Source organism: Stegodyphus dumicola, chromosome 6, assembly GCF_044657685.1.
Source record: "Stegodyphus dumicola isolate Sdum_Otavi_A_Nest chromosome 6, ASM4465768v1".
NCBI classification, from domain to species: Eukaryota; Metazoa; Arthropoda; class Arachnida; order Araneae; family Eresidae; genus Stegodyphus; species Stegodyphus dumicola.
Window position 1 is genome coordinate 226974809 of NC_140773.1, and position 245762 is coordinate 227220570.

Sequence of the window (245762 nt, forward strand, 5' to 3'; positions counted from 1 at the left end):
GTAGGAAACAAATGTAGGAGTTAATATTTTCCAGAAAAGTTATGAGAACTTAAATTTGTTTTTGTCAGCTATTCCAGTTTCATTAACACATTCGCTATGAAGGAAACTTAAATGAAGCATTATTGCTTTCTTATTATAAAAACTAGAAAGCTCGGCTGTCATACGAAATGACCACTGTTCTAGATATTATAAATTGTAATTAAAATGATTCAAAATCAATTAATTTGAATTAGTTTATTTACTGCACAAAATGAATTTTTGTTTAAAATGCAATATGTAAATACTTGATCCCACTCTGACAAAAATACTAAATAGCACATATCCTCGTGAACAGATTCCGTGGAATAAACATATAATTACAGTTTTAAACCATTTCAGAAACAGATGATTGCCAAGGCAAACAAATATCCACGTTCCCCCTGACACGCTCAATTTGCGTTCAGCTGAAAAATTCAGTTTAAAATACAAAAACAGATTTAATCATTTTAAAAGAAAATGCATTTATTGGCAACATTGTATTTCATATCTAGTTTTGGAAACAATAAAAGAAAATTCTGAACTTGGATTTGAAAACCAAATGTATGAGAAACCATTGGCTAGCACAGTTACGGAAGCAACCAATTAACTATCGGCGACAAACACTTAAGTCGCATATATATAAGATAATGAAATGCTCCCAAAGTCTTTTTTTTTTTTTAATCAAAATTATTTTCTTGCCAATTAATTTAACAATCAATTGAAACCTGTTTTTAATACTTACTAGATGAGAAAAGAACTGTTTCAAAGCAATTTCAAGCTAATTATTAAAATAGTCGCAAAATTTTTCACTGCATTATCTACCGTTAAGAGCCGCCAAGGCAACTAAATTTAAAAGGGGGCGTATGTAAGGTATTTTCTTCCTCCTTTTCGCATGCCTTCGTGGTATAATTGGAAACACACTTGGCGCATATTAGAGAGGTCCAGGGTCTCGGCCAAAGAACCAGAAATTTACCAGATGCAACCATTATGCAACATTACCATAACCAGAAATTTACCATTATGCAACATTAGGGTGGAAGCCTTTAATACAGTTCCTTTACCAGAAATTTACATTGATTACCGAGAAAAATAAGAGAATAAGTGGAGGGAAACTAAACCTGTCTTCGTTTAGATAGTGAAAGCTCAGTTCAGTTCTAATAAAGACGACATGTTTTAGATATTAAAATACTTCTTCATTAAATTTAGCTTTACGAAAAGTCAATGGTTGGCTTTTGCAGAAAATTTTAACCGAAGTGATAATCGTGTTGTAGAGTCGTTAGGTTATTTTGAAGCAGGAGACGTCAAAAATGTGCATTTCTTTGGCCGAGACCCTGGACCTCTCTAATATGCGCCAAGTGTGTTTCCAATTATACCACGAAGGCATGCGAAAAGGAGGAAGAAAATACCTTACATACGCCCCCTTTTAAAGAGCGACTGGGGGTTAAGGAAACCAATCTCGAAATCCTGGTACAGTACAACTCCAATTATCCGAATCGCCTTCAGAATTTAAGAAAAAACTTAAGAACGGAAGCATTTCGCCGTTCATCGCGGCTTTTAAAAGAAAACGTACTGTGTTATCGTTAGCGGATAAACTAAAAATTATAGGATTGCTGTTGTTATCATTAAATTATTATTTATTATTATTATAAAGGAGTTACTTGTAAACAGTTAAGATGTACGGTGCTGGGGAATCAACGATCTCAGACACTAAAAGGAGCAAATGTTGTGTGATTCTTCAGACCCTGGGTTTCAGATTCTAAATGATGATAAACTTGTTGAAAGTGTGAGAGTTAAAAATGGCGAAGAAGAGCATGACCTTAATGAAGCGCATGAGCGACATGACTGCCCGGAAACGGATGAGGATAGTATTAATTTATTAATTATTATATTATATATATAATTTACTAATTAATTATTATAATTAAAATTGTTGTAGTCCCCCCCTGCAATGTAGCGCGAGAAAAATTTTAAGAGAATGCTATGCTAGAAAAGTAAGAATACAGGGGCATACATTCAACATTAAGTAAATTGGTATCTCGGTAATTTTTATGGAAACCGAATAAATCTAATTGACTCCTCTGTTGGCCGTAACCGTAATTCCATCCTCATATTGCTTTCCAGTAATTTCGAGAAACAGAAAGTAATAGAAATAGCTCGCAACTGGTTGAAAGCTATAAAAGGCCAGAAAGAGAGCGTCTCAGTTCAGTTACTTAGTTACCGTTTTTGCGAATTGAGGAGTTCCGCGTGAACTGAGATTTCTGAACTAGCTTTCTCTTTAGGTAAACAACCCAAAGAAACTGTCAATAAGGGTTGTCAAAGAGAACATTTGAAACTAAAAAAAAAATTTACTTAAATGTTTGAGTAAATACAAGGAAAATCTTAAAAATGTATACAGCCTCTGTTTACTAATCAGAAAGAGCTGTCATAATCATTTCTATTTTATTTTCCGGGATGTGTACCATTTTATAATTTACAGGAGTTTTATTTCTAAAACCAAAATTAAAATAAGAAAATAATTTATATATGCGTTTTGCAAATAAATGAAATTTTCTCTGGAACTTCAGCTTCTAACGACCATTTCATTTAATGTCAGAGCTTTAAACTATTAAGTTGAATCAGAGTACAGTACGCTTCTTCGGTGCTATAAAGATTATTTACGAATTTTAAAAAGTATTGAAATATTCATCTAACTTAATTACTATAAATGATTATGATTTATATAATTTTTGTCTCTAATCTTAGATGACATCTCTAATCTTAAATTAAATATGATATTGTTTCATGGAAATGCACTTTAAAATTTGATGTCGTGGAGCCGTTTACAGTGTATTTTCTTAGAGCCGGAGATTTAAACTTTAAATATCAAAAACTAAGTCTTCAAGCAAGCGTGTCAATAGCAGAGATCGGCGAAACCGCTCCTTTAATCGGATGCGATCAGAACGGTTCATTCGTTGAAATGAATAAGTTCTTTTTTACGGCTCACAGCTCACTAACAATAACCTTAATAATAAAAGTTTCAAAACGAAGAATGAATGAAGCGTAGTTAGTGAGTCTAGAGGGAAGAAAATTGAACGAGCACGGGGATCGTGAAAGGTTAAGGAGGTTGTAGCGGTGTGCGAAAGGAATCAAATGAGTTTTGGAATCCGAAGAATACACGCAATCAAAAGCTAACTCATTGAATTAATTTCTTTCAACTGTAGATTTGAGTTCCTGTAGATCTGAGTTTCTTCAGATCCTTTCTGTACTAAAGTAACAATAAAATTCTTGAACGAAAATTTTTCAAATGGCTGGAAAACGATAAGAATCAAACTCACTTACAACATATGGAGATAAATATTTTTTTCTCCCCTAAAATGGAAATCGAAGTTTCTTGGCGCGTTTCCAAAATGATCTCCGCTCTTTCTGCGCCAATCAGAACTCACTCACTAAATTTAATCAGTGCGTGAAAGATTAGCAGATCTCTATTCCTGGCACGCTTCCAATAACAGCTCTCTGTGAACTGTAAAAGACCTACAACTCCGTTTTCTGGAATCGGAATAAATTCACTGAGAAAGAATAAATTCACTTCCGGAGCGGATCATCCAATTGTGGCTAATAGCACTGAAACAAAGGTTAGTAAGTGCACAAAATTATATTAAAAATATCTTCAAAAAACAATTACTTCTGATTTGATGTCTTTACGTACTATAAGTACAAACTCACGGTATGCTATGTATTAAAAGAATTGGATTATTTGGTTTAAAACACTCTATTCCTAATTTTATTTGTAATGTTTTTGTGAAGGATATGTAATATTTAATCACGGCAAAGTATACTAAGACTATTTGCCGAAGGGGAAGAATACATTTGGAGAAAATGCCATGAGAGAATATGCTTGTAATCGTATTATGCATGAGAAAAAAAACATGAATTTTGTCATGCAGGCATCTTTTTGTTGGCACTTGAACTTGGATTGAACTACCGATGTTCAGAATTCATATTCATGGCCAACGGGAGGCCCGTTTTCATAGTGGAAAACGAACAGATCTAGATTTGAGACGCGACGCTAGAGTTTCCTTTTAGAAGATCTTCACAAAAAACATTTGTAGCCGCTTTTCGTCCACCGAGAAGATAACCAAAAGGGAATTACCAATATTTGACAGCTTTAAAATATTCGACACCTCTCAGCCTAGTACTAAGCAGGGCAAAATTAAATTGTCCTGTTTATACAGAAACATCATAATTTTGGTTTAAATTATAATGCTGAATAATTTTCACCTTCTATATTTTGGTTCTTTGTGTAGTGCAATGAATATCCAAAATACGTAGTTTCGGTTTTTCTCAAATTATTGTTTCCTGCATACTAAACTGTTATAGAGAAGCACGGATTCGTGCTTTCTAATGAGGTATTTTTATTCCACGCTATTTTACCTCAGAAATAATCTTTTGTACTTGTTATTTTCCTGAATGGTATTAATTAATTTAATTTGTATAGTACAGGACAGTAATCATAACTTCACAATTAATTATTCGTATAAAGCATAGACACTGAATGATTTCTTTATGTCCAATTAACGGCTTCAGAATCTTATGTTAAGCTAAATTCTCTTATGGTAATATTTTCAAGAAAGCCGTCCAGACGGTATAGTGGTTTGACGGTACAGTATTGGTTAGACGGTATCCAGACGGCATAGTGGCCTGACTACGATATCGAAGATTCCGGGTTCGGAACTCGGAGAAGTCATGGATGTAAAATTTTCTATCCGTTCATAGGAAAGTAACGGTGGCCGCCTATTAAATGCCTTCACAATAAAATCGCCACCATTTCTGGCCTCAGGAGTGGCCAATGCCGTTATAGCAAGTGCCCGCCATTAAAAAAATTAGTTTCAAGCAACTTTAACTACGCAGTTTTCTCGAAAATTTCCTAATTTAGATCTCTTATTTTTTCCCTTCTGAACACGTGTTGATTTTCTATGGATGGGTACAAGAAAATTCCCTAGAACTACAGAATATCCCTAGAGCTATCTGTTTTGTGCTGTGACTTATCTCACTTGTCTGACAGTAGCATCAAAAACAAGCCCACAAAATTCGTCGTAAGGAGTGCAAGACTTCATCTGTCTCTGGAAAAGCCTTGAGCAGCATACAGGTTGGCAGTACCACTATGCTCAGTTCCATCCCCAATTTTGATGGAGTGCTCCCAGAAGGGATGGGTCCGAGGGTTACTCACCCTTGTTTCCCTACCAGCAACCCTTCGAGAGGATTTTCGGCTCGCCACATTTTAGAATGCCCCCATGTTATATAGACACTACACCAGTATCCATGCCTTCTCCTGGAAAGCCCACCAGCAGCCGAGCGGTAAAATCGCCGAACACTGGTAGTTCGGTCGGAGGTTCAAATCCCGCGAACGGGCTGGCTGCGTGGCCGTTTTCGTAATTTTCCCCATGTGTAACGTGTATAGGAGTTAGTTTCCCTTAGAAAGTCCTCCACGAAGGCATCCTCCCCTCAGGCAGATAGATCTTGAGGCTTTGCCGTAATCACGCATAAAACTAAACCAAAACCTTCTCCGAGATTCGAACCGTGGCCTTGCAGTAACGTCGCACCACAATCCCGGCTAGGCAGCTGCCTAGAGCTATGGAATATCTAGAAGCCAAATATGTACATGGAATTCAGGAAATTGCATTCGGGAATATCTACAGTGTTCAATTAGATGCCCTCTAAAACTAACTACAAAATTATCTTTTTAATTTCTTTATATTCGTTGCTGTACTTTCTATAATAGGTAAATTAGGAAGGTTACCTATTCCAGCAGTGTTTTGTGGAATTTCCTGTCAACACCACGATATTGCAATAAGTTCTGGACATCTGTATTGGATGCAAAGAAATCTGCGACAAGGCATGTTGAAAGTCATCCACTGCGATGCGCGACACAGAATTTTGTAAACTGCGAGTGTTTTATTATCTTCTAAGTCTTCCGCGTTTCTTTAACCATCTCGGTACCCTCTTTTATTTAAGCAGCCCTGAAACTGCAGAGGCATCTGAAATCAAGGTACAGAGAAAAAAAGCCAGACATCTGAAAAATTCTGGGAAATAATATGGCAGCCGCTTTCATCCGATTTATCAGCTAAACATTGTAAACTATCTATTTAACGTAAAGCGTTCGATTTTTGCATATTTTACAAAATAAATTATTTTTTAAATATTAATAAAAATAATTAAATCCTTTGCTTTCTTGACTACATACGTAAATCACACACTTTCATTGAACGAACAAGGACGTGCAAATTTGCTTGTTTAAACGATTATCGCAAAGCATGCGAGAGCTATCTCCGCAAGGAAAACGATGCCTTTGGTAGAGAACTTTCTCAGAATAACTAATTTATAGTCACTGTATATACGATATGTTTGTTTAATTAATATTATGATGAAGCATACAATATTTTGTGTAAGGAGAAGGATGCCTTTGGACTATCTAAAGGAAGCAATATCTTATTTAAGTTGCACACGATATAAAAATGGAAATTTACATGTGACTAGCCCTTTCGTCGGGTTCAGCATGCCTCGAATAGTTCAATGTTCAGACGCTTTAACCCCTTTGTTTTTGGTGTATATACCTCGATTGTTTGTGTATATACCTGGATTGTTTTCGGTGTATATAAAAAGAAACTGTATAACTGCGCATGCATAACGGTGCATGTATAACTGTATTATACCCTGCGCATGCATAACTGTGAGCACAATGTATGAATACTGTAATACAATTTAACTTCCAGTACGAATAAGCATCAACACCAATGTAAATATCTACTGCCCATGTATGACTAACCTATTGCGTTTTGTTCCACATGTTAAACGTAATGAGTATATGTGCGTTCATGTTAAACATAGTGCGTTTCGATTCTCCCGTGCTCTCATCTATTTTTCGTTTTCTTATATAAGTTTTATGTTTTTAATGTAATGCGTGTGTTTAACGTAATGTTTATATATGTTCTATGCTGTTTAATGTCGTATTGTCTGTACTTTGTATCGTGTACTGTTATGTTATGTATATGGTGTGTTGAACTGTGTTTACTCTATGTATATTTATTTGTCATGTATTTCAAATGTGTATGCTTAAGCTGCATGTATGACTTACCATTAAGATGCCAAATCGTACGTCTGCCAAGTATCCACTGCACACTTGAGACGCTCCTGTTTGGCCACGGGAACAAACTCATTTTAATATCTCAATAAACTCCCGGGGTGGGCCTCTTGAAGCTCCAGAGAGTTGTTGCCTCTAGGTAGGTGAGGGCATGGGACACATCACCTCTGTTAAACATCAGGCGTCCCCGTCCTCCGTCACCTGTATATAAAAAGAGGACATTAAATAATATTTATTCCCTGTCTTTCTGCAGCTGCTCCAGACATGGTCATTAGCTCAGTGCCATTTAGCTCAGTTCTGTCACCAATTTTGATTGAGAGCACCCCGGAAGGACGGGTCCGAGAGTCTCCTACTACTCTCTACTACTCCTACCTCTCTAGACGACTTTCGGTTCGCCGCATATTTAGAATGCCCCATGCCGCACAGGCACTATACATTTACAAATATTCATACCTCCTCCGGGATTCGAACCCGGGCTCTTCGGCATGGCAGTCAGCGACGCTAACCACTATACCGGTATGGCGGCAGAAGAAATATTTCGCATTTGCAAGTTAAGCATCCTTCCATATGGATTCATTTAATCTGCGTGCAATGCTTCGAGAGGTAGAACTGAAGATGCCTCGACCTGGGAAATGAAAATTAGTGTGCTTCAGAATAAATAAGACACAAGTAAATTAATACAGAATAACAAAAATTGTAAGATCATGAATTTCATCATTCTAAAATTATACTTAAGACGAAATATAATTTCCTTTAAAAATGGAATTTATAAATAAAATGCTAGCAAAATCTTTCATTATAAATAATCACTGCTATCAATCTTCGTTAAATAATATTTATGACATTACTATAATAATAATTTATTTGTGAATTATTATTTTTTTAATAAAACATAATTCACACGTTAATGTGACTCATAAATTAATATTATCTGATTTTTTTTCAACGTAAAATGTGAATCCCTGTTAGGCTTCTTGATAGAATACTACCTACTCATCCAAATAACAGAAGGCATTCGGATTCATCCATCATTTCTCACAAAAGAAATATTAAATTCATTTCAAACTATTTTCGGAGAACTATATCTAAACGATGAAGATAACCAGATTGCTGAACAGTGATGATGGATGGGAACTCCTGTTGACACAGTTTTTACCAAGAGTCAATTAGGTAATGCATTTATCAAATGCTTAGTTTTGAATGTCACAAATTCGAATTTATTTCCCTCTGAGGAAACGTTTTGTGAGGCAAAAGTGACACAAAATGTAGAGGACACTTAGGCTGATATTTTGGCGGCCATTCGTGGTTACTAAATCTTTGCATTTTGGAAAACATTTGACTGATAGTGGTGGTGGTAGCGAATTTTTTGGAGTCATAACCTTGTAATGTATCGTTATGGATTATTAGCTGCGACCGTAATTCTACTCTTTTGCTTTCCAGATATCTCGAGAAAAGGGAAATTACCAGAACATTCTCGTGCGCAATTAAATAGCTTTAAAAAGTCGGAGAGAAACATCTCAGTTTAGTTGTTTACTTAGTTGTTGTTGATCGTAGCGAATTCGCGGTGAGATCGGATTAGCTTTCTCTGCGCTTTGGATTGCGTTCTTTTTAATGTTTTAGTAGTTTAAAATATAGCTACTAATTATAGATCGTGATATTAAGATATTGTACGAATATCTTTGAGAAAAAAGTTAAGGTTACATTTCTTGTGATAAGAATAAATTTTATCACAAGAAATGTAACCTTAACTTACATTTCTTGTGATAAGAATTACACAAGAAATGTAAGTTAAGATTACATTTCTTGTGTAATTCTTATCACAAGAATTAGGGTTTTGTTACATTTCTTGTGATAAGAATAAATTTTATTGACTTTTTATCGGACTTGTGCATTCATTCTATTAGGAAACCGTACGCACCCAACAGTATATTTTAATTTTATAATAATTGTTTAATTTTATAACAGTTATTTTAATTTTTTTATAATTTTATAACAGTTATTTTAATTTTTTTATAATTTTATAACAGTTATTTTAATTAAGTCACTTTCCTGTCAATTCTTGTTTCCACTTACAACTCCCTACCAAAATGAGTTTTCAGAATCGCTTTGAATGCAAATGAGCCAGAAATAGTATTTAAAGAAGGTTTAACTTACTTCGTGAGATATAAGGGTTATAAACCTGTGTTTGCCTTCGGATTAAATCTCTCTTGAAGCTTTTACGTTTGGCTGTATATTACGTGACTTTTGATATTCACCGGCTAATTTAGATTAAGGGCCATCTACGTTAGATCTTGTATTTAGCTTTGGGAAGTCTCTCTTAGTTAATGAATAGTGTAGTTCTTATTTCGAGGCCCGGTGGCGCAGTGACTAGCATATCGCGCAGCAGCACCACAGGTCCGGGGTTCGATTCCCGGGCTGGGAAAAGTTGACTCAGCCTTTCATCCCTTGATTTCCATCACTTGGGTTGATCAAATGAGTACCAAGTTCGCTTGGAAACTAAATACTGGGGGTCCTCCGACAAGCTGACCACTTGTTCAGGGCATATGCTTACGCACCTCGGGGCCCACGGTCAAGAAAGCAGATTTCGGGCATTGCAGGCCTTGATCCATTAGGGCTGTTACGCCACTGAGTTTTTTTTAGTTCTTATTTCGTATTTTGAGTTTAAACTCGAGTGGAGGCTTTGTTGTAAGCCCGAGAAAGGGGCCAAATGTTCATCTTATTTTGAGTGAAATAAAGGGTAGTTAACCCTTCTCGAGTCTGCATTTTAGTTGTTTGAACTCAACGATAAGTCGCTCAACAGTTCACTAGGTTCCTCGACATTTGCTTTAGCCAAAAAAAGGAGGACTACAACCTGAAAGGTTATGATGCGCCCAACACAAGTCTTAAATAAAAACACAGAAGTATTACAAATTTAAAAGCAAAATGGAACTGTAAAATTCAATGAAAATGCAGCGTAATGATATATTTAGGTTAAAGTATACAAAATTAAGACAATGATGTCAGTTCTAGAAACAGAGATATAAAAACAAGAATGTCTATAATAAAATCCAAAGCTTTAAATTTATCAGAACAATGCACTAAATGAAAATCGAATTGAATAACAAACACCTGCCTCTTTCAAGTAACGAAGTAAATTTCTCTTCAACTCTTAACCAATTATTCGGTCAAGAGGTATGTCACAATCACTAAAATATTTCATTTCAGCTGTGTTGAAAGGAGGACTCTCAATTAATATATGAAGCACGGAGAGAAGTGCATTACATTTTAAGCAAACTCGTTCATTCACTCTTCCTTGGTGTGAAAACCGTGACAGCCGTCGGTCACTCTAGTGTGACCAATTCTAAGTCGCGTTAGTATGATTTCCTCCTTCCGATTTCTTTTACGTTCTCAATATCAAACTCGAGGTTTCATGATTCTGAGCTGATTATGATGCTGATGATCCCAAACACTTGACTGAATAAAGATTTAACCAAAAACTGACCATAGTATAAAACATTAATCCGTTACTATTACAGCTTAACTACATGGAGAGGTATTTTCTCCCTCCTTTCGCATGCCCTTGTGGTGCAATTGGAAGATTACTCGACGCGTATTCGAGAGGTCCTGGGTTCGAGTCCCGGCGAGGACAATGCACATTTTTTATGTCTCCCGCTTCCCAAAAATCTTACCGTGGCGCTCCAACTGAAAGGTGTGGACGTCACCGCTAGGATTTGAGTATTGGAACCCCCAATTCCCAGTCACCCTTTCAAAGGGGGAGTGTATAAGGTATTTTCTTCTTCATTTCCACATGCCTTCTTGGTGTGCAGAGACATTAGGTTATTTCGAAGCAGGTGAGATATGGTCATATGGTCACTTTACTTAACCTGTTCCGCCAAACTAAGTCAATGGCACTACAGGGTTAGGAAGTCATCCTAGTCATTGCTAGCAATCTGACGGTTAGCCGCCTTTCTACATTTTACATTAATCTTCAGTTTCTCGGATATAATTCTTTTCCTTCACTTGCTTCATTATCTCTACTAAGATACTCTTGTTGCAGTAATAGTCCGTGAACAGTCTATTCACAGGATATGTGATGTAGTCGGAAGGAAAGAACTGGAAAGATGAAAAATGAGCAACGCCCTCGCCGGGACTTGAACCACGGACCTCTGGAGTACGCGCCCAGAGTGCTAACCACTCCACTAGGAAGGCATGCCAAGAAGGCGGAAGAAACACCTTATATACTCCCCCTTTTAAAGGACGACTGGGGATTAGGTGACGCAATCGCCAAATCCTGGTGGTGAAAATTCCTCATTCCCCACCTTTTAGTTCGGGCGTCGCTGTCGAGATATTAGGTATTTTTTGAAAGCAGGAGAGAGGAAAGATGAGCAATACCTCCACCGGGAATCGAACCACGGACCTCTCGAATACGTGTCGAGCGTGCTGACCACTATAAAGGCATGCTAAGAAGGCGGGGGAAGTACCTTATAGGTGTAACCTTAAGCTCACTCAACGCGTATTCGAGAGGTCTGGAGTCGGCGAGCACACTGTACATTTTACACGTCTTCAGCATCAGAAAAATCCTAATCACTCTACAATTCTACATGTGATATACTCATTTACTGTACGAGAAAAACTTATTAAAATGTTAAATTGCACTTTCCATGCTATTTGGAAAACACATAATGTAGTCCTCGTGTATACCCACTTTTTCTTATGAATTTTATCGTCCGAAAATGGAGATGGGAAAATTATGCAAATAATTTAATTTCCGAAGGAAACGGTTGCAGTAAAAGCATAACAAGTGAAAAATAATCATGAATAAACTACACGTAACTATCACAAAATTACTTTACAGAGTTTGACTTTCTTGGGGTCATAAACTAGCATCAAACATCTGACACTTGGTAAATGAATTATTGCTGTGCCAAAAAAAAAAAAAAAAAAAGGATTGCAAAGCCCTGAAAATGTTTAAACAACCCTTTTTATCACTAAATCAGAAATCTGAACATTAAACGAACTTCTCGTGCTTGACAAAATCAACCACCACTTGTGGCAATGTAAATTAAAGTAAGTCATATTCAAACTAGAACTTAATCTAGTAGTCAAAGACTATACAACTTAATTTAAAACTAAGTAGGCTCCTAAATTCTCACCGGCGTACAATTTAAATAGCGGCAGTTATAAGGCAACGGCGAATGATTTCAATCTTATCGGAGCAACAAAACCTAGTAACATTGCTTCTAGATTCAGAAACACGCTGTACATTACAAATACAAAAACCTCAGCTTAAATACATTCAGACTAATTTGCATTCTGGTGGTGAAGAAACGGAAAGGAGGAATAACAGTAATGGCTGAAATTATAAGTAACTAGTTAATGAAAATAATATTAACAGTGCAACATCTTTAAAAGAAACCATGGATCTACTCTTATATGCACCCTAAGAACAACGAATGTTGCGATATGTGTTTTGCGCTCATTTTTGGTCCGATTGCGTGTTGTGTGGCAACCCTTTTGACGTTGAAAATTTTTTTGCTGGAGTATATTAATTGCTCGCTGGTTCTTGTCTTGCGTGTTTTGAAATGGCATTTGTTGCAATGAGAGACATGGTTGCAAGAGGGTCTGGGAGATTATTTTTAGTGGCTGTGCATAATAGAAGTAAGGAAACACACTGATGCAGTGTATTAAAGAGTGGATTGAGCCTTGTATAACTATTTTTTCGGATGGCTGGAAATCTTACAAGGATTTAGGAAAAGAAGGTTTTGAACATTTATTTGTGAACCATAGTATGAATTTTGTGGATAGCGAGTCTGGCTGTCATACTACAAATACCATATAGAGTACGTTTCGGCATGTTAAAGCTACGTTCTGCTGTGCGAAGAAGCATCCATTATGGTAAGTGCATTTTATTTTATTGTTTTTATTTTGTAGAATATTATGTTCATTGGTTTTTACTTCCTTATTGTACGAAGTAAAAAGTAAGTATTGTAATCGCGAAAAGTTTCAGGCAGCATATTTCAACGAAAATATACATTTTGACCGCTTTCGAATGCAATTTAACGATGTTCTTGCTTGATATCTGTACGTAAGAACAGAATAAAAAACTCTTTTTCTCCAAAAAAATTATACAACTGCTATAAAATGAATTCTGAAGAGAAATTTTCGTGACGTCTGTACGAACGCATGTACGTAACTCTCATAACTCAAAAACGAGTAGCCTCAGAACGTTGAAATTTTGTATATAGGACTGCTATAACATGTAGATGTGCATCTCGTATTTTGGTTGCAATCGGCCGCACCAAACGTATATAAATATATTTATATATATATATCCACTCTGCTACCCGGCTCAGTGATCTCAGTTTCTTTACTAATATATGTTTGCAAATTGTACATTTTTTGCTTTAAAAATGATTGAATTATGTTGTTCTTATCTTCCGGTTAAGGTTTTTTTGCCTTTAGTAAATCTGTATGAATATTTTTAGAATTATCAACAATTTTAAAGTTGTTTAAGTGCCGCTAAGCCTTTTTTTTATGGCGGCCATTGATTGTTTACATTCGAAACAGCAGACTAGTGGATTTGTTGCCAATCTAGAGAAACTTAGCTTCGCAACAACAAAGATAACGCCTTCATTTATTATTGCGAATTAAATCATGCTTAATCCTTTCTGGAATTTTTTCGAGGAAATAAGTGCTTAAGATTTACTTCGTAATTTTTAATACAGAAATTTTGAGTTTTTGTGTATTTTTGCCTTGTCGCGAAGTGAGAACTGAATTACTTGAATGCGAAATACTCATTCGTCTGTGAAAAACTGTTTCTTTTTTTGTTTTGTTTGCTTAATTTCTTTTATACATCATTCTAGCTTTATGATAGTATTTGAATAGAACATGTGACAATGATTAGATAATTCTTTAAATGATATAATTTATATGCATTCTGAGTTATAATATGAGCGAAATATAATACTGTTAAGTGAACCTAGCGCCAGAGTGTGGCTATGGTAAACAAATAGAGTGAATTTTAAAGAATGCAATTATTCTATTGTGGTTTATGTGCTGTCGGTGAAGTAGATTTAATTCAATCCAATAAGTTTAAATGAAATGCAAGAAAAAATGCGTATAATTTAATATTCCGTACAAGGAAGTCATGAGGTGTACACATCAGATTTTTTACTATGAATTTCTGTTGTTATTGTTATTTTTTTATTTATTTGTAATTTATTTTAGTTATTTTAGTTTGTTTTGTTGATTTGTGCGCAATGCCTAGTTTGTGCAATTCGTAGATGCTTTTTTTAAGTCTAAACAGAATGCTGTGTACATGGTATTCTTTGAAATGTATTGTTGTTATGTTAATTTATTAAAGCGAGGTGTATTAAATTGTGCCTTTACGTTTTTGCTATCTAAATTTTTTGGTTTTGTTTCGGTTTTTTAGCTTAAATTGTGTGTTCAAAAAACCGCGTTTTTGGAGACATTTTAGGCTTAATGTTCGAAATGTAGACAAAAAATTTGATAGTAATATGGCACCCTGGAGTTTCTCACCAAAAATGTTTGGCGAGAAATTTGTCGCCGCATTTGGCGACCTGAGGGCGCATACAAGAGTAGTTCCGAAGTTCGAGAGTTCCTATATTCCAATAAGAGTACATAGTAATTATAGAGTGTAAAGTAAAAGGAATTATATTTTTCATGTGATACTTGTAGAGATATTAGGTTAATTTGAAGCAGGAGTACATTAATATGAACAACGCCCTCGCCGGAACACGAACACGGACCTCTCGAATACGCGTTGAGTGTTCTAGCCGTTACACCACTAAAGCATGCAGAAAGAAGAGAGAAAATTCTTTATACACTGAAATAGGGTTTTAAGTATATATTGCAAGGAATAATGTCGTTAACTTAGCAAACGAATTCAGCAGTTACATTTGGAAAGCGAACTCTATGCTTTCCGAATGTTAAAACAAATTTTTATTAAAGTAACATTAAGGTTGTCGTAGTGAAGTTATTCTAAATGTTGACTTTATAATGGTTTATAATGAACCATTATAAACAAAGTTTGACTTGTTTGGGTAGCATAAAAAAGTATCAAAAGCCTAACAGACGGTAGGCGAATTATGGCTCTGTCTGTACAGAACTACCAAGTCTCAAGAAGATTATAAAACAAATGTTTTTATTAAATCAGAATTGGAACATTAATGTACTACTTGTGCTTACAAATCAGCCGATACCTGCGGCGACGTAACTTAAAATAGCAGTAAGCTCAAATTTAAAACTAAGGCTAGCAGACAAGGACTACACATTTCAATTTAACGCGAAGTTGGTTCACCATCGCATAAGGAAACGGAAACGAGAAGTGACAGTTTAAAATATCAGGTTAGTGAAAATAATAATAATAACTCTACATTATTAAATAACATATATATGGTTTAACTTACATTATTCTATCAAGGATGAAAGAAGTAGAACAGTGACATCGGTAAATAATAAATTATTGCTAGTCCCGCTATTACAGTGACTTTTTCCTGTAATACGTAACACAACAATCTTCGCCCAATTCGGCGTTTTTTAGAGATGAAAATGCAAAACTTATCTATCAGTTGCAAGTTGGGGATTTTCGAGCCTTTTTTTATAAAGCTTGCCAAACTGTTGATATTTATCATAAGTTGGTAAACACTATCAAGATATGAAAAGAAAACCTACTTTATCAATTTTAAATACAAATTTCAACTATTAAGTAAGAATTACCTGAAACATTAAAAAAGTAAAACACATTCTTCTTCAAATCTTTCGGTATACTTTTTTTGCTAGTCTTCTTCCGAAGTACACAGCGATCTGTTTTCGCTTAAAATGTCAGCAGAGAACTGCGAGGTCTCGACTTCGTGCAATCCTCGCCAACGGCAGCAATCGAGGAAACTCATTTCCTAATTATTCCCTTTAGAACATTTTCAGCAGAATTCTGTAGTCCTGCAGAAATTTTGCTTAGTTTCACCCACTGCTGGCAAATTCTACAAGCTCGTATTTAAAACTAAGGCAAAAGATATCCCTATTTGTTTATAAAAACCGTTGGAACTTGGAATGCAGCAAAAAGGAAGAAAACGGTGACGTTGCTTGATTGAAAGATTGTTCTGAGCATGGTTGTCGTAGGAATGATTATGTGAATGGTTGCTAGAATTACTCACATTTAGAAATTTTAGCGACTTTTACTAGGGTGGTTTAGTTAATAAGTAAGTATTTTTCCTGCTTAGCTGTACATTTTTATGCAATAGTAAATTTCATTTAATTATATGTATAATTATCAGTCGCGCTCTTCGATCTTTTAATTACACGCATTTGAATAAAACTAACACGATAACGATTATTGCATTATAATAACGATTTTTGGAAGAATTAAAGCAATTAAGCATAATGCGCATTCATAAACTTTCAAGATTAGTTTCGAAGGTGTAAATACAGAATCTTCGAAACAACTCCTGCAAATTTACGAATATTATGGTCATTCTTGTAGCTTTAACTCATTCAATAGTTATACGCATACTTATCAACGTCAAAAATATCGTTCATGATATATTTTCTTCTTCAAAACAGCCTCCGTGTTGTTAGTATCATTATTATTATAAACATTAACATTATTATTATTCATATTTGTCAAACGCCTGCCCTTAAAACTAAAGAAAAGAAACCATATTTCGGATTGCAACTGCGCCGTCATAAGCGCCAGGGGAGCTCCCTTTTGCTAACATCTATAATTTCGAATTACAAAACTAATAACTCAGATCATTGTATAATAATCTATATAATTACTGTAAAACCTTTGTTTTAATTTCATTTCTTTAAAACAAAAACTCTAAATTAGAAGTTTTAATTTTTATTAGTACAATGCTTCTGACACAAACAAAAAGCCGCCCAGACTGTAGAATCATTAGGAAAGCCTACTGAGGTACCGAAAGGCCGGGGTTCGAATCCCGGAGAAGGCAAGGATGTTTGTAAATGTATAGTGTCCGTGCGGCAAGGGGGCACTCTAAATATGCGAAGAACGAAAGGTCCTCTCGAGAGGTGTTGGTAGACGAAGTGGGGTGGGGAACTCTGGGATCCGTCCCCCCCCGGGGTACTCTCATCAAAATTAAGGGCGGAACTGAGCGAATTCGTACTGTCATCTGTATGATGCTCAAGGCTCTTGGCAACGACAGGCGTGATCTTGCACTCCTTGCCACGAAGAATTTCGTGAGCTTGTTTTGATGTTAATCTCACTAAGTCACAACACAACAACACAACAAAAAATGCTAAATAAGACGAAATTTTTTCTGAATATAAATTAAAAAGCCGCCCAGACGGTATAGTGGTTAGGAGAGCTTACTGAGGTACCGATGGGCCCGAGTTCGAATCCCGAAGAAGACATGCTTGTAACTGTCCGTCCCTTCATAAGAGGCAATAGTGGCTGCCTATTGGATGTCTCCACAATAATGTGGCCACTATTTCTGGGCTTAGCAGTGGCCAATGCTGAGTGCTTGCTATTGAATTTAAAAAAAAAAAAAAGGATTTTAATACAAATGTGTAACATAGTTTTTGGATTTAAACTATCGATCAGGGCTTTTTAAATCATACGCATTTGATAAACATGTTGAAGATTGATCTTCAAATGCTTCTAGTATATCTCGAGATTAATCTTCAGATCTTCTAGTGTATCTCTGACTCATTAAGGATTGATTTATGAGCTCCTCATGCATGCAAGGAAATGAGACGTAACCTTGCACAACCAAAATTTTTGAGAATTCCTGAATTGTTTTATTTGTTCCTGATTTGTTTGTTTCGTATATGATTTCTGAAGCTCAATGGGAATTCGGATTAAAAAATTAGAAAATAAAGGAGAATCTGAATGCATGCTTTTACTTAACATTTATTCCCTGTATGCGTTTTTATGAAAAATGTGTTTCAAATCTAGGAAAAGTTCTTTTTTATCTGCCGCGGACCTATATACATAGGTAATGTTTTCGATCCAAAAATATCGAATAAGCACAAAGAAGGGTCTCACAACACGTTTTTACTATTTTTACAAGTCTGTGTGTATGTGTGTGACAATTTTTTTGTTCACAATATATCTGATACCAAAGTTCTAAAAATTTCTATTTTCCATATTTAAGATTTTTGCGTTCATTGCGTGCCAAAAATTGATTAGATTTTGGGTAAACTCGGAAGACTGGAAATGATGCTGAAAACTATAACAGTTTTTAATTGAGAGCCGAAAGTGATGCACTACTTGAAGCTCAGAATAGTTTTAAGCAATCAAACATAACATATCGTAACATATATTATATTGTTCCAGTTGAGCAAGCATTGTTTACTGATACGTTAATATCATGTATATCCGTATGTATATGATATACGTAAATATCATATACATACGGATGAAAATGAATTTAGATATGTTGATACCATAGAAATAACATAGAATAAATGCATTCGTTTCAAAGTGTTTGTTTTAAATACACTATAAATATTTAATTTTCTTTATAAGTGGAAACCTTTTAAATTACATTACTGTTCAATAAAACCTACCCAGTAAAACTGCTCTACAAAATGCAATTTATTGCACAGGAAAATAAAATTATTATGGCAAATTAATTAATTTTATTATAATAAAATTACTATGGAAGTTTTATTAATTAAATTATTTTCAATAATAATTAATAAAATTATTATGGAAAACTAAATTCTTGCATTCTTTTCAAAGCATTTGTTTTAAATATACTTTTAACAATTTTCTTTAATTAAAAGCCAGTTAAATTGAATGACTGCCCAATAGATCAATTACCCAATAAAATTCAGTTTTTAACAAAAAAATTAATAAAGGGCCAAACATTTGATTATACTGGTATAAATTTAGAAAAGCCAGTTTTTACGCATGTTCAATTATATCTATTTAATAAAAAATAATCTAAAATTTTGTACTATGAACCTTATAAGGTATTTCTCCCACTTCCCTAGCGTGCCTTCATGGTGTAACGGTAGCACGCTGGGCCGGTATTCCAGAGGTCCGTGGTTTGATTCCCGGCGAAGGCGGTTGCATATTTTTCATCTTTTCTGCTTCCAATTAACCTAATGACTCTACAAGTTGCGCCAGAACTAAAAGAATTGTGGATGATGATTCTCCGTACCCATCGTTTGGCGGCTAGGTCCCCTAAAATCCCTAGTCGCCCTTTAAAAAGGGGAGTATATAAGGTATTTCTCCCGCTTTCCAGCGTGCCTTCGAGGTGTAACGGTAGCACGCTGGGCCGGTATTCCAGAGGTCCGTGGTTCGATTCCCGGCGAAGGCGTTTGCTATTTTTCATCTTTTCTGGCTTCCAATTAACCTAATGACTCTACAACCTTTCTAATTATTGAGCAACAATTATATTTTTTATAAACGATCATCAGAAAGTAACATTTTAGAAATTTGAAATTTTAGAAACTATTATGAAAAGTAATATTTTAAAAAACTATTTAGAATTTAAAATTTGTTGCTATTTAAAACATGTTAATTGGCGGGAATCATCTACTTCGAAATTATGCTTTGCAAGCAGTTCACTCTTTTTATTTGCACAGAAATAACCAAAGTGTAGCTAAATGTAGAATTAATAAATTGTATTATTTGATGTTTAGCTGTTTAGAAGCTTTATTTCTAGTATAAGGGATAACTGACAACGACATCTAATAAACTCACAGTGGCCATTAGTTGAAATGCAGATATACAAAGCAAGCCTTTGCCAGGTTTCGGACCTCAGACCTTCCGACTGTCAGCCGAACATTCTTGCAATTACATCTGGAAGCCACGCAGTAAAGAAAGAGAGTAAAATTCTTGCATTTTCCACATTTAAAGAGGGACTGAGCAGGAGGGAATCAAATCAACTATTCTAGGTGATGACGAATTATCGTCTAAAACAGTGCTTCTCAACCTTTTTTGGTCCGCGGACCAGTAAAACTTACGAAAAACTTTCACGAACCGGTGGTTTTGTTCTTCCCCCCCAAAAAAAATACTTTACATGGTATTCAAGAATTACTGCATAAGTTAATTGTAATATTCTTATTACCATTTGCCTACAATCATATTTAAATATAAAGATAAGTAAATATTGTAATTATTATATATCAGTATAACTATCATATATAAGTAAATAAACCGTTGAGAAAAATCACACAATATGACAAAAAAATAACCACAAAAATCCTTGCATATAAAAACGGATCAGTGATGGCCCCTGGACAAGCGAATGAGGATCCTTTATCTAAGCAACTAACTTATCAATTCTAAATCTATATTAGTCTATTCCAAATCTATATTAGTCTATTCTAAATCTGTATTGTCTCTATTCCAAAACTATATTAGTCTAACTTCAAAAAAAAATTTCACTTTTCAGACTGATTATAAATATTGGGAATTTACTGTGTACTATGTTAGCTCCCAACGTCGTTTTTGCCATTTCCGAAAACTGCCTTTTCTCATGCTTTCGGAGATTGCATACGCAGAAAATAGATATATAATGAATATGAAATAATGAATTAATAATCACAACACCTTTAATATGAAGGGTTTTAAATAAAGAATACATTTATTAAAAATCTCTGCACTTAATGTACATTTACGGAGTTAGCACAAAAATTAATAAAAATAAATACTTTTTCTCTTTGGGAAAAATATTACTACGTCGTTTATATTAAATTCACCACACTATAGTGTTGTAAGAAATGCAATCACATAGCAAAAACAAATGGGGGAATACAACACACGTAATAATCTTTTCAATACTGCTATCAAAATGCAAACAAACGGTATAGAGGTGTACTCTCGAGCCCAAGCAAAGTCAAGGCGTTCCTAAGCGTAGAGGAAATGATGTCATCGGAAGCTATAGCCAATCACAAGGAGGAATTTTTCTCTATGTGCGTGGCGCGGTACAGAATGCTTATATGCGCACAGCTCCTCTGGTCATGATCATCATCTTTATCATTATTATTATCATTTTCGTCGGTATGAATAATAATATTTATCACTGTCATCATTACAGTTATCTTTGTCATCATTGTCATTATTACATTATCTTAACATTATTATCATTATCATCATTATTACTACTGTCTTGATTGCTGTTGTTGTTACTATAAGTCTCCCATTTGGACGTATTTGGTTATGTCCTTATTGAGAAGTAGAATATACTTAGAAAAGATAAGCTCTGAGTATTTTACTATTCATCTATTTCTATTAAGACATCTGTAATGGATAATAGGTGCTCTTCTCTTGTGTTATTTTGATATAGTAACCAAATGGAACATATACATGGTAGAAACTGAAAAAACCTAGAATTCAGTTTTAAATTCGGAAGACAGAAGTAACCTAAAGTTAAGAATTAACTACCGCAATTTTGAGTAATTATTAACTGTAAAACAATTAATTAAATCTTGTTTACTTTCCTTCGTTTGAATAAAAGAATTTCGGAATGAAACTTAAACTTTTTTCTCTAAGAAGAGATAAAACATTTCAGTTAGCTTGATTCTTAGAAAAATGTAGAGTTTCGTGTTCTGTTTTCATTCTTGAAATGTCATCGGATTTGCATCTCTTCTTGCTATTTAGAATGCGCAAGTCTTAGTTTTTAGTTTTAATTGCTACTTTGGTAAAGCACCTAGCTTACGGTAATTATACGTACATATATCGATTCAGTGATTGAATTCCTCTATACTTTTGTAACAGTAACTCTATTTCGGTACTTATGTTTTGCAGCTCTTAGGAAAGTGAATGTAATTGGCAACTAATTATAGGGTATATTTTAAATTGCAAATTTATATGTTGCAATTTGGTCTGCGATAAACTAATTACTGAAATTTTATTAAGTATGCAATTTTTAAACGATTTCGACTGAGTCGTAATTTTTAATCTGATGTAATAAAGTGTCCTTAATATCGCCACGAATTCGATTATGAATGAGAACTTTTATAGCATTACAGCTGATTTATGTGCTTTCTAAACCGGTCAAAATGAAATAGTGAAATTAATATATTTTGTTTGGACGAGTAAGTAAAACATCATTAAATTTTCTCAATAACCAAATGCTTTCAGCTATATTAGAAGCAGGTTGTTAAGGATGAAAACTAAGTTTTTGAAGTATGAAATTTCATTAGTTGTTTGTTAATTAAACATAATTTACTTTAACGCTTCTTTTATTGCTTGAGGTAATTGCTATTTTCCTTGTTATTTATATATTGATTTTCTTTATCAAGACTAACCTGTGGATTCTTTAGAAAAAAAGTACCTTGAAGATTGCTTTCCAGCAGATTTTAATACCTGAGGAGAATCTCAGACTTGTGCCCCTTATTATTTTTATCATTATTATCTTACTATTTAATTATATATTTTTTTCTTTCGCTCCCTAACCTGAGACAAGTTCTTCACACGGCTCTGCTGTGCCTGAAACTAAAACCAATCATACTGAACAGTTGGCAACATAACAATCACAGGACGAAGAACATTATTTCATGACGATGCATTCATTTGCGTAAACTAGGCGCAATTACAGAAGATTTTAAACTGTATACATCTAATAAAACATATCACATACCTGTGCAAAATAGCGAAGAAAATCGAAACTGACGCAACATTCAACGTGCTTCACAGTCGTATCTAGAAAGATCGGGCTTAACATTGTAAATAACATATATGACAGTTCTGAAACAAACAAGCAAATCTAATCTCTAGTAAATCAAGGATAATAGCATGGTCTTCAGGCAGGCACAAAACGCTCTCTCTCTCTCCTCTCTTTCTAAATTTCCCTTCAAAACCTTCCCTTTAATTACTAACTTCTATTTTTAGTCCAAAGGGACTTTTTCCGAAGGACTATAGCTTTCGTTTTGTGATCCTTCGCTGGTTCACTATAAATCTCCGTTTCACTTGGAAAATTGTTGCCACACAATATTAGAGCCCTGCATTATATTTGAAGAAATCAAATAATGAAAAATCTGCATAAATGTATGTCTATTTCTCACATTATGATAAAACAACGGTACATAGAGCCATCGAATTTTGAATTACGTCATTCTCCTACGAGTAGACCAAACGATAAGACCAAACTTGAAATTCGGAATTTCTTTTATTATCGAATTCATATTTTTTAAAACTTTTAACGAACTTTTGAGTAACAAACTCAAAGATTTAAAAGCGAGCAATGGCAACACTATACGGGAAGAAAAAAAAGCCTTTTTATATCCAGCGGGCGCAGAACTGTGTATCGGAAATTCTAAAGATAGGCACCTTTTAAAATTATTTTGCGACATTGCTACTGAACTGAATTTTATGGTTTAAGTGCAAAGAACATGATATTTAATAAATAAAGGTAACACACAAAACGTTAAAAAAAACGGCCCTTTGGACGTAATTTAAAATCTGAAACCTTTCAGATTTTTTAATCGTTTTTTTTAATCTTTCTTGCTATCTCATTAGCATACACGCGTGCTACCTCATTAACATTCCTACAAGAAAGTATGGGTACATAAAATTTCTGTATTTGCAACCCTTCCGGGTAACGACTTTTAGTAAAACATTCCTGGCACAGCATTTTAAGCTACGTCTGCATGCTACAATTCCGTAACGAGCAGCAGAACGCCAAATACTGCTACTATACTATAACTACATTTTAGCATATCGTTGCTATAATGTTTTTAGAAAGACACATTGAAACGTTATCATTAATATTTTTATTATTTACAAATAGACAAAATGGGTTACAGGCGTAGAAATGTATACGCTGTTGGTACCCTATTTTATGTAAAGATTTTGACGGGGTGTAGTGGTTCTGCACGCTGGGCCGGTATTCCAGAGGTCCGTGGCTCGATTCCCAGCGAAGGTGTTGCTATATTTTCTATCTCTTTTGCTTTAAAAAAATCTGATGTGTACACCACATGACTTCCTTGTACGAAATATTAAATTATACGCATTTTTTTTCATTTTATTTAAACTTATTAGATTGAATTAAACCTACTTCGCCGACAGCGCATAAACCCCAATAGAATAAATGCATTCTTTAAAATTCACTTTGTTTACCATAGCCACACTCTGGCGCTAGGTTTACTTACCAGTATTCATATTATAACTCAGAATGCAAAAAATGTATATCATTTAAAGAATTATCTAATCGTTGCCATATGGTCTTTTCAAATACTATAATAAAGCTAGAACTATGTATAAAAGAAATTAAGCAAACAAAACAAAAAAGAAACAGTTTTTCACAGACGATTGAGTATTTCTCATTTAATTAATTCAGTTCTCACTTCGCGAGAAGGCAAAAATACATAAAAACTCAAAATATCTATATTAAAAATTACGAAGTAAATCTCAAACGCTTATTTCCTCGAAAAAATTCCAGAAGGAATTAAGCATGATTTAATTGGCAATAATAAATGAATGCGTTATCTTTGTTTTTGCGAAGTTTCTCTAGATTGGCAACAAATCCACTAGTCTCCTGTTTCAAATGTAAACATCAATGGCCGCCAATAAAAACAGGCTTAGCGGCAATTAAACAACTTTAAAATTGCTGATAATTCTAAAAATATTGCACACAGATTTACTAAAGGCATAAAATCCTTGACCGGAAGATAGAAACAACATAATTCAATCATTTTTAAAGCAAAAAATGTACAATTTGTAATCATATAAGAGTAAAGAAACTGAGATCACTGAACCGGGTAATAGAGTGGATATATATATAAATATATTTATATACGTTTAGTGCGGCCGATTGCAACCAAAATACGAGGTGCACATCTACATGTTATAGCAGTCCTATATACAAAATTTCAACGTTCTGAGTCTACTCGTTTTTGAGTTATGCTAGATACGTACGTACGCACGTACGTACATACGTTCGTACAGACGCCACGAAAAATTCTCTTCAGAATTAATTTTAAAGCAGTTTTACAATTTTTTTGAAGGAAAAGAGTATTTTATTCTGTCCTTACGTACAGATATCACGCAAAAACATCGTTAAATTGCATTCGATAACGGTCAAAATGGATATTTTCGTTGAAATATGCTGCCTGAAACTTTTCGCGATTACAATACTTCCTTTTTACTTCGCACAAGGAAGTAAAAAAACCCTAATGCCTCTACAGCATAAACTAACTAAACGTTAATAGATTATGTGAGGAATTAAGTAAGACAAAGTCCAAAGAAAGGCTGTAAAGTGCCCTTTATTTACTTAATGAATACACAGATAGTACCGGCTCGTTCTTATAAAAAGCCAACACTTTTGGCTTAATTAAAAAGGTAACAAAGAACTTAAAATAGAATGCAATTAAGGTTGTCTAATGGATTTTCACAGGTCAGTCACTTAACGCACAGGAAGGCTTTGATTAGTAAAAGTCGGCGTAAACAAGTTTAATGGCTAGAAGCGCTCAAAGGCACAGAAATCTAATCTCTCATAAATCAAAGATAACAATATGACCTTTAGGCAAGCAGAACGCGCTCACTCTCTCTCTCTCTCTCTCTCTTACTAAATTCTCCTTCCGAAACCTTCCCTTAAATATTAATGTCTTTCTATCACATTAGAATACAAAGATGGGTTGAAAGCGAGAGTAATAGGATTGCTTCAAAATAAAATTAACTGTTAAGTACCTTAAATAAATCTCCATAATGTGACTAAAAGTAAAATTACCCATATAAACATGATGTGGGCTATTAATAGAATATGAACGACCACCACAAGTAGTAGCACAGAAATGACATATATAGAAAATGATTAATTGCATATAAATTTCGTTTGAAAATTTTGATGTGAAATCCATCGTTTATAACAGTCATGGAATTTAATTTTTTTATCAAGAGAAACCTGGCACAGTTGTGTTACGGTGAATGCATATTTATTCATATACTATAAAAAAATTAAACAAAGAATTGTTTGGATAGGTTGTGCGCCAATTAATTTATATATTTTAAGTTCTACTATTTTATATGACTCGTTTCAAGTGATTATATTAAATACAGTTTCGTATGAATGAGACAAAACTAAAGAATCGTTTTAAGCTTACATGTATGGATCAACATATGACCTGTCTTTCACTTACAGATGCAAAATACTCCACTAATAACCTGATCTGAAATTTAATTTTCTACAAAAGCAATTTTCTATATGATTATAATTCAGATTTAATGACATATGGTACGAATGCATTTAAGTGTCCCTCGAAAAATCAACTAAGTCCTAAAGCAGAAAGCTCTTCTTAGCAGGCTGCTGTCTATTACTATAATGGTTAGGTTAGGTTGTTTAATTGCGACAAAGCCTCGAGCGCTATCTGCCTAAAGGGGAGGGATGCCTTCGTGGAGAACTTTCTAAGGGAAACTGGCTCGTATACACGTTACACATGGGAAAAACCACGAAAACACCCATGCAGCCAGCCTGTTCGCGGGATTCGAACCTCGGATCGAACTACCAGTGTTCAGCGACTTTACCGCTCGGCCGCTGGTGGGCCCTATTACTATAATGAAGAGTATGTTAAAGCACATATATTTGGAATAAAAACAGAAGGATAATAAATTATGAAACATTCGATTTTGTTGATTTAGAATATTTTGTTGATTTTCCTTTTTCTAGAGTCAATAATTTTGGTATAAGCAGTTATTTTACTCTACCTAAAGTAATTCAGTGTCCTTTTCCTAATTAGTTTACTTCAACTAACTGCTGGAACAGACGTAATATTTCACATATTAAAATTATGCCAAGGTTATTTATTCGACACAGCTGTAACAGTTATTTTAGTGAATGTTATTTCATTGACTTAAATTACATCCATGTTATTTTATCCTGAAATTATGTAAACTCATTCCCAAAAGAGTTAAACCGAAATTGTGTTATGGCGTATATAATTATAAGAATAAAACTTACCTTTAATTATCTAGCATGTAAATAAAAATAACCATTTAATTTTGAATCGATATATGATGATCTAGTTTTATCCGATAATTTTTTTTTTAAATACCCAAAAAAAAAAAGCTCTGAGTATTTTATTTCTAATTATTAATTACAAAAATATTGAAATGCTGAAAATCGAAAATTAATTTAACTGAAATAATAGTAAAAGAATGAGGAGATTCATTTATTTTGACTAATAGTTAATTTTTACTTAAGGTAACTTTCCTTTCATTCTCATTTTCACTCACGCTTTCCTACCAGAAAATTAATTAGATAGCGTTTCCAAATTGTTCCAAATTAAGAAGTGCTATTTAAGCGAAGCTTTTGGAAGGTGATTTTTAGAGGGTGTTATGCCTGCTTGAAGGCCACGTTGCTACTGTGAACTACTAGCGATTTGATTCATTGTTGTTGTTCTGTTTCGACTTATCTCACTTGCCTATCAGTAACATCAGAACAAGCTCAAGAAATTCAGGATGCAAAAGGAATGCAAGATTGCGCCTGGCGTTGGCAACAACCTTGAACACCTTACAGGTGACAGCGCGATTTAACTCAGTTCCGCCCCCCAGTTTTGATGAAGAGCACCCCGGAGGGACGGGTCCGAGGGTCTCCCACCCCTCTTCCACTACCATTTAACTCCCAAGACGGCTTTCGTCTCTCCGCATATTTAGAGTGCCCCCATGCCGCATGGACACTGTATATTTACAAACATCCATGCTTTCTCCGGGATTCGATCCCAGGCCCTTCGGTACCACAGTAGGCCTTCCTAACCACCCTACCGTCTGGGCGGCTCGATTTGATACCGTAGCGTTGAGTTCTATCCATTAAGCTTGTTTTCACCGCCTTCTACGAGTCAGAGCCTTCCTGCGCGTTAAATTATCCTATGAGCCGTTAGGCTAGATTAACTACGTTTTAATTTAAGTGCAACATTACCTGTTTGAGTTAAGCCAAAAGTGTTGGCTTTGTGTGAGCCCAAGTGGAGCCATCTGTTCAACTATATGTGATTGAATAAAGGGTCCTTTTCACCTTCTTCTGACTTTTCTGTTATCCTAAGTCTTGAGGATACTTCCTCATACAGTCTTCAAGAGCTCGTTAATTTATTCTTATAATTTTAATTGCTAAAAATATGAGACTCTAAAAATATAAGACAACGTTTTATCAATGAGTCCAAAACTAGTTACCTCCAGTTATGTAAAGAGTTATATTCGAATATGTTACTATCGTGAGTGTTAGGACAGAAATTCTGGATACAAATACTCAGTCTTGGGGTTATCGAAACTAAGTGCGATTTGTCGTGCACTATCAGAAGCCAAAAGGAATCCTAACATTAAGAAGTAAAGATGTCTACCAGGCATAATCAGGTTCAAAATAAAACATAAACTTCTTTCACTCATTCAAAACTTAGAGCAATCCAGAAAGAAAAAAATAAACTGACCTACCTGGTAAGTGGGAAGATGACAAATGGAGAACGCTAAAAGTGATGCTTTGCGTAAACTTAGAAAAATGAACGTGGTTGATTAATTTATCAACACTTTTATTTTGATTACAGTCTAGAACAAATGTTTTATAAGAGTGACTGATTCAAATCATTAAAAATTAAATCCACTAGATACAGAGGCTCTCAACCGGTGGTACGCATACCACTGGTGGTACGCTAGAGAAAAATAAGTTGTACGCAAAGAAAAAGTATTTTTAACTGTTAAATTCAAAAATATACTGAAGAAAAAGAAAAACTGATAGAAATTTCCTGCGATCGAACTGAAGATTTCAAAATTAATAAACTTGTTAACTTTATAAGGTCTTTCTCCCGCTTTCCTAGCGTGCCTTCGTGGTGTAGTGGTTTTGCACGCTGGGCCGGTATTCCAGAGGTTCGATTCCCGGCGAAGGCGTGTTTGCTAATTTTTCAATCCTACCTGCCTCCAAAAATACCTAATGTCTCTAAAGGCATTTCAAATAAAGCTATGAAATTTTTATTGCCCTTTTTTGCACAACCAACCTATTTGTGTGAACGAGGATTTTCTTCCATGTTATGTTTAAAAATTAAATGCAGAACAAAATTAAAAGTGGATCCTAATTACCTTAAGGGAAATAAGACCAGACAAAAAAGAAATTTGTCTCTCTTAAACAGGCCCAAATTTCGCACTAAATTTTAGAATTAAAGTATTATAACTTAAATTTTGATAATAAAAATAGTAACCCATTTTTAATCTAAGGCAATAGGTTGTGCAAATGGCAAAACATGTTTATTTTTATTATTTCTATTGAGAAACTGAAAACTAATCATTGTAAAATGTAGCGGTGGTCTTAAGTTTTTCAGTTTTTCTTACTTAAGTTTTCCAGATTTTTTTCGAACGGTTGAGAAGCTGCCGTTCTCAGAATCTTAAAAATATAGTTTAAAGGACTCCAGAACATTTTTACTAAACATTTTCAAAAACTAAGTACACTTTCTTATAAAAGGTCATTTGACTTTAGCTTTTCCATTACTGTTTGTTCTCTTTGGACATGTTTATGAAACACTGATCAGTTTCTCAACTGAGAGTGAATGAATATACCTTACTTGTTAAAAGCAACTACTCCCTTTACTACTGACTGTATAACGTAACGGCTTTGAGAATTAGAATCTAGGATATTGATATTGCCGTAGATAATTTTATACATTGATGTGTTTTGTAAGGTAGTTTTTACCTGTTCACGATAGGTGCGCGCAAGATATGATTCAAAATTTCTGTTAACTATGTACAGTTTAACCTTCTTTGATAGTGCAAACTAGCTAAATTATTAACAGCATTTGAGGGAATTATTGCTGTGTCTGATGTTAACGACGAAGTCTTCAAAAAGTTCAAATAACCCTTTTATTAAATCAGATCTTGAACATAAAATGCACATCTCGTGCTTACAAAATCAGCCACCACTTGTAGAGACATGAAAAATGAGCAATGTCCTTGCCGAGACTCCAACCTGGACCACTCGAATACGCTTCGAGTTTGCTAACCGTTACACCACGAAGGCATGCAGAAAGGAAGGAGAAAATACCATTATACACTCCACATTTTTAATGGGCGACTGGGAATTAGGCGATCCAATCGCCAAATCCTGGTGGTGAAAAATCATCATTCATCACCTTTTCTTAGTTCGGGGGCCACTGTACAGTCATTAGGTTATTTTGATGCCGGAGAAAGGAGCAATGCCTTCGCCGGGACTCGAACCTGGACCTCTAGAATACACGCCGAGTTTGCTAACCGTTACACCACGAAGGCATGCAGGAGACCACTGGGTGAGCAGCTGTGCCGCCATGAAGACTTTCAGCTTTGTTGCTCACTCAGCGGGACCACGTTTATTTAAAATTTTATATTAAAATAAATATTTTGATTTTGATGTATACATAATTTTGACATATACTTGACATACATTGACAGAATTCATATAAATATTAACAGAAATTTTGATGGTATGTACATAGAATATATAATGCATAACGTAGAATACAAATAAAGATTTATATAGGAAGGCATGCATAAAGGAGGCATAAAGAAGGTAGATAATACCTTAAGCCTAGTAATGAAAGATTGCACAATTGGTGTTAAACTCTAAGGTGGCGCAGAACATCTCACGCAGTAACAAGAAAAATGCAAAGGCAAGAGATTACAATTTTATCAGAGCTGGCGAAAACTTAGTAACGTGGTCTCGAAAGACAGAAACACGCTCTATTTTACAAGCTAGTTTTAAAATAGCAAATTATAATAGCTTAAAAATTAGTTTTTAAATAAGTCAAAATTCGAATTTTTGAATTAAAAGTATACATAACCCCTTAATTCAGTTTTACTTTATTGTCTCGTCATTTAGAAGTGCATATGTATGTATATAGCAAAGTGAATAAGTGATCTTAATATGTTGCATGCCAAACGTTTTCACAAAGGAATCTGTATACAGGCTATGGCTTTCAAATATGTACATTGAGGAAGTATGTCATTAAAATTTGCATCATAATATAAAGAGAACTCTTAAATAAATAAAGTATTATAAGGTATTTTCTCCCTCCTTCCAGCAGGCCTTCGTGGTGTAACGGTGGTACACTCGACGCGCATTCGAGAGGTCTAGGTTCGAGTCGCGGCGAGGGCAATGCTCATTTTTCACATCTACAGCATCAAAATAACCTAATGAATATGCATTGGCGCTCAAACTAAGATTGGTGGAGGATGATTCTTCACCTCCAGGATTTGGCGACTGGGTGCTTTAATCCCCAATAGCCCTTTAAAAGGGGAGTATATAATGTATTTTCTCCCTCCTTCCAGTATGCTTTCGTGGTGTAGCGTAGCATACTCGACGCGTATTCGAGGACGCCAGGTTTGAGTCCAGGCGAGGGCATTGTTTATTTTTCCCTCCAACATCAAAATGGCCTAATGACTCTACAAAATTATAAAATAATTATCAAACTTTTAACTGAGTTGCAAAAATGTTTCAATATTTTCCAAGTTTTTACTATTTTATGAGGAAATTTGTTATTGGACTTCATCGAAATAAGAAATAAAGAAATTCTTACTTTCTTGACGGACTATCATTGATGCTCGCACTCTTTCAAGATGATGATAAAATATCACAATTACCTCCTAAAACAATTTTACCATTCTATGAAAAAAAAAAATTTCAGTGAACTTCGTCTGATGATTTCACTATTACACGATTCCAGAAAATGGAAACCATTTGCAGCTCTTTACGAATTTTTTCCATTCCATAAGCAAATTTATCTGTTGACTACCACTGATGTTGACAGTATTCTACATGATGATGAAGCCCTTTCGGGCAAATTTCTTGGCATTGTAGGAAGAAATGTGATAATGGGAATACACTAAATTTAACATTTAACACTATTGCAGATGATAGTAAAATTTTGCAATATCTCCTGAACTATTTTCTGTTCTATAAGAAAATTTATCGATGGCCTGTTACTGACGCTGACGAAAATTCGATTTATGAAAAATACCTTTCTCATTTTATGAGGAAATTTGTCAATGGATTATTACTGCTGACAATATTCCAAACGAAGTTTTTTAAACCGAAGAATTAAGGTTACTTATGGAATAGTATCAATGTTTAAATTTCACGTTCTATAAATGGTTCTTCCTATAAAATTTTACTTATTGAAGATGCAAAATAATTAACCTTCCAAGTACGTTTTTCTAGCTTCATCTATCGGACTTTGCCCTAAACATAATACTTTCACTTCAGTTGTAGAGTCATTAGATTATTTTGAAACAGGGGAGATGGAGCAATGCCCTAGCCGGGACTCGAACCTGAACCTCTCGAATGCGCGCCGAGTGTGCTAACCATTACACCACGAAGGCATGCTGGAGGGAGGGAGAAAATAGCGTATACAATGTAAAATGATTTGCTAATTTCTTTAGCCGACTAGTGTTAGTTTCTTATAAAAATGTACCAGAGGTAAAATGTAGAACGAAACTCGTATAGAATGATATTTTAAAGTAATAAATACTAAGAGTAATACTTTATTCTTTTCAAATAAAGTCTCTCTGTCCCTCTTTGGATAGAATATAAGAACTCGACCAGTCAGAAACAATATTCGATGGAAAATTTATTAACCAGATTTTGAAACCCACACAAAATATATGCTATTACATTCAACATTTAAAATTTTTGTAATAAAATGTATATTTAATTTTACCACAGATCCATTGTTATTATTTTCTTACTGCGCTTTGGCCCTTCAACAGTGACACAATATCACGTCTTGATACCAAACTTATCAGTTTCTACCAATGCCTGAAAATGTGCCTTTTGAAAAATTTCATAAGAGGAATCCCTTGAAATGTATTCGCTAAATTCTGCAGTTAATCATTAATTTCATATCTAATTTGTTAGGTATTATTACGTTCTACGGGCTCGTGGATTTGGAGTGATCGATGACAACACTTGATGAAGAAACAAAACACAATTTATTAACCAGTATTACTCATGACAGTTCCAAAAACACATTTACAGTCGTCGAGAAACTACGACAAGCACGCTGAAACAATCAGCAACACAGCTTTCAGGCTATCAGGCTATAACGGTGAAGACAGCTTCACGGCAAAACTCTAAAGTACAGCTCCCGACTTGGTCGATCGCTCTCGGAGCTCAATATAATCAAGATAAAACTCGACGATAAACTCGACGATGCACTGACGATAAACTGCTACTTCGCGTTCAGGCAAGGTTTATATAGCTTTTGCCCTGCCTCCAAGAGCATTCTGGGATAAACCGGTAAGAATTCATTCTAGAATGTTTCTTATTTTATTATTTGATATGTCCGAAAAGGCGAAATTAACAAGTCTTCAATAGCGTATCATAGTTGGAAATTTAATCATAATTTTGTCTTTGGATCTGCAAAAATTATCCAAAAGGCTTCTTTCGTTGGTGAATTGGATTTTCTTGAGGTTTTTCATATTCACAAGGATTTAGCATGTTTAGTGAATGATTTTAAGTCTAATCCAGTCCTTCCTAAAGCCTTTAAAATTCTATTAACATAATTCTTGGTTATCATTTTTGCCGATAGATGGTGTTGCCTCCTCGCGTTGGTACTACCGGAGGGTTGTACCAAACGTAGCAACCTCTGTACTACCGTTACAGAGGTTGTTTTTCCCTTTATTGGAGGTTCAGACTTGGTGCGTGAAGGTGCAGTTGCCCCTCGCTCCCTATTTTTTGACTTCGCTATTTTTTTTGCGTTTTAGTCTACGTGTTATATGTTTGATCAGATAGCCTGTCTCAGTAAAAGTAGGCGGCCAGTGTAACTCTCCTGATGAGGAGGGACGTTTAACTGCCCTCGAAATCGATTGAGAGTTTCAATATATGTACGCTAAATACAAGGTTGTTATTGCGATTTTGATCATTCTAGAATGTTTTCCATCCGTCTATGGCATATCGCCAATTATGTCATCAACTGTCGCTAATTGGGCGATTTCGTACCAAATATAGCAACCCTGCCTTACCTTAGCATTTTCTGGTAATCCTAAACTCGCTTTACGGGCAAGGTATCTTATCGTAGCTGGGTATTTCGTAACAGTATTATTACTCATCACTTTCTGTAATTAAATAATGTTATAAGATCTGGCCTCTTTTGGTAGCATACAATTAGACCAGATCTAAAAGGCAACTGGTGAAATTTCACTGTGTCTTATAAATACCACGGAGATACGGAAAGAATGTAAAGGACCTTTAGTTAATCAAAATAAATTTCAACAGACGGCACCAAACCCGTGCTCACAGAAGCCAGTAGCTTTGGCTTTAAACCAAAGACAATAGATGAACTAAAGATAATAAAATTTAAGTATAGCCTAACGGTTTTACAGTATAACTAGCGCACAGCTAACTAGCTGTCTCTGGATCGAAGTCAGCGTAAACAAGCCTAATGGCAGGATTAACTCAACGCTGCAGAATTCATTATCGCCAGAGAATAAAAGTAAGCAACGTGGCCTTCAAATAGGCAAAACACGCTCTGATTTTCCCTTTCGAAACCTTCCTTTAAATACTTCCTTCTTTCTACCTAATTTGAATATCGCAAGAGCTAAAACTTTATCAGGAAAATGAAAACGAGGCTGTTAGGAAAGTAAATTAACATAAAATAACTGATTAATACCTTAAATGATACTTTATAATATATACGGTTTTATGAATTTAACAAATATTCTATTCGTAAAAAGCAAATTTAAAGTTAATAAATTTAAATAAAATTTAATGCAAACAAATGATTAATTATTGTTGCGAACTAATCTACAATATCATTTAAATTCTGAGAGCATATGTAAATCAAGTGCAAGTATCAAAATCCATGAATAAATATAAAATTAAAATTTTAAAAATTACTTAATCCTAAAAGATTTTATAAAAATGCATAAGTAAATGATTGTTGAGTAGGTAAGAGACAGACTTATCAAGGGGAAGTTGCCTCCAAACCTAACTCTTCAATCGTGTTTCGTCATCCATGTAGGCAAGGGTAAAAGTCAAAACCAAAAGCAGTACCAAATGCGGTGAATTACTAAAGAGAAATTTAAACGAGTGGAATTCTGAGAAATGAGCAATTAAAAGACTAGAATTAAAATAAAAAAATTAATAGTTAATAGCAGAAAACCAAATTTTTAGAAAACCAAAGTATTTAAAAACTCTTGCCCACAGAAACTTCCCCGACACGAATTATGCATATAAATTAAAAAGAAACTAGACATTATCTATAAAAAACAATACATAAATTATACCTAAAATACCAAAAAGACAAGTAAATAGTCAGTTTTAATTTAACTTACCAACTATATTTGTTTTTGGGGAGTGGAGAAGCATTGCCAAACTAAGTGATGTTAAGTGTGTGTTCTGCAAACTTTAAATAGAGAGCGCTAATGTACGGTTAATTTGAGTGTAAAACTGGTATCTGTGATCAATTTTAAAAACCTATTCTGTAAACTTTTAAGTAATATAAAATGTGTTTTCTGTTGAAAAAATGTGTAAAAAAATGTAAAATGCAAACTGTAATGTTATGTGAAAAAATGTTGCAAACTATTAAAATGTAAAATATAAAGAATTAAGGAATGTAAAATATAAAGAATGTAAAAATTGAAAATGTTTTTGAAGAAAAGCACGAATAAAATTATTTTCAAGTAAAATTTAATTTTAATTTAGATTTTGAAAAAAAATTTTAAATGTTATATTTAAAGAAAGAAATTTATTATAAAATTCGAAATTTATTAAAACTGCATTTTAACTGGTTTAATCAAAACTTTACTAAATACTGGCTAAAAATAAGGAAAATTAGAAAAAGATAAAAATCTTCACTCAATTCGGCTATAATTGAGACTTTTGAAAAGAGTTGGCCATTCATTATTAAAAGGAAAGAAGATTAAATATACATATTTACAAATTAATTTTTACAATAAATATTTACGAGACAATCCCCTAACTCTTTAAAATCCTTCATTACCCTCCAGTTAAGTTAATGTTGTCATACCATAAAGAGTCAAAAAATTATAAAGAAAATTAATGCCTGCTTTTTTAATATATAAATTAATAAATTGTGTTGGGACAAGGTTATTAACTTGAACATTAATTAGTTAAAGCAAATATTACGACATATATTTAGTTGTACTATCTGCATTTAACATGTTCCCATAATTCTAATACGGAAAAATTAAAATAGATAATAAGTAAACATAAAAATTACATTTTCTTTGTTTGCTTTGCGTTCGTTGAAATCGCTCTGTTACATCATATTTAATTATATAAATTATTTTTATATTTACTTCTTAAATGAAATGTCACTTTACTTTCTATATGTGGAAGCTTTTCAGTTTCTTAGTATGAACAGTTTTCCAGAAAATTCTGCGTTAACGCGTGTCACCGTTTCTTTGAACCACTTATTTGACGCAAACGTCTTTACTTTTCCTGTTTTTTTTATTCAAGATGCGCTTAATAAAGTGTTATTTAATCAAGTCTACTTGCCTTCCTCTGCAAAAGGCCATGAGTTTAAATTAGCTGATTAAGTTGTCGGTATGACGCGGAGAGATGATGACGTCAAGCACTTTGTTTAGAGTTGTATAATTTAATAAATTTGTGTCACGCGTGATTCAGTCATCACAAAAATAATTCTTCACAGCAAGAAGCACGTGTCAAGAAAATTAATTATTTTCTCACTTTTTTTTCTAAATAAACACTTTCTTTCCAAATGGCTGTCATTCAGTGAGATTTGACGTATATTGTTCAAAGAGAAGTAATTTTCTAAATGACTGTCCTCCCACCTCAATGTTAAGAAACTGGCTAAATTTTGTAGTAAGTGAGAAGTGTGTGAAAATAAATGCAAAATTTGCTTTTACAAAAATTAGGGCTGTAACGGATATCAAATTGTTAGAGGATATAGAATATAAGGTTTGATTTTAGGCAGATATTCGGCTATCTGATTGCCGGATGTGAAGTTTCTTTTAACCTTTAACTGCTGTGAGCGGTCTGAGAGACCGCTGAGGATTTAACCGTCGTTTCCACCCCTATAAACGAAGAATGGTCCCTGTTCTTCCTCCTACCCTACCAAACCCATCCCAAAAGGTCACATATTCAGTTTCACACTTCTAGCTTTATTATGGTTTCAGTTATCACGCTTTTTACTTTTTAAGGTGTCTGGGAGACCGCTCACAGCAGATGCGTACCAGTTTTAGTGATGATAGACGTTATTTATCGGATACTTGTTTTTCGTAAAAGTGATAAATATGGCTTCAAAATTTTACAAGAAAACGTCCCGTATATCTCACTCAAAAAGAAATTGAATATCTTGTCAACAATATTTTTGATGTAGAATACTCTGATTCTGAAGAATCATGTAGTATTGACAGCGAAAGCAAAAGTGAATCTGAGCTTTCTGCAGACGAATATCATAATTTTTCTAACGGCTGTGAATAAATTGATAATTTTTAAGGAAAAAAGTCCTTCAAATGGAGCAAAAAAAAAAAAAAAAAGAACAAGTCGGGCGGTACAAACACCAAAACATAACATAATAGTTCAGCTCCCTGGTCTGAAACATTCTGCACAAATAGGCTCTACAGCAGAGCCCGAAGATACTTGGAATTTATGTTCATACCTATTGTTCTAGTCATATCCTGATGCTACAAAACTGAAAAGAAAAATTTATGCTTTTATTAGCTAATAAACTTAATAAGGCGCATCTGAAAGTTAGGATAACTTCCGCTTTTTTGGAAAGGGATCTGAAGATAAAAATTAGAAGAATCCTTGGACAGAAGGAAATTAAGAGAATGTATTTATCAAATTAATAAGAAAAATTAGAAGATAAAAAACTATGTAGTCTGTGCCCCCCCCCTTGTAAGAAGGAAAAATCAGCATACAGGTGCTCGGAATGCAAGGAACCAGTGTGTCTTCAATGCTCTCTAAAAATGTGTTTTGACTGTGTATCATCTTATGAGTCATCCTCGTAAACAAAGATATACTAATCTATTATTTATTAATAATTAAATTAATTGTTGTAGAATTATGGTTTAGTTGACAGTAATACTTAATAAAGTCGCGTATTTTCATGCATGTTTAATAAAATCTTTGTTCTTTAAAAATTTTGTTCCTTAAAACGAATAAAATGGTCATTTTTATATGAATTAATAAATTGCGTAAAATTAAATTATTTATGTTGAAAATATTGAGATTTAAATGAATTACGATTCCATAAATATGCATAAAGTATCGATAACATTCCTTAAAATGGCATAGAAGCATGTAAAGGAAGCTTTAAATGAACATGTAAAGTGTTCCTTTAAAGCGGTCTGTAAGACCGCTCACAGTAATTATGCCGAAGAAATTGTCACAGCAGTTAAAGGTTAATAAAATTATATGTAAAATAAGGGTAAAATTAATGTACAGCATTTATAGAAAGATACTTAATGCATATGAACCACTGAAGCTTGTAAACTGTAGTAGAAATAAGTCAAAAAGGATGATCAAACAAAAAACGGCCATTACTTTATGTTTCAACCCAATACTTAAATAAAGACTTAAAATCAGTGCGAAGAAAATGATGGTTAATAATAAAGCTAAAAAGACAAAAAATAGGGTAATAGGAGTGAGTGTAGTGGCTGACTTGTAGACTGCAAGCGCAATGAGAGCGTCAAAAACCTTAACATACCCTTTATGGCAGAGGTGGGCAAAATCCGGCCCGCGGGCCGCATCCGGCCTTTTGCTTACTTTATCCGGCCCGTTGAAAAATCCTGCATGCAATTTTTTTAATCTCTTATATGCCGTAACATCCTCTTAAAATATATCTTATTTAATCTCTTACATATATGTCTTATTTCTTAATAATATATATATATTATTTTATTGTAATAATTAAATTATTTATTTGTAGGCCTTTATAAAATGAGTCAATCTAAAAAAAGGAAAGTTGATTTGGAGTGCAGAAATTTCAATGAAGCATGGACGGTAAAATACCTTTTTACAAACATTGATAAGCACTCAAACGTCAAAGCATTTATGATGAAACTCAATTTATTTGTTAAAACCTTTAATAAGAAATTACTAAATCATTTCTCTTCATTACAATCACGACGAGAATCACTGAAAAATACCGATTTTCTTAAATATAGTGCTATGACACAAGACCTGCATTCTGAATTCCAAAGAAGATTTCAAAGCTATTGAAAAACATTTATCATTAATTAGTCAACCCTTCAACTTTGGTGTGTGGTGCGGTGTATTTAATTATGGCAAAGCACACTAGGGCTATCTGCCTAAGAGGAGGGATGCCTTCGTGGAGGACTTTCTAAGGGAAACTGGCTCGTATACACGTTACACATGAGGAAAACAGCGAAAACGCCCATACAGCCAGCCCGTTCGCGGGATTCGAACCTCGGACCGAGCTACCAGTGTTCAGCGACAGTGACCGCTCGGCCGCTGGTGGGCCCCTTTCAACTTTGACGTGAAAGAAGCCCTGTTGAAATTCAACTAGAATGAATTGACTTACAGTCAAATAACTTACTAAAAGAAAATTTTCACTCAAACGAGTTGAGTGTTTTCTACGGTGCTTTGAATACAAAGCATTTCAAACATTTTTTGAACTATGTTCAAAAATACCTAGTTTTATTTGGTTCAATATATATTTGTGAAAGAGCTTTTTCGTTAATGATTTACACGAAAAATAAATATCGATCACAAATTACTGACGAAAATCTACACTCAGTATTAAGGATTGCTACAAGTGATTTGGATCCAAATTTTGAAGAAATAATATCAAATGAACATTCCAGATTTCACGTTTCGCATTAACTAAAATTATTCTATTTTAACGTTTGATGTTTGTCTTTTCTTTTTATAATTCTATTTACTATTATATTTACAAGATGTAATATAAATATAAAAATGTAATATCTATGATTAAAATAAAATAATTGGTATCGTTAAGATATAGAAAAAATAAATATCAAAATAAAATCTTTCATTAACTGATTTATTTAATGACCATTAATTTAATATAACGGATCATATTTCTTTAAAAATTACGTGACATATTTTACTGGGCACAAATTGTTCGCATATACACCTAAGTAAGACAATTTATTATTACTATTATATTTTATTAACTGTCAAATTTCTCTGTCCAAATGCTTTAAATTTTAAATTTTAAAATTTTATTTTAAAGTTTTAAATTTTAAAGTTTAATATGATACTTAGTGTTTTTATCAAAAAAATTTCTTTGGCAGGGAAAAGTCTAAACCCAAGACATTCGCGTGTGCACAGCGTACGCGGTATAGTCCTCTGGCCCGGGAGACATTTTGAAAATTTCATTTTGGCCCGCGTTTAAAAGTATTTGCCCACCCCTGCTTTATGGTGACCGCTAAAATCTGAAACGTTTCAGATTTTTTAATTGAATCGATGTTATGATTAATTGGCTAAAAATATTTAACTCTCGTTAACCCATTCTTAACGGAGAGGAAAATAAATGAAATATCAATATGAAACTGCGTTTTCATTTTACTACAACCCCAAATAACACGTTTAATTGTGTTATATAAAACTACAACGTTTTAAGATTCTGAAATGTTGCAAAAACGCAACATTAGCACAGTCCCTTGTTCGAAGTTACGTTTATTTGTGAAATGTTTCAAAAGCAGTGAAGCTTCACTTTTGCGCATATAGGCTGTCTATTGAAATATATGTAATACTTTTATTTTCAAAACTTATATCGATCGTATGGTCTGGTTTATAGGATCTGGTAGCATTCTGAATTCGTATTTGTATGTTAGGAAACGGTCCTTGCTTTCGTTCGCAATGTTTGAATTTCTCTCTTCGATCTTGAGAATATATGAATTCAAAAAGGAATATGGTTAACCGTATTTAAAGTTCTGTAAGTAGGATTTTGGATAATACACGATTAAATAACGCTTTGTAGAAATTCCATGAAATCCTTTGCAGTATGAATCCTCATATGAATAACATATGCAAATAGCGACGGTTACTATTTCGTGATTTGATTTGTGTCCTATAAAACGCAACACGATTACAAGGGAAATGAACGTTACCTAAATTTACATCCGAGGCTACATAATTTTTCACCTGAGGCAAAGAGCTAAATGCGCATCCCTGTTTATAATGTAAGGTGTTCTGCCATTCGAAGGGAACGAGATGAAAATGAAATATGCAAGGTGTGACACAAAAAAAAAAAAAAGAAGAAGAAGAAAGCACGAGATTTGGTCCAATAAATCATTGTACTGACAGAATTAGTTCTCCGTGACATTATCAACTTCAAAATAGTTCCCTTCAGCATTCACATACTTCTGCATTCGGTGATGGCATTGCTGGTAACAGTTCTGGAACGAGGTTTTTGGAAGACCCTTCAGGAGATTCTCCGTTGTGTTCCCTTTAAATAAGATTTAACTTTGGGAAATAAAAAAGTCGCATTCAGTTAAATCAGATAATAAGGAGCCAAACAAGAAGGATGTCCCATCACAGCAATGTTTTTGCTGGTCAGAAACTGCTTGACAGATAGCATTGTCCTGGCGCAACAGCTTATTTATCACTCCACAGCTTATTTATCACTTCACAACTAATTTTTTCACGAAGTGTTTTTAGTACTTCAATGTAGTAATGTTGATTAACCTCTTCGTCGTCCGTAACGCGTCTAGCGCGTTCTAGTGAAACTTCTGCAGGGCGGTCGTAACGCGCTTCAAGCGTTCTTCTACATTTTAAAACTTTTAAACGTTTAAAATGCTTTCTAAATTTTTACTTGTTTGAGGTTTTATTTTTGTTTTTTCTAATACCTCATAGAGGGCAGTACTAATCGGGAATTCTATTTCTAATTGAATTATCCCCGCCCCGGGTTTTATGAATATTCGCGCCATTTTACATAAGATTCAAGACAGTGAGAGATCTTCAACGTCCACTCAGCAGAAAAAGAGAAAACATGAGGTTGTGAATTCGAAAGACAAGAAGGATATACGTTTGATGAATACAGTCCATAATAATACTATTATTTATGTTGAAACCCGGAAAAAAATTGTAAAAAAACCAATAACTGTAAAAGATTACAACAACAAAATGGGAGGAGTGGATCGCCTGGATCAGATGTTATCAAATTAATCCTGCTGTTAGAAATAAGCAGATATATTATTACTTTTCCATTATGCTTTATTTCCTTATAATTTTACTTCATATTCATTTAAATTCATTCACTAAGAAAGTTATATATGTACAGAGAAAACAACATTACACGCTGAGAAAAACAAACTGCCGCTGGGGAGAAATTTTCGTGGACAGGAGAGGACGGCGAAAGGGTTAACAATCTGACCACTGGGAAGATCAATCATGATGAACGTGCCCAGCACGTTCATGTGCATGAGACAAAGTTTCATCTCCATAAGCCTCGGTTAACATTTGAAATGATTCCTCTGTGGCTGATTTCTTAAGCTTCACAAGAAACTTGATGTTGATTTGCTGTTCGGTTTTATATTAGCTATTTTTCCGGCAGAATGCTGTTTCATGTGTTCACTCAATGACGCAATACTCCCTATTGGCGAAGTCGGTTACGTCTAAACTGCCTTCATGGATAGAGGATGTGTGTGGCTTGACGTCACCAAAACAGTTTTTGCAAACTCCACTCTGTTTTCAAGCTACACACTTAGCCTCGTTTTTTGTGTCATACCTCGTATACGTGATGATGTTGTTCTTGAGTCATACCCGAGAAGACTGTTGCTTAGATGACAACTGGTGCAAAAATCGCAACTGGCTTGCTGATTAAAACATCATTTTTCTTTTTGACAGAAACAATTATTCAGAAATATACCTCTGGTTAAAATTGGTACAGCACTAGGGGTGCTAAACAGGCCCCACAATTTGATATACGTAGTTCACATTTTAGACATTCAAGAAGAAGGTGAAGCGAGAGACATGGTTTACTGAGGCAACAGCCAGAGAGGAAAATTTATGCGTACTCACTTCAGTCCTATTTATAGTCAGAAAGTCATTGTGTTATTCCTGAACAGCCAATTGGGTTAAAGATGTCGCAGTGTAGAGAGATTTTAAGAAGATCATTACGGGTATCATATTTCAACGAAAATATCCCTTTTGACCGCTATCGAATGCAATTTAATGATAGTTTTGCGTGACATCCGTACGTTAAGACAGAATAAAGGACATTTTTTCCCCGAAACGGATTACAAAATTAATTTAAAATGGATTCAGAAGAGATGTTTTCCTGACCTATGTACGTGTGTATGTATCGCGCATAACTCAAAAACGAGTAGCTCAGAACGTTAACGTTTTGTATATAAGACTGGACTGCTTTAACATGTAGTTGTGCACCTCCCGTTTTGGTTGGAATCGATCTGCACCAATATATAATGCGTATGTTATGATTATGTTAAAGTATTTTATGATTTAATGCGTAGAAGAAAACATTGGAACTTTTAGCAGCTTTCGATAGGCTGAGGGTGAAAGCTCGATGACGCAGTTAACACAACTGAGTGGAAGAATCACCATCGTTATTCTTAGGCACATAAAAAATTATTTCTTTCGCAGACAAATTACTTTTCGATCATAGCTGAATACAAATAATTTTTATATATGCAGATAAAAAGGGATACGACGTCATTTTAAGCAAGTGGGCATAGCAGCGTGCAAGCTGGGGAAAGGAATGACGTAGTTGTTGTGCCAAGAGTATTTATGCTAAGTATGATGCAGAGAGTACTCTAAGCTATGGTGGTTAATTTTAGGTTGTTATGTAATATGGAAACATCTCGAATTTGGGAGAACAAATGAATTTAGAGGGAAGAACATAAAATCTAGAATTGCCGAGTTCCTCACTCTGTAAATGCTAAGTTACTGTTGGAAGTGAAGAATCTTAAGAACTGATAAGCGAATAATTGCTTGAGTTCGTGTGACAGGAAACAACAAGGTAAAAGGGTAAACTAGCTCTTTATTATTCTAACTAAGTTCGAAAAAAACTCCGTCTTGAAGAGTACAATAAGGCCTAGATACTAAAACATTTAATTCAATCACAAATTCGTTTACACGGAGGCCCAAATTTATCTCCTGTAAAAGTTTTAAATTTACGACACTTTAACATAAAGGTTAAACATTTCTACTTTAACATGAACATTTATATATTTACATATCACTTTTAAATTCACTTTACATCAACAGTCATAGTTGCTTAGCTACAATTTACCATCTTTACACGAAATCTTAAGTTAACAGATTTCAGTATTCAAAGAGTCTTTCCGACTAAACATATTCACAATTTAATTCTCGCAACCTGAGAGTTCTTAACAAAAACATTTTTACTGCTAATAGCTTCTCGCCAAATTGTGAACATAAGAATATTTGATTACAAACTATATTTACAATTAAGTTCTCGCTATTTGCGATTTAACTTTTCTAAGAGTTGGCCCTTTAACGTTAATAGACTGGGAAGCTATCAAAGTACTGTAAAGTACTGCGGAGAGTGATAATAGCGTACGAGAGAGTAGCCTATAAAAAGGCGGAAGCGTGCAGACAGAATACCTGGTATCTCTCTCATTAAGGCCGAAGAACTTCGCGGTTAAATAACGCTCTTCCTCATTATGTATTCAGACGTGATTCTTAAACTACGTTCTGGCCGGAAGTAGTAAGTTGAAGTTAAGAATCGACAGGAAAGGAACTCAAAATTTAACTGTTAATCAAATTAACATAATCTTTACAAGTCTTAGTGTAACTTTTTCATCTTCTATATAATACACCCAATTGTTGAAATTTGCAATATATCGAAGTGAGAATCATTTTTATCACTTCAGTCAACCTTTCTAGCGGTAAATATATTTAAGAGGTAGTGCCCTTCAAATCGTGAGGGAGTCCACTTTTTTTATAACCTCGAAATCATTAACTAATTTTTTTAAAAATATTTCGTATACCCTGCATCTTAACTTGAGATTCAACCCTTTCAAATTTCAAGACGTTTTTTCCAGTTTTAAAAATCTACCAGTTTTATAGCAAGGAAAGATTTCCTGTTCATTTAACATTATTATTGCCTTACGTTTTGTTAAAAAGAACCTTCTATATAAACTTCGGAATGAGTTTCTTTACATGGATGTATGCTAGCTACTGATGATATTTTATGTAATTTCCTATGCAATGATTTGCATTCTTTATGCTTACAGTCCTTCAGAAACAGGCTGCAAATCAATTGTAATCTACATTACTCTGAGAATTCTATTCGATTCACTTCTCTGAATAGCCAATAGACTGACGCACCCAATGTGCTTTGCCTTAATTAGATAATCTAATCCACTTCTATATGTCAATGTATTTCTGCGACTGTCCTTTTATCTGCTAAATAGAGAGAATTTCCATGAAATGAGTAGACAGTTAAAGGTTAGTTTGCATGGACCCTAATACTAAAACTTCTAAATTAGTTAGTACTCTAAAAATAGGTTTAGATGTAACTCCTTTTCTAAACTGTAGGAATACATATTCTAGAAGTTTCCTTTTCTTTCACTAGAAATGATTTTAGTGAAGTCTTCGTAAGTGTTTGGACTGTTATGTTAAGCTACTAACGCTACCATTTACTTTGTAGAGTCATTAGGTTTTTCTGAAGCACGAGTACATTAAAGCTGGGCTTCCAGAGGTCCGTGGTTAGATTCCCGGCGAGGGCGTTGCTCATTTTTCACTCTCCAGCTTGCAAAAAATACCTAATGTCCCTACAGTGGCACCCAAACTAAAAATGGTGGTGGATGATTATGCCCAGTCTCCCTTTAAAAGAGGAAGTATAAGGTATTTCTCCCGCCTTTCTAGCACATAATGTAGTGATCAGCACGCTGGGCGCGTATTCCAGAGGACAGTAGTTCGATTTTCGGCGAAGGCGTTGCTCATTTTTCACTTCTCCTGCTTCGAAAAAATCCCTAATACCTCTACAACATAAATAATGAGCAATGCTCCGCCGGGACTCGAACCTGGACCTCTTGAATATTCGCCGAGTGTGCTATGCGTTACATTACGAAGACATGCAGAAAGGAAGAAGAAAATGCCTTATATACTCCCTTTAAAGGGCGACTGGGGATTGGGGGACCTAATCACCAAATCCTGGTGGTGAACAATCATCATCCACCCACCTGTTATAGTTCGAAAGCCCCTGTACAGATATTAGGTTTTTTTAATCCTGGAAACATGAAAAATGAGCAATGCCCTCACCGAGACTCAAACCTGGATGTTTCGAATATGCGCCAAGCCTGCTAACCGTTACAGCACGAAGGCATGCGTGAAGAAGGGAGAAAATGCCTTATAACTTACAAGTTGCCTGTAAAGTGGTCCATTTCCAAAGGGTTTTCATTCAACGAGACATAAAAACTTTTATACAGATTATCTCCCAGTTAAAGGATGTGTCGTTAAAATTTTAAAAGATTAAAAGAAACATAGACACTTCTTAATAGTTTTAGTTTATTTTAATTTAATAGTTTTAGGTTTATTTTAATTTTCGAATGGTTATTTTTCTTTTCAACAAACCTCTCCGTTACCTTACTTCTATGCAGCTTTGACTTCTTTATTTTAGTTGGCATTAGATTAGTTTTATATTTTATATCTTGAGTTAAAACCCAAGTGAAGGCTTATTGTAAGCCCTAGAAGGGGCTATTTGTTAACTTATTTAAAACTGGAATAAAAGGTAAATTTAACACTTCTTTGGACTTCTTATTTACAATAACTCATCGAATAGTCCCGACACAGTTCTTCAATATTCTAGCCCTCAAGGACTTCTAATTTAGCTATGAAATTACAAGCTTTGTTTTTTTAACGTATATTAGAAGAGTATAAGAAATTGGCATGCTAAAACATTCCGCAGAAGGTCATAAAATCAAAAGATTTGGGAAATAAGAACTTCATAAATAGCTGGTATTAACTAAAATTGTATTAAATGAAAAAAATTCATAAAAGCTTTCAGCTATTTTGTGTTAATTGCTTTTAAATAGTTAAGCAAATTGTAATAGTCATAGCTAAGTCTGTTAAGCAGCGAAAATTTGTCGTTGTAATCTTCCATTACGCCAAAAGTATCACTCTAAAACCTACTGTATGCCAAGCTGCGATGTAAATAAAGACTATGTTTCTGGGCAACGCAGCACTTGTCAAATGGCATAAATGATAAATGGCATGATAGCGTAATCAAATATAACACAATGAACGAGAATATCAGAGAGATTCTGCTTAATAATTTCCAGCTTCAAAAATTCTCCTTATATTTTTTCCAGATCATAATTTTCGTTCTGTGCGAACATATTCCTCTTCTATAGCCTTCCCTATTATTACACATGCGAACATATTTTTAACTGATGAAAACTGTAATTTAAAAAAAAATCGTGATTTGATAAATTCTTTTTCCTGCAAGCTGACACTCATTTATTTAGTAGTACACTCAATTCTGCATAGTACATCCTCTCAGGACTGATTAAAATGCGACTTGGCAAACTGTATGATTTCTAAAGCGGAATTCAAAAAACTTATTGTCATTTTCTCATTTAGGTACAAAGTTCACTCTAAACAAAATAAATTTTAAAAAAATATGAAAGCCTTCAGATTTTACATTACGCCCATAGGAGCGTTTTTTTAATGTTTTGAGTGTTAGCATTATTTATCAAATATCATATTCTTCTCACTTAAACCCTAAAATACAGTTCAACAGAAATATCGCAAAATAATTTTAAAATGAGCGTATCATTAGAATTTGCGATATACAGTCTCGCGAGCTGGAGATAAAAATGCACTTTTTTTTCGTACAGTGTTGCTATTGCTCTCTTTGAAATCGTTGAGTTTGCTAATCAAAAATTGCTCAAGTTTTACAAAATATGAAATAGATAATAAAATAAATTCCAAATTTGGGCTTCCAGATGCCCATATTCAGGTGGAGGATTACGTGATTCAAAATTTGATGGCTTTAGGTACTGTTTTTCTATCACTATGCGAGAAACATACATACATTTTTGCAGTTTTTTCATTATTTAATTTCTTTAAATATAATACAGGGCAATAATATTTGATGGTAACAATTTAAAAAGTGGTTCGCCGTTTATAATGAATCAACGCCACAATGCCAAAACGAAATTAATAGCCTTTCTGGGCAAATGGCCCCTTTGGGCTAATAAAAATAATTATTTTAATTGAAAATGAAATTTGAAACGAAATAAGAATAAAAATAGCTCTAAAATATCTGAAAGTTTTTAAGATTTTGACGATCGCCCAAAAGGGTTTGATAAGATTTTTTACGTTCTCGCTCAACACGCAGGCTACCGGTTTGGTTTACACTTATTTCTAATAACGCCTTTTTTTAATTTTATTTTATTTTGCCTTTTTAGCTTTTCCTAAGCATCATTTTCTTCGCGCTTACGCCATATACAATTCAACAGCAAAATTACAAAAATTTAAAAAGCAGCATAGCAATAAATTTTTATTATTAAGGTTTTGTGCGTTTACTTTATTTATTAAATATCCTGTTCTTGGAGCTTACGCCACATAAACAAACAGCCAACAGCATATTCACAAAATATTTAAAAGCAGCATATCTTTAGAATTTCCGATAGACAGACTGGCGCGTTAGAGATAAAAATGTTTTCTTCCATACAGTGCTGCTATTGCTCGCTTTGAAATCGTTGATCTGTTAATCAAAAATTTGTTTAAAGTTTTGAAAAATATGATATATATATATAATAAAACAAATTCCAAATTCAAGCTTCAGAATTCCTATATTCGGGAGGAGGCCTACGTCATTCGGAATCTCATGCCTCTAGGTACCGTCGTTTTTTCACAACTCCAGAAACATTCATGTCGTTTCTTCATTAGTTAATTTCTTTAAATACAGAACAAGGCTCTAATATTTAGTGGAAACAATTTGAAAGTGAAACTCTCTTTACAGTGATTCGAAGAAAAGTGCCGTTTCGGTACTAATATCTCAATCGGGACTCAGACCCCTTTGGAGCTAAAAAGTGGAAAGAAAAAAGGAAGATGAAAAGGGGAGGAAAAAGAGAGAGGTAAAATTGAAAAGGAAAAACAGAAATATTTTATTTATTCACATAGTATATTTGCTTAACCATTTTTATATCAGTTTAAACTTGTAAGGCTGTCGAGATGAAAATTGTTAGTGCTTCTGTACAGCAGTCTGAAGAAACATGGTTTGAGTCCCAGGGAAGGCACAGTTAGTTTTTCACATTTTCAGTTCTTAATCATCTATACTGCGGCACCCGAACAAAAATTTAGTGCACTATAGCTTCTCATTAGTCGGATTTCATCAACTGCTTCTAGTTCCTCTTCCAAATCACCCAAATTTAAAAGGAAAATAATGTAAGGAATTATAGTAATTCCTAGTGCTTGCTCTCGGTGTTTAGGGTGTTACTACTTACATCAAATAATGCTGTTTGGCTTAAAAGGACTAAGTAATCGCCTTCGGTTAACTGAAGATTAAATGAAGATTCGGTTAACAGATTTAGTAAACTTCGGTTAACTAAATCTGGATAATTACTTTTTATCATGCGTACATCGTACAAGAGTATCTAACCGATTAAGCTCTTTTATGCTGCAATCTAAACAAAGGATCACCATAACTACGGTCCTTTAAAACAAATAAGTGATCACCAACAGCCTTCTTAATTTCCTCCTATATCCAACATTTGCTCTAAACTGATCTCATTAGTAACATTTGAGCTATAACAGTATTATATGTGATAATTTGGCCATCGAGAGCTAAGGAATTCCAAACACAGGCAAAAAAGTGAGAAAATGGACAAATTTTTTTATATTCATTCTGCACAGTGAAATTGATGTGACTGAGTGTCAAAAGGAAGAAGATAAGAAAATTTAGGTTTATTTATCACCTGCTGAGCTTGAACAGTTTCTGTGTGAACAGTTCTTGAAACTAATTATTTTTGAAGAAAATGAAAGTAGTAAGGGTATTTCTCCCTCCTTCGTGGTGTAATGGTCAGCATGCTCGGCGCGTATCCGAGAGGTCCGTGGTTCGAGTCTTGGCCAGGGCATTGCTCATTTTTCAAGTCTCCGGCTTCAAAATAAACCTAATGTCTCTACAATGGAATATAAATGATTTTACAAATGAAGTCGTGGAACTGTTCTATGAATAAAGAAAAAAAAGTTAAATGCACATTTTGAGATTTTTGTTGTTTCTATTACCAATCTCACTTGTTTGAGAATGGTCAACACAAGCCCAAGCGCTTATCGTTGGCAAGAACCTTGAGCACCATGTAGGCGACAACACGATTTTAGATCAGTCTTAACCCCGATTTTGAAATGCAGCAGCCCCGGAGATGACAGGTCGTGGGTCTCTCACTCCTCTTCTCCTACTACGAACCTTTCGAGAGGACTTTCGGTGTTAAAATTTGTTTGCAGTATACGTGTATTTAGAGTGCCTCCGTGTCGCACAGGCACTATACATTTACAGACATTCATGCCTTCTCCGAGATTCAAACCAGAGTTCTTCGATACGGTAGCCAGAGCCACCAATCATTCTAGCGGTTGAAAGGCACATTTTGAGACTTAAAATCTGATAAGATGAGTGCGACTAGTTTTCTGAATGACAGCTTAAAGATGTTTATTGATGTGATGATAAACATACGCTATGCTTAAAATGAAATTCGGTGTTAAAATTTGTTTGCAGTATACAGCAGCAGGTCATCTTAACTTCACGTATTCTCTAAGAACTACTAACTGTATCTCGAAATATCTAGAAACCGTAAAGAACAATAAAAAGAAGAATCTTACTTTTGCGCAATACATTTATATATGCACATAATATTTCATATATAAATAATTAGTTAAATGTAAATTTTAAAATACTCACATATTCTTTATTGACGTTAGAATCTCCCTTAAAGAAATATTGCCAAAATTTTAGATGAATATTTTATGTTGCGCTGTCATGAATTTTTCATCTACGTGACTTGGAATACACTGTCATTCGGAAAACAAAAAAAAATCCTTAATTAATCTTTCATATGTAACCATTTAAAATTAAAATGTAATCAATTTGAAACATTAAACATTACTAAACTTTCTTCTTAATTATTAGCTCAAAGGGCGTTAGCCCAGAAGGGCTATTAAAATTTCGTTTGGGCATTTTATGGCGTTTCACTATAAACGGCGTTTCGCTTTTCAGATTGTTGCCATCAAATATTAGAGCCCTGAAAAAAGATGAATAATGTGAAATGATGTGGGCATCTGAAAGCCCTAATTTGGAATTTGTTTTATTATCTGTTTCATATTTTGTCAGACATTAAAGAATTTTTGATTAAGAAACTCAATAATTTCAAAGCGAGGAATGACAAGACTGTACGAAAAAAAAATTCGTAAGCTCTAATTTTTATTTCTAGCTTGCGTGCTGGAAATAAAAATAATTCAATCTCCAGCGCGCGAGATTGTGTATCGGAAATTCTAGAGCTTTGCTCATTTTAAAATTATTTTGCGATATTACTGTTAAATTGAATTTTATGGTTCAAGTGCGAAGAACATGATATTTAATAAATAAAGGTAACACGCAAAATGTTAAAAAAAACACCTTTTGGGCGTAATATAAAATCTGAAAGCTTTCAGATTTTTTTTAATGATATGGTTAACTACCATATTTCAATATGCAGTTAATTTATAATACATCTCACTAGTAGTTCTATGAATAATTGCAAAGTTAGTAGAATATGTTTCCAAAGCCATAAGTGATTTAAGCACAGAATCATATCGTTTCTGTGCTTAATTACGTTACTAAGTTTGGCAACAAAAAAAAATCTCATCATTTAATTTTACAGCATTGCAAGAAATTAAAACGAAGAACAAAATCTTCTTAATTTTTTCCCCCAAAAAAGGAGATAACGATAAAAATGTGGCACTGATCGAGACAAATCTACTAGAGGGCTCTGATTGTCAGCGCCACGTGACAAAAATCCTCGCGTTGCCAAGGTAACGGGAAGAACAGGGATTGGCGCTTTTCATCGGTTTGCGGTTGTGGATGGCTACTTTTTGGTCATCGTCGGCCAAGCGGATTAAGTATTATCTTCTTTTTCTCCTTCCTTCAGTTTTTGATGTCCCGTCCTTTTTCATTTGTGCTATTAGCTGCACATATAAAAAGATGGAAGAAAGCATAATATTGCCAGAAGGATTACCATTACAAAAGATGGAACAGAAGCCTTTAGTCGCCTGTATATTATCTTGACAAAAGTTTATTACGTATATAATTCCGCTGCTATCTTAAGATTATGTTATGAACTATTTCATTTGAAGTTAAAATGATATGAACGGTATTTTTTCACGGTTAGTCACTATTTTAAAAGGAAATTAGAACAGTGCATTCTTATTTGTGAAACGTGGAACTCTGAGATAATTTAAATTCTAGAATTTTTTAGACATTTGCCAATTATTAATTAAAAGTATTAAATGTAATATTGTGTGCTTCAAAGAGACGTGCAAGCTAACATTTCGTGAACATGACTTTGGTCATAGACCCAAGAAAATTGTCTTCTGTTATTAATTTTCATCTTACAGATCTGAATCGAGTTATGTAAACGAATTCATGGTGGCCAAGAGAAAGAAAAGAGAACTTGTTGAAGGTTAGGAATTGAGGTATCTTATAGGTAATAAATCCTGAGGAATGGAATCCAGGAGTCTTCCACCACCCTTTTCCCTAAAAATCAAATAGTCTTCCATTAAAGTTAGCATAAATATAATTCTTGTCATATCCTTTAAAATGTTAGAATGTAAATAACAAAAAGAAAATCTGAAAGGTTTTAGATTTTAAATTACGTCCAAAGGGAGGTTTTTTTTAATATTTGTGTGTTACCTTTATTTATTAAATATCATGTATGTTCTTTGCGCTTAAACTATAATATTCAGTTCAACAACAATATCACAAAATAATTTTTTTTTTAAATGAGCATATCTTTTGAATTTCCGATACACAGTCTCGCACGCTGGAGATAAAAATGCTTTTCTGTACAACGTTGCCATTGCTCGCTTTGAAATCCTTTAGTTTGTTACTCAAAAATTCGTTAAAGTTTTACAAAATATGAAATCGATAATAAAAAAATTCCAAATTTCAAATCTGGGCTTTCACATATGCCTATATTCGCTAAGAGTTTTAAGAGATGGTTTTTCTGTTAATGGGCACTTGACGATGTTGGGGGTCTTTCCTTTCTCCACATATACATTGCTCTGGGTGAGCTATGTTTTGTTCGTAAAATTAAGTGGGAAAGGATCCAATTCCTGTCATAAACCAATTGATTAGATGGTTCGTATTGGTTCTATCTGTATTGTCGTGAGGTTTAAGTGGGAAGGGAGTCTCCTATTTACATTACTTTTCCACTCTTTTTCCCATACTTGTTCCCGTAAGCATTTAAGATGGTGCTTTAGCTGGACTTCGGGCCATAGTGGAATTATTAGATCTGCGGCTATGTCACAACAATACAAGCAGCTGCAATTAGAAGGAAAATTTGCTGAAATATAATAAATGCAGAGGAGATAAATTTAGAAATGTATGTGTACAACATAATATTTGCAACAGGGAGAAGTACTCAAAAATCCAAAACAAAAGTGAAGAGGTAAAAATATCACAAATAATGTTCAATGAATAATGAATGTTATTGTTGTGGTGCCGACAAGAGAACAGAGAAATGCAAAAATACATGTAGTATTATTAAAAAAAGAAGATGATCATGAATAACAGAGAGAATACAATTAATATGTAAAGTTCAGCTCTCTTGGGTAATATCCAAAGTTAAACTCTATGTAGATGTTAAGCGCGACTTATCGCTAAGTCTAAAAATATAATATAAACTTGGAAAGAGTGTAAAAGACCCTTTATGTTATAAGGTATTTCTCCCGCCTTCTTAGTATGCCTTCGTGGTGTAATGGTCAATACACTCGGCTCGAGAGGTCCGCGATTCGAGTCCCGGCGATGACATTGCTCGTTTTTCACGTCTCCAGCATCAAAATAACCTAGTGTTTCCATAATGTAAATTAAATAAGATGAATAGAAGGCACTCCTGGCGCTTACACTTCAGCCAGCATTTATGGCGAGAAACTCAAAACCAGTAAGTCTAACGTAAAGCTTTAATTTAAATGAACTAATAGCTTAAGGCCACACAGAGCAATTTACTCGAAGTTGGCTGAGAATTTCACCGGCGTGAATTTCAACTATCGGCAGTTATAATGCAAGCCCGAAGATAGGAACAGTTTAATGTAGCAAACCAGTTTACGTGTCCACGAGTACATCTAACAATCTAAAAACCTCACTTACATAACATGGGAACTAATTCTCACTCTGGAGGGAAAACGGAAAGAGAAAAATGGCAGTATAGAGTCAAAATATAAAATAACTGCGTATTCACGTTAATGGAACCTCACAAATTACCTGATTAACGCGTTTATTAAGGAATGCAAAAAAAACAATAAAGTTGTTATACCTAACAGATATAGCACTGAAAATATTCAAATATTAATCAGATGAACGGATTTACAAAACAAGTTCAAGGCAGCCGGAAAGAACCCAAGGGCGGTATGGCCAGTGGTTCCTTAAAGGAAGTAATTTAATCCAAAGTGCTGGAAATAGAATTGGTTATTCTTACACATTATCGTATGCATTTAAAAGCAAAAGCATTTTTTAATTTATTATCTGCCCATGCTGAGACATTTCCATCCGCAGGCTTCCGAAGATGGTGCTTGTTGGTATACAGCCAACTGGAGAGATAGTGGTCGGGATTTCCGACCATTCCACAAGCATACTGATCATTATCATTAGTCTGCTGTACTTTACTAACAATAACATTATTACGAATTATCCTATTCCACCATGCATGCTCTTGCAGCGTAAGTGATTGACGCCTCCAGCTAGCACTCAGAAAGTCTGTGGCTCGTATTCCGTCGATAGCGTTGGAGGCTTTTGCTTTTTTTAACCAGAAAATCTTAACGATCTAGACAGTAGCGTTCTTGTGACGATATTTCATCACTACCTTAAATCTGTCGACTGGATCTCTTGCCTTTCCTAGACGCTCTTTAATTGGGGGAAGAATGTAAGGAATGGTCGTATCTTTCCGTGCGCGCTGTCATAGTGTAATAGGTTAACACGTTCAGCTAACAGTTGGAAGATCAGGGGTGCGAATCCTTGCTAGAAACTGCTGACTGCTGATTCTTCCAATTGATATTTTGCAGTCTCCAGCTTCGAAAAACCTAAGATAATCTACAGCATTATTTATTAACTTAATCATATCAGTTAGTTTAAGATTTAATTTAATAAAAAATAATATCTATTTGCTCTCGATAATTTAATCCATAGAGAGGAGATGTTGGATTCAATATCCCCTTGCTAGTGTCCGGTTTAAATGTATATCTATGAAGTTCAATAAGATACGTTAGAGACATTAGTTTTGTTTTTCTCTAATTGCTTCGGCTTAACTGTTACCAAGTTTTCAATACCTCAACTTCCTAATAATTTGAAAGAAGAAATTTCTTCTGCCTTCACTTGACACTTTTTAATAAAACTCAGATGAAGATTTATACATGATGAATCAAACAGAAGAGTTAAATCAACGCACCAAAACTGAGAAGCAATTCTGCATTTGTGGAAGCTATGACGAGACATCTGAGTTATTGTTGTCGAACTATGACTCACTTGAATAATACAGACGATATATTTTAAACGAACAGTTACCAATATGAATCAGATTTTCATACTGGATATGACACGAAATTTGCATATAACTGAGAATCTATTTTTAACATATCCTATTTTTATTTTGTTACTAGCGGAAGTACCCGATGCCAGTTAAGTTAGACTGAGAGTAATGTATCTAACAACAGAGAGAACGATACCACTGTAATACTTCTCTAATAATGATGCCAAAAAAGTTCTCTAGTCAAACGTTTTTCAGTCTGATGCGATCTGGAACCCACGTAAACACTTTTAGTAGAAAAATAAACTAATTCTCTTTCATCATATGAGCACCAATGGCATGCAGATTTTAATAATTTTCGTCTTTCTGAACAAATGATCGTGAAAGCTCAAGTTCCATCCAATATTTCACCTATATTCAATTTTAGTCGATTGAAAATGACAAAACATTTATCATAATTGATCAGAAATTAATAAAGTCAACAAGCAAACAAACACACATGCTTTTTTATATAAATAAATTTCCCAAAACTTACAAATTTTTTATTAACAAACTCTACAATCTGAAAGAGAGCTATGGCAACACTTCTCGAAATAAAGCAGATCTCCAACGTGCGAGACTGTTGCCACTCCGAAAATAAGGGCGAAAATTATCTTTTCAGAGATTTTAATTAATTTTTCTGATTTTAGTTTTTTTTTGGGGGGGGAGAGTAAAAGAGGACGTCGACCTTTCCCAGGATCCAGAAAAAAAATGTAGAAAGTTTGGTGACGATAGTTATAGTAGTGACTGATTTAATCGCGAACAAACAAACACACAAACAGCCATTCTTCTTTATATATAGAGAGAGAGATTTTTTTCATAAGATCGTAAATTTGCGATTATTTATAAGAAATTTATTGAATACTTAAAGATAGAGGGAACTTAAGTATGTTGCGAGTGTTAAAAAAAAGCATTTTAAATATCACTTATATGTTCTGCGTCCTTTTCTGATATTTTCAACATACAAACGCTTAAGATTTCCTTGATTCATTTCAATATTACAATTTTTTGCCGTTCGGGCATTTCTACAAAAGCAAACACAGAAATGGAATGCAATGCAGATTTTTTTATTACATAGTCCTGTATGAAGTCACTTTAGTGACTGAAACCATAGAAAGTCTTGCAAGTCTATTACACTTCCGTTTTGAAAGGAATTATGGGTGTAAACATAAATTATCATCCGGACTGGCAACAAAACCGCAATATTTCCCGAACGCCATCTCTAATTCCTGACTCAGATCCAACGAATGAAATGCAGTTTTAAAAACGGGCACATTATTTCCATCAAAGACAACTAACCAATAAGCTGCTAAAATAGCTCTAGCAGTCTGAAAAATCTTATTAAAGCTTTTCGCGTGGAGATCCATCAACGTTCTGAATTGATGAATATGGCAGTAGTAAATGTAGTCAAAATCCAAGTTTACGAAACCAAGCCATTTTTTTATTTAAGAATTTTTTAGGTTTTTACTACAAAAAAATCTGATGTGGACATCACATGATCTATTAGACCTATCAGATTATACACATTTTTTGCTGCGTTTCATTTAAACATATATTTCTTCGAATTTCATCAGAGATATAATTTCCAATCAATGAATTTCGTTCTCATTTCTCGGCAAGCTAAAATCCATAAAAACTCAAAACATTTTCATTAAAAATTGTAAAATACAGAAAAACGTAAAACACCAAATACAATTAAAAACAGTTGAAAAACCTTTTCACAATGAAAATTGGAGTTTCTACGTAAAATCATTCAATTCGGCCAGCGCACAAGACAGATTTTTCGACGCACAAAATTGAAAGTTGACTTTTGGTCCCACTCGACAAAAACACACTAAAGTTGGTGCAAAAACTAAATTAATTATTTTACTAACAGTTTGAAATGTAAACAAATGGCGTCTTCATTACTCTTAATTCCACTTAAACAACTTTTAAATTCTTGATAATTCTACACCTATTTAATGCAGATTAACTAAAGACATAAAATCCATAACCGAAACATAAGGACAACATAATTCCTTCACTTTTAAAGCAATAAATTGCACAATTTATTAACGTATAAGAATAAAACATCTCATGCAGAGACCACCTGACTTCCATGTACGGAATATTAAATTACATTCATTTCATTTAAACTTATTTCTTCCAATTTCATGAAAGAAAGAGATTTCTAATTCAATCGATTCAGTTTTCACTTCTCGGTAAGGCAAAAGTACATAAAACCTCATATTTTCATTAAAAATTGAAAAATATAGAAAAACAAAAGCATCAAATACAGTTAAAACAATTCTAAAAAAACATTTTTACAATTAAAATTAGACTTTCTATGCAAAAATCACGCAGTTCGTCCAGCAGGAGAGAAGGCAAATTTTTCGGTGCACTAAACTGAAAGTTTACTTTTGGACCCACTCTGCAAAAAGACACTGAAAGTGCAGAAACTGACTTAATTCACTATTCTACTAAGTTTCAAATGTAAACAAATATGGTTGCTGTGTTAAAAAAAATTAGACCTAGCCGCACTTAAACAGATTTTAAATTATTGATAATTCTACAACTATCGCATGCAGATTGACTAAAGGCATAAAAACCTTAACTGAAAGACACGAACAACATTATTCAATCATTTTTAAAGCAACAAACGCACAACATTCCCATATATAAGAATTAAAAAAAAAAACTGAGTAACAGAGTGGTTACACTCTGTTACCACCAAAAGCATATAAATATACATATATATATATCTATATATACAGTGTGTCCATAATTAAACTTGAAATATGCGAGCAGTCTGTAGCTAAAACTATGGAGCAGATTTGCATGAGAATTGGGTAATAGCAGAATGAAATGATGGAAATTTTAGAGAAGGGGAGAAAACAATGAGTTTCAAAAACTACCCCTAGGTGGCGTATCATAGCTTTATTGAGAGCATATAAATAATCTACAAAAGTTTGCAAAATATGCTCGATATAATGTCCAGCATTGTCTGCTACCATCTGGAAGCGTAAAATGGCATGTTCGACTGTTGAAACCAGCATGAAATGCGAAATGTTACGCACATGGCCGTTCTATGCTTCCTTTAAGGTCGGATACAGATGTGATGGGATCGCGGTAAACCATGCCCTTGAGGTATCCCCACAGCCAAAAGTCGCAAGAATTCAAGTCGGGGGATCTTGGAGTGGAAACTGTAGGAAACTGCCGGCTGATGATTCTGACGTCAGTGAAATGGCGGTGGAGCACTTGTTTCACACAACGGGTGATGTGTACAGAAGCACCAACCTGCATAAACGCCATAGTTGTATCACATCGCTTTGGCTGAAGAGCCGACATAACGAATTGCTCTAATAATGAAGCGTACCGTTGACCGGTGACGGTGCATGTGCACAGGCCCTACGACGCTGTGCTCTTCGAAAAAAAAAAACGGACCCACAATGAAGGTTGCAGTAAAGCGGCACCAAACCGCTACATACGAAGTGAGTAATGGTGTATGTAGGAATTGATGTTGGTTTGTAGTAGCCGAAATACGGCCATTGTGCGTGTTAACAGCACCTTCCATATGAAAGTGGGTCTCGTCAGTCCACAAAATGTTCCATGGCCATTCATTTTGGAACTCAACTCGCGCAAGACTCAAGAAACCGCAACGCAAATGTTTGTAGACCTACATCATCCACTACCTGTACTGCAACACACTTTCGTCCCATTCCTGGCTGAATCCCCAATGTTCCCGTTGTTTCAAATTTCCTAGACTGAGGTTCGCATCTCGTATCTTTATAGGGTTGCTGTGCGCGGCACAGGATTACTATGGTTACGACATTTCCATATACCAATAGTGCACTGCATAACGACATGTTTTTGCTACAGACTGCTCGCAAATTTAAGTTTAATTATGGACATCCTGTATATTTATATGCTTTTTGGTGCGGGCGATTCAACCAAAACGAGAGGTGCACAACTACATGTTATAGCAGTCCTATATACATAATTTTAATATTCTGAGGCTAATCGTTTTTAAGTTATACGAGATACATACATACGTACATACGAACAGAAATTTTAAAAAAAACCTCTTCTGAATCCATTTTAAATACAATTTACAATTCTTTTTGGCCAAAATAATCCTTTATTCCGTCGTTACGAACAGATGTAACGCAAAAATATCGTTCAAATGGATTCAAGAGTGGCCGAAATGGATATTTTCGTTGAAGTATGATACCCGAAATTTTTCGAGATTGCAACACAAAGTAAAAACTTTACTTCGTACAAGGAAGTTAAAAAAATGTCAAAACATATTCATTTCATTCCTTCCTATTTAATTAATTGCCAAACTCTAAATTTTTTTCTGAAAATAAGAAGATTTAGCAATCAGATGAATTTAGATCGAGATTCATTGAATGATATTTTGATCATTGATCACTGATTGATTCATTGAATGATTTTGACACTTGATCAAACATCGTAATATAATATTTCTTTTCTTTATCCTGCCTTCCTTAATATATAGTGTGTTATTTCTCTTCTTCCATCATCGGTTGTAAATCTATAAATATCTAAAACGTATGACTGAAATTACTAAAAGCGGATGCGCTGTTCTTGGCGTTTGGATTATCTCATTATGTTTCTAATTCTAAAAATTATGTTTAAAAAAATTATCTAAGAAAATGCTTCAAAATTTCTCTGTCATTATGTACCACCTCCAGCATCATCATGTTCTAAATTAGAAACTTAAATTTTCATCATAATTGTATACGCAGCTGTTCCCAGTTTGTTGGCGAAAATATAATCTCATCTGAAAGTCAATCTGAAAGTGAATAAAAGAAAAACTAATGTGATCTTTGAATTTATCTTTTTTCCTTCTTGTTTAAATTACAAATTGTGCATACACATTAGAACGCTGTAAGTTAAATTTATTAAAATTTTTAGATGTGAAAGACGCTTTATTTTTTGGGGGGGGTTCTTTTTTTTCCATACGTGATGCACGGTGCTAAGTTTAAAAAAAAATCTGATAATTTTCAGATTTTATATTACACCCAAAGGGCCTTTTTCTAACTTTTTGCATGTTGCCTTTATTTATTAAATATCATATTCTCCGCAGTTAACCCATAAAATTCGGTTCAACAACAGTATCGCAAAATAATTTAAAAAGAGCCAATCATTAGAATTTACGATACACAGTCTCGCGTTCTGGAGATAAAAATGTTTTTTCTTTCTCGTACAGTGTTGCCGTTGCTGGCTTTGAAATCGTTGAGTTTGTTAATCAAAAATTCTTTAAAGTTTTACAAAATATGAAATAGATAATAAAATAAATTCCAAATTTGGGCTTCCAGATGCCCATATTCAGATGGAGGATTACGTGATTCAAAATTTGATGACTTTAGGTACTGTTTTTCTATCACAATGCAAGAAACATACATGCACTCATGCAAATTCTTCATTTTTTAATTTCTTTAAATATAATGCAGGGCTGTAGCATTTGGTGGCAACAATTTGAAAAGTGATACGCCGTTTATGATTCGATGTAAAATGCCAAAACGAAATTAATAGCCCTTCTGGGCTAACGCTAATAATTAACAATTGTTAAAAAGCTTCACTTGTGGTCAAAGGGGAAAACAAGAGAAGTATTGCAGACACACTCTAACGAAGTCTGAAGACAATTCCAGTCACTATGCAACTCCCAAAAATTGCAAATAGCAGAGACGAAATCAAAAATACTTCTCATTCCTAAAAAAGGAGGCTCTCTGACACGCCGCCCAAGGATCACTATCAACGATCAAAGGATACCCATAGTAAGATCCCTGAAGTATCTAGGGCTCACATTTGATGAAAAAAATGACTTAAATACCCCACATATTAGACATCAAACAGCCTACGACCATCATCGCAAAACAACTACGTCGACATCAAGGCTTTCAATGGGGATTAAACCCCCACATACAAAAGACACTGTACCTTACAGCAGTTCAGAAAATAGCATCCTACAGCGCAGCGATATGGGCCTACCCCATGCAAGGCAGAAAGATAAGGAACTTATCTACAGTACAAAGAACTTTCGCCCTTAATATTACTAAAGCTTATCGCACGACATCATCATCCGCATTAAACGCAGTAGCAGGATTGCTTCCTCTACACATACGTATCGAAGAAGAAGCCGCACGGCAGCTCGTCAAACAACTGAAACGTCCAGTAACCTTCGACGACGAGCTTTTTCTACCAGAGGATTTCGAATCACAGGCACATTCATCCCAGCACGAAGGGCAGAGGCGTCCGAATCAAGGGTATCACTACGGTGTTGGAACAACCGTCAGATATCACAGTGTATACTGACGGCTCTAAAATTGACAACAAAGTGGGCAGAGCCTTCATTGCCTTGTGTCCACCAATAATAATACACAAATGGCAAGGAGTCCTTAGGGACTTTAATAGTATTTTCCAAAGTGAAGCTATAGCCATGGAACAGACCATACAATACCTACAACAAAAACAAATTAGGGAAGCAACCATTCAGACAGACAGTCTATCCGTTTTACACGCCATTAATAATGCGGAACATTCATCACCCACCATAGCATCCATACAACAAAGATTGCGAGAGAACAATGAACAGTCCTACATGCTGGAATGGACTAAGGCATATGTAGGAGATTACGAAAATGAGATGGCAGACAGTCTAGCTAAGGACGCGGCTCTAGGTGGAACTTCAGGTCCAGTCAACATCCCCTGGCCCATATCCCACCTCAAAAAATCCTTGAGACTCCACGCTACGTCTAATTGGCAGGAAGAATGGGACCAAGAAGAGACAGGACGCAGAACTTACTATCACCTATCATATGTTGATCCGGGAAGGACGCTGTAATGTAGCTCATACGCTACATTACGGGGCATGGTCCTTTCCCAGAGTAATTTGCAAAACGCGGCATCAGTGAGACGGATATATGCAGCTGCGGAGAAGTGGGAACTCCGGAACACTATGTCACAACATGTCCACTAACAACTGGACTACATATACCCATGCCGCAGACCAATCGCCAAGCGTTCTGTAAATTTCTTATAAAGCAACGTCATTTCATATACAAACTAACAAAAGTAATGGATAAACTCTCTGCGCTTGGCACAGATCTGTGTCAAACAGCCTAAAGGTGTGCAGCAGCATACAAACATACTATTCAGGTCGATGCAAAACAAGACAGAGTATATTTCGTGCTATTTCTAACATGCACAATTATTACAATGTACATATACTGAGTACACATTGAGTTATTGTGAGTATATTAGTGTATAAATGGTCAGTATAAAACCATGTATAGATAATAAAAAGTCAACTGTGCTATGTATCTCAGCTAAATGTATAATATATCAGTATTATGTATATTTCAGTATAGTGTATATAATATATAGTATAATGTATATAGTGTATAATGTATCAGTATAGTGTATAATGTATCAGTATAATGTATAATGTATCAGTATAGTGTATGTAATGTATAATGTATGCCTGATTTACATGTCATAAGTTCTGATGTAAGATATACGAACCATTGCAACACGATATTGCCCTTGGATCACATGTAAATCTTAATATAATTTTCTATATCTAAAATATTCCCATGCACATAATCAAATTAATGTAATGTAATATGCATATTTTAAATGTATTTGTCTTTGTATATGTAAGATTATGTACTATGTACCTTATTTGTAATACGCCATCATACGTAATATGTACCTCAACTGTAACATGCTGTATGAACCAAAATATTATTGTATGGCAATGTACTATCTGCCAAGGCCCTTGTATGGCACTGTATTTCAAATCGGTGACTGGTATCAGGGGTTCATGTAGCCCCTCACCTTTCCCCATACTTATATGTCTTTCTGTATTCTCTAACACCCCATATGTATCATGCAGTGTCATAGAATTTTATGCCATTAGTTTTACGTAGTAACATATGGTACTCCAACAAAGTGTAATAAATATCATGATGCTAATATTGAACACATTATTGATTTGTATATCTTTATGTATTCTCTATCACCCAAAATGTATCATGTAGTATCATATAAAGTTATGCCATTAGTTATCGTCCATACAATCCTGTTGTCACACAAAGTAATGCGTTGTAATGTATTTTGCAGTAATTTACAAAACAGACAATCTTCTTAGTAGAACATAAATTTTATTTCTAGTTCTCGGTGATAGACAAATTTTATACAATTCTTAAGTGGCAAAATTTTAATACTTCTCATAGCTGGCAAAATCTTCAGAATACTCATCCTCTTTTACAATATCTCTCGTTGCTGAGTAACGGTTTGATACAAATATGGCGTTGCCACTTCAACAATAATTATATTTATTTATTAAATAACAAGATATTACAACCTCTCCCCCCTCCAGATAAACTTTAATTTATATTTTTATAAATTAAAGTTTACAGTTTTTAAAACAATAATATCAGCACAACACAGAATTAAAGTACAAGCATTTAAAGGAGAATTAAACAAGAAAAACATAATAACATACACTGAAGAAGAGAGGAAGGAACAAAATATTTTTTTATCTATATAGAGAAACAAATTATTTAATCAGGCCAGGGAGTACGACTTAATGCGTCTACATTTTTATGGTTTTTACCACTTCGATGAACGATCGTGTAATTGTAAGGTTGTAGTACCAGTGCCCATTTCATAAGTCGTGGATTTAGACTCACATTATTTTTGAGCCAAACTAAGGGATTATGATCGGTCATGATGAGGAATTTAGTATGCCCGTCTAAATAACATTGAAGTTTCTTTACAGCAAATATTATGGCGGCGCATTCCTTTTCTGTGGTGCAGTACTTTTTTTCAGTTTCTGTAAACTTCTTACTGAGGTATAATACTGGATTTTCATTGTCTCGTTCATCTTTTTGAGCTAAAATTACACCCATACCAGAGTCTGAAACATCAATTTGCAAAATAAACTCCTTATTGAAATCAGGCGAGTGTGACAAAGGCTTTTGTGGCAGTTTTGCTTTTTCAACAACTCGCTCTTGTCTGTTTAGTTTCTCTAAAAACTTCTCTTTGACTTGCATCTCAACTCCAGAACTTGGCAATTCATCTGGAACTTTTAACTGAGAATCGTTTAATTTTGTCAGTTCTTTCTTGTAAGATAGTTTTTGCTCTTTGCGAGATGAATCTCTTCTTATCTGCTACTTGCACTCTCATTGAATGTGGCAACTTTGAGTATCCTTTATCATGTTTGTGCCTCTTTGCTAAGTTTTCTGACGTGTGCGTAGATTCTGAACATATTTTTAATTTCTTAGTTTTAGAAGCACCTTCATGAGTTCTTTTATCAGAAGTTCTTTGATCTGCTGTTAACAAACTGTCAAACACATCTTTGCTTTTTGGAGAAGAAGGAACTGTGGAACTTGTAGAGGAATATTCACACACACTATCTACAGAAGATGAATCAGCAGGTAAATAAGGCGAGTCAACTTCCATATAAATAACTTCAGTTTTCTCATGAAGAGATGAACGCTTAGACTGTTTGTCAGATTTCTCTGAAGCATTGACTGAGGCTTGACTCTTAGGAGGGTGCGTATTGACCAAATTATTCTGAGTTTCAGCAGTATTAGTTGTTTGGTTCTGCATCAAAGTTGTGTAGTTCTGCATTTGATCCCTATATTTTTCAGGAATAACAATTAATTCCCTTTCATTTCCATTTTTATCTATTTTCCTTTTCACCAACAATCCATTTTCTTTTATTTTGAAATCATTTGTCTTGCTGGAATTTTCATTTTTAGTTTCGTTAAGCAATAACGCTAGACCTCTTCTTTGATGCTGAGATTCAATTAATTCCTTTGAATTAACATTAATCACTTTCTTAAGTTCCTTGTCTTCCTCATCAGCTTGAGGTAAAATATCTTCATCAGTCTCAATAACAGACAGTGCTTCTGGTTTCCCCATTTCAGTGCCTCTACTTCGATCTTCTTCACGAGATCGTTTTACTTGAGATCGTGTCAAAACAGCATTTATCTTTTGTAAATTTAAGAATTGTTTCTTTTTGAACAACTGAGCAGTTTTGTTACCCAATACATATCTGCCAGGATCATTTGTAACAACAGCTGCCTTTGTTTTTATATGACCAAATTCACAATTAATTTCAACTTCAGCTAACGGTAGACACACTAAATGGTCATTTAAGAGATATTGTACCCAGACATGTTCTCCAATCATTTTTGCTTTATCTACGTATTTTTGAGAAATAACATCTACTGTGGCTCCTGTGTCTCGAAGAATAGGCATTTCATATCCATTAACTAAACCGTTAATTGTATACGTCTTTAATAAATCATCATTCGAAAATATGCAATTTATCTTTTCATTTGGTTTTAAGCGAGGGCACTGAGGCTTAAAATGTTAGTATGACCCACACTCGAAACAGCGTGGTCGATATCTTTTGTCATATAAAATTTCTTGGTTCTTGTTTTGAAATTGATTTTTTTGTCGTTGATCTTTCTTGTATTTTGAATCATCCCATCTATCAGAATGCTTAAAATGAGGCGGATGCTCTATTTTTTTCACAAAATTATCATAACGCAGTTTAAATGATCCTTTGTTAAATTTCTCAGTCTGATTGGTAGAAAATTTCGGTTTTATTGTTTTTCTCACATCTTCAAAATCTTCAATTTTCTTAACCATTTCAGTAGGTGAAATGATGGTTGTCCATTGATCCATAAAATGTTCTTTGAAATCAGGAGAAGTACGCTTTTTTATTTGATCAACCAGCATGAGATCTTTTAGCTGTTCAAAAGTTTTAATGTTTAATCCGTTAAGCCATCCTTCTAAATAATTTTTTAATTCATAGTAGAAATCATACCAAGTACTTTCAGTAGATATTTGGTGTTTATTAAATAGTTGTCGAAATTTTTCCGCACTTAATTTAAATCGTTGTAACAGTAAAGTTTTTACATATTCATACTTTTTCGCGTCCTCTTCTGGTTCTCTAGCAATAAGCTGAACAATGTCAGGAGGCAGTAATGAAATAAGTTGAGTCACTTGATTTTCAGCAGGTATATTCATTATTTTAGCTTGACGCTCAAATAACACCAGGAATAAACTTATTTCATCTTCTTTAGGGTTGAAACGTGGCATGACATCGTGAATTCTGATTTTTAAAGGCTGCTCAGGTAACTGCGTAGTTTCTGCCGGCTGTGCTGTGGCAGCCATTGCTTCCAGTTGAAGTTTCTGTAGCTCAAAGGCTCTAATTCGCTCTTCTCTTTCAAGCTCTTCTTTTCTTTCTTCTCTTTCGCGTTCTTCTCTTCTTTCTCTTTCTTCTCTTTCGCGTTCTTCTCTTCTTTCTCTTTCTTCCCTTTCGCGTTCTTCTCTTCTTTCTCTTTCTTCTCTTTCGCGTTCCTTTTCTCTTTCTCTTTCTTCTCTTTCGCGTTCCTTTTCTCTTTCTCTTTCTTCTCTTTCGCATTCTTCTTTTCGTTCCCTTTCTTCTCTAATTGCAGCCAGTAGTTCTCGAGTAAACTCCTCATCATAATCGGGACTTTCAGTAATCAGTTTATGCAACTGAGCAATCTTAAATTCAGGTTTCACGGTTAAACCTAACTCTTCTGCTAGTACTTTTAAATCCTGTTTTTTACTCCTAGCTAAGAATGACATGTTGACACAAGTTACTTTTAATAGGCTTCCTTTTGAAATTCAATCTAAAAGCTCGTACTTGTATTAAAAATATATAATTTCTGGCGAGATTTAATTTCTCGAATACGAAATTCACACTAACCAATTGGAGAGAATTATTTAAACAACTTTGCCAGGTTGGCACAAAATAATTTAATACTACGTCGGGTTGACGTTTTATCTCACTATTCACAAGCCTCGTTAGCTATAACTATATAAACACCTTTGCCAGTTAGGCAATACAATGGAATTTTACCAACGTCAGTTTGACGATTTTACTATCTATCTCCACGCCTGGTTGGCGATAACGAAAACAATTTTTGCCAGTTTGGCAATACAACTTTTAGAATATACAATCTGTAATACGTCGGGATGACGTTACTATCTATCACACGCCTGGATGGCGAGAACTAAGAAAACATCTTTGCCAATTCAGCAGTATAATCAAATCACACTACGTCAGTTTGACGTTGCTACTTATTTTCCACGCGCTTGCTTGGCAACAAATTCAAAATTCAGCTAGCAGTTCTTTTTTTCATAAACGCCGGGATGGCTTACACATATCAATTATCAACATAAAATTTCAATACAAATAAAAGTAAAGCATAAATAATAATTTTAAAATACTTCTTTACCACAAATATCAATTATAAATTTAAGCTGAATATTTTTAGTGTCAGTTAATTTAAACAAAATCTTACACGATAAACTATAGTTCTGAAACAAAGTATTAAAATTCAATAAAAGCTTTTTTAAGAAAACCAAAAGTTAATCTTATCTTCAGAGATCAGCAGTATCCTGTTTTCACAGATTTTTGCTCGGACGCAAGTTACAGAAGCACAGAAGATAACCTTTGAGTGATCCGTTTCAAATCTGGCTTTAAAACGGCAGACTTCTTACATCCATTTCTCCTTGAAAATAAACAAACTCGGCAATTGGTATTAGCAAACTTGTTCAAAAAAATTCAGCAAATTTCTGGGATTAGGAGATCAGCACCATCAAAATTGATAATTGCACTCCTAATTTCCAGTATCTCGGTGGAACCTCCAATTAATTAAGACTGTAATGTATTTTGCAGTAATTTACAAAACAGACAATCTTCTTAGTAGAACATAAATTTTATTTCTAGTTCTCGGTGATAGACAAATTTTATACAATTCTTAAGTGGCAAAATTTTAATACTTCTCATAGCTGGCAAAATCTTCAGAATACTCATCCTCTTTTACAATATCTCTCGTTGCTGAGTAACGGTTTGATACAAATATGGCGTTGCCACTTCAACAATAATTATATTTATTTATTAAATAACAAGATATTACAGTATAAATGTATTTGTAGCATAATGTAGAATCATGCTGTATTATAGTATCACTAGTATTATATCTTCACATGCTGTACCATGTTGCATTATGCCTTGCGTGGTGTCATACAGCATATTATTTTTAGTATCATTCGCATTATATGGTATCAAGCATAATAAGTTATCCTGCATCATGTATATCATTCAAAGTTACTTTTCATATAGCTTTATATCTTTATACCATATATAATGCAGTAATATGTTATATCGTGCAAAATCATTATTATTTTAATTATTGCCATCTCTTAGTCTCTTATATCATGTAATATGTAGTCCTTTTGCAGTATGTAGCCTTTAGCCTCTATGTAGTATGTGGTTTGTAGTCCCTATGTAGTATATAGTCATGTCTTCAAGATTCATGTTATATATAGTTTTCATGTATCGTGTGGTATGCAACAGTCTAAATGTTATACTTATACAACTAACCAATGTCATTAGTACCATTGAGTATCATCCAGTAATATTTCACGTAATATCACATATCATGTATCATTGAATGTCTCATATAATACTATACTGCATATGTATGTCACTTAAAGCACTAATTCTGGCAAAGTACTTATCTGCCATGGCCCTTGTTTGGCATTTTTTTAAATTTTTATTTTTATTTTATTTTATTTCATTTTTTTATTTATTTATTTCTATTACATGACGTTCAAAATATATGCTGGGTCTCGGCGACTGTTCTGGGGATTTCGTGCGGCCCCCTCCCTTCCCCATACCATCTTGGGTTACTTTAGATAAAGAGGAACGAGGTGCTATACCAATTAACCGCTATGGTAGAGAGATGGTGCTCGCGTCCTCCGTCACTAAACTAAACTAAACTAAACCTTTAATATAGACTGAACTATAGACTTATAGTTACCTGGAAACACTTGGCTTTGATGCAAATAAACAAGATTGACACTTTTACTTGCAATAGTAGAATGAATTTTTTACATAGAATTCTCGTGTCGTTTGCTTTATATACATCTTTTGCCACAGAAACAAAAACAAATTTAAAATATGTAGGTAGAAAAACATCTGGTACAAAGACAGCGCCACATATAAGAAGGATAAAATAATAAACATTTAAAATAATAACATTTTGAAATACAAAATAATGAACATAAACATTTTTTGAATAAAAACATTTTGAAACTTAACACATATTATTCCCATAGGTAACATTTGTTTACGAGTTAAAATATTCTACGTTATATATTCTACGTATACATATATATACGTATATATATATAGGTTCATAAATATATATATATATAAATAAGAGTATATTTAGTTTCTTTTTACGCGGTCGTTCTTATTCTTATAGATTACTGCATGCTACGGTTTCAGAGAAATATCCTTAGACCAAATGAACAAGAAGACATGAATCATTATTAAGAAAAATATCTACTCATACAATAATAATAAAATACATAAATACTTCAAACAAACATAGAACGAAATTCTCCCTAGCACACAAGAAATGTCGTAGATCATCAAAATCTATTACAAAGCAAAGGAGTACTATAGTGATAAATACCAAAACGTAAGCAGAATTTGTTATTTATATTCATAAACTGAAACTGAATACTTAACCGGTGAATTAAAGGCTAGCCGCATTGCCCTTCTAAAACTATTAAATTTATAAAATTCCCACCAAAGGGGTAATTCTCCCAGGCTGAGAACTGATGATGCAGTGATGCTTCATCTTGATCATTTACCAAGAAACGACAAATGATATGGAATGAAGAAAATATATCTTCATTTTTTTCCTATAAAATTAACTATTATCGAAATTTTTTCTAGAAATGATTAACTATTGCAGATAATTCGTACGCATCATTAATCACGACTGCGAACCGAATATTGATTAATATTTGAATTTTAATTACGATATGCATCATAATCTTTTAGATGGGTTTATTTCTTCTTAGCCAATAAAGAGAAAAAATCTCCATTAATAGCATTTCAACATTAAATGGAAGAGTAATGCTTTCATTTCAAGATTTGCATTAGATTAGAACACAATTACGTTTTAGTAATATTTTCAGATGAATAATTTTAAATTCCATATAATTAAACTACGTCATATCAGAGTATAAATAATAAAAGACATTTACGAACTTCATAAATAATGAATTAAAACAAATATTTTTAGTTTTTTATTCTGAAATTTATGGCAACATCATTTCGGGATTTAAGTCAAATAAAACTCCAGAATTTGATCCAGTTGAAACCTGAATTTGATCCAGTTGAAAAAATTTGATCCAGTTGAAACCTGAGTCCATCTAACAATTGTATACTTATTTTTTTTTTTTTTTTTTTTTTTTTTTTTTTACATTAAAAGGGAAATTGGTCCCGAATGGGATATTAGTCGATCTCGAAACGGCATTTTGCGTTGAATCCCTATAAACGGTCTTTCATTTTTCAAATTGTTACCACCAAATATTATCGCCCTGTATTATATTTAAAAAAATTAAATAATGAAGAATCTGCATCAATCTATGCCTGTTTCTCGCGTTATGAAAAAACAACGGTACCTAGAGCCATCAACTTTTAAAAAACGTTGTCTTCTATCCCAACATGGAAACCTGGAAGCCCGAATTTTGAATGAGTTCTGTCTGAATCACTATTAAAATAATACAAGTTATTCAAAATTACTACATCAGGCAACTGTAAGTAGTAATAGTGAGTCAAATAATAGCGGTCTCGTGGAACCTAGTTTTAATCAGGCTCAGCTCACATTAAAACTTTTAAGAGTATTTGTTATCATCTACTATATTATAATTTTTAGTTAATTAAAATATCCGATTTTACTCATTTTTAACATTATATATGTCGTGTTTTACTGCATAGATTAAGGAATCCTGTACTTTAATTTCTGGCCTCCGAAGACACTCTATTGCGTAGTTGGAAGGATGAATGCAAACACCAGAAAATTCCATCTATGGCCGTTTCGAAACATAATTTTATTGCAGGATTTCTAACATCAGATCATCTTTCTGTAGATAAGATATTTTTCAATCATAGTTGAATGCAATAATTTCCATGTACACAGGATTTAAAGTACTACGTCATCTTAAGCAAATAAGAAGCAGAGTGGATGAAGAATGTCTTGCCAGGACGAAAGCGTAAGCGAGAAGGGAAGTGTGTCGCAGTAACTTCAGAGGAAGAAGTAAGGGATCCAAAGGTTTCAGTTCGAGTTAGAAAAGTTTTGGTTTATAATTATTGTGATTGGACAAGAGATATCTGCATTATGAGTAATGCTTTTCCCGGGACTCGAACCACCGACCTCTCGAATACGCGTCGAGCGAGTTGATCACTACACCACGAAGGCATACTAAGAGGGTGGGTGAAATACCTTATGTACTTCCCCTTTTAAAGGGCGACTGGGGATTAGAGGACCCAAGCTCCAAATCCTGGTGGCGGAGAATCATCATATACCGCCATCTTTAGTTCGGGCGCCACTGTAGAGACAGAAATATTTTCGGAAATAGGAGACATGAAAAATGAGCACTGCCTTCGCCCGGACTCAAACCACGAACTTCTCGAATACGCGTCGAGCGTGCTGATCACTACACCGCAAAGGCATGCTAAGAAGGCGGGATAAATATCTTATAACGTAACATGGAAAGATCCCGAATTTGGGAGAACAGATGAATTTAGGGGGAGAGCATAAAATCTAGAATAGTTAATTTTAAGATCGCCAATTATTCTTAAAGCAGCCATCGTATTTTGTCGTATCTTACACATATGTATAAAAAAAGCAGTTATTAAAAAACTGTTACTTAAAAAATTGTTTAAAAGAAGTTGAATGTTTTTACTATTTCTAAGAAGTATTCACAATTTTGCCTGTTCTTTAGTACGAAATTATTCCTACCACCTGAGTGATATAATCATTTCCTGAGTCATTCCTGTGTGGTATAATCATCAATGCCTCTTCACAAAGGCACAATTACTGTACTTGGCTGTAGAAACAGACTGAATGAGATGCCAGCTCTACAGTTGGTCTTCTATGTCATCGGATCATACGCTACGCGATTTTTACCATTAAATTATACTAAAGCAGTTGGGAAGCTATTCATTCAAGTTTAAAAAAGACATGACACAGCATAAATTGAAAATAACTAGTTAGGAATTTAGAATAAGTATTACTCCATTAACGTATATGACTAAATTCTAATCTTCAATTTTGATGAAATTTTGCAAAAAAAAACTTTATTACTTTACTTTAAAACTTATACATTAACCTTCCCAAAACTACTTTTATTTGAAGTCTATGGTCGTTAGAAACCAGAATTATGACCGTTCTTGTTCTGTGCCATGAGCCCCATCCCTGGGGTTCGACTGGATTGAAATTTCCGGAACCGACCATTTATGGAGGAGACCCGGGGTTCTATCCAGCCAACTGCCTAGACCTATGTCTAGACAGCCTCCACCTCTGAGGTGAATAATCAGTCTTCACAAGACTAGAGCCATCGTATATTCGGTGTTTGGTTCAGGCTTGGCAGGGACCGTACTGGTACTGTCTCGTCTGCCTCTTGATTGTGGGGACGTTACATGGTTGGTATCGAAGGCTGTCTGAGAAGGGATGGGCTTTCCTCGCTCAGTGCAGAGGGATGGCGATGCCAAACTTGTGAGTTTGTTTATTCTGTGGATGCTTGACGTCCACCAATGTGCTTTTTGTTTTTACATATTGTGCATTGTAATTCATTTAAATCCCTCTGGATTGATCGGGGGAGTGGCGACCCTCGGATCGCCTTTGGAGGTTGGGACACTTAAAAACCATGTTAGGCAGATCTCGAGTCAGCCAGGGCTGGGAGCCCCGACGTCTGGTTGTTCTGTGCCGTGAGCCGGAAGTTTCTGCTTGAGAACTTCGAAGTTAATGTCTAAAAGCACACAGACTACTATAAACTGCGAAGTATTCATTTGAATACTCATGGTGATGTTCAAAAGGTGATTTGGAAACTTGCTCTTTGTTATTAAGTACTCGGGAATGAGATTATTTTGCAATTTAATTTTCTTACTTGGCAACATTTTCTTTTTCTTCTGTTTTTGTTTTGGTCCAGTGGCGCAGTGGGTAGCGCGTCTTGCAGCAACATTACAGGTCTGGGGTGTGATCCACGGGCTGAGCAAGTTCACTCAGTCTTTCATCCCTTTAGTGGCTCGATAAAATGAGCACCAAGTTCGCACTCATATCTGAACTTCACTCTAAAATGTTAATTAATGAAACAATGACAAAACTACTGGGAGTCGAGCACCACAGGCAGAAGACTGTATAATTTTCATCCAAAAGTAGACCAAAATTTAAATAGCAGCTCTTCGCACGCCACACAGTATGTGACAGAGCATGGCGCATGTATGTCCTGTCTATCTGTCACTATCTGTATGACTGCCCACACACAACGAATTCACACTTAAAAAGACCAGCTGCAATCTATATGCCGGCATGGCCCAAGAACACAATTAAGAATAAATATTCGCTCAGCCGCATTAGAGACTGTACTACCACTCTTAAAAGTATTGCTGACAGCCTGGAGTGACTTCTTTCCTTGTACACCGTGCCGTCAGCAAACCGCTCTGTAAATATATTAATTTACTTAATGTCTTTTTTTTTGTTCGTTTTTCGTTTTGTTTTTAATTATGTTTAACATTATGATTAATCCAGAAATCATTTAATATATTTCACAATTTGTAATGTGTTTCTTCATCCTTACATCTGTGCCTGAGTCTATATTATATCCTTAATATAACTGTATGCCTAACATGTACCATAAAAGTGAAAAATGTTCCTCGTTTAGCGTAGCCAATTCCCGGAGGACACAGAACTAAGCTCTAAATACAATCAGTTCCTGGAGGACACAGTGCTAAGCTCTTTATTTATTTTTATTTGTCTATTTATTTTTAATTCCATCGACGGAATCCAACAAGCTGAAATGCACCTAACCCAGTGGGCCAGCTGTTCCGTCGATGGCGGAAAGAAAGACAGCACCAATTTCGCTTGGAGACTAAACACCGGAGTTCCTGCGACAAGCTGACCACCAGGGTATATGCTCATGACCTCCGGGGACCCATGGTCAAGAAAGCAGATATCACAGCACTGCAGGCCAAGGCTCATTAAAAGGTGTTGCGACACTAAGTTCAGTTTTAGCTTAGTTTAGCTGTGTTTGGGTTTACATTACATTAAACCTAATTTTTGAAAAACTTGATTATTTTTAACTTTTCTATTACGAAAAGAAAACATAAAATATTACAATAATAATTGTATGAAACTTTCCACAATTATGCTATGAAACATTGTGAATTAAATAGACTAAAAGTTTAGGTTTATCTACAGATCTAAAATCCTCTCAGACACTTTTGTAAATGAAAAGAGAGAAATTCTCAAAATATTTTGTGCATATACTCAAGCAGTATATACATTTTACTTTATCACTTAGATTTTAGTCCATTTAATTCCTTACACCTTAATATAAATATAAGGGTCAAAATAAAAGTAAACTATTGAAAAATATTTTTGTGGGAGCATGTCTGGTAATCCTGAAATTTAAAATCCCGAATGTTATCATCATTTCATAAATCATTTTTAACCCAAAATGACAGGAAAAAAACCAAAAATTATACTTTGATAATATTTTTACTCTTTCTGTCATTTTAAGTAGTATTCTGCTAAATAACACCAATAATAGATTTATTGGTACTATTACCTCCAAAATTTGGGTGTCGAACGCAGTCGGATACCTTAACACTCAACTACTAAAAGCTCAACAGAAAATCACAGCGCTTAAACCAACGAAATCACAAACACACTCTGCATTGAAAATTAATGCTTCTTCTTGAATATCTCTGAATTTTCTTAAACCCTACTCCTAATGTTTCTCTGATTAACGTTTCTTTCCCATGAGATAGGAGAAACTGTCGCGGATTTCCTTAAGAACTCTCATTCTCTCCCTCTGTCTCGTTCCCAAATCGGCATTATGAGGCATTTTCTTCGCGTCCCTAATAAAATGCACAAAAGCTTCCTCCATAAACACGCGGAATATAACTTACTTAGCCTCTTCCCTTGTTCCTACAGCATAGTGGTCCCATCAGACGAAACAGCCAAATTTAAATATGAATTATGTTTCTGAAACGTCCGTTTTATTACTCCTGCGACACGTTGCGGTGTTGTTAAAGTCGGACTCCCAAAGCTTGGAGCCGAGATTTAACATCTATTAAATTTTTACGGTCGGACTCTGGCTCCCGCGTGTATTTTAATCCCCCTTGTAACGTCGAGCAAAGAAAATTTTTACGCCGAATATTTACAGCGAATAGAGAGAAAAAGGGAAAAAATAAAGGGAAGAATGTCAAAAAGTGGGAATTATTCGTCTAGGGTTTTACTTCTATTATCTGAAGTTACTTAACAGACTCTTTTCTAAATGTTTCAGTTATTCAGGTTTGAGTGACTGTTATTTTATTTTGGCTGAGACAGTACCATTTTCTTTAATAGTATCTCATTCCTCAAGCAAATTTGATGTGGGCACCATATGGCTTCCTTACACGTCCAATTAAATTATACAAATTTTTGCTGCATTGCATTTAAATTTATTTCCTCAAATTTCATTAGAGATATATTTCTCATTCAATTAATTCAGTTCTCCCTTCGAGGCAAGGCAAAAATACATAAAACTCAAAACATCTTCATTATAAATTGTAAAATATAGAAAAACAAAGAACACCAAATACCTTTAAGACAGTTTTAAAAAAAATTTTTTTTACGATGAAAATTAGAATTTCTGCTCAAAACCGAGCAATTCGGCGAGCGGGCAAAAAGGCAGATTTTTCGGTGCACAAAATTGAAAGTTTACTTTTGGTCTTACTCGGCAAAAAGACATTGAAGGTGAAGAAAATGACATAATTCACTATTCTGATGAGTTTCAAATGTAAAGAAATGGAGGTTCTTTAGACATTTTTTAGAGATTCAACTCGCCATTTAAACTTTTAAATTGCTGACAATTCTACAACTTTCGCATGCAGATTAAATAAAGGCATAAAAACCTTAACCGAAGCATAAAAACCTTAACTGGAGTATAAAAACCACATAATTCAATCACTTTTAAAACAAAAAATGCACAATTTACCAAAATAAGAGAATAAAAAAACTAAGCTAACCGAAACAGGTAAAACAATTGGAATATATATATGTAATAATTTTGATGAGTAGTCATGATGCCAGAGTGGCAGGACAGGAAGCTGAGGCCGACACAAAATAAAAGACGTTCCAATCTTTATTTTCACGCATATAAAATCACCTTAGTAGATATTTATCGAATCATAATGAATTACAGTATATCCTATGTACACCGATTTTAAAAATAAGATTTAGGTATTTTAGATAGGAAAGCAAAGCAGCGTGGATGTTGGCGTGGCGGAAGCTAAGGAAAGGAATAACGTAGTTTTTTGTACCGAGAGTATTTATTCTAAGTCTGATGTAACTGTAGAGACAATCTATGATTGGTTAACGAGGTTTTTATATAACATAGAAGGATTTAGAATTTGGGAGAACAGATTAGATGAATTTAGGGGGACAGCACAAATCTAGAATCGTTAATTTTGAGGTCGCCAATTATTTTTAAAACAGCTATCGTATTTTGTTATATCTGACATATCCTCTTCCTTCAAAAGAAAGTTCGGAAGAGCAGGGTTTCAGAAAAGCATCAGTGAATTTGAGAAGCAAGAGAAAGTTTATTATATGAGGAAAGACATGAGGAAGCGTCAGTGACATAGCCGGAAGGATTTCCTATGCCCCTTCATGATTCATGACCCCTCTCATATACAGATTACGAAATACTTAACATATAATTTACATGTAATTTCTAATGAAACTAAGCAATAAATTAATACAAATATAATTTTTTAAGTTCTCAAATTATTAAAATGTCCAATGTCCTTTGAACGTCGAATGAAAATTTTTTGTAATGCCTCTTGATGAAAAACTTTCCACCAGGTAAATGCTCAAATGCTTTCACAAAATAAATGCTCACTAAAAAGTCTTTCAAACTTTTGTTGATGAAAATATTTCCATTCTAATGCAGATTGAGCTGCCAATTCTCATGTAGAAATAAATATAATACTCAGTTTGTGATTAATTAAATAAATTCTTATTGAGGATACACATACTTAATACAACTGAAAATTCAATATAAAAACGAAATAATATGATACAATACTAAATAATAACACTAATAATAATTGACAATTAATTTGGCATGTTCTCTCCAACAATATCAAAGTACTAGGTTGCGGATGGTTGGGTATGCTTAATAGATCAAAAAAAAACCTCCGTTTCTTAGGTATAATGTAACTGGTTTTTGGCACTGTACAATTCTCAAAGTTTTTTTATGTTTTCTTTTCTGTTGTTCATTTTAATTAATAAAATACATTATACAAAATTAAAACTGAAATTTAAGACAAATAACTTGCATAATCAAGTTGAAGTCTTTTAAATTTTGCAAAAAATATAATTTGATAATACCCTACAATAAGAAGAAAGAAAGAGAAAGATTTTGTTTTAAAATTTGTGTGTGTGGTAGCACTTCTATGTTAAAGTATGGTCAGAGGATCGTTACTGGTAAAGAAAAACCCAAGTCAATCTCATGGCCATAGTTGAATCTCCTAGGAAGCAAAGTAATAAAAATTTTAGAGGGGTGTTAGGAATGTTCTTAGGGGGACGGGAGGCGTGTGCTTTCACTTCTTGTATCCTTTCTAAAGAGAGGATGCGAGGAGTAATGCACGTAGTGTGAAACCTATTGTCGGATAAAAGAATAAAAACATTCGTCTTTGAATGAAAAATCTGGTACTGAATCCAGATTTTTTAAAATGTGGCGGTAAAGTGTTTTCTCTCATCCCCTGGGCTATGGGGGCTTCTCATCTCCTGGGCTATGGGGGCTTCTCATCTCCTGGGCTATACAACAAACTTTGAACGGAAAAGTTCTGGGAAGAAGAAAAGGTAGGATAGGAAAGGAGCCAGACTGGGAAAGGTCGAAATCGGAGAAAAATAAATTGCCATAGTTAGGTTTTTTACAGTCTCGATCAGGTATTAAATATCATGATAGGGAAATTAAAAATAAATCATAAAAATGGGCGAATTTTATTTGAAGGGAATCTAAATTTCGAAATGTGAAAGAAAGAATCAAATGAGTTTAATATAAAAAAGATATTAATAAATATATACCAAATTCAATTGACATGGAGGAGCTAAAATTTTGAGAGCTAATTCTTTTAAAACTACTCCTGGGATTTTTACAAAACTCGTCAGTCTGGCATAATTTGAGTCGTAGAATAGAAATATGGAAAAACAACTGGCAGGTCATTTCATTAAAAGTCCTATTTTGTGTCAAAATACCTACATTAGACCAACGCTATCCTAAGTCGCGCTTTCGAGACATCAAAAACGCAAATTGAATTCTGTCATTCTACCCAGTAGAACGGGAGATATAGAACTGTCCCCCCTTTTCTTATGCAGTGTACTTAATTTCTTCCAAATATTCCAAATTAAGTATAAATATTCCTTCTTCTTATTGCTACACGTAATATTTTAATTTCGATGTTTTACCAATTTAGATCTCAAGCACTATATTGCTTTTGATGCAAATTGAAAGAAATTCTTTGTACCCTGCAGAAAAAATAATTTCCGAACATTTGAAATAAGTTTTCTCGAACACTGAAATGACTTACACGGTAGTTACCAACACAGTAGATTTTGAAATAAGTTTTCTCGAACACTGAAATGACTTACACGGTAGTTACCAACACAGTAGTTTATAGTTACATACAAGGTAGTTTAGAGTGTTTACATACACGATAGTTACCAACTGTACCACGGAGGTCATCCTTGACCTTCAAAAACGAAACTTCTAAAAACTGTACTTTGTAACGCAATGGAGAAGCAGCTTTTGAACTGGCTTTCACTCATAAGCGTGATAAATGACATCCTGAAGACCTCTGACTTCAAGCCACTAATAAAGCTATTCTCTGAAAGGAAATGCCGAAAATACTCAAAGTAAACGTTTCGAAGATATTTTATACTATTGCATCTAAATTTGTTCACGTTTACACCAGTTTTGTTTTTTATTTAAGTATTACCTCGGTCATTGACATTCATTTCTGTGACTGGTTGTCGTAGGACCCCAGCACATTGGTTTGTCCAGCGGCCTATGCTGTTAAGACGGTACTATTTAACATAGTCGTATAATATTTTACCTTGATTTATCTCATGCCATTTGAACACTATCAATAAATTAAGGTATTTTCTCCTTCCTTTCTGCATGTCTACGTTGTGTAACGGTAGCACACTCGGCGCGTATTCTAGAGGTCCAGGTCCGAGTCCCGGTGAGGGCATTGCACATTTTTCAAGTCTCCTGCTTCAAAATAGCCTAATGCCTCTACAGTGGCGCCCGAACTAAAAGGTTGTGGATGATGATTCTTCACCACCAGGATTTGGCGACTGGGTCCCTTAATTCCCAGTCGCCCTTTCAAAGGGGGAGTATATAAGGTATTTTCTTTTCCTTTCTGCATTCATTTGTGATGTAACGGTAACACACTCGGCGCGTATTCCAGAGGTCTAGTTTGAGTTCCGGTGAAGGCGTTGCTCATTTTCTACGTCTGCAGCATCAAAATAACCTAATATCTCTAAAAAACAATAAATTATTGAGATAGTTATCACTTCTTTTCGATCTGTTTAAGTGTGTTACAATGTTCACTACTCTTTCATGCGTGTAAGTGTGTGTGTTTTTCCTTCCACCTCCTTTCAGCTATGAGGTCAGTTTTCTGTTCTTGGTTTCAGATTGTTAACATCTAGAACGCAGTTTAATCGCATCGTTGTTTTTATTACCTAGATATACTGCTCTTAAAAATAGAAACTGTTGCCATTTCACTTGGGGAAAAAGTTCGTTACAAGGTTCGTATGCAAGTAATCCAGTTAAAAAAAAATTATCAGTAACATCTCGAATGATTAAAACAGACCAATAACACTCATTTGCTTTGTCTATAAGGTATTTCTCCCGCCTTCCTAGCGTGCCTTCCTGGTGTAGTGGTTCTGCATGCTGGGCCGGTATTCCAGAGGTTCGTGTTTCGATTCCCGGCGAAGACGATTGCTCATTTTTCATCTTGCTTGCTTCCAAAAAGATACCTAATGTCTCTAGATGTCATACTCAAATATCTTAACCTAACCTTGGCATCCTTGAAAACTGAAGAAAGGCAGATGTATATGGTGCAGCAGTTCTTTTATGGTATAAAATTACTCCAAAACCAATTGCAATTAACATTATTCTATTAATTTGCATTAGACTGCTGTAACATTTTAATGAGTATTTTACAAACAATGAAAGAAGTATTTAATAAGAAAAATACATTATTCTTATAAGCACAATATCCCTATTACATATCGTAGAATACCATTTCGTAAAAACGTTTTTTAATTAAATTTATCAAAACAAGAACAAAATTATCCAAACAGGAAAGTTTATTTCAAAATAAAGTAACTGGAACACCCTGAATGATGTTAAATTCTTTTTAACGGAATTTGAAAAATTCTTTCTTTTAACGTGTGTATCAATACCTATAAAAATATTTTTGGGGGGTCACGTATGGAGAAAGAAATTGTGAAAACGCATCGGTCATATACGCTTCCTGATACCTTAAAACCACCACGAAAATACAAAGAAAAAGGTTATAAAAAAAGAACGAAATTTTAAACCTTCAAGCATGTTGTAGGATATCAAAGTAAAGTGGTATGAGGTGCACCTTAAAGATACGATTTTCAATACCTCTCGATTGCTGGTATAGTTCACTTATGATCGAAATTAATTTTGTATCATCGTTATTACTGTTCTTCCTAAAAATACCATATTCTTAAAAGGCATAATTAATGTATTTATCACTAATAACTGTTGTAATTACCAATAACTGTGGATGTAATTATCAATAATAAGAACAATAAAATTTTTTTAAAATGAAATGTTTACCGTTCATAAATATCTATCTTGTTGTTTCCTGTCACAAGAACTCAAGCGATTATTCGCTTATCAGTTCTTAAGATTCTTCACGTTCAACAGTAACTCAGCATTTACAAAGTGAGGAACTCTGCAATTCTAGATTTTTTCTCCCCTCTAAATTCATCTGTTCTCCCAAATTCGAGATTTTTCCATATTACATACCATCCTAAAATTAACTAATCATAGCTTAGAGTACTCTTAGCATCATACTTAGTACAAATACTCTTGGCACAATAACTACGTCATTCCTTTTCCTAGCTTGCACGCTGCTACGGCCGCTTTCTCAAAATGACATCATATCCCTTTTTATCTCCATATATAAAAATTATTTGTATTCAACTATGATCGAAAAGTAATTTGACTGCCAAGAAATAATTTTTTTATGTGCCTAAAAATAACGATGGTGATTCTTCGACTCAGTTGTGTTAACTGCGTCATCGAGCCTTCACCCTCAGCCTATCGAAAGCTGTTAAAAGTTCCAGTGTTTTCTTCTTACGCATTAAATCATAACATACTTTAATATAATCATAACATACGTATTATATACTTTTGGTGCAGATCGATTCCAACCAAAACGGGAGGTGCACAACTACATGTTATAGCAGTCCAGTCCCATATACAAAATGTCAACGTTCTGAGCTACTCGTTTTTGAGTTATGTGCCATACATAACACGTACATACGTACAGAAGTCAGGAAAACATCTCTTCTGAATCCATTTTAAATTAGTTTTGTAATCCGTTTCGGGCCAAAAGAGTCCTTTATTTTGTCTTTACGTAGAGATGTCACGCAAAACTATCATTAAATTGCATTCGATAGCGGTCAAAATGGATATTTTTGTTGAAATATGATCCCCGTAATGGTACTTTTCCGTTTTGCCGGCGCCGACGATAAAGTCGCCAATAATGGTACGACTGACGCCAAACGGAATATCGTCGCTGGTAACCTTTTACGTCTCATTTTCAAAACAATTCGCAGCCATTTCTTATCAGATTGATTGTTTCTTTCAATACTGGCATACAATTAGAATTTTTACCGGATAGTTCAATTTTGCGCTCTAAGGCCATTCGCGGTAATTAAGTCATTACGACACAATCACACCGCTCACTCGAAAATATAGAAAAGGCAAAGTGGGGGGGGGGTCACGTGAACGGCGGATCAGGTTGTTGAACCATGAAAGCATAGTAAATTCTTAAATTAATGCCTTTTTACAAATTTATTGGCTTTATTTATTAGCTTTTTACAAAATTTTAAACGATATTAAAATGTTTATGCCTTTAAAATAAAAAATTCTTAGAACTAACATTTGTTAACATTTCTTATGTGTATACTGTATGTTGTCGCCAATAAAGATTGCTTGGCGAGATTTGCGCCGACGAAATGGAAAGGTACCCTCGTAATTTTTCGAGATTACAACACTTCCTACAAGGAAGTAATAATTTGTTGCTGACAAACTAAATTCTCGGGCAACTTTCCAATTGCTTAATGTGAATGGAACATGAATGTGAAGTATTTCCTTATAAAATCAGTATTTAAGCATTTAGAAAGCTGGATTCGAACGATTACTATCCCAAAGGCAATTCATATAAATTTTCCCTTTGTGTGAGCATTAAGTGCTTTCTATGTTATCGCATTTCTTGCTGTATTATAAAAGTATCTACATGTCTAAACAGACTGCTGATTTAAGGATAAAGTTAAATTATACAGCTTACAAAATGTCAATACCGAGATAAATTATGAGATACATTAAATTTCCTTAACAATGTCTCCCTTGCAACTGAAATTTGAGATTTCAACTACATCGTTGAAAGCTCAAAAGACGTGTTAAATTCCTTTCGGGATTTAATCTTGCAAAATTGTTGCGAAACGTCAAGCCTTTAATTCGAATTGCCAGTACTGCAACAAGCTGCTCTCTCGTTTTGACGAGGTTAATTAATCTTAAGTGAGAAATTCGGGCCAAATTGATTGTTGGCATTCATTCGCGAATACCTTCGCTCTGGAGTCTCAAAGGTGCCCGAACGAGAGTTGAGAAATCTATAGCTGTTATTAACATCATACTTAACGAATTAAATGTTAGGTTCAAAATTTATACTCGTACTGTTTTAATGTAATTAAATTTTAATTAATTCAAAGACTGGAACGTATTCTTTTCTAAGGAATTTTTAATTACATATCGCGCAAGGTGTTTCTGATGTGGCAATTTTAGAAGTTAATAACTTTGAGTGCGAGATTGATATAAATGTTGTGTAAATTGCTCACTAAATTTTATATCTAGCATTACTCCGAAATCTATCATCCCCCCCAATGCACTGCATAATGTTAACATATCTCCTTCACCTTTTTTCTTAGTCGCCCAAACGGTAAAGTAGGTAGGGAAGCCTACTACGGTACCGAAGGGTTCTGGTTCGAATCCCGGAGAAGACACAGATGTTTGTAAATGTATAGTGTCTGTGTGGCATGGCGGCACTTTAAATATGCGGCAAGCCGAAATTTCTCTCGTGTGAACTGGTGGGAGAGGAGAGGGGTGCTCTCCTTCGAAATTGTGGGAGGAAAATAGAAGTCCAGCCTCTCTTCGGAGAAGGTTCTGGCAACCATTGTGCCATGTAATATTGACACGAAACAACCACAATTCTTCTTGAGGCCACAGCGGCGGAACTGTATTGTCGCTGAACACTGGTAGTTCTGTCCGACTTTCGAATCCCGCGAACGGGTTGGGTACATGAGCGTTTTCGTGGTTTCCCCCTTTTGTATACGAATCAGTTTCCCTTAGAATGCCCTCCACGAAAGCATTCCTTTCCTTAGGCAGCTAGCCCTAGTGTGCTCTTCCGTAATCTCAATAAACCAAACCAAACCTTTTCGGTACTTTTCCGTTTTTTGCCGGGGTAAACGATAAAGTCGCCAACAATGGTACAACTGATGTCAAACGGAATATCTTCGCTGGTAACCTTTTACGCTACATTTTGAAAACAAGTCGCAGCCATTTTTTATCAGATTGATCGTTTCTTTCAATACTGGCATACAATTACATAGAAGTTTTACCAGATAGTTTAGTTTTATGGCCTAAGACCATTCGCGGTAATTAAGTCAATTAGAGTACAATCACACCACTCAGCCGAAAATAAAGAAAAGGCAAAATAAAGGGTTAAATTCATCAATTCTAATCAGAATGCACTAGCGAAGTAAACACTACGATTTTACATAATTTCTGCTAAGCTGTTAGTACGAATTGAAATAATTCTTGCATTTAAACATGTATTCCAAATTAAGATTTAACTTGAAATTAATGTAAATAATTACTGAATTAGATTTTTGTAGCGTAGTTTACGTGATATGTGATCACGTGGGGTCACGGGATACGAATCGGAGAATCAGGATGTTGAACCATGAAAGCATGGTAAATTCTTAAATTAATGCCTTTTTACAAATTTATTGGCTTTTTACAAAATTTTAAACCATATTAAAATGTTTATGCCTTCAAAATAAAAAATTCTTAGAAGTAATGTTTGTTAACATTTTTTATGTGTATATGTGTGTATGTGTATATGTTATGCTTTTATGTGTATTATATGTTGTCGCCAACAAAGTCTGCTTGGCGATATTTGCGCCGGTAAAACGGAAAAGTACCACCTTTTCATAAGGAACATTGCCAATGAGGCTCAAAGTTGTATGAATATAGGACATTTTTTTTATTCGCATGAAAAAACACTTTCATAAAAAACACTGTTACACACAAACATAAATATTTCAGTTATGTATATCCAAAGACCCTTGTCCTCTTTCATACATGTACAGAGTTACGCGCAGCTGATATAGAAAGTAAAATAAATTTAACGCTGTGTTTCATCTGTTAATAACGTTTGGCAATATTTGCTTTGTCTTCTGAAGGGCCAATTTCGTTTAAGGGAAATACTTTACGGTTACTGCATACAGCTTTAGTCGTACGAAGCGTTCGTCATGCGATGAGCAATTGTTTAAATAAAGAACCTTCAAAATGAGTGTCCTATAGTGAAAGCATGGCATGCGTATTGCTTATTATGCATTGAAATGCATGGATAGGAAGCAAATCTCCTCCCAGACAAACTTCAATTCCCAACTTATAAACATGAATTAGATTTCTTTACTTCAAAACTTTACAATCATTTCAGTACCAATTTTATTTTACGTAGATTTTTCTATGATTGGTTTAATGACTAGCATTCAAATTTAAATTTAAAACATATACATTTCTCAAACAGATAAATTATTTAGGAGATGCTTACATTATTTAGGTACAATTCGGAAAACAAGAATGTAACATAGCTTTCCTGTCGTTTCCACTAAAAGAAAGCTCTCATCGGGTTTGTCAATGGAAGTGAGCTTTTCATCAATTTTATCCCAAAAGTGACGTTAGTTGCGAATGGAATATTAGTCTCGAAACGGCATTTTGTTTGTTGAGTCTCTACAAACGAAACATTACTTTTCAAATTGTTGCCACCAAACATTATCGCTCTGCATTATATTTAAAGAAACTAAATAATCTATCTATGTACTATATGTGTCAAGAAGAATGTTTGTTTGTGTGTTTGTTCGTTCGTGATTAACTCAGTCACTACTATAGCTATCGTCACCAAACTTTCTACAATTTTTTGGGGGGTCCTGGGAAAGGTAGACGTCCACTTTTTTCCAAAGAAAACATAGCTAAAATCAGGGATAATAATTAAAAACTCTGAAAACGCTAATTTTCTTCCTCATTTTTCCCAGTGGCAACAGTCTCGCACGCTGGAGATAAAAGTCTGCTTTATTTCGAGAAGTGTTGCCACTGTTGGCTTTCAAATCATAGAGTTTGTTAATAAAAAATTTCTAAGTTTTACAATGAAGTAAAAATAGCATTGCTAACCATTAAATATACTACTCCCGGTTCCAAAAATTCGTATGAAGCCATTTCGACTGTTCCCATATTCGTACGATTTTAATTACCCAAGATATTAATTAAAACTCTTAAAATACTCATTTTCGCGAGTGGCAACAGGCTCGCACGTTAGAGATACAAATACTTTATTTTGAAAAGTGTTGCCACTGCTGGCTTTCAAATTGTAGAGTTTGTTAAGAAAAAAAAAGTAAGTTTTACAAAATCTTTATATGTAAAGAAGAATGTCTGTCTGTTTGTTTGTTGCGTTATTAATTTCTAATTAGTTATGATCAATTCAATATAAGTGAAACATTGGATGGAACTTGAGCTTTTACGACCATTTGACTAGAAAGATGAAAATCAATAAAAACTACGTGTCATTGTTGCTGACATAATGCGAGAAAATTTGTTTATTTTTATATCGAAATTTTTTATGTGGGTTCCATATCGCATCAGACTGAAAAGTGTATGACTATGAATCTTATTTTTTTTTTTTTTTTTTTTTTTGCATCGTTATTAGAGAAGGATTACAGCGGTATTGTTCTCTCTGTTGTTAGATACATTACAATCAATCTAGCTTAACTACTATGGGGTACTTCCGTTAATATATATAATAATTATAGAAATCACTTGGAACCAAGTGATTAGCAAAAAGAACCGCTTCAATTTTACCTAAAAAAATATAAGAGGTAATTTATTTTGAAGCAGTCATCCTTGTGGAATTAGACTATAGAGTTTAAACAACAGTAACCTCATACCACTGTTCCTGAAACCAGAACAACGGCCCCAAACCACGAAAATAAATAGGAAAGAAACAAGAACTGTAACAAAAAATTATATAAAAAAATACATAATACTAAAAAAGAGAAAACAGACTTCTAGAGGATGACGAAAAAAATTCCCTCAGCCAAAATGGAATGGCTAGAAGTAAGGATATCTAGATAGCGTTTGTTCCCCCGAATTCGCAGGAATGGTCATTGCATGGGAGTCATGGCGGTAGTAACGCGGGTTGTCCAATTTTCTTTAGACGCCAACTTCTGGGAGGCTTTTCTTCTCTATGCTGCAGGAACAAAAATCCCGATTTAACACGCACAGGACATTGGGAGCTCGGAAAGACATTTCTGTGATTAAGGTTGGGTTTATCCCTCTGTCTGCTTCTTGCCTTTGCTCGCTTTTTATTTCAGTTTGGAAAGGGACAATAGACGCGTTTTTTCATTCTTACCCACCAGACATTGAAGATATCGTTCTTTATCTTACAGCCGTGAGGAAAGAAGTGAACTATTTCGAACGCATGCACCTTTCTGTGCACGTGCAAACGCTTTTTTTACTTTGTCTTAATGAATAAGATGAAATAAGAGATTCCTAACTTAAATTGAACCTACCAGTGTCTGATCGCCGCATGTGTATCTGCATGAGATTTCCATAGTTTTTCCCGTAAGTAGCATGAATACAGGATGAAAAAAAAATTTTTTTAATCTGAAGGCTTTCAGATTTTACATTACGCCCAAATAACGTTTTTTAACGTTTAGCGTTTTTCAACGTTTTTTTGTCTTACCTTTATTTGTTAAGTATCATGTTCTTCGCACTTGAACCATAAAACTCATTTTAACAGCAATATCACAAAATATTTAAAAGAGCATATCTTTAGAATTTCCGATGCACAGTCTCCCGCGCCGGAGATATTTTTTTTTTTTTTCGTACAGTGTTGCCACTGTTCTCTTTGAAATCACTAAGTTTGTTAACCCAAAATTCGTTAAAATGTTACAAAATGGGAAATCAACAATAAAATAAATTTTAAATTAAGGCTTCTAGATCCCCATCGAATTTTCATACTTGGTGGAAGATTACTTTATTCAAACTTGGATGGCTCTAGATACTGTTGTTTTATCACAATGCAAGAAACATACATACATTTATGCAGATTCTTCATTATTTAATTTCTTTAAATGTAACACTGGATGATAATATTTGGTGGCAACAAGTTGAAAAGAGAAACGGACATTTAAAGTTTCCTACGCAAAATTCCAAAACGAAATTAATAGCCCTTCTGAACTAACGCCCTTTGGACTAATAAACAAAAAAACAAAAGCTTTTTTTTTTTTTTTTTTTTTTTTTTTTTTTTTTTTCCCAGGAGAGAAGTAAAGAAAAAACATCTGAAAGATTTTAGATTTTATACTATGCCCAAACCGACATTTCTCTCATTTACAGACACATACACGTTACGAGAGACAAATATTTAAGAAGCAGCACATCTTCGGACTTTCCGATAGACAGTCTCACGCGCTGTTTTATTCCTTACAGTGTTTCGACTGTAAGGCAGTCGAGTTTTTCTAATCAAAAATTCGTTAAAGTTTTACAAAATATGAAATAGGCAATAAAAAAAATTTGAAATACGGGCTTCCAGGTGCCCATGTTCAGGTGGAGAACTATGTTACTCAAAATTTGATGACTCTAGGTAGCCTTTTTTTTTTTTTTTTAGACAATGCTTACATTCATACTTACATACTTACATTCATGCAAATTCTTCATTATTTAATTTCTTTAAATATAATACAGGACGATAATATTTGGTAGCAATAGTTTGAAAAGTGAAGAAAGGCAGAAAGCGAAACGACACAAAATACCGCTTTGAGACTAATAGCCATTTACGTCTAACGCCTCTTTAGGCTAAAAAGGGGGTTAGTGGGAATGCGTCTAACAGCAGGATGGTAGACCGCGAGCTCAACGAGAACTAAAAAAAAACCTTAAGAAATTGATGGTTGATAACAACCTTTCATATTTATAAACATCTGCAGCATTATTAGAACTAATTACAGATATTTCTAATGCTATATATTATGTATACCTACTGCTGCTCAGACGATATAGTAGTTAGGGGTACTGAAGAGTCAAGATTCGAATCTTGAAGAAGGCATGGATGCTTTTAAATGTACAGTGCATGTGCGACAACAATAATACACTCTGAATATGCGGCGAGCCGAAAGTCCTCTCGAGAGGTTGGTGGTAGGGAAGGAGGGCTTAGGAGGCTCTCGGACCCTTCCCCCAGGGTGCTCTCCATCAAAACTGGGGGCGGAACAGAGCTAAATCGCACTGTGACCTGTAAGGTGCTTAAGATTGTTGCCAACGGCAGACAAAAACTTGCGCTTTTTGCCACGAGGAATTTCATGCGCTTGGTCAGACAAATGAGCATTAGTAACAACAACAGCATGGGATTTGATTGGGTTATTTAGATTATAGAAAAGATCGCGAGGGATATCTGCGTAAGAGAAAGGATGCCTTTGTGGAGAATATTTTAAGGGAAACTGACTCGTATTCACGTTAAACATGAGAAAAACGAAGAACATTATCACGCAGCCAGCCCGTTTGCTAGGATGTGAACCCAAGTTGAATCGCCACAGTATTCAATGGTCTTAACCTGATTGACCCTAAGCTAGGAAATTTTGCTTTGCGTAGTATTTCGTTTCTACACAGATTTTTAATTTTTTTTTTTTTTTTTTTTTTTTTTTTTTTTTTTTTTTTTTTCTAATTTTTAACGGGTTTGGATTGGTTTGGTTTATTTGATTATGACAAAGCGAAAAGGGCTATCTGCTTAAAGAGCAGGATATCCTCATGGAAGACCTCTAAGGGAAATTGGTTATACCCGTTGCAGATGGGGGAAACAAAGAGAACGCCCACTCAGCCAGCCCTTTCGCCGGGATCCGAACCCCGAACCAAACTACCAGTGTTCAGCTATTTTATTGTGTCGCCTCTGGTGGACCTCCTAGTTTTGACAGGAGAATCCTAACTTTAACCGATTAACTGTAGAATTTGTTAACGAAATATTATTCATAGGCAGTTTTATTTCTGTAGCACAAAGTACAAAACATAATTTTCTTGAAAAAAATTATCATTCCCCCCTTAACACATATCTTTCCGCTTTTAGTTGAACTATAATAAAGCAATGAAATTAATTTTTTCTTTCTTAGGTCGTAATTTTTTTTTTTTTTTTTTTTTTTTTTTTTTTTTTTTTTTTTTTACTTTCCACTTGTTACTTATTTTACTTAATTAAAATTTACTTTTCCCGATATAATACTCCATTGTTAACAGCCCAATGAGTTTCAGTGGTGATGAAATCGGATTTTTAAATCAAACAGAAATTAAAATCAATTGAAATTATAATCTTCTGCTATCCAATAAATCGGTAAGTCTTAAAAAAGATGGCGCCGCGTATTCTTCATTGCTATTCTGTTTAGAAGTAATAAAAGTAAAATATAATTCTACCCTGAGAAGTAGTGATTTTTTTTCTTTATTTTTTTTTTTTTCCTGTTTAATAAATTAAGAAGGTATAACGTTGCGCGCCTCTAACTAGCACGCAACCAAGAGGTGACTGTGAAAGCTTGTATAAACCACAGAGTCTTATAAAGGGTTTAAGTCCCTTTTTATTCAACGTAATAAATTACAATGGCGTCCTCTTGACACTTACAGACTGTGCCCACTAGGCAGTCAAATAAAAATAAGAACCTGAAAAGAAAGTAAAGACAATATTCTAACTACGAGGCTCTCTAAAATAACTAACTCACCGCGTTTTACAAATACCGCAGCTAATTCAGCAGACTTGAAGCTCACTGGAACAATTGCAACTACTTCCCGCCAAGCACATAGGCCGCAACGCGGGGTTCTTCAATTCTCGATTTCTACCTCCGCGCTCGCTAAGTAAGAATAACTCTCTCACCGAACTCGTTTCCTTCTATTTAAATCATAATACTTCCGCTGATAATTTGAATCCTTGCGCGTTCTACTCAAATTTACATATTCTGGCATTGGCAGTTCCAGAGGAAAGTAAGGCTTGACAGGAAAGATAGTTTAAACTTAAAATAAATGTTAGTTAAAATAAATATAAACCCTACATTTGCCGCTGCCAGAATTTGGAAAACTTGGAAGCAGGTCCTACAAACGACCTGTTGTAAGTTTATCTAATTCTGAACTAACTGGCGAAAGCCTCGTTTACACAAAAAAATCTTATGTAACAATTATATATTAAAATTCTGTTAGTCGTTACAAAGCTTTCTTCTTACAGCAACTTTTCCTGGACTTCATCAATCAATCTTGGTCTTTCCTTCCAGCATCTGGAAGGAATAAGTATCAGTATCTTTCTACATACATTATAATTTACACTTTCTTGACACAATAAATTTTTGTTTTTAACGTTTCGTTTTTCTTAGTTATTGCTTACTTCACATTCATTCAATTTTTCAAGCATTAATTTAACTTTACCCTGGCTCTCCACCGTGTGTGGTGGCAAACGGGAATATTCGTGTTTTAGTCTTACAACACTTCCCCTAACCACCATGATTTGTTAGAATTCAACAACCAAATAGACACACCTTATTCGACATTCTACAACTCAATGAGCTACTTTAATATTCTTAAAAATTCAAATGTAGGTGGAGAACCCTACAAAACACATTCATTCTAACTTCCCCCTCATTCATCTTTAAACATGCAGGCTTTCGCTCTAAAGCATGACTTTACAGTTTAATACTTAAATTTTGACTTCATTGCTTTTAAGCATTCACTTTTAGCATCTACAATTTTATGCTTTTAGACTAAATTCTACTTTTACATAACATGCAAGTATTTACATACATTTACAAAAGTTTAATACATATGCTTTTTACAATTTACCATAAAATGAATAAGAGAAAATAAATTTTTACTTTACTCATTCTTCGCCAAACTGGCGGCACTGAAACTAAAATTCTTATTAGTACAAGAATACGAATTTATTTTTATCTCCGGCCAAATTTTGGCTTTAACATAACAGAATTAGTCTTTCGACCAACAGAAAATGCTTGTTTTTAGCTTTTACACTTAAAGAAAATAATACTTTTGCCTTAGCTAAATAAAGTAAAACAAAACTAAGTCTCAACCGAGACATATTGACTTTCGTCAAAACATAGAACTTCGTACTTATGCATAACATTTCGGAACAAAAGAGAAAAATATTTATAGAAGGTTTTAACTTATCTTTGAGTTTTCGATGCTTGAAATTCCGTCATCCGTTTTTGGCAAAATTGATCCCAAGTTAGAGGTTTCATGGATGTCAATCTTCTCCTTATTGATCTCCGAGTGTCGTCCCCGTTGCTTTTTCTTTTGCGTCCTCTACATGCTGGCCTCTTGACGGAGTAATCGTCTGGTTGTTGGCCTTTGCGTTTCTGCCTGGGACGGCTGGTGTTGACGTCCTCCGGTCTGGAGTCCTTCTTGAATTTCTTCTGTTCGTCGTATTTTTGTGCCTCCTGTTGTCGTTTCAGTTTCCGGAACGGCGGCCTTGCTGGCACCTGACTCTATGGCCGTGTGCGCATTCTCCTTGATGTGTAATTTCTCCTGCCATCTTTTGTAGGTGGTGTTTTCGTCTTTACCACGGTTTCTTTACCCGGTTCATCTGTATTTTTGTTTTTCTTAAACGCCGGAGTTTGAAAATCCTTTTTTCTTTTTGATACCGACGTCCGGGTTGTAGAAGTGCTAGGTCTCTCTTCAGTTCTCCGTTTCTTGGGTGGTGGAATAGTTGTTGCAGTCTCTGGCCCTTCTATTTCGTTTAGACTTGAGTCCTGCAAGAAACTTTTAAGGATTTCAAAATCATTTGGATTATAGTATTTTTTCACCTGGTCGGGACTTGCTTTACAGATTTCCCCTCTCTCGTTTTTAAGATATAAGACTACTCCTTTGATTTCCTGAATTACATAGGGGCCTTCAAACTTTGGAGCTAGCTTTGCCATAAAATTGTCTGGGGCACTTGATAAAGAAAATTTCCGCTTCAATACTTTATCCCCAACTTTAAAATCTGCTTCACGGCGTTTTCTATCATAATAAATTTTCTGCCTATTTCTTGCCGTATCCGAGGTTTTAAGCGCCTGATCAAGTAGCTTTTGCACGTCCTTTTGTTTAAACTCCTGCTCTCTTTGTTGCACAAAGAATAATTTATCTAAAGGCGTAATTAACTTTCTGCCTAAAAATAATTCTGCTGGAGTTTTTCCCGTAGTATCATGATGTGCCGTTCTTAAAGCATAAGATAATTCATTTATGTAGCCATCCCAGCGCTTGTGATGTGTGCTAACGTAACTGCGAATTATTTTTACAATGTTTTTATTAACTCTTTCTGCTATGTTAGCTTGTGGTCTATACGGAACCATTTTGATATGGCGTATATCAAGTCCATTGCATATGTTTTCAAATATTTGACTAATGAATTGTTTTCCGTTATCGCTAATGACTTTTATCGGTGCACCGTATTTTAAAATGTATCTGTGTAAGAATGCATCTGCGACTGTTTTGGCTGACGCGCGTTTAAGTGGAACAATTTCTATCCATTTTGAAAAATGATCTACTATTACTAAAAGAAAACGATTTTTATTTAACTCGCTCTGGGGGAAGGGACCAAGGAGATCTATGCCTAAAATTTCATTCGGAAATGTAGCGCGAATGCTATTTAAGTACCCGGCCGGGCTGTAATTAATATCATTTATTAACTGACATTGATTGCAGGACCTGACATACGCCGTTACTATTTTGTATAATTGCGGGAAATATACCGCCTCGCGTACCCTTTTTATAGTCTTTCTGACCCCGAGGTGGCCCGCTGTTTTTTTTTCGTGCAACTCCTTCAAAATGCTTAATCGAAGCGAGGCTGGGATGACTGGCTTATACTCAAGATTTTCGTTTGTTGTTTTCGTATAGAATAATAAATTATCTATTATTTCATAGTTTTTTGCTCTATTTCTTATCGCATCGATATCTGTATGCTCAAAGCTTTCGGGGTCTTTCAAATAAGCATAGATATTTCCAAATTCAGGATCAGCTTTCAGTTCAGTAATAACCGTATCTCTAGAATCTAAAATTTTTGAAGTCAACACAGCGCATTTAAGTTCATTTCCTTCATCGTCCAGGTTTATACGAGAAAGTGCGTCAGCTACATTGTTTTCCTTACCCGGTTTATATTTTATTGTGATATTATATTCTTGGAGTTTTAAAGCCCATCTTATTAACCTGGGCGTTAGGTTTTTTCCCGAGTAAAGTCTACCAACAGCCGCATGATCCGAAAAGACTGTTACTGGCGATTTGCCGAAATAAACTCGAAATTTGTGTACAGCCATTAATACGGCTAATGTTTCTCTTTCTGTAGCTGTATAATTCCTTTGTGTCTGATTCAATGTTTTACTAAAAAATGCCAGCGGATGGTTATTTTGCATAATAACCGCACCCACCGCATAGTCTGACGCATGTTATAAACGTTTTGTTATAAACGCGGTTTTATGTATATCTTCGGGTCTCATAGCTATTTGATAGTAGCCAGACGTTAAGTCCAAAGTAGACATATATCTCGTCGATTTGATCTGTCTAATGATCTCGTCTATAACCGGCAAAGGGTAAACTGGAAATTTAGTTATGCTATTTAGTTTTCTATAATCGATAGCAAACCTCCAAGCCCTTTTATCCGAAGGAGGAAACTCGTTCTTTTTCCTACATAGTACGACTGGACTCGCGTACTCACTATTTATGGGCGTTATTATTTTATTCTTTAACATCTCCTTAATATGTTCTTCGATGATTAAGTCTTTTTGTTTATCATAGCGATACGGTTTAGTCCTACAAGGTTTTTCGGCATTTAATTGAATCTTGTGAGTCACGATCTGACAGTTTCCCGGTTTTTCTGAAAACAAATGAGAAAAATTACTCACCACTTGCTATATTGCTTTACTTTCCCGGTCATTCAAATGGCTAAGGTCCAATTCAGGTGTCTCCACCGGTTCCACCACCCTCTGGTCCATCTCCAGCACCACGGAACTATCTTGAAAATTTAATTTGGCCCTCGCGGCCCTTAAAAAGTCCATACCTAAAATAAGAGAGTGTTTTAGGTCTTTCACCACAAAAATTAATACTTTGAGATTTTCCTCTTTTATCTGTAAGTTTAATGATACTTTCCCGATGCAGTGACATGTTTTTCCTTGCGCCGCTATAATTTCCGTATTTCTGGTTTTAAAGAGTCGTATCCTAAAAAAATTCTTTTTGAAGAACTTTTCACTCATGAAATTTCCTTCTGCCCCTGTATCGATGAGGGCTTCTACTGGTACATCGCCAACCAGGACTTGTATAATTGGTAGCTGTGAGTTTTTTACGATGACTGTATTTAGATGTCTATTTGAGGGTTTTTCTAAAACTTCCGGGGTCTGGACCCTCCCTTTCACAGGCCCCTCTAGTCGTTTAAAGCTTTCCTTTCAATCTGTGTCTTCTGGGTACGCGGATGCTTATTTTCAAATTTTCTTTTTGGGCCTTGACCTTCGAGTTTCGATGCGTTAGCTTGATAGTTCTTTCCCCCATACGAGCGATTTCCATTTCTGGTTTCCTCCTTCCTTCTGGTACTTTGAGAATATGTTTCCCCTCTCGCTCTTTCCGCTATTCTGCGATTTTGAAATTTCACCGCCAATTCGAAAAGTTCCTGCAATGTGGTTGGGTTTCTAATTTCAAAGTAGTCTTGAACAGCGGGTAACAATCTTGGTAATATTATTTCAATAATCTCCGCATCGGGTTTCTTGCCATACAGCATATCCGTTAGCTTGATTTTTCGTAAAATAAAGTCCGTCAATTGTGCTGTATCCCGTTGATAGAAACTATATAGCTCGGCTTCCAGCCGTGCGCGATCTTTTACTATAGGGAAGGCCTTTACTAACGATTTTTTGAAATTTTCAAATGTATACGTCGGGCTTCCAAATTCACCTAGAAGAAATTTGCCTATATTTTTCCACCATAGCGCGGCCTGTCCTCTTAGTGCTGATGTGGCAATAGCAACTTTTTGTCTTTCAGGCACAGGATAGAGCTGAAAGTGGTTTTCTATACCTTCTAAAAATACGGACACCGAATTTTTTCCGTCGAAATAGACATTTAGCTTGATTGATGCTCTCATAGTCTGGACCAGGTATCCAAATCCTTCTAACTGCGTTGTCATTTCTTGGTGTTGTCCAGCGGCTTCCATCCAGTTTTCGGCCATTTCAGTTCGATAAGTGTTCGGGCGCCAATATAACGTTGCGCGCCTCTAACTAGCACGCAACCAAGAGGTGACTGTGAAAGCTTGTATAAACCACAGAGTCTTATAAAGGGTTTAAGTCCCTTTTTATTCAACGTAATAAATTACAATGGCGTCCTCTTGACACTTACAGACAGTGCCCACTAGGCAGTCAAATAAAAATAAGAACCTGAAAAGAAAGTAAAGACAATATTCTAACTACGAGGCTCTCTAAAATAACTAACTCACCGCGTTTTACAAATACCGCAGCTAATTCAGCAGACTTGAAGCTCACTGGAACAATTGCAACTACTTCCCGCCAAGCACATAGGCCGCAACGCGGGGTTCTTCAATTCTCGATTTCTACCTCCGCGCTCGCTAAGTAAGAATAACTCTCTCACCGAACTCGTTTCCTTCTATTTAAATCATAATACTTCCGCTGATAATTTGAATCCTTGCGCGTTCTACTCAAATTTACATATTCTGGCATTGGCAGTTCCAGGGGAAAGTAAGGCTTGACAGGAAAGATAGTTTAAACTTAAAATAAATGTTAGTTAAAATAAATATAAACCCTACAAAGGGTAAAATAAATTAGAAAAGCATTCTAATAACGAGGTTTAAGTTAAGTACCCTAATAGAGTAAAATTTATTTTTAAGTAACATTTATTCTTACCGATTAAAATGCATGTATCTTGCTATTTCAAGAAAAAATAACGACGTTTTGTTGTCCTTTGCGGTTATAAATAAAATTTTAACTGATTTTTAATCAAAATTGTAGAAAATAAGTAATTTGAGTGTAACCATTTTTTTTTCTATGCTATCACTTCAATTGTTTTTTGAAATTCTCTTGATTCCCCAATACAGTTTTCCTTCCGACGCTATGCGATTTTATTTTTAGCCACAAACGGAGAAGAATATTGTTATCATTTTGCTCTGTTGTTAATTTAACTAAAAACTATTAAAATTCTGTAATTAAAAAAGGTATGTATACAATTTATTATTGACTGAAAATAATAAAATATAATGCGTGGTGTCTGTACGTACGTAAGTATGTATCTCGCATAACTCAAAAACGAGTAGCCTCAGAACGTTGAAATTTTGTATATAGTATAATATGTAGTTGTGCTATAATATGTAGATGTGCACCTCGTATTTTGGTTGCATTCGGCCGCACCAAATATATATAAATATATTGATATATATATCCACTCTGTTACCCGGCTCAGTGATATCAGTTTCTTTACTCTTATTACGTTTGTAAATTGTGCATTTTTTGAATTATGTTGTTCTTATCTTTCGGTTAAGGATTTTATGCCTTTAGTAAATCCGCATGCAATATTTTTAGAATTATTAACAATTTAAGAGTTGTGTAAGTGTCGCTAAGCCTAATTATTTTTGCAATAGCGGAAATGTTTGTTTACATTTGAAACAGTAGAATAGTATATTTGTTGCCATTCTAGAGAAATTAAGCTTCGCAATAACAAAGATAACGCATTCTTTTATTATTACGAATTAAATCACGCTTAATTCATCCTGGAATTTATTCGAGGAAATAAGTGTTTAAGATTTACTTCGTAATTTTTAATATAGATATTTTGAGTTTTTGTGTATTTTCACCTTGTCGCAAAGTGAAACTGAATTACTTGAATGAGAAACGCTGTGAAAAACTGTTTCTTTTTTGTTTGCTTAATTTCTTTTATATATCGTTCTAGATTTATTATAGTATTTGAATAGAACATGTGGCAACGATTACATAATTCTTGAAATGATATAAATTTTGTGCATTCTGAATTATAATATGAACGAAATAGAATGCTGTTAAGTGAACCTAGCGCCAGAGTGTCGCTGTGGTAAACAAATAGGGTGAATTTTAAAGAGTGCATTTGTTCTATTGTGGTTTATGCGATATTTTTTATAGAAATGAAAATTGTCTAAAAAATATGCGAACAGCCTCTGTATTAAGAAGAAGTAAGAAGGGTTAATTATCCTTTATTGCTCAAAATAAAGATATACAGTCGGTTCTTTCTCAGGACGTACAATAAAGCCTCCACTTGGGCTTAAATCCAAAAGATATACGAAATAACAACTTAACTAATGGCTAACTAAAGAGATTTAGCCGAATCTAACACAAATCTAAACAAGTTGGCGCCTAAATATCGAATTATCTAACGAAGCTGTCAAAGGCGAGTAATACGGCCGACCGAGCGTAGTAAAAACTTACAGAGACGTAGCCAAAGGGCAAACGCGAGCTATTTAGAAACTATGGTCTTCTCTCCCAAAGCCAGTGGAACTTCGGCTTAAATACTACTCCTTCTCATTTGCATTGCAATTCTAAAAATTCATTCTGGTAAGGAATTGTAAGCTGAAGCTAGAAGAGATAGAAAAGGTACATAAACTTAAAAATAACTGTTGTAAACTTAGGATAGGTTTGTTAAACAAAAATTCGTTAAAGTTTTACAAAATTTGAAATAGACATTGAAACAAATTTCCAAATTCGGGCTTCCAAGTGCCCATGGTCGGTTGGAAGATTACGTCATTCAAAATTGGATGGCTCTAGGTGCCGCTGTTTCTCCACAATGCGAGAATCATTTATCTTTCATACAGGTTCTTCATTATTTAAAACTAAACTCAGTGGCGGAAACAGCCCTAATGATCCAAGGCCTGCAGTTCTCCGAAATCTGCTTTCTTCACCGTGGGCCCCGGGGTGCGTAAGCATATGGCCGGAACAAGTGGTCAGCTTGTCGCAGGATCCCCAGTGTTTAGTCCCCAAGCGAACTTAGGACTCATTTTATCGACCCAAGAGATGGAAATTGAGGGCTGAGTCGACCTTGCCCAGCCCTGGTTTCGAGCCCCGGACCTGTGGTGCTGCTGCGCGACGCGCTAACCAATGCGCCCATCGGGCCTTTCTTCATTATTTAGTTTCTTTAAATATAATATTTGGTGGCAACAGTTTGAAAAGTGAATCGACGCTAAATGCCGTTTTGAAATTAATATCCATTCTGAGCCAACGCCCTTTGGGCTAAAAATTTCCAAGCATTTTTATAGAAAGAAAAGTCGTCTAAAAAATATGCGAGCAGCCACTGTGTACTTACTCTGAAATACGGATACAGAAGCCCAGTACATTACATGTCATTGTGGTGGTAGGAAATCTCGTTAAGGAGGAAAAAATATTTTTAGTGACATGAAATATTGGGAAAAAACCGCTTTTCCTACCTTACTAGTTGTACCTCTCTTTAGGTATTCTTGCGATTAAATGAACGAGAAGTTAACGCCAACTAAATGACTAAGCAGTTAGGAACGTGACGCGAAAGAGAAATATGGGGCACATTTCAAACGGTTCTGAATAAATCAGCAAAGCTCATACTTAATTTACCACACTCATTTCTATGTGACTGTTTATATGTATTTTTAATGAGCAAAACTCTCCATAACTGAATTACGCAGAATTATGGACGACGATTCTAGCCTTTCTCGTAACGTATCTGCCTTTCAGTTTAAGCAGTTTGATTCCGATCTACAGTGACACGAGTCAATAGGGGCTTTGGGAAGCTTTTACGATGGATCACAGAATAGTCTTATAAATAAATTATGCAATCTGAAATCTGTATCTTCGAGAAGAGTCTTTCTGGCCTGATATTCCTTGAATGCGAATTTCTGTGTTTCAAAGAGACGGCACAATCAAATACTTTGTATGAATGATTGGCCACAAACCTGTCGCTCCAAGTAAAGAAATGAACTCAACATGGCTTTTAGATTAAAAGTTTGATATAGTGATACATTTTAGTAAAAGCATAGCAAAATACTCGCTCTTCAATCAGAAAGTTCCCGTTATTTAACCTATTGTTATGTACCGTATATTCTGGCACCTATGATTTCAAAGTATATAATTTTTACGCATATTCGCCGCATAACACGCATCCTTTTCTTTACAATGAAACTTCAGAGACAACATGTACCTTTTAAAATGATTCATTCGAAGATTTTTCCCAGGTTTTTAAACAATGGCATACTGAAATGGCAAGCGATAAGCGGAACAATATGTGTCTGGGAGGGAAATACTTAAAAGAGTAAATAATTCTGCAGAGCAGGGCGGCTGTATTCAATGCAGATGTGCACAAGAATATTACTCTAGGTTATAGAGAAATGAATTCGTGGAATTAGGAGTCAAACGTTTTCTCTTTCTGTAATCATTTGCAGCCGTGATTTTGAAGTGAACATCGATGGCTTCAGTAAATCGCGTTTGCTACAGTTGAAATACAGTTGTTCTAGTGCTCTTTTAGTAGTAAATATACCCTTGCCAAACGAAAAAAACCTAAGGTTAGTTTCAAATGCAAAATCCTTCAATTTGAGAAAGAAAATGGAAATCGTGCTGCAGCAAGCATGTTTGGTGTTGGTGAAAGCAAAGAACGCGTCATTTTGAATGGAAAATATAAGAAATAAGTTAAAAGTTCACGGAAAACTAGAAAGGATAAAAAGTATCAAAATGAAATTAAGTAAAATAATAAAAAAACGAATTATCTTGTAGTTTCATTTTCGTAACATGATGAATTAGCATTAGAGAGATGTCCTTTTTTTTTTTTTTTTTTTTTTTTTTTTTTTTTGTCTTATATTGTTTTCAGAGAGGTGCACTGAACAGTTTTAACGACAGAGAAATATATTTCTAAAATACACAATTTGTTTTTTTCGTTTATAGAGCATGTCACCAAAATTAAGGTGATGTAGAAAATATTCACTTGTTCTGTTGCCAATTTTGAAAAACTAAATTTAAATGAAAACTATTAGCAGCAGGAGGTCTACAACTCAACCTTCAGCCTAAAAAACTCAACTCAGCTCGTGACGTCTTCGGTTACGCCCCCTGGTGTGATATCATCCATGACGTTGCATGTTGCACCTGTGAGTTCATTTTCCTAGCCCCTGACCTCCTGGCCCTCCTGCCGCAGAACTGTTATTTTATACCTAATTAGAGCCCATGTATGCAACTCGGGCCCTGATTGGCGTAGAGACATAAATTTATATTAAAATGATGGGTCTGGAAATGGAATCTAACGGTGCAAACCGCATTGACATCGGATGGTCAGTTCAGAAGAAAATCTCATTTATGTCCGCAAAATGCAGATCTCAGCGAGAAACGTCGTTTACGCTATTTTATATCTGTTCCTCTCCGATTTTGGTTTCTATTGCAGCTATAATCGAACGATTTATGGGAGTGACATATCTCCTAAAGAGCAAAACCTGGGTAGAAGCTCGTCAGTCTAATTTTATTAGAAACTTCATTTCTATGGGGGCCAACTTTCACGGGGCCCATGTATGCAACTTGGTCCCTAATTGGCATAGACCCACAAATTTCATATTAAAATATTATATTAAAATGGGGCACGAAAATAGAATCTAACAGTGCAAACCGCATCGAAATCGGACCATTAGTTTGCAAGAAAATCGTATTTATGTCCACAGAATGCGGATCTCCGTGGGAAACGTCGTTTATTTTTGTTCCTCTCCGATTTCTGTTTCTACTGCAGCTACGAGCGAACGGTTTATGTGTGTGACATGTCTCCCGAAGGGTAAAAGAAGCTCTTCGCTCTTACTTTATTAAGAACTTCATTTCTATGGGCGTCCATGTGGCATGGGGGCGCTCTAAATATGCAGGGAGCCAAACGTCCTATCGAGAGGCTGGTGGTATGGGGAAAAGGGGATGAGAGAGCTCGCTTTCCCTCCGGGTCCCTTGGCGGAAGTAAACAAAGTTGTACAATCGCCTGTATGGTGCTCAAGTCCCACGGGGTCAAATCGTTTAAACAGAAAATACTTTTGTAAAGAAACCAACACAATTAAAAAAATCGTACTTAAACGGTATACTGAAGCAGGTTATTAGAGTTTATAAAGTTCACAAGCGGAATCCTTTTGAACATATTCACAGGATGTAAAAGTTCATTAGATTTATGCAGCATGAGGAAATTATACTTGACAAAGATCTAAACCGTACGAAGAGTGTCATTGTATAGTTTTTTAAACTTCGGTACTGATGTTTATGTTTAATCAGAAACCTTTGGAAAGAACAAAACAAAACAAAAAGCACAGGAGTAGGGCTCGCCAACAAGCCTGCCGTGCTTAGTTTATGTTCAGGCATTATGTTGGCAGTGGTAATATGTATTTGGCGCATTATTATCAGCAATTGCTGAAACGTGGCTACCAAAAAAAGTATCCGTTTAAAATTAATTTCGAGTATTTTTTATAGATTGTTCATTCAAATTGCTTGGAAAATGTATTAAATAAAATATTAATACTTTTTATATTACATTGCTTTTGTATTTGTATATTAAATTGTAAGCATTAAATGAATTACTTATATATATCGTAACCGCCTATTCTCGCTAAAGCTGATTTGCGCCAGCTCTCATTTCTTGCCAAAATGGCTATAACATAGGAATATTAAGAATTTTATATAATAATATTTCTTTCCCGAGAGGAGAGTTAGTTTTTCTATAATTCCCTCCTCGTCCTTTTTTTGTCAGCCTAGCACTGAAGAGAAACCAACCAACGATACTTGTGCTGCCATCTAACGGTATGCTGTAACGTTACTCCTTCGTAGTCACGTCTTTCAAACTGTGGTGCCGCCATCTAGTAATTAATTTTAACATTATATTTTCCTTCGGCCTACTGGCAGTAACAGTGCTATAATTCATAATTATGATTACAAAAGGTAAGTGATAAGACCAAAAATGCATTTACTAATTTGATATGACCAAAACTGTGGGATTTCAGGATTTCTTATATGCTGACTTGATTTTTCAATGACTAAATTTCCATCAGTCGTACTAAACTTTTATTTTAAATCTGAGTATTGATTTCCCAAATATTTTTGCTTTTGCTTTTTATCTCTTCATTCATCACTTTATATTTTCGTTGCGTTTCCAAATCTGCATTTTAAAAATGTCGAAATTCATCAAATAGCACTGTATCCCCCTGCTAAAAATTCCCCTTAGAAACCCATAAAATTTTTTTGCGGGGAATTGGCCTAAGGGTACTAGTACAGTTCTGCGGGTTCCCGTAGGCCAAATCCCCATAAAAACCCGTAGAAAGAAATATTTCTATAAATTCCCTTTCTAAAATTTTAAACTCCCTTCATGTAATTTTGAAAATAAAATTAATAGAAAGATAATAATCAAAGTCAAATTTCACAACCATCGAATGATATACTCGTATATGTCATAATTTAGTGCGTAGAAGAAAACACTGGAACTCTTAACAGCTTTCGATATCCGTCATGGCTAATGGCATACAGACGAAGGTGACAAAACTAGATTCTCATAAATCACCAATCTTTATTTTCGCACATAGTCAAATCATTTCTTAGTAGATAAGATATTTCTAGATCATAAGCAATTAAAATATTTTTCCCATGCCCGTTATATCATCTCAAAATAAGAACAAAAGAGGACATAGCAGGATAGAGATATAGAGATGTTTGCAAGGCGAGAAAATCGTAAAATATAAAGAGATTTGGAGATCTCCAAATCTCTTTATATTTTACGATTTTTAACTGCCTAGATTATAAGCAGCTATTTATTATTATGGCTAGATATTTCTAGGTGACTAGATTAATAGATACTTTTTCAGAAAAATTTAGAGGTAAACTTCCTTATAAAACCGGCCCTGACTGAGTCCATACGTAGGTGAAATTGCAAATTGTTGTTTCCTGAACTGTGTAGAATTTTTATTAGTCTGACTGATAATAGCTCATGCGATATTAGAAATTGTTCATCATTAAAATGCTGAACAAAGGCCAGGAGGAACGTGAGTACAGAAAAAAAATGAGTTACATTCATAGGATCGACATTGTTAGGATCATTACTCATGGGACCACCGACATACGACTGATAGAAAACACTCATAGGGTCGACACTACACAAGATTGACATAGCGAGAAATTAATACCAGCAGAGAATCAATACTGATATATAATCGACACGGTAAAATAAAAATTTTGGTATAATGTTATAATAATGAATAAGAGAATTAATGCATGTTTTTCGCATTCACAGAATTGTTACGATCGACACTGAATAGAAAAGATGTGATGGAGTACCGATATTGCATAGAACAGATATCGGCGGGGGATTGATTTCCCATATAACTTACTAAATTGCATAGAATAAACACCTGTATAAATTTGAGATGATATAGGATCAACACAAATTTAACAGCACTTTATTCATTTTTATCCTTTTATTCCATCAAAATGCATTCTACGTACGAAATTTTCATCAAAATCCGTTTCAGTTTTATGTAACAGAAATAATATTATTTTTTGTTAAAGTGTCATAAGGTTACTTTGAAGCAGGAAACATGAAAAATGAGCAGTGCTACTGGACCTCTCGAATACACGCAGAGTGTGCTACCGTTACACCACAAAAACCACGCTGGAAGGAGGGAGAAAATACCTTAGATACTCCCTCTTTTAAAAGGCGACTGGGGATTAGGGGATTCAATCGCCCCAATTCTGGTGTGCGATTAGTTCCCCTAATTTGCTTTACACAACGAAAGCATGCAGAAAGGTGAGAATATAAATGCTGGTGGTGACGAATTCATTACCTTTAGTTCGGGAGCCACTGTAGAGTCATTAGGTTATTTTGGAACAGGTAACATGAAAAACACGCTATACTCGCTGGGACTCTAATCTGGACCTTTCGAATTAGTACCGAGTGTGCTAACCATTACACCACTAAGGCATGCAGAAAGGACGGAGAAATTACCTTATATACTCCCCCTTCTAAAGGGGGAATGGGGATTAAGGGGCCCAATCGCCAAGTCCTAGCGGTGAAGAATAATCACCCACTACCTTCTTAGTTCAGGCGCCACTGTAGTCTTTATGTTTTTTATGAAGCTATACATGGGAAAAGTATGCCTCGAACCTGAACCTCTCGAATACTCGCCGAGTGTGCTAACCGTTACAGCATGAACGCGTGCAGAAAAGACGGAGAAAATACCTTATATCGCAAGTAAATAGTTTTTACATCATAAATGTATATCTTTTCTTTTCTACGATATTTCTGAGTATCAAATGAAAGATTACATTTTTAAACAACATTGCATTCGAAACGAGATCAAATGCCATTATTTTTCCTATGCTCAGAATAGTTTTTAACATAAATGAAATGTTTTCACAAACTTTCTTTAATTACATTAGAAAGAAGTTTTAAACTAATTCGATTTTATTTAATTTATGATTACAAATATTAAGTTCGAAATTTGTGTTAATAATATTAAAATCATGCATTATTTCTTTGATTGCATAGCCAGTTCCTAAAGTATTTTCTCAAACATCAGATGAATTTTAGCTTAGATATGTTTTAAATAAAAAAAATGATGTTTATAGTATAACTGATGCTCTCTTTCATTTAATTCAAATTAGAAGGTCACAGATATCTGAAATCCGTGTGCAGTAGAACCCCGATTGCCTGAGCTAATGTGGACTGGGGCTAACTCGGATAACACAGATTATACAAAAAAAAATCTATTACTCTATTATACGTATTACAGCGAATTTACTGGCACACATGACTCATTTAGGTAGGTAACAATATAAAACATACGTACGTTCAAATGCACACATATACATATAGTCCTAAATAAAATGCCGCCCGACCGGGATATTGGTTAGCAACTTACAAGAGAATTATTTGATGCCATACTATCTTCACTGACTATGGACTTGGTATCATTACTAGATTCATCCTCAGGAGATCTGTTTAAAAAAATAATAAAAATATTTATTGTTAGAATGAAACACTAATTGAAATATAAAAAACATTTTCTGTAATGTGTCATTTGATATGGAGATTTCACAAGTCTCAGCACTACATTAAAAGGAAAAAAGTCTGATGTGTACGCTACATGACTTCCTTGCACGGAATATTAAATTATACCCATTTTTCTTGCATTTCTTTTAAACTTATTGGAATGAATTAAATCTTCGTTATTATTCGTTATTATTTCGTTAATAGCGCGTAAACCACAATAGAATAAATGCACTCTTTAAAATTTACTATATTTGTTTACCATACTGACACTCTAGGGCTAGGTTCACTTAACAGGGTTATATTTCCTTCACTTTGTTACTACGTCTATGTCTATGTCTTATCACTTAGTAAGAGGCAATCGACCATTAACGGCCTTTACCAATATATGATAATTGACTTTTAAATGCTTGAAGAATCGAGTAAGCTGTATCCAATAATATGGAAGTACTTGTACGCATGCTATGCTAGAACTCAGAGATTACTAGAGGCGGAGGCTTCTGTGCCGCCGTCCGTAGAATAAGTAAACTTTGAATAAAAGAGGTGTTCGTGTGGCGCCATCTATTAGTAGTGATCAAAAGCATTTTAGTTGACTGGAGCCCTGGTTGCGCCATCTCTTGCAGGATATATTGTAAGGCATTTTTAAAATTTCATAAAAATTATTCTTTTGATAAGCAATAATTGGCAAGTAAAATGATGAAAAACACAATTTGCAGTACATTGAAACGTTTCACAAGAGTAAAAACTATTTACACACAAAGTCTACCTGCTTTGGCAGAAACAAAGTCCACAGTGCTTTGTAATTTGATAAGTAAATCTATAAGTAAAGAAAATGAAGTAAAATCTTGGCTAACTAAGAAGAAAACAAAAATATATACATTACCACCGACTATTATGGTGAATAGTGCGGGGCCTCTTGTGACGTTGTTCAATTGTGAAATCATAATTTCCTAGTTTTTTGATGATATTCTTAGGATGACTGTCACATTTCATAAAAAAGTTATGAGAAGCTTTTAGAATTTCAGAATCCGTGGGTTTAATTTTTAAATCATTGTGAAGAGTGCTGTTTCGTATGAACCAAGGCGCATTTGTAATTATTCGGATGGCCTTGTTTTGAATTCTTTGTATTTTTTCGCGATGAGTTCTTGCAGTTGCAGCCCACGCTGGGGAAGCATACAGTAAAATCGGGCGGATAGCTTGTAGATAGATAACTCTTTTTTTTTTGTAGCGAGACTAAGTTTAGAATTTCTCCCTATGAGTGCTTGCTTGGTTAGCTTTTTTACAGATATTTTCGATATGGTTTTTGAAGGTTAGTTTTTGATCGAGATATACGCCTAAATATTTAACACATTTTTCATTTGGGATGGAGATATTATTAATTGCAATATTGTTGAGAGATGTCTTCTCGAAGGGTTCTTTTGGAAATAAATTGTAGTGGATTTGCTTTCATTGATTTTAATTTTCCAAACGTTAAACCATGGGAAGATATAGTCTTGGAGGTTTTGCATGGCTCTTTGCGGATTGATGGATTTGCTGAGAATTGCAGTATCGTCTGCATAGCAGGCGATAATGGCATCTTTGTGGCTGGGAAGATCATTTATGTAGAAAAGGTGAAAAATTCGAGCCCTGAGGAACACCTGCTTTCATTACGCTGATATTAGATAGCTCGTTCTTAATACGAACTTGAAAAGTTCTGTTTTCCAAAAAACTTGAAATTAAGAGGATTAATCCAGGTGGAAATTTGTTTCCGATAAGTTTCATAAGGAGGCCTGGGTGCCAAACCTTATCAAACGCTTTTTCAATATCAATGAAGATGCTAGCAACAGTTTCTTTTTTATTAAAGGCCTCTCCGATGATTTCAGTAATTCTTGTAACTTGTTGAGTGGTGCTAAATCAATGCCTAAATCCAAATTGATGTTCCTTAATAATATTATTGTCTTCAGCGAATTTAGTGAGCCTATTGATGACTAATCTTTCAAACAGCTTGCCAACAGCTGAAAGTAAACTGATGGGTCTGTAATCTGAAGTGGAAGATCCATTTTTCCCAGGTTTCTTCAAAACAATGATTATCGCATGCTTCCATTGTTTAAGAAGAAATCCTATACGCAGGCAAGCATTAAAGATGTAATATAGTTGCAGGATGGCTTTTCTTGGTAAATTTTGCAGGGTTTTATTAGTAATTTGGTTATAACCGGGAGCTTTTCTTGGTTTCAATTTTCGAATTAATTCTGTAATTTCTCTGGGTGTGGTAAGTGGGTTGGTCTGATTCTTGAAACTTTCTAACTGCTGAGTCACATGACCAATGACTGCCGAATCATTAGCGTTAATAATATGACTGACAGTGAATTGATTTTCATACGATTTGGCAAAAGCGTTTGCAATATTTTTTGGATTAATTAGAACTTTCTTATTGTAATTAATATGTTTTATTTCATCTTTATTTCTTCTAATAGCTTTAGCAATTTTCCATACGGAGTAATTGATATGTGATAGACTGCTAACGAAGTTGTTCCAGCTGTCGTCTTTATATTCTTTGATGAGTTTTTTAACTGTTCTGTTAGCTTGATTGAAATTTCGTTTATCGATGGGGTCTAAAGTTCTATGATAAATTTTTCGAAGCCTGTTCTTTTCTTTAATCTTGTTAAGGATGTACACAGGGAGAGTGAATTTTTCTGGATGAATGGCTGATTTAGATTTATCGAGTGCTTCGTGCATGTTATGGGTGAATTTGTCAATTGTATCTTCGATATCTTGGGGAGAGTTTAGATTTCGATTAATAACTGTGTTCTCTTGCATAATATAACTGAAGTCTTCCCAGTTGATCTTGCTATTTACAGGTGGTAGTCCGTAGCTTAACCCGTAAAGGGTAAAACGTACAGGAAAGTGATCAGAGGATAAAACATTATCGGTGAAAAGATACGGTTGCTGGTTAATATTGGCGGTAATAAGAATATCCAGTGTGTATTTGCAGCCATAAGCTGAAGAGATAAAAGTAGGATCATCAGGTGCATGAATGTTCATATCCTTAAATTGGCAGTAATTATATAGAGCAATGCCATCCGAGTTATTAGTTCTGGAGTTCCAGATGGTATTTTTGCAGTTGAAGTCTCCAGCTATTAGTGTGGGTAATCCTAAGTTAACTATTGCATCCAGGTCTTGGGTATTGAGATGTGATTGCGGAGGTTTATGAACAGAAACTATTAAATAATTGCAGTTGCTGCAGGGTAAGATACAAGCACAAGCCTCTATGCTATTAAAAGCAGGGGAGGGTATGCGTAACTTTTTAGAGAGCTTTTTATGGCAATTACGGTTCCACCGCCTCTGTTGTGAAGTCTGTCAGCTCTATAAATATCGTTATTAGGAATTTTTAGTTTATGTGTACAGCGTAAATGCGTTTCATTAAGCATAACTACGTCTAAATTATTATTAGAAATATAATCTCTGAGTTCTAGTAGTTGGTGGTAAATTCCGTTGCAATTGTAGAACATAAATTTTGCGTAAGAAATCTGTTTTAAATTATTGGTATATTTATTTCGGTTGTAATTAATCATGTTCGTGAGTAATGAAAAGCCTTACAACCTCGAGGGCGATGTTCAATCTGCTTGAAGAATCTTTTGCTCTTTTACTTTGTAGATACATATCGTGTAAATTTATAATGAAATCTTTCAATTCGTCAAAACTTTCTTCTTTAACTTCATTATTCTTAAAATTATTAATAGTATTTTTAGTAAATTATTTTTTGTTGTTGTTGTTGTTTTGAGAGGCTGCAGCAGCAGCGGCATAAGATTGATTGGTTCACTTTGTTACTCAGAATGCCCAAAATTTATATCATGTAAAAAATTATCTAATCGTTGCCCCATATTCTATTCAAACACTATAATAATTCTAAAACGATGTATAAAAGAAATTAGGCAAACAACATCAACAAAAATAAACAGTTTTATCACAGACGTTTTCAATATTTCTCATTCAATTAATTCAGTTTTCACTTCGCGATAAGGAAAAAATACATAAAAACTCAAAATATCTATATTAAAAATTACGAAGTAAATCTTAAACACTTATTTCCTCGAATAAATTCCAGGATGAATTAAGCGTGATTTAATTCGTAATAATAAAAGAATGCGTTATCTTTGTTATTGCGAAGCTTACTTTCTCTAGAATGGCAACAAATCTACTATTCTACTGTTTCAAATGTAAACAAACATTTCCGCTATTGCAAAAATAATTAGGCTTAGCGACACTTAAACAACTCTTAAATTGTTAATAATTCTAAAAATATTGCATGCGGATTTACTAAAGGCATAAAATCCTTAACCGAAAGATAAGTACAACATAATTAGTCATTTTTAAAGCAAAAAGGGCAAAATTTACATAAGAATAAAGAAGCTGAGATCGCTGAGTCGAGTAAAAGAGTCGATATACATATACATAGTATTTATATACTTTTTGTGCTGCCGATTGCAAGCAAAATACGAGGTGCACGTATACATGTTATAGCATTCCTATATACAAAATTTCAACTTTCTGAGACTACTCGTTTTTGAGTTATGTGAGATACGTACGTACGCCCAGACCCCACAAAAATTTCTCTTCAGAATTCATTTTAAATCAGTTTTATAATTTTTTGGAGGAAAAAAGTCCTTTATTCTGTCCTTACGTACGGATGCCACGCAAAAATATCGTTAAATTGCATTCCAAAGCGGCACAAAATGGGTATTTTCGTTGAAATACCCATTTTGATTTTGCTGAAGGTTTTCGAGATTACAATACTTCCTTTTTAAATCGTACAAGGAAGTAAAAATTGTATAATTCTTCTTATTTAAAAGACAGAATTTTCTTGAATTATCCAGGCAAAAATATTATATCTTTTTTAAGCATATCAGTACACTGTGAACTTGACAGATGAGAGATAGATAATTCACTGTACTAAAGGTCTACAAGAGAATATTATCATTTTATGTCTATTTATTAAGAATAAATAATCTATTAACTTACCTACAGGTCCAAATACATAAAAGAACACACAAATTCAACATGTTTAGCATTTGATAAAATTTAATAAGCTATTTTCTCTTCACATTGCATGAATATTTTGTCTAATAATTATTGACAATAAAAAGGTAAGGGCAGAGTCATCAACTATTCGAGAACTGTAATTAAAAAAAAATCTGATGTGTACACCACTTGACTTTCCTGTACGGAATACAAATTAAATGCATTTTTTAATTAATGTAAATTATATGCATTTTTGTTGCATTTCATTTACTACATTTATTTCCTCGAATTCCATTAGAGATATATTTCTCATTCAATTAATTCAGTGCTCACTTCGCAACAAGGCAAAAATGCATAAAACCCCAAATATCTTTAAAAAGGAAAAATACAAAAAGGGAAAAAAATCTGAAGTTTTTCAGATTTTATATTAACCCCAAAGAGGTTTTCTTTAACGTTTTGTGTGTTATCTTTATTTGTTAAATACCGTAATTTCCGGAAGAAACGCCGCGGCGTTTACGTGTTTAAAACTTAAATTTTCAGCGGGTGCGGCGTTTCTACCCATGCGGCGTTTAGGTGCACTAAAAATAAAGTATTTCCTATGATGGTCATTGTATATAGTTTGATGGCCTTGTCATTATGCATAGATTGGTGCTGTTCCTACACAAAAGACCACTCAGTTGCTTTTTGCGAACGTTATTTTGTTTACGTTCTTTCCCTTGAACGGACCTACATGCCTTATTCATCCTAAACGAGATCTCAGAACAATAACATTCTTCCCCCTTTCAAATCAACATTCTCATCAGTTTGAATAGTCTCTCTCCTCTGCCATTCGATGAATCTTCCAGGACCCATCCTCTTTCCACCCCTGCCTTTTCTGCAATTTTTTTCAAAGGCGGACACGACTCCACCTGCCTCGCAGTAACGAACTCTGACGTATTTCCCCTTCAGCATGAATGGATTTTTCTTGGCATTCTGCCAAATACAGATCCCATCAGTTAGGGTACAAATACTTGTTGGATAGTTTTTAATTAGGGAGCGGAAAATTTTTGAAAATGTCTCTAAACGGCACAGAAGCTATACATTTCTTACCTTTAATTTATTTTTGAGTTATGGTTTCATTTCATGCATTTTTCTTAACTGGTATGTCATATATCAGGACTTAGGTTGAGTTTTTGCATCTATACGGCCCACGACGATGTCACGCGCAATTTAATCTATTGCGGCGTTTACGCTGATGCGGCGTTTCTGTGTAATTTTAATTTTTTTCCCGCCATTTTTCTCGAGTGCGGCGTTTAAGCTGATGCGAACTTTCTTCCGGAAATTACGGTACGTTCTTCGCACTTAAACTACAAAATTTATTTCAACAGCAATATAATAAATAATAATAATAATAACGTATCACACTCAAGAATAAAAGTGATTCTCGCATGAAGACTATGTTGTCCAAGTTTCTCTTATTTTTATTCACAACACATCTCATACGTAAACATATCAGACTGATATAATCCGAGTGGTAATCCGAGAATAAAGAATAAGCTTACCTAGTAAGAAAAAAACGTCCGTTACATTCCGAATTCTAAATATTTGTTTACGTAAACATTTATCGCAAGGCCTGCCGGAAGGAAGATGTCAGACGACTGCAAACGCACAATCGCCAGAGATCACATGATCAATTTTTTCAACAATTTCAAAAATGAATCGATTCAAAATGCCAAAACAAATTAATAGCCCTTCTGTGCAAATTGCCGCTTTTGGTTTTAAGCTAAAAAGACAAAAAAAAAGTCGTTAGCAGAAGTGAGTGCAGTATCAGAGTGATAGACTTCGAGCTGAGTGAGAGCGTAGAAAAACCGTTACTTTCACGACTGTTAAAATCTGAGCTCTTTAAGAATTTTATTTTCCTTTTTTTAATTATATTTCAATTATTTATATCTAATCTGTTCTAAACACTTTTCTTTAGACAGAATTCTGACCACAGATTTCATTTGATATTCATCAAAATACTAATACTAAATACTCATCAAACGCCATTGCTTATCAGTGAGTTACAGTGGTTTTCAATACTGGTATATAGTACTGGTACTGGTACTGGTGGTATATCAGTGGTTTTCAGAAGACCAATAGCTGCAGTACCTGAATATTGGTCTCTGACCAATAACTGCAGTACCTGAAAACGAAACAATGGCTATATCAAAGATTGGCTACATCGTGCCAAAGTATTTCGATCGGTTGCTAGAATTGCAAACATTCGCTCCTCAAGGAACGCGTCTTTTGGGACAACTGTCGTATCGAGATCTCATCGGATGCTTGGAGAACATGACCCATAATCCCAGAGTCATTTGAAGACTTTTACAGACTTGACATAATATCATTTACATCAGGGCTTTCTAAAATTATTTTTTTCTCATCTATGCCTAAAACTGAAAGCATTGCAATGAAGTTGATTCATTTTCTGTTATTACCCATGAGTTTAAGATCACTTACTTTCTTCTTACCAATTCATTGAGTTCTGAATACGACAGGTTACGGAATTCATAATTACTTCATTGTTTATTAATTTTTATTATTATTATATGATTTAGATCAGATTAATTGTTTTCATTCTATTTCTCTGTTATTATGACTATGCTGTTGTCATTTTTGCTATTATTGTATTGTTTGTTGCGCGTAAATTGTTTCGCTACTTTTTGTTGCACGTAAATTTTATTAATTTGATGCCATTTAATTTCATAAATGTTTAGTAAGAAAATATTTTTTAAAAAGCTTAATTTCTTTAAAAAGTGTTCATTTTGAGAAGAGTGTTGGCAACTGTAAGTCAACGTGAGGTTTTTAAGGGTCCCACGTCAAATTGAAACGTTGCCGTGTGTAGAATCGTCTTGTTTATATTGCTTACACCTCCTTAAGTAGCCCTTATAAATTATGGCTGGTGGACAGTGGGAAGTAGTTGGTGGAAAGTCCAAGAAAAATAAAGTAAAAAATGATATAGCTAAGGCGGCGAAAGAGAAGAAAGCTAAAGAAAGTACAAATTTTGAAATCTCAGGTGTGTTGCTAAAATCACGAAAATTATGATCAAGAATTGTGTATATCCCAAGTTTTCTTCTGTACTTCTCCGTTTTAATAAGCAAATGTTGTAGCTAGTTATTGATTCTGTTCGTATTTTAACAATTTAGAGATAAAACTTGAAATGCTTGATGGATAAAAATAAAGGAAAGTATTCTATTTGATGTGCAGTAAAGTACACACATAAATAAATGATTTAATGCTAAGTATCAGTTGCAATAACTTGGTGATATATTGATTCATAATTCCTTTTACCTCATTTTTTATGAGAGAAATGGGATTTAAGCTATTTATTATATAAGATTGTAAGAATGTTAAATATTTATGAAATGTGATTCATCCAACTTGTTTATTGGTCATCTAGTAATTAAAAAAGTCATATTGGATATTTTAAAAACTGATCTGTATTTTATTCGTAAAATAGAATCTGTTTGCCAATATTTGTTAGAAGCTGGTCTGAGAATCATTGTACTATTATTTTTTTGTGTGATTTTGGTATGTATTATAAGATGAAATTTTATAATTTGAAGTTCTGTATTGAAAGTCTGTTAAATTACAAGAATCCCTCATATAGTACCATATATTAATTTTTATGGGATGCCATGCTAAAGGAAATTATATTGATCATGCCTACAAATGCATGTAAAATACTGTAATTCATTCAAATATATTTCGCTGTAACCTCTTAAATTACAGCTCTTTTAGTTTGAAAAAAAGTAAAATGAGTACATGTAATTTTTTAGAGTACAATTAAAATTCATTTCACTTCTAGAATAGTTCTCTTGATGAATTAATTCATCACTTTCAATTCATATAATGATTCATGCTTATTGGACACCTGTTATTCAGCTGTTCAAGATGTGAATTCAATAGGTCCGTATTTACTCAGTCCACTTCAATGAAAGTGAATTCATAGCTAATGCTGGGCCCATTTTCAATTTTGATTACATATGCTGACCCAGAAGAAAAGAAAGAAAATTTAAGATAAATTAATATTTAAAGTTTAATTTGAGCAATTGCATAAAGATAACTGTAAATATATTTCCGCAATTTAAAATATAAAAAAAATCAGTTGAAAATTTTTAGATATAAATTTAGGAAATCGATAAAAATAATTTGTCCATGTCAAGTCCATTACCTTGACATTATTTTACCCAAAATTAGTTTGTAAAACTGCATAAAGGTGTCAGTACATAATTCAAAGAAGTGAAACTTAGCTTGACCATTTTATCTGTGTCACTGAATATTTTCTTATGTATAAGTCACTCCTTACAGGTGACTACTCACTACAGGTGGGGTTTATATAGCTTTTGACCTGCCTTCGAGAACATTCTGTAGCAAACTGGGAAGAAATCCTTCCAGAATGTTCATGTTTCATCTATGGCATATCGCAAATTTTGCACCAAATACGGTAATGCAGCCTTTCCTTGGTGTTTTTCTGGCAACCCTAAAACCACTTCGCAGGAAGCTATCTTACTGCAGCTCGACATTTCGTAAGAGTATTATTATTTTATTATTCATATTTTCATTTTGCATGTAAAAAATATGAGTTTCATTATGTGTACTAATTTTGTTTGGTTTTTATTAACTATTAAAATACATAGAATCTCTGAAATTGAGTAATGAAGTAAAATTGTGTTTACATATTTAATATTAATTATAATAAATAGTTATTAGATGACAGTAAATCTACATCAAATTTGAATATTTACCTGTTTATTATATTTGCTTTAATATCAAGTTTTTTCCCTCTTATATTATAGGTCCAATTTCCGAAAGTGAAACTATTTATGCTGCTTTCTTGGAAAAAGAAAGGAAAAGTATTCCAAAACCTAAAGTTAATGTAAATGAGGTAGTAAAAAGCAAAGACAAAAATGCTCAACAGAAGAAAAAAAAGACAGAAAAAAAAGCTGGGACATTGTCTAAGATTCCTTTAGAAGATATATTTGCTGCGGTAAGCATAATTACTATTATTGATTCTTCTAATCAAGAATTGATTCTTTCTCTTAGTATATGTAATAGAAAGGCTTAGCCCTACTGGCCACATCCTGCTATTTGTTATGTGAACTGCATTGTCCATGGGAGACCTTAGTCTTAGAATTTTGTTTTTCCCATGAACTGAAAAGGTCTTAGATTTTTAAAAATTTTCAAAAATCATTAAAGGATAATAATTAGGTTTTTATTTAGCTGTGTAAAGAAGTTCCAGTATAAAATTCCTAAATTCCCATTTTAATACCTGATTTGGTGGCTGTAAAAGATATACCATGAAACCAGAATTATGCATCAGTTTTGGGACCATCACTGTTGTAGATAATGCAGTAGATTGATAATGAGAAAAAGCTTCCTACTGCAACAAGCTACAAATAGTCAATAATAGTCATCCATTTTTAGCATGATGCATTATGTAATAGAGATTAAGATTAGAATTGAAAATTGGTCGCATTATAGTTGGTTATCTTGCTTTCTATTATATACAGTAAAAGTAATTTTAGAATAAATTGAAGAGAATTTCTGGCTAGTATATGATAAATATGAATTGTCCTTTATTTTGAAGTCTATTACAAATTTCATGCTCTAATACATATTTCATGCTCTAATACAAATTGGCCAGTAATGTTTTCATAAAGAATATGATACCTTGTGATTGCCAAATTTATGTAGTACTTTTTCATGGAAAATTTGTTTATGTAGTTTTATTTGGCAGTTCAGTATTGTATCCCTAAACAATATTTTACGTATTTATTCTAAATATAATGGTAAAATCATCATATGTTATTGTAAAATATTACCTTTTGAAAACTGTGAAAGCTTTATTTTATTCCAAAGTTTATTTTCCATTTATTTTGTTGAAAAAATAAAAAATGTATGTTTTTATTTTTAAGCAAACCAGCTGGAAAATATGTATGTGAAATGGCATTAAGTTGCATATGGTGTAAATTGAGGGAATATTTGCATCCTCTTGCTGTGAAAGCTGCACTTACTCAATCTAACTTTGACTTCATGCCTCAACATTTATCATATTACACTCCTCAAAAGTGAAATTGCAGCATCAAGAAAGAATGCACGTAGCATAATGCAAATTGCAGGAGCGAGAGTTGCGAGGTGGATATGCAAATGATAAATATTGCGTACGCATTGGATCACATGGTACGCATATGGCAGGCTATAAAGGTCAGCCACTTTCTCTCTCATAAACAGCATCTGAGGATTTATGGAGCATAGAAGAAGAATCATGGGAAATGCCTCTGAGACGTGATTGAGTTGAGTACGTTAGTTAACAACGAGGGAACGTGACCGTATTATCGAACTCCATGAGCTTGGTTTGTCGCTGCGCACAATAGCCACCATTGGAACAATGGGGTTACCATCCAACTTTGTGTCACATGATAAGATTCAGCAAGGTGTGCATGATAGATTCAGCCATCAATGAGCTCATTGATAGCATGCTTCACCGGATTACGGTCTGTATCGTTGTCCAAGGTAGGCACATTAGATACTAAACAAATTGGTTTATAATGTTTTTAATCATTTGCGTATTCATCTCGCAACCCTCGATCCTGCAATTTGCATGAAGCTATGAGCACTCTTTCTTGGTGTCGCAATTTCACTTTTGAGGAGTGTATTAAGAACAGAAACATGAATTTTATTGCTGATCTGAGATTGTTGCATTTCTGTGATTTTTATAGCTTTCTCAAATTTTTTACTTCTACAGCAGCTTACAAGTGTAGACCTGAAATTTTCTCTTTTTTTTTTTTTTTTTTTTTTTTTTATTTCCTATAAAATAAGCAAACTCTTTGAATTATTTTAAATTGATTTACCATGGTCTTATAAAATTAAATCTAGTAGATCTTGGTAGAAACTTTTGGTATAATAAACTTGATTAGCACTTCCATGTGAGATGTTACAGATGTCAGAACTTGAAACTAGAATCAGATAATGAAATTTCATACTATTTATTTGTCTGCTATAGAAAATAATTATCATTATTAATTTCAGATTACTGAAGAAGATTTAAAAAATCTTGTTACTACTTTGGAAGTTTTACGTCCTGAAAATCCATTGCTGTGGCTCAAAGATTTAGTATCGTTTCTTAATCTGAAGTTAGATGCAGCGATAGAAGACTATACTTTCAGTCAAAAGCCTCATGGTAATTTTCTTTTCTTAGTCATAACTCTAGATATTATAAAATGTGTGCACGTAATGTCAGAACTCGATGTGATCAAAATCTGTAGAAGCTTGCAGGGCTGACACTAAGGTTTCTAGTGACAACCTGCAAATTAAAAAAAAAATTGAGCTTTTCAGAAATATTTTATTTTTACTGTTTCTATATATTACAAGATATATGGTGATATTCACATAATAGCCAACCTCTATATAATCATCGTCGTGTAAAAACTCTAAAAAGAAAATTCACTGATTTTTGATTTCTGTGCTATATCTTTCGTAACTGGAGGCAGCAAATTCTGTCTGTCAGTAATATTTTGTGAAGATTTTAAAAGCCATAATTATTGAATAATAATTTGGATTTATGCTTTTATTTCACTACCAACTTTATGTAATTTAGGAATAGTCATAATGGCAAGTACTAAATACTGGAACAAATTTTATATGATTATTTAAATAAAAATATAAGAAAACATGGTCCTATAGTGTTTGCTGTACTGAAAAATCAAAATATCCATCAAGAAAGTGTAAAAAAAAAAGTTCAGCATAAAAATAAGATATATGACTTATATAAATTTTATTAGTTTCATTTGTATGTAGAGAGTATTTTATGAAGGTTTTTTTTTTTTTTTTAATATGTTACCATTTAAAGGAAAACAAAAACAGGTGCAGACAATAATATTTATTTAATAACCATTTACAACGATTACACTACTTTTTGTTGACGTTGCCCAACACATTAAAGCATTTATTGTATTGGATTGGATTATTCAATTATGGCAAAGCATACGAGGGCTATCTGCCTAAAGGGAGGGATGCCTTCCTGGGCTTAAACTGGCTCATATACACATTACACATGGGGGGAAAACCTCGAAAACTCCCATGCAGCCAGCTCGTTCGCGGGATTCAAACCTCGAACCGAACTACCAGTGTTCTGCGTCTTTACCACTCGGCCGCTGGTGGGCTCTACATTTATTGTATCAAGAAACAAGGTTTGATATGCCAGTATCATGGAAAGTAGCTGCTTTTGAGGTTAGGAAGGATATTATAACATCTTTCACTTTTTCATCGTCCTCAAAATAGTAGCCACTCAAGAATAGGTGAAAGTCACATGGCATCAAGTCAGGGCTATACAGTGGATAACTTATTTTTACCTAACTGAAAGATTCAATGATATCTTAATCACACAAATGGAATGTAGCCTGGCATTGTTGTGTAATAAAATTACATTGGCACTAAGCAATCAAGCATCACTGAGCAACACCTTTTCTGTCCCAGCAAATGGTGTACATGATTTTGCATGTAGAAATGTCTGTGTTGTTTGAATTGATTGTTGTTTGAATGGTAACGTGACATGGGAAATCCAAGTCTCATCACCTATGATAATATAGTCGACAATTTGTACCTTCCCCCAGCATTGTATCGGTTCAGAAAGGTCAAAGCAGCAGCAAAATGTTTATCTTTATGCTCCTCATTAAGCACTTTTAGTACTCTGCATGCACACACATTTTGAAAACCTAAGCATTCAGTGACAGTTTTATACAGAATGGTACATGAAACTTTAGGACACACTATCAAAAGATTGGAGATCATGAAATCTGTTTGCACAAATTTTTGCATCAGTTTGATGAATCAGTTTTCATTATTTTCAGCAGATAGCTGGCCACATCTCACTTCATTGTGCATGTTCGTTATGCTTGAATTGAACAATCTAATCCATCTTCCTAATAATCCCCTCATTCAGCTTTATCGCTACATGTCTCACAGATTTTGCCTATGGATTTCAAGTGGTTGCATGTTCCTTGCATTTGAAAAGTGAGTTATGGGGACAAATTTCATGCTTAGGACTTTTTGTAGTCTTTAGCATGATTTACATATGGCATACTAACTTTTCTATAATGATGCATTCTTTAATCATTGAAGATGCAATACCACATAGGCAGATTAGCACCATCTGTCAGATGCAGAAGTTACATTCTGGAACTTACTTTCCGAATAACCCTTATATTGAGTACCATCTAAGAAGAACTTTTGTACTATATACTATAACATTTTGATTTTTTTCCCATGAGTAACATAAATTAATTTTTTCACTTAGGTAATCTTACACAAAGGCATTCCTGCTTCAAGCATAGCCTTAACATGTTCTTCCTCAATCAGTAATTGAATGTTTTTATTGCAGCTTATTTCATGGCTTTTAAAAAGAGAAAATTTTGCTTTTTGTTCCCTTTTGCAATAAGATTTAACAGCTATGCACTAAATTATTATGCTTTTACATAAAAGCAAGGATTAAAACACAGTAAAAATCTCCAATGTTAGAATACAGTTAAATCCTCTCTAAGGTGTTCGCTTATGGTTCCAGATGGTTTTGATCTGCTTTGGAATTGGTGTTTCTATAAAGGTGATGTTCGATATTGCATTTACAGTGAAAATTGTTTAACACAAAACTGAGGGGACTGAAATATTTTTTCGTGTTAAAGGATGTTGGGGGGAAAAAAAACATATTCAACAAAATTAACTTTATTAGAGTATGTTTGTTTACATAGATATGTATATATGCATGTATTTAATAAAAATCGATGAAACAACAACATCCATAAGAAATTAATGAAAATTAATACAAAATTTTCAAGTTTTGTGTAAAACAAAACATTTATTGAGTTTCTGGAAAATAATCTGATATTCTTCTTTGCATTGTCTTTTTTAGCATCAAATTGCTCAATGTCATCCATTTTGTTATTTATTTCACCATTAGAATGTGCGTCTAAGTAACTGTGCATTCTTTTCACGATGTTCCTCATTTCGGATGACGTGGGAACAGGAACTGCATTATTCATTTCATTTTAACATTGAACAAACTCCAAAATGTCTTTGCTATAATTGGAGCTGTACACACTTTATCATCAACTGCTGCAACGAAGTCTTCCAATAATACAGTAGGACAGTCCAGTGATACAGAAACTTTCTCAAACATTTCATTAAGTGTTAGCTCAGGTTTAATATTCTCCTCCATTTCTTTTGGCGGCAAGAAATCTCATACTTCTAAGAATTGTGTATGATGAAAACAATTTTCATTTTTCCTTGGAGTCACTGAATTCCATGCACAGTGCAATATAGGAAGAGACAGAGACATGCAGAGTGCAACATATGAACCAAACTCGCAGATTTTTACTCACATTGTGATGTACTCGTCACCGAATTCCAAAGCCAACTGATGAGAAATGAGAATTTTTGTGTGGCGTTTGTAGGGGTGGAAGGTGAAAGTAGCTTAGATAAACAAAACTGGCTCATGTCGCAGGCTTTTCCGAGGGTATTTCGAAGCCAAGTTAGCCTCCTACAAAATATGTGAAACCTCTTAAATTTTGCCTGCGAAGCCAGTGTTTTCCGTATTTTGTTCATATCCAGAGAGGATATCTTTTTGTGTTAAGCGATTTTTGTTTCATGTTAAGAGAAACAAAATACATGAAAATATATACAGTACAAAGTCCGTAATCTGGACTCATCGGGACTTCGGCGATTCCGGATTAGGGTTTTTTTTGGATTATAGATCATCAATTTAAGTCTGGTAAGATGGCATGCAGAAATTATACAATTAAAAATATGAAACCGTAATTTGTGAAATAAAAAGCAATTATGATCTAAAGAGTATCAAATTTTACAAAAAAAAAGCTTTATTTATTTGTTTACTTTATTAAACATTTCTTTCAACGAATGCATGCGTTAAGCATTCGCATGTAATGTATGTGCATGCATAAAAAAACTTGTCAGTCGCTCACCTCAGGGCATTGATCACGTAGAAAGAGTTAGTTGCATTTTCCTAATATTTATATAAATAAAGGCTTATTGTGATTTGATAAGGTAAAAAATTCTTAAAATATTCCTTTAAGTATCTTAAATAAGTAAGTACAATTTATTTATAATGATGTATTTGTATAGGACATTCTGTAATGTATTCTCGAGGGTATTTATGCAATAAATCCATATGAAATAATCACTCATTGTTTATTAGTTCTTCATTTACAAAATTCTTTTCATATTTTGTTATTCTCATTCAGGGCAGAAATATATAACTATGGGCTGTAGACAGTTATTTGCATAGATGAAAAATAATTGTGCAGTACATTATTTACATCAGTTTCCCAACTTTTTTTTTGGCATGTATTGAGAATTTTTATGCTTGGTATTGTTTTGCTGCACTAAGCAAAAAATTCCTCTGTTCTTGCAAACAAGGATAGATTAAGTATACTGTGATATATTAATGTAGTCTGATATAATTCCTTTGATATAGTAATGTTAATTAAGGATATATTAATTTAGTATTGTGTAAGTCAGAAACATAGTAATTGCATAGCATATTATTTACATAAGTTTTCTAACCTTTTTGGGCACACTTTGAGGTTTTTTTTGGGGGGGGTATTGACTAATTATTTTTCGCCAGGCTAAGATGCAAAAGACAACAGTCGTTTTCAAAAATGGCAACACAGTAAGAATTGCATCAAAATCTAAGATCTTTCATAAAACTTGGAGTGAGTGCTGTTCTCCATGTGTACGCAGCAATAATTTTTAACTTAAAACATCAAAGAATTCCAGAAACTTCAGAGAATTGCAGATCACACACAACTGGTATTGCACATATTGTCGGTTCTCCCCATGTACACATTGGTGTCTTCTCACTTAAAAAAATCAGAGTATTGTACAAATTTGATATTGCACATGCTATTATTATCTCAGATTCTCACGTGATAACAGCAATCTACACTTAAGTGACAAAAGTCATGGGATAGCAATATACAAATATACAGATTGCAGTAGTATCGCATAAAAAATGTATAAATGCAAAGTAGTTTCATTTGTGTTCAAGTTATTCATGTGAAGAGGCTTTGACATGATTATGGCCGCATGATGAGAATTAACAGACTTTGAATGCAGAATGGTAGTTGGAGCTAGACGCATGGGTCGTTCCATTTCGGATATCATTAGGGAATTCAACATTCCGAGATCCACAGTGTCAAGAGTGTGCCGAGAGTATCTAATTTCAGGCATAACATCCCACATGGACAGTGGCCGACCACCTGCACTTAACGACCGAGACCAGCGACGTCTGCGTAGAGTTGTCAATGTTCACAGACAAGCAACACTGCATCAAATAACCACAGAAATCAATGTGGGACGTACGAGGGACGTGTTTGATAGGGCAGTGCGGCGAAATTTGTCTTCCTTGGGCTATGCCAGCAGAAGACCGACTCGAGTGCCTTTATTGACAGCACAACATTGCCTGCAGCGACTTTTGTGGGCTCGTGATCATATCGGTTGGTCCCTAAACAAATGGAAAACCGTGGCTTGGTCAGTTGAGTCACGATTTCAGTTGGTAAGAGCTGATGGTAGGGTTCGAGTGTGGCCCAGACCCCATGAAGCCATGGACCCAAGTTGTCAACAAGGCACTGTTCAAGCTAGAGGTGGTTCCATAATGGTCTGGGCTGTTTTTACATGGCATGGACTTGGTCCTCTTGTGCAACTGAACCGATCATTGACTGGAAATGGATACCTTCAGCTACTTGGAGATCACTTACAGCCATTCATGGACTTCACGTACTCAAACAAAGATGAGATTTTTATGGATGACAATGCGCCATGTCACCGAGCCACAATTGTTCGCAATTGGTTAGAAGAACATTCTGGACAGTTCCAGCGAATGATCTGGCCACCTAAATCACCCGACATGAATCTCATCAAACATTTATGGGACATCATCGAGAGGTCAGTTTGTGCCCAAAATCCTGCACCATCAACACTTTCACAATTATGGATGTCTGTAGAGGCAGCATGGCTCAATATTCCTGCAAGGGACTTCCAACAACTTGTTGAGTCCATGCCACATCGAGTTGCTGCACTTCGCCGGGCAAAAGGAGGACCGACAAAATATTAGGAGGTATCCCATGATTTTTGTCACTTCAGTGTATATTGACTTTAAAAAAAATAAGACATTCTTACAAATTTGGCATCTGCACACAAATTTTAATCCATAGAATTCTTTTCATATTTTCTTATTCCCTTGCAGCACAGAAATAGGTAACTAAGTGCTGTAGAAATGCTGTGCTATGTGCATAGAACTCTATCATTTAGGAAGTACAACTTCATGGAATGCGAATTTTTTCATTCTTTACAATTAAACAAAACACCATATTTTTGAAGAAATGCAATACTTTATTTTTCATCAACCGGCAAACTCCAGTCCAATAATTATATCTTACTGAAATGTGCTAAATGCAACAAAAGCAAGCACTAATGAAATTCGAACTTGATAGTGGAAACGTGTCCTTCAGATTGCAGTATATTTTAAAATCAGAGATTTAATTTTATTTTCAATTACTAATTGCAGTATAAGTATGAAATTTTGCAATAGCAGCTCTCATAATAGCTTTTTATTTGTTACAGATATTTTATGAACAATTATAAAAATTCTATTTATTTACAATCACTTACCAAAAATTTCAATTATTTTTGCATTACTTTTGAATTTAAGAATATATCTATGCCACAGGCTTTTCTTGGTATGGCTACTGCAGGAAAAATTGTATTGATGAGTAAAATCTAAAGTTGTATTACAGTAAAAAGAGACATGTTGCATATTTTGGGCAGTATAATCCAGTGCAACCTCTTATGTTGACTGCCTCTGTAGTAAGATTATCTCTGATCAATAATATATATTGATCTCAAATGTCTAGTATGTGATTACCTTCGCAGAAGATCAAAACTGTTAAGAATCAGTGGAACAATGTAATGGTCTTCCTAAAGATAATTCAGCATATTTGTTTTTCTGAAATGCTTGTTGCATTGTTTATTATTGCTTATAAAATGTGATGTTAAAAATTTTAGAATGTATTTGTGGAAGTTCTTTAACAATTTTTTGAAAAAGTGATATTATAAAATACTATGTGCATATATTTTTTTTCCCATTTCATATATGTACTTAAGTTTATTTTATAATTTAGAATATCCTTCTACGTTACTGAAGAAAGATGTTTACCGCCAAATAGTGAAGTTATTTAACCGTTGCACAACACAGATGTTAAATATTTTCTTTGAATTTTGCTTGCAGAACTTGGTGCAAGACATATTAAAAGGTCAGTTTTACTAAAGATTTTTTAATTTTTAAAAATTTCTATAATTTCTGCATTATTTCTCTATTTTTATGCATTGTTCTGCATATCAAGTGGTATCTGAAAGTTAAGCATTAATTCAGGTAGTGTGTGAGATAAACCAAAACAGAACAGCGTAAGTTTGCATGCAAATTATCCCCTTATTTAAACTGTTCTCTGCAGACACGGATTTTATCGAATGACAATATGTGCACAAATAAGATCACATTACCCTAGAAACAACAAATAGTAACCTACATATATTATTGTAGTTTCTTGTAGTCCCTACGAAAAGTGCTGCTGTTTGTTTTTGATCTGGAATTAATTATATAACAAGTATTAAAATTGACTTTTTTTTAATTTTATAATCAATATGGTGATAGAACTGGAGTGGTTACAAACAAAAGTTCCTAGAATATTCAATGTGACACAATGTATAATTATCAGATTTGGTGATGTTAAAGGACAGTCGGTAGGATGTTGTTTGAAAGTTTGCATTTTAATTATGAACAAACCTTGTAACAAGTATTTGTCTTATCAAGAGTTGCCAGATACCTATCTAATACTTCATTAGAACTATCTGGCAATAACTGCACAGAATCTGAGAAAGATATCTACAAGTAGCTGTCTCAAAAATTGATAGATGCCACAGAGGCAATAATTCGAAGACATCTTGGAGAAGTTGACCTGTATACCAGATCAGATTATCAACAGTTTGTCTCCCTTCCCTCCCTGCACACAGACATATGTGTCTGCAATGCAACTAGATCATGAGTCATTCGTGCAATGTGCTGTTTAAATGAATGATTTCAAAAAACAAATTGCCTTAAGAGATAAGTTTGGAAGAGATGGTGTTTAAATGGGTTGATATAATATTGAATAGAGCCTCAGAGTTTCACATCTTTAGCTGAGGTTCTATGATTGGTGAAAGATATGGAGCCAAAATACTAGAATTTTGTCTGCCATTTTCAAGATGCCAAATTCCACAGTTATGCTCATCGATAAAGGTGCATATTCTTGTTAATCCTAGTTGAATGATGATTTCTTCAAAATAAATATATTCTATGAATACAGTGGCAAGAATTTGGATGAGCATATATGCAATTGGAATATGTGCTGAGGAAGTGCATTTAATGAGCTTCTAGGTATGACCTTCTAGTGGTATGAAAAACTTTACAGAAAGCATAAAAACTTGATTTGAGGTCTTCTTGCTACAAAAATTGATCGTACCTCACATTAATATTCATTCACAATTTTTTTTTTATATATATATAAGAAAAATTGGGCCTCCAGTGTTTTTAAATGATTATTTTTGCATGAAATTCTATTTTTATCTTTGCCTTTTTTGGTAATGTATTTGCAATATCTTGTTGTTCAAGTATTATGTTTAACTTTTGGATATCAATGTAGTTTGTATTTATAAAGTATTATTTTCTTTGCATTGCCTCATTTCCAGAAATACAAGTATGATCTTTGCATTGATAAAAAAAAATAATAAGACTAAAATTTTGGCATTTAATGTAATAAACATGGACAGTGCTCTTAACACTTTTAAGTAGTAGGAACAATTGTTGTAATTCATTTCTATTAGACAATATCACATCAGTTATTTATTTACTTTTTATTCTGAGCTCACATATTTTTATATGTATAATTATGTAATAAGCTGCTTTTGTGTGCAAAAATTGAGCTTATTTTGAAATTGCATAATATTGAGTTATGAAATCAAAGATTCTTTTACAGATTTTATGTTTCTCTCTGAAATGCAATAAGAGTTATGCCTGTTTTCGTCAATTAACCTTTAGGTTTTCATTTCCCTGTAATTTGTTAAAATATTCAAAAATGTAACCATTCTACTTGTAGAATTGTTAATCAATTTATAAAAGAAGCATTATAAATTATTATTATTATTATTACTATTAAAGGAAAATATATCAAAGTAGCTTTAGTAGTAAAACCTTTTTTTTATAGGAAATTAAAAATGTTATTACTACAAAAAAAAAAAAAAAAAAAAAAAAAAAAAAAAGCCAAAAAAGGCCATGTGTGGATAAAGTGGGAAAGCACCAGTACTTTGCTCCAGATCCTAATCTTGATAGATGAACATGCTAGCTGTATGAGATTATCCTCATGTTAATGTAAATAGAAGCCATTGTCCATTTAAAAAAATCTTCCATGAAGATACATCTCCTCATACAAAGATAGCTATAAAATGCTTAGCCACCACTGAATACTTAAATCAAATTTTAAATGTTAATTGTGCAAGCAAATCTTATATTTGTTTATATTTATCTGTTCTCAGAACAAACATAATTGGTTTTAACCTGTTGCAGGACTGCATGTTTTAGGCTACTTAACTGTTCTTCAGTGCCTTGCTCAAGAAATGCCTTCTGTAGCAGTTTCTAATGTTCCAAAGGTATGTGTTCATGTTTTTATAGTGATGATTAAGCATGTAAAATGTTATGTCTTTAAAACAGTCACTATGTTTAATATATATATATATATAATACATTATACAGGGTGAAACTGTACAAGTGGACAGATTTTTAGGAGGTGATAGAAGGTAGCTATACCAGTAATATTCATCATAGAATGTATGGTCGTAATGCAAGCAGTAAGAAGTTACAGGCTAGTTTTCTACTGTCACATTTAAAGAATTAACTCAAGAATGAGAGGATATACTTCAGAAAACATTTTATTAAAAAGAGTATAATTGATGAGCATGCTCAAAGAAATTGCTCAAAAGACCTTCCGCCAGCTGTAATACAGGCTTCACACCTGCACAATAGGGACTGGTGCACATTTGCAAAGACACCAGGCATTCCCTGATTATTGTTGGCAACAGCAATAAACCTGACGGTTCGATCCATATTCGTTTCAGCAGGATAATCGTAGATTGGGCTTTTCATATGGCTCTACAGAGAAAAGTCCAAACATGACAGATCCAGTGATCTTGGCCAAGCTATGGGATCCCCTTGACCAATCCATCGCTCTGGAAGCTTCGTGGTTCTAACCAGCCATTGTCTCGGCAATCCACAGTAGAAATTGCCGTTGGGTGCGAGGAACAGTTCTTTTTATACCATTTACAATGCCACGTACTGGCTCGCTGTTGGTGTTCCAACCATACATTCTATGACAAATATTGCTCATATAGCTGCCTTCTATCACCCACTAAAGTTTTGCCCATTTGTTCAGACTCACCCTGTATATATTAATACATAATGCTATAAATATATATTTATAATATATGTAATTTGTTCTATTTTTAGTGATTTTGACGTTTACTATATTTTTTTAATTAAAATTTATAATGCGGATGACAGAGTCCTAGAATATATAGCAGATTCTGCTCAAAAAAGTTGTGAAGTCCAGGAAAATATCAAATGCTTTGAGTTTTTTCGTGTTGATTTAAAATATGATCTTCTTTTCATAATTAAAGTAAAGCTGTGAGGAAAAGTCCTCCCTTAAAACAGTTAATTGTTAAATTTTGCATCTTAAATCCAAATATCAGGATCTGGAATTAATGTCCATAAATGTAATCAGGATAAAAGACTGTATTCAGTTTTGGTACCTGAGTTAAAAGCTTGTTACTGTAAAGTTGAAAATGAATATTGTTGCGTGCATGCGGATTCATAATAAATTGAATGCACAAGTTGATAAAAAGTTAATAAAATTTATTTTTATCCCAAGAAATAAAACAAAATGCTGAAATTTCATCAGAGATATTCATACAATATCACAATATCTCACAGTAGGTATATTTTAAACTACTAAAACATTTAATAGAACTCAATTCAAAACAGAGAAAACTAATCCGATCTCACCACAAATTCAATTCACTACAATTAATAACAGCAGTAAGTAAACAACTGAATTGAGATGTTTTCCTCCAGCTTTTATAAGCGTTTTAATCATGTACAAGAACATTCTGGTATTTTCTCGATTTTTCTGTATAGAAAAAGAGTACAATTACGAGACATCTATTTATTAAAATGTTAAATGTGCCTGCTCCTGTATTTTAATTTTTCCAGTGTAGCTTTCTCTTCAAATAAGTCTCATGCTCCATTGCACAGAAATATAAAACAATTTTAATTACAAATTCTACTAAAAATAGCTAAATAAATACAAAATCCATAACAATATATATGTTACAGAAATTATGTAGTATCAGACTTCACTATTATTTTTAGTGTAGTGTGATGTTGTAACAAAAATAACACACCAAAGAAGAAATATTAAAGAACCTGTAGCAACACAAACTAGCATAAGTTGCATAAATTTACAGAACTATAGCTTTAAATGTTAAATTGAATCGCCTTTTTCAGTTGCAGGAACTTCATTAGCATTTTCACTTCCGCTGCTCAAAAAGGCTGTATTTAATCTTTGAAACTAAAACATCGCCATGCACTGTTTGGTCGACTCGAAAAAAACACTTCATTCTGTGCAAATCGAAATGATGACAGTGTTACTTGGCGATATATTATACAAGGTATGGCTAAGTTGTGCTTATATGCTTCATGTGGCTGTCTGGACCTTTAAATGTTGCCTGCAAGCCACTTGCAGCCCATTGGCTTCTTAAATGCGATTTTTTTTTTTTTTTTTTTTTAATACACTCACTTTCAAAAGTTAAGCATGAAGATGTAAAATGCAAAAAAATCAACAAATACTGCTTTGATTGACACAAAATTCGGCAGGAAAGTAGCATATATATTTATTTATGCATAAAACAAAATCAATAATTATATACAGAAATGAAAACAATATTAAATTTTTGTAAGTTATCAGAAAATGACTTTATAGGGGAGAAAAAAGACATTAATAGGGTATGTGATCCCCCCCTCATCTGTATACAAAGTTTACACCTTGTGACCGTGCTTTCAATTAGGTGGTCAACCACTGCAGAGTTAAGCAATCACCATTCTTCTTGTAGGGCAGTTCCCAGCTCAATAAGACTGGCTGGAGGTGGGAAATGTGAAGATACAGCACGGCTGAGAGCATCCCAAACATTTTCAATGGGATTAAGGTTGAATATGCTGGCCGCGGCATACGTGCAATCCCTTCACTTCCAGGTAATAATCGACGATGTCATCTCTATGGGGACATGCGTTATCGTCCATTAAAACAAAAGTAGGACCAACTGCTGCAGCGTACAATCTCACAATGGGTTCTAGAACTTCATCTCGATACCGGACAGCTGTCAAAGAACCCCATTTAAAGATGTGCAGGTCGGTGCGGTATCCTAATGAAATCCCTGCCAACACCTTAATGCTTCCGCCTCGGATTGCGTGATGTTCAGTGATGTTTTGGGACTGATTGCGTGTTCGTTGTTCACGCCATATCCTTATATGCTTGTCATCTGGCTCCAGAGCAAATCTTCAGTAAACATGACATTGCCCCAGTCAGACACATTCCAGTTGACATGTTCCCGGCACCACTGTAATTGTGCCCTTCTTGTTTGGACGAATAGAGGAACACAAACTCGAGGTACTCGGGCGTACAGTCCACTCATATGTAATCTTCGGCATACAGTAGCTGCAGATATCACCTTACCAATGGATGCTGTAACCATAGATGTCACACATTAGGATGTCGTTCTGCGATTCTGCTTGTCTATAATAGCAATATATCGATCTTCCGCGGAGGTTGTAACCCTTGGGCGACCAGCTACGGGCCTTCAGACAACTGTCTGTGTGGTTTGGAATTGCTTCCATAAACGTGAAATTACAGAATGATGAACGCCAAAGAAAAGAGCAACATCTGGGATCGACTGCCCTACTTCAATGCGCCACACAGCACACCAGCGCTCAGAATCTTCCATTCATCTTCTGGAAGTCGTAGAAACACGTATGTCTTGATAACAAATTGTACAAAAGTTTTAAACATCTTCTATCAGCACTTATAATCAACTTCTGTAACCCTTCATAAAGCAGGCTTCTTATAAGACTGCCTTTTTTGCATAATTTATGACATGAAAGTGCGATTGGCTGTTACCTAACATATTTGCATACTTCCATCTACCTCTACAGCGAATTGCATCCTCTTCAATTCTGATTGACTTCCGGAAATAAGCATTTTCCTCTCTGTGCTTAACTTTTGGAAGTGAGTGTATAATTGCATTTGTAACTGAAAATCTTGCAATGATTGCTTCTTTATTGATCAGTAGTGTAATATCTTAAACTGTAATAATTTAATTTATTTAAAACTGTTTGTTATGAGCTTTTAGCCATGTTTGTGCTGAAAGGTTTAATTAATAGTTAATTTCATTGCATAAGCTGATTCTCTCTTCTGTCTGCCAAACATAGATATTTTTGTATAAAGCACGTGCTAAAATTGTTTTATATATATTTTTGCTGAATTGTACTAAAGGTCAAAATTACCATAAGCTGTAGATCTGTTTTATTTGATTAATTTCTTATAGTGAAATTCATGTATCTACAACCAGCCATTTGAATGTTGTTTATTCATGCAATCTTCTTTAAATGATCTGTATAAGCAGGTATCTTTAAGTTTTTCAGCTTTCAGTTCAGACTCAATTACATAAGACTAGTAATAATTCCAGTTCTTGTATTACCATAATAAGTATTGTAATTGAATAATTCTAATTGATTTCATATATAGCTGTAACCATAATTCAGCCGTCATAATTTCAAGAAGCAGGAAGTACTACAAATATCTTCATGACCAGGTGAAAATTATATAGGGCCGGAGAGAGCATCTGCTCTGCTTAGTTCAGAGAGACTTCAGAGTATTGGAAGCTTTGCCTTTTAGATGCACTTTGCTTGCATTGTGTTTAACATTCCTAGCAGTTTGAAATGTAACTACTGATTGTACTCTGTGATACTATGAACACCTGTATGTGTTTTTCTGTGGAAAGTTTCAAAACTCTGAAGTGTTTCTTTTGATAAAATAAATTTTATGAACCTATCATCGGAGCTGTGTGCATTCAAGCTATTACGAACCCATATACACGAGACAATATATTTATTACCATAAAATCCTAGACTGTGTTAAATTATGCAACTAAAAGTTGAACTTGAATAGAACTTAGGTAGACTGTTTCATTATCTTGATAAATTTCAATATATTTGATGCAGATGAAATCAAGCTTTTATCAGATTTGAGGCTTTAAATCCATGATTCACTTGCAATAAGGCTTGTTGCATAGTAATGTATAAATCTGACTGCTCATAAAATGAAAGGTAGTCAGATAAATATTTTAAAATTATGGTAGTAAAAAGAATTTTTTGAAATATGCAAAATTCATAAATATATTTTCTGGCTTAATAAAAATGAACTTCTGATATAAACAATTTTTTGGGAAAGAACTGCCAATCCCAGAATTCGTTTTTATAATGGTTTAGCTCCAGATGACAGAAACCTCAAACTTGCATATAGCTGTAAATAAATGAAGTAAAATTTTTTTGTGAATGAGATTATTTTAAATGAAATGGTCAGTGTTTTTTTTAAATCACTAATTGCATGCTGGCAAGAAAAATTAATAAATATTTAGTAGATAATTTTTCAAATTCTTCATAAAAAAGACAGGATTGTATTGCATTAATTTATTATTGTAAAGCATTGGGAATCTATCTTCTTAACTGTATCCCAATTTTCATTGAGAGCTTTTCTTTTTTTATAATCAGTACACCGTGTTTCAAAAAGAATATACATATTACAGTGTTATTTTGTCCAAACTATCAATCACTGCGCCTCGGCTCCACTATTGGCAAAAAGAATACATAATCTAGTTTATTAACAGCCGCTTAGTTCAGGCACCACTGTAGAGACATTAGGTATTTTTTGGAAGCAGGCAAGATGAAAAATTAGCAACACCTTCGCCAGGAATCGAACCGCGGACCTCTCAATTACACACTGATTGTGCTGACCACTACACCACGAAGGCTCGCTAAGAAGGTGGGGGAAATACCTTATACACTGTTTTGTAGAAATTAAGAGAAGCCCAGAAATAAAAAATTGCCGAGTCTTAAATCAAATATTCATTATTCTGCAATAATAACTTTTTAAGTAAAAGCGTTAGGATTGGAGTAGCTAAAACACATTAGTCAATTGCACTTAAACAAACGAAATTGCAATCTTTCTGTTTTCTGTAGTTGCAGAGTTACCATATGTACATCAGTTGAAATTTGTTTCTTCTGATTAGCTAAGTACTATACTACCTTTCTTTTTCTGCCACAACTTCTTGGGTTGAATTGCACATGCAACGTAACACACGATGAAACTTTTAAATGCTGATGTTGTCTAATCAACAGCAATGCAAAGTCGTCTTGAAAGGTGATAAAGTCCTCAAGGAAAAGTGCCTGTGCAGTATCTTGTTTCTGTTAAATTATTTTGGTATTGATATGGTGAATTTGGTTATTTCATATTTAGCCCAAGTAATTATTCTGTCATTATCAAACAACTGAAAGAAACCAAGATGAAAACCCATCTTTAACATAATAATTGCTTACCAGCTGATTTTTTTAATTATGTATTTTGCTTCAAATTAAATGCTGATTATAGCGCAAATTTTGAACGGAAAAATTGCAATAAATAACTCTAAATTGAATGACTGATGATGAATATTATCTCCTTGTTATTATGATGCAATAGCATGCTGGACTGTGAAATTCGTCCAATCCCTTGCATTGCGGAAGGAAGCGAGATTTTCGCTTTGTGTGATGTAACTATTTTGTCAGCTGAATCCTTATGCTATTCAGCATACACAATAGGATGAGCAAAATAATTTTTTTTTTTATTATTGCTTTTTAAATTTCTATGCCTTGAAAAGTTGCCTATTCCCTAGCTAGTTTCTCAGTTTTAAAGTTATATGCATTGCATGTGTTAAGGTGATTACCTGATAGATTATTGATAGAATTTTATTGATAGAAGGGGAAAATGACATAAAGGTAAAACTTCTGTAAAACGTGTGCAATTTTTCTAGCTAATAGATGGAAATAAAGAAAGGACTTTAGCTCCTAAAACGGGGGGGGGGGGGTAGCCAAGCTCCTTGATAGACCGAGTCATTTTTCAAAATTTGAAATATTTTGCAAGCTGCAATTAAATACGTATTTAAATGGTATGTAAAAAAAGATATTAAAAAAATTTCTTACAGAAGTTATATTTATTGAAAACATATAAATAAAAGTATGAAATGTGTGTATTGAATTTAAATATTAAAAATTAAACACATTTATTTTACTTCTCTTGATAATTCTTTAAAATTTGATAAATAATTGGTGACAGCACTTCTCAGTAATTCTTTGAGATGCTGGTTAGATAATACTGATTGGTGTTTGGATTTCACGAATTTTAAAGTGGAATAAAATGATTCACATAAGTATGTTGTACCAAATGTTGAAATAATTCGACAAGCAGCCTTTTTTAATTCAGTATACTTTGATTCTGGTACATATTTCCAAAATTCAGTAACCGGCGTCGACTTATATTTTAATTGTAGAGCTTGGATCTTCTTGCATCTGTATTAATTATAATTCTTCAGATGCTTTTTGGGTCATAATTATATTGAAAATGGAAAACTCACCTTGAATTATGTTAATTTCAAATGGATTCAGAAACAAATCAAGAGACAATTTAAAAGATTTCAAGTCTTGAAATCTATTTTGAATTCCATCAATATTCCTTCTAGCTTTTTTATATACTCGTTGAATTTTTCTTGTTTTATATTGGAAATGACAAAATGTTTTATTTTTAATGTCCTTTTGAAAAAGTTGTAATTTAGTTTGAAAACTAAATATACACTGTGAGAGGTCAGATATTATTTTATCTTTCCCCTTCAATTGCAAATTCAATGTTTGCAAATGTTTCATGACATCAATCAAAAACATGAAGTCTTGTAACTCATTATCACATAATTCTGAATAGGTTATTTCCTTTTCGTTTAGAAATGCAATTATTGAATCAAACAAATCTACAAATCGATTTAATAAATTGTAGATAAATAACCATCTAACAATGGAAAAGAAATAAATGTCATTTGGAAGTTCTTCGTCCTTTAATTCTTCAAGAACATTTTTGAATTGTCAATGACTTTTTGCATTGGTGCGAATGTAATTTACAATGTGTAACACGGTTTTCATAACATCAGAATAGCAGTGAATCGGTGTGAATTATGGAATTTGAGAATCATCTCTTAAAAGCCCAATAAGACCAATTTTTTTTTACCCAGCATTGCCAGAGCTCCATCAGTTGCAATGCTTACGTGTTTATTAAGAGGCACTTCAAAAGTTTGCATTGTGGAGTCTAATGCATTTTTAATATCGACATCGCGGATTGATTCTTGAAGTGCTACTAAATCTAATAATTCTTCTTTAACAACAAACTCAGGTGAAACAAAACCTATGAAAACTGCCAATTGTGGAAGATCTGTGATATTTGTCAATTCGCATCAAGGGCTAAGCTGAATGCAATACAGTTCTTCAAATCATTTTTTAAATTATATTCAGGAGATTGCAGTTATGCGTCATGTGGTTGTGTGTCTCAAGATGGGAATTTGCGAAACAACTTTGTGCAATGCTGCATTATTGGATATTATAAAACTTTAAGTACATCTTCCAAGTTTTTTTTAATAAACTCTCCATATGGGCGTTTTGCATGAGCAACAATATTTCAGGCAGTAATAAAACTGGCTTCAGCCACATTATTAGCTTGATTGCTAAAGGTCATCAAAATTGACTGTTGTGTATTTAAATTTGATTTTAAAGTAGCAAGTTTATCTGATCTTAGCCAAGCTCCTTGATAGACCGAGTCATTTTTCAAAATTTGAAATATTTTGCAAGCTGCAATTAAATACGTATTTAAATGGTATGTAAAAAAAGATATTAAAAAAATTTCTTACAGAAGTTATATTTATTGAAAACATATAAATAAAAGTATGAAATGTGTGTATTGAATTTAAATATTAAAAATTAAACACATTTATTTTACTTCTCTTGATAATTCTTTAAAATTTGATAAATAATTGGTGACAGCACTTCTCAGTAATTCTTTGAGATGCTGGTTAGATAATACTGATTGGTGTTTGGATTTCACGAATTTTAAAGTGGAATAAAATGATTCACATAAGTATGTTGTACCAAATGTTGAAATAATTCGACAAGCAGCCTTTTTTAATTCAGTATACTTTGATTCTGGTACATATTTCCAAAATTCAGTAACCGGCGTCGACTTATATTTTAATTGTAGAGCTTGGATCTTCTTGCATCTGTATTAATTATAATTCTTCAGATGCTTTTTGGGTCATAATTATATTGAAAATGGAAAACTCACCTTGAATTATGTTAATTTCAAATGGATTCAGAAACAAATCAAGAGACAATTTAAAAGATTTCAAGTCTTGAAATCTATTTTGAATTCCATCAATATTCCTTCTAGCTTTTTTATATACTCGTTGAATTTTTCTTGTTTTATATTGGAAATGACAAAATGTTTTATTTTTAATGTCCTTTTGAAAAAGTTGTAATTTAGTTTGAAAACTAAATATACACTGTGAGAGGTCAGATATTATTTTATCTTTCCCCTTCAATTGCAAATTCAATGTTTGCAAATGTTTCATGACATCAATCAAAAACATGAAGTCTTGTAACTCATTATCACATAATTCTGAATAGGTTATTTCCTTTTCGTTTAGAAATGCAATTATTGAATCAAACAAATCTACAAATCGATTTAATAAATTGTAGATAAATAACCATCTAACAATGGAAAAGAAATAAATGTCATTTGGAAGTTCTTCGTCCTTTAATTCTTCAAGAACATTTTTGAATTGTCAATGACTTTTTGCATTGGTGCGAATGTAATTTACAATGTGTAACACGGTTTTCATAACATCAGAATAGCAGTGAATCGGTGTGAATTATGGAATTTGAGAATCATCTCTTAAAAGCCCAATAAGACCAATTTTTTTTTACCCAGCATTGCCAGAGCTCCATCAGTTGCAATGCTTACGTGTTTATTAAGAGGCACTTCAAAAGTTTGCATTGTGGAGTCTAATGCATTTTTAATATCGACATCGCGGATTGATTCTTGAAGTGCTACTAAATCTAATAATTCTTCTTTAACAACAAACTCAGGTGAAACAAAACCTATGAAAACTGCCAATTGTGGAAGATCTGTGATATTTGTCAATTCGCATCAAGGGCTAAGCTGAATGCAATACAGTTCTTCAAATCATTTTTTAAATTATATTCAGGAGATTGCAGTTATGCGTCATGTGGTTGTGTGTCTCAAGATGGGAATTTGCGAAACAACTTTGTGCAATGCTGCATTATTGGATATTATAAAACTTTAAGTACATCTTCCAAGTTTTTTTTAATAAACTCTCCATATGGGCGTTTTGCATGAGCAACAATATTTCAGGCAGTAATAAAACTGGCTTCAGCCACATTATTAGCTTGATTGCTAAAGGTCATCAAAATTGACTGTTGTGTATTTAAATTTGATTTTAAAGTAGCAAGTTTATCTGATCTTAATTTGGAATTTGGTGGATACTGATTAGAAAACTGAGGATAGTTGGTTTCATAATGTCAACGTAAATTGCTAGCTTTATAATTTTTGATCATAGAATTATAAATAACTCATAATGCTTTTCCGTTATGGTCAATAAAAAAGAAATTCTAATCCCACTCATAAGTAAAACTTCTATTTTCTTGCTCGTATTTTCTTTTTTTATTTTCGTTCTCTGTTGTCATATTTTTAAAAGAACAGCTGGAGATAAATAAAGAAATTTAGAATATACAAGTTTTGTGTTGTTAAAACAATAACAACGCGTATTGCATACTACGAAACAAATTTTAGTTAACTTACCAAAAATTCCAGATTACAAATCGTATCTGTAGCAAAAGTGAAACAAATTGTTTTCTCCAGGACACAATGTCAACTGTCCGTTGCAATGAAAGTTGACAAATTCGAAATCGGTCTGAAGTTGGTTGATTACGTAGATCGTCATTCGTCGAGAAGCAATCGGCCGGACAAGGCCTTGACTCCCGTATGTTTCTCATAATTCGAGAGGCAGTCGAAAGGGAGGAAAATCAGATGAACGGAGATGTTATGCCACTGTTTATGTTCATTCGCACAGTTTTCAATGAGTCATACCATTCTTAACTTGGACGAAAAGACATTTGTTACAACGTTGCACTTAGTCTTTCATATTTGTTGTCAGTAATTTAAAAGACATTTTGAAACACATATGGGACGATAATAATTTTTTAAAATATAATAACACAAAAATGAAATGGAACTCGGGTACATTTATCAAGAGCCACAAATAATCCTTCAAAGAGCCGCATGTGGCTCACAAGCTGCAGGTTGACCACCCCTGTGCTAAAACAAGAAAATGCTTTTTGTTATGTTGAGAATTTTTTAGCTGCTGCTAATGACCCATCCAAATGAAAAGCCTCTGCCAATAGCAACTGCTTTTAAGTAGTTTAATTATTGATCATAATTAATGCCAATTAATAATCTCATGAGCCAGTGTGGGGAACAAACTTGGAGTACTTGAAAACAAACAAATAAATAAAAAGAAGCTAACTTCTGTTGACAATGTGGCCAAACTAAGAAAGCTTAAAAACTTTCCTCTGAGGAACAGAAATCACATGTTAGGGAAAAAGAAATACATAAATCCTCTGTTGCACAACATTATTTGTCAAATCATATTTTCCGTTTTTCTCCAGCTAAAATTATTTTAAAAGCATTTTCTGTTTGCAAACTAAATTTTCTAGAGGCATTTCACATTCATAAATATCTTTGAGGTCTAGTTTGTGATCTAATGAATTTTCTAGTACATTGTTTTTACTCGTATTGTGTGAGCACAAGGCTTGTCTTTCATCATTTTTACTTCTGCAGCTGAATATATCATGCTTCTACAGTCAAAACTTCAAAACTAGTATTGCAAATTTATAAATATTATGAAGGAATTCCTATTATTTGAGTTCTGTAGTAATTGTTATGTAGTGTGTTATTTTTATTTTAATCTAATATATGTTTTTAAGTATAGGTACACTGTGCAAAAAAAAATGGGACAGTTCTATATCTCCCATTCTACTGGGCCGATTGACAAAATTCAAATTGTTTTTCCATGTCTCGAAAGGGCGACTTAGGATATATCTTAGATTTTTATATAGCAGGTATTTTATCACAAAATTGGACTTTTTCTGAAATAACATACCACTTTTTTTCCCATATTTCAATTCTACAACTCAGATGATGCCTAGATATTAAATTTTGCAAAATTTACGGAGAAATTCAAAAATTAAACAATTTTTTCAGTTTGCGCCAAGAATGATTCACTTGGTGAACTTCTTAATGTATGGCAACCAATTTTTCTTCACCTTCCATAATGCCAGGAACGGGAAAAAAAGGCATCTCATTTCTACCTTGTTACATTATGCATGAGAAGAAAAAATTCACACCGTTTTCGTACTTTCAAATAATTTTAGCAAAGTGTCTAAACAACATTTAATATTTTATCGCTTTCAACAAATATGCCAAATTTCAAAACCCACCAATATATAAATTCACATATATCTTCAGAAATTTTGAATAAACTGTAATTTTTTGCAGGTATGCTTAGAAATATGTCTACTTTAAGATGATGGTAAAACTTTTATAGGTTTGTAATTCAAAGTGTTTTTCGAAAAAGTTTAAAAATTTTTTTTTAAATACAAATTTTAAAAATTAATCATAAAAAAGGGTGAATTTTATTTGGAATGAACCTATTTCAAAATTTGCAAGGAAGAATGAAATAAGTTTAACAAACAAAGAGAGATTAATAAATATATTCCAAACTCAATTAACATTGAGGAGCTAAAATTTTGAGAGCTAATTTTTTAAACACTACTCATGCAGTTTTCACGAAACTTGGTAGTTTGGCGTAATTTGAGTCGTTGACTCAAAATATGGAAAAAATTGCATGTCATTTCAGATGAAGTCCGATTCTGTGTAAAAATACCTATATTAGAACAATGCTATATGTAAACCTAATACATATCCTAAGTCATGCTGTCGAGACATGAAAAACGCAAGTTGCATTTCGTTGATCGGCGTAGTAGAACTAGAGATATAGAACAGTCCCTTTTTTTTTTTCGTGCAGTGTAAGTAATATCGTAAACTAGCATGTTTCTTTTTAATCAATAGATTTCCCTTCTCTGAGTGCACATTACTTTCCCCAAAGATGGTAGAGTCAAATATTTATCTCATTTAGACTGTCAACTGCACTGAGCTAAATTTGTTTTTCAGACAAATATGCTTTGTCTGAAAATCAATCTTTAATCAGCACAGTAGACAGTCTTAAGTAAGATAATTGGAAATGAATGGTATGGAATAATAAACAGAATATGAGGGATGTGATAAGTTATATTAATAAATATAATTTAAAAACAGAGTGCCTGAAAACTCAATGAAAGAAGTGTATCCACAAAAAATATTATATCAGATAATACGAATGACTAAATATTTATTCATTATAAATATTTTCATTGTCATGTATACGAATTTTCTCCCCATTGCAAAGTTCAAATGGTTTTTAATTTTATCTTTTATTATGTTCTGTGTGCAGTGTGATATTCAGCTTCAATAATTTGCTAAAGGAAAATCATGTTATGGACTTATTAATGTTAAAAGAAAAAAAAAATTAGGAGCAAACAATAAAATTCTTATCAAATTCAAAAACTGAATTCTAAAAACATAGTACTATAAAATGATAGACTTGATTTTATTTATGGGCAGACATTTTTTATTTATGTGTAATTTATACATATTACCTTTTTACATTCTTTCATTTTCTCTTCTAAAATGTGTAAGAGCTGGTGTTGGCATCTGAAAATTAATTTTGTAATTTCTGTGTTTTTACACTGACATTAAGTTATCATATTTTTCTTTGTAGTGTACAGAACTTTGTACTTCCCATCATAATCGCCAAAATGTTTGTGTAGCCATTATGTGGGCTGCTGGTCAGGCTGGTAATAAAAACTTAGAAGCTGGATTTCGGGGTAATTTTTGATTATTTTTACTGTGATATCTGTTTTTAAATTATGGAAATATTATTTACTGAGGTTGAGTTTTTCCTAACATTTATAAATTATATATATATATATATTCTTTGTTTTGAATTGGTTAAAAGAGAGAACTTTTGCATTTTGTGCATATTTATGCAGGATATCGAAGAAATATTCTTTGTTTCTCTAAATGTTGATCCTAGCCATATATAGTCGAACTCTGATCATTTTGCACTTCCGACTGTCTGATTACTTATCTTGTTCCAGGCCCAGTAAAATTAAATTTATTGTTCATTTTAATGTTTCAGGACCAGTAAAATTAAACTTAGTGTTCACTTTAATTCTTTGTGGCCTTAAATATAGTACTCCTGTATCTACAGATAGTATATTCCAAGATATAATAATAAATGCTATATATGAAAGCAAAAGAGTGACTTAAGATATGTAGGTATAATCAAGTTGACATGATAAATTCTGCAGTACAAAATACTCCAACATTTAATCTAATACCCTTTGCTCCATGCTACATTGTGTACTCTATTATATCATAAAGTAATACAAAATACACTGTGGAATACAGTATGTTCCATCTTGTGCATGTGAAATTAAGGCATTATGCTGTAATTCCATTTAATCTGGATGTTTGAAATTTTACTGTATTTGCAGCTGCAAAATTCTTATAATAAAATATTCATTATACTTTAGTAAATTAAATGGAAAAATTTCCGTATCTTATGTGCAAATTCGCAAACAAGTTAGTAATTGTCTAGACTAGTCTGGTCTAAGTTAGTAATTGGTTGTTTCACGATGCTAACTACAAAGTTAATAACAGTTGCTGTATCTTTCAGTTAAGCACTAATCACCAAAGTTAACAGCTTCTGTTTTGTATTCATTTCATAAATTTGGTCATAAAAATCTTGAGTTTTTGTTACTAAGAAGTAACTTCTGACATCAGGAAAAAGCCTAACTTACATGCTAGATAGCATGCTATAATGCTAACAAGGTGAGTTTACATGAATGATTTTCACATAGTAAGCTGCAGATGAGTCCATCACTAAGCATATGTTTGCTTCTGTGCTAAATATACCTCATTTCTTTAAATAATCAAATGTTCATATAACATAGAAGAACTACTCACCTCACGGAAATTAATTGAATTTAAATGGTGTTACAGTACTATATCCTTTTCTGCATAACTAAAAGAAATATTAATTTATTTCACAATTTTCCTGATTATACGTTATGACAATTTTATTGCTAGAGTGCAAAGATTTAATAAATTTTTACTTTATTTTTCAGCTACTGGAATATTAAAGAAAAAGAATAAGTATTAATAAATGATTGTGAAAAATTTGAATTTTGAAATGGTTAAAAATCTGGTAGATAAGTTCAAAAAGGAAAATATGATTCCATTAGGAGTTAACAGTATTATAAAACTGCTAATATCCATTGGCTTTGTGTCTGATCAACTTTGCAAGTATGAAAAACATGTATTTTCTAAGAGAAGTTTGTTGTATGTGACTCTGTTTTGAAAAATTTCTTTTAGTGTGCCTAAAAATGAGTACCACTATTTATAAAAGCAGCTGTAGAAAAAATGGATACTGTTTTCTTATTGTATTTAATTTCATAAAACTTAGTGAATATTTTACTAACTGTAAATTTTTTCCATGGTCACTGTATACAAAGATAAATTTTATATTTAGTGAACCTTTCCAGCAGGATAGTATTTTTTTTCCATGAAATTCTTTATCTTGTTTTGAAAAATTATGTAATTAAAAATACATTTATAGGGCCAATATTTAAGGAAATAAAGCCTATAGCCTTCTTTTTAAAATAACCCTATATATCTCTAATTGTTTGTTCATCTTGTACATGAAAGGGGGATAATATTATTGTAACCACAATATGTAAAGGAAAATCAGGGAAAAGTTAAAATCAGTGTTATGTAAAAATATTTTTTTAATTTTTTTTAATTAATTGATCCACACTTGCCTTTTAGGAGAAAGTATTCTGTGATAATTAGACCATGAATGCCTAAGTGAATATGACTGCCAAGCACTAGTAGTTCAGTGCGAGTTCAAATCATGGTGAGCAGATTGCCTGCATGGACGTTTTTATGGTTTTCCCCTTATGTGAATTGCAACCAGTTTCCCTTAAAATAATCCTCCACACAAAATCCATTCATCCTTGTCAGGTAGCCTTAATGTGCTTTGCCATAATCTAATTATTCCAGTCATTGGTAATTAAAAAAAAGTGCTTAAAGTTTTGATTTTGAAATTCTAAAATAATCTTGCCAATTTATAACTACCAACTGTTGCCTGATGTAAAATAAGCATATTATTCTTAATCTCTTCATGATTAAGTTTTATATTCTGAATTCAGAACATTGAACAGAATAAAATTAGTAGTTGTATCTTTCAAATAATTACGACTATTCTATTTTATTCTCATTACTTTTTTTTTTTTTCCTAGAAAATACACCATAGATTATTCTTAAAAGAACTCATGATAAAACAGAGTGCATCTATTAAAATTATACTGCCTTGTAGTGTTTAGCAAAGGCTGACTAATTGCCTGGCTGTCGATCTTAGATAAGGCATAGATATTTGCAACTGGAATAAATAAGAGTATAGGAAGAAAAGTAGCCATTCCAGCATCAGTGAATTTTATGTAAACTCTTTGAGGGTCTTTGGTACATCCTATGTGTTTTTGTCATTTAACACTTCTAACTGTTCTTTACGTATGTATGTTTTCAATAAAATTTTGCCTGTCTGGATTGTAAAAAGTACATTTAGCATTTGATTTGGGTCCTGGACAAGGCAGAAAGTGTTAGTGATTACAGTATAACTCAAATTTGGAATGGAATTCAAGTGTATAGTCCTTGTGTGCACTGATTAAATAATTCATTCTAATATTCTTACATCTGTTAAACAAACATATTAATGTTTTTATATTTTTCCTGTAGTAAAATTTATGCAGCATAATAATACAATAATTTTAACTTTTCTGGGGGGTGGGAGCAGATTAATACTGTTTTAACTCTGAATAATCTGGATTCTGTTGTACTTTTTAGATTATATACCCATATTTAGTATGTTGTATGTCTTCAGATTAAAGACTTACAGTGAGCAAATACCAGGTGTTTCTGGATATAAGTCAAATTTAAAATCCCTCTACAAGTTGCCAAAGATTTAAATAATTAATCATTTAACTTAACTAAGCATATTGAATGAACTGAAACTAAATGCCAAGTCCTTATCCATTTAGAAATAGAACAGAAATGATTGTCTATTTGTTTAAAAAAAGAAAAGAAATTTCATTAAAAAGAGCAATGTTATGTGCAGAACTGAAGATAATTTTATCTACAGAGTATGTGATGGCAATGTTAATAGTGAAATGGATTCCATTCACCTTAGACTTAAATGCAACAGAAAGAATACCAAACATTCTGGGCCAGAATTATCCATTTAGAAATAGACCAGAAATGATTGTCTATTTGTTTAAAAAAAGAAAAGAAAATGCATTAAAAAGAGCAATGTTATGTGCAGAACTGAAGATAATTTTATCTACAGAGTGTGTGACGGCAATGTTAATAGTGAAATGGATTCCATTCACCTTAGACTTAAATGCAACAGAGAGAATACCAAAAATTCTGGGCCAGATGCTAGTATTCAAAAGTTTGATTAATTTATAATAATTAGAATTAAATAAAATAAAATTAATATTTTTTCAGTTACTCAGTTTTTGTTATTAAATTATTTAGAAGTCATTTGAGCATATATATATGCTGACTCTCACACTTCAGTAGCAGCTTACATACAGGCACTTTATCCAATGAGTATTAATTGCTTGCAGGTAGTTTATAGTGTTTGTATTAGTTATGTTAACCACTTGCGCTAAAAAGACGTGCCACGCACGTCGAGATGCTTTTGTCTCAGACCTCGAGCAACGTGAACACCACGTCGGTAGGCATTTTTCACAGAAATGAAAATAATGTGGTGCACACGTCGCCTAACAACGAGATTGTTTTATTTCTCAAGTTGCAGCTCTGGATTACACTCTTAGACGCGGAGCGGCGTAAATGAGACACTTTACCGCTTGTTGTACTGTAGCGCGCGGCACCACAACCGTGACGTTTAGTTGTAGCGCAAGTGGTTAAGTTTGTTTAAGTCAATTTCATAATCATATTTTTGCAATTTTTCTCTTCATAATAAAATCTGAAATAACTTTATGATGTTTAAAAATTTAGCCATTAGGTACCTAATCTGCCATTAGGTACATTTTTGGGGGGTAATAAAATTTGCATTTTGAGGAATCTGCTTTTTGTTTGTGTTTTAAATGAATAATGAGTTGTAATTTAAACATGAATATTGTGCAACATTTTTAAGTATATGTTTTACAGTGTTAGAAGTCATAATTTTGTGATTTTACAGACTTTAGTTTATAATTTTATTTTCAGTGTGGTTTGACCTCATGTTTCCTTTGATTGGAACAAAAACTTGTACTACTTTTGCTGTGGAATATCTGGAAAAACTAGTAAGGTATGATAATTTCTTGCATCAGATTCATTTTAATTCAGGTTGCAGCCTAAGCTTATATATATATTATAAATATTATAGATGCACATAATGAGTGAGTGTTGGTTGGTTGGTCGGTCGGTTTGTGAGAAATATATTCTTATCATGAATTATACAGTATAATGAACAAAATCTATGCTCTTGTTTGTGATCACATTTCTGCCATTTCTACATGTTTGCAACAATTTCAATGTAGGAGAGAGTTGAAAGTGTTTGCAGGTGGCAAACAAATTGATAGAGAGAAATGAGAGAGAAAAAGAATGCAACATATCCAAGAAAGTTTAGTGCAGCATAATTTAGTGTAATATCAGTTCTAAAAAGTTAAATGTTCTGATTTTCTACATAATAAAATAAAATCATTTAACTTGTTTATTTTGCTTTTTGTGAATATATATTTTACAACAATTTAAATACTGTTGTGAACTGTAATAATTTAAAAACTGCGGCTTGTTTAACCATTCCTGCAATAATCAGTTATTTGAAATTAGTATTTTAAGGCTTTAAATGTATTTAAAAAAATTTTAATCTTATTAAAAAATAAGCTTGTGTATGCATCAGGATGTTACACACTTTTCTTGACTTCCCTTTTTTTTAATTATTATTGCATTTCAATTATTACTGCTTTTCAGCTAAATGGCATTATGAATATTTTCAATATAAATTTATTCTGATAATATTTGAAAAAAAAAAAATATTTATTTTCACTTTGTTTGTTTAGTCATTTGATGGTGAGTTTCTTTCAGGCATGATAATTTAGCCAAGATTGACAAAAGCATCATTGGAGTGAAGGATTTATTTCCTGTACTAGATTTCATATATTCCAAAGACATAGTAAAAAATGTTCAAAGACGAATTTTGTCCGTGTACCCCATCTTGAAGGTCTGTATTTATATCAATGTTTCAATGATAGAATGTTTCAATGATTATATATATTTGAATCTTTCAAGTATAATCAGAATATTATTCATACAACTGGTCTTTCAGTCTTTTATGTTTCTCAAATACACTGAAACCTCACTATGTGAACTCTTGGATATAAGAACAAACTTTTTGGATTCATCTAATTTCGTTTTTACTCAGTGTTACTTTATACAGCTATAATCAACTTCCAAATATACAAATTTAGATGTAGCAGATTTTATGGGTATTTTTGACTAAAATAATTTTTATAATTTTGTCCAGAATTTTGGCAAGTTTTGACTGAAAAATTACTAACCCTTAAATTCGTCCCATGTTAGAACTAATGAAACTCTTCCATGTTACATTTATCTTTATCCCCCCAGTCTTGCTCTGTATTCTAAACAAAGGCTATGCATGTGTAGCATTTCATTCTTGGAGAACCAAGACACACAATAAGATATCTTAGGAGACCATATGGTGTCTATGACCATTGAGATGAAGAAAATGAATGGGTGATTTGCTTCCATTCAAGTTTTTCAACTGAGCTGTCAGGCAGAGCTGCATTCAAATCTTGTGCTATGACTGAAATTAGCTATTTGGGGAAGGCAAAAATTCTGAATAGGTTCTGAGTTTAAGGCTATACTGATGATAATTCTCTTACAGCACAGAAGTTTTTTATTCCTATCAGTGTGTGTTGTTTCAGTATTTAAAATGATGTTAAAGTTCTGTCTTCTGAATGGAGCATTTTGCATTTCTGCAAGATTTATATTATTCATTATAAGGGTTACTGCACTATTGCTTTGCTGCTATACATATCTTGTTTGAAATAAATACATTCTCGCTGAACAGTGGATAGGGCAGATTAATAATAAAATTATGTTCATTTGTTATATTTTCCAGAAGGCTAAAACTTCACATATTCTTTTAGCTAACTCTCCTCATTCTGTACTGAGGAACTTTTTGGTGTCAAAAATTTATCTGTACGCTGAACTGTAAACATATAGAATTCTGTATCGAAGATGAGTTGAGTGCTATTTGAAAAATACAGAATGGATGTAGTTAAACCTGTATCTTCTGGAAATGCAGTTATCCAAATCAGTAGTTGCTGTTGTTTTTTATTCCTATCAGAAAAATCGAGACTCGAAAGTTTCTACTCTTGGAAAAGCAATTGGATAAAATAAAGAGTTAAAAAAGGCTTTTGAGCATAAAGATGCTGAAGAAGCATTTCTGAAATTCCAAGGAATCCCATTCCAAGAATTCCTCAGAGAAGGCAAAATCTGTTATTTATCTGGACAAATGTTAGTTATAAATATGTGTTTTAAATGGAGGTGTGTAATTGGAAGTATGAATCTAAACCATGACTTTTGTAGCAAGTAATTTATTGTGTAAAATTAGTAATACATGATGAAACTGAAAGACAATGAAAAAGAAATTTAGTAATTGCATACAGTAATAATTGTAATTAATGCATAATTTTTTATTATTATTGTTTAGTGTTACTATTAACTTCTCTTGGGAGATGTGACAAATGCTAATCAGCCCTTTTTATAATTTGTCATTAATTTTTGGATTATTTTTAGATAATCTTTCACCTCCCTCCATTTGATCCCTCCCTCTATTCCAGATTGAGTATAGGAAATCAAACTTTGAATCCTATAAAGTTTGCTTATAGCAGAGTTTCATTGTATGTCTAAGAATAGAAGCTGTTCGTTTGTAAATGTTTATTAATAACCATCAGACATGGACTATTTTATTATTTCTGCTCTTTTCATTATTATTATTATGTTAATATAGTCTTAGTGAAATCAGCTTCCAATTAAAGTAAAAATATGTAAAAATGTTTGTATTGTTAGGTGTAAAATGTTACACAGGTTGTTTTAAAAGTATCATATTGCTAAAAATCTCTTGAACAGTAAATTGTAGATGCATGGTTCCAGTTTAAGAAAAGAGTCAAACAAAGCAGGCATTTCCAAAGTACAAAAATTTTGGTTTTGTCTTACCTTTTAGAAATGTAGTTAAAATTAAAATTTTTATACAGACACTCAATAGAAAAATTTCCCATTAGTAAAATCTAAACCTAACTAAATCTTCAGGAAATAGGTTTTTCATAATTAGCCTGGAAAAAATAGTGAAAATTATGCAAGACTGCAGTTTTAACTGGCGGCATAAAGATATTAATTTAGGAGTTGTATGAAAAGTATTTTTGATGAAATTTTTAAGTTTTAATATTTCTACAAATGGGAATTCAAAACTCATGGATTTATTTTTACAGCACAAAAGATATCTTATAGAAGAGCATTGAAATTATAGATTTTAGATATGGTATGAAGTTTGGTTTAAGTTTTCTTGCAAAATCTGCATTTGTCTTCTCATAACTCTTGCTCAAGAAGATAATGATTTTGTGATGTTTAGCTGTTTATTTTTAACTAATAGTTCATTTTAAGTTAGCACTTTCCTCTTACCCTCTTTTTTCCTCTTACCCTCTTTTTATCCATACTTTTCATGCTAGAATGTAAATGAGACAGCGAGCATTTATGCAGATTAAGGTAGAAAGAAGTGCTCTTTAAGCAGGAGTTTTTCGGAAGTTAATTTTTAAAGCCTGTCTGCCTATTCTAGGCCACGTTGTGCCGTCATTATTAGCAGCTTGATCAAGTGGCATTGAGTGCTTCTAGACATTTAGCTTTGCCTTGCCGGTTTTCTACAAATCAGAACCATTCCTGCGCATTATATTATCTTGTGAGCCATTAGGCTAATCTAGCATATTTTGAATCTGTTCATCATTGTGTATTTCTGTTAAGCGAAAAGTGCTTGGCTTGTGTAAACCCGAGTTGGGTAACTGTTACTTTTGTGTTTGAATAAAAAGGTCTTATACACCCTTCTTCTGACTTTTGTTTTGTTTTACAAAGCTAGAATATAATTCTTTAGTAATCTTTTTAGTCCATAGAATTAGACTTTATAATCTAATGAAGTTCTGGAAAATGTTAACTATAATGGATCTCATGTACGGAATAGCAAAAGTTTGTTTGCAAGTAAAACCAATAACGCTTGTTCAATTATGGGAAAAGGTTCTTCCTCATATAAAGGTCTATGATTTATCTAACGCAAGAAAGTCGAGGCAATAACTGAAGTCGTATGCCAAAAATTGAAAGTATAAAAATTTTCAGAAATGTCGATAGAGAAAACATCGAGGAATGTTTTTAGGGTGATTCGACAGAGCTGAACTTTCAGTGCTAGAGTGACATGGATATTGTTTCGAATGTCAAAAGAACAGAAGAGGCAGAGAGTGATACTGAAAATACAAGTGAGGAAGACACTTTACAATAGCACTACTTCTGAGACAACAATGATTTTTATTTTTCAAATTCTTTGACGAAAGGGGATTCGAATACAGCGACGAAATAGCACTTTGAAAAATACACCATGAAATTCGATAAATATTTAAACTCTTTCAAAAATAAAGTAAAATTACATTACAAAAATAAAAACCTCAATTGGGCATGAAAATTGATAGTTTTGGTTATTTATATTTTTCAATTGTCCGTGACATGCTTCCCTGCCATTAGCTCAGATAATCGAGAGTACATTGTATTATATTATTATTAATAAATGTAGTATATACTTATTTATAATATATATAAACTTTTCATTGTTTAAAAATTATGTTTTTTATATAAATATATAAAATAAATAATATCTTTTAAACTAAATCTAGATGAGAATATGTCTGATTTTTCCACTGACACAGATACATTTCTGAATCCAGTCCTAGTCTTGATTTAGTAATTAGATTTTTTTTTAGTCTCAAATTTAAAGCCTAACTGGAGCCTCTTATCCCGAAGAACTGTATAGAATTTCATAGAAATGTAGTTAAGTAGTTACTATTTGCGCAATATATTATAGAGTATTTTAAGGCAGATACTACATTTAATTTTTAGTACGAGTATGTTCTGTATATTATATTACTAAATGTTTTTAGAGGGAGGGCATTAAAAAGGTATCATTCTATGCTCGCTACGCTGCTGAGTTACATCATATCTGCATATTTAATTTTTGAAATTTGCTCTGTGAACCTTCATTACAATAAACAACAAGCCACCACTGCCTTCTTACACACAAGCAGATAAACATTAAAGAGATAAAACATTGGGATAACTGGGCTAATATGAGATGGTTCTTCCGAGACTCAGCTACATTCATGTTTAGGCATGTGGTAAATGTTAGTGATTTCTACTTGGATGATAGTACCCCTAAGTTACATTACATAATATTGATGATCTTATTCAAATCATCGGGATTTCTTCTTGAACTTGTTTTTGCACCATTAAAAGATTCTAGTGCCAACATTTCACCAAATAACATTAATTTTGCCATTCATATAGTGCATATAAAATATAACTAGGCAACTATTTACCATTCACTCAAAATCAAAAGTGGTTAACAGATATATAATGAAGTTAAAAATGAGTGAATGCATTAAGTTTCTACTTTATATATTTATGATAATTAAAATCTGTCATTACATCTTATTTGTTTTTTTTATTTTTGGTTCTTTTCTGCCTGCTAATAAAATTTTAATTTACAGTATTATTTTATTTAGCTTTAATGTCTGTTGTATTCTACAGACCCTTAATATCTATTGAATTCTTATAGTATTAAAAATGCTCGCTGTGAATTGCAAATTAATAATAGAAGTGAGGTTGAATATATCTATTTATACTGTAAAATTGTGTCAAATGTTCTGTTTATTAAGACATATTTGAATACTCTACAGTAGCTGTGTTTTTCCGATTTCTTCAATATTTACGTATATCTTTTTTCACAGCAATTGAGCTATGGACCTCAACCAGAAACAGTCTTGAGAAATTATTTTCCTTCATATCTTCATAGACTTAGACCACAATGTCCCCAGCCACTGAAACAGGAGGTAAAATCTTTTACATTAATTGAAGCACATTAGTTTTTATTATGTATTCTTTCCTCTAAATTTCTATATGTTTCTTGGGAACTGCTACACCATGTGATAAAGCACAAAACAGATCAAACCTTCATATGTATTAGTGTAAAATTTTAATTCTGCTTTCCATACATCCAGTATAAATGTATTACAACATTTAATGTAACTTAATTAATTAATTAAAAATATGTCATGTAAAATGTTGATAAAAAAGTTATTCCTATAACAAATTATGCTTTTTTTTTCCTAGTTTTCCAATTTAATATTTGAGGCATGAATGTTATCAGTATATAGTATCAGTATAAGTATATCATTCATTTTTTTATAATTTTTTAATGGTTTACTATGTTTATGTTTGTGTGTGTATATATATAATGAATTATATGATGCAGCACATAATTGTGCTGGTGCATAAGTGACGGAACTTGGTGCATTAAAGATGTTAGCAGATGTGCTGATTTATCATTTTTTTATTGTCAAGAAGCACATTCTTAACGTGAATCACACTCTCCAGTCTGTAGACCCATTTTTAATGACATTTCTGCTTTTCCTACATCATTATAACAATTAACTTTAGTGGAATAAAGAAAGTGCAGTACTTAAGAGCAAACAGGTTGGGACAGAGGTGAGAGAGAGAATGTAATATGTGTAGGATGAAATCCCCATTCAAATGATTTAGTTTGGGCTTAGCTATTTTTTTAGTTTATGTAGCTTTATTTTGATTGGTTAATATTAAGTTTTGATTTATAAATTTCAAAATATTTTTGGCTGAAGTATTAGGTAAGTATCTGCTTCGTTAGCATTATGTAAGAATTATACAGCAGCAATTAATTTTGAAATAAGGCAGAAGTTTGTTATAATCCATTACTATTTTTAGGATAGTAAAGGGAAATACATTAATTAAAAAGGAGAGTTACGGCCCTAGCGCAAATTAAAATTTTTTATTTATGTGTTTTTATCTTACATATATGTACACTATTAGAGGATGGATATCTTATTACAAAAAAGCACTTATTTGCCTTAAGATAAATGCTTGCATGATAAAATTTCTGGGACAAAATTGTATATCTTGTATGTAATGTCATATTAACATTGCATACAAGAAAAATCATCATAATCTCATGGAACCTGCCAAGATAGCCACAAAAAGTAGAATCTGTAAAAAATGTCAGTGTATGTAAAAATACAGGCCTTGATTTTTGAAAAATAGCAAAGTTATGTATAATTTATTTATTCAAAATGTTTTATTTTTAAGTTTCTAAAAGTACAGTAGAAGACCAGAAATCCACAATGTTTGGGACCAGAGGTTGTGCAAATTTCAGGGCAGAAAAGATAAATCGTAATATTTAAACTAAAAGTGCAGAATAAATAAGGGCATTAAGAACATATACAACAAAGACATATGAAAATATGTCTTTATTGCTTATGTTCAGGGACATTTATAAAGCATATTTTTTTAACATGTTTTAAACATTTTTCTGATAGAGGCTTGTTTATAGATTTTGACTATTTGTTTTATTTTCAAGCAATTTAGAAATTGAAGTTTGATTTATCATGTATTTCCTTTCATCTTAGAGAACTAATTTTAAACTTTTTGTTTCTATTCTGTAGATATTATCTAGCCTTGTTGACTGCCTAGAAAAGGATCCTCTGAGTTACAGCATTTGGAGGCAACTTTATACAAAGCATTTTGTTCAGTCCAAGTGAGCCAATAAGTTTCCCTCCCCCATCCTAAAAAAAGTGGAAAGAAAGAGTGTATTGTTCATTTCAGATTTTAACTAATAGTTTTGCAGAAATTAAATTGCATGTAATTTAAGAAAAAAAATGAAATTCATGCAAATTAAATTTTGAATTACATTCAGTATTTAATTACCATATTTAATCATGTTATATTTTCTCTTTTTACTTCCTTGTATGAAGTAAAGGAAGTATTATAATCACAAAAATTCCACCCAAAATGAATTATAAAACTGATTTAAAATGAATTCTAAAGAGAATTTTTCGTGGTGTCTGTGTGTACATATGTATCTGTCATAATTCAAAAACGAGTAGCCTCAGAATGTTGAAATTTTGTATATAGTGCTGCTAAAATATGTAGTTGGGCAGCTCCCTTTTTGGTTGCAATCGGCTGCCCCAAAAGTATATAAATATATACGTACTTTATTACTCGGCTCAGTGAGCTCAGATTTTTATTTGTCAGTAAATTGCACATTTTTTACTTTAAAAATTATTGAATTATGTTTTTCTTATCTTCCAGTTAAGGTTTTTATGCCTTAGTTATCTGCATGCAGTAGTTGTAGAATTATCAACAATTTAAAAGTTGTTTAAGTGCAGCTAAGCCTAATTTTTCTTACCATAGCAGCCATATTTGTTAATATTTGAAACTTAGCAGAATACTGAATTAAGTCTTTCTGCACCTTCAGTGTCTTTTTGCTGCGTGGGACCAAAAGGAAACTTTTAGTTTTGTGCACCGAAAAATCTGCCTTCTTACTCGCTGCCCAAATTGCTTGTTTTTGCATAGAAACTGTAATTTTAATTGTAAAAATTGTTTTTTTAATTGTTTTAACTGTATTTGGTGTTTTATGTTTTTATATATTGTTGCCTTGCTGTGAAGTGAGAACTGAATTAACTCAATAAGAAATATATCTCTAATGAAATTCGAGGAAATAAATTTAAATCAAATGCAGCAAAAAATGCATATAATTTAATATTGCATACAAGGAAGTCTTGTGGTGTACACGTCAGACTTTTCATACTAATTTTACCACTTGAAAATCAGGAGGGCGAAAATATGCAGTGTATACTATATCTGAAGAGACTGCTTAAATGATAAACATAACACATTAAAAGTACACATTAAGATACACTAAAATTATTATATTATGTTTTTGAAAGAACTTATCAATTTCAATAATATTTCTTTTGCTTACAAAATAATTTTCTATTTGTAAATACATTTTTTTCTATTTGTAAATACAATCTATTTTACATTGTTTACTTTAAATCCTATGCTGAAAAAAACTAGGGAAAATATTACGAGGAAGAGTAGTATGGTAGTAAATGTGGTATTTAATATGGTTATTTAGTTTAGCAAATGAAAAGTTGCAATACATGATTCTTATTATATCATGAGCTGTATTTATTATTATTATGAGTATTTCCTACATCTCCCAAAAAAGGAGGAAAACATGTTTAAAAAGTATTGAATAATAATTTTAGCGATAGGAAATTTTTTCCTGTAATATGTTCTTGAGTTGCAATTTTGAAATTGATTTAGCAGTTATGGAAAGAAACTATCATCAATGTATACAGAGGTTGTTTACACATTTCTGTAACGATTTTGATTCTGTCCATGAATCTAAATATAAATTTTAAAATACAAATATGACTGGCATCAAATTGGAATAAGGTTTTAATTATGGCTTGCAACATTAAAAATATTCTTTTTTTTTTTTTTTTTTTTTTTTTTATGTTGCTGAAAAATAAACAATGGATCAAAGGCTACATTTTTTCACTGTTCAAAGAGAAGTTCTCTTATTTAGTTATTAAAAAAAGATGTGAAAAGCATGGTTTTGATATTTCTTTTTAGAAAAATAAGTGATATAATTAATAGGAAAGGAAAGAAACGTCAAATTTAACATCTGACTGGGAAAAAGGCAAAAAATGCATACCCAACAAAGGTAAGTACAGCTCTTATTAAATCTAAAGTCACTTCTCATGTTTTAAAAGGAAAATCCAGCCCCCACCCTCAAAGAGCTGTTGCAAAATCTTTAAATATCTCTGTAGGAACTGTGAACAAAATTATAAAATCTGATTTAAAGCTAATCAAAACAAAGCAAAAAAAAAAAAAAAAAAAAAAAATATGTTCATCCCCTAATGCTGAAACAATGTTTCTCAGCATAAGACTGTGTGCTATGAAAATTATTTGGCAGGTGAAAAATAGAAATGTATGGTTACAGTAGATGAATGAGGCTTGTGTGTACTTCTCTGATTGCAATAAGAAAAGATCAGTTTACTACCAAAAAAGATTTAATATGTTGGTTCCGAAAAAACAAGGAGAGTTTTTCTAAAGGTTTTATGGTTATTACTGGATTCTCCTATAAATAATGTCAAAATTAATTTGGATTACTACTAGAAATATGTTGCAATGCCTATTTTAAAAGATGAAATTCCATCTCTTTATCCGAACAATCTTCATCGTAATAAATTCCATCAGGATAAGGCTCCAAGCTATACCTCTAAATCTACTGCTCTATTTTTTGAAAAAATGAGAAATGAAATTGGAATTGAAGCTATTGAAGATTGTGAAGGAGGAATGGAATAAAATCAACCTTGATGTTTAAAGAAAATGACTTTTATCTTGGAAATCAAGATATAATAGTTCAACAAAAGGGGTATCAGACTGAGCATATTAGAAAATGAAATTCTAAGGTTTGTTTTTATATAAATCTTTGCAAAACGTTACAAAAATGTGTGTACACTCTCTGTATATTGTAATGTTTTTTCAATATGCTGTACATTAAAAATGTTTATATTCATATTTTTATAATATGTGGAGTTTTTATGTGGTATATGCAATTAACTGTTAATAACTATGAAATTTTTTAGCATTAGTACTCTGTTCTATGTGCAATCCAAAGAACAGAAAAAGTTAGTTCTTCCTATAGGTAGTTCCTATATAATACAAATCCATTATTTTCTCAGAAAAATTACCTGCAAAGATCATGAGATGCGAAGTTCTCTCAAAGGATATGTTTTTTCTCTAACCCTGTGACTAGTCAATGGGATATCCTTTGTAATGTTTTTAAGAAAGTACACATACATACATCTTGAAATATGTCTGAGGAAGTAATGCATTAAAAGTACATAAATCTAAGTATAAATTACCAGGGGCATTTTGATATTAAAATCAAGAAAATACTTCTTTCTTATGGCAGTTTTGGGAAAATTGGAGTTTGTTACAAAAACCTGGACCAGTTGATGATAGTTCAAAGCCTTATCTTAAATTGTGTTTGTATGAGTTTAGGTATTAAGTTTTCAAATAATAATTGTAATTAATCATTTTTAAAGTATTTAAGTTCATTTGTGCATTTTCATAAAAGTATTCTGTTTTTGTGAAAGAATACTTATTTGTTAAATCATTTTAAAATTTAATATTTGTTAAATTAATGTTGTAGTTTCTTATTATAGATAACTTCTTGCATGTGTTTGTTATATATTTCAGATTGCTTATATCGCATTTAAATGAGGAATGGGAAAAGCTGCCTTCTAAAGTTTTGTCAAAGTCTCTGCTTGATACATTATCAGTTTTTCAAGTTACAAATGAAGAATTTGTAGCTAGTGGCAAAAAAGATTCAGATGTAGAAGAATGTATTTTAATTAATAAAGTATGTTCTAACTCAGTTTATTTTAATGTTTAATTTAGCATGTTTGTAAATGTTTTAATTATTTTTTTATGGTTAAAGCTTATCAAGACTTTTTTTTTTTTCTTATTTTTAGTCATTAATTGTAAGATTCATTAGATTTTTGTAGCCGTGAGAATGTTGCTTCTTTGAACTTTATATAAAATATAGTGAACAAATTCAAATAGATGTTTGATATATACTAAGGTATCAAAATTAAAAATGAAGATTTGATTTTATAGGCTTTATGTATCTGGTTGAAATGAAAGTTTTCTACCAAAAAATGTTCTTAATCAAGATAGAGAAAAAAACATAAAAAAGCAGGCAGTATCACCACCCAAATCTATGATTTTCATGATGATGAAATCTATGATTTGGTAGTTTTTCAAATTCTTCGGCCTAGAAACTACTTGGTGGCCATGAGTCCAAAAGCAGATCATCCTCATTTCAGATGTTCTTTGCAGAATGGCAGATAGCTCCAGATGTAGCTGCTGGTGTGAAAAAAGGTAGAAGTTTGAAAGAATGATGTCTGTGCTATATGGTGGGTGAGGCAAAAGATCCCATTCGAGTCCACACATAGTCCAGCACAATGCAGACACATGTGGTCTTGCGTTATCTTAATGGGAACACTAAATTTTTGTTCAGAACTCAGTTCAACATTTTTCCTTAATAGCAGCATTAACACGGACTGGCATCTCACTGTACGTTTTACTGTCAATGGTACCTTTTTCCAGATACTCCTTGTGGGTAATACTAGGGCAATCCCACCAGATACAAAGCACAATCTATTTGTTAGCCAAATTGCACTTTGTGATGCTGCTAATGGGCTCACCGTGTGCAGACCAACCCCCTTTTTGGCTTGTGTTGTTGAAATAAATGCACTTTTTCATCACAAGTAATGAGCCACTCTAGAATTTTGTCCTTGTGTTGATATTTGAGCATATAGATTAATGGACATGACACTAATGTTTAACTCCTTAGCAAGCTCTCGAGACACGTGATTTGGTCACATTCTGTAGCTGACCTTTTTGCAACAGAACTGGAAGTAATTGATGGTTGTAATCTGGTAACCTGATAGTTCCATTTCATACACCTTAATGATAACGATATTTTTTTACAAATTTCACAACACGGTTTTCTGAAGCAAGTCTTACTTTCAAATGCCAAAAATCGTTTGACAAAATATGATTAAACACACCAGCGTGAATTGTTTGCGCAGACAATACGTGCGGTGGTGGGACACTTCCGTTAAAACCCAATAATTTGTATTCTCAATGTATATTATAAGCTAATTTGTTTCTGTTGGTTTTAATTTTTAACTTCAATGGGAAACAAACTTTTCATATTGAAATATAACTACAGCAATGTTGTTGTGTACATAATTGTTTGATTGCGTTATAAAAAATAACAAGTGAATTATTTTTCTGATTTAAGAAAATCTTAGTTTTCTTTAATTCTGAATTATTATTTTAATGCTTTAATTTTGAGAAAAAACAGATGCTTCTAAGAATATTATTTATTTTCCTTCTATTGTGATGAGAATTCGGGAAGGGAGGCGATTTTGCTAAGTCATGATTTTCACAGGTTCTTTTCATCATTTAGAATGTTCTAGAAAAAATTTCTTTTGTGCAATTGACCTTTTGGACAGGATGTATGTGATGGAAAGGTCAGAGGTTGCCACTTCACCTTCGCTGTAAGCCATCTTGTTTGGTGATCGGGGTGTCCAGTCGTTGGTTAAGTGAAGAGGGGCGCACATATGTGATTACCCTAGTTCTGCCATTCAGGGGAAGAAACGCAAATTTAGTCCCAAATAGGGGGCGATAAATGAATGGATTATGGGAGCCCGTTTTTGTGAAGGAGACGAAGAAAATTTGAGTTTGAATCACTTTTTGACTGACGCTCATATTCTAAACTTGTGGGTGTTGTGAAGCGAGAAAAGAAAGACAGATGTAATTCGCAGTTTAGCCGTGCTTCTGGTGGGGAGCGGCAAATATGCTCCCCGGCCACGTGTTTCACAAAAATGTGAGATTGATAGCTAAGCAAAAACTTCTGAAAATGAGGGATTTGAATTGTGAACTGTCGTCTTGTATTTTTCCATTTGGATCTGGTTGAATTGGACTTTTGTTGCTTGCAGTCAACTGTAAAAAAAAAAAAAAAGGAGAGCAGGGATCTGCTGTATGCTCTCTCCAGCTTTTGTGAATTGAATTTCAATAACTGATTGAACTGTGTGCAGATCGTGGGCCAAGCCGGCTGCCTAGCTGCTGCAGATATTCTTACTGGAATGGACCAGGACTGCTTCTTATGGCACTCCATTCTATTGGCTCACCTTGCTTTCAAATCTTCCGATTTTCCTTGGATGGTGTAGATGACTTTCCCTGAATGTGATACCATTTATTGCCGTACCGTTCAAGTCCCTGTGGTGTGGATTTGCCTGGTGTTGTAATGATAGAATTAAGATAAAGTTCTCCTCCACTTCAAGATGCCTACTTAAAGATAAGTTTTTTCTGGGTTTTCATTTGTTCTTATGAACTTTAAAGAAATTCCAGAACTTACTTTAGGACTTTATACTTCATATTGAATCTCTAAATTAATTCTAAATGGCTGATAATTGTCTCCCTTTCCCTGACTTTCTTTTTACAGAGACTAAAATGGAAAATCTTAATAAGTTAATTGTGGTATAAAAATATAGTTTGTTTTTGTGAAATTACCTTTAGTATAGATGTTGAATTTCAGAGATGTACCTGAAGAAAGTAATGTGTTTTTGACCATCCTCGGATTTACTGCAGTAGTTCTGGTTAAAGTTAAATTAAATGGGCCATAAAGTGAATAATGAGACTAATTTCATTAAGTTAATTGAAAAGAAAATGAAATTTGTAAATCCTTAATTTAAATGTATAAATGATATAAATTGATTAGTTCACATGTGTTACTGAAATAAGGAATAGAATATTTGATTACCTAGGATGTGAATTTTAATTAAAAAATGTTGAGGAATCTGAATAAACTTGTATTTTAATCGGGAAACCTATTATTATTGTTTTCTTTATATCTATTTATGTGTTTCCTTTATATTTTGTATTTACCTCTTGTTTATCCGATCCTCTCACGGTACGGTCATCGATGTTTGTATAACACAATGCAAATTATTACTACTTGTACGATCACTAAAAATGTTGAAATTAACTGGCCTTAAGAGTTTACTTTCAGTTTGGTACAGTCAAAAGTCGTTAATTCGGAATGATCTATATTCCGGACCTCAAAGCTACAAACTTTCTGCGCATGCTTCAACGCATAATGCGTTCACGCATGCGCATAGGCGTTTACGTATGCGCGTAATATTTTTATGCATGCGCATTTAATCGGTATAAGCTAAGCTAAAATTATCTATTTCAGTTAATGTTGAAGATTGCGTTGTTCCTTAATCTTTGAATTGGATCCGACTTATTATTTTTTGCAGACTGTTACAGCAATTTTATAAAAGTAAGCTTGAACTTTCGATTATGTCAAATAGAATTTCCGATGCTGAAGCTACCAAAGGATCTACAAAGTGAATGTATGTTTCGATGTCCATCAAACAAAAAATGGAATTGCTGCAAAAAATGGATAAAGGCATATCCTTTGTTTCTCTAACCATTCCGAAATCTGTTTATCAATTTCACGCTGCTCTGCGGGGGGGGGGGGGGGACGTCGCGGCACGCAATGAACTGGAAGTTGTTCTGTCAGCACTATCCTTATCTTCAGGGCAGATGTTTTTATTTTATTCAGCTTATAATTCCTTGCTAAATGTAGTATTTCATCTCGATATATTCCGTCTTTGATAATATTTAAATCAAATTCCTTGTCATTATAAATATCACAAGTACACATCAAATAGTTTTCTGGTTGCAATTTTCTAGTTTCGACTATGCGTAATGTATGCTTTACACATGCGCGCGTTGAAAGAAATGGTTAATAAAGTAAACAAATAAATATTAAGCCTTTTTTTTTTTTTTTTTTTTTTTTTTTTTTTTTTTTTTTGTAAATTTTGATACCCTTTAGATCATAATTGCTCTTTATTTCATAATTTACGGTTTCATATTTTTAATTTTATAATTTCTGCATGCCATCTTACCAGATTTAAACTGATGATCTATAATCCGGAAAAATCGATAATCCGGAATCGAAAAAATCGAAGTCCTGACGAGTCCAGATTAAAGACTTTTGACTGTATTTAGTTAGTTATGGTTTCACCTGTCTGTTTCTGTATCGGTATTTATACCTTCAGATACCGATATGGAAACAAAACACTGTTAGATTCATATAAGTATGTGGCAAAACAGCAGCATATATTTGCTTGAGTATATCATCCATTATTGTTGGGTGAATATTGCATTCGATTTAACATTGCATAGAAGGATGACATTCTGTGGGATACCGGTACCAGTGATAATGTTACTGGTAGTGTAGGCAACTACTCTAATAGTAGAGTGACTGTGAATAAGAAATGCTAAAATACAGAAACATGTATTTTGACTGATAATAAAACTTTTATCTGAGTATGTGTTAAGTACTGTTTTCATTTTAATTACATTCACATCTCGAAAATGAAACAAATATTGTGGATGGTAGACAAGCTTTCCATGGCTTATTCTAGAGACTTTTGTTTTTTAAATAAGAGGTAAAAATTAAGGGTGCAGCTTATACATGCATGAATAGGGTATTTGATTCGTAAAGCTATTTGGTCATCTGGACAGTTTTATAGTTTTTTTACAATAAATGCAAATTCGATGGTTCAAAATAAAAAAAAAATTTCATTGAATCATACAAGCACCTCTTTATTCTGTGACCTTTTTGCCATCTCTCATGCAGCCAGAAAATTCCCTTTTTAAAAATGTCATTAGGTTTTTTTCATAAAAAAGTTATCAAGGCATTTGACAATCTCCAAAGAAATGTACTGCAGGCTGTTTAGAGAATTTTGAAGTGATCTGAAAGGATAAAAAGCCGAGAAGACAAAGTCTGGTGTAAATGGTAGGTAACACAATATATATCAGCCCCCTACTGAATGAGTTTCATCTGACCTTCATCAAAATGTGGGGCCTAGCATTGTCATGATGGAAGACAACACCTTGAAGATTAGTCATTTCTGGCCACTTTGCTTCGATTTCGGCATTTAACTTTGCCTTTTTGGGAACAGTATTTTTGCAAACTTATTGTCTGATTTGGTGACAACAGTTCATAAAGTACAGTTCCTTTGTAGTTCTACCATATGCAAAGCATTATTTTTTGGGAATGCAGCCCCCACCTTCTCAACATTACTAAAGAACATTTTTTTTTTTCCCTTTTCTTGTAATATTATTATATAGTATTCACTTCTCATTTCCAGTAATGAGATGTTTCAAAGAAGAAGGTTCTTCTATATTTCTTTTTCAGAAAGGGATCATGTGCCAAAACTCTAGAAAGCATATTATGCTCTGTTAAAGTATGGGGTACCCACATGTCGTAGTAGCTTATGTACCTAATCTTCTTCAAATGATAATTTGCTCTTCTTATTGTAATATTTATTCTGTCTGATAGTTCCTGAACTACATAACTTGGATTTTCAGCTTATTAGATCCTTTGTTAGCAGAGAATGTTTTTTCAGAGCAGGCATTATCTTCCAAGCTGAAATTTCTACACTTGAGCATCTCAAACAATTATCAAACTTTGTCATCAGGAAAAGCACTTTATCCATGTATAGCAAAAAATTTACAAGCAATCTGACTAGCATTTTTTTTTTTTTTTTTTTTTTTTTTTCCTTTTTAAAAAATAAAAGAGCATAGTATGATGAAAATGATTTTGGAATCGCCAATCATAGCGCTGCATTGAAACAAAATGTATTCTGTGGCACATACTAGAATTATGCAGCATAAACAGAAAAGACAGCGTTTAAACATCCACTTCAATCTATGTTACTTCATGGCATGAGTAACAAAAAAAATTAGAAGAAAATGCAGTTTGATTTGAGAAACAGAACTTTTTGGATGATCCATTAGACTGCGTCAACAGTATAATAAATAATGCACCACGAAAAAATAAGAATTTATCTTTTTTAAACTTTTTATAAAAGGATTCAAAAAGCACTCTGCACTATTTATTTTTTAATGAAAGCCATTTACTTTACAATTTATATTTATAGTGAACTTAGTGTGGGGGGAAAGAGGTTGTAAAAAACTTTAATTTAAACTTATCCATAATTATGTTCTTTTCCTATTACATTTATAAGTTAATAACAATAATAAAATATAGTTCTTCACCCCTACTGTTTTTTACAATACCCATAGATTCCCATAGCCTTTCTAGACAGATGTGTATTATGCATTTTAAATAATTAAAATGCACAATTGTACAGGTGTGTATTTTAAATAATTAAAATACACACCTGTAGTAAACCTGTTCGTTTTCCAAAAAAAATGAAATTCTAGCCTTATTTCAAACTGTGAATTGTGTTTTGTTCCCTATTGTTTTAAAGCAGTGCTAAATTTATATTTATTTTTATGGAATGAATTTTTAAAGAAGTAGTTTTCTTTGTGTACATAAACATGTTTGCTTTTTGAAAATGATAAATATTTTTCATTATAGGAACTGCTTACGAAGCTGAATTCTCGAGTATTTTCATGGTTTCGTGTTGTCTTGCTGTTCATCTTTATGTTCTCGTTATTACTTATATATGATATTATGATTCACGATTCTTTCATAGGTATGTAATTCAGTTCTTTTTTTATCTCCATTTTTTAAATTTCACAAAGATAAATTTAATAAATTATGGATCAAGTAAAAAAAAGAAAGGTGTCTGCTATGAACATAGTCAGCTAAGGATCTTATTCTGATACTGCTGAGTCTGTCAACAAAATCATTTTTAATAAATGAAATCTACTACAGTACAAAGTCCGTAATCCCGACATCCATTATCCGGAACTCAAAGCCACAAACTTACGCATGCGTGTTTGATGCGAGCGTCAGCTATGCATGTGCGTAAAGTTAGTAAAGCATTTACACATGCGTGCTTCCGATAGTGAAGAAAGTGACAGAGAGGTTATTGAAAACGAAAACATTTCGATTGACAAGTTAGTCGGTATTCTCGACACAGCAATTACAGAATTTGAACAGTGGAACTTTGTAACTGAACAAGAAATTATGTCTGTTTATAGAAGAGAGAATTAAAGAGAAAGTATTAGCACAAAAAACGAAGCAACTTAAACAACTTACATTGAAAGAAATGTTTAATAAAGTAAACAAATAAATAAAGCTTTTTTTTTTTTTTTTGTAAATTTTGATACTCTTTAGATCATAATTGCTCTTAATTTCATAAATTGCTGTTTCATATTTTTAATTGTACAATTTCTGCATGCCATCTTACCAGATTTAAATTGATGATTTATAATCCGGAATCGCCAAAGTCCCGACGAGTGCGGATTACGGACTTTGTACTGTAGCTGCTTGATTACAAAGTTCATAGAACCATGTGTAAGAAACAACATAAGATGAATTAATTTTTTTCACAATAATTCTTCTGTATGAAAGTGCATTTTCCTCAGCATTTTCTGTAGAGTACTTTATTCATAGAGAAAAAAATTTTATCATGCTCAAATTCAGTAATCAATACTATTCATGGTATCATCATATGCAAAGCATATCTTGTAAAGGTCTTGCTTTAGATTTTCAAACATACAAGCAGAGGAGAAAGAAAAAAAAATCACCCATATCAAAATCCAGAAAATAGGAATGTGAAGTAATATTTGAAATCCAACAGCAAATGTAACAGCATTTTCCTTAGGAGAGCTATGTGAGTTTCCTTAAACAGCTGTTTTCCTTATTTATTCTTAATTTCTTTGCACAACATTGTGTGATACTTCTATGATTGTTTTCACAGTGCTGAAGGCAATCAATCATTAATTGGTGTTTCAGAAGTATTGGCCGTAACTTTGTTTTTACTTACAGGAAAAGAGGCATGTTTTCAGATCATGCTGTATAATGTAGATACTGTCAGGATCAGAGTAGAGTACTTATATTTCGTGCATGGTCACATATCTATATTAAAACTCCTCTGAACTCTGCTGAAATATCGTCAAAATTGTTCTGAAATTCTGAAAAAAAGATAAATTTTCTGTTCTTCTGTTTATCCTCATACAATCAACATGTTCCTCTGTCTGTGGGTCCCCACTGGGCTGAGACTTTTCTCTTCTTGAGATGTTTTCTTTAAATGAATTTTGTGTTACCAAATTAAATATCTAAATTCTTTTTTTATATGCCTAATAGTCATTCATCTATCTGACATGATGACTGGTTCCACTCAGGACAGCGTTTTCTTTGTGATTGGTGTAGATATAACACTAGAGTGCAAATCATAAGACATTCTGCCTCTGCAAAATTCTAATGCCTCTTTAGCAAGCAAAGAATATTCTGTGACACTCTCTGCTAATGTCTTGCACACATCTTTACAAAGCTATTGTTAGCATGTGCTTCAAACATTAACAGTTATTGCAACTTCAGTTTTTCTTTGGTTGAGCTGACATGATTCAAAATTTTCATATTTTAAAAATAAATAAATATTAAGCAAAAATTTCAAATTTCTTATTTTATTCTTTCATATCTCCTGGTTCATATTAGGGATTCCACATATGTGTGCCTCTCTGTCTGTTTATAAGTGTGCAACCAGAAATGAATACATTTTCTAAGCTCAAAAAGGAATTATGTTTCAAATTGATCAAGAAATTTTCTACAATGCTCAGTTCTTGAAAATTTTCAGCCTTATGTCCCATTTCCATCATGACAAGCCTTCCCCAAAAATTTCTTTATAATACTACCCCAAACTTTTGTTGTAACTGTCATCACATCCATTATTTTTAATGAAATTTAAATATTAAAAAGATGTTAAGCACTGTTCTTCTTCCCAAATTGAACATACAATTCGATGCTTTTTTTTTCTTTCATTCATTTAATTATGATATTTTCCTGCCATATTTGTCTTAAAATATTGATGCGAAATATAACATTATGAAATCTTTTAAAAAAAATTAAAAATTCTGTTTCTTGACATTTGAGAGGAAGTACATATGAACTATGCTCATAATGTTTGCACATGTCATGTTTTGACTTAAAATTTTTGTGTGAAAGTTCAATATTCGATTTGAAGAATTCAATCATTATAGGCATCCTGTTTTCTTTTGATATGTAATGGAAATTTTCAAATAGATGTGCCTAGTGTTGCATGTTTTTGGGATAGAAATTTAGTAATCATTCCAAAAGTTCAAATTCTAGTAAATTTTTATTCTTAGTATTTCTTCTGGAGTTTCATATTATAACAACAGTTTTTGTGCTTGCACAGACTGTTCATATGATTTTAGTAAATAGCAGAAAATATGATTTAACTAATGCATTGATAATATATACTTTGATAAATTATTTTATTTGTTTATGATAGTTCAAATAGTATCTCATAAAAAATTCTTTGATAGTATGGTAAGAATTGAATAAATTATTTTCACTAAGTAAAGAAGTATTTCTTTTCAAATTAATTCTTCAAGGATTAATTTTCTTTTATGAACTGAAGTCCTATTGTAGTTTTCAGCATGTGTATCTAATCACAAGTATTTAGTTCGTAATATGTGAACCAATTAGTAATCATGAAGATTTAGAAAATGTTAAATTATTATATAATCAAATAAATTACTGATTAGGTAGTTAAATTTAATTTATCCGTAGTTCAAAGGGACAAATTGCTCAGAAGGACTATTAATTTCGATTTGGCATTTTGCGTTGATTCACTACAAGCGTTGTTTCACTTTTCAAATTTCTGCCACCAAATATTATTGCCCTGTATTATATTTAAAGAAATTAAATAATGAAGAATCTGCATAAATGTATGTATATTTCTCACATACCTTGTGATAAAACAATGGTACCTAGAGCTATAATAACGTAATCCTCCTGTGAATATGGGCATCTGGAAGACAAATTTGGAATTTGTTTTATTATGGATTTCATATTTTGTAAAACTTTAACTAATTTTTGATTAACAAACCCAAGGATTTCAAAGCGAGCAATGGCAACATTGTATAGAAAAAACATTTTTATCTCCAGTGCACGAGACTGTGTATCGGAAATTCTAAAGATATGCTCATTTTAAAATTATTTTGCGATATTGCTCTTAAGTGCGAAGACCATGATATTTAATTAATAAATGTAACGCACAAAATGTTAAAAAAAAAGTACCCCTTCGAACGTAATTTAAAATCTGAAACCTTTCAGATTTTTTTGTTATTAAAATGTTAAATTATTGATAAAATTAAAGAAATTTCACAAGTTATTGATTAATAAACATGTATGATGGGTCAAAACATTTTTGATGTTTCTTTGTTTTAAAGCAGCACCGATAAGCCATCATGGACATTTGAAATTTACATGCTAACGATTAAGTTTGTCAGTTTTAGTGGTTAAGGCTGATGGCCATTATAAAAAAAAGAATTTTTTTTTTTTTCATGTGTGTATATTCTGTATAACTCAGTCGCTTTTGCAAAGGAGTTAGACTGAAGTTCAGCATTCATTGATGTTTTAGTTAAGGAAAAATTATTTTCACCCAAACTAGTTTTATTTTATCTTTAAAAAAAAAAAAAAAAAAAAAAAAAAAAACTTAAAAGATTACTTTCTTGTTTACTTACCAGATAGTACAGTCAAAAGTCGTTAATCCGGACTCATCGGGACTTCGGCGATTCCGGATTATAGATCATCAGTTTAAATCTGGTAAAATGGCATGCAGAAATTATAAAATTAAAAATATGAAACCGTAATTTACGAAATAAAGAACAATTATGATCTAAGGGGTATCAAAATTTACAAAAAAAAAGCTTAATATTTATTTGTTTACTTTATTAAACATTTCTTTCAGTGTAAGTTGTTTAAGTTCTTTTGTTTTTTATGTGATAATACATTCTCTTTAATTCCATAAACAGACATAATTTCTTGTTCAGTTACAAAGTTCTGCTGTTCAAGTCCTATAATTGCTGTGTCGAGAATACCAACTAATTTGTCAATCGAAATTTTTTCGTTTTCAATAACCTCTGTCACTTTCTTCGCTATCGGAAGCGAATTATAATGACGAGGCATTTGATTTAAATCATATCAAAGACGGAGTACATCGAGAGGAAATACCACATTTAGTAAGCAGTTATAAGCCAAATAAAATAAAAACATCTGCCCTTAAGATAAGGATAGTGCTGACAGATCAACTTCCAATTCATTGCGCTCCGCAGCATTAAAGATAAACAAAGTTTAGATAAACAAAGGATATGCCTTTATCCACTTTTTGTTTAATAGACTCCGAAAGATACTTTTGCTTTGTATATCCTTTACATATTAGTAAATATATATCGGAAATTCTTTTTGAAATAATCGAAAGTTCAAGCTTACTTTTATAAAATTGCTCTAACAGTCTGCAAAAAGTAATAAACCGGATCCAATTCGAAGATTAAGGAACAACGCAATCTGCAACATTAACTGAAATAGATAATTAGATAATTTGAGCTTAGCTTATCCCGTCCGTTATACATTAAACGTGCATTCGTAAACGTATTTTGCGCACGCGCACACGCAAATTCGCAGCCGTAAAGGTCTTACGCGCATGCATCAACACGACGCATCCGTAGAAAGTGTGTAGCTTTGAGGTCCGGATTATGGGTGTCCGAATTAATGACTTTTGACTGTATTTACTTGTTTAAGCTGTATATAATAAACCTTTTTCTCATTGATATTATGGCTTTATACTAAATATTTGCATGTATTCATATATTTATATATATTTATTAGATTCTTATACTGGAAAATTAATGAAAGATTCAGGGCTGCTAGTAATTTGTACACAAGCAGGAGAAAAACTTGGCTATTATTATGGCAGAGCATATAAGTAAGAAAAATCACTTATTCTATTTACAAATTTTTATAACTAGAATTAGAAATCTAAATAAAATTTATTGAAAGATAGTATGCTATGTGGGAAAAAATATTTCACACACATTTATTTATATTTTAGTCAGATATGGAAAGTTCTCGCTTTCTTTTTTATATTTATCAAGTTTTGCTACATTTTCTAAAAGTTCATATTTAGTATATTAGTAGTAATATCTTCTAGAATAATGTTACTGTGTAAGTTTATGTTTAGTATGTTGTACATGTATAACTTTGTTTTTCTTATGCAGTATAATATCTGTTCTTGAGTGTCATAAAGCTATTGTGCTTCTAGGTTTAGTTTTCCTTACATTTATATAAAAAAACCATTTAAGGCATAATTAAATTTGCTAGACATAGACCTGCAAGCTTTCTCTAAATTAAAAAGACATTAAACATTTTTCTGAGATATTTAAACCTTTTATTAGGGACTTCCTAGGAAGCACTAAATTAAAAAAAAAAAAAAAAAAAAAAAAAATCTTGTATAAGTTAATTTGTGTAGACATACCTTACAAACCACAACAACTGAGAATACGTTGCCACATTATTTGATTTCGTAGGTTGAAATTAAGAAAGTCAATTTTATTTCATCACAACTTGATCGTTGTTATCAATGGCATGTTATTGGTTCTTCTATAAACAGTACTATTAGACAATGAATGTGCTGCAAGATTTTGTTCCCCATTTCCTTATACAATTTTCACCACTTTGAAAGCTCACCCAATTCAGTCAAAGTTTCCCATTCTCATGTGGTTCCCTCCTCCTTCCTGCTGTGCTGTATCTTCTTCTATGAGGTCCTCCTTCCTCTTCTTCTATGTGCTCCTCCTTCCTGCTGTGCGCACTGGTTGCGCGTCTGAAACCACCAATTTTCGAATTTTTTTCTCCTCTTCTTTCTGAAATTTTTGAGTGAAAATCAATTGATTATTGATCTTTTACCTCTAAATAACATAAAATGACTGCAGAATCATACATGTTTTAGGTCTTAGTACTAAATTACTAACTATTAATACTAAATTAGATCAGATGCCTTTTAAAATTTATTTTCAATGAAACAAAATAACTTCCTTTTATTAACATAAACAACTTTAAATTTAAAACTTTATTCATCGCACATTATGATTTCTATCTTAAACAATAAAAAATAGCAATAATTAAACTGCATATATAAAGAAAACCCTCTATATGTATGACATTTGCTTTGTGGTTTCAGGACGCGACCACTGCACCACTAGAGCATTGTGTCACAGTGCTCTAGAGGCTTAGTGGTCGCGCCTTGAAACCACTGCTCTTCACAATGCCGTTTGCTTGCTTCTCAAATAGGAATGTTTATTTTTACCGGGATATAGTTTTGAAACCACAGAGTTATTTTATTACTAAACAATACATGCACATGCCCAGTAAAAAGGTCTTTCATTTCCAGAGATTTTTCTCTGACCTCAAGACACTTGCTCCCCAAGCTAGTATTGTGATTTTATAAATTATTTCATGTGGTTTAAATTTAATGTAAATATTCTTTGCTATAATTAAAAATAGAAATCACGTAAAGTTTTATTTAGATTTAAAATATTTTCTGAATATTTTGGGACTACATACGAATAGAAAAAGTATGAATGGGAAACGAATGATCCGTACCAAAGCCAAAAAGACTAAGCCCCCCCCATTAACATAAAAACCCACAAATTTCATGTGCCAGATGAAAAACTAAAAAACGCTGAACATATAACAGTGAAATTTAAATCCAGGCAGTGTACATTTTGTAGTACAAAGAAGAAACCTCATAGAAGAAGATACATGTGCAAAACGTGCAATGTGGGTCTATGCATGTACCAAAATGACAAAACATGCTTTGAACAGTGTCACACAAAAAAATTTTTCTTTGAAATTAAAAAAAAAAAAAAAAAATGAGTCTTTTTTTATCCTTATTTTACTGAGTTTTTTATCCATTTAGCCAAACGTCCTTATTATGTAGGTACTTATATTTTCACTGCTATAGGAAAATTAGATAAATGTTTATTTTTTAATTTTTCTGAAAATAACTTTTTAAAATAATGTAAAAAAATTATATATAATGCAATTCTTACATACATTTTTAAAAAATTCGTAAATTTCGTCATTTATTCGAAACACGCATGGAGAAAGGTAAGTTTTTTTTTTCCTACTACCTCAGTAAGTTTCAAAGTTCTAGATGCGCAGTGGTTTCACAGTGCGACCGCCACCCACAGAACAATGGGCAAGAGTAGTTTTTTTTAATTCATATATTATTTGTCTCTAGGATCATAATATTCAATTTCTAGAGTTTTTAGTTAAAAAAATTATAAAAATACCGCACGTGTCAAAGGGTTAAATGCTAAAACAGAGAAATCATCAATAATCTCCTGATTCAGTTTTTACCTGTATTGAGTCCAGGTTTATCTTATTATAATACATTAGAATTACCATGATATTCCAAAACCCTTATGTTCTGTTAATTTGAGGGATAATATGGTGTGGTAGGATTCAGTCAGTTTGCTATACTTTAACAGAACTACAGTGTGATAAATTTAAAAAAAAAAATTATCTTTCATGTAATTAGCAAAGCATTTTCTGTTAGGTTATTCATTCCAATTTTGGTTTCAGTACTGTATACATGTAATAAAATTGAAAGAAGCGTTTTGCAATAACATATCATGGTAGATAGATGCATAAACCAAAAACTTGCACACATGGTCGAATTCAGTTGTTTCTTTTTTATTCATGGTTGGCATACCTTTTTATTTAATCTAACACAAATCAAATCAATGCTATAGCACTTTGTTCTTGAAGAACATTTTACATCAGATACACTTGAAAAATATGTCTTTTGAAGGCAGCAACATATTGCTAGAGCAGGGTGGAAGAGAGCAAGTTGTTCAGCAAAGACCTTTTATACCAAGGCATGATTATTTTAAACAGAGAACATTTTAGATCACATTGCAAGAATGTTTACATGAAGTAAATTAAATTTCAGACCCATAACAGATTAATATTTAGATGATGGATTGATTTAATGGCATTCCAGGAATAATTGTGCAACAGAGATCAGATGACAGATCACTTTTCAGAATTAGAGGAAGTAAAGATTATATTAGAAAAGTTATTGTTTTGCTATTTTTAGAATAAAGAGGGGAGCATGCTGAAATTTAAAAGAGGAAGGAAAGGGCTGTTGTTTATTTATTATTAGAAAGGTAGATATTTTATATTTTACATGCATATAGGTAGCCTGCACCTGTTATTTTGAAAAACCATTTACTTGAAGCTATAAGGAAAAAAAGACCATATTTGCTCAAGAAATGGTTTTGCTTCAGGATAATGCCTGGCTGCATGTTTCTAAAATGACATTGGCAACATTATCTAAAATCAGTCTGTCAGTGCTGCAGTACTTTGCATTTGACCTGAATTAGTGAGATTTGTGACATGGTATTTTTGAGTATTCTGAATATTGAAAAGGTATTTATGAAAAGAATGTCATAAAACAGTCTGCTTCACGTTTCTAAACTGTCTATAGAACATTGTGAAACATGAAGTTCAGTTTGAAGAATTCGAATTTGAAAAATTAAAAAATGCAAAGCTCATAGAAATATCTGATTCTGTATTCTTAAGAAAATCTGTTCTAACACTTTTCATTCCACTTTTGTGATATGTCATTAATGACAGTAGATATGAATCTATTTTGCATATATGAATAATGTTTTTCTTCTTGCTTATGGTGAAAAATCACAGACTGAAGAATGATTGCAGCATTAAGTAGAATAATGAGTCTCGCCATACTGCTGTAAGAGAGGGGATTGTATTAAAGTCAATATGACTGCAGTTTGAGCCTTCCATTTAAGGCTGAAAAATCACCTTTTCATTTATTATATCACTCATATTATCCTGATTTGTTATAATTAATGATACCATATTGTAATTTATGAACATCCTATGTAACCAGGAATTTATTACCTGTATACTGTCATCTGCATCAAAAATAAAATTCAATCTATTAGTTTGAAGTCACTTGTGAAAATTCTTCATAACTAATAAATTGTCGACACTCTGTAATAGTTGGATACTCGTTCTAATAGCAAGATATCATTTTCAAAATGTTGTTGGGAAATTCCTTATATTTTTTAATTAAATTTGACTGATATTATACCAGTATGATTTGTTTTCATTGAATAAAGCTTCAGGTTTTTGTTTATATATTTAGCTTGACACTTTTTTGTTTGAGTACTACTATATTGCCATCAATTATAAATTAACTGAAGATCTAAAATTGTAAACTGGAATCTGGAGCATTGTATTTTAAAAGCTTATATTTGTGTATATTTAAAATGGAAAAATTTAAATCAAAGTATATATTATATACCTTGGTTTAATTTTTTTTATTTGCAAATGATTAAAATAATAGCCAATAAATTCTAATTCAGAACTCAAATAACAAAAATCAGCGTTATACCTACAAAATTTTCACAGAACTAGTTTCGATGGTTTTACCGAACCATCATCTTCAGCTGCAAAACCGCAAATGAACAAGATAGGAAATAATGTTTAGATAAGATAAGAAAGCCTGGACAAGAATAAGCAAGTGGCGCCATCTGTTGGCGAAACCAGAACTAAAACATAATTTCTCTAAAAGCCGAAGGCAAATTTGGATTGGAATTAGGATCGTTAACTAGAACAGAAAGATTTTTATGAATGTGAAATGCCTCTAGAAAATCCAGTTCTCCAATGGAAGATGTTTTTTGAATAATTTTGACAGCAGAAAAATTGAAAGTGTGATTTTCGGACCAACAATGTTGAGCAACAGAAGACCTCTGTGTTTCCTTTTTTCTAACATATGCCTCATGTTCTTTGACGCGAAATTTTAAGGCTTTCTTAGTTTGGCCAATGTAAATTAAACCACACTGGCAAGGAATCCTATAAATACCCCAGGAATTCATATCCGGAATGGGGTCCTTGAGTATAGAAGTTGGAAAATTTTATTGATGGGAGAAAAAACAACCAGAAAGTTAAATTTCTGCAAAATATGTGCAACTTTATAGCTAATTGATGGAAAGAAGGGAATGACAACAGAATTTTTATAATCTCCTAAAATAAGAGTGTGGCTTTTAGTGTGTTGAGATGAGAATTTTTTAACTGCTTGATTAATAATGTTGTGTCTTAGCCAATAAATTGTTTTCAGGCATTGATGATGGTAGTAGCAACTTCTAAAAAGACTTTGAAAGTGATTTTTTGCATGTACATATTTGTTTAGTGTAAAAAGGAAACAATTATAATATACTCCATTTAATTTTTTTTTTTTTTTTTTTTTTTTTTTTTTTTTTTTTTTTTTTTTGATTCTGGAATCTTTTGCTTTTATATACTGAAATTAAGAATGTGAACAAAGTAGTTTTTAATATTTTTTGCAGGTTGCTGCAAATGTACTTGCCTGGATTTACTGCATGGACACAAAAAACTTTTGGTCCATATTTTGAATTGTTTTGGATAAAATTTTCAACAGGAATGGTCTACTTGTGGAAGAGCACACTTGTTATCAGAAAGTGGTGTAACCAGAATATACCTTTTCTTTTGGATGTGGTAATGAAACTTTTTTATATATAGATTTTGATAGTAACTACTTTCCTGTCCTTCCTAATTTCAGCTTACAATTTCCTACCAGAATGTGTTTTTAGAATCACGTTTAATGCAAATTAATAAGAGTGAGATTTAAGTTGAAGTTCAACTGACTTCGAAAGAGAGCCTCAGAGTTTCTGACTAGTGCGCGTTTGCCTCTCTCTAAGTTGTTACTACGCTTGGTCGTGTTACAGGCCCTTAATAGCTAGCTTATTCGATATTTAGTGGCCAACTACTTAGAATTTTGATAGCTTTGTCTATATCTTTTTAGTTAAGCATTAGTTACATCTTATTTCTCATTACTTTGAGTTCAAGCCCAAGTTGAGGCTTTGCTGTATACCCTGATAAAGGGGCCAACTGTTTTATTTCTTATTTTGAGAACTAAATGGTAATTAAACCCTTCTTGAGTTTACGTCTCTGTTCCTGAACTAAAGCGATCATCCGCTTAACTGTTCACGAGTTTCCTGCACATTTAGCTGTTAGATAAAAGGGTGGAAGCTCACAACTTGTTTGATTAAATCTTGGGAATATTTCTAATTCTGTCAAAAATGAATCATGTTCTACCTATAAGTAATAGCCATAGAAAGCTGTTTCTTGTCCCATAGTAATTTGGTATTTCCATTTCTTAGAAACTTTAATTTAAATGTTCTTCAAGAAAAATAAGTTTCTGAAATTTAAATATTCTTCTTAATGAATATCTTGCTCCTGTTATTGATGCTTTTTTATTTGTTAAGAATTTCATATCTCTCCCAATCTGAAAATATTTATTTGAATGATCATATGTTGCCTTATTGCAATTTAATTTTATTTAAATCAATCCTTTAATTACCTTTAAAGGATTGATTAATTCATGCATTGCTCATAAGATCCGTATTTCTATGAAATCTTACAAGCTTTCAGGGCAAATAGGAAAATATGTTAACATCACAAAAAGAAGAAGTACTTTTTGCACCTATACTGAATGTATTGCCAGATTAGAAATTACTGTAATATACTCTATCTGCAGATAGTTCATTCTGAGGCTTATCGCAAGATAATAGTTAATGCTATATGGAACAGGATGTTAATGTAATATACGTAATTAGCTATATTTAATTAATAAATTTTGCTGATAAGACATTACTAATAATTTACATATAAGCAAATTTAGAAAAAATTTTATTAACAAACTGTACGATTTGAAAGCGAGAAGTAGTAAGACTTTTCGAAATAAAGCAGATTTTTATCTTTATCAAGCAAGACTGTTGCCATTTGAAAATATGAGGGTGAAAATTAGCGTTTCCAGAGTTTTAATTAATATCTCCGCTAATTAAAGTCATATGAAGATGAGAATGGTCTAAATGGCTTCCTACGAATTTTTGGATTTCTCTCTCAAAACTCAACTCCCCCCTTTCTGGAGAAAAAGATGTGTCACACAAACAAACAGACATGCACAGACTTTAATAGTATAGATTTTAAGTGGTTTTAATTTTAGCAGTCGAAAGCTCAAGAACCTTTGAGGTATAGTAGTGTGAGCCTTCTGTTATAAATCATGCCAGCAATTTTATTCATATTGAATATGAATTAAGTATATAGTAGTGTTCATGCATTCTTTGAGGATATAGTATTGTTCATGCATTCTTTGAGGATATAGTAGTGTTCATGAATCAATGCAAGCATTTTTATTTATAATGATTTAATCACTATTAACTTTGGGGATAGTAATAGAATTTTAATTGCAGTAAAGTGCATACAAAGCCGTTTTAAATTTTAGATTAAGATTTTAGCAATATTTTTGTTGATTAATTGATTATTAACTTCAGCATGACAGTTTTTTACCTAGTCAGTTCTCTTTTTTTTTTTTCAATTAATCTGGCAGTTGTTTATCTGGTGTTTTAGAGATTTCAGTGGAAAATTAATCATCTAGACAAAGTTTAAAGTAAATATTAAGCATGATATTACTATATATGATATTCATAAATAATTTGAATCTTAATTTCTCTCTATACTTAGGTAGTTAATGATCATATGTTAGGAATTTTAGTAAAACTTCACATAATTGAAATCTACCTTAAATGGTGGTGGGAAATCACATGGACTCTCAGTCATGACCAGCAATCCCCCTCCCTGGAAACATTGACTGCATGGGTAAACAGAAAACTGTGAAATCTTTTCAGGAAATACTTTTTAATGCCTTTGATAGGTATGTCAATTCGAATTTGCGTTGTCTTAAACAAGCTAGAAATTACAGCTATTAAATCAGAAACATCAAAGCTTCTAATTATACGCTCTTAGACAAAATAAACGACGTGCCAAGGAGGAGTTATCCAAATGGGACGAAAATCGGTAAAGTGATGTACATGTACAGAAAAACAAATGATTACAGTTTGAGAAAAATTTGATGATTTATTGAAATGATAGAGCTTTACAATGTAAAAAAGTCAGTAACGCGTTTATCCACCTCTGGCCCTTATGCAAGCCATTATTCAGCTTGACATGAATTGATAGAGGTTGTGGATGTCCTAATGAGGGATATCGTGCCAAATTCTGTCCAACTGGCGCGTCAGATCGTCAATATCCCGAGATGGTTGGAGGGCCCTGCCCATAATGCTCCAAACGTGCTCAGTAGGAGAGAGATCCAACGACCTTGGTGGCCAAGGTAATGTGCGGCAAGCACTAAGGCAAGCAGTAGAAACATGTTCAGTGTGGGGGCGGGCATTATCTTGCTGAAATGTAAGCACAGGGTCAGGGCTGCCGCTACCATGTGTGCAGTGTGTTCAAAACACATAGGGCGGCCGATTAAGAGAGGCGGCCGCGGACCGCCGATCTTTAAGCAAAAAATCATACTCACCGAGTTTTATTGAAAATAAATCTTCCAAAACATAAACTCATCAAGCTTTAATAACGAAAATAAGCCAAACATATTTCTTTGCAAATTTATATTGTATTACATTATTGTAACAACATAAGGAAATAAACACTTGAGTCGTCAAATTTTGTTCTTTATTGGGTTATGGAATATCCGCCGATGCAGCAAAGAATTGATGATTGAAAAATATTACAGCGCACCAAACTAATAATTGGGGTTATTAGTTCGCGAAAATAACCAATTGTTGGTTAATACTTGCTGTGGCAAACAGATGGCATTCCCCCTATACGAGGAGGGCGTTCTTCCCCACCCCCACTAGAGACTCGACAGACGAAAAGGAGACATAACCAAGCGCATGCGCAGATATATTTAGCTGTGCCTTAATTTTCTTACAGTTGCATTGTAAATTTGTAGTAGATGCGAAGAATGGACCACTGCAAGTGTGAGGTAACAAATTTTAATTTTAGTTTAAACAACCCAGTGCGATCGCAGAGTTTTGCCGAGTTTGCGTGTGCGATGTGAAGATGCTATATTTTAATGAATATACTGACTTTTTGTACTTTAAAAAGTGTTACCATTTTGTTACATTGATACTTACATACGTTTTACCAAAAATGTGCGTAGATTCAGTGCAGTTTTGTATACTACTGTTTAGGTTTTCATTTGCGACCCTTAAAAATGTCTGACAGAAAAACCAAAAGACTGTCAGTTTATCAATATAAGCAAAAGAAGAAAGCTTGGCTTGAAGAACAGCAACAACAAAGCGATGCCTTAGAAAAATATTTGAAAACTGGAAGTGATAATAGTGATATTAAAAGTGACAATTCAACAACAGAAATTTCAAGAAATGTAAGTAATAATGACAATGTAAATATTGTAAATTTTGGTGCATCAACTTCTGTGGGTACTGGGTGCCTAAGAAATGAATCTGTAGTGTGCTGGGAAGCAGGGAAAGACATTTCATTTACTGAAAAAAAATCATGATGTTGATAATCACGAAAAAGAGAAAAGGGAAGAATGGGAGAAGGAAAAAGTAGAGCAGACAACTGAAACAGGTATGGACATGGATGCTTTAACTACTTTTAAATCTTTAGAAAAAGACGACGCTCTTTGCCTAGTTTCTGACGATCCTGGTAAATGGCCTATAAACCTAACCCACAGTCAGGTACAATATATAATTGAAAATTTCCCAAGTCAAGTTCAAAACATAGCATTTCCCAGAGATGAGCAAAATAAAAATTTTCAGAGTCATATTTTTACCGTACTTTAAGCAATGGTGAAAAAATCCACCGTCCTTGGTTATTATATTCTTTATCTTTAAATAGTGTTTTCTGTGTTCCATGTAAACTATTTTGCATCGATGTCACAGAGAAAATGGAGCATATATATTGTAAAGAAGGATTGAATGATTGGCAACACTTATCTTTAATCTTGAAAAGGCATGAGAGCAGATTATTGCATATTAAATATACTAAACTAATGCATGATTTGAGTGTAGCACTGAAAAAGGGTATGACAATCGACTCATCCAATCAGCGATTATACAAACTGGAAAAAAAATCATTGGCATGCCGTTATTGAAAGATTGATGCTTATTGTCAGATATTTATCTCGTCAGTGCTTGGCCTTTAGGGGTTCATCACAAAAACTGTTTCAGCCAGATAATGGAAATTTCCTTCAATTGACTCAAATGATTTCCATTGGCAACAACTATACAAGAACAAATATTAGACAGAATACGACAGGCAAAATATTTTTCTATAATTCTAGATTGTACCCCAGATATTTCACATACTGAACAAATAACTGTTATAATTCAATGTGTTCCTTGCGCCCCACCAGTTAAGATTTATGAACATTTCTTGGGATTCTGCCCAATTACAGATACAACTGGTCAAGGATTATATGAGTTTATAGTAAAAAACCTTCAAGAGCTAAAACTGGATATGAATAATTTACGTGGACAAGGTTATGACAATGGGGCTAATATGCGAGGAAGACACATAGGACTACAGAAAAAAATTTTGGACGCTTGTCCCCGTGCATTTTTTATTCCTTGTATAGCTCACAGTTTAAATCTTGTTGTGAACGACACTGCTAAAGTAAGCTTCAAAACAGTTGATTTTTTTTACTTAATTCAGGAATTGTACGTTTACTTCTCAGCATCAAATTATAGATGGAGTATTTTATAAGTGCATATTCCGAAACTTACATTAAAGCCATTATCAGATACAAGATGGGAAAGTCATGTAGAAGCAATCACACCACTTAAAACACAATTAGGTGAAATATATGATGCTCTAGCAGAATTAAAAGATGATGCAACTAGGGATATAATTACGAGAACTTTGGGAAATTCACTGGGTAAAAAAAATCAGTACCTTTAAATTTATATTTTCAACAATAATCTGGCATGCAATTCTTAATAAAGTCAACGTAGTGAGTAAACTTTTACAAAGTCCAAAATTAAACATTAAATCTTCAGCCGAAGCCCTAGAAAATTTAAAAGACTACTTTGTTGAAATAAGATGTGACGAGCATTTCAAAATATTTATGGATGCTGCAAAGCAAATTGCTGCCGAAGTTGAACTAGAAGCAGAATTTCCTCCTCCAGCAGCAAAATGCATTGGAAGAAGAAAAAGAAATTTTGATTACGAACACGAGGATGAAAGAATTTTAGATCCAGAGAGCTCTTTTAAAGTCAACTTTCACTTTAAAATTTTGGATGCAACAATTGGGGCTATAAATGAGAGATTTCAATTATTATACCAACATATTAATATCTTTAAAATTTTATATAATATGCACGAATATGGCAACCTTAAAGACAATGAACTGAAAGCCCACTGTGCCGAAGCAGAACTAGCCTTGACAGACAAGAAGCTAAATCATAGCGACATTAACGGGGCGGAATTATTCGAAGAAATTAAAGCTATGCAACCCCATCTTAAAATTAATATGAATACAATTGGAATTCTTGAATACATACTAGAAAATAATTTATCGTCATCTTTTCCCAATTTAACCGTACTAATTAGAATTTTCTTGACCTTACCGGTCACTGTTGCAACTGGAGAATGTTCATTCTCCAAGCTCAAGTTGATAAAAAAAACTATCTTAGATCATCCATGAGTCAGGAAAGATTATCGGCTTTGGCAACTCTTTCTATTGAACACAAATTGTGCGATACCATAGACCTTAATAGTGTGTTAAAAAAATTTTCGGAAACAAAATCTCGGAGAGTGCAATTTTAACTTTTATCCTAAAAACGATTTGAGAAGTGTTTTAAAGCTCCCAGGTTCTTTTTTTTTCACCATTATAAGGTAAGTTTTTTTTAAATCCGTTTGATTTAGTTCCCACAATTTTACTAATTTTTCTTTATATTTTTAAAACGATTTCGTTAAAAATTAGGTCTAATTTATATTAAGACATTGACTTTTGATGTTTTATAATTGAAAAAAAAATATTTTTTAAGACAAATTTGCTGAAAACTTATTCTTTGGAAAAAGGTAGAAATTTACATAAATTGTATTCCATTCCAACGATCTTCATTTTGTACTCTAGAGAAGGGGAGAGACGGGGCGGCAAAAACTATGTGGGCACACAGGCGGCCATCACCCTAGTGGCAGCCCTGCCCAGGGTTGTGTGACATGAAGGGCAGCACAATGGGCCTTAGAACTTCGTTGACATACCGCTGTGCTATAAGGTTGGGATGGATGACAACCAAAGGGATCGTATTATGAAATGAAATGGCACCCCAGACCATCACTCCTGGTTGTCGGCATGTCTGTCAGAAGACAGTCAGTTTGGTATCACACCGCTGTCCGGGTCGTCTACAGACTCGTCATTGCTGGTCAGCGGGCTCAGTTCAAAGCGAGACTCATCACTGAAGACTATTCTACTCCAGTCAGTGACATTCCAGTGTGAATGAGCCCGACACCACTGCAAACGGGCTTGACGTTGTACAGATGTCAATGGTAGTCGGCGCAAGGGGGCCGTGACCTCAGCCCCCTTTCTGTAAGCCGTCTATGAATGGTCCTTGCGGTCACTGAAGCACTAGTTACATGTACAGTCGATGATAATGATGCATCTGGGGCTGTGAGTGTCGCTCAGATGATTGCTCGGTCTTTACATTCTGTCATTTTTCTAGGCCTACTGCTTCCTTCTTGATGCTGTGTGTGGCCATGCTTCACCCATTCCTGCCAACATCGTCTAATAGTGGCATCGCTCCTGCTCAAATGTCGAGTTATTCGCCGATAAGACCAACCGGCTTCTTTGAGCCCAACTACACCACCTCTCTCAAATTCTGACATCTGTGCATGTGGTTTGTGCACCTGTATGCGAGGCTTAGTTACTGTCTACCAGAGTACACGGAATGAAATTCATGAATTTATGACCTGGAATCGTAATTTCTTCTCTTAAATATCTTGCCAATTGTGCAGTAGCATCAACTGTTCATTCATTGGCAGCCAAAACGTAAAATTTTGCATTTTCTGTCGAAAACTGTATGCATATCAATTTGTGTCCAATTTGCTGTATATCTTCTCGCTGCGTTATGGTGCATCTTTTTTTTTTTTTTTTTTTTTTTTTTTTCCCTAAGTGTGTATTTTAAAACATTTTATACAACAGTGTATATCCTTAAGTGGATTTTGGTGTTCTGTGAGGAAATTTATCGATGGTGAATCATTAAAGTTGACAGTATTCTGAATTCTTATTCATATATGTAAATTATGTGTATTGTGGTCTATCTGCCCATCTTCACCCAGAAATTTCTCTAGCTTGTTCTAGGGGACAAAAATAGAATGCATTTGACTTTTTGGGAGAAACTCATAGTTTTGGCACAGTGAATCACACTGCTAAGCTTGGGGCGGAATTGAGTATAATGCTAACTTATGGCTACTTGCTATCATGTAACAATAATGGACTGAAGACACTGGGACAAAAATATCAAGCTTCTAAAGTTACTACTGTTGTTCAAGATTTTGGAAATATTAGTGAAAGAAACAGGAGAAGTGCAGATAGGGAAAAAATAAGAGTGAGAAAAACTGTAAGATTTTATAAGACCAAGGCAGTCTAGTAAAAAAGACTCAGTAGAAACCCACAGTAGGCAAAAAGGCAAAAGTGAAGTAAAAAGGAAATAACAAGGATGTTTATGCTGAATCACTAAAATTTGTGTACGAGTCCTTAGACTACATAGATTATTAAAAAGAACTTGTATTAATACGATTATATCTTTGCACAGAGCTGTTTTATTGATTAAACTATATGACTGTAAAGAAAGGAATCTAAGACATTTTCTCAAAGAATATTGATAATATGCATATAGCCAGAAGTTAATTTTGTGCATCCAGAGCCTTTTCTAGTCCCTTTTGCTGCCCAGTGTTGCCACAATGGCTCTGGTGTCGTCCCAAAAGTGTGTAAATTTTGTTATTTAATTTCATTCTTAGGATATTTTGCATTATATATTTTTATTAAATGTCATTTTTGTCATTGCGTAATTTTCCATTTTAATTATTTTTCAAATTTTGTTTATAAATGCGTAATTATAAATAAAAATTCTTGTGGTTGATTTCTGTAAGAGAAACATATGTTTGCACCCCTTTCTGTGTGGCAGCTGCCTGCAGTGTGAGTTTTGCAAGCTCACCTCTGCTCGTTCTGACAGTGTTTATTGGGATATTGCAACTATGAAGCTTGGGGTGTATCAGATTGGAGACATATTATGTTTGGCAACAAATCTTGCCTTTTACTCTGCTTTGTGGACCAGAGAATTTATGCACGTAGAAGACTTGGCCAAATTTAGTGATTCTCTGATCAGTTATAAAATATCTGGCAACAAAATTCCTCAAGCCAGCACTAAACATTTGGAGGAATCTATACCAGATCAAATATCCTCATGAACTGGTGCCTGGTTAGCTGAATATGTGCTATACTAATATGCAGTTCTGAACCTATATTAATTCAGTAAATCAGATTAATTTCTCTCCAATTTGAAACAATTCATTTTTCTCTTTTTATAGCTCATACCAAGTTCTAGCATGATGAAATAAGGGAAAAAGTTGGGCTTGTCTCAGTTCTCTCACCTTTTTTGATACAATGTGTCCAACCAAAAAAAATTAAAGAAAAGAAAAAGTTTAAGAAAATGGGAATTAAATTTCTTGAGTTAAAATACAGCCATAAAGTAACCACAATTAATTAATAGTATATGTGAACCATAAGAAGTTAAGATACTAAAATGTTTCTTGATGCCCAATATTTTAGTTTAACTCCATAGCACACCAATCACCATAAAACTAATAATTGGAAATACTGTGGCATTTTAAATGAAGCATTAATTGTCTATCTTCACATTCTTAGTGATAGAATGCATTTGTCTTTTTGGGAGAAACTCATAGTTTTGGCACAGTGAATCACACTGCTAAGCTTGGGGCGGAATTGAGTATAATGCTAACTTATGGCTTAAGCAAAGCCCATCAAAAGACTCTTTAGAAAAGCAGCCAGGTCTGTATGTTCCACTGTATATGTAAATTCATATGATCCACAACCTCTTCCTTGATCAGTAATACCTTTATGTGCCTCAGATAGAGCCATCTGGAGGCTACAGTCATTAAAGATGCCATTAATACTTTCTTATCACTAATAGAAAGCATCAAAAATCCAACTGAGGATTAAAATTTTTCAAGATTTGGAAAAATAAAATCCTCCCCCCCCCAATATTGAAAAATGGTCTTTTAAATGAATGTGTTATTTCAACACTTGATAATATTTACTAAGACTAATTTATATATTTTATATGAAATGTAAGCATGTAACTGTTTTGTATTTATATAACTCTATTTTTGAAGGTATTAAACATACATTAATTTGGTTTATTTTTAGGTTGATAAAAAGTTTCCTGTGTATGCTTCCCAAGTATTAGACATGCTGAATAATTTAACAACATTTTTATTAAACCATCTTCATTTTGTTGGAAGGCATCTGATTAACAGTTGTGAGACTTTTGTAATTTGGCTCCAATCTAATGCGTATATGTAAGCTTTAAATATTTTGTATATATTTTAAATATCAGTAATGTTTTTAAGTATGAATAGTATTTGTGATGTAGTAATTATTATAATATTTAAAACATCATTTCTCTTTTGTTAAATATATGTAAAAAAGGTGTATACAGTATGTTTCACCCACCCCCTTTTTTTTTTTTTTTTTTCTTGTAGAAAAAATACACTAGAAGCATTCCAAGCATACAGCATTGCATTGCTGGAAATTCTTCAAGGATATGCCAAGTCTCTGTTACATTTTGTGTAGAGAAAAATGTATATTCCTTTTACTAAAATTGTACTTTTTGTACTTCAGATGTTTATACCTTTTATAGCCAATTTTAAATAAAAATAATTATAGCAATCATGACTTGATTCTTATTCAAAGTAAGATTTCTAATTATTTTCTGTATATTATAAATTCATTGCTTGTATTATTTTAATATGTATAGATTTATATTTTGAAAGCAGAAATTTCACAGTTCCTTAAGACAGTTTATTGTATAATCGTAAGTAATTGTTAAATTTTAATGTTTCAAATCCCAAGTAAAATAGCATCATATTTTAATAAATATAAAGACAGTTGAACAGAATTTTTCTTAATATTTCCTTATGGAGATAAGTATAAAAAATTTAAAAAATCCTAAGAAAAAGTTTGCTTACCCCTTCCTGGAGTATAAATAAGAAACAAAGTATAGCATCCAGAGTTACATAATATGCCTGCAAAAGTTTACATTGGTAATTTACTTCTGTGCATGCTTTTATACTGAGCCTGCTGTGTTTCCAAAAAGGCTTATACAGTACCTTCATTGTAGTACATTTTTACATACAGAAAACAATGAAAAGTACTTCTATAAGAATTTGTTTTGTTGTAACTAAACGTGCGATATATTTCTAGTGTGAAGAATGTTTTGTATTAAACATGCAACGATGTTTAATATGAAAAATTGGTATAGAGCAGTAAAAGTATGAAAATAAAATTTACTTTTCTCATTTAAAACCTGTAGGCTAAATTTAAAATATAGTTTTTGTCTGTCCCATAGTAGGCAACCATGGCTACTAGGTGCCTCCATAATAAAGTGCCCACCGCTTCCAGCAATGCATTCCGCTTTCCAATGGCATGCACTAGCCATTGGAAAAATATATGTGTATACATATATATATATATGTTATGTATAAATTTAATTACTAATTTCTTATTTTTGGTTAACCTGTAGAGTCATTACACTTTTTGGTACTCTTCTGTTACTGGAAAGAGATTCAGAAATGTTTGCATGTGTGTATGTATGTATGTGCATATATTATGTGTGTGTGCAACTCCGCAACTGCCCAAGCCAGGACTTTGATTCCTCCCAGTTACATGTCAGATGTGCTACCAAGCTACGCCACTAAGCTGTGCAGAAAGGAATTTCAAATCTCATTTGGCTGCAATTTAAATTTATTTATGTTGCTAGAGCTCTATTTCTGCCGGATCGCATATGCAGTTTCTGTGCAAAACAAGGTGTTTCACATAGAAATATAATTATTATGTTGTGTGTTTGTTTAGAGGAATTACTTACTTCTCGCCATATGTGAAGAATTTAACAGTATATCAAAACAGAAATTGCATAAAATTCTGGGTCACTAAATTCTAAAGATATTTAGTAGTTTCTTAGTCTAATCAGGAAAACAGTCACAGCATTTAAATCGTAAGTTTATGTATATTATCCAAAAATATAAGGTATTGGTGGCTTTAATGCATGTTTTATGCATCAGTCTTTACATCTATTTATTGTACTCTAAATATTTTGTCATTGGCATTTACTGTAAGGACATTTAATGTAATAAGGTTGCTTATATAGGTAATGAAAATGAGATTAATTAGTAGTGATAAAATGAGCCTTTTGGTGTTGAGAGATCTCAGGCAGTCATTGTAGTAGTTGAGATAAAAGTTAGCAGAACGTACAATTCACATCTTTGACTGATGACTGAGTGGTTATAGCATAAGCATGTAGTAGAAGGATGAATTATTTGAAAGCTAATGTGCATTTAGTTAAGACATAACTTATTTTTTAACATTCTTGAAAGATATTCTTTCTACATTCCTACCTTATGGTGGAAAATAAGCACCCCAGGATTTATTTGTGATGTATTACATTTTTGAAACAATAGAGGAAACCAAGCATCCAATGTCAAGCAGACAATGTGAGCTTTGCAAATGAAAAGAAGTGAAAAAAGGGTTATCAAAGAGAGAGCGAGGTTGTGCAGTAAAGACCTTTTATACCAAAGCATGATTATATTAAATAGATTGCATTTCAGATCACATTACAAGAACATTTACACTAAGCTATAAGGTATTTTCTCCCTCCTTGCATGCCTTTGTGGCATAACGTAGCACACTTGGTGCATATTTGAGATGTTACGGTGAGAGCATTGCTCATTTTTCGTCTCCTGCTTCAAAAAAAAAAAAAAAAAAACTAGTGACTCTACAGTGGTGCCCAAATTAAAAGGTAGTAGACAATAGTTCATCACCACAAGGATTTGGTCCCCTAACCCCAAAAGGCGGTAGTATATAAAGTATTTTCTCCCTCCTTCTAGCATGCTTTTGTGGTATAGTATGGCACACTCGGCTCATATTTGAGAGATCCTGGTGAGGGCATTGCTTGTTTTTCTGTCTCCTGCTTTAAAAAAAAACCTAATGACTCTACAAAGCAAATTAAATTCCAGATGCATAACAGATTAATATTTGGATGCTGGGCTAAAATTTCATTGCACTCCAGGAATAATTGCACAATAGAAATTAGGTGCCAGATCACTTTTCAGAATAGCAGGAAGTAAAGATTGTATTAGAAAAGCTATTGCTTTGCTAGTTTTAGAATGAAGAGGTAAGCATGCTCAAATTTAAAAGAAGAGTTAAAGGGGCTATTGTTAATTTATAATCAGAAAGATATTTAATATTTTACATATATTTATAAAAGTAGCAAGTATTTATATGTAGAATATTTATGTAATGGTATCAAGTTTAAATGTATTCTGAATGTTATTCTATTTCTTGAATAATATGAAAGAAGAAAGCCCTAATATTAATTTTAAAAATTTAGCTTGCTGAGGAAATTGCTTTAGTAATTTTACCAAATTATTGTAACGAAAGTATCTTTAACTAATAGCCTTAAGTGTAATAATAAAGCTGAATATTTTAGCAAACTGAATTTTTTACCTTTAAAACATTCCTTCCTCTATTTTATTCTGTTATTGCGTACATGTATCCCCTGTACAAGCAATATCGTGTTTCTGGTATGAACAGTACTAATAATTCAGTAGGATCATATTCGAAGTAATTAATGTGGCACACCCACAGGCAGACCTTGTATGAAATCATCTCTTTCCTTAAACAGATAACTGTAACATGCATTGCCATAATCAGATAAATCAAACCTGATCTAAATAGTTAATGTGATGGAGTTACGTGCTTATACTGTCTGTCTATGAGAAGAACAGTTCGCACAGTGTCTGGAGGGGTGGTCGCTATAGCAACAGGGCTAGACTATTTCAAATAAGGACAAACCAAGGGTTGCCATTTCATCTTTAAATGCACCAAGATGGCAAACTGAAAAGTAAATCTTCAAGGCACCCTTACGGAAAATGGGTCAAGGCGTTTTTCTACGGCAACAGACAGCTGCAGGCTAACTGGTGAGAGCTTTTCTTATGATAGACAGACTGTAATTTAAAACTATTTAAATATATTTGATACTAAGCATATTTTCTGTGATACTACTTGAATGCATGTGCACACTATGTAGTTAAAGTTATAGCATGATTCAGTGTAACAGCATTGAAATATGATTGGAATATATATATATATATATATCATTGCATCCTTTGAATAATATGAAATAAGAAAGGCCTAAAGCACCAAGAATTATGACTACCCGACACTATATTAATAGTACAATGTTTATAATTCGATTTTTCAAATTCTTTGCATTTTATACGTGTTTCTTGTATTTAATACATTCTGACTCATATAATGTTTTTGTATATATAGTCACACTATTTAATTATACAAATAATGCATAGATAACTTACCTGCACTTAGTGTTCTGAAGGAACTGTATCATATTTTTTATTTCACATAACAGTACTTGCAGTATTTTATGGATGGAATGTTGTTGCATGTAATGCATTTGTATGTGCAACAGTTAACCAATGCTGGCCTGTGGTGAGTCACTGAATACTGGTAGTGTTGTGATTCGGGTTTCAAATTCCGGCAAATGGCTGACTGTATGAAAGTTTTTATGAGGGTTTTTTTTTTCCCCCATCTGTAATATGGATACAAGGCATCCCTCTTCTTGGTGAATACCTTTGTGTGGATAGCAACATCAACAACAAAAAAACATATTATCAGCGTTATGTTTTTTAAGAGATTTGTGCTTATAAACCATTGAATTCTCTCTGTATTGCTTGTTAATTCTAAGTTTAGCTTTAAATGCATTTCTAATCAGTGTAATTTTGCTCATATATCAGTGTAATACTGCATTTTTAATATCACATAAACTGAATGTGATCAAATCTAATAAACTAATATAGATTAATATTTCAGTGTTATGATAGTTTCTTTTTACTCATTTCCAACCATATTTGTGGTATTTTTAGGAATATTGGAGAATTTCAAGTGTGTGCAATATTGTATAGCTGTATTCTTGTAGTATGTAGGACATGTTTTGATGCTTTTTACTTCAATAAAACCTCAGATGCAAATTCTAAAATCATTTACACAACAACAGGACATGTAGCCCAAGTAACTTTTTAAATGATTCAATAACTGCTATCTGGTCTACCATCTCAGCCTCTGACCATTGCTTTGACAAAATAGAATCATCCACTGGAAAGTACCAACTTTTTTTTAAAACAGAGAGTCAGTTTATGTTGTGTTTGAGAGACGAATGTGTACACTACAAAATCCAAAAAGAATTATAAAATTTGCAATTATGGTTCAGCCACAGCTGAGTGACAAAGTTAGCAAAAATCATCGGAAATGTGGTGTCCATGGCTCAGCTGCTTATTGGCTGGAGTCGTGAATTGTTGTACATCATCCAATAAATTTTGTTTCACTTAAGTTAATAAAATTTTAAAATGAGTTCAGAAAAATTTGTTGAAATGGAAAAGAGAGCGAGCAGCTTTTCCGACAAGTGAAGAAGACAAGAGAGAGCAAGTTAATAAGCTGTGCAAAGAACTAGTGAAATGCTACTATGAAAAGAAAAAGCAAAAGAATTTCAACATCCCACACTATTTTCAAATAAATGAAAGAAGCCTGAACTTCATAGTCATCCAGTACATTATTATCAGATTTAGGCAGATCTCAGATTCATCACAGAGAAGAATATTTTTGTAAACAGTGATGGAAATATTTAGATGAAAAATGTACAAAATCATTTTACGGATACTGAGTTTACAGTGCTTTATCTTTATGGAAGATTTAACCGCAGTAAGTAAAAATGACAACATTTGTGTGTTGCGCGAGGAATAAGTTTATTAGGAGAAAGAAAAACGGTTATTTCTTGCAAATCTCGCGCAAATTAGTAACCCGGATACGATCGGTTAAAAGAAGTCAGTATTTTGTTCTTTTCGTAACTGTTGATATTTGGATCGTAGAACATAATAAAACAACCAACAATAGTGAAAAGAAGTCTTGCATATTTTATGCGAAAAATCATGAAAGCCAAGATTGCCTTTTGCTCAGACGATTTTGATTGTAAAGAATAAGGAAGGATTGCCTCAAAATTGGACACTGTGCCAAGCAGTGCATGGCAAATGTACGATGTTTGATATGCTCGAAAATGCATTGGGTTGTCGTGTCTGAATTCACAAACCAATCAATAGACAAGTGGCGTTGAGAAGAATAAGAAAGAGAAAACACAAAACGGTTCACTTGTGAGTGCCGTTTTCCTAGATGAAATATTTCTTCAAACTCTTATTTAATATAGGCGCAAACAAAAAAACAGAAGACAGCAAGAGCACTTATCGACACAGGGTCGCAACGTCCATACATATTAAAGGAGACTACTGTAGACATAAGATGCTACCCAAGCGGATCTAAATCTTTGATTCACGCTCTTTCTGGAGGGATAACAAAAAAAGAAAATTCAGAAATGCTAAAAAATAAACAAACCTAGAAGGTTATTTTCTAGACGACTAATTTTGTAGAATAGTTCAAGGTTTGTGGACCGTGGCCAGTTTACAGTTTGGACAATGGATAGAACTACTAAGGCAGAAAAATATCCATGCGTCTGATATAGGAAGAAGGGACTTGAAAATACAAGTCTTATTGGAGTTGACGCTGCAGGTGCTCTGTTAACCGGAAGACTCCAGAAATTAGAAAATGACCTGACTGCTGTGGAATCACTACTCAGATAGCCAGTCATGGAAAAGATGAATAATTACATTTCAGAAAGAAACACCTTGTCCAAGTCATCAAAAATAACTTCTACGTTCGTTTAGTTTAGCTGATTACGACAAAGCACGCTAGAGTATTTACCCGAGGGATGCCTTTGTGGAGGACTTTCTAAAAGAACCGGCACGTTGCACAACGTCTATTTTGACTCACAGCAGTGACATAGAAAACTTGTGGAAGCTAGAAACACTAGGAATTTCATATGGTAAAGAAAATAAAACTGACTCAGAATTGAAAGAAGCAGTGTGTGATCACTTTGATAAGACTTTGAAAAGGGTGGAAAATCGATATGAAATCAGTTTACCGTGGATCAATGAGCAAGAAGCTTTACCAAATAACAGAGAAGTTACTGAAAACGATTGATTTCCACGACAAAGAAACTCGTGTTGAAAGACAAATTTGGAATGTATACTGTAGTGTTCGAAAGATGGCTCGAATCTGCAGTACCAGAAATACAAGAAAAAGTACCAGAAGAGGAGAAACGACTTGACAGTCCTTATCCCCCCCCCCCAGACTGGTGTTCGAATATAATTGTACAATACCAGAAATACTTGTATTTGGCTGTTCATACAAGCAAAAAGACTTCCTATCACAATAACTGTGTAGCAAAAGATCAAAATTTAATTAAATTAATACCTGTATTACTTCTTGATTTTAGACAAGCAAATATAGGGATTATCTAAGATGTTAAAAAAGCTTTTCTTCAAATATCTGTTTAAAGAAATGATAGTGTTCGCCATTCCCGAGTCGTCTTTAGACTAAAACGCAGTCAGTTTCTTTTAGGAGCAGTTGTCAACTCTAATTTAGACTAGTGTGAAAATTCTTTGAAGGAAGTGGTTTTTTATGTTAACAACTATGTTACTTCAAAGAAGCAGAATACTTTATTGCAAAATCATCTCAATTAATTACAAGTGCAAACTTCGACATAAGAGGGTGAGAGTAAACAGAACTGAGTAGGGAGAAATCTACATTGGGTGAACCAATTGAAAGTACTTGGTGTTCTGTGATACATATCTGAAGATTCATTGTTTTGTGACATCCCATGATTGATCTCAGTGACAAGACGAAACGCGCTATCAATTCCAGAGAGAGTTTTAGTCCAAGCAGGTTTCACCTGCCTTTTTACACTTCTCCCAAAGTTATACTTACAAACAGAGTCGTAGCTAGGGTTTTCAGGGCCCAGGGACAACTGAAGATTTTGCGCCCCCTTCTGCTTGCACAAGGATGGAAAACATTTAATTCTAAAATGTCGGTAACATCAGTTTGGCGCCCCTTGGATTCTGCGCCCGGGGACAGATGCTCCCCTCTAGCTACGCCCCTGCTTACAAAAGAGGTGAGAAAGTAAACTAAACTGAGCTGGGTTGCAGACCTATCTGAAGATATCAAGAGAAATTTCTTGAAGTAGGCCAAAGAATTGCTCTTGTTATTATCAATGATAATTCCCAAACTAGTTACACTGACAGAAGGACAGTCCTTTAATTTATGTACCTTTGCCGACGCTTCACAGAAATCGTCTGCAGGTGCCGTATATTTGAGAAGTCAGAGTGACTCTACTGCAAGTCAAAGCACAAATATCTCCCTTGAAAAAAAAAAAAAAATAGTATACCACGAAACTTGAATTGCTTACCTTATTGAAGTGCAATTAGCCTCCATTGTCAAGAAAAAAACTTAAGCTCGAAATTTCAAGGGAATATTATTGGATCGATTCTTCTAAATAAAGAATCTAGAAGCTTGGAGCACTTTTGTAAATAACAAAGTTATAGAAATTAGGATCCTAACGGATCGTGAAGATTAGTACTAGTACCAGGTGCAGAAAACCGAGCCGACTTGCCACCAAGATAATGTTCTGCGAAAAAGTTTATTGAACCAAGATGGTGTGAGAGCCCACTTTGGTCCGCAGGCCTTTTTCTACTCCAGTCGATAACAAAGAAGTGGTTGATGCTGAAAAACGTAAAGTTAGCAATATGTCTTCATAAGTCAATGACTATTTTTCAAAGTAGACGAAAATACTATGGATGATCGAGTGGACACACAGCTTCCTAGGAAATATCCGGAAGAGGAAATTTCTCTGGCTACTAGAAATAGAAGCCAGAGAGTTAAATTTATGAATTGACAAGAGCACAGAACTCTTTCGTGAAGTTCATTCAATATGATTCCTTTTTATCTGATGATATTAAGAAGCTGAAGTCAGTGTGTTTTGAAATGACCAAGGCATTTTACGTGTTAAGACTAGGTTGACTGGAAGAAAAGGTAATGAAAATTTTATTTATTCACTATTACCTCCAGTGAATCCTAAAACTGAGGAGAAATTAAATTAATAATTGAAAATATCTGTCTACTTCTTATGAAAGAATATGCATATTGATCTTAAAACTTGGAGACACATTTTGGTTCTTAAAAAGCAGCTCAAAGATTCGAAAAGTTTGATATGGATGTATCAGGTACAGGAAAGCTGGAAGTAAAAGACTGACAGACTATACCATTTATTCTACCAGAAAATAGTGTTAGATGTTCTTGTGTTTTCAAGATTTTCGGAATTGATTTAGCTGGCCCATTAAGTTTGAATTGGAAAAGCTTGGATTATACTTTTCACCTGAGCTGTCAGGGCGGTTCATTTAGAACTGATTTTTGTCAATTTTGACTCAACGAGTTTCTTTGACGAACTGACAATGAAGGGAATTTTGTCCCATCCAACAAGTTGGAATCAACATTTAGTTGCATTATTTGTGCATAAGGCAAACAAATCAATAGTACCATTATGCTATAATAAATTTAATAATATTTTTTACAGAAAAAGAGAGGTATTAATTTTCCCAGGCGCGCAACAAATTGCATTTAATTCAAATCAATGAAAAAGAAATTGACGTCACAGCCAATAGAGAACAAGAACGCACTTTTGTTTACCTTTGTGTTAACTTAGGTTAACATACTCTGCAGACCTTACCTTTTCCCAATATAACTGTAAAGAAACTTTTCTATGTGACTTATTGGAATAAGTACGGACCTTGGGAATGAATGAAGTAATGCAAGAAGCGTATCTGCGCACGTTGTCATACGTCTTGGAACTAAATTCCCACTTTTAGATCGGGTAACTGTCCGACGTTAGACAGGAAGACCGTGCCTAGTCACAACAGCAAACGATTTGAATGCGAAAATATCGATAAAGAAGATCCTCATTCGGCGTAGTTGTTCAGTCTGCTGCCTGGCTATATATAAAGGTGCCCTGGCAGTCTATGGTCGGCTTCTTAGCCCATTACAATAGGATAGAACTATGGCTTCGTCTAGCGTGGTAAATGTTTTTTTTTTATCCTTTAATTTCAAGTTAATTTGGATTGTAATGATTATTTCATACAATATATTTTCTAATGTTTGTTGTTAAATTGTGCGAAACAATATTCCAGAAAGTACATCTGGTAATAAACGTCAGCGAGTGCTATCAAGATTAAGTATTGTGAATTCGATTTTCTTTTTTTGCTTTCTATTGTTACTTTTAAGACATCAAGTTACTGAAAGATTATTAATATTTAGTTTTTTTAAATCGCGTTTGGAAACATACTATATTTTAATAAATGAAAAACTCATGTTACTATTACTAAGCTCTGGATATTTCCGTCTCGGAAGCAAAGTTAGCAAAATAGTAGGTATTAAAGTAATTGAATCTTCTAATTTTTATGTAGTGTTTGTCGTTCATGTAAAAATTGTATTAGCTTTAAGAAAATGTGGTAAATTATGCTTAACGATTAGAGCCGTATGTTGATTAGAATTTGTCTTTACAGTTGAGCATCAATACTGAGAAATCATGAGTCGAATTAATGTTGAAATGTTTTTGCTTTGATTGTGGGCTTTGGAAGAACAGATAATTTTTCTAACGTTATCGATAACAATCTTGTTAAAATACAATATCCTATTATCTTGGAATTTTGTTCATTTCTTCCTCTTTTTTATAGCATTGAACTTATTGTCTGTATGTAAACGGTGGCTTTTTTTTAAACATTAAAAATATATTCTCAGTTTCCACTGTAGAAGAGGAGCAAAGTGCCATTTAGCTAGTCTGATCTTTAACAGGATGGTGTAATTACATTAATGAGTTTAGTACCAGCCATCTTCAGTCTTTTTAAAACTAACATGGGGACTATACATAAATACATACATAATATCTAAAGGGACTATACATATCTATACATAAATCTAATATCTGTCCTAAGTCACGCATTTGAAACATGAAAAAGTTAAATTCCATCATTTGACCAGGTAAAACAGGAAATATAAAACTGTCCCCCACTTTTTTTTTTTTTTTTTTTTTTGAAAGTGTAAAAAATATATTTACGGGGGGGTGCCCATTGGCGGTACATGGACACAAAGTTTGTGCAATTCTTTGACTTGTTATTTTGGCTTTGTGTAGCAGCAATTTTTGTGCCAAAAATCCCCGCTACACAAATCCAAAATAACAAGTAAAAGAATTGCGCAAACTCGGTATCCATGCACACATCAACCTATTTTCATTTAAAAAAACATCAGAGAACTGCACAAACTAGGCATTGGGCTTTGTCAATGTATACATAGATCTATATTCACTTAAAAATTCAAAGGAGCAGCCAAACAAAAAATGTGATCTCATAAAAATACGTTTTAATTCAAACAATGAAGTAACATAAAAAAGGAAATTCATCTTAGCAGTACACAAAGGAAATATCCACTTATCTTATTTACAAATTTCCGTGTCTTCAGTCAAACAAAATTCCTTAATACTATCCCAAAACTAACTAAAATTATCTGAACTAGAATCTGTATACTGGCATTGCCAAATAAATTCACAAAAATATCCTTCATAGTGCCAGTATTGTCCGACATACGACTATACGCATTTCCTTCCTACAAACAGGACCCTTAATAATGGCTACTAAGTAAACCATCATTTATACACCAGTCTATTAATGGTTTTTTTTTTTTTTCCTCATTTGTTCCAAATTGTGCAGAAATTTCAAATTAATCTTACCACATCCAGCCATTTTACCTTGTAAATCGCAAAATAACAACACACTTCTTATCCAAAATTTGACACACACCTTCCAAATCTTTTCCCATCATTCAAATTGACCGCAATCACGCAACCAATTGCATCATAATAGGGTTTCCATAACATTCAACTACTCAGGTTATCATAATTGAAACAACAATTTGTCAACAAATGAAACAGCAACTTAGTGATAATCCAAGGGGCTCCCTTAAATCTACTCTAACCAAAATATCTTTAACATTTTACAGATACTGAGTTCAAATATGTTTGCAGTAGACTGGTTTATGAAAGATTTGATCACAATGAGTAGGAATGATAAATGTGGTTTCTTGTGGGCGATCCTTGTATAACAATAAAATATGAACATTATCAAACAGTCATGTTTTCATTTATCCAAATTGTCCAGATTTGCCACAGCTTGATCCAATAAGCAATCACTTGATATTACCTTGTTTGCTATTCATACAAATTCATTGATTGCAAGCAGAAGTGTATGCAAAATCCTGTGTTGGAAAAGGAATAGTAGGTTTATGCATTAAAACCCAGCAGCCATTTTGAACAGCCTTCCGTCAATTTAAAAAAAAAAAAAAAAATTGAGCTGATGTGGTTGATATATTTTTAAACTCTTGAATAGTTGAAAAGAATCATTTCATTTCATAACGTTTTTGGGGCTGATAACAGTTTCTGCAATTTCCCTAGATTCCTTTTCATTTCTAAAAAATGTGATAATTTCTGAAACTTCACATTTCACTTCCCTGTTTTATTTTCTGTGAAAATATAAAATTAAATCTTGTGGTAATAACTTCAATAAATGGCCATGCAAACTGTTCGCAACATGTAATGAATTTATTAACTTCTATTTCATTGTAGAATTTACATAAACCTTTAATGTTACATGAACTTTTCACAGGCTCTAAGTTTTATAATTTGTCATGTAAGAATTTATAATAGAATTAGTTCTACCATATGTGTTTTAAGAGTTCAGGACTTTAGTTATAGTTTTTCTTTTTTAATTTAAAACCAGCAACAGCATTTATATGCTGGGCCAGAAATTGAGGAGTTTAAGTAAAATTTACTAAATTAAATCAGAGGATCACAAAATTTCTAACTAATAGTAATTCTAATAAATAGTAATTTTAAAACTGTAAAGTGTTTTACGAAATACTAGATGTAATTAGAATAGAATTAGTCTACTGAACATTATCTGGTTTTAACTCTTTAATTTGATCTTTGTCGTGCATTCTTGTGGACCTTTTAATTCACTTTTCAATTTTTCCAGATCATTTATGAGTGTTTCTGGCTCTAAATCATAGCTTTTCAAAATCTCTTCTTTTGGTTCTGAAAGTTCCAGTAATTCTGATAATGAATTTAACGTTTGGAAGCCTCATCAAATTTTTTAACTCTTTTAGTAATATTTATATGAACATTACTTTTCTTTTCACCTATTTCTGAAATCTAATCCATATTAATTCAGAACTTTTTAGCTCAAAGAGCTCTTGCACAGTCCGGAATACAGAAATTTGTAAAGTATCCAATAATGGCCAATTACTTCCAACACTTTCCTTGTGCTGGCTGGCTGGACTTCATAAATATTGTATCTGATCATTCAGTATGGCTAATAATGCAAGAATGTTCTTGTGAAGAACATAACAAAATTTGCAATAATGTAATAATCTGTAAAGTCTGTGTCTCTTTGGGAACATAAACTTTTAAAAGGACTGTTGAAAATTATCTTCTAGCCTCGTGAAACAAAACAGAAATCGGAAGAAGGCTGTATAAGACCCTTTTATTCACGCATGATATTAACAAATGACCCAGCTTGGGTTACAAGAAGACAGCACTTCTGGCTGAACAGAAATTCATAATGGATAATAATTTCAAAGTGTGGTAGATTAGCCTAAGGGCTCACAGAATACGTTAACATGCAGGAAGAGTTCTGGTTTGTAGTAAACAGGTGAGAAGAGCCTAATGTCTAGAACACTCTATGTTGCTAATGTAAGTCACTAATAATCACAGCACAACGTGGCCTGGAATATGCTGACATGCTCTGAAACTAACTTCCAGAACTTTTTCTTAAATAGCACTTCTGCCTTAATCTGAATGAACTCATGCTGTCTCATTTACATTCTGGCATGAAAAGTGTGGGTGAAAAGAGAGTGATAGGCTTTTGAACTTAAAATGAACTATTACTTAAAATAAATATATAAACCTCACAAATTGAGGATATATTGTTAGGCTATCTCATCTTCTATATGCTTAACATCTTGCCTCCCACTGACTCTCAGAGTAAAAGTAGCACTGAATGACATGAGAAACAAATAACACTCCCCTTTCACCATTGCTAGACAATCATCTCCTGCTTTCTCAAACTCAAAAAATACATATATGTTTATTTAAATTTAGATTATTTTTGAATGTGTTATGAATAAATAACACAAAAAAACTTCAGGAAATATAGAGGCTGTTTGTATATTTTTTATACGATTTTACTTTGCTATATAAAAAAAAACTTGCCTACTTGGAAAAATGTTTTTTAACTTCAACTATATTTTTTAGAGTAATTTATCGTCTGCTATTTGACAATTTTGTTTTCATGTGAAATGGCGCTTTTAAAGAAGCAACGAACAGAAGGCCACATTTGTACTCTTTCTGAAGAAAATTATTTGTATTTAATTATTAGAAAATGCTGTGAAAGCCATGATTTTTCAGTATCTAAAGCAATTGTTTCCAAACCTTTTTGATCCATGGACCTCCTTTTTATAGTCAAAACTTGCCCATGGACCGCCAAGTGAAAATGCTACATAAATGCATTATATAAAAATTACAAATTTAAAAAAAAAATAATGACTTGGATTAACTTGATGAGATGTTATGAGTGTATTTATGTCCGGCTCAATGTTCATGAGTAGCGACTGCAAAACCCCACAAGCATTAATTTCTAGTTGGTTTCTTTTTTTTTTGTGTGTGATGAGGTTCATAACAGCATTGAATTCGCGTTCTACCAAATAGGAGGATGGAAAAGCAGTTAACAACTTTTATACAATAACCCATGCAGGATATAAATAAAATAATAATGCAGGATATAAAATTGGGATCTGTTTTTGTAACCAGAATTTCCGATATCCTTGTTCAAACATTGGTTTAAGTTCCTCATTTGAGGATATTTCAGCAAGCATCTCCTGTATTAGTAGGGATTGAACTGTGTTTGGGATCTGAGTTTGTCCATGCACAAAAGGGTTCAACATCCAGTGGGAAATATCCAAAGTGAAGCATGTCTTCAAATCTTTGGTTCAGGTCTGCATGAAGAGCTGTTAGGTGTTGACAGTAAGCAAGCAAATCATCATCTCTATTTTACAATTTAAAAAGATTTGGAAATTGAGAATATTCTCCTCTTCCCAAGCTTTGTTTGTACAGAAAACATTTGCAATAAACAGAGATATTATGCTTTTAGTTTTGGTTAAATTTAATTGATCATCTTGTAGTTTCAGATTAGTTTCTTTAAATTTGGCAAATGAATCAGTCATAGTAATTTTTTGAGTTAATTAAATTGCGTCACAAATGAGTATCTTTGCTTCCCAGGAATTCCAACACAATCAAAGAGTGCATAAAATCGATTTAAACATGCACTTTTAGATAACCAATATACTTCTTTGTGAGGTAGTAAATGACACAGTGTACTGAAAATACATTCGGTACGTCTTGTTTTAAGTATGTCAGAAAGCTTCGGTTTCTTCCTACCATTGCCGGAGCACCATCAGAAACAACAAAAATTATATTAGTCAAGGGTATTACATCAAAACTTTTACATCAAAAAATCTTTTCAATTCAGTAAATAGCATTTCACCGTTCGTATCGGTTTCCAGACATTTAGCAAATAATAATTCTTGGCAAAATTTTTCTATTCTTACAAATCTTACATAAGCCGAGTAAGTAAAGTTTCATTTCATGGTAAAGTAGACTTGTCAAGCTGTATGGAAAATTGAGAGGTTTTTAAGTACTCGCATAACGAACTTTCTACACACTGAGTCATTTCTTCAGTCTTTTGCACTATATTATTACCCAGTGGAATTCTTTTTAAAATGTCGAAAGCTGGTTTGTGCAACACGGTATGTATTATTTCACGTACAGCTGGTAAAATAAATTCGACACCTATAAGTGTACAGCTTTCCACACTTTGCAATCAATGAAGAAATATTATAAGAAGCATACAGTTCATCGTCATCTTGCTTAGATGTTGCAGTGATAGTGTTTTCAGATATTTTCCTTTTGACTGTTTGAAAAAACATTAAATCCTTATCTTTTCTTCTCACTATGGATTTTTAGTAAATGTTTCTTAAGCTTGGAAAGCATAGTTGAATCATTCGTCATAGTTTTATTGCATATAAGTCACATGGGTAAAGTACTATTTCCTGATGATGAAATAAAGCCATACTTCAAATATTCAACACATTGGCATGTATTGGCACTTTTTCTTCAGCTCACTTGTACTTTTGTCTGTTAAAAAAGAGAAGAAAAATAAGTAAGAAAATTTGTATATCAAATGTTTCATTTGTGCCAAACCACTGTTAATTATTATTAACTTTTTCAATGGAATGCTGCAGCAAAGCCCTTTTGAATTAATTATTTGACAAGTTAGTGCATGTAGCGGCGTTATTGCTTTCCTCTATAAATCTGTTTTTGGCCAACTGTCTCACACTGTACCATACTTATTATTAACTTAAGTAGCTGGTACCATCTAGAACTATTAAATCACAGGCAGGTACAGTGGATTTTTGTTTTCGTTTTTAACGATTATCTCATTTTTTGATTGTTTTTTTTTTCATTATTATTTTGTTGTTAGTGAGCTGATGGAAATTGAAAGCTTAAATTTACTGTAGTAAGTTGAACAATAACTAAGTTTTAATAATAACATTAAAACAAGTTATACATACCACTGTTACTACAAATGACAAATAAGTGGAAATAATTTTTTTCAGTGTGTTTATTCACAAAGCATATTGCATAACGCTCAGTACTTAAGTAACATACTGTATTTTAAGCACCCTCTTATATTTATATTTTACTCAGGATTTAAAAAACACTAATATTTATTTAAATTTCCATAATAATAAAAATGGATCACAATTTTATTATTTTATATTAAACCTTGCTTGGACCCCCTGACGTTGTTCAAAGACCCCAAATCAATTTAAATTTTCCATGGACCCCCCCTGTACCATATCGCAGACCCCTGGCGGTCCATAGGGACCACTTTGGGAACCACTGATCTAAAGCAATGATAGGTAAGTATTATGGTCAATAAGAAAGGGAAAAATAAATCAAAGTTTGGCTTCAGGGAGGAAAATTATTCAAAATACATATGCAATGAAAAAAACAGTATGTTTCGAATGTTTGAAAGATGAGAACTTTAATGTTAAAAGAAACTCCAGAGTCAAAGGACAGTTATGTAATCATTAAAATGCTCAGTGTCAACTGTAAACAAAGTGATTAATGCCGATTTGAATCTTATAAAGGCAGAAAAACATAATATGGATCATCTCTCTCCATGACGTAGCGCCGAAAACAGAACACACTGCAGAATTCTCTATGAGAAACAATTATTCGGACAAATAGATGAGTCTTGGATATATTTAAATGACTGCAATAAAAAGAAATCTTTTTATTATCATCAAAGAGAAGAAAAATGTGTTAGAACATGGTTCAAAGAATCTAAAGGTAGTTTTTTAATGGGATTTATGATTATTGCTGATTTTTGATACAACAGGCCCGCCAGCGGCCGAGCGGTAAAGCCGTTGAACACTGGTAGTTTGGTGTGAGGTTCGAATCCCACGAACGGGCTGGCTGCATGGGTGTTTTCATGGTTTTCCCCATGTGTAACAGGTGTATGAGCCAATTTCCCTTAGAAAGTCCTCCACCAAGGCATCCCTCCCCTTAGGCAGATAGCTTTCGAGGCTTTGCCGTAATTAAATAACCTAACCTTTTGATATAACAAAAAAAAAAAAAAAAAAAAAAAATTTAAAGAGAATGCAGAAAATTGTTAAGGTCAACTGCACATATTATTAGAAACATATTGTATATCCAGTTTTCAAATATTAAATACTTTCTCATTACCCACAATGCTATCAATCAGTAGAGCTGCATCAAGACAAAGCAAGCAGCCACACATCAATAACCACTGTTATGTTCCTGGAAAAAAATGCAACAAAAAGAGGGTATCATAACTATACCCTTCACTCATATCCCTATTAAATTTCGTGATGTATCATGCACGGATTTTTACACTTTTGGACTTTTAAAAAGTGGATTGTCCACTTGTCGACCTACAATCCTTCTTGGATTTTGGGAGGCTGTTCAAAAGAAATGGGATAAAATACCTCTTCTTCTATTAAATGGAGCTTAATTGTCCTGTAAATTACAGTGCAAAAAGATAGTGAAGAATAAGGGTTATCAAATGGAACATTTAAAATACAAAAATTTCAGGTAAACTATTTCTGTAAATACAATAAAAATCATCTAAAAAATGTATGAACAGCCTTAGTATTGATAAATAGCATTGAAACTTGATTAAAAGTTGTTTGTTATCAAAAATAAAAGGTTTTCAGTGAATTTTGTGTCAGAAATAATAAATGCGACGGCACCTAAATGATGAAATCTGATAATTGGATTGCATTGTCAGAAGTATAAGCTATTATATTTATAAATTTATCAAGGGTGCCTTTATTATTTGTGATAAAATACTGCATGTATTTTGTGTAGAGAATTATTTAATCTGTTTTGCCTATGCAAGGGCACTATAAATTATTTTTCTCCCATTGAGTTCTTTAATCATTTTTTGATACACCTACAGTTAAGTATGCGCTGTTAACAGAACAGATTGCTACTTCGTTAGAGAGGACTGCTTGGCTGAAGGATATTTATGTGTTCCATTAAATACAACATTAAAATTAATTAAAATGTCATTAAAATTAGTATGCCCAGAACAACATTATCCTTAATTTGTCACATTGCAGGCTGTATTTGGGCCTCTGTGCTTTGATTTTTATTTTGATCTGAAGATATTTATTTTAATAAATATCAGATCAAAATCTGATATTTATTTTGATCTATATTATACAAAATATCATATATATCTTATATGATATTTTGTATATATCCAGTTACAGCTTGCGGTCCCAAATATTTATTAATGTGATAATTTTAATGATACTTCAGCCTGCAATCAACTGCATATCAGCTGCGTTTATTAGATCTTGGCATATTTTTGTAATCTGCAAAAACAAAAAATTATCGAATGAAATAAACGATGTTCTCCTCGCTGTACTGAAAGCCCACAATTACCTATGCCCTACACCTACAGGGCGATAACTCGCCATTGCAAATATGACTGCCAAGCAGATGTTTCATCCAATGAGAGCAGACCGTAGTAGAATTGGTCTGTAGGCTTTGTGAATATGCATGCCACTTAATCGATGTCATTTCCTCTACCAGAGAATAATTGTAGAAGCGTTACAAAGCCATTGAACTGGTTGTGAGAACATATATTTTTCTTTTATTTGCAACTTGTCACATTGCATCTCCAAATATCCTTTCACTGATATATAATTTCATTTTATGGCCATTTTTAAATGTTTGAATGCAAGGTAAAGTGCTAGTTTCTTGGGAAAATGATATAATGTCTTTTTAAGTTATCCATTAATAAAAAATGGTTAACAGTTTTTGGAAAAAAGAAAATATGTTAACACACAACCTAGTCACAGCTCTTCTTATAAGTGAATTAACTAAGTAATCATTATTAGGACTGCCATTGCGATTTATCACTATTATTGGTAACCTTTAAAAAATAGAGACCGTAAAAATAAGGAAGTAAACAATATTTTGTTTCTTTAAAAAAAATACAAAACTCACTTTCTTTATAATATTAATTAAATACGTTATTAATATTGTTCCCCTAAATACAGAATGAATTTCAACTAAAATAAAATGGTGAATTTAGTTCGTGTTAATGTAGTCCCTAAAATCAAATGTTTAATCTTGTTTGGATTCTTATTGCACAAAAAAGAAATACAGTAAGACCCCGCTTAACGCTGTTTCGTTTAGCGCTGTTTCGGTTTAACGCTCTTTTATTTCAACCCGGGATTCCCCGAAATTGCTCGCAGCGCTACGGGGATTCCCCGAAATTGTGCGCAGCGCTAAGTTTCCAAATAACATATCCGAAACAGTGTAGTTGTGTTTCTTGTTTGGTGCGGTGCTGTATGGAGGCATTTTTATCATTTGAAACATTTGTTGACATTAATGTAAGTATAAATTTATATAATACTATAACGATTAATACAGTGACAAATATTATGATCTTTGTTTTTATCATGGGTGATAATACGAGTAAAACACAAGAAAAGAAAGCAACCAGAAAAAGCATGTCACTGGAAACTAAAATGCAAGTGATTAGAAGATTAGATTCTGCTGAACGTCAGTCTCAAATTAGTGCTGCATTGAATTTAGAAACTTCAACAATAAGGACAATTCTTAAGAATAAAGAAAAAATACTGTCATCGGCAACTGCAACTACGTCAAGCTTTGCAACTAGAATTACCCGTTCTAGAAATAACGTTATAGTGGAAATGGAAAAACGACTGTCTATATGGATTGACGAGAAAATTGAACGCAATGTGCCATTAAGCCAATCTATTATAATGCCTTCTTGACAAAAGGCAGAAAATTGGAAACACTGAATAGACTGAATGATCTGACTGACTGAAAATTTTATTTGTTTTTATAAGTATATTTCTTTATATTATTTTTATTTTTGTAAGAAATAAATGTTTGGTTTTATTCTTATTAAAAAATTATTAAATTTAATACCTTGTAAGATTTTCACTAGTGTAATTCTCAGTTACAGTTCTCAGTAGGTGAAGAATCTTAAGAACTAGTTAGCGAATCTTAAGAACTAGTTAGCGCTTAAGTTCGTGTGACAAGAAATAACAAGATGGAAGGGTAACTAATCCGTTATTATTCCAATAAGATTTAACAAAACTCCGTCTTGGAGTGTACAATCAAAGCCGACACTCGGGCTTGAACTTAAGAGACTAAAAATTTAACTAAAGAAATATAGCCGAAGCTATCAAGATTCTAATCGAGTTGGCCCCTTAACTCTATCGACTCTATCTGAGTAAGGCCGAGCGTAACAACAGCTTTGAGAGAGAGAGAGTAGCCAAAAGGCAGACGCGCGTAAATCAGAAACTCTGATTCTCTCTAACTCTGTAAGTAACTTCGCGGTTTAAATACCTCTCCTTCTCATTAAATATTCAGAAAGATTACGGAAGGCTGGCCGGAAGTAGTGACAGGAAAGGAACTTAAAATTTAACTGTTAATGAAATTAACATAATCCTTATAACCTAACCAATTTTCTATCCATCCTTCCCTAACCCCATGTTTTGCATGTTAAGATAGCCTCGTTTAGCGCTGTTTCGCATTACGATCTACTTTGATGGAACTTATCCCCCGCGTTAAGCGGGGTCTTACTGTGAATATAATTTCTTTGTATAAAACTAAATGCATGACCTATTTTAATTAAAAACTTTTTTTGTTAATTCTAATTTCAATTCCTCATGTTCCACAAACTATACTTACATACAAGGCTTACACAAGTGAGTTTTAGCACTAACAAAATAAATAAACAAATGTACAACAGCACTTACAAATAGGGAGAAAATTATTTTAAAAAATACGAAGAAGAAAAAATTAAATAATAAAACGAAGAGTAACTCTATTTGAATTCAGAACAAAGTTCCAAAAAGCAGAAATTGTCTCCTAGTCCAGAAACGTTCAGAAAATATTGGTAGCCAAGATACATATAGGTGTGTTTCAAAGTTGCCTGAAATATCTTCTGCTGGGCATGATGAACACGAGAAGAATATGCTTTATATCTTCATTGCCACTAATGCAGCTGCACAAAACACTTGAAGCAAGTCCAAATCGCTTTAAAAAGCTCTTAAATTTGTTACCATATTTGACGGCATATAAGACGTACTTTTTTTCCTAAATTTGGTCTCAGAAAAGTTACTTGCGTCTTATACGTGAAGGACACAGTCTTATACATGAAGATAATTGCATTCAATAATTGTTTATTTGGCTTTTACGAAATGCGAGAACTAAAAGACACTACGCTATTGAAACTTTTTTTCCTTGTGTGTGGCCGTCTAAATAAGGGTACGTCTTATATGCCAGTGCATCTTATATGCCTTCAAATACGGTATGTCCTGTCAAAAATTTAGTTGCTTTAAAATCCATTGAAAATTTATCAACTTTTATTATGTGAAAAACAGCAAGGAAAAACTTTTTGTCCATTGTGCTTTCGGTGAGGCCAGGTGTTCTCAATTTCAAATACAGGTATGAGAATTTCTGTAAAAATGCTTCCACGGAGAAACAAGAACATGGAGATTTAAATTAATGTGAAGCTTCGTGGGTAGCTTTTCTAGAGCATCAGCCCTCTCATTTCCAAAATTTCATAGTATCCACAAACATAATAAAAATGAGTATCGATATCAAGATCTTTGAACTTACTGTTGAAACTGAATTAAGACATTATTTTTTAATGTTAGGTTTATATGTATGCTTCAATTTGCCGTTCGGATATTGTGCATACTCATTTAAATTAGTTTTATTAGTGTCTCCCAACAAAGGGGTGTTGTATCGTATTTTTTTATAACTTAAATTGAAAAAACTAAAATTGAACAAATTAATAGTAATTTTGGATAGCCCCCATCAGAAATTATTGTTATCAATCAGAAATTATCACATTATTGTGCTGAAACATGAAATCTCTTAATAAAAGGGATAACTTTTTTGGCCATGCTGTGTGACATACATTATTCATATGCCTACAAATTCACACATAGAAACATTCTAATTTTACACACCAAATGCTACTTCTTTTGGTGTGTAAAATCACAAATGGAAGTTAATGGAATTAATTATAAGTTAAACAATTAATTAATCAATCATTTTCAGATTTAAAGATAGCATTTTAGTATCACCACTGAAGAAATAAATAGCCAATTAAAAGCATTTGCCAAATTTTGCATGCTTGTACAGCTTTATGTGGCTTAAAATGAGCAATAATAAATATCTGTATTCAAGGTAACTAAAATTTTTACAGCGCATTTATACTTTTTCTAATTTGTTAAAAAATTTGGTTCAACTAGAAATCCAACACGTTACTTGATGTGTTGACTAAAATCTCTTTTCCTTGCAGCTTCATTAACTAGATGCCTTTTCAGATTTTAATATCTCGATATCTAAATATGTGCTTATCATTTCTGATGAAATATATCTTTATTTGCATGAGTAACCAATGAAATTTTTTTAAATTCAATAAATGCACCAAAATGATGTATAATACATTTGTATATTAACACTTTTCTGATTGAATTACAATTTATGTAAACTGTTAATTCAGAAATGAAAAATAAAATGAATAATATTTAATTTATTTTCAGCCAAATTTATACTATAGTGTAATTGAAGATGTTATTGCTAATGTGAGAGAAGCATTCATTGATGAAGGTGTTGATGAGCAAGCTTTAACAGAGCTAAAACAGGTATGAAACGTATCATTTCAAAGTAGAATATTTTTTCATTTATATTGAATCAATCAATGTACCCTGTAATTGGAAATTTTCAATTCCAGTCAAGTTTTCAATCTCTTGTAATGTCAGTCATTTTATTATCATTAAACTTAATTACAGTAGATTATATCTTAACGTATTTAAATAATCTCATATTACAATTATCAGAAGAAAATTTTTAATTCAAAATAAATTAGATGTGGTTTATGAAAAATCATACCCTTTGTTTTACTCATTGCACATTTATTTATCATCAAGTTATTACAAAATGAATATGTAGTTAATTATCTGAGCATTCAAAGTGAGTTAAATGCAAGGTCTGTAGAAGAACATATTAATTGGTAATAAATAAAATCGTCGGGTAAATAAATAAAAGTATGTTCTCATTCCCTATTGGCTGTGACATGACCAAAGTCTCTCTCCTCGGAATAGCACAGGCATCTCCATTGATTTGAGCTGAATGTAGTTTGTTATGCATCTGTGAAAATCAGTTTGTCTTTTTTCTATAACATATACAGTCAAAAGTCGTTAATCCGGACTCATCGGGACTTCGGTGATTCCGGATTATAGATCATCAGTTTAAATCTGGTAAGATGGCATGCAGAAATCCAATTCGAGGATTAAGGAACAACGCGATCTGCAACATTAACTGAAATAGATAATTGGATAATTTTAGCTTAGCTTATACTGTCCGTTATACATTAAACGTGCACTCGTAAATGTATTTTGCACACGCGCACAAACATATTCGCAGGGGGACGCATGCGCGTAAGACCAAACGTGACGCATGCGCGTTATACCTGTGAAATGTAGGCAAAACAAAAAATAATTGCTAAAGCATATTTCACAGGTATAAAACTCTGTAGTACTTATTGATATGATTTTATATTTAAATAGCAATAAGCTAACTAATTTTGAATTTGTTGATATATGTAGAAATTTCTGTGCATCCAGTTATGTACATTTAAATATGAATGGTGGGAGACAGAAGGGAAATTGAAAACCTAAAATATGAAAATAACTAAGTTAAGAATAACACATAATAAAGTAGAATTTAATTTGCTTTATTATGCATTTTCGGGCTGTAATGTATTCTGCAGTAATTGACAAAATAACAGATAATCCTCTTAGTAAAACATAAATTTTATTTTTATTTTATGGAGATAGATAATTTGTATACAATTCTTAAGTGGCAAAATTTTCATACATCTGCTAGCTGGTCAAACTTCAGAATCCTAATCTTAAAATAATTTCTTCTGTTGCTGAGCAATGGTTACATCATACAAATACGACGTTGCCACTTCAATAATCAATATAGTTATTTGTTAAAGGTAAAATTTAATTTATATTTTTATAAATTAAAGTTTAATTTTTTTTTTTCAAAACAACAATATCAGCTCAATACAGAATTGAAATACAACAAATAACATACACTGAGGAAGAGAGGAAAGAACAAAGTATTTTTTTTATCTATATAGAGAAACAAATTATTTAATCAGACCAGGGAGTACTACTTAATGCATCTACATTTTTATGATTTTTACCACTTCGATGAATGACTGTGTAATTGTAGGGTTGTAGTACTAGTGCCTATCTCATAAGTCATGGATTTAGACTCACATTATTCTTGAGCCAAACTAGGGGATTATGATCGGTCATGATGAGGAATTTAGTATGCCCATTTAAATAACATTGAAGTTTCTTTACAGCAAATATTATGGCGGCGCATTCCTTTTCTGTGGTAGTGTATTTTATTTATTTATTTATTTTTTTCAGTTTCTGTAAACTTACTGAGGTATAATACTGGATGTTCATTGTCTCGTTCATCTTTTTGAGCTAAAATGACACTATACCAGAGTTTGAAACATCAGTTTGCAAAATAAACTCCTTATTGAAATCAGATGCATGTAGTATAGGCCTTTGAGGCAGTTTCTCCTTTAGCTCTTCAAATGCTTTTGTGCATTCTTCTGTCCAATTTATTTTCCCTTTCTTTAAGTTTCTGTTAAAGGTGCTGCTATAGATGGGAATATAATGATTATAATAACCTGCTAATCCTAAAAATGCTCTGACTTGACTTTTTGTGGATGGCACTGGAAAATCAAGAATAGCTTTTACTTTCACTTCACTTGGCATTCTTATACCACAACCTACAATATGTTCTAGAAATTTTACTCTATCTTGAGCAAATTTACATTTTATAGGTTTAATAGTTAAACCAGCGTCCTTTATTTTGGTCAAAACGGCTTTCAGGTGACTTACATGTTCTTCCCAGGTGTTTGGAAAGATTCCCACGTCATCTAAATCTATCGTCTTGAATCTGGCTGTGGCCTTTTGCTCATTAGTTTGGTGAAGAATTAGTTACCAATATGAGTTCACAAATATTCTCTAAAGTCTCTAGTGAATACTTGGGTGGAGGAGTGGATAATCAGAAAGTACTGAAACATCTTTCAAGTCAGGGTCTGACCGAATTGAGTTTCAGTCTAGAGTTTACATTATTTTACAGTCAGGTAAATAAACAGGGAACCGCTAGTAATCATCTTTTATAAAGGTACGATCACCTTTATGTACGTGAGCTACTATTCACCAAGGCTAAAAACCTTTACAAGGGTACTTACTCTTAACTTTTACTGGAATAAAAGTACCAACCAGCAAGTCATTTTCTTCAAGTTAAAAACTGATTTTCATAAAAGTGGGTACCCTTATGTTGGGGTGTCATTGTGAAGTTTTCTTAGCAGCAATAGCTGATATCTTTATGATGGCAAACTATTGTAAAGGTATCTCAGTAAATTAATAATTTCAAATATTTCAAACAGTGCTTGTAAATTTAAGTTCGCCTTTAGAAACATTTTAATGCAGTCCTCCTAAATGTTGTAATTTTAGGTTCTGTGACACTTAATGAGAAAGATATTTATCCATTATGGGCATTTTGTCGATGTGGACATTTAGCCAGCAACAAGTTTCGCTGATAATTCATATATTAAGATGAAACAAGACAGCCTGTACCATTAAAATCTGCACGTATCTGTTTGTTATTTGCATTATCTCTGGAATGGTGGGGAATTCAGTTTCGAGACAAATAACCACAGATTCCAAAAATCTGTGGGAAGCCATTTCAACCATTCTCATCTTTGTATGACTTTAATCAGCTGAGATGTTAATCAAAAACCCTGACAACGATAATTTTTGCCCTTGTTTCTCCGAGTAGCAACAGTCCTGCATGCTGGAAATAAAAATCTGCTTTATTTCAAAAAGTATTTCCACTAATCTCTTAAGAGAAGTGGAAGTTTCTTTTTTTTAAGAGAAGTTTATTGTTTTCCCCCCAAGAAACTCTCTCTCGTAGAGTTTCTTGAAAAAAAAAATTAAGTTATACAAAATATGAAATAAAAAGGGCATTGCCAAACATTTAATATATTACTCTGGATTCCAAAAATTCGTATGAAGCCATTTCAACTATTCTTGTCTTCGTACGACTTCAATCAGCCGAAATATTAATTAAAAACTCATAAAACACTAATTTTCACACTTTTTCTGAATGACAACAGTCTCGCACGTTGGAGATAAAAATCTGCTTCATTTTGAAATGTGTTGCCACTGCTGGCTTTCAAATCGTAGAGTTTGTTAATAAAAAATTTTTAAGTTTTACAAAATATTAAATAAAAATAGCATTGCCAAACATTAAACGTGTTATTATTATATAAGGTCATACATTGAAGAAAGCATGCGATTGCGTGTGATGTAATTGTGTGTCAAAAATTTTTCATTAATATCAGCATTTTAAATAAATAGCTGTAAGCAACTTTTTTGTTTCAAGTTAGTATAATTGATACGATATGTTGTTGCCATGTTAATTCTTTTATTGATACTGAGATGTTATATTTCATTAAATTTAAATCATGGCGCCATAAGCATTAACGTGAAGTGTCAAAAGTTATTGTTTCCTGGCTAGTCAATAAAAAAAAAAATTATGGATTGGTTGTTGGTTGGAAAGAATGAACTGATTTTATGCATTTGCTTTTCAGGGATACACAGAACTTACAAATTTTCTTTGGCTGCATGCCGCTCATCTGACGAATCTTGCCCGCTAGTATATAAATAAAATTTCCCATATTTATCTGACATAAAGGCTGTTTTGAGAGTACACAACAAGAAGGCTTATGGGTTGTGCCTTTATATACTGCTATCACAGTGTAGATTTTAAAATTAGATATAAAATTTATACCTTTAGGTTGGCATAGATTTTGAAATCAATTCCGAGGGCAATTTGACATAAGTCCCTCTATTTCAGGGGGGGGGGGCAAAAGTAAATTTCAGCAGTGGGAGCAGCAAAACGATTTTATACAGAAAGCAAATAGCAAAGTGGAAACAAACATGACATGTGCCAAGAATGATGAAAAGCTAAGAATTTTGAAAGTAGAGAGGAAAAGTGGATTGAAATTAATGGCACTAACTGAAGGAGAAAAGAAATCGTGAATGAGAAAGGGTTCAAGAAAATTCAGTTCACAAATTGAAGAAACTTCATGAATAATTTTTGGAGAAACAAAATTAAAATTGTGAGTTCAAGTATGATTAACTATTGAAGATTTCTTTATTACTCTTTTCCAATCCAAGGATTCATGTTCTTTGATGCAAAATATTTACTACACTTTTAATTTCTCTATATGTGTCAAACCACACTGACAAGATATATTATAAATTCCACAAGAATTAAAACCAGAGATGGGATCTTTAACACTTTCGGGGAAAAGAAACAAAAAAGCACATACTGCTGGTCCTGGCTTTTCTTTTGCAAGCTACAGGGCCAGAGATTTTTCTAATTCCAAACCTAAATCCAGAGAACTTCAGAAAGATAAAAGCATTGTTCAATAATGTTCTGTAGAGTGTATATGCTTTGTATATTTTTTTATTTACATACTTATATACTTAAGTTTTCTTTGTGTGTGTGTTTAAATATTTTTATTGCACATATTAATTTTTTTGTCAGTATTTACTTCTGTGTTAGTGAGTTTTGACATCATATAATTGACAGCAAACATTTTACCTAAGATTAATTTTTAATGTAATAAATTTCAAAGCAGAGATATGCATACAATCCTTACATTCATAATAGCTCATTTCCCTTTTTGGAGGATTTTAGCTGTAGTGTGATTGAAGCATTGCCATTGCAGATGTAACTTGATTTACATTCACATAATCTGTTAATGATGTTCAACATTTTGACATTGTAATGCTCAGAACAGAAACATTTCACATACACAAGGTATACTTCACGATTAGAACCTGCACTGCAGACCCAAACACCTAACACTCTGGGGAACATAATATTTTTCAATAAATACCACGTATGCATTTAAAGAAACATCCAATGCTCTAGCGAGAAAAAAAAAAAAAAAAAAAAAAAAAAAAAAGGAGCTTCCTTAACATTTATTAATAAATACTGCATGTGCATTTAAAGAGCCTGCGAATCAAGAACTTGCCTTTGCCTTATGTTTATATAATCAAAATCCAAGTGCATGTGAGTCATCTTTATCTCATTTCAAGTAGAAGATACGTGTATCTCAAATCCTATGAGCATTAACGCCATCTTGTGCCAAAAATACGAGTTTCTAAAATGTTCCAAAACTCGACACGAATGAGTGACAGGCGAGGGTGAACGAGAAAATGCTCTCTCATGCCAGCTTCTGAACCGGGAAGTGAGTGCACCTTCATGCTGGCACATGAGCTTTAAAGGGTTAAGAACTGAAGAATGAATTTTACTAATGGTTGCACAAGTGACCAGTATGATTCATGTTCCATTACTGTTTTCCTTGACAGATCATTCTACATTCATTCTTGCTTTGCTCTGCCACTTGCTTTCCATATAAAATAATTTTGCTCCTCGCACTGCTGCAATTTTTCATTCCCCTTCCTGAAATTGAGCAGTCTGTGTCCATTCTAGAATCACTTAATTTCAAATAACTAAAGGCAGTTTTTCGATTTAATTTTAAAATCTATGCTGTGTATGTTTAATATCAAAGACAAAAATGTGGTACCCGTCCAAAAACCTTATCAGTAGAAACAGCCAATTGTAAGATAACTCAATTTTTCTTTTTTTTTACTAAAACGCTGTTGAATACTATTGTTTAAATGTATGGGTTGCCAGTTAAATGTGCTAATGGCAGAATGTCCTCTTGTCTATATGTCCGTGTCAGCTAAATCTCCTGTCAACTAAGTATCCTCACCTCTCAATTTTATTAGTGGTTTAAGTATTCAACTTGTAATGATGAACATTGCGATTGTGAGAAAGATGTAATAAACACATATCTGAACTGTAAGTGGTATTTTCATGAAATTAAATTTTCCTTTTTTTAAAGGTGTATATTGCACAATCTTATAAGTTTAGTAGGCAGCCACATTCTCTAGTTATCTTCTGCAATGATTTTATTTAAAGTTATAAATAAAAGCCAAAGGTGGCATTAACATTCTGTTACTTATAAGTTTTTATGCAAAATAACACAGTTGGAGGAAAGAGAGTGAAATGTACATGTGAAGTTCCTCAGTATACACAATCAGCTTCTCAGTTCTTGTGGGGGGGGTTGACCTAATCCACATCTTAACACAAAGGTGTGCAAAAGTGGGTCCACCAACCGAATGCAACTCTTCTAATTGCTTAATCCAGCCTGCTGTGAAATTCTGTGCAACAACATTTTCATCCTTTTCCTTTGTAATTTTTTACACAAACTATCAAAATCAGCAGGAGTCCATGTCTGTTGTTACATTGTGTAGATCGCGTATTACTATTCTAGTGGTCAGCCTAAGCTGAGAACATTAGATGTGGTAGAAAGCCAATTGTCAGATAACTGCATCCACCAAAAAATATAGTCTTGTTATTTCTAGCAGCTTTTTTTAATTTAGGAATTTAACAGTGACATATGAAAAATGACAGATAACAAAAGGGAGCTTATGTACAAAACCATTTCACCTGTAAATTTTATTTGAAAAAGAAATGGTGTATATGTTGATTATTTGAGGACCAGTAGGAGCAGATTCTAATTTCAGAATATAATGTAATTTTTTTAATGTAATCATATTTAAAAAAATACTACTGTTGGAATTCTCAACCCCTGCATCCTGCAGAGGTAATGCAAAATACTGTCATGGCTCTGTCCATATTATGTGCTAAAAAACCCTTCTTAGCCTGTGTTTAAAATTATTTGCTCATCCCTGATTAATTCCATAATTTAATGTAATGTTAAATCAGGAGTATATGTAAGTTCTTGAATTTCATTTGAACGTAGTTTTTACTTCATTTGATTGTAGTTTTACCATTTATTGCAGGTTTGGGAAAAGAAACTGCATGAATCAAAAGCAATTGAAAGGGAACCAGAGACTGCTGTGAGTAAAAATGTTACTCAAACAACTCTTCAGCCAGTTCAGCAACAAACAAATCTAGGTCCTTCAGGTGGGTACAGTTTGTTAAATATTTCTGCAGTTTTGTGGGTTTAAAATATGTTGCAGTTTTTAAAAAGTTCAGAATTATTAAAAAGTTTGATAAAATTTATGTTTTATAATTTATCTCATCTTTATGATAATGTACTACTAGATACAGATTCAGGTAGAAATGGGCATAACACCAGAAGTTCACCACTGCTCATATAGGTATAGCCCCATCGCACTAACTGTGCAGTTTCGCCTTAATTTTGAGGCAGAGCACCTAAGGAGAAGTTCAAGGGTCTGTCATCCCTCTTTCCCTACCACCACCTCTCTTGCTGAAAACTTTTAGCTCACCATGTATTTTGAATGTATTTATGCCACACAGACACTATACCCTTAGAAACATCCGTGACTTCTCTGGGATTCGAACCTGTGCCCATCAGTATGGCAGTCAGCGTCACTAACCACTGTACCGGCTAGGTGGCCTGATGCACTGGCAGGAAAAATTAAAGGAGCAATTATAAAAACTCTTATAATTTGAATGATTTTGCAGCTAAAAGCATGGAACATGCACATTTTGTTATGCCTGACATATCTTCAAAATGCAGAATTTCCCATTCCTGCGAAAAATAAATTTAAATAAGAACACAGATTTATATGATATAAAGTGAGGTAGGGAAAAATTGGTGCAGTTTTTTCAAGCTATGAACAAAAATAATAAGATATATGACCAAAATACAAGCTTTAAAGCAATTTTCCAGGCTCTGTATTAGATTGTCCAGAAGTTCCTATAGTAGCAAAGTGTATTCATGATGAATAGCACTTTGAAACTTTTGGAGAGTGCTATTTGCAGCCTGCAGTGGTGCTAATTGTTATTCTAGTGCATCCTACATATGTTTTACTGAATTTAAATTCAGAAAATGTGCAGGTCATTCTGTTTGCTAGATTCCATCACCTTCCAAATAAACAGTCACTAGTGTAGCATTATAGGAATGTGTATTATCTTCCAGTAGGATGAAACTGTTTTGACCTAAGTATCAAGAACCTTATGATTCTATATTTCAGCATTCATAGTGGGATTGGTGGAAGTATGTAATATGTACTGGTATAGTATATTCATATCATGATACTGTCATGTTTTTTGTGATACTTTTCATGGATGTTTTCAGGCTTTTGCAAGTGTTTTGCTCTTTTCAGATTGTAATATCTAAAACCATTCTCAAAAAAACAAATTACCGGTGCACCTCTTTATGAAAACAGTTAACTGTAAAACTAACTCAGCCTCAGCTTGTGATAAGCCAATTGTGATGCATCACAGCAACTGGGTGCATTTTACAGTCCAAATTAATGGGACACATTATCATAGGTATCCTTATACATAGCCCTCTTTTATTCTGTCTTTCATTCTGGTATGTGTGAATAATCTAGTTCCTGTAGCAGTGTGGTCTGATGTAAGTTGTCCATTTTTTTAGCAACTGTTACTAAATAACTTTTGTGGCATGTTTTTGACTGTAAGTTAACTTGGTTGTCTGCATACATCACCAGTGTCTATAAATCATTTCCAGATTTTTGACATAACACTTTTGACTACATTTTGGTCTTTATGGGCCTGTGTCTGTCCTGCTTCTCAACAACCTGCTCCACCTTTTGCATGTGAAAATCATGTCTAACTACTCACACAATACTTAAAATTAGAGTTTGAAGCAGCCCTTGCTTTCTTTTCTGTACATGCTGAAAGAATGAGTGCAAAAATTTGACTGTTTCTGTGTAATAAAGGCAAATCTCATTGGAATGAGGTAATCTTGATTTTGAGCTGCCAGCCACCTTTAATTGGATTTCAGTTAATAGGTGAACATGAAGTCCGTAACTGCCAACAGTAGTTCATCTGATAGCAGTAAACAAATGTCAAGGTTGTAATAAATATGATTTAGTGTAGCTGCCAGCTCTCAGTTTTAGGGAGAGACTACCAATTTTTCATCACATCTCCTAGTCTCTTGACAGATCACAGTATCACCCAGTTTTTCATTTTTAGCCTTTATTAAGAAAAATAGGTTCCATCAATAAATTAATTATTGAATTAATGAAACTGAAATTGTATAAATTGCATTCCTTCATTTCTAGTCATTTCAGCATAATTTTTTTTATTAAATTTTATTTGGTCTGAAGTGCCATAATCTCCTAGAGATATTTGTAGATCATTTTATAAAGATTCAACCACTATTCAATAAGTTAGTATAAAATTTCATTAAGTCTTTAGTTCTATGATTGTTTGCTATCTCTCTTACAGCTTAAAAAATTCTTTTTCTGAAGAAAATCGTTTAGGTTTATTCATAAAGAAGGTATTGAGGTATTGTTTGACAGTCTCCAAAGAAGTGAATTGTTGGCTGTACAAAGAATAATTTAGATGAAAATCTGACGAGGCAAGAACTAGGGAATATGGGGAGAAGGTGACACAAAACATCTGAGCAATACTGAACAAATCTTTGACATTCATTGAAATGTGGAACAGGGTATTGTCCAATTATGGGCACTTAGCTTCAATTTTGTTTTCAAAACTGCAGTTTGGGAACAGTATTTTTCCTAATCAAATTGTTTACTTTGGTGGCAACAATTCATAATATGTACAGTCAAAAGTCTTTTGGCGATTCCCGATTATCGGTTTTTCCGGATTATAGATCATCGATTTAAATCTGGTAAGATGGCATGCAGAAATTATAAAATTAAAAACATGAAACCGTAATTTATGAAATGAAGAGCAATTATGATCTAAAGGGTATCAAAATTTACAAAAAAAAAAAAAAAAAAAAAAGCAGCAGCTTAGTATTTATTTGTTTACTTTATTAAACATTTCTTTCAACGCACGCATGCATAAAGCATAAGAATAGTGCTGACAGATAAATTTCCAGTTCATTACGCGTTCCCCCCCCCCACACACACAGAGCAGCGTGAAATTGAATTCCACTTTTTGTTTGATGGACATTGAAACATGCTTTCGCTTTATAGATCCTTTGGCAGCTCCAGATTCGGAAATTCTTTTTGACACAATCGAAAGTTAAGCTTACTTTTATAAAATTGCTCCTACAGTCTGCAAAAAAATAATAAGCCGGATCCAATTAGAAGATTAAGGAACAACGCAATCTGCAACATTAACTGAAATAGATAATTAGATAATTTTAGCTTAGCTTATACCATCCGTTATACATTAAACGTGCATGCGTAAACGTTTTATGCACATGCATAAAGGTATTATGTGCATGCGTGAACGCATGCGCAGCTTTGAGGTCCGGATTATAGACGTCCAGATTAAAGACTTTTGACTGTAGTTCCCTTGTATTTCCATCATGCACAAAGCATTAATTTGTGGGGTTACAGCCTTCCTTAATGTTGTTGAAGGAGATTCATTTGTCTTATTCTATTGTTATTTTCTTGACATTAGTATATAGAATACACTTCGTGTGTCGAATGATGAACTGTTTTAAAAAAGGAGCTTCTTTGTTTCTTTTGAACAAAAAATCATGTGCCAAAATTCAAACAAGCGTATTCTGCTGTATTAAGGAGAAATTCTCTTAGCTGAAAATTCAAACTGATGAGAGATCATAAATTGAGCTTTAAAAAAATCTGAGATCATCTATAGATATTAATAAAAATGATGATAAAGCAAGATGAAAATATTGCATATGTGTCCAAGACAAAAATTACTGCAGTACATAAAAAGTGTTTAAAAAATTTTAATTTTATAATTGTGTATTTAAATTAGATTGCATCAAGTGATAATAGCAGAAAGTAATACAGTTCTGATGGAGACAACATATGTCTTCTTGAATATGAGGATAAAAGTTGATAATTTGTAGCACTTTTTGGACATGTTTTAAATAGATCTACCTTTTGATTTCTTAAAGGAAGCCCATTAATTCTTTTAAAAAGTAGAATAAAAGTGTAAAACAGCCAAGTTTTGCTTCATTGTGAATCAAAATATATATTGCATTAAAAAATAAGAAATAAATTACAGTTTCTTTTATTATTCACAGAAGCAAAAGTGTGTTTACTTGTTGTGTGATCTAGAAAACAAGTCACTTCAGAATTGTACAAAAAAAGTTTGGAGGCTAATTTTTTTTTTTTTTTTTTTTTTTTTTTTAAAGCCCAGAAGGGCCTATTAGCCTCAAAACAGCATTTTACATTGAATAATTATGAAAGTCTAAATCACTTCAAATTGTTGTCACCAAATGTTATTGCCTTGTATTATATTTAAAGAAATTAAATAATGAAGAATCTGCATGAATGTGTGTATGTTTTTCACGGTGTGAAAAAATGACAGTACTTAGAGCTATCAAATTTTGAAAAAAGTCACAAAAGGTCGTGAACTCTTTGGCAACTGGCAAAAAACCTTTTTTCGGCCTATCTTTAGGGCTTGCAGATACTGTTCTGTTCATAAATACAGTACAGAGTCCGTGATCCAAATTCATCGGGACTCTGGCAATTCCACATTCAAAATTTTTCCAGATATTAGATGATCATTTTAAATCAAGTAAGATGATATGATGAAATTACAAAATTACAAATATGAAATAGTGATATATTAAATAATGAAGAATTTATGATCTTAAGGGGATCAAAATTTATCCAAAAAATTGCACTAATGCTTTCTCTTAATTTCTATGAACAGACATAATTTCTTGTTCAGTTACAAAGTTCCACTCTTCAGGTCCTGTAATTGCCATGTTGAGAATTCCCTTAAATTGTCAATTGATTTTGCCATTCATTAGATGATTATAGCATTATCATCGCAATTAAAAATTTCTGTTACATCATCGTCATTTATTAGCACATCTGTACATTTCTTTGCAAATTCCCTTAACCCTTTCTATCACGCTACCTTTTAAAGTTGGAGTTTTGATTTAAAAAAAGGGGTAGGCAGTCTAATTTGGCCTAGAGGTGTACACAAGTGAAATTTTGTGAAGATAGCACTTATCTTTTAATTCTGTTGGTGTGCTCAATGTGGCACGCTGATTGAATAGAGCTTCAAAAAAGAGTGCTGAAACGAGCGTTGTTGTCAATGAACTGACCGATAAGATGCGGAGAAACAAAAAATACAGACTCTCAGTTGTCCTAGATTGTTGGTGAGCCCGGTCCAGGCACACCTAGGGCTCGCCGTTTGATTTTAGGCAAGATTTCAAGGTAAAAATTTCAAACTAATATAGAATAAGGAGATTAGCATCCAGCCAAAAAAATAACATAGAAATTTCTTTTCAAACAATTCCTTTTATACCCTAAAAAAAAAATCTGGAAGATTTCTTTGAAAAATGAGTATCTTAAAAAATTAAACATGGCTAAAATATATGGACTGGTTTGTGTTGAGCTGCCATCTTCTATAAATAAAGAAGGTTCAGAGTAACCTATAAATCGTTTTACATTCAAATTTTATGTGCGTACAGAAGGAAATTTTTAGGTGTGTTAAGACCGGGCACACTGTGCAGCAGGATTAACCAGAAAATTTTACTTTTTATTTGCAATATCTAAAAACCTCGAAATTTGGGGCTATCATCATATAACTAGAATCTGCTATATGCTTTTGGCGATGTATCATGAGATTGGCACTTAAAGACATGTTGTTCCACTAATTTTTAGTCTTGCTGTTATGGTAGGAATTATATTAGCTTAATTATTTATTATATAATCTTACCTATTTCTCATGCATGCTTAAAGCTGAGTGTCAATTAAATAAATTCTCACATATACGTAGGCATACCACGGTAAGCGTTGCCATTTTGCAACCTGGTGCAGTGTCTGCTTGTCCAAAATTATACTGACAGATGCTTCCTAAATTCTAAAAATATTGCTGTTCATAAGTTTTGCATGTCAATACTTTCTCTAGATTCTAAAGATTTTGCCATCGCTTAATTTTATTGCTTGTTGTTTCTTTTAATTTAAAACATTTTGCCTCTCCTAAACTGGGTATAGCGGCCGTACCAGCTCTGACACTGATCCTGGGCTTATCTGAATAACAAATCAGTTATTCTCATCTCAAACAGCACTAAATGTAATCTTTTGGCCTATGAGTATCATTTGCAAAACCTGTTTTTAGTGTATGGCAAGAAATTTTTATTAGATTTCTACTCATAAACACACTTAACATGCAATATAGTTAGATGAAGTCTGTATTCATCATCAAGCTTAATGTCATCATAAAAGGTTACCATGCTGTTTAGCATCGTAACCTATTATGATGACTATTAATATTAAAAAAAAATGTGCAATATGTTAAATGTATATACTATATAGTATATATACACACACACACCTCCACCTTGTAAACTGAACTTAAAAGTTTACTTACCCAGCTTTTAGTTTCGCACAGAATATTGCAAATAAAAAATTTTTCCATAACAATTATTTATCTTGATGTGCTGTAAAAAATCACAAAAATTTACAATATTCTAATTTTCATATTTGTACTCTATATTTTAACATGCTAAGTACTGCTGAAATTATGATTTCATTTTTATTTTGTTTTTGCATTTAATTTCTGATTTTATACAAATTATCTGAAACCTCATAATTATTTGAAACAAATATTTCCATCTGAACTAGGATATATCCTCTTCAACATTGTTTTGCTCAATTTCTTCTGCCTGTTTAGTTATAACTTATATATATATATATTTATATTTGTAATGTGTGTGTACTATTTAGAAAATTTTTATTTTGTATGAAAGTAGTATGATGGTAGCTGGAAGTCTGGCTCTGCAGGATGGGTGAATCTGCTGTCATTAAATCACACATACAAACACTAAGATAAATTAATATTAATTAACAATTAATGGACCAGCTTCTGTTCTCTGTATCCTAAGCAATTAAATGTACCATGTTTATTTTTATACTGATTAAAAATGAGTATTCTATTAGGATTAGAAAAGTGATATTTTGTTCTATCTACCATATATAAAAATCTATATATTGGCCGTACAGAAAATTTTTTTCTTATAAAATTTTTTTCTTATAAAAATGCTGCTTTTTACTATTATTTAAAAACTGAACAGTGCTTATGAGCCATAAAAATAGCAAAGAAATGTTTCCTGCTAATGAATCAGAGAGAACATATGAGACAAAAGCTAACACAAGTATGTGTACTAAACACATGTTTGAGTACAGGTGGATATACACACTTTATATATGTTATTTCACTGATCTGTGTTTCTTTCACCCCCTTTAAAACATAATAATCATGAACAGAGTATTTAAAAGTGGCAGATAAGAAAGAAAGCATTGGATATTAGAAAAGTGATATTTTGTTCTATCTACCATGTATAAAAATTTATATATTGACCGTATAGAAAATTTTTTCCTTATAAAATCTCTTATTTAAAAACCGAACAGTGCTTATGAGCCATAAAGATAGCAAAGAAATGTTTCCTGCTAATGAATCAGAACTTTTCATGAATGTGCAGAAAATACCTTAATTGTTTATATACTCGAAAACATTTTGTTCAAATTCACAAAAATTTTGAATTATTGAAATTCTGTGTTTAAAATTTAAATCTGCTGTTGTCTGCAATAATTTGATATTGTTTCAACATTTTTACAGCTTCTATTACTCATCAGTTAGCTATGCCTCCCACAAACCTAGTTCCACAGACACTGCTGCAATATACTACTCCTGCTTCGGTATGTAATCCTTTCCTGTTTATTTTTGTGTATTCAAACTGATTTCCATAATTAAATATTTTAACTTGAATAGTAATCGGCATATAGAAAATTTTCTTAAATAATAACCTTTATCTGCATTACATTCATGAAATAATTTTCTTAATGGTCTACCTTTTGCTTTTTCTAGTAAGCATCGAATTTATTGACCTTATTAATCAACTATCCTTGGAGTAATATCCTTATAATTGGAATTCTGTAAAAATGTTCTAAAAAGAAGCAGTTTATATTTATATTTCTGTTAAAATACAAACCACAATTTTTGTAAGGCTATATGTGTGTGTTGGTGGGTGGGTTGATTTCTACATGTAGGAAATATCAAAGAAAAAAACAATTAACAGAAATTAACAAAAAGATTCAATTAACAAAAAGAAAAAAAAATGTTTTTTTACTATGACTTTTAGTTTTTTAATGACTACAAGTAAAGAAATATTGATTGCTCTGAATCTGTGATTCCTTTCTTTGAACTGCCGAAATAGTTGTTTTGTTTCTGAATTATTACTATTTTTTTAATTATTATCAACAGGAACATTTGTATGAGCAGTTGGCAAATTAACATGAAGTCTGTACATGGCAGGGTATGTCTAAGTTACCAGTATGAGTTTGACTGCTATTAGCCATCCTATTGTAAAACCTACACAAAAACTGAAATACTACTATAAGATAAGTTTCTATGTAGTTTATTAATTTGGCTATCACTAAAGCATGGTGTGTTTATTTATAAAAGATGAAACTAACAGCGAAAGTTTTTTTTGTTGTGATAAAAGAATGATTTTTTTTTTTCCAGTATTCTCGTAGCAAAATCTGCCAATTTGAATAGATCATTCAAATGCTAATCCTTGTTTTCAGGACTGTTTACATACCTTATTTCATATTTCTTCTTGTGAATGGGTCACACTGTTTTTTATTTATATGTAAAGTAATCTAAAATGAGTAATTTTTTCCCTAATATAAGAAAAACCTAGTACATATTTTTTTCTTATAAAACATGAGGCTTTCCTTTAAAAAACAATTCCGTTTTTGTTAAAAGGCTAAGCATTATTTTTCTGTCAGCTTTTGTTTTGTTTTAGGCATATACATCGCAGAGTAATTTTATATATTACAATCAATTCTTGATAAACTGGGCTAATATCGGGGATAGCATCCACAATCAACTAAAAATCACAGTTAACATAAAGATAAATAAAAAAACATATGAAAGGGTAATGATTCATTTTATAATTAGTAGAAAAATATTTTTAACAATTTGCATGCATGTCCAAGCAGTTTGATCTAGGGAGTAAGTTATTTTAATAATATAAATTTAATCAACATTCAAAACAAAAATGCCATGCTGTAAATGATGAAATAATAAACATCTTTAGAAATGATTAAACTAAATTACTGTTCTCACTAATGTTATCCATTGCATTTTTCTATTCCTTCTTGTATTTTTACTTCCTTGTACAGAGTAAAAAGGAAGTATTGTAATCGTGAAAAGTTTCAGGCAGCATATTTCAACGAAAATATCCATTTTGACTGCTTTCGAATGCAATTTAACGATGTTTTTGCATGATATCTGTATGTAAGGACAGAATAAAAGACTCTTTTCCTCCAAAAAAATTATAAAACTGCTTTAAAATGAATTCTGAAGAGAATTTTTCGTGGCGTCTGTACGAACGTATGTACGTACGTATCTCGCATAACTCAAAAACCAGTAGCCTCAGAACGTTGAAATTTTGTATATAGGACTAGTATAACATATAGATGTGCACCTCATATTTTTTTTTTTTTTTTTTTGCAATCAACCGCACCAAACGTATATAAATATATTTATATACATATCCACTCTGTTACCTGGCTCAGTGATCTCAGTTTCTTTACACTTATATGTTTGTAAATTGTATATTTTTTGCTTTAAAAATGATTGAATTATGTTGTTCTTATCTTCCGGTTAAGGTTTTTATGCCTTTAGTAAATCTGTTAGCAATATTTTTAGAGTTATCAACAATTTTAAAGTTGTTTAAGTGCCGCTAAGCCTAATAATTTTTTTGATGGTGGCCATTGCTTGTTTACATTTGAAACAGCAGAATAGTGGATTTGTTGCCAAGCTAGAGAAACGTAGCTTCGCAGCAACAAAGATAATGCCTTCATTTATTATTGCGAATTAAATCATGCTTAATCCTTTCTGAAAATTTTTTGAGGAAATAAGTGTTTAAGATTTACTTTGTAATTTTTAATACAGATATTTTGAGTTTATGTATTTTTGCCTTGTCGCGAGGTGAGAACTGAATTAATTGAATGTGAAATACTAAATCATCTGTGAAAAACTGTTTCTTTTTTGTTTTGTTTGTTTAATTTCTTTTATACATCATTCTAGCTTTATTATAGTATTTGAATAGAACATGTGGCAACGATTAGATAATTCTTTAAATGATATAAATTTTGTGCATTCTGAGTTATAATAGGAACGAAATATAATACTGTTAAGTGAACCTAGAATGGATTTATTCTATTGTGGTTTATGCGCTGTTGGCAAAGTAAATTTAATTCAATCCAATAAATTTAAACGAAATGCAAGAAAATTTAATATTCTGTACAAGGAAGTCATGTGGTGTACACATCAGATTTTTTTGTAGACAGTTTTGTTTAACATTTATAGTTTGTGACAGTAATTTTTCTGTCATTCTGCAGTGAACAAATTTAAACTTTTTCTTAAAAAAATATGATCCCATTAATCTGCATTCCATTTAACCAAGAATTGACTGTACACTAGTTTATATCTGTAATGTAACAAAGTTCATTATATTTATGTAATTTAAACTATGTGGTTATGAATTATATATTATGATTTGCTCTCCATACCTTAGTTAATTTGAGATCTGACTTTTCTGGTCAATAAATGTTTATTTTACTACTGCTGTATTCTAGGGTGATGTTCAAAAAACAATGGCATTAAATTTACCTCAAAAGTTAACTCTTACTGTGCCTGCCCACCTTGCTCAATCAGGTTTACAGACTTTAGTCGTAAGTATAATTTTAGAAGTTTTCCAAAATGCAGAAATCTTATTTTTAACATTGCATCTTCATTTTAGTCTTATATTTTGTTCTAGTATTTCACTTAAAACATATAATGAATTTGTTTTCATGAATTGCACCTTAATTCTTCAATTTCAAAGATATGTGATTTATTAATGCAGTGTGTGTAGTATCATATTTATTATATAAGCAATATGTAAGTTAATAGAAATATAGAATAACTTAAATACTTCTGCATGAGTAGATATTTCTAGCATTATTAATACTAAAATTATTATACGAGGGCTATCCAGAAAGTAGATTACGTTTTGGAATAAAAAAATAAACAAAGTATAGGAAACAAATTTTATTATATACAGATGAAAGCCACACTCAAATACTACTTTTCTACATAGTCACCATACAAATTAAGGCATTTATCGTAGCGATGTACGAGCTTGGAAATTCCTTCGTCGAAAAATTCGGCCGCCTGCGCCTTCAACCACTTCGTTACCTCTTCTTGCCTTCCATCTTGCACAAAACTTGTGGTAACCAAGCTTTTCGCTGATGATTTCGTGCAACAAACTTCGCGAAATTTGTGGAAAACTCAAAGAAAGTTCCGTTATTGTGAAATTTCGATTTTCACGGACTTTAGCATCGACTTTTTCGAGAAGCTCGGCGGTCACTATGCTGGGTCTCCCACTTCGATCTTCGTCGTGAACATTGGTTCGGCCATTTTGAGATCTTATGACCCACTGACGCACTCCACCTTCAGTGATAATGATGTCCCCATACACTTCACGAAGCTGCCGATAGATTTCTATCGGTTTACAGTTTTTTGCAGTCAGAAACCTTATTACTGAGCGCACCTCGCAGCTCGCGGGATTTTCAATTAACGCAGACATTTCAAACCGTCACAGTATCTGAACGGAGCACAGCACGAACCTCTCACTAGCACGGCTAGATGCAGACTGAGCTGCGCAACGCTCTGACCCCAAGATGGCCGCGCTAGCCCCGCCCCTAGCGGACACAGACGGAAACGTAATCTACTTCCTGGATGGCCCTCGTACTTGTGCATTGTTAAACACTTATAAGTGGATAAAGAAAATTGTTTAGTATAGCATAGCTTGGATCTTTTGTTCTGAAGAGTCCCTTTTATATGATGTATCCCAAAACCTAATTCATTCTATAAATAATTCTTGTGAAAGTTTAATTAAAAATGGATAATTAAGTCAAATAATGTCAGTTGACTAATGAATATAACTTTTCAATGAGAAAAATTATATCTTTGAAGATAATAATTGAATGTAGGAAAACATAGAAACCAACTATAGTGATAGAGTAAAATATTTTCTTGAATTGCATTGATTTATCCCATTAATCAAGTGGTGGTTTTTATTTATTTATTTTTTAATGTATTTCTGAGAAATGGATTTTTATTTTTCAAATTTTAGTTATCCATTATGCAGTTAATTTAAAAAAAAATAATTAAATTAAAAAAAAAAGAATTTATTACCTAACATCTTCTAATATTTTACTACTATTTAAATTTCAGACTGCTCCTGGAACTACAGCTGTACAACTTCCACCTGAACTAGCATCTTTGTTTCAAGGCAATGTAATTGCATCAACTCATTCCAGCAATTTACAGCATGGTTGGTATACATTATCTTTTTCCTTATGTATTTAGTGTGCATTCAAGCAAAGTATGTGATATTGTTGCTTTTTTATGGGTTCATGGATTTGGAGTAATTAACAATGACACTTGATGAAGTATCAAAACACAATTTATTAGCCAGTTTTATCCAGGACAGCTCCAAAACATGTTTACAGTAATAAAAAAACTACGACAAGTACGCTGAAACAATCAGCAACACAACCTTCAAGCTATAATGGTGAAGACAGCTTCACGGCAAAGCACCACACTATGGCTTCCAACTCGGTTTAGTCGTTCTCAGACCTCTACGTACTCTCGAGACTGTCCACGGTACAACTCGTGATACATTCGACAATACACTCGATAGCCTCAACGATGCAACTCGCAATACAGTCAACCACCAACTCGCCACTAGATTGACGATCAAATAAGACATTCTGACTGCTGCTACTCCGTGTGCAGGCAGGGTTTGTATAGCTTTTGGGTTCCCTTCAAGAACATTCTGGTCCAAACCGGTAAGAATTTGTTCTAAAGGGTTGTCCATCCATGGCATGTCGCCAAATATGACAATTCTGCCTTACCTTGCCATTTTCTGGCAACCCTAAACCCACCTTGTGGGGAAGCTAGCTTACCGCAGCTGGACATTTCGTAACAATATCTTGATTATTGTAGAATTGTTTGGAGGAAAAAACAGTGAACTTTATGATTTTATTGTGAATAAATTATAGCCAGTGAGGTTCCAAAAGTTTTTAGATGGATTATATAATTCTAATACTGATATATATCATTCTTGTTTATTTAATGTCTCTTCTTGATTTATGAGACAATAAATTTAAAAAAAAGTTTAACTTACATGTATTGCCTTTTATTTTCAAAGTTTAATGATTCAAATTCTGGATATTCAATAAAGACAAAATTCACCAAAATTAGTCATTTTTTGAATCGGTAAGATAAATTACCTGGGTATTTGGAAAAGTAACGTAAATGATGTCATAAAATAGTAAATAAAAATTACTTAAAAAAAATATGTTTATTTAGGTGCATAATAGTCTGAAATGATGTTTGTGTAAGTCTTAAAAAGAAACAGATCTATTAGATAATTAATGAATAAGAATTTACATTATTTACAAGGTGTTTTAAAAAAATTCTACAGGCTTTATTTTCTTGAATATTTAACCTAGATTAACTTCCTTTGGTAAGTTGAATACAAAATGTTCCATATCTTAGTGCGCAAAATTCATGGAGATTTTAGTAATCAATAGTGTGATGGAGCATTTTATCGAGTGCTGTGTTTCCAGTATAGAACTATTAATAGCCAAAACAAATAGTTTCTGTTGGTACTTTCATCATGAATCTGGTCAAAATTTAATTAAAATCTTTTGAAAATGATCTGCATCATTCAAACCATTCTCAAATATATATTTAAAAAATTGTTATTTGAAGCCGTGGAATTTTTTTTGGACTTGCAGTAACGGTGACCAACTTCTATACACTCAAGGGCTAATTTAACTTAATGTCCTGAGGCCATAAGCCATGCATTTGGTTGCGTATAACAATGCAGTGTACTTTCTCATGGAGATGATCTTTGTAAGCCAACTGTTTGCATCTGAAAGTGAACCAGTATTACTGAGAGCGCAAACATTATTATCAAATATCTGCTGAGGTTGCGGACATTGTTAGAAATCAGAATCGGGAAAGCTCTAAGTATTGGTACTATTTGAATACAGCAATAAGAAATTTTCTAAGAAACATTATTTGAAAGTGTACAAGTATTATAAAATCATGCCTTGTGCTGCTATTTCTCCAACATCTGAAAAATTGCTAAAATTATCCTGATGTACAGGCCCATCAGCCTTTTAGCAGGGCTTGAAAAACATTTTGAACTAAGAAAAATTAACATTTATTTCCATCTGCTTTCTCCTTCAGCAGTTTGAATATATATATATATATATATTTAAACAAATTTAAATTTAATTTTTAACAAATACGTATAAAGGTAAAAAAAAACAAATTTAAATCCTAAAAAAAGGAAAAAAGCCAAAATAATTTTTAAAAAAATGTGCAAACATATAAAAGATTTAATACTCGAACTAATCTACAATATCATTTAAATTCAGAAGCATAAGCAAATCAAGTGCAAAATCAATCCATGAAAATAAATTTACTAATTTAATAAATTAAAATTAAATTAAACATTTTTTTTTTTTAAATGCATATGTGAATGACCGTTGAGTAGGCAGGAGACAGACTTATCAAGGGGAAGTTGCCTCCAAACCTAACTCTCCAATTATTTAATTCGTGTTTCGTCATTCATGCAGGCAAGGGTAAAAGTCAAAACCAAAAGTAATTCCAATAAAGTGGTTCCCTTAGAAATTAACATTTAAGAATTAAAGTTCAAAAAGGAAAATACTAGTGAAGTCTTTTGAGAAACAAGCAAATAAAGTCAAGAATTAAACTTTTTATATATATATATACACACATACATGTATATCTATATATATATATATTAGACCAAATTGGTTATTCAATCTTGTAATTACTACCTTGCTTGATATATATTATATATATATATACAACCAAGCAGCTGGTTTGCATTACAAAGTTTGCCAGTGCTGCACTGCACTATAAATTATTTCACTCCTCAATGCTGGACATGACAAAAGCTTTCAACGGCATCCTAGCATAAGGGACTTATTTACAAGCCTATCGACTTCGGCCTGGATCAAGAGTTCCTCTCTCTCAAACAGAAAGTTAAATACTCATTCCATTGAAAGGAATAATCAAGCCGGCATGCTGCAAGGTTCCAAATTGGACCCATGTTATACCTCTTGTATTACAGACTTCTTAACCCTTTGTCAAGTTATTTTGATGATTTGGGTACACAAATTGTCAAATTTTTTTATTGGAAAAACCAAATGTAGCCGAAATAAACATTTCCCGATATATATTCGGGTATGACAATACAATACACTCAAAAAAAAAAAATTTACCCCGAGAAATACTCGGGCGTGACATTTTCGAACACCAGTGCTGTGCCCGAGATAATCTCGGGCATGACAGTTAAAAGGTTAAGACCATCTGTCTGCACATTTCTATGCTAGTATGTTATGCAGGTGGCACTGCTTTTGCGGTGAAACATAAATCATGTTATTAGGAAATTGCAAAATAATATCCGTATCATAGAAGGCGGGTGTAGCAAGTGACAAGTGTGCGTCAATGCATAAAAGTCCCGATTATTTCTTATCAAAAGTAGAAAAAGAGCAATCCATATAAAGAAAAATCTTTATATATTTGACGAACCAGTATCTATCATGAAGAAAGTAAAGTATCTGAGGGTAATCGTAAGAGAAATGGTGAAATGCATTTGACTTGGACCCACCATATTCAGCAGGTCAAGACAAAACTACAAAATTTATGAAGTGCTTACTGTTAATGATTGTAAATACTTCAAATGTAATCTATCTAGAAAACAATTACTTTACATCTCAGTAATGCACCCTGTTATGACATTATGCATCACCTGCTTGGGCCACAGTAATTAAAATGGGTATATAAAGAAACTCCAAACTGTGCAAAGCAAGTTCCTTAGATTTATGACTAATTACTTTGTAAGAAACAAGCTTTTACATGACGATTTAAACCTGACTTATGGATAAATTTCTTCAAAAATCAACCAAAACTTTTTCAAGAACACTCTCACTTGTGAGCACTTGAAATATTTCAGTGTGCTTCATTACGAAATGCTAAATGAAGGTAGACCCCTCTGCCCAGTCAGAGCACATATGATAAATAAAAATTGTCCTATGTAATGATACTAAAGATTGAAGGAAGATGGACTTTGCAAATTTTTATGAACTGTGAATTAAGTTATTGATTTTCTGCACCACATTTGCAGCGGACTTTTTGCTGATTGTGTCTGTAACTTCATCACCAGTCAATGAAACTTTTTAATTTTCTTGCCTTGCTAATGATTGTATAATGAATGATTTGTATATTGTCTCTCCTTGCATTTGTGTTTATTTTAATCTGATGATCTGCAAACATGTTTTTCATCTGAAATCAAACAAGCTCAGTAGTGATTACACTTATTTAAAAGTTCACATCATTTGACTATGGACTTTTGCTGTACAAGCATTCTTTGTGTTAAATCATATTGTAAACATTGTATATATGTTGAAATTCTCAAGGACTGTATTCTGAATACTTTTTTTTTTTTTTCATTTCTTACTGCATTGCGTTTTATGTATTTGCTTGCCATTTTGTATATTTCTGTGTAAAGCCTGGAAATCTTCATAGCCAGTCAGATATCTTCATGAAGTCTATGTGACATACGATCACACCCTTTTTTCTTATTTTCAATCTTAACCTTTCATGGGACTAGCTGTGTAGAACCATTTAATGCTACCCACCTCTGAGGCATATACATGCAAAAGCTGGAATACCTTGGGTAAAATAGCTGATAATTGCAGTATACAGAGGAAACTGCAGTGGTATTGAACATCAACTTTTTAAAGTGACCATTTCCACTGAAGATCAGAATCAACTGAAACCACAGATATTGTTGACAAATTTCTAGATTCCTTATTAATTTCAAATAAACTTCATAACCAGTATCTTTTCGAAAGGCATCCCATCCTTTAGGCTGGTAGTTTGTTCTGAGGTTCGAATCCCGTGAACGGGCTGGCTGCATGAGCGTTTTCGTGGTTTTCCCCATGTGTAACGTTATACGAGCCAGTTTCCCTTAGAAAGTGCTCCACAAAGACATCCCTTCCCTTAGGCAGATAGACCTTGAGGCTTTGTCATAATTACACAAACCAAACCAAACTCATCCTTTAGGCAGATAGTGCTTCCATAATCAAATAACACAAACCTAAAGATGGCAAATCCCCAAATACAATGATATTAAATATAATTTCAACTAAGAAATAGTATTGAATGTCACCTCTTTAAAATGACTCGCAGAAGATTAAAATCATCTCTAGAACCATGGAAACTTAAAGAACATGACTGATGTTCTTAAATCTTAATGTAATATAAATTTGTGTTAATGCTACAGGTGCTTTTGAAGGAACATGTTCACCAAACTATGCTTTGCTAATATTGTTGACAAAGTCACCAAAATTAGTCAGTGATATTGCTGATGTTTTTAACATGTCCTAAATGTGTTCAAAGATAGTTAAGAGTTTGCAGTCAATAATAAAAAAATTTTTAACCAAAGCCTTGACCAGAAAAGAGGCTCAGCTAGTGTATCTCACTACAGGTCACCAGTTAACCATTTCTGTAATAAAACATAAGGGACAGATTACTTATTGGACCTTTCCACCCATTGTTATTATTGCAGTTGTTTATTTTATTAGGTTAAATACTATATTTTTTAATCTGATTAGTATTATTAATTGAAATTGTAGTATGAACATATGTGTAAGTGAAACTTACTGATACTATTTACTTTTCCTAGTTTCACATTTTCACTCAGATTCTTCTTAAATCCATAATATCATTATATTTGAGTTTTTTTTTTTTAATTAATCTTGCTGTTTGTTTATATGTATATGTGTATTTGTAAAATGAACATATTTTGAATATTTTTAGGTGGTCAGCAAATAACAGGAGTTCACTATCAAACTTTAACTAGTGAGCAGTTAAAGAATGCTCAACAGTTTACTGTTACTATACCTGTAACAACTCCACAGTCACAGGTTTGTGTTCATTTATGTCAGTTAATATTAATGCTGACTTTATATATTGTGTTATTTCTACTGACGTTCAAATCTTTGATTTGTCTGAATTCTAGGCTAGTGTTATTGGCCAAATTGATGGGACACAGGACACAAGTGATGAGGATGATGAAGATGATTTTCCAGACAATGATGATGATAGAGATGATAATGATGATGAACAAAATGAGGATGATATTGGAGAAGAAGATGAGGTAACATGATGAACAAGTTTTAAGAATTTGCTTTTGAATATGATTAATGCATTTTCATTATAATTGCATCAAAAAAAATTTTTTTTAATAGAATAACAACATTATGCTAGATAAAATTCGACTTTTTTCTCGTGTTAAAAAATAGGTCTATTTCAAAACAATTAATGATTGCTTGAAATTCCTGCAAAAATTGTTTCCAGGCATATCAAGTTTGTCCAAATGATTCTGTGGTATTGATTATTTTATATTAATATGTTGTCAGTTTGTTAATGCAAATTTAATATTGTTGTTGTTTATGTAAAGTAATGAATGTAATAAATGGTTGAAGATAATTTAAGAAAAATAGTATGTTATATATTTTTTAAAAAATGGTAACTATTCTGTTAAATAAAGCATTTTATTTTTTAAAGTATATTAATTTCTTCATTTTGCTTTGCTATAGAATTATTACCTTTTAACTTTTAGTGATAATACTGATATCAGATAGTTTTAAATACTTTTTTCAGCTAAATTGTTACACTGAATAAAACATATATGAAGCTAATCTTCAGATTATTTTGTAATCAAATTTGATTATATTTATGCACAGGAACCTTTAAATTCAGATGATGATGTGAGCGAAGATGATCCTACAGACCTTTTTGACACCGAGAATGTTGTTGTTTGTCAGTATGATAAGGTAATTTTATTTATTTATGTATTATTATTATTATGATAGGTTTTTAATTTCTAAGCATTTTCTTTACATGCTATGTGCTATAAATTTCTTAAAATTATTATCTTTTTATTAATTATTAATAAAAAGATTAATTTTTTTCTGTTCTTTGTAGTCTTTTTATTTCAATTAAAAAGCCTAATTTATATATATTAAAAAGTATCCTATAGCATTATACATTCCTCTGATATAAGCTGTCTGAATTCATTCAGGCTTGAATGTTTCATTGTACCTCTTGTTTTTGTTGAATGTTTCTTGTTGATCCTGCATTTTAAGGCATTAGAGGTTAGGCAAAATTTGGATACATCCGCCTGTTCTTGATCAGTTGCCTTTATCTTATAAAGTTTGACCAAATTAAGTATGATGTTATGTAAACTCGTGTTAATATTGGTGTCTATTTTTGAAACTATTCATTTGATAAAATTGGAGTTTTACCTCAGAAATTGATGTGTGTGTTAACAGACTGGACAGGATCCATGATTCCCCCCCTCCCAAACACATGCAGGAAATCTGTCATTAAACATGATTTGTCATTCAGACTTTATCCTTTTATTTTTAGTCCAGTTAGACCTTAAACCACTGTTTATATCTATGTAGAACCACTGTTCTGCAAACTCTGTACTTCCAACTAACCAACTTTCTTTTTGCACATCACTTGTAATTCAGTTTTGACTCATTGGTTTTACTTTTTCCAGATTTTTAGCAACAAACATTCCTGCAGAATGAAAAAAAAAAAAAAAAAAAAACATGAATTTTATCATAATAAATTTTAATGTATAATAAGCCTTTTCTTTCTCATTACATGTATTTAAAAAAAAAAAAAAGAAAAAACTAATGAAAATGGTGCACTTAGAAAGTTATTTTTTTTTCTTAGCATCTGATGAATATTAATTATATTGCAGGAAGCATCTTAAACTGAGAAACACATAGAAAACAATTAGTATTCCAGAACTGCCAAATTCAACCCTTGTGTGAGACATTCCTCTAAATTATATATTTCTGAACAAACTGAATAATTTAAAAACAAAATCAAACTTTATATATATATATATCTGTATTTTATTTTCATTACATTGTTTCATATATTTTCTCTCCCTGTTTGTCAGTTAATTATTTAAGAGATCAAATCTTGAAATTAGTTTTTGAACCCACTTTTATTGAGCGCATTTTCTTGAAATTTTCACACATACATTCTTGTGAGTATAATAAAGTATTTCATATTGATTCCTCCCTTCCCCCCAAATATTATACAGGCATTTTACTTCCTTGTACAAAATACAGGAAGTATTGTAATCATGAAAAATTTTGGTTATCAGATTTCAATAAAAATATCTCTTTTTACTATTTTTTTGCATGGCATCTGTACGCATAGAAATCTTTATTCTGAAACAAATTGTAAATTGGATTCAAAATGGATTTTTTCATGACCTGTGTAGATATACATCTCACATAACTCAAAAACAGTTAGCTGTATAATCTTGATCTTGTATATGAATGTATTGAACCTTGTATATGAAACTACTATAATATCTTATTTTATTGCAGTTGTAGTACATATATATATATATATAATTTTGGTACCCCTACTTCCTTACCCATGCTTTATTTTGGTCAAATATTGAAATCTAATTTTTAATATGATCTCCTGGGTCATGTATTTATATTTGGGAAAGTTTATACAATCAAAAGTCGTTAATTCGGACACCCATAATACCGACCTCAAAGCTACAAACTTTCTGCGCATGCGTCTCATTGACGCATGCGCAGACCTTTACAGCTTCGCAGCCGGTCTTCGCAACCGTAAGACCTTTACGGCTGCGAATTTGCATGTGGGCATGTGCAAAATATGTTTACGAATGCGCGTTTAATGTGTAACGCACGGGATAAGCTAAGCTAAAATTATCTGATTATCTATTTCAGTTAATGTTGCAGATTGCGTTGTTCCTTAATCTTCGAATTGGATCCGGCTTATTATTTTTTGCAGACTGTTAGAGCAATTTTATAAAAGTAAGCTTGAACTTTCGATTATTTCAAATAGAATTTCCGATATATATTTACTAATATGTAAAGGATATACAAAGCGAAAGTATCTTTCGGAGTCCATTAAACAAAAAGTGGAATTGCTGCAAAAAATAAATAAAGGCATATCCTTTGTTTATCTAAACTTTAACGTTTGTTTATCTAAACATTGTTTATCTTTAGGCGTGCAATGAATTGGAAGTTGATCTGTCAGCACTATCCTTAACTTAAGGGCAGATGTTTTTATTTTATTTGGCTTATAATTGCTTACTCAATGTAGTATTTCATCTCGATGTACTCTGTCTTTGATATGATTTAAATCAAATGCCTCGTCATTATAATTCGCTTCCGATAGCGAAGAAAGTAACAGAGGTTATTGAAAACGAAAAAATTTCGATTGACAAATTAGTCGGTATTCTCGGCACAGCAATTATAGGACTTGAACAGCGGAACTTTGTAACTGAACACGAAATTATGTCTGTTTATAGAATTAAAGAGAATGTATTATCACATAAAAAACGAAGCAACTTAAACAACTTACATTGAAAGAAATGTTTAATAAAGTAAACAAATAAATATTAAGCTTTTTTTTTTGTAAATTTTGATACCCTTTAGATCATAATTGTTATTTATTTCGTAAATTATGGTTTCATATTTTTAATTTTATAATTTCTGCATGCCATTTTACCAGATTTAAACTGACGATCTATAATCCGGAATCGCCGAAGTCCCGACGAGTCCGGATTAACGACTTTTGACTGTACTCATTATGAAAAAATAAAAGTGCAAGTGTGATTCGCATACTACAGAAATTGGCTGGGGGTATTTAATTTTAAAATATGCAATTCTCCTTTCTCCCTTAACTTTCCATGAGGGATCAGTTAATTAAATTAGAATAATTCTAGGAAATAAGTTTAACTGAAATTCAGGAAAAAAAATGTGTATAATTTCAAAGGTCGTAAGAGGAAGTAGTGGTTTCCCCATCAGATTTTTACTTAATGTGTTAGAGATTTTTCATAGATTTTTCACTCATAGCCTTACTTAATAATCAAAATAATCACTGTAGAATTTTGATTTTTGCACTGTCAGGTAAGATCAGAAACTAGCCTTCCAAATGTTTGTGCAGAATCTTAATTTAATATACTGATATTTGATAATTTTTCTAAAATTCATCGATGGATTACTAACTGCAATTATTATAAGACTGCTAATAATGACGTTTTTTTTAAATCAAAATTGTCAAAAAATATAATATGGTTAGGTTCTGTACATGAAATAGAAGATGCATGCTAGTTTTTATGCATAATATTTAGAATTAATATTTTAGTTCTGCTAATCTGGAGCTTTTTCTGTTTATTTAAGTTTGCCGTTTGTAGTCAGTAGAAAACAACTGTTATCACTGTGAAACATTTCTTCATTTGCTGTAACAGCAGATATCAGAATTTAATTTTATATATCCTGTATGAAAATAATAAAATAAATAAATAGAAAAAAAAATTTAAAAAACTCTCTCTTCACCTTTTTTGTTTTGGGGGGGGGGTTAATTCCCTGGGTGGCATAGCCACCTTTATGCAGTCGTTAGATTTTTTGTTTTCCAGTATATATTAGTTAATAATGTAAATATTACTTTCATAAATAGAAGTTTAAGGCGCGGTGGCTAGTGCATCACACAGCAGCACCACAGGTTCGGGGTTAGATTACCGGGCTGGGCAAGGTCGACTTAGCCTTTCATCCTTTGATTTCCATCTCTTGGGTCAATAAAATGAGTACCAAGCTCGCTTGGTAACTAAACATTGGGGGTCCTGCAACAAGTTGACCACTTGTTCAGATAATATTCTTACGCACTCTGGGGCCCACAGTCAAGAAATCAGATTTCGGGCACTGCAGGCCTTGGCCCATTAGTTCTGTTATGCAACTGAGTTTAGGTTTTAATTTTAAATAGAATTTTATGAAAGCAGAGACTGAAATGAGTAATTATACAAATTTAGTTATTAGCTGCAGTTTCAATACAGGTCTTCGTGAGCAGATGCAAAAACCTGTACTACTTAGAGGGTTAAGCACAGTATGTTTTATTTAATCCTAGATATAAGTTGCTTTTATGTTTATTGAAATACTAACATTAATATTAGTAAAATTATTTTACAGATAAATAGGAGCAAAAACAAATGGAAGTTCCACTTAAAAGATGGTATCATGAACCTCCAAGGCAAAGATTTTGTTTTTCATAAAGCTTTAGGTGATTCTGAGTGGTAGTTAGTCCTTTTTTTTTTAAATCATGTATCATAAATGTCGTGACAATCGTCATCTGTCTCACTATAAAATTCAAATTGCTCCTGTAATTATATATAAGGAAAAAAAAAAAAGTATTACTATATTTGGCATATTTTGAACCATGTGCCAGTGTTATGTACAGTGTGGATTGTCATCAAAACGATATTCTCATACTTGAAAAGAAGTTTAGTCAGTGTCACTATTTCTTCAAGATACTTATCATCCTTCAAGATTTGCTTTGTGTTATTTTAAGAATGCATGTCCTAATTTTTCAAATTTTCATTTAAACATTTCTTGTTCTCTCCCTGCCCTCCCTAAAAATGCACGAGGAAAATACATTTGATTCAATGTATGATTTCATAATGGCTCTGAAAATTAAAAAACTTTCACATCTTTATCTTTTTTATTATGTGTATCTTTCCTTTTATGTATTTTGGGAAAACATTACTTATACTCCTATAATTCTGTTTTTTATGTATTTATTTTTTTTATCTTGAAATATGCAATTCTCTCTGTAAGCGTGTTTTGGTTACTAGTATAATTATATGCAATTAATAACTGTAAATATTTATTATTATAAGTGCCTGTCAGAAAGAAAAGGTACACTGGATATTTTTGTTTGCTATCTTACTTTCTCATTATAGTTGCAGCTTGTTAAAATGCCAGTGAATATTCTCTTTTTATGTGCAATGTGCAAAGAGCGTAAATCCCATCACTATGTGAGAAACTGATATCTAGTTGCATCTACAGCTTCCTTCTATTTATTTTGAATGGAAAGTAAAACCAGTTTTGTAATAAGTTATTTCTTCTATAATTCACTTCTTGCATGAAAGATTATTCCATAATTAAAAAAAAAAAAAAAACTGAATATTGTTTTTACTTTAAACTGATACTTTCAAATAATCCCTCCCCCTCTCCAAAAAAAAATTGTATTTAACAGTCTATTCGTATAATTGTTTGTTGAAATATTATTACATTTTTTAGAATCTCAGTTCAGTTACCAATAAAAGATATGTACTAAAAATAGCTGCTTAAGTAGAACATTAAAAATTTAGTTTGATTAGTCATTTAGGTATTTTCTTTCTTAATTTTTTTTAAATCATACACAACTCCTGTATTACATTAATTTAAAAATAATATTACATGAAATTACAAATATGTATGATGTAGCAGCCAAAATGCCACTCCGAGAAATAGCAGCTATAGAAATACAATTACCTAAGGCTTTTATTTATAAATATTGAAAATGTTCTGTTTTCCCTTTACAAATTTTTACTTCATTTACAAAGTTCTTGAATCTTCCTTCCTTGAAAAATATTTATGTTTTTTCAAGTGATAATAATGTAGCCTGTGTCATGAAAGTAAAAAAGCATCATTCTAAAAGAGTGTTTTATCCAGAATACCATCGTTGTTTCAAGCAAAATAACCACTTATAGGTATGAAAATGGATTGACTTTTTGTGGAGCTTCAGTTCTTGTCAACAATAGCTCAGTTTTGTACACATTGATAATACAATAGCTTCTCAGTCAATCCATAAAAATAGAACTATAGCTTGATTGCAGATTTATTGCATTTTATCTTTCTTGTTAAAACAAATTTTTGGTTGAATATATTTATGTTTCTAGAAATATATTTAGATTCTCTATATGGTGTAACAATCTCAAAACATACTTACAAATTATTAACAACTATTTAATGCAATTAAGCAAAATAATACTCAAAAATGAACTTGTACTGTTTTATATTATCATGACAACTCTCTTACATATCACTGTCCTGATTCTAGATGAATGTAACATATATGCTGCAACCACTTAAATTAATATTGTGTGTTTCAACAGTGCTACAACATCCACTGAAACTAACCTTATATGCAATGAGGCATCAATGTGACTTATATTTCTGCCTGCATTTTGGCTGCACCCTTTTCAGGGTTTTTCAAATATATTGCATGACTAAATGTCTCTTTAATGATTGCTTGTATGCAGATTCAGTTTAAGAAATGTATGAATTAGATAGGCTTTCAGACCACAATAATTTTCGTCTCATAATATCTTTTTGTAAATTTATACAAAATCTAAATTTGTATGCTTCTCTTGTATGAAGAAAGCCCAAGTTCATAAATTATGCCTTTTAAAAATCTTTTAGAAAAATGTCCCATCCATACTGTACAAAATTGACTTTCAAAAATTTGTCAGAATAATGATTTAAAGCACTTATATCTGAAGATTTATATAAACTTGTCATTAAATACAAAATTTTAGTTTTTCTGCAGATGTTAATTTAAACCCAAGATTTCTAAATTAATGGATTTCCAAAAGACATAAAAGGTAATTCAAATAGTTTTTAAAATATTAGAAACTTTCATTCAAAAACTTAATATATCAATATATCTGTGTCTAACATTTGTATATTGTTTCCAAAATACCAAAGTTTTGAGGAATTTTAAAAGTTCAAGTCCACCTTTAAATAATTGAACCATGAAAAACAATTTTTAACACTTCTTTCAGTGGAACCTATATAAAAATCTTCTGTGGCCTATATACATTTTTGATAAAATTATCTTAGTTTAAAGGTTTATCTTATTTGATTCATTTCTGAAACTAGAACCTGGGATCCATGAGAAATCATTCAAAAGATATTTAGTCATTGATTGGGAGATATATGTTTGTAACAGTGCCGACTATATTAAGTTTTCTTTAAATTTTGTAAGAAATTAAATGTTTTTAAATTCTGTGGTCTTTCATTTTTACAAGTTACGTTGTTTTGTGAAGTTTTCCTGAAACTAAAATAATGTTTTTAGATTTAGAAACTTTTGAAGACAATGCTCTGACTTTCTATTTTCATAATTTTGTATGAAATTTAATACTTTATGTACCAAAGCAGATGATTATTCAAGTTTGTCTTCACAAATAAAAATTTCAAAAATACTTAAAGTTTGATCAAAAATTAACACTTAAAAATGAAACTTAACTGTGATATAAACTTCATTGAACTAAAGGAATAAACTGAATTTTTTATATTTCTATGTATTTTGTAATCCTTTAATAAAAGTAATTTGATACTTTTCATCTGTTGCTGTGCAAGTTGTCCAGTAAACAGTACTGTATTCCTTGTAAATGTTAGGTGATTCCATGATAAATTAATTATAATAATGTTTAGAACTGTTAATATAATCGGCAGCAACATATGAAATCTCTTGTAAATTAAATTGAAGCTGTGTAATTAGCATTGCAAGTAAGCAGTCCAGCTCTTCCAATAAATTTTTGTTTTATTTTAAAAACATGAATTTATGTTATTGAAATGCATTATCATATAAAAATGTGGTTTATGTTAAATTACATATGTAAATATCATAGGATTTAAATATGGTGTTGACTTTTAGAGACACTGTAGTAATTTGTTTTCTTTCCTTTACAGTATCAGATTAAAATAAATTGTGCAATTTGAATACTGAAATGTTTGAAAGCTTTTTTGGGGGGATGAGGGAATACATTTTAGTCAAATATATTACATATAAAATATTAAAACTCAGTTATTAAACTATAAATTTGTCTCATAGAGGATGAATTATGTATTAAGTTACTCATATGTAATAATTAGTTACAAATTTTAATTTTGATTGAAATAAAAGTAGAAACAAAACCATAAGAAAAGTTTTAATTTCTCATATTCTGCTTAATTTGTTATTAATTGCTATTTAATATTTCAGTATTAAATTTCTTCATTGCTGCTATATGTGAAGGCTGTCTGCCTCAGTTCCAGAAAATGCATTAAATGAAATTCATTTTGCAAGTTAATAAATTTTGGGAAAACACCTGTACATAACTTCAGAAAGATATTTCCTTAACAAATTTTTTAAGGTCCGTAGTATATATATATATATATTTTTCATTCTGCCCATAGTCAGAACAAGAGCACTAATGAATAATCATTATAATTATTTGATTAAGTATAGTAATTATACTGTAATCAATAACCATGCCATATCTTTTTTTATTTTTGTACTAAAATTTATATGCATTATTATTCATATTGGCTGCAAAAAAATTTATTTAAGGAAGAAAAAATATTCTTGTAATACTAACAAATGTTATAATACTGATAAATGTTACAATTATAATACCGGCAAATGTCGTGTTAAATCAGCTATATTTGGATATACCCTGCTCAAATAACATGAAAACTTGTTAACCTTTTCGCGGTGGCGCACCTTTAAGACGCTCATCCGGGACGGAAGGGAATCGAAGACAGTCACCATACAGGACGGAGGTTTTGCATCGCTAAGCCTAATTTTATTACAAAAAATCAGAAAAAAAAAAGTTTCGCTTCTAGCATCGCAATTTTTGGTATCATTTTAGATTATTACTTGAGCTCTTATATATATTAAAATTAGCACTTAATAACGTATTTTTCTTTATTTTACATGAAAACATACTTAAAAAATTGTTTATCTAGTAAAATAATTTTCAAAAGCGCTATTTAAATTATTCCAAAGTTTTAATTGATAAAATCTATCAGTAAAGTTTTAAATTAATAAAACAACACAATAAAGACTATTTATAGTAAGAAGTAACAAAATTTAAAATGAAGACTGAGTGTGGTAAATCTCGAAGCACGGAGAAGTATCACTTTCTAACTCTCAGAAAAAGTATCGCATTCTTTAGAAAATGAATCATCACTCTCATTTGCGTTAATAAATGGTTCATTGACCATACGAGGGTATTCTTCCTCTGATAAATAGTGCCTTCCTGCCATAATAGACTGGAGGTGAGGCTTTCCAAGATAAAAAGAAGAGAAATGGAAATGTATCTGAAGGCAATGCAAAACGTAACAATACTCCACATACTAACTCTAAAAGACTGTACATAGTAAAGGAAAAAATAGAATAAAAAAAAGAATTGGCTATAAATCAGACACACGAATGTTTTCATTAGCACGCAGCGATTTAAAGAACTCGCCTCTGTTTACGTTTTCCCCTTCCTCCCACCCTCGCAAGAGCTGATGAGTAAAATACCAAAGTCAAGCAGAATATATCAAACTCAAGGTCAGGAACCTAAAACTGTGTTCATTTCAAAAGTAATGGACATAGGATGCCATCTAATGGTCTTCAGAAAAACATTCCAGCTTAAAATGCGTATACGCATCACCCGTCCTCTGAATGCAATCTCTAGCGATGTGTGGATGGGACGCCCGGCTGTAAGAGACGTTCTTAGGGAATGCATATATGGGATGCCCGTCCTGAAAGGGAAGGGTTAACCATTGTTCTATCCTACAGAAATTATACTTCTAAAAAAATATAGTTTGTTAACTTTAAGTGATCTTATTTTTGAAAATAAATGTTGGAATGTGGACTGTTAATATAAAATTTATAAATTATGGAAAAAAAATTAAGATGCTTGGTTTTTAAATTTTAAATCAATATGAATCTTAATTTCTGCTCATATGAACCAAAGATGTGAAAAGCATGTGATGGCAGGATCACACATTGACATCTTTCCCTCTTTTAATAGTAAATCCCCTCTTTCCAGCAAAGAGAGAACTCTTATGTGACACATTACCATACAGCATGTAATTAACACCCCTTTTGGATGACTCAGCAGAGTGGCTAAGTGTTCTGGCAGAATGCCACCAATGTTCCATTTGCAGCAGTTGAACTCTAGTTTAATAATTTTGAGCTATCTGAATGATTTCCTTCAGATAACAAATTCACTGTCATAATATTATTCACAAAAATTGTGTTCCCTTAATTTAAAAAATGATTTTCAGACTTCTTTAATGATATCTTGATGTCCATAGCTTTTCTAAAATTAGGGCTTGATTTTAGAAAAGGTTTTCGAAAACTAGGGCTTGGTAAAACCCTTGAGCATTGGCTAGATTATTTAATTGTGAAAAAATGTTTAAAGGATATTTTCTTAAAACAGTAAAAGCTTTTATATGGATCACTTTGTAAGGAAATCTGACCTGTAATTAAATTTGTGCATCAGAAAATTTTAATATAACCATTATTCACTCAGTCATTAAAAACCAAATTCCGAACAACATACTAGCATTAAGCATCTGCAGCCGCTCAACCACTGATTGACATCATGAAAATGCTAGAAGTTAACGGGCTGCATGATTTCAGTGGTTGCTATGGTCAGGATTATCTAGATAATAACAACAGGTTCTTCCTTTGATGAAAATGGGATAGTGTTCTCAGCAATGTATTAAATATGTTGAGTAATTAATTTTTTTTTATTATTATTATTAGTATTTAGTTGTTTTATTTCATTCAAATGTGTTATAACATCCCACATTTTAAATCAGGTGAGATCAGTAAAGGGATACAAATAGGCTGTTTAAATGATAATTTTGCTGTATTCATTCTATAAATGTGATGCCATTTTCTTATTACTGCTATTTTCTCATTTCAGGATATGTTAGTTCTAGATGTATTGTGCAGTGTGTTTAGAAAAGATTTGCATAACTAAATATTTGTTGAATGATTTGTTGGAAATCCATGGCTCCAGTTTAAAAAATAAATCAAGGGACAGGGGTTCAGATTGTAATAATTTTGATTTTGTGATACCTTTTAACAACAAGATAACATAAAATTTTAGTGTTTAAATGGTCCCTTCAGAAAGAATATGCCAATTAGCGAAAAAATTGGCAGGGGAATTAATTAAACAAAAGAAGATTCATCCTCATAATAATGAAAATTACCTGCTACATGATGAAATAAAATTTTGAGGCAGATATTTTAATATTATTAAAACTATGTATGCATGATAAATTTTAAAATCCATATTTTAAGGATATATTTTATGGTTAAAAAAACTAATTTAGTATTTGTTTCTATTTACTACCTGTAATAAAGCTAAAATTAAAAATTTTATCAA

General features: G+C 32.9%; 2 protein-coding genes across 5 annotated transcripts; both read left to right on the forward strand.

Annotated features, from left to right (window-relative positions):
• Nucleotides 1–114266: 114266 nt before the first annotated feature.
• Nucleotides 114267–185475, forward strand: Tmem214 (Transmembrane protein 214). Of its 3 annotated transcripts, none has more exons than XM_085819607.1 (17): nt 114267–114492; nt 115805–116005; nt 116276–116466; nt 118509–118659; nt 125669–125800; nt 128146–128228; nt 141711–141816; nt 146282–146363; nt 147143–147278; nt 152122–152223; nt 153865–153956; nt 157478–157640; nt 164253–164370; nt 169476–169572; nt 175022–175190; nt 184951–185102; nt 185286–185475. In XM_085819607.1, exons 1-17 carry the CDS (start codon nt 114372–114374, stop codon nt 185374–185376), a joined length of 2187 nt encoding a protein of 728 aa, XP_085675733.1. In that variant the 5' UTR covers nt 114267–114371; the 3' UTR covers nt 185377–185475. The 3 variants fall into 3 exon arrangements, with proteins under 3 accessions (XP_085675733.1, XP_035222733.1, XP_035222732.1); XM_035366841.2 differs by having other exon boundaries at nt 114355–114492; nt 115788–116005; XM_035366842.2 differs by lacking the exon at nt 115805–116005 and having other exon boundaries at nt 114268–114492.
• Nucleotides 185476–194570: 9095 nt separating this feature from the next.
• On the forward strand, nt 194571–242340 carry TfIIA-L (transcription factor IIA L). 2 transcript variants are annotated; one of them, XM_085819609.1, is made up of 10 exons: nt 194571–194827; nt 208051–208152; nt 215494–215617; nt 223172–223251; nt 226201–226296; nt 227843–227942; nt 233537–233643; nt 233739–233876; nt 234466–234555; nt 238756–242340. In XM_085819609.1, the coding sequence occupies exons 1-10, from the start codon at nt 194810–194812 to the stop codon at nt 238861–238863; spliced, it is 963 nt and encodes a 320-aa protein (XP_085675735.1). In that variant the 5' UTR covers nt 194571–194809; the 3' UTR covers nt 238864–242340. The 2 variants fall into 2 exon arrangements, with proteins under 2 accessions (XP_085675735.1, XP_085675734.1); XM_085819608.1 differs by lacking the exon at nt 194571–194827 and adding an exon at nt 195028–195175.
• Nucleotides 242341–245762: the final 3422 nt, after the last annotated feature.

Excerpts from the sequence above, each read along its gene's own strand:
- TfIIA-L (XM_085819608.1), top strand. The coding sequence starts at position 195,119 with ATGTTACTATTACTAAGCTCTGGATATTTCCGTCTCGGAAGCAAAGTT. Across the intron at positions 226,297-227,842 it reads CAGGTTTACAGACTTTAGTC|ACTGCTCCTGGAACTACAGC; the intron begins GTAAGTATAATT and ends TTTAAATTTCAG. Across the intron at positions 234,556-238,755 it reads TTGTTTGTCAGTATGATAAG|ATAAATAGGAGCAAAAACAA; the intron begins GTAATTTTATTT and ends ATTATTTTACAG.
- Tmem214 (XM_085819607.1), top strand. The coding sequence starts at position 114,372 with ATGGCTGGTGGACAGTGGGAAGTAGTTGGTGGAAAGTCCAAGAAAAAT. Across the intron at positions 147,279-152,121 it reads CCGTGTACCCCATCTTGAAG|CAATTGAGCTATGGACCTCA; the intron begins GTCTGTATTTAT and ends CTTTTTTCACAG. Across the intron at positions 157,641-164,252 it reads AATGTATTTTAATTAATAAA|GAACTGCTTACGAAGCTGAA; the intron begins GTATGTTCTAAC and ends TTTTCATTATAG.